At 40.2% G+C, this 263377-nt stretch overlaps 8 protein-coding genes and 1 long non-coding RNA gene across 18 annotated transcripts; 4 read left to right on the forward strand and 5 right to left on the reverse strand.

Annotated features, from left to right (window-relative positions):
• Positions 1-1074: 1074 nt before the first annotated feature.
• Positions 1075-20298, forward strand: LAMP1 (lysosomal associated membrane protein 1). The gene is made up of 9 exons (XM_032678841.1): positions 1075-1213; positions 10158-10273; positions 11296-11509; positions 11615-11776; positions 15516-15733; positions 17198-17320; positions 18261-18330; positions 18498-18668; positions 19288-20298. Exons 1-9 carry the CDS (start codon positions 1177-1179, stop codon positions 19425-19427), a joined length of 1251 nt encoding a protein of 416 aa, XP_032534732.1. The 5' UTR covers positions 1075-1176; the 3' UTR covers positions 19428-20298.
• Positions 20299-22452: 2154 nt separating this feature from the next.
• On the reverse strand, positions 22453-55584 carry GRTP1 (growth hormone regulated TBC protein 1). 2 transcript variants are annotated; one of them, XM_032678843.1, is made up of 8 exons: positions 55470-55584; positions 53886-54037; positions 47711-47869; positions 41529-41653; positions 39696-39792; positions 25308-25480; positions 25004-25189; positions 22453-22939 (listed from the first exon to the last, which is right to left on the reverse strand). In XM_032678843.1, exons 1-8 carry the CDS (start codon positions 55505-55507, stop codon positions 22850-22852), a joined length of 1020 nt encoding a protein of 339 aa, XP_032534734.1. In that variant the 5' UTR covers positions 55508-55584; the 3' UTR covers positions 22453-22849. The 2 variants fall into 2 exon arrangements, with proteins under 2 accessions (XP_032534734.1, XP_032534735.1); XM_032678844.1 differs by lacking the exon at positions 47711-47869 and having other exon boundaries at positions 55470-55567.
• A 4175-nt stretch (positions 55585-59759) lies between these two features.
• LOC116782350 lies at positions 59760-64233 on the forward strand. Its single transcript, XR_004355205.1, has 3 exons — positions 59760-59870; positions 61077-61253; positions 62331-64233. It is a non-coding gene; the product is annotated as an uncharacterized LOC116782350 (long non-coding RNA).
• Positions 64234-81545: 17312 nt separating this feature from the next.
• LOC116782349 lies at positions 81546-84853 on the reverse strand. The gene is made up of 2 exons (XM_032678848.1): positions 84323-84853; positions 81546-82251 (listed from the first exon to the last, which is right to left on the reverse strand). Exons 1-2 carry the CDS (start codon positions 84355-84357, stop codon positions 81741-81743), a joined length of 546 nt encoding a protein of 181 aa, XP_032534739.1. The 5' UTR covers positions 84358-84853; the 3' UTR covers positions 81546-81740.
• A 2924-nt stretch (positions 84854-87777) lies between these two features.
• Positions 87778-109273, reverse strand: ADPRHL1 (ADP-ribosylhydrolase like 1). Its single transcript, XM_032678842.1, has 7 exons — positions 108805-109273; positions 104877-105041; positions 99018-99143; positions 96286-96426; positions 93105-93232; positions 89347-89479; positions 87778-88216 (listed from the first exon to the last, which is right to left on the reverse strand). Exons 1-7 carry the CDS (start codon positions 109016-109018, stop codon positions 88059-88061), a joined length of 1065 nt encoding a protein of 354 aa, XP_032534733.1. The 5' UTR covers positions 109019-109273; the 3' UTR covers positions 87778-88058.
• A 3858-nt stretch (positions 109274-113131) lies between these two features.
• Positions 113132-136516, reverse strand: DCUN1D2 (defective in cullin neddylation 1 domain containing 2). Of its 3 annotated transcripts, none has more exons than XR_004355204.1 (7): positions 133801-134021; positions 130891-131059; positions 128156-128286; positions 123434-123529; positions 118440-118522; positions 117035-117131; positions 113132-116359 (listed from the first exon to the last, which is right to left on the reverse strand). XR_004355204.1 is itself a non-coding variant. In XM_032678845.1 (7 exons), the coding sequence occupies exons 1-7, from the start codon at positions 136448-136450 to the stop codon at positions 116280-116282; spliced, it is 780 nt and encodes a 259-aa protein (XP_032534736.1). In that variant the 5' UTR covers positions 136451-136516; the 3' UTR covers positions 113132-116279. The 3 variants fall into 3 exon arrangements, 2 of the variants coding, with proteins under 2 accessions (XP_032534736.1, XP_032534738.1); XM_032678845.1 differs by lacking the exon at positions 123434-123529 and adding an exon at positions 136448-136516 and having other exon boundaries at positions 133801-134017; XM_032678847.1 differs by lacking the exon at positions 123434-123529 and adding an exon at positions 136002-136099 and having other exon boundaries at positions 133801-134017.
• Positions 136517-136798: 282 nt separating this feature from the next.
• TMCO3 (transmembrane and coiled-coil domains 3) lies at positions 136799-168954 on the forward strand. 2 transcript variants are annotated; one of them, XM_032678839.1, is made up of 13 exons: positions 136799-136934; positions 139323-139865; positions 144395-144574; positions 146202-146393; positions 147182-147310; positions 149897-149989; positions 151175-151361; positions 152296-152413; positions 152974-153169; positions 158952-159102; positions 165664-165743; positions 166257-166406; positions 167984-168954. In XM_032678839.1, exons 2-13 carry the CDS (start codon positions 139419-139421, stop codon positions 168095-168097), a joined length of 2037 nt encoding a protein of 678 aa, XP_032534730.1. In that variant the 5' UTR covers positions 136799-136934; positions 139323-139418; the 3' UTR covers positions 168098-168954. The 2 variants fall into 2 exon arrangements, with proteins under 2 accessions (XP_032534730.1, XP_032534731.1); XM_032678840.1 differs by lacking the exons at positions 158952-159102; positions 165664-165743; positions 166257-166406; positions 167984-168954 and adding an exon at positions 153716-155753.
• A 4810-nt stretch (positions 168955-173764) lies between these two features.
• TFDP1 (transcription factor Dp-1) lies at positions 173765-213872 on the forward strand. 6 transcript variants are annotated; one of them, XM_032679773.1, is made up of 12 exons: positions 173765-173850; positions 175223-175334; positions 188061-188127; positions 199599-199705; positions 203877-203998; positions 205766-205931; positions 206125-206271; positions 208489-208557; positions 209879-210030; positions 210584-210750; positions 211346-211424; positions 212535-213872. In XM_032679773.1, the coding sequence occupies exons 2-12, from the start codon at positions 175323-175325 to the stop codon at positions 212680-212682; spliced, it is 1236 nt and encodes a 411-aa protein (XP_032535664.1). In that variant the 5' UTR covers positions 173765-173850; positions 175223-175322; the 3' UTR covers positions 212683-213872. The 6 variants fall into 6 exon arrangements, with proteins under 6 accessions (XP_032535664.1, XP_032535666.1, XP_032535663.1 ...); XM_032679775.1 differs by having other exon boundaries at positions 173789-173850; positions 175250-175334; XM_032679772.1 differs by lacking the exon at positions 173765-173850 and adding an exon at positions 174322-174474.
• A 9234-nt stretch (positions 213873-223106) lies between these two features.
• Positions 223107-229438, reverse strand: ATP4B (ATPase H+/K+ transporting subunit beta). Its single transcript, XM_032679778.1, has 7 exons — positions 229327-229438; positions 227793-227921; positions 226438-226551; positions 225453-225652; positions 224066-224128; positions 223437-223529; positions 223107-223268 (listed from the first exon to the last, which is right to left on the reverse strand). The coding sequence occupies exons 1-7, from the start codon at positions 229436-229438 to the stop codon at positions 223107-223109; spliced, it is 873 nt and encodes a 290-aa protein (XP_032535669.1).
• Between the last annotated feature and the right edge of the window lie 33939 nt (positions 229439-263377).

The raw sequence follows: 263377 nt of genomic DNA on the forward strand, positions 1-263377 counted from the left end.
GCTGGGGCTGAAATAGTTCTATGTAGAATGACTGTATTCACCTTAAACTGCCTTTAAATTCCGTGACAATAAACATATTCTGGAGGCAATACAGAACTTAAGTGAGTACTGTAAAGTGACAGGATGAGGACCAATGGCCATAAACTAAACCACAAGAACTTTCACTTCAACATGAGGAAGAACTTCTTTATGTTGAGGGTGGCAGAGCATTGGAACAGGCTCCCCAGGGAGGTCATGGAATCTCCCTCTCTGGAGACATTCCAAACCCCCTTTACATGTTCCTGTGTCACTGGTCTGGGTGAGCCTGCCTTGGCAGGCAGGTTCAATTGGATGATCTCCAGAGATCCCTTCCGACCCTAACAATTCTGTGATTCTGTGTTCTGTACTTACCAAAGCCATTACTCTCCCTCTTCTATCACCTTCCCTTTTAACACAGGAGTGACTGTGCAGCATTCCCCACTGGAATCTAGTTAAATGCCTAGAGCTGGTAGGGCTGGCCTGCGCCTTGATGTTGCTCGCAGCTTTGATCCAGCACAAGTCACAGGGCTGGGATGCAGAGCAGTGCACAGGAAGCACCCAGACCCTTGTGCCGCACGGGAGGGGTGGGCAGGGGGCTGTGCCAGGGCAGCAGTGCCCGGGGCCAAGCCGTGACTGTCCTTCAGCCCACGATGGCACAGGGCCCTCAGAAGCCCTGGGCCCGCGGGTTGGGGCTGGTGGCCAGAGGGGCCCTGGGCTGAGCCGCAGCACTGTGTGCTGAGAGCCCGTGGGCACAGGCAGGGAGCGTGTGCCGGGCCCTGGCCCTGCTCTGCCCCTTCTCCTGCCCCTACCCCTACCCTTTCCCTGCTCCTATGCGCTCCTATGCTTATCCCTATCCCTGATCCCGCCCTGCCCCGCCCCTATCCCTATCCCTGCACCCCTATCCCTGTCTCTCTGTCCCTGCCCATATCCCTATCCCTACCCTCCCTATCCCCGCCTCCTGCTCTCGCGAGATCCTCCCCACCCCACCCCCGCGCGGGGGTCACGTGATGGGCGGGCGGGGCAGTGACGTCAGCGGTCACATGACCGGTCGGGGCCGTCGCCAGAGCGCCCCGAGCGCGGAGCCGCCGCCGCCCCCCGCCCGTGTCCGCCCGCGGCCCGGCCCCGCTCCCGCCGCTCCCGCCCGCACCCGACCCCGACATGGCGCGGGGGCTGCTGGCGGCGGCCGCCCTGCTCGGTAAGGAAGTGGAGGGCGCGGGCGGCCAGTGCGCCGGGCGAGGGGCGGGCAGGGGGGGCGCCGCGGCCTGGGACGGCCCCAGGGCGGCGGCGGTGGACGCGGCAGCCGCGCAGCTGTGGCTGGAGATGCTTCACTCCCGCCTGCTGCGGGCATTCCCGGACAGTGATTGACCAGGGGGGTCCTGGGCCTCCGGGGAGGTCACCGGCGCAGCGCCCTGCTGGGGAGTCATCCCGCCCCGCCGGGCCCATGCGAGGGCCCGAGGTACGGGGGGAACGGTAAATACGGACCGGGAGGCGGAGGCGGCGGCTGTGCTTGGCGGGGCTGAACCGCGCAGTGCTCGGCAACGCTGGTCTGAGCACCTGCGCTGGATCTGGGGACAGCGCTCCGGGAAGAACCTGGAAACGCCTTCAGCTCTCACGAGGCGTGGGGACGCGGGAGCTACTGGTGTCATTGCTGGGAAGTGGCAGTTTTCTTTAGGGCATGTAATGCTCCCTTTCTTAATGGTGTCTATCCTGCCGTATCTTGAGTAAAATATGAAACACGTATGGAGTAGAGAGATTTCAGTGCCTTGATGAGACGGCTTGTTAAGGGAGTCAGGCTGTTTTAGGAGGAAGCGTGTCTTGCTTGTTTACTGATAACTACCTTGCTCTTGGTTTCTTGTCGTGAAAGCCACATCACACAACGCTCTCAGGTTTCTGAGATGTGGCTTTGGCAGCAAAGGAAACTTCTTCAGCAGCTGGCAAAAATATTTCTGAGTAAAGCAGCAGTTGAGAATGGTTATCTGCCGTTGTTTTTTGAGATATGACAGTCTTTGAGTCTCTTCTGATGTCTCTTTGGTAGTAAATATCTTTATCGCTGTTGACAGTACTTCAGTTTCACTGAGCCCAGAAGATGCCACTTGCAAAGGGCACTGAGCAGTTCAAATATCCAGCCTTTGTGAGCCAGTCTAGTGAGCATAATGACTTACAGTGCTCCTTGACCTGCTTTTTAGGGCTGGCAACTGACGTGTTGAACTGGTGTTATGGTGGAAGTTGTTTGTGTGGTTTGTTTAATATAATTACAGCTTCAATGAAGAATTGCCTTATAGTCAGCCTGTGTGGTTTTTAAGTGCTACCACAAGTAATATTTTCTGTGACTGTAGTAGCCTTCCCCTACTTAATCACCACTTACAAACATCATTCGATGCATTATGTTTGTCACTTTCTGGCATGTAAAGTGTGTTGGCATCTGAGGCAACAGACTGGTTTATTTTACCCCAGAGTATTTACTGACAGCTGGGACTTTGTACCAGTGTCTAGTAGCTTAGTAGCTGGGCAGTGTTTCTGCATAACTTTATCCCACAGTCTTGGGGGGAAATTTTGTGGTGTAAATAGAGACCCCGTTCCTGGAATACAGCAAGCCTCTGACATCTTCTGCCACACTGTGGGGCTTGGGTTGTTGGTGAGGGGAGAAGAATACAAGATAATGAAAATATATGAGCTGAAGTCTTCAGATATTTTTAGCTCATTTGCAGCCTTTTAGTCATCTGAGTGAACACTGATTAGGGTAAGGTAATGGTCACAGGAGGCTGAAGAATTAGTGTGAGTGAGTCAAATGTGAAAGCTTGTTTGGTGATGCCTTGACTTTGGGACAAAAGAAATTTTTTCCTCTTGAATACTTCACCACACCTCACTTACTGTTTCAGTTTTCCATTTACATTGAGCAGCAAGCACTAAGCTGAATATTTCATGTGTCATTTCATTAAATATTTTGTGATTAGTTTCCTCATCAAGAATGCATATGGAATTTAAAAAGAGGTTTAGGTAATATAGCGGTAAATGCAGGGAAGGGGGGCTGTGGGAAAACAAGTGCCCCTCAAGCTTGGCTGCTACTTTTTGAAATATGAAGTAAGATGGTGCTTGTCTGTAGTTGAGCACGATGAGTCAGTTGGGTTGTGTGCCAAACCCAGCAGAGCTGCTCGTGCTCTCCGAGTTCTAGAGCACCCACAGATTTTTTTTCCTTACTGAACCACAGACACGTCAGAGAAAACGTTTCTGAAAATCCAGGGTTAGAGTCAAACGTGGATTCAGTGTTAGTGAGTACATAATGAAGTGCTTGAGATTTGAGGAAGGAAAAATTAGGTTGTCAAAGTAGCGTGATGCCATTTCAGAGTTATTGACACATAATTCATGTGTTTCTATTGCACAACTCTAGTCCAAAGGGGAATTTCAAACCTTACTACCAATGATGGGATAGTTGAGAGGAACCTGATAATGTATTCCAGCCCATGAGTAATTTGGTGCTGAATTGTTCTTCTCAGTTTTGGCATCAGTAGCTGTATGGAACTGAGATCGAGTAAAACTCAATTTTCACAAAATGTAACTGCTTTTATGTTGAACAACTTTTCAAAGATTGTTTTTGCCAAATGCTGCCCTTAACATAGTGTTTGCTTGAGAGCTGCTTGAAGTGTGTTGACATAGTTTTTAAGGATCTGAATTTGTGTGCTAGTCATCATGTGACAGGTTACTTACCTTTGAGTTCAGCAGCTTTTCTCATTAGTAAAGTTACTTCTAACTTGCTGTGTGAGAACTCTGCAGGCTCCCTGACACGACACTTTTGGGATATGTTCCCTAGGTTTCTGTTTAGGCTCACTGAGGAGTTTCAGTTTTGGCGTAATCTACTTCTAGATTGTTCTGTAGTGATTAGGATGTTTTCTAATCAGTAGCAGACCATAAACTGAAGAAATACCTCTAGGTACCGAGGAATCTGACTCAAAAAATTAATGTTCTATTGAGACATTAACTGCTGTTATCTCTGATAAGCCTTTCTAGGTCTTAAAGATAATAACTTATTTCTAGCACTAAGGAGGCACACCTCACCTTTGCTTGTTGCAGTTTAACTACAAGTTTGTCTTTGCTCTCAAGTCAGACATGATTATTTGGAAATTCCTTGAGAAATCTTGGATTTCTTGGTATTTATTCTCTTTAGCTTGGCAGGAGACACTTTTGGTTATGTAAGTGCTGATAGTTACACCATCTCTTTGAGCACTCCCTTGCATTATCTTAATTCTATATCATATATTTAAAATGTACCTTATGGTTTGGTAAATCAGAGTTCCATGGATTTTGTGCATCTGATTTCAAGACAGACTGGTGTCCCTTTCAGTCTCAGGGTAACAGTTTCTTTACCTTCTCTGTCACTTGAGAGCAACATGACTGTCAGTACTATTTCTACTGTAATTCCAAGTGTGAGAGTTTTAGGAGCACCTTGGCATTAGAGTACAGAGTTTCAAATGTGGTTCAGCTCTGTGCAGTGGATGCTTCTCTGGCTTGTGCCTTCTCCAGTGTTCAGGCTGGAGCACAGTAGTTCACAGTTAGTATATTTTGTTTTCTTGTATTAAACTTCAGTGTTTTATGATTTCTTAACAAGGCAGAATTCACTCTGTGCAATATGGGAACACCAGTATGTCTTTACTTTCCTTGACAGAGTTAAGATCTGCTTCTTTGGAGGACTGGTAGAGTAGTTTTACTCTGGCAGTTAGTTCATTATGTTTTTTTCCAATATCCTCTTCTCTGGGGAGACTTTCTCTTTAAATTGTCACACAGTGCTTCTTCTTCCAAAACATTGTTTGCAGCTGCCAGCTGCCTTGAAGAATGTGTGTTAGTCCTGTGGTGTGGTACAGCAGCACTAACCAGAGCAAGTGCAGAATGGACTTGTGTGAATGTGGAAAAGGGGCTGGCCAAGGGAGTTCAGACCTACCAGTGCACTCATGTAATCATTTGCTGTAGAGCTGTCCTAAAGACTTCCTTCCTCTAGATAGAAAGCCATAGAGAAGCTGCATGCGACGAAACTTGATGCAATTGTGCAATTCTCAGGTCAAATAGCAAGTGTACAGCTGCTAGGTAGCCTTTCCTTTGTAATGCCTTTGTACTTTTGTAAATTTGTTTATAAAGACACAGGTTATTAATCTGCAAGCTTGAGTTGAAAAACAAAATGTTTACTGCCTTAATGGAAGTCAACAATATCAAGCCCATAATCTGAGACTGCATGGATTTCTTAGCTGGCAAGAATATATATATTGTGGGGCTGGATCAGGAACTCGATATAATCAGGCACTGCACCTGCATGAGTGCAGTGGGTTCTCCTCTCTCCTTAAGTACTCTCATCCATCCTTGAATTAAGCTCTGTTCCCCTTTTCCCCACCTGTGTGTGTGTTCAGCTGTGTCCAACAGCAGTTGAAGTGAGTCCAACCTTGTCCAGATAGCCAGCATTCAGTTGTCTGTATCTATCAGATGTGGACAAGTAAATATAATTCCTTTTATGAGACCATCTTGTCTCTCACAAAGTGTTTCATACATCAAGTCTGTCAAGCGATTTTACTGCTTTGTTTTGTTCCTGAAATATTAGGGTTAGGAAATAGTGTGATCTTTCCAAAAATATGTTATTTTTAAATTCTTTTTCTTTCTGTACTATCCCAAGGTTCTGAATCCTAAGGAAGCGACCTCAAGTCAGTCTTCTGATAAAGGACTTGGACCAGTTGTCCCTCTGGGAGTGGTGCTTATGTTAGAAGATAGGTCATTAGAGGAGAGCATAACTCCTCGGGGATTTTTCCATTCTCTTCTCTGGCATAGATTTAGGAGTCTGAAGTGTTGACTAAGGTTACCACTTTGTTCACAAAATGGCGCTGAGGTGACAGAATCATTCCAAACCATCAGAATGAGTAAACTACTGGCCACTTCGTTTCATATGTACAATAGAAAATAAACCTTCTTTAGCTAAGAACCAGCATTTCTTATCTCCTTGGATTAATGCCCCACAGATAGTGGCATAGCTGTGTGTGCCATCAGAACACCTGGGCAAAGGTGCAGGGCAACACATCAGTACTGTAGCTCAGGTGGAGCAGATTGTGCAGGGCTGGCATCTGTCAGCAATCACCCTCTACCTGGGGAGCTGCTGCACAGCAATTACAGGGTGTCTTTGTATGACTGGGCTGTGGGTGTGGTGCTCTGCACCCCCCTCACAGGCTTCTGGGGAGGGGTGCTGGGCCCTGCTGCAACCCTGGTTTACCTCCCTAGTGCTGTAGGCAGTCAATATAACTGCAAACAGTCCCATCCACTGGGTATCTGTACGGCTTAAACTACTGATCATGTGGAATATGTGACCAGGTGGATGTGGATGGCTTGCTGTCCTTCATTCCAAGAGGTAGAAAGAAAAATGGTGAAGAGGTTTTTACTTATGCAGAAAAAAATGGCCGTGGTAATAAACTCCAGATTATACAGAAGAAGCTTTTGTGTTTTGCATCCTTATTGTCAGTGTTCCATGTTTCTAATAAAAACTAGACACAAAGTAAATGATTAACTATAGTAATTGAGGTCCTCTTTGCAAGCAGACAGTGTAAACAATTGCCAGTAATATTTCTTAGAGCACAGGACATCTCTCTCCCTTAGTAGGTTTCCATTATATGGGAGAGTAACCCAAGGGTAGCTGTGCTTGACTATCAGGATTTCAGTTATAAGAAGGTTGAAACCTGAAAGCGTCTTTATGTGGTCAAGAGGTGAGGAATCCAGCCATTCTAAGAGCCATATTCAAAAGGGCTTATATTTAGATGTGCTAGATTGTTTTGTTAGCTTTGTAGTTTTCAGTTTAAAACAAACAATTTTATGAAGTAGATTTCTTTAAGATAAAATCTTATACAATCAAGGAAGTATTTGTTTTGTTTGACTTATTAACAGTCTGAGGTAAAATAAATAAACTTTTTTTTTTTTTAGTTAGATATGTTAGGTAAGGGAAGAGGCTGGATTTAGTTCAAGTAACGTGTGTTGCTTTAGCAGTTTTATCTTCAATATTTTCTTGCATGAGACTGTAATTGCAGAAATGAGGTATAAACGGAGAGATTCTCTTATGATTTTTAGTTGAAAGTGGGCAGCTAGAATAAACATATAAGCAGCCTTTTCTTGGGACCTAGTGGAATACAAAGGAAGCATCCGAACTAAATGAAACATCTTTTATGTTACTACATTTTTGATGATTCCTGTACTAGATATCCATAATGTAGTGTTTTCAACCAAGTGAATAATGCACCTCACAAAACTTACTTTTTGCTATTGAAAAGTCAAGGAGCTCTTCAATACTGCACTTGCTCTACCACAGATAGTTGTCAAATAGGGCACTGCAGTTTATTAAGAGGAGCTTTTAAAGTCTGAAGTTGAGTCTGGAAGTTGTATCCATTTTTGTGTTAAATAGCAAAGAATGATATTGTTATGAGATGTACAAACAATATTCTCAACTTGTAGATAAACCCTGATTGAACTGAGCAATATGTTATGTAACTTAATTAGAAATATTCCCAGGATAAATTGATTCAATATAGGTTTGCTTTTCTGTATTCTTGATATTTTGACTGTAGGCTCTTACTGTTTGTGGTCCCTTATGTTTCACTTGGTTTCATCTGCGTTCCTCCAAGATTTTGTGAGCAGATGATGCTGCAGCACAGTGCTCTCTGATCACCACCCTGGTGCATGTTGCCTTGCAGTGAAACAGCTCTCTTGCCACTTTGAGGACAGCTCAGTGTCTCATGCTGGATGTGTCTGTCTCATCACTGACACTGCAAATCCATCAGTTGCTGAACATTTCTTAAGAAGGAGTGAGGTTTTAAAGCATTTATTCCACACTAATTACATCAGGATTCATATAATGGTGTGAACTTAATCTTGCAAAAATCTAATAGGTGTGCAGGTGGTGTTTTTTACTGTTTGTTCATGCCCCTTATTTGTTACTTGAACTTGCTGAGGATAATTTGTCAGCTCTTCATTACCAGAAGTTGTCTTCAATTTAGCGCTTCCTGGTACCTCTGCATTGTCTTTTGTTGTTCTCTGAATCATCTGTAATGGGCAGGTCTGTCACATTTTCCTTTATGTCAGCAACATTTTTCTTAATTTTTTTTTAGTATTTTCTTTCCTCTGCATTTCTTTTAAAAACTTTTTTATCTTTCATTCTTTTACTGCTTGTTACTTGATTAATTTTAGCTCTAAAATTGTCAAGATTTTTAATAGCTATCAAACAAGAGGGTTGGCATGCACACTGAAGGTTTTCATGCTAGCACATTTTCCAGTGATAGTGTTAGTTCAAGGAGCAATGGACTCTTATTTCCTGCCTCTACACTGTTTTCTACGCTATGCTAGGAATCTTCAAGAAAGTGTAAGCATAAATGTAAACATGTTCCAGATGTAAATTCAAATTGAAGGAGACTTTGCAAATTGAAACTTCCATGTGGAAGAACATCAACTCTTTTTAGTACTGCTGTGAATTGCAATAAATAATGAATATATGTTCCTTAATGAACATTTTAAACTGGACATAAAGGCAAAGGTAGGACAGTTTTTCTTTGAAATAAGTTTTGTACACTATCTATTTGTAAGCATTTTCTTTCTTCTGTCTATCTCTGATTTCAAGTCTAGACTTTTCAAACAACTGGGTAAAGTGTATGAATTCCAGCTTAAGTTTTGCCCTGATTGGTGCTGGGGGAGGATATGTTGTTGCTAAGGGGAAGGCAACAAGGGAAATGCTTGATGGGTGCCAGAGAAATAGTTTCCAATGTTTTCCTGCAACTGATGTGCCTTCTACCAAAGTCCAACTGCAAAAGTCCAGCTTTTCGTAGTAATTGTCTTAACACAATTGTACACACCATAGTTTTGCAGTGCAAAGTTTCTAAATTAGGATTTTTTTTTTGATTTTTTTTTTTAGTTTCTTGGAGAGGGAAGCTAGCTAATGGAAAAGCCCTCATCTGGATCTTTTTGCTATTATCAACAGTTGAATGGATTAGCTCCTTGAATGGATGTTTGACTTGTTAAAGCTTATTTGTTTATTTGCTTGCAATAGTGATTTATGTTTTGCAGCTGTTTTTTATCAGGTTTTCTGCAAGACTAAAGTTGTTGCAAATGCAGACTGATAAAGCCCTACCATGCAAACGGTGCAGGCTTTTTGCAGTGAAGTTCACTTTGGGGGGGGGCTGTGTGCTGACAAATTGAGAATCGGAAAAATAAAAGGCTCTACCCTAAAGACCTGGAAACACCGTGGTATGATTTCAGGTACAGGAGCACTGTCAGTTATCCTTTGCCACAAATCAAGTACAAAATAACCAGCTTTCCAGCTGTATCCAGCCTCCACAACACATCCCATAGGTGAAGTTTCTTTGTAGTCCAAGTCCATGCTGCAGTCAGAAAGGATGACCCTGTGCTCCTCTTGCTGCGTTCTTACTCTGTTAAGTCAGTACTAGTGTGGTCAGTTGTACTCAGTGTGCTCTGAGTGTTGGGGCTGGAGGGAAGCAAGTGGGGGAAAGCTTTTCTCTGCTTTTCCCAGCAGCTCTGTCTTGGCCCCTTCCTCCTCTCAAGGGCAGAGAGCGTGATGACAGTAAAAAGTAGTTCTCCTGGCAAGGGTAGCATGCTCTATCATGCTATTTCTGGCAATGCCTTCAAAACATCTGCAGTCAGTCCAAGCTTTCTAAATGCTGCATTCAGTGCATGTACAGCTGAGTGTCGTGATACAGCGGGAGTGAAGGGTGCATGGTGTGCTGTGGGGGGAAGGACGAGTATTGTAGGCATGCAGGATCAAATACACTAAATCAGGTCTGGCTGAAGATTGTAAAATAGTTGCTGTGTAGGGTGAACTCTGAGTAGCTGCCTTGAACAGTATGACTGGTGTTTGTCGCATGTTTTTCTTACCCTCTGAGGACCCAGCATACCAACAGTTTGGGTGGCTTTTGTCTTCTTACAGATGAGTTGTTCAATTTGTCCTCTGCGTGTTAGTGATGTTAAAGCTAATACAGAGACCGCTAATGCTCAAGTTTCCAAATTCAGCTGATGTTGAGGTTGTACTCCCAAAATTTACAGTTGTACATATTTGTCTCCTTGGAGTCAAAAATAAAAATTTATGTGATACCAAGTTAACTACTTGTCATTCTTAACAGGCTTTTTACAGGCTTCTTCTTCATTTGAAGTGAAAGATTCAAGTGGTAAGATCTGCATAATTGCTGATTTGACAGTAGCCTTCTCAGTGGAGTACAAAAACCATGGGCAAAAAGAGGTAAGGGGGCTATCTTACTGCTTGTCTCTAGTGTTTATAAAAATGTGTGGGTATTTCTGCGCATCCACAGTATTTAAACTTTCAACAAGTATTTATGCATGGAAAACTGCTTCGGCAAAGATTTTTGCCCTCCCAGTCATGTTGCATCAGCTTTTCTTTTGTACTGATGCTTCTTCTAATTAAACAACAGAGTTAAAGCCAGTTGAAACCATCACAAACCATATATGTGTGAAATTAGTTCTGTGACTGAAATTCCAAACCAGTCGTATTGATAAGTAAAATGGCTTTCACTGGAACTGTAAAGGCAAAAATACTACCAGTTGTCTTTTGGTGAACTTGGTCACACTCACATGAAATCTCTGAGCTTCTCACTTGGCAAGTCTCTGAATTTCAGTATATCTATAGACTAGTGCAGTACTTACAATATATTGCATAATCTACTTTTTCAGTGGTGCTGATGATCTGAAATCCTACTGATACTGGTATACGTGTTTGCACTAAGGGGTGACTGCTTTCATAACATTTTTTGTCTGTTTCTTACTGTAAATAGTAAGCTCAAAACTTCCAAGTAAACATTGTATTGGTCTTCAGAGACCACATTACTTCACAATGTGTAATAAACTCAAAGTATTATATCCAGACTATGTAGGGTGTACCATTTGCTTTTGTTCTTGCTCATTCGTACTACAAGAAGCAAAGCTTAAAGTGTCCCGTTTTTCATGTGTCTGGAGTTTGCCAGATTTTATTCACCTCGTACAGAAGTACTTGCAAATTCATATTGCTATCTTAGGAGGAAAAAAAGTCTTAAGAAGTGCTGTGAGTATGTACTGTTCTGTCCTCAAATTTCAGAGAGCTACATTCTTAAAGCCGAGTGCCAGTACCATGCTACTTGCTGTATACTGGTATATAAGTAGACATCTTATAGCATGTATTAATGTCTGCTCTATGTTTGTAACAGTTTCATAGGATATTTAAAAAGCAGTTAGGAAAATCTTACATGTGTTTTATTTTCTCCCCCATAGTTTGTACACTTCTTTCTTCCGCAAAATGCTACAGTAGGCTCACAGAGCTCATGTGGTAAAGATAATGCATCTCATCCAGTTCTGGTATTGGATTTTGGAGCAGGACATTCGTTAAGCCTGAATTTCTCAGAATCTGCAGATAAGTACCAGGTTGAAGAGTTACTTTTCCACTACAATCTGTCAGATGCAACTTTATTCCCTAATTCAACTACAGGTAAAATGAAAACTTCCTGTTGTTGTAGTATAACTTTTCCAGATCTAATACTGGCTTGTTTCTTTAAATACTCTTACATACTAATGCAATGTAATCTTTCTACAGGAGACATGAAGACTGTATCACATAAAAGCATTATTCAGGCACATATGGGCACAAAATACAGATGCATCAACTCCAAGCAGGTCAATATGAAGAGTGTGAATGTTACTTTTAGCAATGTCACTTTGGAAGCCTATCTCACAAATGGCACTTTCAGTGTGAACAGTAGGTATCTTGTGATAGAAAATGTACTTGACAAGCTAATATTTCCAATAATAGGTGATTTCTTTTTACGTTCTGACTAATCATATTTAGGTGGATACAAACTGGATCTGAAGCTCTGATAGCAGCATCTTTTGAAATGAATGGACCTGCCTCAGGTTTTCTCTGTAGGAACGTCAGAATCCATGACTAGAGGATAGTGCATTGTCTTCCCATGGGTATTGTACATGTGCTGGGGAACATTTCTGCTGTTGATGAGTATGGGTGTAAACACATGCTGCAGTAGGTTGACTGGACACATGGCCAAGATCTTAGTTTAAGAAGTATCTGAGAAGTTCCAAGCATTATGCCTCTAGCAGAGTTATTTGAATTAGTTACTCTGTGCTCTGGGGAAAATTAGTGATATAATGGCAGACAGTAGAGAATGGTCTGTAGGGAGCAGGAGGTTTTATGTCTACTGTAACAGTAAGGCTCTTTCTCTTTCAGGCACAGTCCTAAAGTGATTTTTTTGTCCTGATTGTTTGTATTGAAAAGCAGTTTGGAATTTTACTGCTATAATGATTAGAAGATAAACTCTTCATGGTGTGTTCATGTCCTTTGCTTTTGTGGCAGCACTCCTCAAACATGAAGAACCATGTAAACTGATCACCCGTGCTACCTTAAGGAGCGATAAGTCTTTGCCTTGCTTTTGGAGCACAAAAAAATTTTCCTCTTCTTTGGGAAATGTAGAACTTTTCTTATGCTGTTAATCCCATTTATGTACATGTTAAGTTGAAACAAGTCTTAAAAACTAGGGTAGTCGGTGCTAGCGTGGAATGGACACAATGGACAAGTGCCTTCTATGGGAATATCTCTACTTTGTCCCATATCTGTGAAAAATACCTTGCCTGATGCATGGTAATACTGGCATTGACTCCTTTTATGGCTGCTTCACGTGACTGGCTCAGATTTCAGTGCTTATCATTCTCTTGATCAGTTTTTTCCATTCAGTGAACTGGTTTGCAGTAAAGATGCAGACCTACATTCATCCTTTAAAAAAATCTCAGACTCTGATTTCTATTACTGCAGTTTTCAGAACTATCTGATTTTTTTACTTATGATATCTTGGTCCAGTTCTTATACTGGATAAGCATGAGAAGTGGTTATTTATCAGCAGGATTGAACATAAGACATAATACTGGGAAAAACTGGTTTTTAACTTCTGCAAAACTTAGAATCATAGAATCAGCCTGGTTGGAAAGGACCTCTGAGATCATCAAGTCCAACCCTTGATCCACTACCACTGTGGTTACTAGGCCATGGCACTTCAATAAAATCTCCCTACTGTGTAATACTACTCTTTTTAAGACCACCTATTACCCGTTCTTACATAGTCCTCTGGTTAAAAAAATTGAGTATTGCATTATTTCTAGAGGGTGTTTCTTATGGAACTCAAATTTGTCAGCATTTGCTTTGTTTTCCTATGCTTCCTTCTCTTTTTTTAAGTAAACATAAATGCTTTAATTTGTCATGATCATATTCTCAAAGTTGCTTTTTTTCATCCTGTGGTATCACTGTCTTGATGAAACTACTGATCCTCATAAAAAACAAGTGATTTCCTATGATCTCGGGGTAGACACTGGTCTGAGTTACAATGGGGAGGTTTTTTCAATGGGTGTGTTTTTCTTGTTGTTTTTGTTGTTGTTTTCACACTCCTGTTTTCCATACTGCCATGCACAGCTTTTTCTTTAAATTATCATCTTCCCTAAGTTTTTATTAGTCTTGGATCTGATTTTGCCATTCCTAGTGCACATTTGGTTTTGGTTGAAACAAGTCTGTCTTGGTTTTGGTGTTTTGGGTTTTTTTTAGTACAGATGGGTAAAGAATTCTCACTTTATCCTTTTTTTTTTTTTTAATCTTCTTGACCCCAAAATCTTAGTTCCTTCCCGATCTGTTCCTTCTTTCCTCTCTTGTAGGCTTGAGGCTTCCCTTGTGCCTTTGGCAGCTAGTTATTGATAAACTTTAGTTCTGGATTTTTCCCTTAATGTTTTTTCTCTGCAAATCTTTAATTAAAGGATATTTCTGCTGGTGATGTCGACAAGACTCATTGAAGGGAAGAAGAGAGTCATTATTCAATGCATCCGTGCATCACTAGAAATGGTGACTTCCATCAGCATACATAGAATTTAGTGATTGAGCTGATGGTAGTGATTATCTGCAACTCTGAGAGGGAGGCTTTCATTTTATCTGTGTTAGTAGTTTTGTCAGCTGCTTTCCTGTAACTGTCAAGAAAAGACATAAGAATTTGTCTCACTTTTCAGGACAGATCTGAAGATTACTAGAAGCTATGCTGTAAATCAATTCAGTCAAACTAATGTATCAAGACTCCACCTAGGCTAAGCTTCCACTTGATGTGGTTGATGTGATTGTGTGTGATTTAGTTTCCATCTCTGCCAACTTGAGTATGAGGTTCTGTGTGTTGAGGTCTTGCAGATAGAGGAAAATTCTATACTGAAGTTCCAAGAAAGCTGCTTTTTAGTTTCTTAGGAAATTACGGTGTTTTGGGATCAGACCAGTATCAATCTACAAAACACAGGGTCACTTCTCCATTCATCCATCTTGCCTCTGCTGTTTGACTTTCCAAAAATGGAGTAGAAATAGGAAAGCATGCTATGTTGGAGTGTGTGTACCTTCAGGTGTGATTAGAGTTTCTCTTTCTGAGCCATAATCAAAAGGTAAGTTGCTGTTTAAGTTCAGAGGCTGTTTATTAGGTATCCCTGCAAGAAATGTATGCCTTAAATTTTAGAAGTGGGCCCTTTGAGTCAGAGTCAGAACTGCTGTTGCAGCTGCTGTTGTCCTTATAAAGTTGCAAGCTGTTATCCCTGACACATGGAGATGACCTTGGCTTGGGACATGAAAGTCTCTACTACAGTAATGTCTTTGTTTTGACCTTTGGTTTTGGCTTAGATGTTCATGCAGGAACCTTCTTGGCTCCCAGATCAAGTTAAGATCTTGCTGCCAGGTGTTTCTGAGTACTCTGGCAAATAAATCAGTCTCTGTTCCCTTGGAAGTTGCTGCTAAACTGGATGAAAAGGCCAATTTGCACATCTTCACTCAGTCTTATTACCCTCATGGAGGGTGGTTCCTCATGTGGGACTAAAGGGAGGATGGATGTGAGAGGATATAGCCATCAGCAGCAGTGTCTTAGAATCCCCTTGTTAAGGACAGAAGAACCAGAGTATTTTAAGGTTACTGTGGCTATTGCCAAAATAATGATACAGGGTCCTCACAAACTGGTAGTGTAACAGAGGGAGGGGAAGAAGAGCACGTCTTCTGGGAGACCACTTTTAACAGTAGACAGGAAAGCTGTTCCCTGCTTTTAGCACACGAGTGCCCAAAGTGTGTGAGGGGTAGGCATGCCAGCCTTGCTGTGAGCACACAGAGGGAATGCTGGGTCTGTCAGCATAGCACTGTCTAATTTACCTGGGTTTGATAGCAATGTGAAATGGTGGATATGAATGAAAGGACATGAACTTCAGTAAATTAACAGCAGAGGTGTCATTTTCACATCCCACGCTTTAAAAGTGTCTCAAACTTTGCAGCAGGTATTTAGGTAATGCTTTACCATTGTGTTTCTGAGCTTCTATTGTCTTCGGTTAGGAAAAGCTACTTGGAATTGTCTTCCTTTCCCTTGAGGATTAAAAAGGTAGATCATCCCACAGCTTCATTTTGTTTAATAATGTCTGTTTTCCTTTCTCTGCAGAGACAGAATGTGCTGAAGATAGGGTCTCTACTACTACTGTAGTGTCCACAACTCCTAAACAGACTACTAGCCAGGTTCCAACGACTAGCCCAGCACCAACATCATCTCCCCCAAACCCTGCAGTTGGGAAATACAATGTGACTGGTCCAAATGGAACCTGTGTACTTGCCTACATGGGCTTACAGCTTAATATCACCTATCCAAAAAAAGATGAAAAGGTACATTTTGGTTTTTTTTTTCTTAAGAGCCTTCAGATTCCTTCTTTTGGGGAAGATTTGGTAAATTATTATAGGCTAACCTTTTTCTTTTTTTTTAAAGCCCAGGTCTTTGTGGTGTTCATCTATCATTATCCTCTGTTTGAGTTGCTTTAACTTGGTCTAGACTAGTGACATTTCAAACAGTTCTACTAAAAGTGGTTGTTAAGGATTTTTCATTCACTAAGAGCAGTATTAAACTTGTCTATTGAATCCAGAAGTGTATGTGGCCATTTCACAGAAGCAGTAAAAGTTATCAAGAGTAGGGGGAATCCTGTTATCAAAGTTGCTATCTAAACAAGATTTTTAAACTGTTAAATAAAATACACAAATTCGGCCAGAGGCATCTGCATGAAAACAGGGAATGACTATTATTAGAAAGGAAAATTACTACTGTAAAACTGGACAGTCTTGTGACTTAGTTACCTTCCAACCAGCACTGAAGAGGTTTGGGTTTGACTTTAATGCTTAAAAGCTACTTAATGGCTGATTTTAATAGCCAGAAAAATATTTAAAAATACATGGGTTATTTAAGATCTAGCCCTGGCACAGGTTCTTTCCCTCAACTTTTGATGCAGAGCCCAGCTTGCCAGCCCCATGGACAAACCCGAAGTCCCAAAGGGACTGCTGAAGTCCCTCAATAGGAAACAGTGGTGTTGCAAGAAAACTATTATATTTATTTATGATGTTGATGACTGAGAGGTAAAATCATGAGCACTGATAGCTAGTGTGTGGCTATACAGTGGCTGGTTATGATGGCAACTGTGTTTTAGCCACCTTAATTGTGCGAAATTCCCTGAGCATGGCATTCTGGCTCTGCTGGAACAGCTGATTTCTAGTGTAATGACCATTGAGGAGGTGGCAAATAGGTTTTCCAAAGTCATGTGAGGATCCAGGTAAGAGCTACTGAAAGGTTTCTATTTAATTGTTTGGAAGTATGCTTAACCCACTGCCCTTTGAAGATGCAAGACAGTATAAAATCATGTACCATGGACAAAGCTAAAGCATTTTGAACTGAAGTGACATGCAAGATAATTGTGCTTAGAGGTGGTTCCTTTAATTGCTTCTACATTATGTCAAAGCAGTATTTTATAGTGTCTTGACCCCTGTGTAGTGTGGTGGCTCTTGAGGTTTTTCCTTATGCTGCAAGGACCAAAGCAGTGTACTGTGGAGAAAGCAGCAGGTTATTGGCTGCAGCCAGTCAGAGCTGCAGAAGGCTTTGTTAGACATGCAGAGTTGCCCTGAGTTCTCTGTGTCAGCCTGGTAACTGGCTGCAGCTCTCACCAGCCTGTAACCTGCACAGGTGTCTGTAGGGTACTGGCAAGCACAACACCGTGAGCACGTGATACGAACCAGCTACACGTCGACTGAGTGTAAGGTGATGTGTTAGTCTCTTCAAATGTCATAACTGATCCTCTTCTCTCACAGATGGGTCTGGATTTGCTGAATTTCATACCACATAATACAAGTGTTTCTGGGAGATGCAACAGTACATCTGCCTTGTTGAATCTGACTTTTGAGAAAACAAGGGTTATCTTCCAGTTTGCACTGGTAAGAATTTCTGCACAAAGCATGTAACAGGGTCTGCAGGACTTTTCATGTGGGAAAACTAACTGGGGCAAGTACAAGAGGAAAAAAGATGCAACTACAGGAAGGGGAATAAATAATTCCTTTGGTTGTAATACTAGAATTTAATAGGTTTATACTTGGCAGGTTTTGTGAGAAAAGAATATGTTCATGTATGTATGCACATATACATATGCATACACAGAAAAGTAGTTTGTTTGGAATGGGAATTTCTTTTTAAGATTGTATTGCCTACTAAGGCTTCTTGCCCAAACTGGGAACAGCCTGTGACAAGTAGATAACTCATCTAATTGTACAAGTCTGGAACTGGATTTAAGTCCTCACCAATATTCTGTGTACAGCTGAAGGGCTTTGTGCTTCTGGTCTCCTGTGATGATTGGGAATCCTGTTTCCCACAGCTCTGCCCCAGCACTGTATTGGATCTGTGTATCCTTGAGGACTGAATCTACTGTGTTTGTCAGAGAGCTTCATGCTCCTTTTAATGCTGATGGGATTGATCAGATGTGATCACCTTGATGTGTTGCTGTCGAATGACTGTCCACAGCTCTGGGGTACTGAGATCACTGCAGTAGGGTGGTTAAGGCATGGATAGAACTATGCCTGCAGTGTGGAATTCAAATCAACAGTTTGAGGGGTAACAAGTCCCCCTTCCTCTACCTCCCCCTCCCTTCCCCTGGCGTAATCTTTCCTAAGGTGCATTATTTCCTGTAGCTTTTCTCTCCTAAAGTACAAATAATAAACTCTTCTTTGGATGCTAATCCCAGTTCTGGACTACCCTTTGAAAACCTTTCTCGAAATGCATGCAGAATCAGACCTGAATGTTAACAGTGTATGTTGTGTATCATTACCTTAAATCACAACTTGTTTTTTTGTTTGTTGTTATTTTTTGTTTGTTTTTTTAAAGAATGCAAGTGCTGAAAAATTCTTCCTGCAAGGTGTGAATGTAAGCACGACTCTGCCTTCCGAAGCAAAAAGTAAGGATTTTTAAGAAGTCTGCTTTCAGTGACTACTTCTATAAATATTAAGAGTAGCCTGTATTAAATAACGTGTTAGAAATGTTGGGGATGAATGTATCAAATTTTAGCCCTATGAGTTTACAGCTCCTGCTCTTCAAGTTTACATAAGACTTTCTCTTACACAGATCCAAACTTTGAAGCATCAAACAACAGTGTGAGTGGGCTGAGAGCTACAGTAGGGAACTCTTACAAGTGCAGTTCAGAGGAGAATCTGCAGGTCACAGATGAAGCCCTTGTCAATGTATTTAATGTTCAGATCCAGGTTTTCAAGATTGATGGAGACAAGTTTGGGCCAGGTAAGAGGTTTACATAGGGCAACCGCTGCCAAACCTGAGATTTGTGAAGTACACTTTGATATAAATATAATATTCTGTATCAAATGCCAGCTTGTGGGTGCTATGCTTAATCTCTGCCTGCCCCTACAGATGCTGTGGGGGATGATTGGGATGTCCGAGTTGAGAGTAGTGTGAGAAGTATGTAAAAACCTTTGAAATAACTCAGACTTATTCCTGATGGTCCAGAGGAGAGTTAAGGAAGAGTTGCTAGTTTTCCCTCCTAACTGTGTGCAGACAGTTGTATGAAAGGGGCAAAGCTGTCCCTTGTGACTATGGTTAAAGCAAAACAGCTTTAGGAGAGTAACACAGATATTTATGATGACTAAGCTTGTGTGTAATAGCAACAGCTTTTGAGGAGGAAACAATTAGTATAACTCTATATTGTGCATACAGGTAGTACTAGAAAGACTTCATCCTGAATGATCATAGTTCAGTGGACTTGGCTTCCTTTTCATTGTTGGCAAGCGAGAAGTTCACTTAAGCTAGTTTTATCTGTGCTGAGAGCAGAATCCTGAAGTTCTGGATGTAGCTATCTGTTGGTGCACTAATACCTAACGTGGATCTTTTTCTCTCTCTTCAGTGGAAGAATGTCAACAGGATGAAAATAACATGCTGATCCCTATAATAGTTGGTGCAGCCCTTGCTGGTCTTGTTCTGATTGTGTTGATTGCCTACTTGATTGGCAGAAAGAGAAGTCATGCTGGATATCAAACAATTTAATGAGTTGCACTAAAATCCAGTGTAGATGAAAAGCAATTGCAAGAGGCTGGGGAAGAAAAACCCCACACATTTCCCCTGAGCTAAGACTGATATTGTCAGGTAACATCTTTTCTTGCAAATTGCTTCTTTAAAGTCTGCTTTATTAAATGTGAAATCATCTTGCAGCATTTAACTATGCACAAAAATAACTTCTGAAAATTCTGGTGTTTAATTTTGCTAACTAGTTTAAGTATTTACCCACTTAGAAACAAGCTAAAAGTTTTTAAGGGTGCTTTTTTGGAATTGGCATAAGATCATGTCAGCTAAAGATTCCAGAGAGGGATGTTGCTAACTCACACTGACTCAATTTCAGAACTCTTAACAAAGGGAAAAGGTTCATTCTTTGCACCGCTGCCATCAATGATGTTAATTATACTGATGATGCATTTAAAAAAATTTAGTAACAACTGACGAAATTGAAATTTAAAATCTGAACTTCACCTTGTCTCTTAGGTGTGTATTTTTTACTAAGCTTTAAACTCAATGCCTGGCACATGCAGGGTGTGAACGACGCAATACTCAAACCTTACAGGAACTCTTTATGATTGGACAACTCCCCTGTTTGATATTTTTGATGCTATGCCAGCTTGTTAAGAGCTGGTACTTTTTTAAAATGGGTGTTATTTTTATTTACCTTTTTTTGTAAAGTGATTTCAGTCTATTCTGTTGAAAGGTTCAGAGAGATCCTGTTACTGCACATGTGTACAATATAGATCTCGATCTGCCGATTCTTTTGCTTTAAACTTGGCTGGGGGGGTTGTACACTTTAAGGATCAGTTCTTATGTATGCATTGCCTGTAACAATGCTAATAAAGACACTTTTTTTTCTGTATTTCGTAGTATTGCTGATCATTCTTAAAACATTTGTCCGTTTGTTAAGTGCTGAAGTCAAGGTTTGGCTCTGCTTGGGAAGCTTCAAACAATCCTTAGTGTGGAGTTATGTTAAACAAGTGTATAAGTTTTTTCTTTGTGGCACAAAGGTGAACCTTAACTGTGTGTTTTCAGAACAGTCCCTTGTTTTGGACTTTGTGCTTGGAAACAAGTAAAGCTGTGCTTCAGTAACATGAAGCCTGGAGAAGTTAACTCTTCTAATACATTGCCACTTGCTGAGACTCGTCAGTCTCCTACTGGTTTACCCTGCTCAGCATTGCTTCCTGAAAATGCTGGTAAGGTTCTCAGTGTAAGGACTGTGTAAAGGACATTTCGTGCTTCATTTTGAAGGTAGGCTCTTTCCACAAAGTAGGAAACACATCTGCTGAGGGCTCTGTGTAGTGTAATGGGCTGGAAATGACATGGCTGGGCTTTGCGAACGAAGAGTTGGGAAAGGTCTCTACCCACGTTTGTTACAAGCACGCTGGTGGCTAATAAGGCCAATGCGAGATAGACATATCCGACTGCAGAAGGCACAACAGAAAAACTCCTTAGGTGGTATATTCTGCGAGGCACAAGTCTTTCTGCATTGTCTTTTCTCCTCGAGAGTGATCCTGCGGGCGTTCTCAAAGGAAGCAGCAACGTTATAGATGCTGTGTCTCCAGGCCTCTCGATTTGAGGCCAGAGTAGACCAGTTATTTTGATCAATATGGCCAAGGCTGAGATGTTGTTTCAAGGAGTCCTTGTATCTTTTCTTCGGGGCTCCTCTCATGCAGCAGCCAGTGGCAAGTTCACCATAAAGCATGATCTTAGGGAGGCGGTGGTCCTTCATCCTGGAGATGTGCCCTGCCCATCGCAGCTGTGTTCTCAGTAACATGGCCTCAATAGTAGTGACAGCTGCTTGCTCTAGTACAGATGTATTGGTCACATAATCTGACCAGTGGATGTTTAGGATTGTTTGGAGGCAGCGTTGATGGAAGCGTTCTAGGAGACGCAGGTGGTGGCAGTAGATGAGCCATGATTCAGAACCATATAAGAGAGTAGACAGCACTATGGCTCTGTAAACACTGATCTTTGTACTTTTCTTCAAGTGTTTATTACGCCAAACTTTTTTATGAAGCTTTCTGAAGGCACTGTCTACCCTTGCTAACCTGTTGTCTATCTCTCCGTCAATCTTACCATCCGAGGAGATGAGGCTGCCTAGGTAATTAAACTGCTGGGCTGATTTGAACTCTGATTGGCCAATGGTGATATGGGGATGATGGAAGACTTCCTGAGGTGCAGGTTGATGGAGAACTTCTGTCTTCTTTAAGCTGACTTCCAGCCCAAAGAGCTCAGCAGCGTCTGCAAAGCAGGATGTTAAACGCTGCAGAGGTGCTTCTGTGTGGGCCACAAGGGCGGCGTCATCAGCATAAAGCAGCTCGCTGGAAATGAACCTCTGTGTTAAGAGCTTCCCTGACTCCTTCCTGCAGTCAGGCTTTGGTGTTAACAGTACCAGCTCCAAAGGGCAGGAACTGAGGCACACGGTAACACTGCACAGGACACTCCTCCTGACAGAGAGAACGCATGGCAGTAAGGCTGATATACTTTGGACCATCTGCCCTGCTGCCTTGAAGGTACCTGGAAACTATGGATTTTGCCAGTGGTGAATAATATTTCCAATACCTGCTGACATACTAGGACTATGGTACTACTAATGTCTTTATAATTCAGTGCTTGAGTAAAAAGGTGGATGTCTGGTACCAGAAAGGGTAGGATAGCTCAGAATCATACTGCTGAATAGCAGTCTTTACTTGTCTGAAGGAGCATTCCTCTACTTTGAAAAAAGAGGAATGAAAGAAACTCAGTCTGCGGAGTGGGGGGAAGCCTTCCTTGGCAAGGAATGAAGTAAAAGGTGAGGTGCTATCCACAGTAGTGTAGGGAGCATAAAAACCCACAAATTGCTGATCTCTCCAGTTGTCTTCTCTCCCTTTGGACAGAGATGTTTTGGCCACGAGAGGGCTCTGTAGGGACAAGAAAGCAATTCCTGGCTTCCTGGCCCCAGTGTGGCTGGAAATGGGCCGGTGCCAGGAAAGAGATCACATATTTTACTCTCTTTACACCAAGAAACAGGTTCTGACAAATTAAATTACTTTATTTTGTACAAATGGTAGTGGTGTCACAGTTAATACAGTAATACATAATTTCATACACCTTTTTTTTTCTAATATTACAAAATGCCCTGGGACTTTTTTAAAGGAGGGTCCTGACATTGATCACATTCTATACTCTGAAAACACTTTAATCCTTAAAAAATAAAAATAACACACCACCACAAAACACTAACAGAACCACCACTTCCAGTTATCAAATCTGACATACACTACAAAGTGTTAACACACTTACTTGAAAGGCAGGAAAAATTGGTCAAGTGTCAGTTAACTCATGGAAAGCTTAAAGTGTGCTTTAGTCAGTGCAAATAGAGGAATGTGTCGATTGCTGTAGAATCTGACCACCTGCTTATATCTGGTGAGTTATCCCTGAGAAAGCAACTTCTCCCTGCAAGTCTCTCGGAGTTTGTTGACTGTTGCCATGGACAAGCTTCCAGGGTCTGTGAATATTTTCTGAGGGTAAAAGGGGAAAATTCTTAGTTAAAATGCTGGCTTTGGACAACGTGCTAGAATTCTCACATAATTCTCTGAAGCATGAAATCCCTGCTTTGATGTCCATGCTCTGAAAATGCTTTCTTGCTGTTTGGCCTTCCTGTAGCAGGGTAACATCTTCATCTACTCTGATGTAAAGACATGGTAAACTTGCAGCTTGTAACAAGTGTTGCAAGTCACACAAAAGCAGCAATACAAAATCTGGTTTGAATGTGTGTCCAGTTAAAATTATTTTAGAAGGCAGTGGTGGTGGTGGAAGGCAGGCATATTTAGAACATATTAAGCTGTCCTGGGTACTGCTACAAAGCCCCAGTGTACTTTTAGTGTGGTGCTGGCAGAGGTAGCTCAGGCTCTGGAACATACATAAACCAATATGTTTCTACTGCAAAAATCAGTCTTGATCCCTCGTTATACTACCTCTGCTCCTCTTCTCTACCAGGCTTTCCAGGGTAGTAATGTATATGGATGTAGGAACTTGATGCATTTCAAATACCATCACACATCTGCATCTTGTTGCTCAAGAACAATACATTTGTTTCCACTTCTTACCTAAAACTTCCGAGTGAACAAAACTGTGAATCAAGCTACAAGTTTATGTACTTTAATCTATAGTTAAGATGTGTGGGCCCCTTAGTTCCCTGGAGTTGTTTAATGACAGCTCTGGAAATGAGATTGTCATTGAACCAGTTCTAAACAGCTTTCTGGTGAAAGAGCCTGCATTGCATTAAACTAAAAACAAAGGTTCTATTCGGGGGAGAGGCATAAAATACTCAGCTGTCATTGCCTGTATCTGTACTACTGAGAAAACCCCCAAACAAATCCAAACACAAAAATATGTGTTTCAAAGTTACAGAAGAACCTAATGTAAACTGATTATTTAACTGTCTTCAAAGCCCCCTTACTACAGTAACTAACACAGATAAAATAAGTTGTTTTATTTAGGATAACTGCAAGAAAAAGGTAGTTGATTTTCTAAAAACAGTTGATGTAAAATTTAACATAATTAAAGCGGGCAAAGAAAGTCCTTCAAAGACAAATGTTAGTATCAGCCTCTGAATTGATGTTCTCATGGCAGTTAACATTTAATAAAACTCTTATTCTGAAGTGTTTATGGAATGGGAAAACCCCTCAAACATCTCCCTTCTGAATTCAAGCTGTGATTTGTTTTTCTCTTACTCCTTTAATTAAGAGACTCACAAACACCAGTAAGATTAGCTTATTTTTCTTCTAAATGAGCAAAAATGAAACAATATAAATGACATCCTACTACAACAGGCCTATGCACAGACATCTGATATGAGCATGGAACTCTTGGGTGGTAAAAGTCAGCCTCTGGGATATAGTTCTGTGTGCACTTAGCCAACAGTGCTAGATAGTGGAGTTGACCAAATGATTTATGACAAATATGCTCCTGTTACTTTTTGCAGCTAACCTCTTTTACGTTTCCATCTTCTGAGTTAAGCTCCAAATCTAATGTTTTATACCAATTTGGCACCCACTGTATTAATAATTCTTAGTGTGCAGATTGTCATAAGACTTACACACTTCATGATTTTTTGTCTGATAACTTGGTGCTGCTGTTTTGTTCTAAACAGAATGCTTTATATTCTGGCACCACAGGAATTTATCAATGCAAGTTTAAAATGCACTTTGTGTCTATTCTACAATACTCTACTGCAATTACCCTCAAAAAAAAAAGCACAGGAACACAATCCATAATCCACTGAAAAATGCACTAAAATCATTTTTTTCTCATCAGACTTTCTGCCTTAACTGGTAAAAAAGGCAAAAAGAATATTTTCCCCAGTATGACAAATAATGTAAATGGATTGCTATATGTGGAATTACAGAATAATTATTTAAGACAAGTTCTTAGAAAGGTTTGAGTTTCTTATGTAAAAATGGTCATCATTGTTTTGGCAATCCCAACAGCTACATTTCTCCTAACTATCTTGCTGAATGAAAAACATTTCTAAGTCAGTCTTGGGTTTAATTTGGAATAACTAAAAGCTGCAGAGAATTTACCTGCATGAAACTGTGACACTCTGTTACAAATGCTCCTTTGGTGATCTGCTTAAATTTTTCACAAATGTCAGGGAAATTTGTAGCTTCCAAAATAAAAGCTTGGTGTTGCTTAATCAATGTTAAGGCCACACGAAAGATGATCTTTGACCCTTCATAGAATAAACAATCCCATATTCGGAGCACAGTCTGCAGGAAAGGAGAGAATTCAGATTACAGATTGACTTCCAGTAGGTAATTATTACTAAAGCAGTACAAATGAAACCAGATGGAGTGTACAGTAAGAGAACTCTATGTTACCAATTACCTCTACTGGAAGAATGTCAATGAACAAGCATATAAACCAGCGTGACACCACTAGGGTCCACATGACTCCGTGTCTTTCCATCAGCTCTGCCACTGCTGGAACTTTCATTTTCACAAGTTCTCCAAGGACTTCCTGATCAGTTTTCAGACCCAACATTGCAGGACTGTAATAATCTTGGAGAGAAGAAACCAAAATTCAGGAATCTGTGGACATGATCTTTCATGCAATTGAAGAGAATGTTCTGTGCAACTGAGTGTATAAAGGCATGTAAACCCTATGAATCCCAAGGTGAAGTACATTAAACCACACCACGGAGATCTCTGCACTATGGTCATACAGTGCTTCTCTTTCAGCCAAAGCTGATCTTCTACACAAACACTTCATTCATGCCTACTGAAGTATCTTCTTTCTCTCTGATGTTTTTTGGCAATTTCCTCTTCCTTCCCAAGGAAGGATAATCTAGGTAGTTTTTAAATATTAGTAAAAGTTTTGTAGTTTAAGCTAGCAGTTAAACAGTTCAATATAACCACCACCTCCTTCCCATGTTGGGGGGCTGCACAACTCCCAGTCCACACAATACCCAGACAGGTAACAAAAAAACCCCAACAAACCAAGCCAAAATGACCTATAGCCTTTAGACTGGGTCCAGTCACAAACTGGAAATGTGAAGTTCAGGATGTGTCAGCTGTGCAGGAGTGCTGAAGGCCAGGTACCCCTTCTCCTAGAGTGTGACCTAGCCATTAATTTAGAAGTTTTCCTCTCCTTTCTCCAAGCCACAAAAATCCCACTTTTCACAGAATAATTCTAAAAAGAAGTGAATGACAGATCCCTCAGACAACATCTCCTCCTGCTTAATTTACCTGCAAGACAGGGATTGAAACTAGACCTCCTCCTACTCTTCTGGTCACTGCACTAGATCAGTAAACTCACGATAACAAGAGAGTTCACTGGCTGTGTCTCCACAGCCTCTTTGTCAGGGTGAGCATTTTCATTTCTCCTGTCCAAACTGCAGAAAATCTACAGGAGCTTTTAATGGTGCTATGGAGCATCACATTCAACCTTTAGGAATCTAGCTTTCTCCATCTGGGATTCTTTTCTTTGTTCCCACTGAAGACTGATGTGTAAAACTCCTCTACAGAGTTAGAGTCACCGCCACTATATACATTCCTTTTAACCATTTGCCTTTCAATTGCTTGTAGGGAAAGCTCTGAGAGCTAAAACACAAGTATTCCCATGAAAAAGTGTATTAAATCCAAATGGAGTTGTCACACAACTATCTCAAAGCCAACACAAAACCCTCTCTTTCTCCATATGTTGTGTTAGTGTTATGCTCATTTGTGAACTGGAATGCATTCATCGGCTGAGTAGACCTTTTTTTAAATGCTTCTTTATTGTAAGTGAAAAACTAATCACATCTCAAGTAACAAATTACAAATAACAGAACCTTTCCTACCCCTCCTCCTCTTCTCATACATCCACAAACAACTATTTTTTTTGTGCTCCTGAGATGTGTGAGCACTTAAACTTCTTCAAGTTACCACTGCTGAATGTCCTCCGGAGGAAGGACAGCAGCCCACTCGCTCCCTGCGTTGCTGCAATCATCCGATATGTGAAACCAACAGCAGCTGCTATTTTTAATTTGTACAGCAAAGCAAATGTCAGGATCTCAAGAACACAACCAGACATCTACCCAGCCTTCTGCGCACTGGCAAGCAAAAAGTTAATAGACAGGCAACGTGGATGCATCACTCTGTGAATTACTGAAGCAGCCAGGAAGCTTTGGCATAAATTAAAATTTCGTTCAAGTCTGTTAGACTGTACTGCTGGACAGAAAGGAAAAAAAAGAACTATTCATCTATCTGGGGCAGCCTCCTGCCGTTCCTCGTGCAGCAGGAGCGGCTCCCATGTGCCCGGGGACACAGCACTGCAATGTTCAGCCCAGCGCCGCTGGGAGGAGTGATTAACGATTTATGCAAATACCAGTAACTGAGTAGCAGGGTTCCTCCAGGATATTAACTGCCACTTCACAGCAGAAGTTAGGTTAAAAGAATTTACATCCAAGACATTCTTACATGTAATTATTATATATTAATTGTAGTTACTTTGGGTATTATTACACATAATTAATATGCAATTATAATTATATATTTTTTGCTGTATATACATACATAAACGTATGTATAAATTTTATGCATAAATGTATGTATATAAAGTTAGCTCCTCAAATTAGGAAAGACACATTTTCAAATCCTTCAGAAATATTTCTGGAGGACCCCATATTTGTGCAAAACTTACCCACAGATCGTTTACAAGGAACACCTTTCACAGTCCACATCTGGTTTCACTAGGGAAAGTGATTCTGTAACTTGGTTCAGTGCCAAAGTGCTTGGTAACATTTAACCTACATGGCTCTTCTATTCCCTTCTTATTTGCTAGAGATTCCCAGTCACTAAGCCTTTTGGAAATGTCCCCTCGGCAAAAATCCTGCAAGTCTCACTTGTTGCAAATGCTTCACTGTGTGCCCTATTTTCCTGATATTTTCTAATTGCCTGCTCTGCCCAGAGTCTCTCCCTGAAGTCAAAATATCCTTGTTTATAAACAAGCCTACACAAACCAACCGTTCCTTACGCCACAAAACTGTTTTTCACAAGATACAGTGCAGTATTTTTACTCATCTGCCATCAAAACACATTAGCTTTATGTTCCTTCCATATCTTGTCTTACAAATTAATGAAATTTCTAGATTTGCATGATCCACATTTAATTGGCATCTTAATTATTTTTCCCTCTCAACAATCTGGCAAAATACTGAGCAGTTGATGACCCAGAACTGACCTGAGTCAGTAACAGCTCCTAATCTGCCACTTACTAATTAAAAAAAAAAAAAAAGTAGGTTAATTATGTTGTATATCTGTTGAGGTAGTTTGCTTTATAGGAAAGTCCTCTGACAATATCTTATTCCCCTGAAAAAACACAAAGCTGGATTGCTTCCTTTTGTTCTTCAAATTGTCAAATAGAAGTGATACTGTTAATTTTTAGGTGACCACACATTACTTTTCATCACGTCATCTTCTGGAAGGCAACAAATACTGTATTATCAATTATTATTGTAATTACTAAATTCCAGAAAAATGTCTATATGAAAACTTTCTCAATTTGCAACTGTGCTTTTTCAAGCTCCTTTGTGTGTTGCTTACCCACATGCACCTGCTTTGCCTAGTCCATTGTTCTGAGCACCTGCCTATGGATTTTGGGTGCCTTGCAAAGTTTAGGAGCGCAGCAGAGGGCAATGTGGGCAGCACCCTGCATGGAATTCACCCTTCCTCATCAAAGTCCTGACCACAAACAGCAACACCTCTGCTGAGATCATCATGTTCTTCCTCTTGGAGTCAGGCAGCTAACAGGAAAAGACGGATTCACCAACTGCCAGGTACTTGATTGCTACAGTATAACACACGTGACTAGATGAAGGGACTTTTTTCCTTGTTCAAAAGGCTTTTTGTTACTAACACTGCACTGTGGCATCCAGTCACTGAGCTGGAAACTTATTCTAGCTCAGCAAAGAAATATTCCTTAAACTACACTTCACTGTCTCCCTGTCACAGTAACTAGCACCTCTCTGAATCCTACCAGGATGTCCAGGACTAAGACATCCCTGTCTGCTTGTGCTCCAGACAGTAATGAGATTTGTAGGAAATAAGGATAAAGCTTGTAGGGACTGTATGACCTTGTTCTCTGATACAAATAGATTAAGAGCTTCCAAAAATAAAAGTTTAAGAAGCAGTACTCTTGTAGAGATAATTTAAGGCTATAAGTCAGAGCTGCATCAGTTAAAAAAAGAATGCTTCAAGTCTGTTGTGCATATGTCAGGTTAAATATACATACTCCTACTGGAACTAAATTCTTAAGTGTTACAGAAATACCCAAAACAAGACCTCAGCTCTGCTGCTTATCTCCCATCATTTCTAACTATTAGTTCAAGAGCTTACGTAGCCCAGCCTGAGACAGAGTGATTTGTCTTGGTGATCCAAACCAAACTGAAAATTTAAAAATTAGCTGATTTAACTTTTCTCACAATCAAAAGCAATGTAAAAATGTTTTATTCACAAGAATATGTTTATAACGTCCATGAGAGCTGTTTGTGTGTGATAATGAGGATGATAACATTCTCTATCCTCTCCAAACAGCAAAAATAGTTTCTTTTTATACCATGCAACATTCAAAAATGTCTCTTCGCTGGAGATGCACGTTACCGTTTGCTACCAGACTTCACTGGAATCCAGAAGAGATAAACAGAGCAGGCCTAAGTGCTGGCAGGCAAAAATCAGAGATTTCCAGGAACAGAATTGGCCAACTTCATGAAAAGCACTTAGTTCTACATCTTCTACATTTGAAGTCTAAACAGAAGCAGATTCCCCCATGTGCATTTGTGGGGAAAAAAAAAAAAATCTTTTCTAGTAATCCTTCACTTTAAAATGGACCATTTTTCATGTCTTCTAAGTATCTCTACATCATGAACCTGGTGTACAAAGTTGAACAACCTGCGTTTGGGAAGAAATCAGAAAACCACAACAGGAAAAGGAGGAAACCCAAAAGTACTGCCAATTCCTTCTGCAGTATCAGGCCAGAGTGACCCCCTGAAGATGTCCTGGCCAGAGCAATATCCTGCAGATATGTGGTTAAATGGCAAGATAAAAACTCTTAAGTATGTTATTTTTAAAATACAAGTTCCTAATCCTCCCAGGAACTGGAAAAAAAAAAAAAAAGAAATTCAAACCCAAAACAAGCTCAAGCTATATTTTATCTTTTCCTTCATCAAACCAAGCTGACCCAGAACTTCTGTGCTATAGTACTGAATTCACACAACAACCAGCAGTAGCTGTATCATTCACATTGAGATTACACAACATTTAGCATAATAATATTTTGATGGATAACTTACTATTAATACCTTTTCAGCAAGCACAAAAAGGCAGTGGTTGGTTGTTTCTACATAATCCCATCCCATCTGCCTATATCCATCTTTTGCTTCTGGTCCCAAACTTGGAAAATGGATCCTTTGGAGCAGAAAGAGCCCTTTGGTTTCCCATTTCCATTTCACACAGCACAGGGGGATTCTGAGCAGATGTAGTAGCTACCTACCCCTTGGAAACTGAAGAAGGATGCTCTTTAATTAGGAAGACAATGGAAAGATGACATCCTTCCAGACACTGCAGAAGGCAGAGATGAAATACAAAGAAACGAAGACTTCATATGTAACCTCTCAGAGAAACAAACTGAAGTTAGCAGCAGGTTCAAAAGCACAAATGAAACTTTAAGGCATTCTAGTTACAGAGAATGAAACTGGCTATGTTAATTATTTATTGACATACTAGCTCTGTTATGTGCTGCTCAGTAGAGACATTTGTATCATTAAAAACTAGTCCACTTTAAAATTATAGCTACCAAAACACTCTCTCATACCTTAGATACAAATCTGAGCAAAATACTATTGGGCCAGCTCTCCTCTCTCCCCTCTTCACATCCACTACCATTGGAATTGCTCCTGTAGTGGAGCAATAACAGACACCAGGGGACACAAGGTATTCCCCACTCAGTTGTTTCCAAACAGCCTGGCCTGACTCCAGTCATTGCACTCCCTGAATTGTGCCTGCCTAAAGAGCTGCATGCTTTGGAGAAGTCTGCAACTTACTGGGCTGACAATGGCCCCAGGAGCCAAGGCTTTTAATTCACAAAACATTGACAGACTTATCACCAATTTCCTCAAATAGAGAGGAAATTCATGAACAAGCATTAAAAACTACAATTGCTTATCAGGCCTGTCGAGAAAACAAACTAAAAAAAAAAAAAAAAAAAGTTTATAATTGTACAGTGAGTCTTAATGGCTGATGACTTTGGCTGAATAAGGATTCCTGGGATTCCTGGTTTTGTGCTTTTTTAATTCCTCCATGGGATTAGGAAGGATATTATCAGTTCACTGCACTGACAAGATTATTCTTAACACCTCAGCACAAAACACAGCATTTATATCCTCTCACACTTAAGAATAACCCCAGTGCTACATTTTCTTCAGCTCTTTACTAGAACACTATAGTCATGCCATAGGGACCACTGAGCACATTACTTCAGACTAGGACAGAAGCAGGCACCTTAAATTGAGAGCTGGACCAACACATACAGTTCTAGCCTGGTATTGGAAGAGGGAAACCAATCCAAGCCATCCTTTACTCTGAAGAGAAGGGGAATGAAAACCACAATCCTCTTACTTAAAGCTAACAAGAGAATTAATTTAAATCATGAAGCAACAGGTTTTCAAACTATAAGAGGAACAAGTTAGACTTCTCCCCTAGCCATAAACTGGCAGCGTAGGAAAGCACTCAAGTCTTCTGAACATAAAACACATGAAGCAGGCAGGGTTGTACTTCACAGGCACCGCTCTAAAAGTAACAGTCACTTCTTGTACATTTAGGTGGACAGAAGTTACCACTGTACACTGCACATAATTTTCTTCATTTCCTTTACTCTCAAAGCACATCTCCTTCCAGAAACACATTCCTTATGTAGCCAACTATGCTGCATGTGCATTTTACTGTATTTTGGAAACAACATCAAAGCCTGCTGTCAATGCTTCTTCATACTAATACATATTTCAAAAAACCCAACACTTAGTAATAGAGTTGAGCAATTGAAAAAAAAGCAACCATGATTTTGCAGTACCTTAAGTTGAAAATACAATAAATCCAGAGTAAGCACATCTTAACTCAGAAAAAGCCAAAGGAATCCTTGGATATATTAACTACTGAGGAGAGGGTATGTCATCTGTGTATATGACAATAGCAAAACTGAGGTTAGAAAACTGCATCCAGCTCTGATATTCACATTTACGGCAGGAAGTTGAAGAAGTGGAAAGGACATGAAAGAAAAGGTTATAAACACTACAAAGAAAAGCTGGTCTCTGTAAGGAACTTTTTTGTAGAATTTATACAAGAAAAATGAAAAGCAAAGTCGACCACTTCATAGAGAAAAACACGCGAGCCATTATGGGCTTTTCAGTATAGTAAGAGAAAGTCTTAAAAAGAAGTAACACCTACAAATTAGGACAAGGCAAATTCCAACAAAAATATAGCAAGGATTTTTACTAAGAGTGATTTATAGTTTGAGTACACTACTAGCAGTGGTCCTTGGGTCTCTCTTTCAAACCAAGGCTAGGACGTTTCACAAAGACAAGCTCTGGCCAAATGAGTCTGCTGCAGAGGCACTCAGAAGGGTTTGGAAGGGACCTTGCAGATATCTTGGCTTGGCCTTGAACACTTGCAGGGATGTGGCATCCACAACTTCTCCGGGCAACCTGTTCCAGTGCCTTACTACCTTCTGAGTAAAGAATTTCCTCCTAACATCTAATCTAAATCTCCCTTCTTTTAGTTTAAAACCATTCCCCCTCATCCTATCACTATCTGCTCCTACACAAAGTTGCTCTCCACCTTTTTTAAAAGCTCCCTTTAAGTACTGAAAGACCACAAAGGGAGGGAATTACTGCTGTTTCCTCACCTGGCTTCTTGTATAGCAAATCCAGTTACATTTCCAGTTTTATGAGTCTTGGTATTTTATACACAGCTTACTTCAAGCATATGAATACATTTTACAGGAATTTACAAGTTAAAACACAAAACTGTATATTAGGATCTGCACTGAGCATGTATAACCCCATCATACATCTGTCAGCAATTATATTATGCTTCTTACTCTCAAAGTGACTTATTCAGAAAGCTTCTATTACTAAAATTATAATTGAACATGCAGAGCCCTGGCTGACCATCAGAAAACAAACAAACAAACAAAAAAACCAACAGCTATGTGGAATAAAATAAGCTACTCGCTTTGGCTCTGTGCCTTTGCTGTGTTAATTCCACAGGTAAAATAGCACAATCCCTCTAACATGGAGATGGCTCTGTCAAAACTACAGTCACTAAAACTAAAAACCAAAATAGAACATTCCTTCAACAGGGCTATTCCAGCAAAATATAAAGCATCCATTAAGAAAGCCTTGTGCTGCATGCCAAGGCTTGGCCGCTAATTGGTTTTTACACATCCAAATAAAAGGTGACTTCTTCTCCCAAACTTACACTTCTGTGTTTGTACCACTCTACCCACATTCTTCCTTTGTATGCAGCCAGGGAATTCTACCTTTGATCAGTCTTGTAAGATTTCATCCAACAAGTTATTTTGCTGGTAGCTTTTGAAAGGGATGCAACTTTGATTTACTAGGGAGATAAACTTGCAAATACCACTGCCTGCACAGAGAGCCAAAGGCTGTAGTCCTACCCAGAGTAGCACCATGGAAGGCCTACTGAAGATACTTCAAGTTCAACATAGTCAAATTACATCAGTAGGTGGCTTGCTCATCAGAAGGAAAGAGGCATACTTTTTTGGTGGAATAGGTCCTGCTTCCAGTGTAAATACAGCCATAGCAAGGAACACGATATTTTCAAACACTATGGGTGCTTTTGCTGCATGACAAACTTAGCATGCTTCCTCACAAAATTAAGGCTGACAGCATGTATGTTCTTCTCATATACAGCAAACTTCTGTTTCAGACAAAACTGTAAGATTTCTACCCAGCCACCTAAAGCACACCTACTAAATGAGATTTTTCTTTCATTCATGAGGTTTGTGACTGGAGGGGAAAAAGGGGGATATGATACATAAAGTTAATAAAATATTTCAAAGGTATAAATACATACATAACTTTGAAGAGAAAAAAACCCCATCAGTTACTCATTTCCTGCTTGCTCAAGTCTCACAAATCTCCTAGCAGTTTAGATTTGTAAGTAATGAGCATTTCAGGCTTATCAAGGTTTCTAAATACAGGCACATGATTCCTTCAGTCCACCTTCAGCTTAACAGGACACTGCATGCTTAATTCCTAGGTAAATTTGACTGACCTCCAATGTTCAATGATTAATGCTCTCATCATGGCTGGTGGTTAACAGTATAACATGATTAAGTCCCATATTTCAAAGCTCCTAATTATTCAGCCAACCAGCCAAACATTCCTGTCTCCTAGTAGTAGCTGGACTAGATGTTGTGCTCCAGAGGTGTGCACCACTACAGCTTCACAGGAAATCACAGAGGAACTCTAAGGATGAGCAAGAATTCTGCCAACTCATGGCCCTGTAGCTGACTGCTGCCAGAGGAGGAAGACAAGCAAACAGCCCAGAACTCATCAATCTCCTGAAATTTTCTGCATTGTTGGGGCTATAAAAAAAGCTTGGTTACCAAATTCTACTTTGCAAATATGATGTTGTGTATGTCACACATAGCCTTGCAAGGAGTTTTCCACACCAAAAGCACATGCCTGTGGTGCTCAAGTCTTCCCTGTGAAAGGACATGCTTTTCGTCACAACGGTCCCCACTGCAGGCTGCAAATTCAGCTCAGTTCAGGTCAAGCAGTGATTTTACCCACACAGCTAAATAAAGTGCTTTGTGTGAAACAGTTCTACTCCCCTTTCAAGATGCAAGTCTTAAAAGACAGCTGCAAAGCCAGTTCTGCATTCTGAGGTTCCCTGGCAATACCCAATTAAGGTATTTAAATAAATTAAATATAACAAATACATGTTTAACTGCAATTAAAAGCAAACAGTCTAAATAAAAATACTTCACAGGTTAGTACAGCATTTTGCATTTCTCCAGTGGTCCTTCCCTTCAAACCTGGAGGTCTGTATCATGGGGACTTAATGTTGTAACACGAATCACTCAAAAGAGAAGGACATACAAGAGTTTGATATGTAGCTGTGGTATCATTCAGTTAAAATATTCATGTCTCTATTCATTACTATGCCTAACCCTCTTGTGCAACAGTACCTGCAAGTCTCTGGCTGATACAATTGCAAACCATAGAGAGCTCGACAGAAATGCGTTAGATAACCATTATCTCAGCATGCAGACATTTGCCTTAACCAGTAGTCACTAGGCTACCCAGCAAAGTGACACCTCGCTTTGCACCTTATGTCCTTGCAGATAATGCCAGTTAGTTCCCTGCAGTCCACTACTGTAGTGACTATTTCATCATTCACAACTCTGTTCTCATTTTTAATAACTGATAAACAGTACATGTGGGTAAATAAATTTTAAAACAAAAGGCTAAAAAGTAGCCGGCTAAAGGAAGGTTGTCAGACTGATCCTCGAAGAATGCTAAACCTCATGTAACATTTTTATTTAGAACACTGGAGAAAAAAAAAAAGCTAGTATTTGTTAACAATCCCAAACTAAGAGATACTGTCCAAAGCTAATATATGAGGCCCAACAGAATAACAGTGAAAAGACTGGAGTAAGAGACACATGATATTTAAAACAACAAGAATGTGCAAATAAAGTTTAGTGAAAAGGGGTTATGAATTCTTATACACTGTGTAAAAAACATGTTGACAATGAGGGAGGAGCAATAGCACATGCGTTATTACAGAGATCACAAATAAAAACCAAAGTGCCGCAAGGGAAAAAAGGAAAGGGAGGTCCTACAGTTCTTCTCAAATAAAACACTTTCTGCTGTGAAAAGAGCCACTGCACAAAGCACTAGGTGATTTTCCACTGAAAAAAAGAAAAAAGAAAAAAAAAAAGGTGCCATTCTGATCAAGTTTCAAAAAGAAATTAAAAAAAAAAATCAATTCTGATCAAAACTGGAACAAGCATGCAAAATAATTATTAAGCTAAAATGGGAACAGAGAAGAGTTTCATGCAAGAGAAAAGTTTGACTGCTGTAGCTTAGTCAGAAAAAAACATAAAATTAATTGACTGTACCCTACAAATACATGAAGAACAAGCACAAAAGGGGACCTTTTCACCCCCAAAAGTCAGCACTGACACAAGATTAAAAGGATATAAAATTGGCTGTGAACAAGCTAGTGCAGAAATCATGAGACCTCTCTAATCACTGGAGGAGTAATCTACAACAGGTTTTCAGTAACTCCATTATAATAGTCCAGTAGACTAATTTTAGCTTGATAAAACACTGCTGCTTCCAGACTGAGAACCACTGCGGGGAGGTGGAGGGAGGGGTATTATTCTGCTATATAAAAGCATAACTGACATGCTAAAGTGAGAACAAATTGTCAAGTTTTTCTTCTCTTAAACTCACCATTTAATCACAAATATGTAAGCCATGATAAATATACTCCTTAAATTATATCCTGAAGTACCACAGTTAAAAGGTCTCACCTACAGGGTACTTTCTAAAGCACCCTCCCTAGAATTTCCTCAACAGAACATAAATTTCTCAACGAGAGTCAGAGTAACAAAAAGAACAGAAACATTAGAGCTATGCTGAGTAAAAACTGCAGGCACATCCACTCTGAGTTTGAACTGAATCCATACTGCTGCTTGTGGGCAATACTGTCTGCTCCAGCCATCTGTTTGAATGTGCCTGGGAATAAAAACAAGCTTGGTAACACCCAAAACTTCCGTTTAAACAAATAATTCTCCCCCCCCCCCTTGCTGCATTTAAATGATATGCTCCTAATCCCTCCAAAACCCTGGCTGAGCAGCTGCTGACAGGCTGTTCATGAGCTTGCCTTCAGGAGAATCAGGAATGTTCTGGCCTCACCCAGCCGTACCCAGCAGTGCTACATTCAGGCAGATGAATGGCATGCACACAACTCCACACACCAACAAACCAAATCCCAATTTTTGTTGGCTCTCTCTTCCAGCTGTGCTAACTCCATTTGGATGTAACAGAACAATTCGTCCAGAAAACCTCTACTGATGGGCTCCCATTCTCTGTCACTTCCCCAGAATGCTCCCATCTGTCACACTGTGCATTTTCCAATCAATGACATTGATCTGTGGCTGGCTCAGCTCATCGGCTGACCAAAAGACCACTCTCAGCATCAAGGTACTGGAGCAGCTGTTTAATGTAATTAAACGTGTGTGGGCAGGGGAGGGGCATCCATAAGGACACTGCAGAGGGCAGAGGATGGTTTTCTAAACTGTCCTAAATCACCACTGGCAGCAACAGGACACACTCAAAAACAAGGACATGACCTGGAGGCATATTTGTTGCAACAACAGGGGGAAAATATGGAAATCATAATGTAAACAGATCAAGAAAAGAGCATCCACAATGAAACTAATGGAAAAAACATTGGCTGATCGAACTGTTAGCATCCAACAAAAATTATTGCTAATTTTCCCTCTGAAGATATGGAAAATATACAGTGCTTCTCTGCTTTCCAAACCAATATCTGAATGGTTTTAAAACTGAAATGTGCCATACTTTGCACTAGTAACAGAAGGGTGGTAACTACTTAGCCCAGTAAGTTTCTTTATTGATACAGTCTGTCTGATTCTCTCTCTCACATATGCACACACAGTATTTCACTGAAATTATGCCAATTATCTTATCCATCATGCTTTTAATTTTAAAAATACACAAATCAAGGACGATATAGGATGGTGGTGGGAATAAAAGGGATAAAAATATTTTTAATGTTATGAGTTTCTTCTCATCACCAATGCTGCTTGCCTAAGATAAATTCAACAACTAAGAGGGAAAAATAAGAGCAACTTTTGTCACTTCAGTATCAGCAAAGCACAGAAGAAAGATATACAAGAACTGAAGGTTTTATGACAAACTGAGTTAAGTTCCCCACTAAAAACAATGAACATAAAATTCTGACTCTACCTCTCTTGCCTCAAATAAAAACATATAAGACTACTGAGAAGACTAACAGCAAAAGTTTCCACACATCATTTCACAATGAAACTTGTCTCTTACTGAGGGCCTTATCCTTCACACAGTGGTGTCAAAAAAAAAAAAAATCCACCCATGTCAGCCAGTGACAGGTCATATGGCAGACAGCAGCCCCATCTCCTACCTGTTTGTGTAGCTTACAGCTCTCAAGGCAGAACAAAAGCAACAGACAGTTGATTTCTTTAGACTATGTTTATAGCTTGAAAGTAAACTTTAAGGCTGTAAAATGTCAAATATTTGCAGATTGATCCAACAATTCATAGCACTCCCTGCCTCCCTCTACTTTTTCAGTCTGGAAACAAAGTCCACCCACCCTGGTCATTCACAAGGAAAATACAAGTTCCTACGTGGTGGATTCAGTGTAAAAGATAATTTCTTACAGTCATTCAAAAACATGAAAAGACTCTCTCAGCTCTTCCTCCTTATTTCTAAAAGACCTTTCTGTTAATAAGAGAACAAAAATTATACCTTTTTTTTTTGTTTAAACTTAAACAAGAAAAGAAAGAAGGAAAAGCGAAAGTATCAGCCTTGATGTCCTTGATCAGCACTTAGTTGACAGCATAATACTGAATTCCGCCTCCAACCACTTGAGATAAAGATCTGTGCAAAAGCAAAACTGGGCCAATAAGGAATTAGTCTTCCATTTCCTACTAGTCTTCCAATTAGACTTTCCACGTACATTACAGGTGTAGCTGTAGTCAGTCCTGTGCAATGCTAATGGGAATTCATGATGAAACCATTCTCCCTCTGTAATTAAATCTCAAGAAAGAACATTCCCACGTGTATTTTATAGGAGTATAAAACATAGCTGTGCCTGATGCCTTTTGGTTTTAAAGTATCTCACCTGTGCAGTGAGGTTCAGCTTACACAGTGGACAAAACTGATTGTATAAACACCTCCTGCAAACCCAGAGATCCAGGCAAGGGAACCCAGAGAGCTACTGAACAGACCAGATGCAAATATTGTCTATAGCTTAGGGTGTGCTGAATTTCCCTCTGGACTCTATTGACCAGCCTGGCTAGATCACCATGGATTGTAACAGAGCCTTAACAAGAACTTCCCATACAGACAAGGATTTTGACATTTGTTTGCTTTGTTGCAAAATCACGGTGTAAAGTGTCCAAGAATTTTCCACTCAGAAGAGGGAGACACAGCAGGGACTACCACCACCTTGTCAAAAACCTCTGAAAAAAGCTCACATTGCCTCCTGCCAAACCACTGGGAATTCCTGCTTCAGGCTCTGTGCTCAAATTGTGCACATCTCCCATCTTCGCTCTGCTCTGCCACCACTGTCTGTGTGTTGTGTTACATTCCTGCAAACAGAAGTGCCAAATCCCAGACACCTTTCCAAGCCCTGTTCCCCAGCTTCATACTGATAGAGGAAGACACCTACCTAACAGATATAAGTAGGAAGTGAGAAGACAGAGTGCAAATTAACAAACATAAACCACTGCTTCAAAACTAAAATCTGACCAGAAAACATGGACAAATTTTGCCTGTGTGCTGTTTTTCCAGGACCCTAGAAAAATCTTCAGTCCAGGAGAGTCCATTTTAACATCTAAACCCTCTAAAACTGGAGAAGAATGCAAAAATAAAAGCCAAGGTCCAATATATGAATACAACTATCTATGTTTTTAGCATACCAGGCAATATTCTTCCAATAAGAGCATCTAGCAACCAAAAGGACTCCTCTTCATTCTTTGTAATAAGAATCAGGTATCCAGCAATGAAGTTCATGCCCTGAAACAGAAAAAAGGGTTTTATGTACACACTTATCTTAACAGTTTCCAGTTTATTTCTTTTGATTAAGGGCTAAGTTACTGCAGTTCTACAAAGTGTGCATATTAAGTAAAATCTAATAATGGAGGCCACTAGTTGAGTAACCTGTTAAACCTGCATGACAACAGCTAACAAGAATTATTAACAAAGATCAAGGAGAGGAAAATTAAAAGTTTAGTAGTTTACACTTTATTTTCAAATTTCCTTTTTTTTTTTTTTCGTAATTCCAAAGCCCTGGCCTGGTGTAACTGAAAACTGCTTTGATCAGAACCAAAACACAGCTGTATTAGATGAGCAATACAAACACAACACACCTCACCTGCAGGTAGACAGTGAGGCTACAGGAGGAGAATGCCTGACCCAAACACTCTTTAAACTTGCAGTTCCAGCAGCTTTTACAAGCTGTTGCTGCTTAAGTCACCCAAAGGCTGTCTACAAATCACTTGCTCTAGTACATATAATAACACTTATCCTCTGAGGAGACCAAACACGCAAAGAAACCACATAAGGTTTTTTTAATCTTCTTCTTTCATTAGCCCATTAAAACAGTTAATGTACCAAAGCATTTTAGGAACAATTGGACATGTACTTTGAGTAGAAGCTACCATGGTTTAGAAGTTGTGTATGTGTTATGTTGTGTATAACCACCTCTACACAGGAGCCTGACACTTGCGAAAGTCAGTCTTCATAACTCTACCCCTTCTGTTATTATAAAACTATTAAAATTTTTTTTTAATAAATACATCTTACTGACAATAATAAAAATCACTCATCTTTTGAAGAATGGGAGCAAACTGCTTGGGATACACAAAAAGGTTTTTTTAGTGACTTCAGTGTAGGTTTAAGTCCCTCTAGGACTCCTTCTCTCCAACTTTGGAGCACTTGTATTTACTGTACTAACTTTCTCAACTAACAAGAGGTATATGTTAGCATACATATCCTTGCTGAGGAAGGGGAGGAAAAAGGAGAGGACTTAAGTGAACTGAAAACATGTTCTGCTTATGACAATTCCTGCTTCTTAATGATCCTTAAAGATAGACGCTTTTTTTCTTGACTGTCAGACTGTCATGAATCAGCTTTTATCTTCTTTGTGTCCCACAGGAAACTTTGCAGTACTTGACAGTGACAACAGAAGCTTTTTTGAGTTGCCATCAAAGCAGTATCAGGTTGAACTTCAAAGAAATTTTCTTCCTACTTGCCTTATCTATACTGGGAGACTGGCACCAAATAAATACTACCAGCCCCCAACTACATGATGTCACATTAATGTTGGTTTTTCTGTATTTTGAAAAATACGACAGTGAAAACAAAGGAAATTGAGATCTCATGATGCTTTGTACATATGAAGGACCGTTTTGGGAAAGATGGCAGGAGGGAGGAAGTGGGAAAGGCAAACTCACTTTCTCTTCCTCTCCAAAGCAACTAATCTTGGTGTAACCATGCATGATAAAATATTTTATTTTACAGCTAACAAATGGAGCCAAATATGATCAAGCTAGCTATGAAAACAGCCATGGAGTAACTCACAGGGATATTTGGATTTGCCTGAAGCAATTCATACCCCACTCCCCTCCCCCAGGGCAATTTTAAAAACAGAAATAGTTTGTGGATGTGCTTCTGAAAAACACACATTCAAATGGACAAGAACAATTACCATACTGAAATGCAGTACTGTCTAAAGAACAGTGATTACATACCTGACAGTATCCTACTGCTTTATTATGATGCCCATATGCCACTAACACATTGTAGAGTGCATGCTGCAAACACGGATCAGCAGTTTTGCGGAATTTTACGTTATCTGGAAATGTTCTGTTCATGTCTAGACAAAAGGAAAAAAGACCAAAATTAAGAGCTGTTCCCTCTTTCACATTCCAAATAACTTCTACAGCTCTTCTGAAGTACAACTGAAGCTTCACTATGGTGCATTGAACTGCTGTTTGGGTGGATTAATTTTAAGAAACAGCTTTACCTCCATTTTGGCTAAAAGGGCACTTGCATTCAAGGATAATCTATTCCTAGAAAGAATAATCCTATTAGTGTACAGAAACCAATTTCAAGCAGGCCTAAAGAAATTCTCCTGCAGATTGGACTCTCTCAACATCTGACTGCAAAGGCTTAAATGAAAGCAAACCAGGTATTTAGACTGACAGGAACAAAACATGCCAAAGGTATCAAGTCAAGAGGCATGAAATGAGCTGCACTTCTGTAAAAGTATAGTCTCCCAACAAATCAGATGAACTTGCAATTGATTTATTCATTGAACTGCTACCAAACAGTCCCAAACAGCTAAAAAACCAGCCCCGTTCCTGCAACTGGTGACTTCCACTTAAAAATCACTTTTTAAAAGTTATTTTTTTTTCCATGATGTGACTATTAGAAGAGTTGTCTTCCTTGGTTCAAGACCATAGAGAAGGAGAGCCATTTTTAATATCCAAACAGCAGAGCACATTCTTACATGCTTCAATTTCAGTCCTTACCAAGTAAGGATTATGCAATTACTGACATTGCCAACCATTAATTTCTTTCAGACCTAACCTGAACAGTAGGACTAATCTCTTCTTACAAAGGTCTAAAAATTAGACATAGAAGTTTGAGCTACTCACTCCAAAACACCCTTTAGTTGTTGGAAAGAAACAGGCAGAGTTAATTTTTGGCCTCCTTCAGTCTATAAGGGAGAACCCAAGGTCACTAGTCCAGACTTGTGCATTTGATTTTTGAACAGGATTCTTCTCCCCAACTTAAACTTCTAAATGTAACTTTGGAGATTTTCAAAACCCAGGAGTTATTAATAAAATATGAATAGTTGCTTGGGTTATATTTAACAACAACAAAACTAAATTGGGTTAAAGTTAAAAACAAAATTCAGGAACAGTACCTCTGTACAGATCTCCATGTCCTAAGAATTATCATTTCTTATCAGCCTTTTCCGGCATAAAGGAAGAAGTCTGTTACAGCTTTGACACAAAGTTTAGCTGGAAGCAACCAAAGGAAGAAAGCTCCCCAAAATCACGAGGAGTGTAATGGAAGTCACAAGCATTAAGATGTTGTCACACTAATCTCTATTTCTTCCTTTTAAAGTGAACAAATAATTTACAAGAAAATATTTCACTTCACCTCTCATGTGACTGAAAAGAAAAACACAAGGAAAAAGACAACATTTTAAGAGGACCTGAACAACAAACAGTTACAGGATAAATAGATTTGTTTTGTTTCTTCTTGGTAGGAATAGCAGCATAGTATTTGCATAATAAAAATTCACTGTTTATTAAAGTGTATGCTGGGTGCTACAGAAAAGACTAATTTTAACATTTTAGCCATGGCTCTTCTCCTCAGCTATACAGACCAAGGGTGAGGGGGGAGTATGAAAAGTCCGTCACATACAGAGCAGAGACTACTCAAACTGAACTCATCTGTCATTTTACAACCTGAGGAAGGCTTCCAGTTGAGAGAATCAGCTCCAACTTGCTTTCTGATTGCAGAGCATGTTTTTCCCACAAGGACTGGGGGAAGTCTTCCCTAGTTTTATGAAGGATTTAAAATACTCCTTTATATTTAGTAACAGTATTTTAGTTTAGGGGGAGGGGACAGAGAAAAACAAGATAAAAGAGCTAGAAGGCTTTATCCCTAACAGAAGATATGGGGCATGGTCTCACAGGTGCACACAAACCAATACTGTAAGACAACGGTCAGAGATGACTTGCGGCAAATGGCAGGAGCGTGCAAGAGCTGTTCATTTGGCTTCAGCACTTACACACACCTTACTACACCTGTTCCAGAGGAGACTTCCAAACACCACCTCCTCATGCTCTGCACAGCCTACCCACCTACCCTCTGACCTGTTACCCACTAATCTTCTTCATTCTTAATAGACATTGGTGTCCAAAGGAACACAGCCTCAAACTAGTCCAGTTTGGGAGGGGGAAAGTTATATATTAAAAAAAAATATATTAAAAAAATATATATATTAAAAAATATATATATTAAAAAATATATATATTAAAAAATATATATATTAAAAAATATATATATTAAAAAATATATATATTAAAAAATATATATATTAAAAAATATATATATTAAAAAATATATATATTAAAAAATATATATTAAAAATATATATATTAAAAAATATATATATTAAAAAATATATATATTAAAAAATATATATATTAAAAATATATATATTAAAAAATATATATTAAAAATATATATTAAAAATATATATTAAAAAATATATATTAAAATATATATATTAAATATATATATTAAAAAATATATATATTAAAAAATATATATATTAAAAAATATATATATATTAAAAATTATATATATTAAAAAATATATATATATTAAAAATATATATATTAAAAATATATATATATTAAAAAAATTTGCAATTCTTTTCAAGCAAGGAAATGAACATTAGAATTTTATACTGCTAGATAAATCCCATCATGTCATTGTGTGCAGATCTACTGCTTATAAACAACTTAGGTATGGGAGCACAGAATTAGGAAGAAGATCGCAAAGAAGGCCAGATATGTCTCAAACTCTGCAAACATCAGATAACCTGAGACTAGGAAAAACATTCTGAGGAAGTATCACTATGCACTTTACTCCTCCAGTTCTCCCTTTAGCTGTTCTGGTTGACCAAAGACCAGAGGAGGCAGCCATTTGGATATGACCTGATATGGCTCCTCTTACAGAGAGCCAGAAGACCTCACACTGCTATTCCCCTTCCTCTTGCATGGTTAAATGCCCCAAACTCATGTGAAAATTCCCAACCTTCACTAATTGTTTAACATTCAGAGAAGCTTATTAGTGCTTTGATAATAAAATATTCCCTGTCTCCAGTGAAATGGCAATGACCATTGTTTGAATTACTTTTTTGAACCCATCATAAACTCAACTAGGATCCTGCAACTACCATCACACAGTCAGATCCTTATGTCAGCAGTCACACAGCACAGTACAGGCTCAGAGGACTCTCTGATAAATATCAGACCTTGGGTTTCACAGCCCCTACAACTCCTCCTCATGAAACACATAAGTGGAAATGCCAATATTAGCTGTACAGACACATCTACGCTGAAATTCAATGGCCCAGCCTAAGGGGAGATTACTGCAAGGAAGACATGACAACTTACCCCCCAGCCTTTTTGTAACCAGGACATAACTTTGAATTAGGACAGCCACTGCCAACATCATTTCTCCTACTAAACTTTACTATAATAGGACATGAACAACAAAGAATAGTAGGAATGCATGCCCTTCTAAATGTGCACATAAACTAAGACATGAAAATTTCCATCAAAATTTAAAGACCTGCATTCTCCACACTCTTGTTTTTATGCTTGGAATATGAAGCCTGCTCTCTCCTATATTTCTCTTTTTTTTAAAAAAAAGTTCAAACAGCAAATACTATATATATATAAAAAAAAAAGAAATCAGCAATACAGTTCATCAGTTAAGAACCAGGAAGTTAAAGGGCAAAACTGGTGAAAGAACGGATTAAAGATTTAATTAGCTGAAAGACTTCTGTTGCTATTACTAATCAGACTTTTCTTTAAAGATTAGACCACTTTTTTACACAGTCTACCTTGCCTTTTTTAACCTTATTATACCCCATTAAAGACTCTCCCATAAGAAAACCAGTCCCAAACATACATGAATATTGTTGGGAGCTTCTGGGCATGTAAACGAAACAGGACACACTTTAAATTGAATTTGAAATTAAGTCTTTCACTGACCTTGTCCTCCTGCCCCTCCCCTGGAAAAAAAAGTGTTGTTGCTGTTCCCTTGTTTTTAAACCACAACATTGTGCTGGGCTGTAACTTTACAGCTAGAATGTGGGACTAAATACAGCACATTTGTGTGAAAATTTTGGAAACTGCAACCATGAAAAGTGAACAGCAGTAGGATTCCACATCTTACCTTAGTCTACTGTTAAAAACAACTACAGTAATGGGAAAATAAGAGACAAAACCAAAATCAATGTCAGACAATAATTCAAACTGAAACAGTTCTCAGCTAAATCGCACTATAAAATTTGCACACTCATCAGGAGCACCGAATTCATTAAATACATTAAACACAAAGTTTCCATTCACCTTAAGTACTTTCCTCCTTCCATCACTTCTATGTTCAGGTTGTTTCTTCCTTTCTAAAGGGAAATCTACCACTCTGGAGTCCAAGGTCCTCATTTTATTTTTCCCCCTTCGATAAAATCTTACAAGCTGTTTTTCTTTATATTTTCCCTCACTTTTAATTTTCTCTTCTGCAGTTTTCCAATCAATGCAGTAGCTCTTTCAAAAGCCTATTTCCTCAATAGTTCACAAACAGATCTTTATCTTTCCAATATTTTTCCTCCCCCACAAAAATATTTTTTTTATTTCATTTTAACCTGTGCAAAAAGCCACCTACTGACACAACATCACCCTTCATGTCTTTGTCTAGTACTGGAAAAGAAATCGTTTTCAACTCTGCTGCAGCAATTGTATCTCAACTGAATAGTCTGAACCTTCTCCAGGCCCTTACAGAGGCTGACTTTAGAAAGTCATCTTAGTAGCTCTCTCTGTATTCATAGTTAGAGCTCTACTGTTTCAAGTCCTGAGCAGGACATAAAGCTGGCTAGTCTTCATATTCATAGGAACGTGAAAGTTTATGCTCCAAAATGCCTTACTAAGGCGTGTAGTCCCAAAAGCCCAAAGTGCTGCTGTTGCAGGGAGAGGCAGAAAAAAAACTCAGCATAAACCAAAAGTGTTCAGATGATTATCCTAATTCAAATAAAAATCCATACAGCCCAAACTTTAAATACCTGGGTTTTGCAAGAGGAAGAAGGCAACAACTGTACCTGCCATTCTAACCAAACCACCTCAGCATTGTCCTTGTCTGGAGCGCAGCCCAACCTCTTGACTTATTAACTGGGCAATTCAGCCAACATCAGCTTCTCTGTAAAAGCTCTGCTGTCGCAGGTTGACTAGTTTCAGGACAAACATCAATTACATCAAACCTCTACTTCCTTGCCCTTACCTGCTGCCTCTTTTTACTCCCAGTGGATCAGTCTAAGGTCTGGTTGCCCTTATTCCCTGTCACCAGTATTGGCCACTGATCAAAGTTCACAGAAAGCGCACATGAAACTGGATTAGTACAGGAGGGGTATTTCACCTCCTCCACTTCTCCCAGGGATTTGCATTTAGTGTTTAGTATTTTGTGTACCAGGTGGATTCCTCCACCTGTCATTTTATCAAATTCCCTCTTAAACCTGTTCATGCTTCTTCTAATCTCTGCAGCACAGTAACAAATACCACAAGGTAGTGATATGGCAAATTTCACTGTATCCTTGGTTCCTAAGTTACAAGAAACAAATAACAATTGCTCCCCATTTATCCTCTTTGCACCATTTATAATTCATATAAATCTATTAACAGCTTTTTCTTAGCAGTCTTTTTCCTCAAGCTGAAATCCTAGCATATTCCACCTGCCTCGTATGGACTGTGTACCACACCTTCAACAATCCCTGCTGCTTCTCCAGTATCCTACTGGAAAAGAAATATGGAGAAACAAACTCAAAGGCAGGTCTCATGGCACAAAGTTATAACTCTTCAATCACTTAGGGACATAATACTGTTTTCTAGTTTGTTCCTTCCCAAATAATTTCTAATCTTCCTTAAATGCATTCCTTAATGCTTTTAACCACATGATGAACCTGGAGAGATCTGTGCTGGTAAAGAGCTTACGGCTAATCTAATTTACATTAATTCAGCACTTAAACCAGTACTACAGAAACATTAAGTTTTCCATGACATAGCTTGATCTCTAACATTTAGGACATAGGATGGATAACACGGATAAACTGTATTATCAAGACAATAACCTGTTTTGATTGCTTCAAGCAGCTTATCATTCTTCTCTCCTTCAAGCAGCCTGTGGTAATATCCAGGGTTTTGTTCCATGTTGGTTTGGGCCCCACTCACAATCATCCAGATCAATGCACGATGTTCATTGGGGATGCCTTTCCTGATATATCTCTTCACTGCAAAACAAGAAGTTTGGTTTTGTTTGTTCCTTTTTTAAATAAACAAAAAAATCCAGCTGTATCATTCTTTTGGAAATGAGTAACCAAAAGTTAAGAAGTCATAGGAAAACTCTTGATTAAAGATTACTATGTTTTCTGTCCTATGCTACCATTAAGGACAAGCATTTACTTCTCAGCTGCATAGTATAGTTTAGATTCACTACTACATTCCTGTCACTCAGACTCCCCACACAGATCTCCAGACTCAGGCTCTCCTTCCTCCTCTCTTCCCCCACTAGAATTTTTAATCCTTTCCTCTTCTTCTTCCTTTCTGGATGGAGATTTGAACAGCAAAGTTTGCCCTTGATCTTTGTTCTTTTTCATTCAGACGAGCACTGATTTTTCCTACATTACCAGTGGCCTCTGACATGACAGCTCTTTCCTTTTAGTTATGCTCTAGTATCAATCGCTAGGTTAACTCACCCCAGGGTTTCAGCTTAGCATCTCACCACTGAAATCATGGCTGAAACTGAGGAATATGAAATATGTGCCTGCTGTTTAAAGGACCCCTTGGAAGAACTGGAGATGTGAGCAGCAGATGATTTTTCCTGGAATAACCAGGGAAGTCTTTTCAAATCTAAAGTAGCTCTTATCTCCTGCATCATATTCATCATTAGGGTGTGCTTTAGGTTTTTTTAAAGCTGATGATTCAGTCTAAATAACTGGGATGCAAGATTACAGGAAGAAGCATCAGGCTAATGATACCCAAAGCAGCTTCCTCCTGGGAATGGTATGGAAAATATTAATATGGAGCCAATGCTGCTCATTGGTACATAATCCTAAATCAGCATTACCTCTTCTGACCCAAAAAGAGTAGCTGAATGTTTGAGATTTTCTGGGTTTTTTTCAGGGAGAATAAAATGATAAAGCAACTAGGCATTTCTTACTAAATGAATGAGACATTATGAATTAAAGCATCAACTTCTTGTCCCTAACTTCTATGAGACTCAAATGAGAGTCGGGACTTTTATTACACACACAAAGCATCATTACCTAGCCAGGTTTTATCCAGTCACGAAGATCTGTAAGTCAAAGTAAATGCTGCCTAAATTAAAGGCCTTAAAACCAGCAGACTTAAACAAGGTTTTACAACTCAGACAGACCTTCTAAATACATTCCATCTAATTGCAGCCACCTATCCTTTAGGAACCAAAGCTGCTTCCCCAGTGTCAACAGATAAATCTATGCACATATTATGGGCATTTCACCCACCTAAAATCTGGTACTTTCCCTCAAAGAAATATATTTGTAATAAACACCTGGTCTTCAGGGTAGTTTTTGTGTTTATCTTTTTGATATGGATTTATACTATGGGTTACAGTCTCTACTATTGCAGCTGTAAAGTAACTTTAACTACAACCTTCTTTCAGACAGACTGGAAATAACTCACTTGTTTCCATGGTGGCTTAATAATTCTCACATCATCTTTTTTTACAAGTTTTTGAACTCTAATGCTCAAGAAATCCTATAGATGGATATAGCAAATATAGGAATGAGTATGAAGAACCAGTCCCATTTAGGTTAACAAGAAGAGACATTCAGATGACCTTGCAAATGTCTCTAGGAGCAAACTTATTGGCTAAAATACTGGATATGATCATATTTTAACACATAATTCCAATAGTATTTTTTTCTGGAACAACTGTAAATTCTGGAAGCATAGCCAACATCCACATCCAACAACACACATTAAATTCAAGAGAAGTAGGGACAGTGGCACAAGGGGAAAGCAGCCCTGCAGCACAGCATACACTCATTATTCCTCAGTGTCATCGTTCTCATGCTAATCGCCAGAAGCTTGTATCATCCCAAGTGACTACTGACCCAGCTCCCCCACTCCCTGAGGAACGGAAAAAGCCCTTTACACGGTGCTTTTCGTCCTCACACCATTATCATACTTGCTAGAATCTGCAAACCGGCGCACAGGAGCAGCAAAGCAGTTTTGAAAACAAGGACAGTTACGATTTTATATATATACATATTATTTATATATGTCATATTCTATGCACAAAACTGTGTTGTTTTATACAAATATGTTCTTATGGTTTGTTTTCTTCCACATTAACCTCAGGACCTGAAAAGCCCACAAAATTCAACTGCAGAATATCCTCCCACTCTAACACCTAAGAAGCTTTCACAGATGAAGCCGGATCGTGCCTGAGTCTCCAGTCACGCACCCAATGCCAACTGTAAACCAAGGGCTTGATCTCAGAAGCAGCACTGGTGAATAACACCCAGTCCTGAGTATCCGCACACAGAATCACGCTCAGGACAACCCAGAATGTACACAACGTAATCTAAGTTTTAAAACACACACAGTAAAGAAATATTTTTATGTAAAATTTTTCCTCTGTTCATTATGACCAGAGGCAATATGAAACATTAGTTTTTAAGCAAAACACCTCCTATTTTAATAATCCAATTATCTCTGACACTTAGTGACAGTTTCACAAGTTTAGAATGACACTTTTTGAACGTGTTTTTCTTGTCACAAGAGAAAACAGGTACATGATAGGGTAGTAGTCTAAAAGTGCTAACAAATACCCAAAGTAACTTCAAATATGCAGAAAATAACATTTTTCTAATACTGTGCACTACTTATAGTGGCAAGATATAAAAGTAAGTCACACCTGCCTGTCCTCATTTAATGGTAGAATATAAGAATTTTGATGGCTTCTGCTTCTATCTAAAAGTTGTATTTACCTTTTTGCCCCTTTAACATTGTTTCACTCTACAACACAGACTAGGTTTATGCAGCAAAAAAACCCATTTAAAAACAAAAGCTATCTCATCTTAAAAATATTAGAAGAGTGTCATCTTGAGAAGTATCTGCACTTATTACTTTTTCAATTACTAACAATTACTGTTGTATGCTAAGGAAACAAACAAACTTGGGCCCCAGAAGAAGAATTCTACAAAAGAGCAGAAATCATAAAAAAAGGAACTGAAAATTTTATTTTGTGAATACATCACAGAAGAAACAAAGCAGACTTGTGCCTGTAAACGTTCAAGTTCCAGTCAAACACAAAACCTGATTTTCTAAGAAGCTCCTTCCTCCAGCCCCTGGCTGGAACAGAAGTGCTCCTGTTAAAACCACTGTTTAGTACATTTACTTTCACCCTTCACTGTATTTTATCAAAGACCAGAAAGCGTCTTCTCCTACTGGTCAGTTTTGACCAATCCACTTACAGCCAAATTCTGTCATGTGGCACAATTTTGGTCAGAATTAGGCTACTTTGAGCAATCATGTCAGACAGTTTGCTGCCCACTTGCAAGCAAGCCAGAGCAGAAAGCTGTATTTTGGTCCCATAAAGACAGAGCTGAATGGAGAAAACATTAGGAGGATCTCAGTAGTGGCAGAAGGAGAGAGAAAGGAGGCAAGTGATGAATAATGACTAAAAGTTCTCACGTGCAGTGGAAACTAGGTGAAGATAACAAGGGTAGAGAGAGAAACAAAATACCAAAAAAATAACAAAGAGACTGGAGAATGAGTGAAAGGAACTGTCAGCCAAAATTCCCTGACCCACCCTGCCAGCAGGTTGTAATACAGAACAACAGGATACACTGCCTAATTACCATTGCTATATACCTCCTCTAATTATTTTTCTTTACAGTAGAACAGAATTATATACATACATACCACACTGGATATGAGGCAAACACAGTAGCATGTGAACATGCCACATTTCCAAACTGGAAAATTAACACAAGTTCTCACTTCCTGTTCACCCAGACAGAAATTATGAGCTTCTCTGTGTACAGACAAATGGGTGTGGAACTCCTGAGCTACCACATGTACAATGCCTCTCTCACATCTGCTCACAGTAAGACACTTTGAAACGGCCCTGATAGAACTCAAAACATGGGATCACAAATACAGCTATTGCATTCTGGGAGGGAAGTGGTAAATCAAATATTCTTCTCAGTTCTAGCTTATGGCAGAGCCAGCAGCTCCTGATCAAAGCTTCAGAGCGACCAAGTCAAGGATTGGAGGAGGGAAATTCAGTGCATAACCAAGCAGACCTGCTGCTCTCCAACTGCCTACGAGGAAATCACGGCAGGATCATCTTGCAGGATAAAGTACACACCTAAACAATTGCTTACACAATTCCATGTGCATATGCAATGGACTTCAATCTTAACACTGATATAAGAAGGAAAGTATTTAAAAATCAGTAATTGCACAGGTCAACCTTTCACTCTCCTCCAAGGTCTCAGTTGAGGATAATGCGGGAAGCTCTTTGTAATAATTTTGAATCTACACTCAAACTACATTTCCTCAACATTGCTTATTCCTGTCACTCTCCTTAGAATTACATATTACATATGTACATGAGAATGCATAGCCTAAAAATACAAGTATCTTTAGCAAAAGTTACCAATGTCACAGATGATGCACCAGACCACAAGGGTTTGTAAAATTCAAGAGCCACTGCCCATATCCACCCAGTGGATTTACAGAGTCCCCTTTTTCACACAGAGCAGCCTGTTAGAAATAATTAAAGCTACGCTAAAAGTTACTGTGATTACATGGCTGGTAAGGCAGCATGACCATCTGAAACTTGGTGGAGTTTGGGGCAAAGTTTTGGCTCCAAAATAAGACCAGAGGCATTCACACTGTTTGTATCACAGTAACATTCTGTGCCTACACTGCTGGAACTGAGAACACAAAGAGAAATGAAATGAACTCACGGAAATTTCTAAAAGCTACCACTGTTACCATTAACACATTTTAAGAGGAGGAGATAAATCAAAACCTGAGATTATTTTTCCATAATGACTAGAAGACTAAGTTCTGCAGAATCTCAAAATCCTCACCAATTCAAAATACCACAAAGTTATCACTATATTCAAACTTGACACCCTAAACAAAAGCTTTTTTACATTTGTAAGAAAAATAAGATAGTAGAAGTAGATACTTTCTGGTTAGCAGCATATGATCTAGCAGCTACAGCACAAACCTACATTTTCTGGGATTTCTCAGACTTAAAATGGACATCTGTACACAAAATACACTGTTACACTTAAAAACTCTCACTAGTTATCATCCCATTCCTGGTGCCAAGAAAAAAAAAAAACAAAAAACAAAACCACCAGAATCACCAGTCAAAGTCTGCGCCTCGAGCACAGCTCTAAATATTTAGCTATGTTACAGTCAATGCCTGATTAACTTTTGCTTAGTTTTACTCACTTTTTCTTTAACATAATTATGGAGAACTCTGCCCAGCTCCAAAAGACACCCAAAAGAAAGCAAGTTGATTAGCACCATTTAAAGCAAAATTTAGATGCTTATATGAAAACATAACCAAAAGAAAGAATGCGAGGAAAACGCCACCCTTTAGTTCCACAGGACTCTCTGACACCTGATTTTTTCCATTTATTTCTACCTGTCTGTTTTTCAAGATTACTTGAGATTCATTACTAGAGATTTTCTTGCTTTTTGAAGCAGACATTAACACTTCATCAGCAGTGTATCCAATGTTGCATTAGCTCCCGCATTCATTTTACTTTCTTCACTTTATAAGGCATTTATCATCAGTTCTTACTATGCACCTTTTCAGCTGTGTGGTAAATGTCATTTTAGAAAACAAAGAACATCTCAGCAATCTAAAGAACTGTTAAAGAGTCAGCACCTGAAAGCCCTAACATCCTGATCCCTGGGGTTCAAGAGAGCAGATTACAATACAGCAAACAGCTGCAAAACAGCATCTTGAAGTGCCAGTGGCCATAATATCTGGGTTATAGATGTAATAAGATACTATAGCATACGCCAAAAAAGGATTACTCCTTTGTAAGCTTTAAATCAAATCCCTCTAACAACAGCATACCTGCTTATGTATTATCACTGTTTACACTACCAGTTTTCATTTGAAGACAGAAATAGTATTTAACATCCCAAAACACAAAGCCATTGAATACTATTTATATTGGTTCCAACATAATGCACTTTTACCTATAAGCAGACACAGCTCACCTTTTAAGCTCTTCTGTATACTGTTATTCCCCTTTAGGAGTTTGGACCATTTTATTGCTCTTCTAGTGAGTACCACCAGGTACCTGGAAAAGAATGCTTCATAGGATGCATAATCAAAGTCTTCTGGCCTTTCAAACCCATATGGATCAACCCTACAAAATAAAAAAGAATTCTTGTACATGTTTCAACATACCTACAGCTGAAAAAAAACATGCTCAAAACTCCCCCTCCCAGCAAAAACCTATTTTATGCAAACTATTACACTCCATTTAGCATATCAAAGCTGCTTAAGTACATTAATTTAAACACACACTGTTCAGTCAGTTTTACAGATTTCACTGCTTTTACAAGCAAGGAGTTTTTGGACCAAAGGATCTGTTGTCTGCAAAACTGACCCAAATTATGATCACACAGAAATCTCAGAGGAGTTTTTCTCCACAATACAGAGAAACAGTTGAAAAGTATGAAGGTATAGCACAACAGCTCCAATATGACCTCAGCTCTCTTTCCACACAGTTCTGCACAGAAAAGTGACAACAAATAGTACAAGCTACAAAAATTATTTTTCGAATGGGTAATTTCTGAAATCTTCTTCATGAAAGTGTACGACTTGGATAAAGAGACAAACCTTTGTATCAATCCACCTACTTCATATGTGTACCAAAAACACTTATTATCTTTTACAATTTTTCACTGTATAGCACATTATCTCAGGCAGCATGACACTAACAGAGTTCAGAACTGCATGGCTGATTCTAAGATTAATATATCAAGTCACTTAGCTAAATTAGACTTATGGCAACTTCCCAGGGCACTTTATCCCTGCCAGCTATCCCCACTACAGGACACTCATAGACTTTGTAGAAGTTAAACAGGCAGAGGGGGCTTGTTCACTCAGAAAAGGTTTCAAGACAGACTTCGGGGCTTAACTTCCTAAAACACTGCCCCTTTCATTCATGGAAAAGGAATTAGGCCATGGAGCAGCACTGGCATAGCCTTGGGAAAACTGGCTCACGGGAGCGTCACAGGTAGTAACGCATGAATCAGAAGAGGAACAATTAAATATTCAGACCTCAAACTGTTATTACCTAGTTGGCTGTTCAGAAAAGTCACCTTAGTATTCGTGTACTCCTCATATCCGACACAAAAGCCACAGGTGTAAAAGACATCGAGACCCCCGACACAGGTTTCTCATAAGACACAGAACATGAAAACACCCAAACCCCCCCCCCCCCCAACACCTCCATGAACACACATCTCATATTTACGACTGCGACTGCGACTGCCCAGGCAGCAAGCAGAGATAAATATCATGCTCAACTCCGTTCCTGAGGTAGAAAGGCGAAGCGAGTCAGGACGCAAGGTTCTAAGGAAGCTGCCCTCCCTAACCTGCCGTCGGGCAAGGGAGGTTTCATGGTCGCTGCTCGGTGCCCTCCGTCGCGCCGTGGCCGCTTCGTGCGGGGCTTCCCCTCCTCGCAGCCCCTCGGCCGCCCCTCGCGGCTCCGAGCGCTCAGGGCGGCACAACTCGCCCTCCCTGCGCGGGTGACCCGGCTCCGGACCCACCCCTCGTCCCCCCAGCCCTACCTGTACGCCCAGTCCCGCCCGTCCTCTCGCCTGTCCATCGGCCGCCCGCGCTCGGCCCCCGGCGGGCGGGCGCTCCCCAGGCCGAGCAGCGCCGCGGCCGCGGCCCCGGACGGAGCTGCGGCTCCCAAGTTCAACTCTCCTGCCGCCTCCGAGGGGCGGGGGCGGCCGCCGGGTCCCGCCTCCCGTGCCCGGGGCCGGGCGCCGGGCAGGGCAGCTCCGCGCCCGCGGGGCTGGGCGGCGGCGGCGGAGCGGCTTCCATCTGCTCGGGCTGCCCGGCAAGGAGGTGCCGGTCTGGTTCTGATAGAGTTTTAGGTTTGTGTATTTCACATCTCTCTCGTCTTTGAAAAAAAAAAAAAATTCTTTTTTTTTGGAAAAAACCCCCAAATGTCTCACTAATACAGTGAGAGGGGCTTCAGGTATGGCCCTTCAAACCAAAGGAATTTTCCCATAACCAGTGAGGAGAAATCACCCCAAATCATCACAATCGTCCTTTTAATTTCCTTCAATTATTCATTTAAGTCAATGCTGTGTTATACAGAATCATGGAATATTCTGAGTTGGAAGGGACTCACAAGGATCATTGAAGTAAAACTCCCGGCCCTGCACAGGACAGCCCCAAGAATCACATCATATGCCTGAGAGTATCATCTGAACGCTTCTTGAAGGCTGTCAGGCTTGGTGCTGTGACCACTTCCCTGGGGAATTTGTTCCTGTGCCCTGACACCCTCTGGGTAAAGAACCTTTTTCTAATAAACTGAAGTATTACCAACTTTAGCTTCTGCTGATCAGTTTCCACCATAAACTAACATTCACATGAATATGATTTAAATAATAAATGGCAGGTCGTCAAAAATGTGGAGTGATAATACAGAAAATTGCACCCAAAAATTGGCTTCCCCATTTCTAGAACCCAGCTCTAAAACTATCACACTGCTCTTATCTTCAGAGGTGCCGAACAAAGCTGGAAACCCACAAGGACTCTGCCCTACCTGACTGCCAGCAGCTTAATTCATAACACACTGTGAAACAGAAGGGAGAGAGCAAAATTATATCCCTGCTTGTCCTTTCTGAATCAAGTCCTGACTTTGCACCCAGCAAAGTGCTTGGAAAATTACAGCTACTGCTGGAGAAACATTATCTTGTTCAGCCAGCAAGTAAGAGTTGCTGAAGACAACAGATGGGATTTCACAAGGGAGATCAACAGTTGTTTCAGCACACTCGTTGGAAGCTACCTTCTCCCTGTGGGATCAAAGGCAATCACCCACACAGAAATGTAAAAGTAGCTCGACTCTAATGGCAGGGAAAAAAATATAGAGATTTGTACTTGGTTCAACTGCCATTGCAGTGCTGTAAAAGTTCGTGATTGTTCAGCAAAACATAATTATTACCTTTTTTTGTGGGAAAATTCTGTGCTTCAGCAGGGCTAGGGCTTCTCCTGCTGGAGTGTGGTCCTGCTCAAATTACTGTGTGGCATCACAAACACGCTCGGGTACTGGCAGAACTGGAAACTGATTACAAACCAGCCCAGGCAGAGCTGGCCGGTGCCTCTGCCAAGCCTGTGCTTGACTTCCCGCCAGCATTGCCTTGGTGGAGCATAGGCAGAGGCAGGCTCTGCAAACAGCTCTGCCCCAGTGAATTGGTCACAGTCTCATAGAAAATCCTTGGCAGAGGTGTGAATAGGAGGCGATGCTGTCCCACAGAAGAGAAGACGGAAGCCTCAGTTAACCAAAATATCTTCTCCCACAAATCCTGAAGCCACAGGCTTGTTTAGTGACAGGGTTATACTTCACCTGACAAGGTTAAGCTCTTTGGTGCATGTTCCTTTTAAAATGGATCCATCAAAGGTTTCCTGCAAACAGCACATTGTTTCTGTGATTAAGTAAGAGTACATCTGCAGTGCATCAAGGGTAGCCTTGTGTATACCACAGTGCATTTTCACTGTCAGCAAGCCTCAAATGTTATATACAGTTTCTGTTGCTCTAACACTAGCAGAACAACTGAGTGGTTCACTCAGATTTATGCCTTTTACACACAAAGGCTCCCATTAAGTATACTTAGAATATTCATCGATTAATAGAAATAATTCTTAAATTTCAGCACAATAATTGGATCCCCACATTTTGTCTGATAATATGAGCCAGCCCACTGTCTGGCAAGAGATAATACCTTGGTTGTCCTTCACAGGGCAACAATGCTGCTCTCGTCTGGGCAAATGATATCATGTTGCTTTCAAAGGCATTCAAAGAAACTAATGCATAAACTCTCAAATCTGAAAACTGCATGTGCTTGATGTTGTGATCAGCAGAAAAGGATACTGTTTACTTTTAATCCTTTACTTCTGAAGGAGGTAGTGACAGTGGCAGACTGCAAGAGGGCAGACTTAGCTGACGTTCAGACCAGTGAAGCTTACAGCCTGCCACCCAGTGCAAAGGAAACTACTTTATATAACTTCTCCCTTATCACCCCACCCCCTTTTTGCATCTGAACCTTATTCCTGAAGTTTTTATGTAATGATTAAAGTGTTTGGTAGAAATTCCCATCCTGCTGCTGCCAGAGTGACTCCTTAAAATAGTGACTTCCCTTTAAGGGTAGACATTTAGATGTGTTCCTTGCAAAGGCAGATGAAGACAGCAGAGAGTGTTTCATGGGCTGAGGCATTCAAAGCTTTGCTTGTCTCATACCCTGTATTTTAATGAGCAAGGCTTCCCTTCTTATGTTTGCAGAGCAGTTTATAAATAACAATACCAGGAAGATTTTCAGCCTTATCAGGAATTAGTCTGAAGTGTCTTCACACTTCCCAAGGCTGTGAAATGTGTGCTACAACACCTATGCTTCATGTATCATCGGTGCTGAAATGTAGTCCAGCTTCTCACATACCACCCCACAGCTGTTGTTACTTTTAGGCCACAAGTGGGGAAGGAGCATCAGGAGAAACTCCTCCATAATATTTGTGCTTGAAAGTATTTCTTTGGCTGCCTGTGGGGGCCATAAAGATTCTTTCTGTCATCCAAGAATGACAGAAATATATTTATTATTTTGTACATCATAAATGTGTTTAGAGTTTATTTTCCTGACATTCTTTTTTTCCTGGCTCCAGGAAGGCCAAAGAATAGAAGTTCATAGAGGAAAGAAAAGTGCTATAGGAGTGAGAAAGGATAAGGTGTGCATGGATATATTGTGCCTAATATTTTTAAAACAGCATGAGTGAATCTGTTCATTAAGAAATACCAGTGAGAAACACCACTTCCAGCCAAGGTAGCAGCTCTGCTTTTCCAGATCCAGACAGTAAGTTTTAAAAAAAAAAACCTAACTACTCACAAAATGGTTAATAGCCACTGTTTAGAAAACACAAATGCAGCAGCACTGGAGAAGAGAGAAAAAGATAGTTTTTCTCGCTACTGACTGGGTGTTGTAGTTTTCTAAGTGAGGGATGAAATTCCCACATCATATGTGGCTTCCCTAGCTCATGTGATTTGCCATACAGCCACTAATCTTTGTGTCTGTACTTAGTAAACCTCAGCACCCAAGTATACCCTGCTTTGTTGGAGCTCAACTCTGCATCCATTTGGCTTGAGCTACTTTCCCATGACCTGAAATAAATCTACTGGTCCATAGCTGGGGAAAACAGTTTAGATTAAGTGGATTTGGAGTACAGAATATCCAGTAAGAAGTAAACATATATGTATATGTATATATATGTGTGTGTGTGCATGTGTGTATATATATACATACCTATAAATATATTTTTTTTTCTATATTCTAACCTGGGCACAATGTGCTCCAGGACTAAACAATTCATCCATCTAATGAGGTTAAGGAATGCCACCATCACACCCAGACACATTTGGTTCCTGTTACAACCAGCTACCTACCAAGTTTAGTCAACCTTCTCCTATGTATGGATTGAGGCTCTCAATCCATAATGAAATGTAATGAAATGCTGAACTTGCTCCATATTTTTGTCCCAGAAAATTGCACCATGCTTACATAATTGTAGTCTGCAGGCTTGATTAGACCTGCTCATGTGAATTGTTCCAGCAGCAATCACTGAACTTTAGAATAGACTGCATAGCAAGAACAGAAATGTATTTTAAAAAGTTAAATTCCAATATTCCCTGAAGGCTTCACAGCTTCATGTCTATTAAGGTTACTAGCTGTTAGGACAAGTCACGAATCCATGTGTAGTCTGGGAACTGCCAGTATTTTGATTATCCTCGGTATGACTGTGGCCCTGGGAGTCAAAGCATAGTGATATGAGCATCTATAAAAAGGAGCACTAAAGCTTGCTGCATACCACTGCAGCTGCCTGGAGAATCAGCATTACCCATGGAAATCTCTGCAGAAAGGTTTTTGTACTCGGCTGCCATCCTCCACCTGCATCAGAAAAGAAGGCTCAAGGCTGTAAGTGACAATACTGGAAACAGCAGGGACAGAGAAATGATATGGTAGTGCCCTCGGTGTGAAAAACATGGCAAAATTGTATGTTGAAAGTGATATGGAAAAAATACTTGAACATTATTAGCAGCAAGGGGGTTCCTAAGACAGGGACAAGGATGTCCTTAGAAAAAGGTCAGTAGCTACCACAGACTGGTAACCAAACGGTGTGGAACTGAGTAGACCAGGTTCTGTGGTTCATAGTGACTTGATGAATCTAGCTTAGGTCAGGCTGCAACTCTGTAAAATGTGTTTGTTGTTTCAACTGACAAAACAAAGTATTTTCTAGATGGCTTTATTCTATTTGTTTTATTTTCTCCTTATCTGCTTGAATGATCTTGAGGGGTATGCTGAAAGCCCTTTAAATCATGCTGATGATGTTTACCTTACGAGTACAAGGCTTATAACCGAACTTTGAAATTTCCTAGGGAGAGATGACAGACAAGATTGGAGATTATTAACTCCTTACTTGTCCCATCCCCTTTTTCTTTCTTATCCCCAATTGTAAAAGTATCATGCATAGCAAATTTAGTAGCTCCAAGATCTACTGTTTAGAGATAGGGTTTAACCTGGGTAGGGTTCTCTGGCTGTCTGCTACGATTTCACATTTGGTCCTAATTGAGAAAAGTGAATGCAAACCTTCTCCTGGCCTTCACTTGCCTCTGCATTAGACTCCTGCAAGGAGTCTTACTTCAGTTGTCTCAAGTATTTCCTTCTGTAAAGAACAGGCGGAGTTATGATTACAGGTATTTACATACAATAATTGCATGTAAATACATATTGTTAGCTGTAAAGAACATTATCTATTTCACTTAATTGTCTCTATACAGGGTTTCTCTAAAAATCATGCATTAAGGAAAAAAAATCCTTAAAGTAACAACATGGTTTGGTGTAAGAAGGTATAGCTACCCAGTCAGGAATAGACATCCATTTCTCTCATGGAATAAGGCAAGAGTTTTCTAGGAGCACAGATTTTAAGTTTATATAATTAAATACTATTTTATAATGCATACATAAAGGACTATTGAGTTTAAGTCAGATCAGCATATTCCCTTTCTATAAATTCCCAGCTTTGGAGTGCTGAACTCTGCAAAGGTAGTGTGCTCCCAGGGTGGTTATTCTTCACCATAGCTTTCAGTGTATTTATTCCCTATGCATTGTTCAAACTCACAGGCTGAAAGAAAAATAAGAAGATTTGTGAAAACCTAAAACTGAGTTTAACAGCAAGAGCAGCTGAAGCTTCTTGGAACTGCAAGGTTATAGCAACAGCCATCAGTACAGACATGCCTCAGTATTTACATGGGATCAAGATATCGGCTGAAGTATCATGTTTTTAAATTCCTTTGAGAGGTAAGAAACTTTGATTGCAACATCTAGGATCAAATTATGCCTTTCTTCTGGCTTATTTTGCCAGGTTAGAGATTATATAATATGACTAATACCAGAGGAAAAATATCATTCTCATTTTGTTTTCATTCGTAATGTCCCCCAAATACTGATGCTCTCACAAACAAATACATTGTCAAAATTGAAATAATTTAATTTAAATGTCCTTTTTCTTATTTCAGGTACTGCTGTCACTGTTCTTTCTTGTCTCAAAGTAATCAAATTAAAGAGGGAAGTGTAACACTGAAAACCATCAGTAACATTTTGGTATTTCCATGGTTTACTGCATAATTAGTTACAAAAATAGTATGTTCTCTGCCAGCTGTTTGATTCTTTTTTCCATTTAAAGTGTAGCTCAGTTGTCAACAATTCAGCAGCTTGTTTTTTTTTCAACTGAGAAATTTTATTTTAGCTGTGTATGAATTTAAGAAAACCATAGAAGTTAATATGCTGTAATTATTCGTTGAACCATAGCAGTCATTGAGTGAGATAGTGTTCCACATTTGTATTGCTTCTGCAACAGGTACCTTCTATTTCTGTGTTTTCTCATTTCTCCACAATATATTTTTCATGAATTATCTTCTCAGACAATCCAATCGTACCATTTTTATAATAATTTCCTTTTACATAACATCTTGTCACTGCCAGTCCTCCATGAGCAATTGCTTAATTTCCAAACATGGTCAAGTAAGCTTTACAACAATTATTGTCTTTCCTGATCTATGCATTTAGCATTCTAAAGAATGACTCTATAAGTATTTCCAGCTGCAATTCTCTTAAATATGCTGTTCTAAAAATCTCTATCAGACACAGGTTTTTGTATTTTGATGGCAGCAGAAATGGCCTTTATAAAATTTGCTGAGAATTAGACTTTGAGAATTTAATGTTTATTTATATGTGTGCCACAGATTAGGTTGTGTAAATGAATGACCTTTCAGCAAAGAAAGCTCAGATTTGATCCCACAGAAGTCACTGGGATGGAGGAGGGAAGGGGCTGTGTTTGTCATGACTCTCCTAATAATTTTCAGTTCTTTGTTTCAGCCTGTCTTAGTCCCTGGGGTTCAAGGAGCTGTGGCAGTGCAGGATCGGAGGGAATGTATGAATCACTCAAGAAGAGATGATTCTCCTCCACTGTGAAAAACTGTCACTCAAGCCTTCACCTAAGAAAAAAGATGATTTCTCTCTCCAGCTCCAGTGCCCAGCTCTGAAACCAACCCAAGTCTTGGAACCTTCCAAGGCTCAACAGAGAGTTGCCAAGCTGGAAAAAAACCACTGCTGGGAAGCTCTAGCACTCCTCCTAGGCAGAAATATCCAGGAACCAGCTTGAAGGAACCACCTGGCTCTCACAAAATACATTACATGTGGCTGTTCTGTCTCTCATATATCTTTGCTTGTGTTACAAAAAAATAGAGGTAGGGGCTGTATGTTAAAGCAGGCCAGATCATAAATGTGAAGGTATAGCCATAGTTTTACTCCACAATTGAATAGTCTGAGAAAATAAACAGAAGGAGATGCAAGTAGAACAAAAGCAAGTTCAGCCTTCCATCCAGTAGAAAAGAAACTGCTGGTGTGTTGGATATTGTACAGAACACCGCAGAATTTTCCCCCTTCACATCATGGGATCAAATATACCTCACAGCTGAGTTGCAACTCTAGCACCTGTATGCAAGCTGAGAATCAAATGGTCAGATACCAGGAAGAAGGATACCTTGCTGAGAACTTCCTCAGATTCACCCAGTGCTTCAGACAAAAAAAACCAAAAAAGAACGAAAGAAAGAAAGAGGGCACTTTCTTGGAATTCCTCTTCTAGGACTCAGCTTTCAAAGTGCACCATCAGTATTTGTCAGCATGACTGGGACTTACTCTGTGTGGAAAAACACTGGTGGCTCTTTTGATTGCACTGGATGTATTTGAGAGTACTGATGTGTGTTTACTACAGTGGGTGGTTAGCATTCACGGTGTTGTTTCTAGCACGAAACAAATGCCAGATTAGCAAGGTGTTTTATTTCCCACAGCAATGATAGTGTGTCCCTGACAATACTGTTCATATTCCCCCAGGGGAGAAAGTTAATGCTGCTCCTTGCAGTCAAGCTTATGTAGCGATAATAAACAGTACTTAAGAAATTCACAGTTGCTGTCAAGGGTCTTCACAAAGGGGTCATTTGTAATGAAACAAAAGACATATCTGGTGGACTGACTTCTGGAAAGAAAAAACAATTAGATAACACTTACATGAGAATCAGTGGCTGGTTTTAGCTTTTCAATGGTCTGATTTGCTGCTCGAGCACCCTTCAGTACCTTTTTTAAATACATCCCCCTGTGCAGTTATTGGCTTTTGCGACTTGCACTTCCTTGACCCACAGAGCTATCTTCAGTTGTCAGAGTACAGCCTGCATCTAACATTGCTTGCTAAACAATTTTGAAAACCAGTGGAGTAACATCAAATGGTATTCAAGAAATTTGCAGCAGATGATTGCAAGGAGCAAAGCTGTGAGCACTGAAATATTGATAATAAGGAAATGCAAGATGCTTATCTTGTCACTTCCATTTTAGCACTTACCTTTAATAAAAATATAAACCAAAGGCATCTTGGATCTCCTCCCTGAACAAACATACTTCAATACAGTAATTGAGTTGATAGTCTGTGCTATTAAAAATGGGTAAAAATAGTTTAGAAGAATGTGAAACAAAATCTGTCTTTGATGAGTGTGAGGAGAGATGAGGCAGAACACCACAGAGTTTCACTTCATCAGGGTTTTTGGAGCTCTAATTTGAACATGGCTATTTTTAGAAGACTTGTACATATCAACAACACTAATGACTGCCAACAGAGACAACCATGTTCTTAGAGCCAGCGGCATCGTGTGCAGCTCTCGGGATTTAACTAAAGCGTGTTTTTGGCAAATAGTAATAAAAGTAATTAATTCTGTTTGTTTCCAACAAATTGAGTTATGCTTTTATTTTACCTCTCTTTCCCTCTGGGAAATTAGTCCAGAGAGTAATTTAACAGCCTTTAGTTCTTACTATTTAATGTAGTGAATGGCTTTTCTACAAATTTCTGACTTGCGTGTATGTGTGTATGTGTGTATTTGTATGTTGTGGATGGAAACTATGACTTTCCCATTGCCTTAATTTTATTGCTATTCTGTGATCCCTCTAACATTTTGGGAAGCGAAACAATCCCTACCAAGAAACTTGTCTGCCTCATTACTAAATGGTGAGAACAACACAGACCAAGACTCTGTAATCTCTGTCAGGGGACACGCAAACATGTTTGCTATACAAACCCACATTTGTAAGAGGGGCATCCTGAGCTGGCTCAGAATAAGGGAGCTATAGCAGGTCAATATTCCATGTGCCTTTGCCAAAGGCATCTTTCTTATCAGCATTTGTTATTAGCAAGCTGCTCACTCATAGATCTATCCACAGTGCTGAATGATAATATTCATAAGTGATAAAGCAGCCTTATTAGAAAAGTTTCTGTCTAGCTATGGTGGCTGAGGAATGCAAGTTGAATGGCAAGCAATGGGGAGTCAGAGAGAGCACCTTGATCTATGCCTGCAGCAGAATAACAGCTAAAGAAATCATTGTGCAGGCATTATCAATGAATGTCAAAAGGGCTTTGAAGTAAATTGCTGAGGATTTGATTGCTGATCTCAGCAAAACACCATCTGGACCTTGTCAGCTGTGGAAAATGGAAAGAAAGAGCCAGAACCTACAAAATGCAGGGCATCCAGCTAGGTAAAGCTCTTTAGCTGTTGGTTTGTGCTCAGTGCCCTTTGCCAGTAGCATGCTCTTCTGAGCAGAGATCAAGATTTCCTCTGTTACCACTCAGCCTTTGCTGTGCATTTCTCCTGTATGGTAGGAAACCTCCACTCTTTTCCACCTCCACAGCTGCTTGCTGTGGAGCGTCCCTGCAGCAGTCCTCAAGGCAGCTTCCATCATGGCAGCAGCCCTGCAGCACTGGATGTGGTATGAGCAGAGGGAAACCCACGGGCAGATACACTCATGTGTATGTCCAGGTTCGGGGACAGTGGTGGCTGAGCAAAGGTAGGCTGGTATTTATAGGAGGTTTCGAATCAGTGCATTACAGCACGTGGCTCATCTGGTCATGAGGCCTGTAGAGATAATCATGAGGAGAGAGCTCAGCCCTGGTGCAAATATAACAGGCCTGTCTGTTATATTATGCAGAGGACCCAGCCCTCCTTACTGCCAGGTTCCTTCTGCAGCTGGGGTGGTAGCAGAGGAAAAAATCCCAAGATATGGAGACATGAATGGGTACTGCCCTGGAGTACAGGAGAGGTGAAAACATCCTGCTCTCTGTCCTCCCCACCCCCAATATTTCACTTGTTTGAGCACCAGATTGTCATCAACTTTGATATTTGCTGCCCGGGTGCAGTATATGTGTGCATCTGTGTAGCTGATCAAAATACAACATTCAAAATCGTTTTTTTTTAATGTCTCTGAGTGTTTTCTTTAAAAAAAAAAAATGAAACTTCAGAAAGGAAAGATTACTACGTTACTGAAAACTCTGTTTTCGGGGGTTTCCCAGGATTTAATGAGCAGCTGCATGTTGGAAAGAAATTCTTTCTCCTGAGGCTCTTGGGAGGGCTCAGAAATCTTTATTGAAAAATAACTGGAAAATTTGACCCAGAGAGCAAGTTCTCTATGTTTCTTGGAAACTCATGATTCATGTTTCAGTCTCATTTTATGTCCCTTGAACAAGACAGAAATGTAAGGGGAGAATAGGAAAGTGGAAAGGAAAAGCGGAAAGCCAGCAGTAGGGAAGCCAGCAATAGGAAATGTGTGTGTCACAGGATGAGCTTAACAGAGTTTCCACATGGGCAGTCAGGGAAAAACATGTATTCTTGTGTTAAAAGTACGCTTTCCAACATCATCTTTTTACTTTTGTGAAGTATTCATATTTTTTCTTTTGTGAATTGGTGAAGGAGCCCAGATGAGTTCAAATCACAGATATGGATTTTGAAAAACAGGTATGGAAAACTTATTTTCCTAGAAGTATGTGATAATTCAGTGGAGCCCAGACTCAATATTTTTTAACTCTTTGGAGAATTTCACTCATGGTGGCACGGAGATCAGTAATGCTGCAAGTCATTGCTTGAGTCTTAGTCTTGGACTGTTCTATGGGACCTTCAGTCAGTCGATATGGGTATCTTTTAATGCATGTCTGTGTATTACTTAAGATCATAGAGGGGACAAGAAAATGATAGGATGATCATCCTATGCTGTTACTTCACCTCCTGGAAGAGCAGTCTTAATGATTTTGTGCTGTGGACTGTGGCTGCTGCTGAAATGGGTCGTGAAGGACCCTGTTTCCATTGCAAATAGTAATATTTAATGATCAGCTGAAGTACTGATATTAACATCTTCAGGGCAATATCCTCATGCCTGGTAAACAGCTGGTCATGCACAAAAAAATAAAGCATTGTTGGAGAGCTGTTAGAGAGGGTGAAGAGTTAACTGTTAGCTGTCATCTTCAGACAGAATTTGTTTTTCAGATTCCCTTAAGGACGCAGGTTTTTTCCTCATCTTGTCTGCAAACAGCCACGTCTCCAAATGGCAAACTCGCCATCTGCAGGCCAGCGAGACAACTCGCAGGGGCCGGGAAAGAAACAGCCCCTCAAAGATCAGGGACACTCAGGTACACTTCCTTATGGTGGTCTTAGGATTTCCTCCTCTTTTATGCACCAGTTAGCAAATGAAAATCACCCTCTGGGTGCTATCCCAAAGAAGTTGGAGTGTCTGTCTCTGGAGATTAATCCTATCCCACTGGATTCCTTTAAAAATGTAAAAAAAAAATTAGCCTTGATATTCTTCTGCAGCAGGCTTCTTCTACCCTTGCTAGTTCATGCCTGGTCTCAGCTGTAAGGAGAGAGCACAGCTTCCCAGCCCAGGCCTTAACACCTTCCCCCAGCTACTAGAAATCAGCACTGTTTTCCCCCATGAAACATGGTTTTGATTAGAACATACTGTTTCTTAAGCATATTTTTACCATGAGAACATGTTTTATTTTTTAAAGATACTAAAACATGGTGTTTCAGGAAGTTTGAGCTTTCTTTGTCAGGCTGGAGGAACATTATCGGAATGCATTTTTCTATTTGAAATAAATTTTAAGGAGAACATTCACCTTATTTCAGTGGTTATTTTGTAGTGCTCTCGAATCACAGCTGCATCCAATTAACCATAAAAAGTCAAACCCTAAAGAAAATGTTTAATTTTTATAGTATTGCTTCCATTCAAAACTCAAAAAACCCCCAAAAGGAAACTGAGACAACCTCAGTTTCACCCCATTTTGAATAAAAGCTATCTCTAAGCTGCTGAAAGGAAAACACACATAATCTAGCTCCTCCAGCAACAGAAGAGTTTGAAAGCACCCCAGAGAAACCTGAGAACCTGCAGCCCTGTCTTTACCAGTCCTATAAGCCATGTCCTAAATACCATCATATGGCACCCTAATGAGAAACACAGAGCCTTGTTAGTGCTATGTCTCCTGTCTGTAATGTACCACTAATTTGGCCCTGCTAGTCCTAGCAACTGTGGGTGAGATTCATGCCTATCTTCCATGGCCTCCTTTGGCTCTTACCAGAGGTTTTGTTGTGGTCTTGTCCCACCTGGAGCTTCTGCTGTGGAGAAAGCTGCTCTGTTGCCATAGGATACAAGGAGGGCAACCACCACACAAGGGGCTGCCTAGCAAACCTACCAAAGCTTTGGGGTCCTGTTGCTGCTGATTGACTTTAATACATTCTTACAATCCTTCATCAGTCACAAAACATTCCAAATGGAATTTTAACCATCTTCATGGAGGCTGTGGTCATCTTATGATCTTCAGAAGTGAAGCTGAACTTTTCAACCCCTGGAACTGGGTAATTATCTCATTGTACTTTGGGCCCTGAGATTTGCAAAGAAATGATTTTTCATTTAAACCTGGATTTCTTAAGGAGAAAACATAAAGAAAGACCTGATTTTGCATTTCAGTTTGTCTTGAGCTGGGCACTAGTGGTGTACATTGGAGAGCAATGTCCACTTATTTTAGAAAGATATTTAAAGAAGTCATTGAACCAATTTTTTAGTTTATAACTAAGCCTCAGTGTTAGCTTGCTTGAAAGGGAAGCAGAGAAGCACCTAGAGCTTGTGCCTATGCCACGTTTTTGCTTCCAGGTGAATTCTGAAAATGAGGGACTGAGGTTAATAGCAAATAATAAATGTAATATTCAGACTGAGTTTTCACATCGCTGTGAAACTCCAGGTGAGCTCTCTTGGTTACAGCCAGAAGGGTAGTACATCCCTGGTAGTACACTTGTTGCAGACTGCCATGACCCAAAGAACTTATGTGTATAAAGACAGGCACCAAGGTGAAGGAAAAAGTAATTCATTCCCCTTATGCAGATGGAGAAGGAAGGCATAGACTGAAGATGATTCTTTTGACATCAGAAAACCTTACTGCTTGGGAGGGCAAAATCAAGACTTGACTGTATTTTCGTTATATTTTCTTAGGAACAGGTTGTGCTGAAGTGTTTGCTTCCATGTGGTGCTTATACAAGTCTGTTTCTTCTAATTCTTAGTGACATTCAGCATCATACTTACTCTTGCTGAGAATTGTGTTCCCACAGAATTTAAACGGACTCTTTGTACCTTTTTCAATCATGAGTTGTACAAGTCTGTGAAGAGAAATACCAAAGGAACATCAAAAGTCCCCAAGCATCTGCTGACGTTAGTTCAGGTAATAATAGGGGAATGTTACTACCAATAATAATATCTTCAGGTGGGGCAAGGTGAACCCACAGCAAGATCCTTCTCTTCCCTTCACTGTTATTTGTGGAAGCAGAAGAAGGGTCCAGGGAAACTGTTAGGGGTCTCCCCAGGATTTGCTTCTCACAGGCTAGCCCTGGGTTTGCCTGACTACTCTGGCCAAGCAGCAGGTAGGGCTGGAATGCTTGCTGGTCACTGTGGACTACTTAGAGGGTAACTGTATTTCCATGTTCAAAGGTTCAGTTTTGCCGGAGTTTCGTGTTCTGGGGAGGACAGCATCTGGCAACCTCAACTATAAAAGCTCTTTTCCTTAAAGGTTTTATATAAAGGAGCAGCTACCCAAGGCCTTTCCACAGCTCAAATGTACTAATGTGGCCACCAGGTTACTGACTTCTTCTGCCAGCCTTGAACCACAGGTACCAAAACCTGGTCCAGCCCTGTCATGCCACCAGGTTAATTCCAGGTGTGCACTTAATCACTGCCCTCGCCAAGCAAAGGCAAGGTAGGCAGTCATGTCAGATCATGCCGCCCTGGCCAGCCACCCCCACACGATGGGCTGCATAGGAGGACGAAGTTGGTCCAACCAACGTGGTCCTTACCCTGTCACTGCTCCTATTTCAGTGGCTGGAGTCACCTCCCTGACACACAGCCTGCTTTTTGCCCAGGTCTGAGGAGCCAGTGGGGACAGGGCAGCAAGGAGCAAGCTGCAGAAAATGCAGTTAGCCAAGCTCTTTTCAAAGCCATGACATTTGTGTAATTAATGTTCCATGTTTTCTACCTATTGTCAGCTGTCTTATGAAACTTGTCATGTGTGAGCTCTCTTGGGCATAAGGAAAACAGTTTGTATACTGATGAGACACAGGTGCTGTTTGTCTTTGTTTCTCATGCTCTTTCCCTAATAATGACAGATATATATAATTACAAGATTGTTATTTTATATGCTTTTATTATTTTAATCTTCTCAACACACAAGTAAGACTCAATGGTACAAATAAGGAACCCATCTAAGAAGGAAAACAGTTTTATTAAGAAATCTGTATGGTATGACAATGGTACAGACTTTCCTGTTATATGATGTGTGTAATTTAAATGAGTTAATAAAGAAGATGTCTTTTGGGGATTTCTGGTCTTCTGAATAAATGTCCTGAAGCTTGGAGACAGTAAAGTTGAGATACATTTGGTGGGACCTTATTTGGGTGTTTAGTTCACCACTGTCAGCACCATTCCCATTCCTCAGAAGAACAAAAGATCTCAGTAACTGGGTTAGCAATCCAGAGCTGCCATTTGGTAGTCCATTGTATCAGTACGAACCCCAAGGAGCACAAGGATTTCACTCTGATGGTATAACTTGACTGAACACAGTTATTTCTTGATAAGGATGGACTGGTTCTACAGCATCCAAGAGTTTCTTTCTTAGATTCCTTCCAAAAGTCCTGGGGGTCACAGTGATGGGAAGGACTCACCCTCTTTTTAGACTGCATCTCAACCAGCAACTGCAGCAACTACCATTGTGCAGGCCAAAGAAGTTGTGTGATCTGCAGAAAGTGGTTGCAATTCCTTGTGGCAAAAGCAACCTGCACTGGCTGCTTTCACCTACAGAGCTGCAGTAAGCTGGCCAGTCCTTGCACACCAATTCTTTTGTTCACATCCTTTTCTTTTTTAGATGCTGGGGCCAGGAGGTGCCTAGGAAACTCTCATGTATTTCAGAAATCTGGGGCAATTTATTTAGAAGGGACTTTGGTTGCCTAACATGAGGCATCTTACGAAAGAATCTTGATTTTTAGAGAGCAAATGCTGAGCAGTTACTCCAAAAACCAGATCTTTGATAAACTGTCTTGTTTTGGATATTGGAGTCACTAGACTTTTTTTTAAATAGAGCACACAACAGCTATTTGGTGGCTTTTCAAGAATAACCAGTTCAGTGCATTATTTTATTTCCCCAGGAATTTTTCCCTGTGGCAATACATTTCTGCAGTTGAATGACATGCATCATTGGGAGCCTGCTGTAGCTCTTGTTTGCCAAATGAAAATCTTACCATCTTACAAAGTTGTTCTTCCACCTACAACTGAGACACATTGAGGATAAACCAAATGCAGTAATAGAAGATGTGTAGTAATTCCCAGAATTTTTCAGGTCCTTGAAGTAATAAGAGGTAAAATACTGACCTGCTGATTCTCTGGTTATACAAAAAGTCTTTTAGGTGGGCAGGAAAGCAGATACTTAGCATGAATTTTTGCCCTATTTTTCCTAAGTTCTCATCAAGGAGTGAAAAATGTTTCAATTCTATAGAAAGATGCTCCTGGAAATTAAAAGGAAAAATAAAGCTTACAGGGCCTGATTCATTTCGGAAACCACAGAGTGAGTGCACTAGTTAAAGTTGTTTTGCTGATTTATTTCTCAGGCTTGTGCTGTGCTTATTTCTCAGGTAACGGAGATTTACTTTAGTCTTCCAGAGAAATCCCCCACTACCAAATCCATAAAGATCCCTAGTTATTACTTTTCAGGTTTCTCTGGTCACCCAGACAAACTTCTTCTGGATGGTGTCCAGTGCTTACCAGCACGGGAATAAGAGAATAAATGGTTTCCTAAATGTCCTTGCTATTCCTGCCAGTATTCCTACGTTTTCTCTGCTTTCCTCACCGCTTGCCTGCAGCCTGCTTTACAAATTCAACCATTAGGTGGGGCGTTTCTACTGTCAGCAGCCCAGAGATTTCCTCTGTGATATCTCGGGCCTGGGGGGGATGTTGTATAGTCCCTGTGTGCTGGGATATGAAGTCTTTTGTGTTATCTTTAGTGCTTTCTTCCATTACCAGCTCCACCGACATCCAAAAGAGTACAACGGGGAAAACCTGAGTCAAATTGTGCAACTTAAGGTCTTGGTCTCTGTCTTTTTTATCATGTGTTATGTGTTAAAAGGTTATCCAAATGAAGAAGATGCTGATAAATTGCTAGGTTATTTCACAGTTCAGAGCCAAATGTATGCATTCATTAATTTTTTTATTTCATTTGAAAAATTTGGAATCAGACAACACTACAGGGACAACTGTTTCTTCCTGGATATGAGGTCTGGAAGAAAGTAGTGCCATATTTTCTAACTTTGCAGTGGACCACCTACACCTCATGGTACAGCACTAGCCTCAGTTCTTCTACAGGCTAAGCCTTCACAGGGTTTAGGATACTTCTGCTGGGAATAGCTATGCTTTATGTGCCCTCTTTTAATTTGAAAAAAAAAATCAAGGAGAAGCTCTTTATTATACTTATATGGAGACAATGCTCATCCAGCACGGCTTAGCAGCCCTTTCAGAGCTGGGGCAGGAGAGGAAGCTCTCCCATGAGTCTTCTGACCTCTCCTAGCACCTGAAGCCCTAGAAATATAGGCATCACATTTTCTTCATGAAACTTCTGGAGAAAGTGGTGGTCTCTTTGCAAAGCTGGGACTCTGGAGCCTGGGTTTGTCCCACTCAGCCCCACGAGCCTTAGGACTGCATTGCCGTAGGAGATGGAGGGAGAGCAAGGCGCATCCAGTGGGCAGTTGACCTAGTTCTGAGTTTGGGGACCAAAGACAGAGATTGGTCCTTCAGTCAGAAATCTGGGAGGATGTGTGGGGCTGCTGGAGATGATGAGCACTGTGAAGGGGACTGTACTGTCACACTGATGTGCCAGTTGCTCAGGTCCAAATTTGACTATCCAAATCACCCCAAACCAATCCTTTTGTGATTTCCATATTACTAAGCCCATCTGAGAGGTGCCCTGCCAATGTGGAGTGCTAGGGGTTATTTGACCTAATCAGAGAGGACATAAAAAGTGAAGGATTTTACCGATGGCTGCTACTGGGAGCCTGCCTGGCTTCTCTGTTGCCAGCCTCTACCCCACCACTAACCACTGAGGTCCCCTCAAATCTGCTTCTTCAGGTGGGACCCTTCAGGTGCCCCATTTCCAACTCAGAGTCTGGACTCCCCTTAAATGACTCTTTTATTCAGGCTTTCAAAAACTCCTGGAAAACTGCATTTTGGAGACTCCAAAGCAATGGACTATGCCCGGGGCAATAATACTGTCATTAATCTAATTCTCTCCATGAGTGTCTAATTCTGTAAGAATGTGAAATTTCAAAGTATGTCACCACAGAGGAGGAACCTTGAAAAACCTTGTCTACCTGTCTTTATTTGTCCTGTGCCTGGCCTGGTTTTGATTGTCTGCATCTATAGCTAAGCCAGGGCTTTAAGGAATAATTATTAAAACTAGCAAAAAAAAAAAAAATCCTGCTACATTTAGTGCAGGCTAAGGATCTCATCCCTTCAGTGACCTTGAGAAATGCATATTAGTAAAGCAAAGGGCTGTAGTATGGAGAAGGAACAGAACTGTACAGAATTTCACCCATTTTCCAAAACCACAAAAGCCAAGAGATGTGCGGGCACAAGCATCAAAAGTATCTGTCATTACATCAGACAAATTGAACTAGCAGCTGGGGGGACTCCCTTCACTACCTCTTCTGTGATGGCGTGAGAGATGTACCTAGAGGGTAGCAGAGGCACAAAAGATCTGTGAAGGACTACTAGAGACTGAGAATGAAACTGTTTTCTGTTGTGGTGTCTCCCTTGTCAAGGGTCTCATTAAGTTTGAGCCTGGCCATTTGCACACGTGGCACAGCTGGCATAGATGAACATATCACTCCTCAAACTTTTTTTCTTTCTGAAATGCTAAGTTCTGGCATTTCTTTGCTTATCACCAGTGCTAAATTTCCTGCCTGCATGGTCTGGAGTGGCTTGCTGAATGCAAAGCACACCAATCTTCTACCTCTCTGCTAGCCATCACCACTCAAATTTGTACGGCCTTGCTCTCTTCTTTCCTGGAAGATTAAACGTGTTAACTCCCAAAATGAAGCAATTTCCTTAAGTGAGACGTTACCCTTAAGGATGCATTCAGTGCAAATCTCTGTCATGCTTTAAGCGCACTTTGGGGAGGGTCAGTTGATTTGGATGGATACTTTGTCTTACCAGCAGAGATTAAGGTATGCGGCAACCTAAAAGCTAACCCCCACAAGTTGACTCTGCCTGACTTATCCTGACCACAGGATGCTGCATCTTAGTCTGCTAGTGTTCCATGTCTGTTAAGAAAAACAAACATGGCAGGCATAAATTGAAAGACTTAGGGGCCTCCCGGTGCTCAAGGACTAGCTCTGCTGGGAGGCACCTGCTTAATATTTGGCTAACTTTCTGGCAGAGACAAGAACTCCTTTCATTTGCTAGAGGGTAGTATTCTTTCCAGATGTGAATAAGGGGCAATGTCCCTGCCATTTTGTTTAAAAGGTTAGAAAAAGAATAATTAAAATGGCTTCTGATACGAATGACTAAATTCTAATAAGAACTATCAAAACTCCTTCTATGACAAGGTGGATAAGGGAAAGGCTGTGGATGTGGTCTAACTAGACTTTAATAAAGCCTTTGACACCATTTCCCATGCATTGTCCTGGAAGAACTGGCTGCTCATGGCTTGGACAGGCATGCTGTTTGCTGGCTAAAAAAATGGCTGGATGGCCAGGCCGAGAGGATGGGGGTGAATGGAGTTACATCCGGCTGGTGGACAGTCACTGGTGGGGTTCCCCAGGGCTCAGCAGAAGGTCTGGTCCAGTTTAATACCTTTATCAATTATCTGGACGAGGGGATTGAGCCCACTCTCAGTTTGGGGATTGAGCCCACTCTCAGTTTGGGAATTTAGCCCACTCTCAGTTTGGAGATGACTCCAAGTTGGGCAGGAGTCTTGATCTGCTGGAGAGTAGGAAGGCTCTGCAAAGGGATCTGGGTAGGCTGGATCAATGAGCTGAGGCAAATTGTATGAGGTTCAACAAGGCAAAGTGCTGGGTCCTACCCTTGGGTCACAATAACTCCCTGCAGCTCTACAGCCTTGGAGAAGAGCAGTTGGAAATCTGCCTGGTGGAAAAGAACCCTTGGGGTGCTGGTTGACAGAAGCTGAACATGAGCCAGCAGTGTGCCCAGGTGGCCAAGAAGGCCAGTGGCATCGTGGTCTGTATCAGGAATAGTGTGGCCAGCAGGACCAGGGCAGTGATTGTCTCCCTGCACTCAACACTGGTGAGGCTGCGCCTCAAATCCTGTGTTTAGTTCTGGGCCTCTCACTACAAGAAGGACATTGAGGCGCTGGAGCATGTTCAGAGAAAGGCAACAGAGCTGGGGAAGAGTCTGGAGCATAAGTCTTATGAGGAGTGTCTGAGGGAGCTGGGTTGTTTAGCCTGGAGAAAAGAAGCCTGAGGAGGGACCTTAGTGCTCTCTACAGCTATCTCAAAGGAGGTTGTAGACAGGTGGGGGCTGGTTTCCTTTCCCAAGTAACAAGTGATAGGACAAGAGAAAATGGGCTCAAGTTGCATCAGGAGAGATTTAGATTGCCTATTAGGAAAAATTTCTTCACCAAAATGGGTGTCAGGCATTGGGACAGGCTGCCCAGGGAAATGTTGGAGTCATTATCTCTGGAAGTGTTCAAAAAACATGTGGATGTGATGCTTAGGTACATGGTTTACTGGTGGAATTGGCAGTGCTGGGTTAATGGTTGGACATGATGGTCTTAGAAATCTTTTCCAACCACAACAGTTCTGTGATTCTCCTGTGCTGGCAGGAGAAGCCAGCTAATAGAGAATTTATTACTCAGGTTTGGCACAAAATGCTCTATGCTATAAGAACTTTTCTTAAATGGGAAATGAAATCATGGGCAATAAAAAGGAAATTATGTTTTAGGTTTAGTACCAAGTGGCCTTTACGGTTGCCAGTCCATAAAAGCTTGGTGGGTGAAATACACCTTTGTGTGGAAGGGCAGTCTTGTATCTTCAATAAAATTAATTTTATTTTTTGAGGGCTGGTGTGATATACAATTACGATTTTAATTTTGTGACCCTCCAGATGCCAGAAAGCCTAATTCTTGACGTGTTGTAAAGGAAAAAGAAATCAAATTTAAGCCTCCTCAGTGGTCAAGAAAAACAATATTCACGTCCCCACTTCATCCCAGCAGTGTCCCTGACCAGGCCAGCCCAGTTGTCACATATATGACTCATGTGCATTGTGCTGGCAATAGGGTTTGATCTCAGCTTGCTGCCAACCTGTTCTTGTCCTCATTCTCTTGCTGGCAGTGGGTTGGGGCATTCTGCCAACCTGGGCTGGAGGAACAGCCAGCCCTCGGCTGCACAGTGTGGTCATGGAGAGCATCTTAAAAATTCAAGGGAAGTCACTGCCGTGGGGAAGCAGGGCCTTGTTTGTATAAACTCTCTCTGGGTATCTCTGCAACCTCCTGAAGGCGGATCCTTAGGATATGGCTTTAGGGTTCCTCCACAGTAAGTTTTAACATGAATGTGTGGTTACAATGCTAAGCTAAACTTGTGTATGGGAGAGTTGATGCTGTAGGACATTCTGTCTGTCATAGCTTTACTGAGACACCCAAGGCAGCAACCCCGCCCTCACTTCTCCAAAACTACGTTCATCACACACGAACTTTGTGCAGAAGTTGCTATCACTGTAAACACAAAAAATCATACACCATTAATAGGATTCAGTGAGACTGGCTGCTTTTTACTGCTCTGTTCCACATTGCATTGTAAAATAAACACTTCCTAAGACTTCTGATGTAAGCTGAGGCACCTGCCTCACATCTGTGTGCCCCAGGATTTGGAGTGGGACAGATGTCCCAGGAGGAGCTGAACTGCCATGGCAAAGTGTTGAGCCTGTCTGGCTTACCTTGTCCTCATGGCCTTTCAGCCTTGAGCTTTTCTGAGCTCTTACGCTTGTTGCATATTCATCTGGATTAATTAAGAACCCCTTCAAATGGTGTACCTTTACAACAATAATGCATGCAGTGTATGGGTGAAGCGCAAATAGCTTCAGAGGAGGTTAAATCACTATTTTTCCAATATTAATATTAATGAGGCTGAACATTTGCATTTGTGGTAAATCCTCTTGTAGCATAAGTGTCCTTTTAGGATTTTTATGCAGATAAATGAAGCATTCCCTCCTTCCCTCAGTACTTCTGCTAACAGCATCACTCAGTGCAGCAATAGATCAACAGTTTCTGCTAATCTGTGAAAAGGCAGAGCTTAGAACAAGCACTTTTTGACATAATTAAAGCTACACTGCCTACCACTATTCCTCCAAGAAGTACTAGCAGAGTTTCATTGGAACAAGTAAATACAAATAGAGTTCAGCCTGAACAGTTGTCTTTGTTACAAACAAAGCCCATTAGTTAGCAAGGAGAGTCTGAGACAGGGATGAATTCACGCTGATCTCAAAGCCCTCCTCATATTTAATTTATAAACTGATGATTAATTCAGTGATTAGCTAATTCACTTGCAGTGATTAATTTAATTCATGTCTTCGGGCTAATGTTTAAGAAAGGAAAAAAGCCCAGCTCGAATAGATGCACATCAATGTCCTTGTGATTAAAAAATGATAATATAATGCCCTAAAGAAAAAAGAAGAAAAGAAAGATCAAGAGAATTGGTGACATGATGAGTTGTAAGTTCTTGCCTAAGCTGTAGCTGTAATTTTTAGCTGTGATGTTTAAATGTGTCAGTTACTCTAATGATCAATGGTTTGAAAGCCGAATCTAAGGGTCCTTCACTGTAGCTTTCCACTGTGTATTTTGAGAATGGCATTGCTTTAGAGCAGTCCTCCAGCTCTGCTTTTTTCTCACTTGTTTTGCCAGATGCCTGCCAGCTCCCCTCCCTTTCAGCTGCACCTTTCTCATGCTTCACCAAAGTCTTTGATGAGAGCGCTGTGTATTTCTTAAGTCCAGGCTGCTTTTTTCTGTTTCCAGCAGGATTTTCCTCATCTTCTGATGCAACATGAAATGATGAGGATGATTTGGGGGACTTCTCTGTATTAGACAAACTGGTCTTTTTTGGGACAGTACTGCTTTTACAATTTATGCCATTGCTTGGCAATGGAGCTTGATAACTCATGAAATCCCCTACAGGGTCCACCTCTCCTGAGCCATCATTGCTGTAGTTCTCTGATTGAGCTGAAGAGCCTAGCTGGTATTTCTCTCTTCTCTCAGGTTCACTCTTCTTTTCTGGACTGCCAGTTTTATACAGTGGTTTTTCATCATGTAGTGGTGGCAGTTGCTCCTTTTTGGCAGTGACATTATTTTCTTGAGGCTTCATCAGCAAATTTGAGTATGGGGACTGGCACATCCCAGAACTTGGATCTTTGCTTTTATCTTTTACAGCATTTGCATCAGGCTTTGTAAAACTTTTGGATACAGTGTTTAGGTTTTCTTCTCCTTGAATATTTTTCTCAGATAATTTACTTGAAGGAGGTAACTGACGGTTCCCAGAACACTGGTATTTATCATCCTCTTTTACAGTCTTTTCTTCATGTGACCTGGTGGCCTCTGCTGGTGGTGTCTTTTGCTTCCTCTGTCCTGAAGAGCTTTTTTCTTGAGGCTTCAGCAGTTTGTTTGAAGAAGATGGCTTCTTAGGATTTGGATCTCCTTGTTTTTCTTTCACAGCAGTAGTACCAGGCTTGTTAAAACCTGAAGAAACTGATGTTTGTTTCTTTTGTTCTGCGGTATTATTTTCTTGAGGCTTAACCAATGTTTCTGATGATATTGGTGGATACTTCCTGGAAATTGGAAATTTGTCCTTCTCTTTTGCAGTATTTGTATCAGGTATCAGAAAATCTTCAAATCTCATTTGCTGTTTGTCTTCTCCTGGAATATTTTCCTCGTGCATTTCTGATTTTCTTGATGGAGGTAGCTGGTGTTTCCCATAAAGCTGGTGCTTGTTATCCTCTTTTACTACCTCCATTTCAGGTGATCCAGTGTCTTCTGCTGTTGGTATCTTTTGCTTCCTCTTTCCTGAAGAGCTTCTGTCTTGACGATTTGTCCCTTTATATGAAGAAGGTGACTGGAGCTTCTCAGAGGTATGTTTAGTCTCTTTTTTGTCCAATTTAGTTTCAAGCTTTACAAAGTCACCTGGTGGCATCTGTTTCTTTGTCTCTAGGGAGGTATTGTCCTCATCAGTGGTCTTGTTGTTTCTTGATGTATTTCTTGGTGGCATTGAGTAATTGTTGAAGTTTGACTTGATGTTTTTTAGCCCTGCACTGTCATTTGCATGTTTCGTTGGTTCATCTGATGAGGCCAGGTGGCTTTTCCCATTACTGCAACAGATGTTTTCATCTCCTGTCATATGTTCGTGTTTTACAAAATCTCTTGAAGGTGTTAGATGCTCCAAACTCTGTCCAGTATTTTTCTCTCCTTGAATGTTGGTATCATGTTCTGATGAAGGTAACTGGGATGTTTGAGGTCTGTGAGCATTATTCTCCTTTGGAAAATCATTATGATCTACAGTATCATTTGGTGTGAATACTTGTTCCTGCTCAAATTTATGCAAGATATGTCTCTCTTCTTTCTCCTCTGTCTCTATCCTATCGCTGTCATACTTCATGTCATCATCTGATGAGAACTTATCCCTTGTATGTTCAGATATCTTATTTCTACTTTTTGCATGCTTCTTTTGGTCTGAGACCAATTCAATTGATGAAGAAATTGGGCTCTCTTCCAGCATATCACATTCTGGCTTTTGGGTATCATCTGAAGTTGGTGTTTGGTTCATCTCCAAGGGTAATAGGGGCTTTCTTGCTAGCATTGTTTTACTTTCAGGTTTTCCTGGCTTCTTGGTTGAAAGTGAAAGACAGTTCTCGAAGCTTTGACAGTATTTGTCCTCTTTTTCTGTAGAGTTTTCATTTTCTGTTGCATGATTTGGGGACAGTGCTTGGTTCTTAAAATCACATGTAGTTTTCTTCTCCACCATTGTGTCATTCCCATGGTTTGTCACCTCATCTGAAGGGTGTGGTGAATGCTTCTCACAGCCATGGCTGGCATGCTCATGTCCAATACCACCAGCTCCCTGTCTTACCAGATTAATAGGTGGAAGTGCTGGAGGATTTCGAAGAGTGTGATGGATACTTTGTCCTGCAATCCCACTCATTGATATTGATAAAGGGGCCGACAAGGGTGGTTGCCATGCCTCAGAGTTAGGCCAGGGCATCTCATCTGCAGTGGCCTCTTCATGTTTAATGAAAGATTCAGATGGCTTGTGACAGGTCTCCAGGTCAGTCAAGGTACTCCTGTGCAGGGCTTGATTGTTTGCATGATTCAACATTTCATTTGTTGAATATAATTTGTCCTTCCCAAAATCTTCTTCTGTGATATAGAAACTGTGCTTCACAAGGTCAGCTGACAAAGGACTTCGTGTCTTTTCCAAAGGAGGAGAGATGTACTCTTCTTCTGCAGCACCAGGCTTCAGAACTTGATTCTCATTTGAGGAGAGTGTGGATGTGTTCTGATTTGCATCTGGATTTGATATGTCCACATTGTAACTATCAAAGTTATTTTGTGGGCTAAAAGTTATTTTAGGAGGCTGTGTCTGCATAGCTTTGGATTCATTTTGCATTTGGCTGTTGGGTGTTTTATTCTCCTCCTCCTCCTCTATATTTGGGACATTGCTGTAATTTTTGCTAGAAGTAGAGGACATTTTGTCTTCACTGTGAAATTTTGCTCCTTCTTTGGCTTCCTCAGAACATTTACCTCTTAAATCCAGTGCCTCTCTTTGGACTATTGGTGGCTTTTTGCCAGAAGCTGGTATAAGGACAGTTAGATGTCCATTGTCCATTGGAGGCTCAACTTCACAAGATGCTTGAACTCCTGGAGAGTGAAATGGTGGGATGTTTTCCAGTGCTTTCTGCTCTGGAAAATATTTTGGGCCTGTAAAGAAAGGATCCTTTTCTGGCTCCTTTTCTGGCTCTTTGAGCTCTGTGTCATCTTCCTCTGAACTGTAGACATACATAGTTATTTCAGGAATCTCGCCTGGTTTAGTATCCTGAGGACTTTGTTCATGGGATCCCTCAGCTATACTAGAGTAAGGCAAGTCAGGAGGTGGGCTGTTTTCCTTAACATTTTGCAGAGCATTGGTAATCCCTGATAGTGAAGATATGTCAGGAGCAGCTAGTGTGTTATTCCTGTCACAGTCTAGGCTACATTCAGATAAGGGAGGAATGCAGTCTGCAAGAGCTTTGTTTTTATGAGTAGTAGAAGAGTTATCTAGAACAGGATGAAAGTTGGGTCCTTGTTTTGCAGAATCTATTTTCGTCTCAGCACAGTCCTTTGCATCTGACACGGCCTCCAGTGCCACTGGTAACTCTTCTTTGTCCTCCCTGTCCTGTGCTGCATTTGCCAGTGTTTTGTTCTCGCCATGGTCTCTGCTGGACTCCTCCTTTTCCTTCAGCAGTGTGTCGTGACCAAAAGGCTGCTTTGTGGCATTATTTTTTGACCAGCTCCAAGGACGGTTAATTTTGGTAGCCATGCTGAGTCTGGGCACTGGGACCATGGAGCACACTAAATTTTGGGACTCTGGACTCTTTATACCTGTGGCTGTCATTGCTGCCATGCGCAGCACTCTGACCTCAGGCTTATGAATAGCTTTTCTGCTTGGGAATTTTTTTGTCTTTTTCTCACCTTTGCACAAGAGTGATGCTTTCACCTCTGCAGCTGAGCAGAGAGCGCTTTGTTCAAACTGCTCCTTCAGTTTGGACAGGACTGAACTCCTGTTGACTATTTTTGGCAAACCGCTGTTTGTCCCCTTCTTTTCCAGCTGGGAGACTTCTCCTTGTCTTCTTTTTCTTCAGCAGCTAAAATTTCTTCAGGATGTTCTTCACTGTGTTTTTTCCAGTCGTGCTGCTCCACCTGGCCCTCTCGCTGGGTGCTGTGTCTGCATCCTCCCCCACTGCTTTTCCATCTCCCTTCCTGTCTCTGTTTCTGTCCAGCTTGTTACCAGCCCTGCTCACCCACAGCTTTTCTTTAATGACCAGTTTGCCAACTTCTCTTCTCTTCTTGGTGTACGGCTCGCGATTGCTGTTCAGAAACCTGGACCGCAACAGCTGAAATCTGGTTGGATGCTGAGCCCTGATTGGACCTGGACATGGCTGGTTATAACTCACCTTGTTTTCTTTACCTTCTGCCCATTTTGTCCTCTTGTTGCTGATTTGCAGATCGCCAGCTGCGAGCTCAGTGACGTACAGCAGCAGGCTGCTGAGAACAGCAAAGGCCCCTTGCTCTGTTGCCATCCTATTGAGCTTCTTCTTCAGCACCAAAGGGTCTATGAGCATCTTGTCATCTCTGCAGAAGGGTGTGCTGTTGGTGCTGTGCAAAAGAAAATATGAATGTCTTTTCAAGTCATCAACATTGTCATTACCTTCTTATTTTGCTTTAATGGCATGCTGCCACGCATGAAATGGAAAAGAAAATGCTTTAATTTAGGACTTCTCAAGAGAATTGATATTAGTGGTCTGTTAAAAAGCATGCAAAGTGCTCGACAAGCTTCATGAGGCGTGGTGTAGCAGGAGTGTCAGGGCTTCACACCATCCCACACAGCACTGTCAGCTCTTTCTTCTGTGTTTTGTGGGTAGCGGAAGCAAGCAATGCTAATCAGGGTCACTGCATCTCTTCTGTGCCACTCCTCACTCATTTAGTATTACCATGTCCTAAAATGAGGGCAACATTGAAGGTGTTTTCCTATCCTGCTAGGTAAAATGTAGGCAAAGATAAACACAATGAGAATGCAGCTAGCAGGAAACCATGGTTCTGTCTCTGGTTTATAAAAATAGACTCCAACCATTAAAACAAAATATCAAGGCAGAGAGGCACAAATGTGCCACTGATGGTTTTTGCTACTGGTAGAGGTTAGAAGTCAGGAGGTACCTCTCCTGAATTAAAAAAACTGCCACAGGATTTTTGGTAGCATTCAAATCCCACATCAGGAATATGCTCTTGTATCTGGTTTGTGAAGGGTATCACCACAACAACCACCCTGGCAAGGTCCCTTAACTACAACTCCCTTTAATCTGGTGGAAGAAGGACCTTTGCTTGAGTTTGAAGAATCAGGCCCTTGGACAGCTGGGGATTTAGGCAATGCTTTAATTGGTGTGGATCAGTTACTAAATAAAATACTGAACTCAGCACAAAAGCAGGAGCTTGAAGTCAATAACAATAGATGTGTCTAGGAGGGAAAAATCAAGAGGTGTCAGCTTTCTGACACCATGAAAAGCTGGAAGGTTACTTCACCATGCAGTGAAATACTTCATGCACAGAATGCAGCCTGCATACCAGGAGGGGATTAATTTTTATGAGCAGAAGTGGAATAAAAATTGTTTAAATTAAGCCCACATGTAAAAAATGAAGAAAGGCTGCAAAGAGGCTCATGCTTTAGGGAGTGTCAGCCTCAGAAGGCTGGGGAAGACCCAGCTGTGCCCCAGCAGCTGGTACCTCATGGGCTGTGAAAGAAATTGGACCCGGCCCCCCACTGCAATCTTATGGAGACTTTTTGCAAAGTGTGGGGCTGGTTCTTGTCCAGTTGGGTTGTGACATTTGGATTCCACTTGGCTGCATTTCAAGTGCACATATTGAAAATTACATCCCTCAGCAGAGGGATGAAGTTGCCATCTTGAATGGAAGAAAGTCTATTTATAATGACTTTGTAGGTATTTTTAAAGGCCAATAAAAGAAAAAAGTGTGACAACTGGTCCATGTCTAATATGACAAACAATACCTCGTAGGTTTTGATTGGGAATAACCACATTTCAGCATAGCACACGTGGTATCATCCACCCTTTCCCTTATCGAATTTACCTCAGTCAAGGAGGCAAGGCTTCTGCCATTTGGAACAGCCATGGGAATTTTCAGAATAAACAAAGAACCAGAATTCAGAGTATAATTGGCTAAAAATATCCTGGTTCATTCTCCCTCATATAGCCAGTCTGCTGATATTTTAACTGAAAACTTGCCATGGCAGAAGATCACTCCTCTCCTCCCTAACTAGTGTCTGATGTATTCAGAAAAACATGTGGGACCATCAACCAGTGTGCCTTAGGGTCATCTCTGATCTCTCAGAACAGCAATGGAATCAGATGCCCTGCTTACCCCTCCCTTCTGGACTGCTTTGGATACTATAAATGGCCATGGTAAAATACAGACTGGTCCTGCTTTCAGTGAGGTCAGCATAGAAAAACTACTGTTGATTGTGAAGGGAAGAAAATCCCTCTCTGCTAGGAATATTCACAGTAATTAATCACGTATGAGCTATAAAATTCAAACAGCTTCATTAAAAAATACTACTAAGTGAGCTCTGTTCAGGTTCCTTTACCATGTTAGAGTGTTATTATAGGATGCCATCTGAAATGTAGCATTTGTGGTAATACTGCATTGCCTTAAGTACCAACATGTGTTGCATGGGTTGAGTGTTTGATCCATATTCACCAGCCAGCAGCAGAAAATGAACAAACAGCTATGACACCTATTTAGGGCATCTGCAGTTCTTCCAGGATGACGTCACCTGCAAATGAGCATCGTGACTATGTAAATCTGAAAATCATTCTGTGCAAGGGCAGTCCTACAATGATACTAAATTCTGAGACCACCACAGAAAATGGAGGTAGTGATGAGTCTACTTTGACCCAGACTCCCTCAGGGAAGAAGAGCCAAGTTAGAGTTTTCTCATGTTTGTGAGCATCACCACCATTCTCACAGGCCCAGATATCATCTCTAATTTTTCTTCACCACCTTTTCCCAAGTTGTATCCTGCCGTTCTTAAACTATGTGACCTATTAATGAAATATAATCACCCCTATATCAGCTACAGATAGCCAGTTCTAGTCCCAGCTGGGAGGACCTGTACAGGTAGCCCCCATGCACAGGGGGAACCACACACCAGCAGAAGTCACTTCTCAGTGATGTGAGCTATGCCAGATGACAAGGCAGACACTTGAGCTCCTTCTGGATGCTGCAAAATGGTCTAAAATGGGCTTAGCTTCCTTGCCCCTCTTCCCCCCTAGAGATACTGGTTTTCACTGTTTTTAATGTGCGTAATGTACCTCAATGTGCTGCTGGTTTATGGAAGTGCCACTGCATGGTTTTCAGTGTCTGGAGGACAGACTGCTTGGACCTCCAGAGGAGGCAAGGCCACCTCAAAAATTTTCCTGTCTTCTTGGCCCACAAATAATTAAGATGTATAAGACAGGCTGTTTAGTTATTTATTTATAGGTTCTTTGGGGACACTTATCATGAGCAGCAGAGTGGCAACAGCCTGATATGCTAATGGGCAGCAGTGCAACCCTATCCCACTGGCTGGCCTGTCCCAGAGAAACGTCTGCAGTGGATACCCCTGCGTCCTGGAGCAGAGGAGAGCTGATGTCCCATGGTGAAGGGAGAGGAGCTGGCACCCTCCTCCAGCTCACTCTGCACCTTCCTGCACCAGCGTACTCCTGCCTTTCCACTCTGTTGGGGTCCAGAGGCTACTGAGTAGTGGTAGATGGTGGCATTTGCTAAAAGGATATGGCTGCAGGACTCTCTGATTTACTGTCTCTGGCGTGGAGAGAAGGCCCTGTCTCTTGACCCTGAATTACCTGTTAAATACCTGATCATCTTTTTACACACTCTGGCACCCTGAAGGACTAGATGTTGCAGGGACAGTGGCATGGGCAGGAGGAGACAGCACTATGGAGACTTTGTCAAAAGACAGGGAAAAGATTGGAAAACACTGTCCAACTTGCAGAAGCGGTCAGAGATTGATGGATTGCTCTGCCTCACTCTGAGTAGACTCTGGGGAAATGGCCACGAGCTGGAGTGTGCAAGGTGCTGCATCCTGTAGGCCCCCTCATCCCTGGGCGTCCCATCACTACCTGTTTCTGTGTGGTGTTTGGTCCAACAACCTGCCCCTAGATAAGGAAGGCAACTGGGAGCAGATCTGCCTCCTCAAACCAACACACAGGCCTTTAGAGTGTTTTCAGTGGAATGATGGCCAACACGCTGCTCATCTCAACAGCCGCAGAAATGGTGCTTTATAGGTTCAGCCTTTGGAACCACCTTTTAGAAGAAATTCTCTTATTGATCTCTGAAACTCAACTTGGTCCTGCCTAGGTTGGATACAAGGTAAAGTGGGAACAGTTATGAATGCTCTTAAGTTTTTTTGGTGATTATTTTTTTTCTAAAGGGAAGAAGAAAAACTGAGAGAAAATCCTACCTATGAAAAATATGTTCTCTTCTCTCTTCTCTATTGCTGAATTATATCAGTATGCTAGAGGCATCCTAAACTAGAAGGATGTTGTCAGAAAGTCTTGGGGTTCTCTTAAAACAAAGCTACTGACACAATTGCTCCTTTTGGTTTAGCACATCTCCAAAGCAAACAAGAAAGCATTTGCAAAGCTGCCAAGAGAAAACATGCTAAAACAACACTGTGAGAAGTAGCTCATAGTATGGAAACCTTTTCATATTGTCATGCACAGGGATCCTGCTCCTGTTTCTGCCACATCCCAGTGACGATTCCGCAATGGCTTACATGGAAAAAGGCGCAGGAAAGTGCTTGTGTATTTTAGCTATCTTTTTAAAACGCAGTTCAGCAGGGAGAAAGGTAGGAGAAACCAACACACGTAGGCAATCAACAGGGTGGACATCAGAAAGTGCCACGTAGACCTCAGTTTCTGAACTTCTGAGGTAAAACATGAGGTTAAACACCAGGAACAAATTCTGAGCTCACTTCTTCTGTGTCATTTCACTGAGGATTCCAGATTTGTTCCCATGCTGCTATGGGGGCATCAGAATCTCCTTGATCAAGGTCTACTGTTTACTTTTTCTGTGGTATGCAAATTTTAACCCAATCATAGTTTGTTGGTTTTCTTAAGAAATGAAAAATAAAAGAAAAAATAAAAGAAGAAAAAGGAAAACAAAAAAAAAAAAAAAAAAAAAAAAGAAAAAAAAAAAAAAACAGAAAGAAGAAAAAAAAAAGAAAAGAAAAAGGGAAAGTGAAAGAAAAAACAATGAAAAAGGAAAAAAAAAAGAAAAGAAAAAAGAAGAAAAAAAAAAAAAAAAGGAGAAAGAAAAGAGAAGAAAAAAGAAAGGAAAAAGAAAAGTTGAAAAAAAAGTTGGGGGAAGGGAGGGGAGATGAGGAAAGGCAAGGAAAGGAGAAAAAGGAGAAAAGGTAATAAAGGGAAAAGGAAAAAAAAAAAGGAAGCAGGAAAGAAAGAGAAAAGGTAAAGCAGTTGTAACTTTTCTTCCTGGGGTTTTTGTGGTGCTCAGACTTGTGAAATGTATCACAGCCTGACTGTTGACCTATTACAACTGCTTGAAGACCTCAGCCAAAAATTCTGATACTGATACAGCAACATATAATCTGTTCAATCTAAAAATAAAGACTGATACTTAGAAAATAGTGCAAGATTAATTTATTTACAAATATTTCATCCAGTTATATTTTAGAAAAACTTATGTTTTGAAGAAGAATAAAAGTGTAATTCAGCAATTTTAGACACATTGATCAGAAATTTTAAACACACTGATGCTTTGCTGTTCCTTGGAGGTATTTTTAGTGTTGGCTTTTCCTTTTCTGGAAGCTTCTAATGTAACAATACCTTGCACCACAGTGCTGATACGGGGATCAGTGATTCATTAAAAGCTAATCTATGAGACATTAGGTTTACAAGTGTCACAGACACATTAGATTTGAGAACAAGGAGGGACACAGTGGTGAAAGGATTGTCAAATATACAGAGAATATCCCCATAAGTGTATAATACCATTAGTTTTGCAGGAAAGCATTAGTTCTGAAAATTAATTCTGTATGTGTAATTACTGGTCACAGCTCTTTAGGAAGTGGTATTATAGCAAGTTAGACTGAAATCAGTCAAAAGACGTTTTATTTACTTTTTGCCATTTGAGGGTTAAGCAGCACTCCTTATATTCAGAAATCCCTACATCTGTAAAAAACCCACAAATATCATACATATCTAATCAGTCTAATAATTCTAATCAGTCTAATAATTCAGATATCTTCACTTTCACGAGATGTACACAGAGCCCTTCAGACTAACTCTTGGCTAATTCCTTCACTATGAATGTCAGTCAGTTACCTACAGGGTTGGATATAGTCTTTATAGAAAGAGAAAATGGCAGAAGCCGCTTTACTTTTCCTCCATGGATAGTCGGTAAAGATTCTCGCCCAAGTACTCCAGCCTCTCCCTTTGTTCCATGTCCTGGTACAAGCCTTTGGGAACCTTGCTCAGGCCATAAACCAGGCCATACAGGCAGCCAGCGATGGACCCAGTAGCCGCGCTTTCTCCTGCAGGTTTAAGCACAATTGCAATGGTCTCTTGGTGTCACCTTCACATATACAACCAAAATACTGCAGTGCACAGGGAAGGAAATGCTACATCCTGATGGAGTGTGGTGGGGACATGTTGGGTCAGTCCAAAAAGCTGGCAGCACCCCGTGTCCTGCCTCTGGCAATACAGGTAAAGATGCCTAGGGAAGAGAGTGATGCCAAGGCAAGCTCATGGAGACGCCACTGTGGTATGCACTGCTGGGCTGGGAGCTCTCTTGTTTTCCAGAAGATCTACCCCAACACAGCAGCTCTCACAAGCAGCTAGCCATTGGTAGGAAAAAGGAAGGGAATAGTAGTTGCAGGGTCTCTGCTGTACAACAAAGGTCCTGGACTGGAGAGTGTCCTTTCCCTCCTCACAACACAGCATGTCACATGCCTTAAAACATGTCACATGCTTTAAAACATCCAGCCTTGGTGAGTAGCACTGATGCTCCGTGCATGGAGTGCCCACAGGTTTGCACCTGCCATGCTCTGCAGTGAGGGACTGTGAGCTCCCACCACTCCATCGGGGCAGGTGAGTAACCCAGAGCCCCTGCAAAGGTTCCACACCAGGCAGGGAGGGAATGGGTGTTTTAGAGCTGGGGTCCTACCCCTCCCAGCTATGCTGGCCCTCCTGAAAGCCCAGTGAGATGCATCTGCCAGTGAGAAAGTCATCTCGTGCATGAGAAAGTTATCTCTTGTAAAGCTGTAAAAATACTGAACTATGTGTCTCTAAGTGCTGGATTTTACCTGCCTGGCATTTGTTTGGCTGCTATGTTATTTTTCTCCCTTTCTTGGTTTTACTAGATGCAGCTGAAAGGTTGCTTTGCCAAAGGTGCTTGTGTTTTGGCAGGAGAAGATGTCAGTCCTTTAGTAAGCCATACTGGATTTACTCCTCATGAGATGTAGATGGAGCAACATTTGAAAAGTGCCATAAACAGCTTGTGTGGCAGCTGCCACCAAAAGAATGGGGTTTAGAGGATAAAACCAGAGGTGAGGATGTAACAGACGACAAGGCAGACTGGCCAACAGAGGCACCTGACAGCCAGGAGGACTTTATCCCACTCCTGGTGAGGGAGCAGAGAGTGGGAGGCACAGGGGACCCTCACCTCCGTGGAACATGGAGCGGTTGCAGAGCTCTGTCCAGTCCCCGCCGCAGCCCAGCAGGGCGTCGTATGCAATCATGGGGGCGTCATGGCCTCGCCTTCCCCCCCGGCCTTCAGAGCTCCACCGCCTGTACGTCTGTGGGAGAGACAGCACTGTCAGGGTAGGGCACGAGAAATGGGGGCATGGGGCACTTGGCCACACCAGGATGCTGTCTCCCCTGCTAAGTGGGAACAGCCCATGGGGCAGGGAAAGGGCATAGGCAGCTGTGCTGCAGGCACCACTGCTTGTGGCGTGGGATGAGCTGGTACAGTGGCAGCCACAGCCTTGGTGATGCCTGAGGTGCAGGTATAAGCCTGCACTCCAGCTTAACGCACAGAGTTCTTGGTGGGCAGAGAAGGTGGTTCGATTTAAGCAAGCCAAGAATGCCGAAAAGCAGAGCAAGATAGATTTCAGGTTCACATCTTGGAAATTCCTTATAATTTAAAAAATTAAAGTTGGTAAGGACTTACTTTGTCAGTCCTCTTCCTGCTTCTGAGAAATATTCTCAACTTCCCTTGCTGCACGTTTGCAAATGTTTTCATTTGCTAAGTCTTCATGGGAGGCGAAAAAGTTCTGATTCAGTAACTTTTTTTAGGCACTTAATTTCAGACTATGTTAATTCAAGCCCCCTTCTCTGTCTTTTTCTTGCCTAACCTTTTCTCTCCTCTTCTACAAGCATTTGTTGAATAAAAGGGAAAATAATTTGCAAATGTAAGAAACATTTCTTCTTCAGAAGAAGAAAGAATAAAAAAGAACTCCAAACCCACAGTGAAGTTTGCAAAGGAAAATTGGATTTTCTCTAGAGGAGATACCCCAGAACTCAATTTTTCCTGCCCCAAATCCCCAAATTAACTCAACATCAACAAATTTATGATTTAAAAATACCTTCCTACTAAGAAATGGGCAGCCTTTTTTCCAGAAGTTTGTTACATTATGGCAAGTGGAGTTGTTGCTGCTTGGCTGGCTCTGGGCTTCTGCAACAGGTGTGAAGGGTTTGCATTTCTCTCTATTCACTTTCACCTCAGCCATTTCATACTTGGTTGTGGTTTATCTGCACAACACGGCAGAGTTGGACTAGAGCTTCACTCTGCTGCTTTCTTTTTCTTTCACAATTTAGAGAGTATTTATGCCTTTATGCTGTTCTCTGCCACATGCAAATTTCCAGCCTTACCGATGCCGTTTTGATGCTGGTGGAGCAGCACTGACACATGTGCAATACTACCAAAAGCAAGGGTGCTCAGAGTGGAGGTGCTATTCTGGGTGCCCAGCCAGGCGGCTCAAGTGTCGTTCCATTTAGTCCCGCAGGTCGCTGATGCTCTGCACACATCCAATGCCGTCTTGCTGAAATGACTCTATGCTAGGGATAACTGTCCTCAGTACTGAACCTGGGGGGACTTAATTGCACCAAGGCAGCACTTCTCAAACTTTTTCATTCTCCTTTCAACTGCGGCACCTTTGTGCATGCCTGTGCTGTGCTGTGGCACCAGCCCAGCTTCCCTCAAGTGGGCCAGCAAGGACTTCGTACTTGGATGGGGTGTCAACATGTACTCTCTCATGCTGACGGCACTGAGCTGCTGCCAAGCCCTGGAGGTAATTCACACATCCCCTCCTTGCTGTCAACCCTGCTGCCAGTAATTACAGCTGCCTCTGACTTTCTCACCCTTCAGGACCTGACCTGCTGCTGGCTAGCACTCCCTTTTTGTTCCTTTTTTTCCCCCCTTTCTAGGTCCTCTCACAGTGTTGGTTTAAGCAGCTCTACCTTAAGAGAAAAGCAGTCCTCAGAGTCTAATTAACCGGGATGACTTTGGTTTGGTTCCTCCCTCATTTTGTCTCACATTGAGTTCAGGATAGGAAGCAAGCCAGGAGAATGTTTTTTTTGCAGAAGCAACGCTTATCCCAAGTGTAGAGCAATGTCTGCCTATTCAGTGTGTATCTAACATCTTCCAATGCACACCACTGAAAAATGATTATTTTACACTGGCCTAGCTTGTATTTATACATTCAAGAAGGGGTAATTTGTCTTTCATCCTCATTTCTCTTGTTATCTCCAAATTTAAGCTGTATACCAGCTTTTACAGAATATGGTCTTTTCTGCTAAGCATTTTGAGGTGTGATTTCTTTTAGGGAAGGAAATTGCCTTTGCAACATGCTCAGATCAATCCAAGCTACATTTGAGGGCTTCACTTTTGCATACATCTGACACTGTGCCTGCAGAAAGGTGCATCTGGCCAAGCAGGAACATGCATATGGTGACCTGTTGGCAAGAGTGGTGCCAGATATTGGTGCTAGATATTGGTGCTTTATTAATTAAATGTGTAAAGGCAAGAGGCTATACTCCCAGACTCAAGGGGACAGTTTGTCTGGAGGGAATGAAAGGAGAACCCTCCTGGGAAGAGGCCAGGCAGAAGGGTTACCTTCTCCTCATTTATTCCTTCCATAGCTATTAACACCCAAACGAAGTGTCTCGACTTCTGCCAGGCTGTGATCTCCAGCTGGTGGTGGAGTCTGAGGGTCAAGCAACATTTGTCCTTTCTTGTTTGTTCATCAAAATAAATAGCTCGATAGGCCAAGATAGTTGGCCTAGGGAAATGAAGGTAAATTTTGCTTCTGCATTAGGAGTTTATGCAGTTCTCTCTTGAAATGACAATGGGGAAACAACGCTTGGTTTAATCTCTCCTAAAGCTCTGCTAAGACTCCAGTAGTACTGGAAAGAATAAAAAACTAGTAGCAAATTCATGGCACTGAATTAGTAAAATAAACCTGGAAGAGATTCTATTCTTTATGTTTAGAGTGAGCAATTTCTTATTACCCACAATCTGACTTCCAGTGGCACATTTCACTGCATAGATAATCATCTAAAAATACAAAAGTGACTTAGAATAGAACTATCTTTAATAGTCTGGAAAAAAAGGATTGATTTATAGGAAAAGGTGACAAGAACCATATACTTATTGCTTAGCTGCTAAGTGGAGAGCTTTGGGAGGTGCCAGCACGTATCAGATAGCTGTAAACACCAGGGAAGAAGACACATTATTTCTCTCGAGTTAAGAAGGTATAACCAGAAGTCATGAGTCAAAGGAAAGATCATGTACACTATAAAATAGTGTCTCATGGGATATGCGGAAACACCATCTCTCAAAATACTTAAAACTCGCTTGGGCACAGCCCGTGTTGGCAGAGAATAACTTAGGACATCTGTCTTCTGCTCAAAGGAACACAAAATCACAGAATGGTTTGGATTGGAAGGGACCTTAAAGACCATTGAGTTCCAATCCCCCTGCCATGGGCAGGGACACTCTCCACTAGACATGACCAAATCCAGCTTCTCATACCTGGAGGGATTTCTGCGGGACTTTGGCCACAGTTCCATTAGGCTTTAATGAGAGCCCTAGGCAAAACATTTGCTTTTTCCACCCTCAGATAGCCACAGTTTATGTTTTGTACATGCTCTGGGCACCAGATCATTGAGTTTGCCTCTCTGCACTGTTTTCTCTGTTTGCAGCGACCTCAGGACTGGTGGTAATTGGTTTTAAAAAATTATTTATTTATTTATTACATTAAGATGGGAGTTGTTTTTTCTTTCTTGAAATTTCAGGAAAAAAAAATAAAAGTTTTTTGACTACTCTGGCACTGGAATCAGTTGAAAAATAGCGGTGTGTCTCTTTGAAAATGTCTGCCTCAGTTCAGAGCCTTCCCAAGAGCTTTTGGAAGTTGCAATTACCTTTTCTCTCTCCTCTGCGTCATAGTTGTCTGGAAAGACAGGTTGATTCTTATTTTCCTCATTGATTTCTCTCTCCTCCAAATAAAACTGCCACTTGGCTTCGAAGTAAAACCAGTGCTCCTGATATTCTGAAGGCAAAAGAAATTAATGATGCAGTATTTCATCTTGACAACGTTTTTAGTTCTACATTAATAAAGTATTGACTGACATGAAAACCCAGGTGTTTTACAGTAACATTCTGCATATATACTAAGTATGCATTTTAATATGGAGTGGGACATCTAATTGGAAACAGAGGATGTGAATTAAGAAAATACTTTCAGAATTTTGTGTTATTTTAATGGTATATTAAAATTACATTAAGATATATCAAGATGAGATTTTAAGAGAATTTACTGAAGAGCACTCCAAGGAAAAGATAAGAGAGAAAAAAATCAACTCTATGCCAAGGTTTTTATTCCTTTATTATGATTAAAGAATATCTAAAAATGCTTCCATGTCCTAAATACAAATTGCTACCTACCTCAGCAATCAGTTTTTAATCACATAAATTCTCCAGTATTCCTGTTCTATTTGCACAGTATTTCTTGTGTGATCTTTCAGGAAAAGGCAGATAGGAAAGGCCAAATTTTCCATTTGCATATATTATAATGCATATCAAATGTAGTAAACTAATAAATAACACACACATTTGCTATCTGTGCCCATAGAAATAGGCCTTTTTTAATAATGATACATCTTTCTCCTTCTTTTCTCTCACTTTAGGAAGTGATCTCCAATCATGCTTAACATTCTGTGTATAAATAATCTTGTTAAATTTAGTTTATTTGCAAGCCAGTGCTCTGGTTCACCCTTTTTATAAAGGCTTAAAAAGGCTCCTAAGTCAGTCACACTGAACTGTTAAGCACATAACACGTACCTGCCTGCAAAACTGAGGCTTGTAGGAAACCCTGCTTGGCAAGGTGATGGGAGTAAGGAGTTAGAAAACATGAGATGTACCAGATGGCTAAGTATGCCAAGGCAAACTAGCGATTCAGTGTGGGACTATTGATGTAAAATAAAATCAAGCATTCCCGCTTTTTCCCTCTCTCCTGCTTGGCCACTCAGTGGTGTGCTGCATGTGGCTGAGGAGTACACACACACAACCAAACCATTCTTCTGAAGGATGTAATCTGATTTTGCTTGTTTTCCTAAAATGTCATACAGGTGACCCTCTTTGGCAATCATAACATTTAAAGTAGGGGGTTTTTGTAAAAAAAAAGTCCAAGCACCTTTGTAGACCTGATACTTTCACAAAGTTGCCAGTGCCCCAGCCCCAGACAGTAATGAGCCTTCAGCCACGTGCTTGATACCCCTGGGAATGCCCAGCTGCCCTTTTTCTGAGTCCATGACCCAGTTTGGCCTGATCACAAGGAAGTCATTCACCAGACCTAAGAAAGGGGAAGTGTTTAGAAAAACAGAGCAAAAGTACACTCAGAGCCATCAGGCCAAGGAGAGCATCTAGATCACCTAGATGCATCTACGGCATCCAGAGAAAAACGAAGCAAATGTTAGCTGAAGTAAACTATCAACACCCACTCCAGCAGCTGGTTACAGTTGGTTTTAGAAATGTGGGTGATCTGGCAGGTTTCTTTCCCTTTTTCTTTCCCCTCCTCCATTTCCCCCATAAGCATAAATACCTCAAAAGTGAATGTTTTCTATGTTTAACAAGCCAGGAGGTGTGATTATCCCACAGGCTCAGAAACAGAGGTATTGAGCAGTTGCAGGAGATTTTGGTTGTGTGGACCTGTAGCACGCTCAGAAATCCCATGCCATTAACCCTAGCAAGGCTCTGCACCATCCCTTGAGCCCAGACAACATGATGGTCACACTCAGGTCCATGGAACTATCTGGCAAGTAATTGCAACTGGATATCAGAGAGGGGTGTTGAGTTGAACGCTCTGTGACATGGATAACAAACACAGTGTTTGTTATCCTTGGGGGTAATATAGCTAAAATAGCGTTTTCTAAAACTGGAGGACTGTCTTTGGCAGGATTTCTTTGCAGCACATCTCACCAGCCAAGGAGCTTAACTTTAATGCAGGACACTTTTCCCGATACCAAAATAGGACGAAGCTCAACAATACAGGCACTAGCCTCAGGAGTCCAACACACATACCTCCACGCCAAGGGGTCTTGCTCGGGTGGAGTGACAGGGGCCTGCTGCAAAGCCACTCAGAGAGATACTCACTCACATTAATCCTGCACCTGCTCCTCATAGGTCTCTGCTAAAAAAATCCTGGTGTGCAATGAGGCACAGATGAAATGCAGGGTGTTTCAGGAAGGCTTCCTGGTGCTCCTTTCAGACTTTAAAGCAACAGCTTTCCTTCATGAGTAAATTTTACTTTCTGAGTGATATTGAGTAAAGATTTCCATTGAATTCAATCTTTCTCAACAGCTGTCCCTTAATATCTTTCTTCAATGTTTTAATGTAATGATACTTGTCTGTCCATGGCAGGTCTCACCGTTACAAACACATCACTCTAGGGCAAGAGCGGACTAAAATACCTTTGCCCCAGAGACCACATACATTAGTAGCAAAAATAAAGTAGTAATATCAAATTCAGTAGTTATGTGACATTCAGTTGTTTTAAAACAAGGATACAACAGGCTGTATCTTAAATATTTGTCAGAAAAGAAAAAAGTCAAATCTGAATTTGTGGTCAAAAGTTAACTCTTGGTCAGAAGGCAGGTGAAAGTTTCTGTAGGTGAAATTTTCCTGGCAGGATGAGAAGAGTCAGTGGTTTTTCTTATGGAAAATATTGGACTGTACTAATTGATGGAGGGGATCTGAATAATTCATGTGTCAGCAGTCAGTTTGCCTAATTACCTGCTGAATAGAATTGCCTTCCTCCCCCCTGCCCAGCAATTTCAGAAGACTTCCTGAAAATAAAACTGTGCAGTAGGGCATTGTCATTGCTATTTCTCTTTGTATTTTTGCCACCAATATACCAGGCAGAAGAAGGTGACACCACCTGTGAAGAGCTTACTTCTCTGAGCAGAGAAAGCAGAAGGACAACCTGGGGAAAGAGGAGAAGGGGAAAGCAGCAAGATGGAAAGACTAGGGAGTGATGTTTCTTCAGTGCCTTCCTAGCTAAACACAGTTTTGAGAAAATAATTTTTTTTGGTTCCGACTCCTTACCTGCCATGTGACGAATGGTCTTCTTGCAGTATTCTTCAGCCATCGGCACAACCTTCATCATCTCTCTTCCCCACTGCACAAGCGGTTTCCCTTGTATTGCGTATGCCACAAAGAGAGCTGTGCATAGGGACCCTAGAAAACCTGGAATTTACAAATAACAAGGATTACTAATGTGCAGTCTGTGCTGGTCACATCCTTACCTTGTTCCTCATAAAATCATCAGTGGAATGCTGGCTGTTGGGTAGACTGATGAATGTACATAACTGATCTCCACCTGTTTCCAGGCTGACCCGTGGCATGATGAGATTATTGGCTAATGTGTGGTGTCTGCTGGTTTGTGACTTATTTTATATAGAAGGGAGCTTGTGTTCTCTGTGGTGTAACGTGACAGAAATTGAGGTAGGGGTCAAAAATAAACGTTGCCCACCAATGTGATGCTGAAAATCTAATTGAAGTCACATGAAATAATCGCCTTGCACGAAGTGATACAATTACAGGCTATATCATCTTGCTTACAGAAACATCCAGCCTAAGAGCAGTGGTTATTAGATCTAACACTATTTCTGGCTCATTTTACTCTAAGGGGACAAGCCCATGTCCCCTTAGAGAAGACAAGCAAATGTCCAAAAAGACATACTGTCTGCTTCCTTAGTTAGGTCTTCTACTTTGGTTACAAATATTGTATTTACAATATTACAACAATTGTAACTGTTGATGGGCATGTAACACTTCCATGACATCAGAAACAGAGGGGCTCATTTCTCATATTTGCTTGTACTCTTGGCATTCTTCAAAGGCAACAAAACCAACCCAGTGCAGTGCCCAGTGAAGTGCGCCAAAGAAGTTTAAGAAAACAGTTCAGTCACTTAAATAAATCCGAGGTGAGCAAAGTATTGATGTGTGTGCTTCTCCAGGTATGGGTCCAAAAGCATTCACTCATGCACAGAGGTAAGCATGAACTTTGTGTGTTTCGCTGAAGGTAAAACCACATGCTTTTAGGAGGTTACAAGTCCAGATGAGATGATTACCAGTTCTCTCTGCCACAAGTCCTGTAATAGTAGGTCAGGCCCAAGACACACCTAACTAGAATCCAACAGATGCTTTCATAAAGAATAAAAGCCTGGGTAGGGCCAGTTCAAAAGGTCTCAGAAAGGTATCATCTAGCTCAGATGCCACAAAGATCCTTGAGTGCCACATTCACCATGAGGGTGGCCACAGAGGGTTTAGAGGGTCAATCAAGGGACTAACAGGGGGCAGTGGGACAAGTCAGTGCAGAGGGTAGTAGAGGCTGGGATGTGCCCTGAGGATTTTCAGGGGGCTGGCAGTCTCCTCCTGCCCACTCCCCAGGCTGCCTGTCCCCCTGCTGCTGCTGCCCTGCTCCCCCTACTCATGGCAGCCCTGCTGTCCCTCACTGGGGAAGAAAGCAAGCCCTGGCCAGGGTTTCGGGCTCTGCAAGTAATGGCAGTACAGAGTGAGCCTAATTGGTTTGGCTTCTCCATTCCCCAGAGCTCCTAGGCTAGCTTAGGGACAATTTTAATTATACAGCTTGATTGCTTTTGACAGTGGCAGCCCTTCTCCTTCACTTGGCCTGATCCCCTTTGAACCCAGGTATATCTGTGGACTTTGCAGCTGCCTGTAGCAGTGACGTCTGTGGCTTGACTATGCACAATATGGGGAAGTATTTCCTTTGTTTGCTTGTTTCAGTCGTGACTGACACATCAGTTGGGTTTTCTCAGTCTTCGAGTTATGATGATCACAACTGACATTTCATTGGCACCTTTCAGGGCGGTAGTGAGGTATATGGTGGCCCTTCCACTGCTCTCCTCCCTGCCTCCCCACTTTTCCCAGCTGAGGAGTCCTTCTGGATATAATTTCTCATCGTATGGAAGGTGCCTGATCACTGGAATCCTCTGTGCTGCCTTTTTTTGGGTCTTATAAGCCCTTTCTGAGGTGAGAAACCCAGACTGCAAGCAGTCTTACTGCTGCTAATGCACCATGGACTTTACACACCAGCTAAATGATATTTTCTGATTTGTTTTGAATTCTTTTCCTCTAATTTTATGTCATCCTGATGGCTTTTCTGACTGCTTCATAGCACTGAGCGTGTTGAACATGTCACTGTTTATTATGGTTTTATTTATTGCTCTCTTAAGCAGACAAAATGATTACATGCTTAGATAGCATAAAATTATCAAAATGACAGACCTGAATATTCAAAACAACATTAAATCTACTTATTTATGTTTTGTTGAGAAAATGTTTCAAATTGTATCCTAAAATATGCAGAGTTAGATTTTTTTTTGGCTTACTACATTTACCTACAGCAATTGGATATGACAAAACCTGCCAAGAGAAAAATGTTATTATCCCCTGAACCATAAACTTGCACGATAATAGTGAGCCATCTAGATATACATGAATCCTAAAATTTGAACAGGGCAAGTAACATGAGTATGTTTTGGACAAGGCAGCTTGTGTTTAGTTATTGGAATTTTAGGAGAGAAAACAACTATGACCGAGAATACTGTCTGCATAATATACAAGGAAATACATAAGCCTGTACAAGTAATATGTACATGTCTTACATTCTCCAAGCAAAATTCAAACTGAGGCATTGCAGTTTACAAAGCAGAAGCAGTTTAACCAGGTGAATTCACAGGAGCCACATTAGTCCCCGCAGAATTGAAAGCTGCCTCAGGGATGTCAGTGTGCTGATAGGTCAGTAGATTTACCTGTGGGATGGTTATGAGTCATTCGCCCACATTCAATGCTCACTTCAATAAGTGATTCCAGCCTTTCTGGCTTCCAGTATCGCATTCCTAAACACATGGCTTTTGTGGATGCTCCAAATCCAGAACCTAAAGTAAAAAAAATAATGCCAAGCATTTAAAGGAGGTGGATGTTACACAAATATGTTGATAAAATGTGAAACAAGCACACTTTATTAATTCCACTCATACGTGTGAAAGGAACTCCTTAGGGAATGGGAAATTACCTTGCAAAACAAGTTACAAGTTTTAAAAGTTTCTTGTGAGGAATTTTGCTCCTACACAGCCATTCAGGTTTTACAGGTATATTCCAATATTCTCAAGTGCTACAAAGAGAATAGTGTGTTCAGAAAGCAGTGTGCTTCCTTGCTCACAGCGCTTGTATGATTCAAACTCTCATCTCATCTCTACTCATTCTTGGCTTGCTCCAGATGCCAGCACTAAAAACAGAAGTTTGAGAAACAGATACATTTTTCCTACACCCTTATTTTAGTAGCTGTAAGCACATGATTAAAACGCTTTATAGGTGCATCACAGTTCATCTGACAATTTTAATGCATATTTCATCCTAGAGAGCCTCACCAGTTTCTGCTACATACAAAAAATAATGTGTCCAAAAAGAAACTAAAGACTACAGAGCCAAATCCTACAAAGTTATACAGTGTCAGAACTGAAGTTTCCCATGTGACCTGAAATTAGTGCTTGTGTGCACACTCATTATGCTACAGCCTGCACTTACTGAGCTTGGTCTTGGGAATGTCCGCCTTGTGCAGCACAGAATTTATTTATTGAATAACTAATTCAGAATTCCTTTTAATTCTCAGCACTGAGTGCATGATCCCAGGTATTCACCTTTTAAATGCTTAATTGAATGGAGAGTTAAATTTACTAATGAGTTTCTCTGCAGTACTTATCACAATAATATCAGGATCCCACAGAAGTTTTAATGGGCTTATCTTCACAAGGCACCAGTGAGGTGATTATCTCCTCTTTGCAGTTGGTGAGCCAATGCCCAAAAAAGCATTAACTCATTGCAGGCACGCATTCTGAGATGGTTAGGCTTCAATTTTTCAAAGTGCTTGGCATTTTTCAGCACTGTCTTTGCTCAATCACATTCCCAGTGACCTTGGGAATAGCTGAGAGCAACCAGCGTTCCTCTCCTTGGTCCCTGAAAGATAAGGGGCATATTTATGCCACCTAAATTTAGCCTATGTGGAACTTGCATTAGGAGCACAGTCTCCCTGTCCTTCCCAGATAGGCAGCATGGAGAATGGCTGTATGTCCATTGGTGTGTACAATGCCATAGTAGGAGCAACTCATAGGCCAGAGTGAATTGAAGCAGCAGATGCCAAGGAGCCAGGGTCAGGGCTTTCGGTCTCTTAACTGGAGAAGAGCCCTCAGCTGCTCCCCTGGGCTGTACCTGCTCTGGGTACAGAGCACCAGGGGCTCTCTTGGAACACTGCTTGCCATTTAGTGTTATCCCAAGTGTCTTCAGCTCCAGTGCCCTAAGATCATGAGTGTGATCCAAACGTGGTCGTGGAGGGGCAGGAAGATCTACTTCAAGTCAAACTGAAGCCTGAGCCAAACTAACATAAGCCACCAATCGGCATTTCCAGGTACAATATCTGAATTTCCCTCTTAAGAAAAGAGCTCTTCTCCCCTCAGAGCAGCTATCTTGAGTGAGCACCCTAGCTAGGTGATCTAATTAGGTTAGCTGAAGAAAGCTCTTCCCTTCTTCCTCAGAGTCTAATGTGCAAATTCTGTGTGCAGTAACTCCTCAAAAAAAAGGCCAAACACCTGATAAATGTGACATGAAAGGCTTTTCAGAATACCATTTTATTCTCTGCAGGCTCAGAGCCTGATTCCTTACCCCGCTACCCTTTCTGACAGTGAAAGGGACCCTCTCCAGAACATCTTTGGCCACTGCCCCTGGTGAAAAGGCTGGATACTTGTCCTGCAAAAGGTGTGTTTGTTGCTCCTGATCCTCATATATGCTGCAGCTGGTTATTAAGGAGCCAGGAGCAGATAAAACTGTCTGCCTATCCCACAGATGACATAGAACTGAAGGAAGAGTCCAGAAAGAAATTCAGTCTTCCAGGGCACCAATTGTCTTAACTGGGAGAAAATATTTTCTCCTTATTGCAAGGCCAAACTCTTCATTAAATCATCCACTGCCACAGAGCAGCAGATGAGAGTCTTCTTTACTATGCAAACCTGAATCCTACAAATGACACAATCCATGATGTTTATCCAAGAAAGGGGGGTCTTGTGCTACACAAAGCTGCTAATGAAATAACATCTCTCAGTGTATCCAAAGTGGAGGATGTACTACATCCTGGCCTGAAGTAGCTTGTCTTTGCAACTTCATTGTGTTTCTCCAGTCTAGGAAGTTACATTAGAACCTTCCGCAGAATTAGACAAGCAAACTCAGTAACAAAAAAATTGGTCACATGGAGTAACAGTAAAGCCAGACAGGGCTTCAGGTGCTTGGCAGCTGTTAGCTGCCATACCTCAGTATCTACCATGTGAATCAAAGACGTAAGGGACACTGAGACTAGTCCAAGCAACAGGAGAGACACATGTAAGAACATAAGGACTGTCCTCCATGATCAGACCAAAGGTCAACCCAACTTATCATGTCTGACAGTGGCCAATGAAGAGGATACTTAAGAAAGAGTAAAAGAAAAGTACTATGACCCCTTGTACTAAGCTGCTGACAATTTGCCTCCCTGATCCAGGAGGCAGCTGGCTATTTGTCTTTCTGCTTAATAAGCTTTGAAGAATTTCCCTTGGTTGAACTTACCCAGTTCTTTTTTGAACTCATGTGAACTGTAGCATCTCTGCAAACTGGCATTGGAAAATAGTTATGCAGCCTAATTAGGTGTTGTGTGAGGAAGTCCTTTCTTTTGCTTGCTTTGAGCTCATGGCCTCCTACTTTCACTCAAAGTCTCTAGATGCTGTCTTGGAGGAGACAGTGACTTTTTGCTTTTCCTATTCATGTTTCCAGTTATTTATGACTTTACAGCTCTCTATCGTAATGTCTCAGACATCACAGCCCTTGGAAGCAGGTGTTTTACCAATCCAACCATCTTTCCTCATACCCTTTCTAATTGTCTTTCATCCTTGTGGCAGGAGGGAGTGATCAGATCATATACAATAATCAAGAAACAGTGGATTTGGATTTATACAGTGGTGCAAACATATTTTGTGTTTTGTTGTCTGTTCCTTTCATGGTCATTTCTAATAGTCTAATTGTTTTCTGGTTCTTATGCAGCACTGAAATGATGTTCTTGTAGAACTACTATAGCTCCATGATCCCTTCCCTGAGTGGTATCTGGATAAAAAAACGCATCTCTATATATTAAATTAGGATTTCCCACTCCTCCATGTATGACTTCTCACTTATCTGCGTTGTACTTGGTTCTGATGCTGTGCCACACAGTTGTGCATCACTGTGAGCATCTTCTACAACTCTGCATCATGTTGTCTTTGACTTTGTTGACCTGCTATGCACTTGCATTTCCAGACAGTTTGTGGACATGCTGAACAATAGAGGCCACAAAAGCTGTGTTGACACCTCTTATTAATTCATTTTCATTGATGCACTATATTATTCTCTTTTAGTACGTAATACCTCACTGTGCTTTTCTTCACTCTACATCTGTAGAATAACAAAGATTAGGGTAATGGCTGCTAAGCCCTGAAGACAGCGTGTCTTTTGTGACTACAGACCATTCTGCATGAGAACTTAGAACCTGGTACCTTTATATCCTATGCATCTGCAGCTTTTTCTCTTCATTTTCTCCCCCTCAGCTTTCTGCATTTAACTCACACTTTTCCCTCATGCTCCTCTGCCAGTGCCAACAGCAAAAGAGCACTGTTCTGAAGTGCTTCTTGGAAGCCCAGCAACTACAAACAAAGGTCTGCTTGGATGCTGCAGCTTCAGCCTGAAATTCACAATACAGGTAGAGCCAAGCTATTTGACTGGCCATTTGTTGTAAATCGTGAACAAACTCTTAAAATGGAAGGTATTAGGCAGTCTTGGGCAGGTCTTCTGGTGGTCACAGGAATCTCACCAGCCTCTAACATAACCCAGGTATCTCTGCAACCAGTGTGACAATGAGCATGACACGAGGTGGCAAAGAGACACACAGAGCAGTTTGACTTATGAATTCAGTTTGCTGACTACATCCATAAGAATTTGAGCAGAGAAGCATCTTATAAGCAATGCAAAATTACCTAGGCTAAGATTTCACTGGTCCATGAATGCTGGCACAGAAATTATTGCTAGAAGCAAGATAAGATAGAATGACCACAGCAAATCAGCCTTTTGGTTCCAGCTTATCCAAAATATAATCTGACTGCTAGGCATTCAATGCTAGACATTCAATGCCTGTGGCGTGTTTTTGCCTCAAGAAGAATTTTGTGAAAATTTGATTATAAGTTAATTATGTCCATAGCAGTGTCAGGTCCCATAGTAGACCTAACATCTCCCGCTCAGTCACTGGTTCTTTTGCTCTCAGGGGTGAAAAAAAGACCTCTTGAGATGTTCAGGATGCTTATTTGTCAGACCAGATGGAGGTTGTCTTTAGCTCTCAGATCTCAAAGCAAGAATTAATTTTAGATCCTTCTAGCCCAGAGTACCCCCAAAAGCAGATAATTCATCATGGACAACTGGGGAGGAGGAAGGCTAAAAGAAGAGTTGTAGCTCCAGTACAGCAATGGGCCAGGGAACAGCCATGTTCAACTGCTTATTGAGCAATGCTGAGAGCTGCTTGGGGCCAATGGCCACTCCCACAATTATTTTGACCAAATTTTATCCACTGGCAATCAGAAAACATGTGACAACTCCCAAAGGGGCACTTTCTCAAATCTGACCAGCTGATAGCAGGGTGGGCAGAATACCCATTTCGCTTCCAGCAGCTGTTGTGAGGAGCGGGGGATGAGTGAGAAATGCTTTTTGTGTCAAAGAAAACTGACTGCAGAGACCCAGAAATAGCCATGGCATTGTGCCACCAGATCTTTGCCTCGGTGTTGCATCAATGTGCGGTTCTGTTGAGCAAGGCCAATATGTACCGCAGTGGCAGAATGTCACACCAAACACAGCACAACATCCCTGTGAGCTGCCATCGTTTCAGGGCTGCCTGGGTCTATCTCCTCTGGTGATGTGGTGTCTCTACAGGCTTTCAAGATTAATTGCACTGGATGGGTATGTGTTGTGCATACAGCTGCACACTTGTTATTTAACTTGAAGTGGAAATTCTATTAATTGTAAAAGTAAATTATCATAAAGAGAGAGAAAGAGAGGGTCAGGGGTAGGTAGACCAAGCTAGGAATATTAGGGATTATCGGCAAAACAGTGATAGTTGTCAGCAGGACACCCAACTGGAGAAAAGTCTCTGTTTTCCTTCCAGTAAACACACTGGTGCTTAGAGCAATTTACAGGCTTGGCATTTCGTTTCGTATCTGGTATCACTGAAAAGATCCAAGTCTACAAATGTTTAAACGAAAAATGGCAGAAAATATTTCTTAAAATAACCATTAAACTCAAGGACAAAGATCTGGACCCTGAGGCACAGAGCCAAGGACAAAGTCTCTTTAAATAGATGTTAAAGAGGGAGGGGTTCGTTTAAGAGAGGACACAGTGCCCTACAGAAGGAATTCTTGGCAGATCTCTTGCCATCCTCAGGCAAACATGGAAAAGTTTCAGGGGTAGTGGCCTTTGATGTCAGGGGGGAAAAGGAAACAATTTCCATATAGCCACAAACACTGAGAGCATGCATTATTCCAGCCAGGACCTATAAAAGGAAAGCAGTACCGTACCCTTTTCATTGAACGGTGTGTGCCAGGCGAGAAGGTAGTTGTCTGGTTTTAATTCCCTACAGCCTTCGATGGTGGCGGGGTCTGGCCGCCTGCCCGAGAGCTTGTCAATAGCATCCACGTACCGTTTTACCAGCTCCCGGTACAGATCTTCTAAACACCAGTAATCTGCTCAGGGGAGGGAAGAGAAGGTTGTCGTGTCACAGTAGAAGAGCAAAAGAGCTTGGAAAACATGCAAGTAAGCTCACTATGCATTTAAGAAATATTTCTGTTTTCACTTCCAATACACCAAGTCATATTTCTGGTGCCACTGTCAACACATTCTTACACACCATGAGAGTGGGCTGGAGGGAGAACGGTCTTAACTCTCGGTTCTCATCTTTTCCTCAGTACCTTTCCACTTTTAATTCCTTCAACTGGAAAGAAGGCATTCTATTAATCAACAGTAGCTGCTCAAGGCCTATATTTAAGCTCTGTGGTGTGAAGTAATTACAGAGGTGTCCAGCTGTCGGGTGAGAGCATGGCTGCCAGGGGGACCGGGAGAAGACAGCTGTGCCTGGCTTGGCCCCTGCCTTTGCAGGTGTGAATCGAATCTAAAAATGAAAGCCTATTTTCTTTTAATTACCAATTACAGAATTACTTTAAGAGGCCTGTATAACTAAACACAAAGGCAAATTAGTGACCTTCTTTTTTTAATCTATATTTTACATGTATTTTGTCTAAAATTTGTAGGTCTTTCATGCAGGGATGCCAAGATCTTATGTCAGTATAGTATCAAGAACAGTGAGCTTTTATAAAAAATATTATAAAGATCAGTAAGAGTAGTAAATCCCTAAAGTCTATAGCATTTCAGCAGATAAATTTCTCTCTGTAATAAGTTCACTAACAATATCTATTCATAGATTATTTTTACCAAGTCCTACAGTTTTGCCTAGGGATGAGCAAATACTGTAAAACATACACTGTTTCTTCATATAGTTACTTCTCTTGGCTGGTGTTGTATATTGTTGGGCTTGAAGAGTCCTGCCTTTGGCTCTTGTTGAAGAAAACCTTCCACTGCCATAGCTGTGTAGTCAGTGGGAACCAGGAGGCCAAGGGATTTATCCACTTGTGTATTTTCTATGTACTTAGAGAAACTCTATTTAATACTTAGTTTGATGCACAGGTTGAATAATACAGCAGGGGAAGTTCTTCTAAAAATATCTTCATTTTATCAGAGATGGTGAATTCTTGAAATCCACAGAAGTAGTTTAAGAGAAAGTTTGGAGTCCCAGAAGCCAGAGACACTCTGAAGGGAGAACAAAGATTCCCCTCCTTTCACATAAAGTAATACCCTACCCATTACACTGGCTATCCCACATACAATCCTAAAGAAACAAGACACTTTCAAGCTGCCAGCTCTTTCCATATTTAGGAGTCATGTGTCGCAGTTTATCCAGATGGGAGCTAGGAGCAGGATTTACTGCCTTGGCGTTTTCTACAGAAACCTTGTCCCCAGAGCCATAGTCCCTGTAGTCCAGCACCTCTGGGCTGCTCAAGCCCACCATGGTTTCCACACCTGGAGCCAGGCTGCTGTCTCAGCTGTCGTTCAGATAGGTCCCTTCTTTAGAAATGAACCCTTATTTTTTATAAACCCATGTCTAAGAGAGGAAAAGATTTTCCTTGCTGCAGGGATAGTTCCCCTGGATTTGATGATGCTGTTCTTTTTCCTCCCTTATGGGACAGATTCCTGCTGGAAGTGGATGTTTTGTTTATCTTCACTGTCAGATCAGCCTTTCAGTCTGTGCACATGGTGGATTCGGGGATCACCAGCTCACTCTGCAGCAGCATCCATGGTCCCAGCTGCTTCTGGCCATGACAATTCTGGAATGCCTTCCTTGCAGCCAGCAAGGTGATGGCCAAAATCCCCTCTCCAGGTGAGAACTGCCTTTGCCTTAACACAAGCATTCACCTCATGATTGGCTGCTGCCACAGGCTGAGAGCTCTCCCGAGGGCAGTGCTCACATGGTGAGCCTAAGCCCTGGGCACCTTCGTCCCAGCCTGCAAGCACCCTGCAATTGCCTGCAGCTATGCATCCAGGGGATGTGGTGGCCAGCAGGCAGCTAGCCAGGCAAACAGGATGTGCATGGAGCAGGGCAGTGAGGGACAGGGATATTTTTATTGCCTTTTTTTTTGAATTGGTAATGTTCCAGACACCCAATATATTCTTTAAAATCTCAGTCTCCACAGCAGTGAGGCTGACTCCCCACTGCATGAGGAATGCAGGTTCCAGGGCTGGTGGCAGCTGATTTCAGCCTCACAGACCCAATTCACCTTCTTAGCTTTGATCTGTTGACGTGGTTGATTTGGCACATAGGCTGGGCCATGAGCAAGTCCCGGAGCCTTTTGCATCCCCCCTGCCAGGAGAAGACACTGCTGCAGGCAGGAGTGGTTCTTGTTTCTCTTGTGGGAAGCAGAGAGAAAGACTAATTTCTCCTGTTCACCAATGTTACTGTGAAATGAAGATTTCTTACTAGAATCCCTACTCCATCTTGCTGTTTTCTCTCCAGACATGAAAGCACCTTTTTAACATGCTTGATCAGGCCAAGAAATGAGAGTGTAGGATAAACACAGCCAATGGAAATTATAGCTAAAACTTTTATTTTAGAGCCACAGTCCTCCTGCTATATTTAATTAAAAGTTATTATTATTTTATTGTTAGTCTAACAAGCTTGGTTACTCAGAAGTTATGGTTTTAGAGAGTTCAATAAGCAAGAAACATATGATACGTATTTAATCATACCCTATATTCAGAAATATCTAGTCATCTTTTTTCTTGATAGGCTGACATCTTGCTCTTATCTTTAGTGTATTAGCTATCCCTTAAACCATTGGTTAACTGATAGCCAAGTATGAAGGGCCCAACACACTCTTCAACTGATCTCTATGTACTAAATTTAGAGCACATTGGAGCAGGCAGATAAAGCAGTGAAACAGGAGCACCAGGGAAACTTCATTGATGTGAAGAATACTTAACTGCATTGTGAGCTTCTGTTACTATGAGTTATGCAGTCTTATGAGTTTTCAGAAAAATTATAAATATTTTTACAGAGATTAAAAAAAATTGATTAATTCTGAAGAGGCAAAATGCTGCTGAGACATCACCGTTTTCTGGTGTATTTTCTATAGTCTTGACAGTCTCAGAAAGCTCTAGTTTGACAGGTAATGAGTCAATATAAATACTATCATATCTTAAAAAGGCTATACCTTAAGAAAAAATAAATGTTCTCTCTCAAACCATTGGGATTTTAGAAGGCATAGCTTAATAACTTACACAATTCTGACAGACTTTACTATAAGAATAGTATGTTAGAATACTTTTTGGACTAAAGACATGGAACTCTCCTTATAAAGCAAATAGTACTTTTTCTGGCCTTGCTGGTGCAACCTTTTGTCTGAGGTGCAGCAGAAAGGAGACAGTGCTAGTGCTTTTAGCCTGAAAGCAGTACTAAGGTAACTCTATCCAGCCTGGAGTTCTGGACACAAATATGTTAAAAATGCACTTAGAAGAGTTCTTATCGGTTACAGATGAACCTCTAGTGGCTATATTATTCCCTGATGTATTCCAGCATACAGATAATACACTTAGCAATTATTTTTGTTATGCTGCACATGTGGTATTTAGTCTTTAAGCTTTAACTAACTGTATATACCTAGGGAAAATACAGGGAGAGTACCTCCACTACAGAAATCAAGACTTACCAGTTTGTGTGATGGTCATAGGATTGTGCTCATGGAGGAGCCAAACTAATGCACATTATCATTCACATAAGCAGCATTTCTGACACGCTTTCTCATGACTTCCCCAGCAATCAGGCTTATTTTAAGAAATGCAGCACCTTGACAGTTCTGTTCCTCTCCAGACTGCATTCACTAGTCCCGTCGTACCTACCTGTGATGACAGCCTCAGCTGTAGCCATGTGCATGAGCGTGTTGTCACTTACTGGCCACTTGTCAGAAGAGAGCACCAGGTTCTCAAGCCCTCCAATTTCCTTCAGCTCCTGCTGGATTTTTGCACCTAAGGCATTGTTTTCTCGGGAGAAATTGCGATAACCGAGAGCATCCCCTACCCCGGCCAGCACGAGTGCAGCTTTAAACTTATCCATCCCTGAGACACTTCCTACTTTCCTTTTGCCCAAGACAGTCACTGAATCTTGATCTTCCTTTGTTCCTTTGCCTTCAACTCAGCTCCCCCGACACTTTATATCAGCCATTGTGTCACACCGACAGCGCTCTCTATAAGGCAAGGACTTCCTTTTCTGGCTCTGCAGATGCCATCTCTTGTCCGAGACCCGACGGAGAGGAAATATTTCATAACCCAGGGATTTTGCAGGGGCTTTGTTCAATGAAACTGTAAGAGCAGACCTGCAAAAGCCTCAGTTCAGCAATCCAGAGTAAAGCAAGCCAGGAGATCCTTAGCCCTACCCAGCATAAGTAACACTACACCCAGAAAAACAGATGCCTCCACAGGGGTGCTTATTTATTCAATAACCTGTAAATTAATATTTTTTTGCCCATTTCTGGTATGCTGAAGTCAACCTCCCTCTCAGGGACCAGTCAGAAGGAAAGCCTGTTATAAAAGCAGTTTTTCAGACTCTGTACACACTGGAATGAGGGATTAAGCAGTAAGAAATCTAGTCAAATGCAGATGACCTCCCCCATTTCTAATTATGCTCTGTGGTGATATTTTGTTAGCAGCTTTCTTGTTCTGTTCCACCTAGTACAAGAATGTTCTGCTAATTCACTGCACCCCTGGATAAACACTGACCAAAACACCAACTTCAATTTCATGCCTTACTCCCTAGCAAAGAGTGACTTTTTCCTAAAGCCGAGCTCAGGTGCAGCCCACACTTAAGACTTCCGAAGGAAACTATTCTGAAAGATGTATTTAAATGGCATCCTGTGAGTGTAAGAAAGTCCTAAAGACTCACATGTTACTACTACTTTACAGATAGAAATACAAATGTAAATATAAACTTAGGTAAATAAACAGAAAGCTTTGATTGACTTGACTGTACTTTTGATAAAGGATACCTGGGGAAAGCTCTTTGCTTTTCTTTGATCTTTTTCAGAGACCAATAACGATTGCTACTTAGATGGAGAAGGGCAGCAGTGTAAAGCATGCATCCTCCTAGCACCCAAAGCAATAAGCAGTTAATCATAGTCTGAGTTACTGACACGTGTAGAAATATCACTGTACTTAATGCAGTTTCAGGACACAGAGAAGCATTGCCATGCCTGTTCTACATTTATAGGAAATAAAGTGCCCAAGTGGTGAACGTAGCCTCTGTTAGTACACATTTGTTTTAAAGATTGCAACTTGGTTAACAGAAGAGCTGAGTATTAAGAAAAGGACACTGAGAGTGTTTTCATTGCTAGAAAGCAACACCTCTGCCCCAAAAAAAGAAAAAAAAAAAGGCAATTATGCCTTAGGATGCCTGGGACATCATGTAGGCACTAGCAGATATTCAGGGCCAAGTGTCCTACAGAGGGGTCATAGCCAGCCTGCTCTAGAGCTGGCTTGCCACGAAAAGTGAGGATGCCCTGCATGGCTGTAGGAATAAGCATCATCTCCCACAACCCGGGCATTTATGCAACGTAGAGGTAATCTTAGAGCCACCCCTGCACTGCTACTTATCTCAGGTTCCACGTGTCCGAAAGCAAACACTCAAGATGGAAAAGCAAGGCCAGGACAGCTTAGAAAAACACACCAGGCAGAAGCACTGACATTGATTTCTCTGTTACAGCTTCATCCACCCTTCTGTGGCACCCACCTGTTCTCTATTCCTGGATAGCATCACGATTTGGAGGCACATGGGAATTTGAGCTTGCAAAGCAAGGACAGGAGAAATCACCTGCTGAGGCACTGTGGTGAGCTAGTAAGGGCCTCATCAGATAGAAGGTTCCTTTCTGAAAATGGGCAAAGCTATTCTTAGTTTTCCATTTATCTTTTCCTTCTGAATGTGGCTGGCAGTTGCACTGCCCTTTTGCCTCCCGTGGACTTTATCCTGTTGCACACACACTTGGCTGCTCATAACACAGCTCAAATTAGGAATAAAATCTCTGGCTTCAGAAATAAGGGTATAATAAAAACCCAAAGAAAAATTCAGAGAAGTTCTGTTTCTCAACTCTACAAAATAGAACATGAAACAAAGAAATTTTTATTTAATTTATTAATTACATGTGATCTCCTTTTCACGTACTTCCATTGCCTGTGAGCTTTCTGGGCAGAGGTAGGCTAGACACACTGATAACTACCCCTACTCCCCACAATGGAGACAATTATTTGTAAAACATCACACTTACATGTCTTAAACAGAAACAAAAGACAGTAACTTCTTTAAGATGGAGAAGTATGCACAACAAGGAAAAAAACCACCAAAACAAGCAGAGCTTACAAAAATGTTTGGTAAATCACATAAAAATGCAGCTTTGTGTCCTTTCAGTAGTGTATATATGACTGTTTCCAGATGGGGAGAATCCAGAAAAAAAGGAATGGGAAGGCTGGACAGAGAAAAGGCTTGTCTGCGTTGGTGGCAATGCACTGTTTCAGCTTAACTGTATTTGAAATGCAATGTGAAGCAGGCCTTTGGCAGATGTGGCTGCTCCTGCCTCCTCCACCTGAGGGGCTCTGCATTGATGATCTCCAGCACCCAGGTGAGGGCTCATGTGCTGTACAGGCACTGAGGTCTTCTGTGAATAAATGAACTGGCAAATGGACTAACATAGGCCCATTTTAAGTTAAAGAAGACAACTACACCCCAAGTGTTTCACCCATGAGTGAGTGGCTGATGCTTCTGCCATTCAGAAACACTCAGCAGAGAACTGCTCCAAGTTCACCTATCCAAAGGATTCAGAGCCATATCCTGGAAAATATGACTGATACCAGATGGGTGTCAGACTTCTGTTAGAGCTGCATCTTTTCAACAATTGAAATGAAGGACTTTAGCAACAGGATCATTCCTTTAAAACACATTCACTGAGATCCAGGAAAAAAAAAGAGACTGATTTTATACAATTCTTTAATAATGGAGATGAATAATTTTCATACAGTTTTACATCACTGCTTTAAAGGAAAAATAACCCTTTAGCAACACAACATGGACTTCTTTTCACTCTTGACAGAAAGCTGAAGTCTTGACATGAAGCCTATGGGGTTTGCCAAACGAGAGTATATCACTGCTTGGAAAAGGAGGCACAAGAAAAGACACATGGGAATTTGTCAAGAATATGCATCAAGAGGAAGTATCCCAACACTCAATCAAAACTTGAATGCCCCTAAGCTTCCCCAGCCCTTCTCATTAAGAGGTGAACATTGCACCCATTTGTCTGAAATACGGTATTTTCTGCATGTGGTTGTAGAGGCAGCTGCAGTTGCAGATCTCTCTGTCAACAGTTTAAAACAAAAAAGTTAATTTTAGAGGTGTGCCATCCTCATCTCTAATTCTATCCAGCACATTCTATATAAAGAAAAGATCAGAAAACATGTTTTGCTGAACCGGTTCATGGTTGTAAAAATATTACACTTTTTCTCATTCAGAAAGGCTGTGCCTTTTGGTGGGCCAGATGCTGGTTGGCATCAGGTGAGGGAAGCTACTGGTGCTGACACCTGAAAGGAAAAGAGCTTGCTGTGGTTCAAGTATCAGCATCAGCAGTTTTGCTGTTACAGGAAAAGGAAGACTCGTGTGACACCAAAGCAGCCAGTGCTTGGTGAAAGCACTGGAGAGGGACGGCAGCTGGGTGAGGACGGAGGGCAACTTAATTATTTTGATTTCAACTTTCAGAAGGGAATTCGCGACAGGTGAATACATACCTCTGAAGGTCTTTGCACACACTTCTGAGCATGCTGCTGCTCCTACAGAGCTCAGAACCCGGACTGAGCAACACTTTCCCTGCAGTTACACCTCTCATTGCCAGTACAAACTAATAACACAAATTGCAGAGTTTGGGCACTAGCATGTAGCGACTACATGTAGTGAATACAGCACTGCAGCTAAGCATGTCAAGCTTCTTAAAAGCTTAAACATGGCACAGATGAGCAAACCAAACATTACAGCTAGTCAAAAGTTAATGAGTTACATTCTTGCCCTCCTCTGGCTGATGGTATAATAGTGCAAGAATGTAATAAATGAACCAGATAACAAAAAACCCACCAGCCTTTGCAAGACTTCCAAAGCAGAAAGCTGATGAAAACCATACAGACGTCTCACATGACTGACTTCAATCATTTATGTTGACAGTCCATTTATTCCTTTTTCCATTGCCACAAAATTTACACACGTACAGCTTACTCAGCAGCAAATCTCCCAGGTGCATTGAATGAGCAGATGCCTGCAGGTTTGCTCTCCTTGGCATGACACACATGATAAATTACATTTAAATTTAGAATTGGCAAGTACAAATCCTATGGCTCAGTTTCAAACCCTCTAGGATGTAAAACCAAACAACTTGGCACCAACTTTAAAAATTCATACAGCATATCTGTGAAGTAATACTGTATGCACCGAACAACTTGAAGACATCTGTACCATTTATGATTATAAATTGAACAGCCTAGGTGTTACCACTGTATCAGCTTACTTAAAAAGCAAGTCAGAGTGCCCTGTAAAGCGGAACTGTGGATAGCAGATAATTATTAAAATACATAAGAAACTCATAATTTCAAAGCAATTTATTTGTATTTTTAATGATCAAGTGTGAAGGTATTACTCCATGCTATTATGTATGGGAATGCAAAAAGCATATGTGGTTTTAAAGGGATAGAATACCAGGAAGAACAAAAGAAAAAGAAGACTACACCTCAGAAGCTGGCTGATAAGAAGCAACTCCTATCTTCAGATATTTTACCCACTCCTCCTGGGTTGGAAGGTTGTTTCCCATGAAGGATCCTCACAGGAAGGAGGCTTAAAAGTGAGTAAAAGTATATATATAGAAACTGATTATTGTGCTAAGCACCTTCCCTCTTGCTTAGATTAACAAGGCAAAAACCCCTCAATTCTCATGCCTTTTTTATGCTCTATTTATTTTGAAAGGTAAAAGGTTCATCAGATTGATTTGAAGGAACTCTCAGCATGAACAAATGTTTCACAAGCTCTAGCACTATGAAACTTGAGTTGCACCACATACTGATAGATTAAACTACTTCTGTGCAGTTATATTATAGCTATACATTTTAAGTGTCAATTGTGAATAACAAGCATTCTATCACTTTTGGCTAGATAAATGCACTTGATGCTACAAGATGTTACATATTCGCCAAAGTCTATGAGACTGATACAGAAGTGGTTTGTTTTGGGACAGAAATGTAGATAAATCAAATCTATTTAAAAGAGCATAACACTACTTTTCAATCCCCATTGACTTCTATAGAAGTTATGTACAAAATGCCCTTCTAAAAAGATGTAGGCAGGAAGTAATAATTGGGCTTAACCCTCCTGGCTAACTTTACACAGAAGCAGGAGGCAGCTGCCGGCTGAGACGCTGACACCTGGTGGCTGCCCTGCAAAGGGAAAAAAATATACTAACAATAAATTACTCTCAGGGCATTTTTAATTTGCTTGCTATACTCTCACTAAGAGAAAACTTGCTAATTTGTTCAAATTTGCCCTAATACTGCTTTTTAAACATCATGCACAACTGAAATTCTCTCAAGTGGAAGAACGAAGGCAATCTCTCTGTATGCAGCATGTACAGTTGTTCTTGCAGGTTGCACTGACATAAATGAAAGCTGACTGCTTGTATGAAACTCTAAATATTAGAGTTTAAGAGAATATTGCAAGCTTTTATACCCTTGCAACAACAAAATAAAATAGTATGCTGTCATGCAATGCTTAAGTGATCTCATGTGATCCAAACATACATAATTTAAATAACTTAATGCACTATTTTCTCCAAAATTCTTGCACCTATTCAGCTCTGATTACAGAAAATATACTGATCATAGCTGTACACACTCTTTAGCAACACTTCATTTTAACAAACTTTTACAGTGGCTATGACAAACTTATTTTGATGAGGTAGCATTTGAAAGAGCATGTGTGAAGACATGCTGAATAGTTTCTGGTAAAACTTTTTTGTGCTTAGACAGTGGAAGACACTTCTGAGGAAGAGGAGACTGACCTCTGTACACTTTATAATCAATTGTTGGCATAAGGGGAGAAACAAATGACTGAACAAATTCAGATTTGGTGAAAACTGGTCCAATTCCACCAGCCTTGAGATCACTGAAACTGCATCAATTTACTCTTCCTCCCCCCTCTTAAATATATAAAATAGAATGCACAATACATCCAGAGGCATGAATACTTATAATCATTAATATAAAGTCTCCTTACCCCTAGCTTTTTCCAACATAGAAGCCAACTAGTTAAGTCTTTGGGCTTACTCACACATATTTTCCATGAGAAGGGCCAGGATTTGCATTTATAACTATGTTGCATTTAGTTAAGAGTTTATGGTATGTCTCAATCTATAAATAAAATCCACATTCCACCAGTTCCTTATTAAAAATAAATAGAACACATAACTAAAGACTAACTGAATTAAGATAATCAAACATGAATTATAAAAGCATCTTTGGTTGTTTAATGTCTACATTAAAACGGTTAATAAAAAAAAACTGGAGGTGCAACAGAGCACAGAGCAGCAGCCTGTCCTCAGCAATGCTACTCCTACATGTCCAAGCACTTCAAGAAGAGTAATGAGGAAGTTAATCTCATTGGGAGAAAACAAAAGGCTGGATATAATCAATCTACACGCACATCCAGGACTTAAAAGTAAAAACTGTAAGTTTGGGCAACAAGTTAAAAAAATCCCCAAAAACATAAGTGAGTTTGTTTGTTTTTGTTTTGTTACAATTCCATATTAGGACAGATCCATGGAACTAACTTTTATAAAAATACAACATACTGCATAAGTTTTATTTAGGGATTTAATTTATATACCACAAATACTGCTTTTAATATAAGTACAATATAATACAGTTTTGTTTATGTAACTGCTGGTGTTCACTTTGGATCATGAACTGAATGGCATGCTGTGCTGTCAAAACTTTAATAAAATGGCCTCTAGTTAAACTTCTCCAAAGTATAAAATCATGCAAAATCTACATCCTATATGATATAACCAGTACAATAATTGAAGCCAATAGCCTACAAACAGCCTGAACTATCTTCTGAGTTTGTTCTTGAAGTGTCCACAAGTCAGCCATCATATTCTTTAGGTAGAAAGGAAGAATTTCAGTTTTGTCTGCAAAATGTCATCACGACCACTGAAACCAGCAAAAATGTGCACAGTTTTCAGTTAACAAATCTTCATCACCCAGTGCAGTTCAGAGAGCCTGTTTAGTCCATATTGACATGTCTGGGGTTAGGAAGTTTTATGTTTTCCTCCTGTGACTATTGGTCGTGCATATTCCACAAAATCATCTATTAGAACAGGCCACGCCCCTAAAGAAAAGTCAAGCAATTCAGAAATTATTCTATTATTATCAGCAATAAATCAGTGTAGTCTTTAAATATAAAAGACCAGAAGCTCACCTTGACATTTCTGGCCTAGTCTAGCTTTAACACACATGAGATGATAAAACACTTGAAAAAAGCACCTAACTACTGAATTCAACATTTGAATCTCTTCTTCCAGCAGTAGTTCTTAAGACAAACAAAATGTATTTAAAGTATAAAAATCCACACCACAAATATAAACATTAGTTGATAGCAAAACCATGGCATTCTTATTAGAGTCATTCATATCTTAGGACATATTTCTGTACACATGTCAAAACAGAATTAGTAACAGAGCGTAAACCGTTTTTAGGTTAGCAAAAATTTTGTACAAAACATTCAGCTTCATTGAGAGATTTGTAGCATAACATGCTCAAATAACGTACTATGGTGTGACAGTATCTTTACTTCTATTTACTTATTACAGCAAACAAAAAACAGTTAACCTTCTTATCATGACTGTTTTGGCAACAAGTATGACACTATTTGTAGCTAAAACTCTAAGGATAAACAAATTAAGACAGGAGGCATCAACATATTCTCTTGCTTGTTTATAGCAATATTTTAATTCTGCTATTTTTTAAAGGTATTAATTTTTTAAGATATTCAGGTACTGCTTACCTTCTTCATCATAGTTGGACATATCATCTGCAATCATATTACCGAAGTCTAACAAAAGATTCCAAGTATCTTTCGGAATTGATCTTTTATGATGTTCCTATAATGGAAGAAAAATGGTACTGTTCAATCCAAACTACTTTCAAATTCCATAGTAGCATTTTACATTGACATATACAGAAAAATACCTTTTACAAACATTTCTTCATCATCTTAACAAATAACCAAAAGAATACCCAAAAGAGTCCTAGCTTGCTTCTTTCTTATGTTTAAATATTTTAATTTAAACCTTTCTTCTGAAGTAAACATTCAGGCTAAATAGCTCTTCTGAAGTAACACACTTTATACCAGGTCATCTAGACCACTACTTGAAGTAGAGATCCACAGAACTGTCTGTTGTAACAAATTTGATCACATAGCAAAGTGGGCAAAAAACTTGCAGATTTTTCTTCAGTTACATCTATAGATCTGGATTTGGATGTGTTAAGTTTATTAAGGCAGTTAAAACACAAAATGTTTTCACAAGTCATCTTGATGAAACTGGTACATTATTCAGTGATTCAAATAAATATACTGCCTAGAAATTTAGAAAAAACTTCAGGAAAATATTTCAAAAAGTATACACTTCCCCTACTAAGCATTGAAGGACAAAATGCAGAAAGATTTCTTATTTCTCCTAAAGTACAGATAAAAGGATAAATTGAAAAAAAAATTAAGATAAATTATACATTATGTAATTTTTTTTGGTAATTACACAAAAATGCAAATTTAGAAATATGGATGAGTGAAACATACCTTTTATATGAACATTTTTTAATTTCGGAGGTTTAATTTATGCATCTTTACTCCACTGCCCACAGAATTGCAATAGTAATAAGAAAACTGCCAAGATCGGTTCACAATTAGTAGCTAAAAAATTAGTCAAACTAATTACTCAGGCAAGAACTTTTTGCTTAAAATTAAAAGTTTTTAAAGTTAAATATCAATTCTGTTATGACTGACCTAAAAAGACTGAGTTTATTCATTAATACTACAAAAGTCAGAGCACGGTAAAATACATGGTTGACAATAATCACAGATGTCTTCAGAATAAAGACAGCATCAGTGGAATCTACAATCATGGCTTCCTTTTATGCAGAAACTTTCATAAGTAGGAGGATACATAATCAAGCAAGCAGAATACTCTATTGCTTTGCTACATCATTTTGCATTCTTCTCAACTGCAAAATTATACAGAGAAGATTTAATTTGGCTTGATTGAAGACTGTTTTATATCAGTTTTCAAAAAGGAAAAAGTTCAAAGGAAATATTCAGATATCCTGTCTTTTTCTTATTGGAGGCATACAACCTACAACAGCCAGACTACTGTAGACTAAGACAAGCAGTAAGGAATATGGTACATACTTACCAACAAAAATTTATTCCAAAGATCTAGAAATTTAAACCTTCCTGACAAGACTAAATTCCAATATGCAATTGCCATTTCTAAATCTGCAAGAGATAAAGCAACGCATGAATATACAGCCTGTTATAAGCAATAAAACTCTTATGGTTAAACTACTAATGCTACATCCAGTATATTATGATACAAATGAATAACATTCATTTAAAATCACTAAAAAAAGTATAGGAATTTTTTTCTACTCTCACTGAACCAAAAGGTAGGAGATAAACAGTAACAGTATAAATTGTGTACTGAACATCAAAGTCATTAAGACTAAAATATTTCTGTCACCATTCATCAGCGCTAGATTAAAGCTACTTTTAATCTACAGAAACAGAACAAGATAGTTATCAATAACTCTGTCTGCAAATTAAAAAATAAAAATATATACACACACAAATGCAGCAAATATTGATAGGAACACAAACATTTAAATCCACAGGTGTCAATTCCTCTTAATTTATCACATTTTATATATATTTGACTGTGAGGGGAATTTAAGGACACGAGGGGATAAAAAAAAAATCATTTGTCTGGGGCATTACGATTCTAGAGAACCCCTTAAAGCAATAATTCTCTTCTTCTGGAATCATTTCATAGATAAACACCTACACACAATACTGAAAATACAAGTCCAAGAAAGTGGCCCTTATTCTGCATCATGACCAGTGATCTGAGAGCAGAGTTTGAGGGAGGATACAGCACTGCCACATACTCCAGCAGAAAAGCAGGAGCAATATTAGATGCAGCTTAAGGGTAGAAAGGATGTTTCCTTGAAGGCCTGTTTTCATCCTCAGCAACTCACAATACCTAATGGCTTCTGTGCCTGCTCCTGCAGGTAACAGCACTAAGTGTATGCTTACTGCTGTGCAACCACAAAGTAAAGCACAGCCTTTCTTAAACCACAAAAATATTTCAGCTTGTGCTTTCAGGGTAAAGGAAGTGTAAACAGAATATAAAGCTTAACAGAAAGTACTGTCATAGCAGATTAAGACAGAAGCTTGACCTCCACCTGCAAGAAAGCAGCACAGATTTTGACACCGTACATATCATGTTACAAATCAAAGGACGCTCTGTCACCTGAAATCAAGTTTCGAGAATGAGAGAGATGTTCCAGATCTTAACATAGCCATGTCCCTAGAGTCCCTGTATCATACAGAGCTGGAGCCCACATAAAGTTCAATAGTTAGGATGCAGAGAAATGCTATACACCTCTACCTGGCTATACAGAGACAGTGCTGCCAGTGTTTGTCCTACTATAATCGGAGTGCTCTTCAGTATGGAACTTGTATTATGTCCTAATTATGCCCTAATAAACTTCTTTCAGTTTTTCCTATCTTTGCCACCATGCTCACTTTTCACAAAAAATAAGTAGAAGCAAGTAATTAATAGCATTTACTTGCTGCTTAGATACGCAGATTAATTATTCTTACCTGCTATCCCAAATGAAAAGCGAGAAATTCAAATAATCTTAAGAGCTTCTAAAATTCACTATGAAGTGACTGGCTTTGATCCCATTCACTCAGGCTTCTATATGAAGACTTAACCTTTCCAAGTAAACCTTGCAAATCTATCACACAACAACATTAAGCAAAATCCACTTTGAAGAAATAACACCTTAATAGTTGAAGAGTTTTTATACTTCTGATGGAAACATTCCTTGGAAAAATGAAGAAAGTACAGGTAAGGAAACAGAGATGGCTAAAGATGCCAAAAAAGAAGAGTTGAAAGGGACAGAAGTGATCACACTTCCTTGGTTTATCTGGGTGTTTGTGTCAAATTCAGTATTATGTTAAGGTGATCTTGATTATTGCAAAATTGTGAAAACACATGTGAAATACTATCTTTAGTTGATACTTGAGGGGCACAGTACATGTGTGTGCCAAGGTATTCTCCTGCACAAAGATACAGGAATTATTTGCTATAATGTATGACAAATGCATATTCCACTGGGGATGTTGCTCTGCAGTGGCTGCAACTGGTCCACACTGCAGTTGCTCTCCCCGTTAGGCACGAGGAAGAAAGTTCTATCTTGGCAAAATTTGCCCAAGGGAAAAAATAAAGAAAGTCCATCTCCCACATCTGGTTCACTGTAATCCCACAAACCCATGAACTAACACAAGAGTTATTTGAACAAAAGGACTAGATGGGACTATCACTTTTGGTAGTGGTGCCTGCTTATGCAGTCTTACAGTACAGGAGAGAACTAGGCCTTCAGGTGTGCCACATTTTCAGGGCCTATGGCTACACTTCTGTTTGAAGACAATTCCCTACCTAGGTTGAAAAACTTCACACTGGAGGACAAAAAAAAGATTTTTTTTTTTTGCTTTAAAGGGAAGACCTAGTCACAGAGTTCCAATTCTACATTAGGATGCTCACAGTAATATCAATAAACAGCAATGCTGTGGAGACTGTATCTGCTACAATTAGTGCTGCACTAATAGATATTAAAAAAAAAAAAAAGGCCTTATGCCATTTGACTTCTACATCCCCACAGGAAGACACTTTTGCAAGGCAAGAATTTCCCAGGCAGTCTTAGGAATATGATTTTCAATGCTGCATAGATATGAAGGCATCATTACAAATAAAAATCAAACTACAATTATAAAACATGCTGGGTTTGTAACAAAAAAATGTGCTTTCCACATTATAGACTAATAATTCAGGTTTTATAAATGGAAAGCAAAAGACAGATGCACGAATCTCTAAAAACACACAGGTAAAGATCAGTTTAGAAGATACTTCATTGCTGACATCCATGTTCATATCCAAAACATAAAATGGCTAAATGGTTAATGTTTCAAGAACATCAAAAATACCACATTACTACTGTACATTATACAGTGGTTTGAGCTTTCCTTTCAAAATATTTTCAATGTCAACATCTAGTAAGTTGTAAGTCATGCAGCCCCTTAAACAATCAGCTTTTCAGTCAGAAATACAGTATTTTGCAGTATGATCTATTCTGAAACATTAAAGCCTCATTCTAAAATTGCTTTTAAAAAACCTCAGCCTGTTCTACCCTGAACAGAAAACTTGAAGTGATAACAAATAGCATAATTAATGCAGAAGGAGAAATATATTATCAGTTAGACAGCCTGTGTCTACTTTCAAGATTTGATCAAATGCTTATTTTGTTAACAAAGAAAAAAAATCATTATTAGATTGCTGCATAAATAAAATAAGAATCAAATTAAGTTCCTCATGCTTTTAATATGATTTTGGTAAGGGCAATGAAATCATTGTATGTAAAAAATCAAGGAAGAGTGAAAACCAAAAGAGAAATCAACAGATAGCAAGGAATTGGCTGGAGAGTAGGATTTGTGATGAACATGAAATGCAGTTCATTTAGACCTGCTGTACCAAAACCGCACTCTGGGATTGCAGCACTCACTCATCATCCTCTGCCAAACAGACTTTTCCAGCTCTCAGCCTGCCCTACCAACAAGAGCTGTTCATGCAATCATGTTTGAAATTGTTAGAATGTTATCATTAATTCACCTAAATTACTGATCTAACTTTTCGACACTGTGTCAAAATGAATGCAGATATGGGAACAATGGAAACTGGTGTCAGTCTGTCTCAACAACTGGACTATCACACTGCCAGACTATCCCACTGCCTGACCAATAAACATCAAAGAAATACTTGCAAGATTCAATGAGTTACTCATTTCCTTGTTTCCTCATCTCTGAATGATTTTAAGAGTCTTCTTTTGCCTCTAAATTAAGAACATGGACACAAGAATCAGTTTCTTCTTTCCTAATCAGCAAAATAAGAAGAAAGTACCATCAAGATTCAACCCAAAAATGTCCCACCAAATTCCCAGAAGCTTAGAGAAAAATAGCCTTTATCTGCAACTGGAAGTTCCCCCACAGAAGGAAGAGAGAAGGGGAAAAAAAAAACAACCAAGTAAAAGGTACAATACTGATACAGATCATAGCTAAATTCAGGATCCTGCCAAGCTGGATCCACTCATCCCAGCAAAGACATTAGCAATGAGTTTCTCAGTGCTCTACGTTAGGGGATGTATAATACACAGTGTCAGATTAAGCACCTGTAGTGGACAAGGAAGAACAGTAAAGCACAGCATGTGGATTTCAGAGGAGTGCTGCAGGAATTGAGCAGGGTCTGACTGTGCTCATTAGCTCTATCTCAGCGTCTGCCACATTGAAACAGGCCGACCACATGCAGAACCTTTCATGTTTATTATCTTAAGCATCAACTGCACAAAAGCAGAAACTGAACTGCTTTGGAATGCAAGCTAGACTTAGAAGATGGCTATCTAAACATCAGTTGAGTGAGGCCTAATGAACCTGACTGTAGCCAGTTCCAAAATCCTTTTGCCTCTGCAAATCTCAGCATGTACAATTCAGATAAACTACAACAGATGCCTAAAAGATGACTGGATATGTATTTCCCAAATAAGGGTCAAACACGAGTAAAAGAATCAATAAAGCATTACTAGAACTGGCAGTTATGCTACATTTTTGCTGCTACTGTTGGCCTTTTCGATCAGAGCACCTCTTTTATACCAAGTTTCTCTTAAACTGATGGCACTTTCAGCAAGAAAAATGTGAACAAAAATAAAGCAAATACCATACACACAGACCAAAGCCATTGGAACACCTAAAATACAGCATTCATAGACCTCTTTCAAAATAAACATGAAATTCATGTTGAACTTGTTCAACGTCTTCCATCCACTGACTCCTACAAATAGCCTATGAATGGATCAATCTAATTCTTCACTGAAAGAGGAGGAAGTTTTGGTAACTAGGTAGGTGGGGAAAGAAAAATAAAATAGAAAAAAAATCCTTCCCTAATGTCCAAGGGTCTCTTCAAAGCATCTGGAGATACTGCTATGACAAAAGCCAAAGCTGATGTTGCTTCAATTAAAAAGAGCACATTATACTCATCTGCTCATAGAAGATGAAACCTCCTTGAAGTCCACATACCGGATGCAAAGAGAGTCATTCTTCTGGCCTTGAGGTAATATTTGATTCAGTCTGAATGCCCTCCTCATCTTTCATCTCTTGCTTGATCCCAGGCAACTGGCAGAGAGAAGGAAGCACAACCTTTTGAGCCAGCAAGCAGGCGAAGGGATCACAAAGAAGTGATGAAGGACCAAATTAGCTTTTTGTTTCCATGTTGAAAGATGAAGACCATGAAAGAATGCATTAAGCTCCTCCTGGTGCTGAAACAAACTGTAATAAACTCCTGAGCATGTCTTGTTGAGGGTCAAAGGGAGACCCATTAAGAGAATCACAGCAAGTATCAGGTTCAAAAAAAGAAAAAAAAAAGATGAAGCTAAGGCCTTGTTTTGAGCTTGAACAGTGGCCTTAGAAAGCTGAATGCCTCTGTATGCAACACGAAAAAAAGACCTATAATCCTGTTCTTCCGTACACTTATCAACCAAGAGCTAGGTACAAAATTTCACTCTGACTGCAGTAGAACAGCTAAAACTTGGGAGTGGAAGGCGAGATAAACCTCTACACATCTGCACCATGCAAAACTTAAAGATTTATTGTACTATATACAGTAGTGAGAACATGAGAAAGCAGATTAAACAGACAGAATCACAGTTATCCACAATAATTCTTTTTAAAGTCTCCTGGCAAACCAGATCTTAACAAACCGCCCCTATTAAAACTCAAAATATATAGGAAACATGTAAATGAAGTTTAATATAACTAAAAATTATGTATGCCAGATCCAATGTTCAGCCATTGAGGTGGCATTGCTGTGTTGAAACCTATGTTTTTTTTCCTGAATTCTGTCCACCACTTGGAGAGCCACAGTCTTAACAGTTATAAGCATCCATCTTCTTCTTCGATAATGATCAAATCTATTCAGATATATGTGAAACACACTTGACAGTTGGGTGCTGAGTAACACTAATCAGAACATCATTTTCTGCTTAAAGAAAATTATGGTAGATCTTATGCACTGTGCTTTTGCCTCCTGTATCTCACTACTTACACGAGCTATCACACTGGGGGAGTGCTACTACTTTTATGTCTTTAAACAGCATGTGTCCAGACTGAAATACACTACTTCGTAATATTAAGGTAATAACAGTAAATGGAACATTCAAGTTGGATGAGACTACAGAGAAGTCCCATAGATATAAAGAGAAATAAAAATTCCCCACTATCACCACATGAACTGTGGAAAAGAGACTCCTATAAAAGGCTGTCCTATTTCTAGGAACGAGTATTGGTATACCGAACTCTGTGACTATTTTGGGGAATGACAGAACAGATGCAACTTTATGTAATTAGAATCCTCTCCAATAAATTAAGGCAGAATTTCTTACATTGGTATTGAGGGGAACTGCAGAATAAGAAGAAATAAAAAAGCAACAGAAGACAGGCTGTCCTAAAAATAAATAAATAAAACATAAAACTACCCCCCCCCCCCCCCGAAGACTGCTTTCCTGGAGCAAAATCCACACTCCATTATGAAGAGAACTGTGTCAGGTAACACCAAAATTCTTCTATCACCAAAAAAAAGAACCCTCTAAGAAGGGCTTCTGTGCCTTCCCACTCCCTTACAAATGGCAGCTGGTATGATAAAAGATACTACGTGTCCTGCTGATAACTCTGGAAAGAAAAAACATCTGGGACAGAGATATTTTTTTTCAAGATATGCTCCAGGCAAAAAGATTCAATGAAAACTGACAGTTACTTCAGAAACAACTTTTAGAAATTCAGTCTTAAAGCTCTGCTGCCCAAAGCGAACCTAGATATGCTGAAATTCATCTCAGTATGCTGGAGCGATCTCAAACTGCTACCTACCATCTTTGAAACTTCATAAAGGTCAAAGAAGTTCTAGAAGAACCTCAGTCATTCTCAGACAAACTGGGAGAAAGTAACTCATCCATGGAGTATCTGACACTGCCCAATACTTAAGTAACTCAGATGATACAACAAAGGAAACTTTTACTAACTTTGCAACTTAACACAAAACCTGAAAAAAGTGTAGCATGGCAGAAGACAGGATTAGAATTCAACATTATTTGGACAACTTGAAAAACCACTTGGAAGTAAATAAGAAAGATTTCATTAAAGAGAAGTCATATAGCTAGTGGGAATAATCAACTGCAGAAAGAAAAGATCAAAGTTAACTGGGAGCACTGCACTGCTGTAGAAACCCCAAAGTAAAACAGACTGCAAACTGCAGACAGTATCAAACAAGCAAACGTAATGGGGTGCAAAACAAGGAGCAAAATATCTAAGGCACATGGAAGATATCTGGATTGCAAAGGAGGAGAGCTGGAGGACAAAATATCAGTATCAGAGAGCTACAAGATAAAATTTATCATGGTGATGCCTAAAGGCATCAACACTAGTTGGTTTTACTCAGTCTAAGGGAAGGCACATACATAATTGCCAAATACTTACTCACTCTAAGGGAACATGCATTCTGCATATTTACTTTGGTCAGGTAAGTAGTGAATTGGAAAATTCAGGAACAGAGATTTAAGTTATATGCTAGAAAACGAAAGAAAATAGAAATCTAACAATAGGTTCAAGCAGGTATGGATACAGATGCGTGAGACCTGCCATCAAAAATTTAAAATTATATAATGTCAAGGCAGTGGCTCCCAAACTTTTTCAGCCAGAGGACCCCCACCAATCAGACATCAAATCTTGCTGATAATTACTGAAACTGAAAAGGTAAGTTAGCATATACTGCTAGCATATCACTGAGCATTTGGTTAGAAAAACATCTGCAAGGAATGGTTTTGGTATATATCAATCCTGTCTGGCAAAAGGGAAGACACTATAGAAGTGTTTCTCTGTCTGTTAAATTTAAAGACCACCTGGCATATTAAAAAAAGAACCCATGAATAACTGTATTTCCTGATGCTTTTCAGGGGAGATGAGGAAAAAAAATAAAGTAACTGCTGCTTACCACTTCTTAAAACAGCAAAAATAGATTTTAAAAACATAATCTGATATGTATTAAAATACTGATGGAGCAATGAACGTGACTCATATCCAAAGCATTGCTGTTCGAACATATTAGAGATATTTCAATAATTTCTTATGGTTTCAATATGCTAAGATAATAAACATGAAAAATAATTGTTTAAGTCAGTCTGCCTATCACAGACCTATTTCTGGTAAGCTTTATTCTCAAGAGTTATTTCTGTTAAAAAAAAAAAAAAAGATGCACTAGCATTTACTTTCTTCTGCTGATAAGTCAACTCCTAGTGTAAGAAGGAACTTAAGTGCTCTATTCACAAAAGTGTCATTCTTACACAACAGAGAAGACAGCCTTAAAAATGAAAGGACCTCCAATATTGAATAAACAGAAGTAATGGAAAACAAGTATGTTTCCTCCTCATGTCAAATAAATGGCACATTCAGTTCTTTAGATGTCCCATAAATTCCAACCTCAGCTGTAATTGACTTACCTTTTCTGCAGTTGGAAAGCACTAAGCTTTGTTAATGAAGAGTAGCTAAGGGATTAGAATTCCAACCAGCCTCATAGAACCACTATAAAACTATTTCATTTTTCTGTCACAAAAAGTGGCATATAAGTCATGAGAGAGTGACATAGGTAATGAAAAATGAAACTGCTGCAAAAACTGAATAATAAAAATATAAAGTGGGTAAAATATAAAGTGGGTGCCACAGTCTAAAAAAAAAAAAAAATACAAGGGAGATTATTCAAAGTAGTTCCCAAGAAAGAACGTGGAACAGGTACCCCTGGTTGATGTCTAAAGCAATATTCTGCTCCTCCATTTCACTACTCTTCCAATAGTTCTTGAGAAAAACATATTTATAAACTTGCCAAGTAATACAGATACAGATTTAAAGTGACTATGCTAAAAACCAAACCAAACCAAACCAACAAAACCCACAAAACACCCCCAACAAACAACTTCCTCTCATCCACAGCACAAAAAGAACAGTGATGATGGTACAGTGCTATTATATTCAACATGTAAAGCAGTTTAATTCCTTCCTACACAGCGTCTTTTGAAAGTGGACATAAATTTGATGAGATAGTGAATTTTATCTTACTGTTTTTTTCTCATCTATTCACAAACTAAATTTGAAGAGAGTAACAGATTTGAATTTATTTTATATAATACGTAGGAGTTTTACTCCAGCAAAACAAGACATGGACTGGGACAAATCTCAAACTTTATAAAAATAATAATTTAATGCTTTATTAACTGTATGCCTATTTTTATTTGAACCACTTCCATAATATTATTTTTCTAAACTTTATATAAAAATTGTGAGCTAAAACTAAAAATTCTTAGAAGAACAGTAACTTTGGCCCAGAGTTTTCTTCCTCTTCCTGAGCTGATATGACATCTTGTTTCAGTAGTTCTGAACAAAATGGGAAACATGAAGAGCTGATTAGTTCGGTATTTAAAAAAAAATTAAATTTGACAGGTCTCTAAGAACTGTAGGAACTTTTTTTCGACAGAAGGTGAGAGAATGTCAATACCAGCAGAAAAAACCATTAGCTTATCTGTACCAAGGGGACATTAAAGAAGAGATTAATTGAAACAAGACAGGAAAGAGGGAAAGTCAGTGAAAGAAATCAATAATGAATTTACTATATACTATCACCAATGAGAATACTGTAGTACTGGAAGCACTTGGAATTGACTTCACTGACTGTAGACATTTTCTTGATTTTTTTCTACTTACCTAGACCTTTTTGTCCAGGGTTTTTAGCAAAGTTAAAAGTAAACTGATAAAAATCTTTGAACTTTGTTGGATCCTTTAGCTCTTGTTCAAGTCTTGGCAATAGAGCTTTTAGTTTTTCTGTGGTGTCACACCTGTTCAAAAGAGGTTACATTATTTCCAAATATTGAGGATTTCTTTTTACTCCCCCCTCCCTTTTTTTTCATGTTTTAGTTTCCGAGTAAAACAAAACAGTAGTTAAGATAAAAACAGAATATCTTTGTGGACAGTATTCTTAATATAAACACTCACATGCCTTTACTAAGGAATTTTAAGCAGAACATTGTATACCTGCACTCATTAAGCACACAACACAAACAGGATTCAGTGGTTTAGCTTCCTTTCTGTCCCTTCATGAATTTATGAACAGATGCTATTCTGTTCTTAACATACAGGCCTCACTGCAATCAGCTATCCTTTCCCCCTAGATAGCTCTTGTAATACAACTGTTTTGCTTTATTCTAAATAGATATTGCTTATTCCCTGCTCTCCTAAACAAGGAGCTGCACACTATGTTTAGAGTTAATCTTGGCACTAGAGGACTTTCCACCAAAATGAACTATTATTTGCAGTCATTCTCTCCCAGCCACAGAACACTTGAGGATAAAACCCAGGAAAAAACCAAGGCTTTGATGACAGCCTGAAGGCCAACAAACCATTTAACAGCCTGGCACAGGCAAGCTAAGACAGAATCAAGTTACTGAGATTCTAACAGAGACACATCCCTGAATAACACGACTGAAGCATTTTCAGTGAATGCACCTGAGCTGACAAGACACCAAAGAAAAAGAGTTTTCCCCATGCCAAGGCATCAAATGAATATTCACGGTTTACAGGACATTAGCAATATCTTGAATTGTACCCAGAAACTCAAAGTGAAGCAAGCAGATTTCAAAAGAAACAGCTATCATAACTACCATGGTACATCTGAAAGTTTTCTGTAGCTTAATTTATTCTAAAGATTCAAGAGAAAAAATGCTATTAAAGGGTGGGTAACTAACAAAATCTATATAAAATGCAAATGCAGTTTTAACTGTCTTGCACAGTACAGATAAAAATAAGTACCTTTCTGGCCTACATCAGTACCTGTGAAAAAAAAAGATAAAGAATTCTGCTAACAGTACTCAACTGAGAATTTCAGTTTCACTGGGACTTGATCTAGTCAACAAATATACCTTCCCATATGCATCCTAAAAATGCTATATGATCTACGCCTCAGGGAATTTCTTTTCATTCAAATGTTCACTTATGTTCATGGCTAAAAACCACAGACACTGCACCTCCAAGTATGCAACAAAAAATCATTTCAAATTCTCAATAAGTGCTATACCAGTGGCAAGCAGACATGATCATATTAGGCTCCCAAGAACAGTTCATTGTGTGTTGAGAGAGAAAAATCACAGACCTCTATGAACTGTGTCAGAGATGGTCAGAAGAACATAGCAGTAATGCGACAATAACGTTACAAAACAAAAGCCAATCCAGAAGTCACAACTGGTTTAGCAAAACCTTTTTAATCAGTTATGTTAAAAAAAATAAATAATATGGCAACCTTTAATATAAGGGCATGAGCACTTGATTGCTGTCCATGGCTAGAAAATCATTATTCTTGTAATTTCTACCCAAAGTTATCCAACAGGAAAAAATAAAGCAGTGGACTTCATAAAATATGAAAAATTAATTCATCAAAATTTATTAATACCTAAAAAGGAAAGTTTAAAAGTAAGTCAATAGCTGATGAAGTCGGTAACAACAGACTGCTGGGACCCCTGCTCAAGAAACAACCATCACATTTGCTAGGAGTTGGTCTGTTGTAGAAAGGTGCCATTCTAAGATCAAACGAAATTATTTAGCTACAAAAAACATGCACTAGTAATAAATTGTAATTACTGACCTATTCAATGCAATCTGTTAGAAATAATTTTGACATCTCTATATATTAGAAATACTGCCCCTCTTGCAAGGAAAAGTTATACACAAAGTATTATTTTATGATGATACATACTTGACTTTATTGCCAAACAGAGGCAAGGTTTAACCTCAAAGTCTGTTATTCAGAACAGCTCCATAATCCAGGAAGGAAATTTTTTTTAATCAGTTACATCACAGTCAGACTAAATAACCTTTTCTACTACCAATGCCCTCATTTTTATTTCAATTTCTCATATATATTTTGTACAAATGAAGTACCTAGTATAAAAGGCAATATGGGAAAAGCATGGGTGGTAAAACAGGCGAAAAGAATAAAAGGTCCATTCAGTGGTGACAAGGTAAAGGGGAAGAAATGAAGGTTCTTTTCTGTTTTCCTATTTCTTTTCTGCTTTGACACCAAAACTTTTTTTCCCTTCATGCACCTCCAGTGACTTCCAGTTTTTAGCAGCACACAGTCCAACTCAAATCCTTAACACAACCACGCATGTGTTTACTATGAACTACATTAAAAGATACGTGTATTTGCCTCCCTCCCCTGCTGTACAGGTAGAAATTGCTTTGCACTTTCCCCTACTGTGGTCATTCTTAAGGCTTTGCAGTAAAGCACCAATTTAAGGAAGACAAGACACTACAGGCATTTAACACCTGTTAAGCTTGGCACCAGCCTCACCAGCTTTTTAAAGCTTTACACAATTTAACTGAAAATGTTTTAAATGGAAACCAAACTCAGGCCTAACATTATGAACTATGCAGAAACGGATACTTACCCCAACTCTGTCATACCATCAACAAATTCCTTTTTACTGAATTCACATTGAGTAGCTGCCCTGAATTTCCATGCTACAACCAGGACACTGATACTGGCTGGGTCCAGGCTTAAATCATCACAAAACTGCTGAATCCCATCAACGCCAATTTTATTTTCATCTTGTGGGTCTGCAGTTCAAAGTACAAAGAGGAGAATTATAATTACTTACAAAAATATTTACAAATAATCATCTGACAACTCTGATGTGCTGCATAGCATAGGTCTTCATTTTTTCATAACATTCACAAATGTTTTCATTTGAAATCTAATTAATTTTAAAAGTACCTCAAAAAGAATCAATAAATATTCTGTGAACTTATCTAGAAATTGGTTTGCAACTTTCTCCTAAACTCATCAGCTAATGCCAACAGAACAGTTTTGCTTTCTCTCCATAATGCTCTATAAAACATTTGGGGGGAAAAAAAAAAGCAACCCAAAATCAAGCTCAACAAAAACACACATATCATGTGACTCCACAGATTCTTTTTCCTGATAGGCACATATGAGTATCCAGTATAACTATGTTTAAAGACCACATTTAAACATTTTTGGTTTTCAATTATAAGTCATTGTTCAAACAGTGCCTTAGCATAACAGAAACTTTAGCTAAACAGACAGATTAGGAAATACTATGTTTCAGTACTACTAAGCAGTACCTTTCTGAATGTTGGAACTGCACTGCCTAACTACCTCTGTCAGGGTAGATTTCTTCTAATAATTCTGTAACAAAATTCTCTCTTAACCCTCCCTACCCCAAACAAACAACTCCTCCTGCATGTAAACTTAAATAATTGCGGGGGGGGGGGGGGGGGAATGAAACTACAAAAAAGAAAATAAAATTACACCTTTAGTTTTTAAAGCTTGACAGTTTACAAACCACAAAACTGTCTCTCCCAGCTTTTGATAGGAAGACATGTAAGTATCATAAGTTGGGCTTTATAGAAAAACATCCCTCAAGTAAATTTAAAACTAACTCCTTAAACTGGTAAGATTTTCAACCATGCTATTTTCAAGTCCTCATCAAACAAGTTGATTAAAAAAAAAAAATCAAGTCTAAATCAATTTTTTTTTTAATTTTTTATTTAGTTCTTAAGTTAAGATCTATTTTTTCAGCCAATACTACAGCGAAAGAAACAGTAAATTCCAGAGACAAGTTAATCTAGCAAACAAAGACAAAGACCTATACCCATTAAACAAAGAATTACACCCATGGTATGATTCAGGGACCTTTGATCCCAAATAACAAGAAAACGGATCTGTTCAATTAGTTCTAAGATGTGTCAAACACATTTCTTGTACATTTGGGGAGTAACTGAAGAACCAAAGGTGAGAAGTGCACTGTGTTGCAATCACTGAAAAAAATTCAGAAGGATTTCAACAAGGACTGTTTTGTCCCTATCATGTTTCATGTCATCCAGGTAACTACGAACACAAATGAAATTTTAACAGAGTTGCTGGCTGAACAGATAAGAAAACTAACAAAAAGACAACACAGAAAATGAAAGACATTTCATCTCAGATTTCAAGGATAGTGCAATATTGTATAGGCTCTGTAGAACGAAGGAATTCCAATGACTCAGGTTTAAGCCAGATATGAAAAAAGGAAAGGTGTCTAACCAAAACTTTTATTGTCTTCTGTCAAATATTGTGAAGTTTTTTTCAAGTTTACAACTTTAAGAGTTGAAGTGCCAAAACTGCAAAGGTGTGCTGCAAACTTAAACACTGACATAAAACTGACTTCCACAAAAGTCAAATGGTGCAGTTTCCCACTGCTAGAAAATGATGAATAACATTTGTGATAAAATGCTTTTCCATTATAGATATTCTTAGCAGCATTTAAGAATTCGAATATATATTTTTGACCCAGCAATCTCCAAGACTGACATGCAAGGAGCAAGCAAAGATTTAGATACATGTAGGTGTTATATATATGTAAATATATACATATATTTAAAAAACAAAAAAAGGTTCTCTTAAGTTCACAAAGAAAATGCTGTAGCCTTGTTGGTTCTTTGTCCCTAAACAATTCATTACCACAAAATAACGGAAAATTAAAGAATCCATACACTTAAAATAGAACAGATTATGTAAAGAGGAACAAAAAAAGTGCAAACAATATCCTAAGAACAGGATAAAGCATATATGAAGCATGCCGTATATTTCAAGTACATGAAATCATAGCTGAATAGTGGTTGAGTCCATGTTTTAAAACACAAGATGTATGGATCTTAGCAGGGGCTGGCATGATTCCAGCCTGCACTGCTCCAGCATGTCAGATGGCCATAGTTCAGCAAGCACTATAAGCTGGATCATGTACATTCTTATATTTACATGGCTATATTTTCCTAACATTTTTTCTGTTCTTTTTTTAACAATGCCGTAAAGTAAAATATGGAAAAGGAGTAACTCTGCCTTTAATCTACTTTCCTTTACTTCATATAGAAATACTACTGTCTTTGAACATAATTAACTCCCCCAAACATTAGTGTAAGAACAACATGTATTATTTTGTCATGGAAAGTTACAACATTTACATACTTAAGAGCAGTCACTGGCAATAAATTAAATAAGTTAGGTAATAAACTTTGCTACGATACATAGCTGACACTTTTTCCTCATGACTGAATTTAATTTTCTACTTTCAAGCCCTACAGGAATCTCTACAGAAGTTGTGTACTGACCCCTAAGAGCATTTAAAACCTTTTTCATTCTTATCTCATTACCACAAACACATAGAGAGAAGTAAAAGCTAGGAAGCTTTACTTAAAAGTCCTTAAGAAGGGCAGAGGGAAAAGCAGAAAAACCACCCAAACAAAATAATTAGGAAAAAATACCCCAAAACCCACGACGAAAAACCCAGAAGCCTTACCTTTGTATCGATTATACAGTTGTTCTAATTTCTTCCTGTCTACTGAATTTTTCATGGATTCTTTGTAGTATAAGTCTGGATTCTGGAAGTAGTTGTCTGTTGCGACTTCTAGTTTCCATTCATTCTGCGTTAAGCAGTATATAGCAGTCCTTTCACCAGCCTGGGTAAAGGCCATAAACTGGCGGACCTTGTCCTTCTGAGACGATTTAAGCTTATGCTTTGGGATGCAAAAGAAGTAGGAAAGCCAATGAAGCTAATCCAGAAGTTTGTTTCAGCATTCTACTACTAATGCCTATCTTTAAAAGGTTTTAGTTGTCTTGTTGATGACAACTTTCACTTCAGAATTACAGGAAGACAAAGCCTTGTTCTTCTGCAGTTAAAAAGACACCATTTTCTTCTGAAAATTGAAGTGACAGCATCTATATATACATTTTTAGCAGCACATATTCTGGCAGCAACAAATTTGTATTTCTGCTTTATTGCTCACATATGCAGAAGTTTTTCTGTTCTGTAACAGCAGTAAACACAAGTTTCATCATATAACAATACGGTTATCTTCTGAAAGACATGCCTAGTGGTTATAAAAACAAGAAATTAAAAACGCACAACTTATAGATTCTCAGATTCTGTATGAGTCCTTCATACACGCAGAAAAAAAATTGAAAGAGTTTTCCTAATAATTTCCTAGCAACAATGAACAATACAAAGTTTAATCATTTTAAGTCAACAGCTGAAAAAGGCAGAAGTATTTCTCACATAATTAATGTTAGAACACATTTCCAACAGAATACATATGACAAAAAGAAAATAGATGAAGTGGACATCTCAGAGACTGCTGAATGCGACAATGAGACTATAAAATTGCTGTAAATGTGATCTAAAACTTTAATTAATCTCTGAAAAATACATTTATACTATTAATACATTAAACAACAAAACAGCCTATTACAGTGGTATTCAGGAACTAATACGATGTTTCTCTCAGTTGCAGCAACCATACTGACCTAACATCCCTAAACTCCTGGAACACCCAAGAAGTAGAAACAGGGAATTTATAGAGACCAAATTTGCTAGTAAGATAGTTCAACATTATTCTTTACATGAAGTTAGAAGGAGATACCTTAAATCAAACTCTATTTTTTATTATATTCTGTACTTTACAGTTTTGTTAAACTATACTTAACACATGGTCTGGGCCAACAACTAATTTGAGAAATCTAAGTTCTTCAATACAGCCTAAAACATCAGATAAAATGGAAAATTTACTGGTCTCTTAAAAATCAAGGACAACTGAATCCTGACTCAGTGTGCAGTAAGCAGCAAACAAGTAAACTGAAAGACAGTCCTGTGTTATCTCTCGTACACATATGGATGGTGACATCTCAACTACAGACAGTCCTGAGACAAGACATACATCATGTAAACAAGATAAGGACTTTGGTCCTTCCTACAAGATTTTTCAGTTTAATATAATAAGAAACATATAGAGTTTCTTTTTATACAAGAAACGTGTACAGTGGGGAAGAAAAAGCTGCAAAAATACAACGTATTTTGGTAAGAAAATAATCAATAATCCTTTGACTGCAAGCTCTATGTAACCATGACCCTGCCTCCAAATTTTCGTTAAGGTCTAGCTATGGGAGTCTCTGCACCAAGATCTTCCTAAGGTACATAAACTATTTGTGAGCAACGAACTTAGTGAGGATCACTTCAAAACAGAGGTCTTTGCCAACAACTCCAAAGCAAACCCCACGTCCTCTTTCAAGCCTAGTTAAGGTGCTTAGGGATATTTTCTAGCTGCGAAATGAAACACTGGGTTATTTGAAGGAATCAGCGAAAGAAACACACTCGACTCCCCAATCCACTATTCTGCCACGTCGTACGGTTCCCGCTGCTCCTCTGCGCCCCGAGCCCTGCGCAGCGGACACGGGACCCGCCACAATCCCTGCGGGGCCGGGGAAGCTCTGGGAGTCCTGCTCCAGCGTCACCTCTCGCTGATGGCACCCGGACAAGGATGCGCACCTCTCATCCCGGTACAGACAGCTCAGTCACCCTCCAGAAGCCCTCTCCGAACGCCAATGACACCGCACCGCACACCCCAGGGAAGCGCTGGAGCCGCTGCACCAGGCGAACCCTTCCTTCCCAGGGCAGCCCCGGCCGCTCCCCGCCATCCCGGCCCGGGAAGGGAATTTGTACCGCACCTTTCCACCTCCTCCAGCTGCACCTGCCGCGTCCCCCAGCGGGGAAGGGGGCAGTGGGAGCGAGGGATTCGGGACTCCGGAGACCTGCCCCGCCAACCCGAATCCCAAAAAAGGGAAAGGTACGCGCCGCGCCGGCTGCCGGCGCTCGAAATACCCGCGGCGGTGCCCGGCCCTCTCCCTTCCCCCGCTACCCCCGGTGACCTTCCCGGCTCCCGGCCCGGCGGAGGAGGCGGCGGGAGGGCGACTCCGCACGGGGTGTGTGTGTCTCCGTCCATCCCCGCGTCCCCCACCCTCCCCGCCTGGCGTCGTGCCCCCTCCCCGGGCAGGGCAGCGGGAGCCGGAGCGGTGGGAAGGCGCGGGTGCCCGGGGGCTGTTCCGGGGGTTACTCGGGACTCTCCCCCGTCCCAGGTTCCACCGCCTCCCCTCCCCCCGCTCGCACAACCTACCATTTTATTACCGGCGCCCCCACCAACTTCACCGCCCGGCGCCGCCTCCCGCGCAGGCGCGCACCGGCCCGCCCGCGCCGCCTCCCGCGGCGAGCGCTCCGGGCAGGGGCCGCGGGGGAGGAATGCGGGGCCGCAGTGCGGATCCCGCAGGGGTGTCCCGGGCAGCGGCGGCGGCTCCCGGGCTGTGGCTCTTCTGTTGCGGCGGCTCCCGGGCTGCGGCTCCGACTACAACTCCCGGCGTGCGGCGAGAAGCCGCGGTGACGTTTCCCGCCCGCGAGGCGGCGCTCGGAGCGCGGGTCCCGCCCGGCGCTGCGCCCGAAGGCGCCGCCCCGGCGCTCGGGCACCGGCGCGGGGCCACGGGCGGCCGCAAGGACGGGGCTCCTCGGCGTCCTTCGCCAGCGGCCGCCGCCCCCTCACCCCCCCCGTGCTCACTGCGCTGCGATCCCACCCTTCCCCCGCGGCCGCTGCCGCCCTCTCCGTCCCTCAGGTGAGCGTCGCTGCCGGGAGTGCCGGGCGGGGCGGCCCCCGCTCCCCCGTCCCTCCGCCGCCATGAGCGGGCAGGAGACGGGCCGGTCGCACCCGCGTTCTGCTCATCCTTTTCTGTGCTCCCCGCTCTTCCCCAGGGAGCGGCGCCGGGAACTGTCGTGGCGCTCGGGTGGGACCGCGCCGGGCGGAGGTGCCGGGCGGGCACGGCCCCGACTGCCCCCCGGCTCCCGGGGAGGAGCTGGGATGGGGAAAAGTGGTGGGTGGCGCCGAACTGGCAGGTGTGGAAGGACCTGCAAGCGTTTTGGAAGGGAGGGAACGGGGTTTGCATTGGAGGCAGGGTCCAGTATCGCCAGCTTGATGAAATCCGGTGCTACAGTGTCGTGGTCAGGGATTAAAAACGGGGAAGATGAGCTGCAATCCATCAGGAAGCAGCTGTGCTTAAATAAGGACTCTAAACGATAGTAGTTCCCTTTGATTTGGTACTTACTGATGCACGGAGAGGAGTGTTTATTTTTGTTGGATTTTATTTATTTTTTATTTGCATTCTGCATCACATAATTTATTTTGGTACGTGAGAGCTTCTGAGCGCTGCCCCAGATGCTAGTTTTCTAGTTTTTACTAGCCAAGTAAAAAACACTGAAACAAAAATGTCCTGTGTCTGAACCACATTGCTAAGTTTGCACAGTACAACAGCGAGTGAACTTTGCTAGTATAAATCTGTGCTCGAAATTTGGTTATGTGGTTTGACATACCATGTAAGATGTGCAGTAGAGTCTTTTACTCCACTCCCTGAAGACAGAAGCTTGGATATACACTGGGTGTTTTCTTCTTCCTCTCTCTTGAAGAAATAGATTGTAATGTATTTAGCAAAATCTCTGCCCCAAGCCTACCAAACAGGGAGAGTATTACTTTGTATACATGGAGAAATATTCCCTTTCATTTCACTCTAGAACTTTGCCAGGTGGTGGAAACTGTTATTTTTCTGCTTTCTTAAAAATAGTAAACCCCACAGCTGAAATATTTCTACTCTACTAGTCTGTTGATATTAGACTGAGGTGATATGCTTTTGTTACTTCAGTTGCACTTTCAGTTCTTAATTTTAAATGTTTTAGCTCTTCATATTGTTGAACCCTAGCCCGCAGTCAACTATTTTTAGGTAAATACTTTGGCTTGCATTGAAGAAAACCCGCAGACAGGTTTTCTCAGTTCCCTCTGAAACAAAGGGCATTTTAAAAATGAAGGTAATGTATGGCTGTGCTTGCCATCTTCCCACAGAATCACAGAATGGCCTGGGTTGGAAGGGGCCTTAAAGACCATCTAGTTCCAACCCTTCTGCTGTGGGCAGGGAGACCTTCCATTAGACCAGATTGCTCAGATCTCATTCTGTATATTGAGGATGGCTGGCTAACATGTTGTATGTGCTGTGCATTTTTACAATGCCATGCTTCAGTGTTAAATGTATATTTTGTAGAGACATTTTTACATTGCTGTGTATAGCTTTGTGGTGGTGGTAGGAGTTTAAAGGGTTTTGTGTTTGTTTGGGTTTTTTTAAAAGACACTGTAACTTTGTTATTTTACAATAGCGTCAGCATTTTCCTGGAGGTTCTGAGGGAAAGAAGGTAGCTTTTAGCTTTAAAATCCTATCCTACGTGGTGTTAAAATCAATTACAGCAGTTTATATATGGATCTCCAAGTAGTTTCTGGGAAATGAACTTAAAAATGAACTGATTTAGTGGTTTTATAACTATTTTAAAATCATGAGGATCAATAGTAAGCTTTGAAGTAAAGTATCCCAAGGCCCTGCAGCCTTTCAGGTGAAGAAGGTCTTTGATCCAAACTAGCAGAACTCAGAAGTCCAGGAGGTTTTGCTGTTTTTTCTTCCACAATTACAATTTATAATGTAATCTGTTTCAGTTAGGCTTTTCTTCATTATGTTTTGTTGAGTGTGTTAATGCTTCTGAGACTTACAAATAACAAATTATTATGATGTGATTTTTTTAGGATAGGTTTGAGAAAATACAGGAGGTTTATTGACAGATAAAAATAAGGAGTTCTAGGTTGAAGTGCAGCTTGTGACATCATGGCCTGATATTTTTAGAGGTTTTCCTTTCATGTAAGAAGTGCAGATGAGTACCATGTGAAGTGACTAAGCTTTTCAGTCACTGTTTTTAAAACAAGATGCTATCTAGGAAATAGTCAAGGGGAAATCAAAAATCTGTCAGTAACTTTGGGCTGTTTCCTGGTTTTGTTAAGTGTTGACTGAAGGAGACCACATATGTTCCATTAAAGATGGTGGTGTAGGACGCAATTTTGGGTTTATTTTCTACATTTATTTGACCTCATGGCCCAACATTACCACATTTGATAACTGATTGGTACTATCTTGCAGCCTGGTGTGCGTACTGGAGATGTGGAAATCATGTAGCAGAATCCTTTGAGCAGTTGTGAATTATCAGTTTCTCCCAAGAGCAATATAAAGTGAAGAATGAAGGCGACTGGATTTATTTCCCTGTGGACGTTGGTTTCATTGCCTTGTGGCCAGTTAGCAAATCCTGCAGAACATGAAGATGTAGTAAAGCATGCAATAAAGCTGCACCGTGGAAAAGGAGCTGTTATCACTCAGAGGAAGCAGTGGGTGTTGGAAAGTTGCAGAAAACTGTCTGGTCTTCTTCGCCAAAAGAACGTTGTTCTCAACAAACTAAAAAATGCCATAAGAGCAGTTGAGAAGGATGTAGGACTGTCTGATGAAGAGAAACTTTTTCAGGTGCATACCTTTGAAATTTTCCAAAAGGAGCTAAACGAAAGTGAAAACTCCGTCTTTCAGGCAATCCATGGCCTCCAGAGAGCTCTACAGGGTGATTACAAAGATGTTGTAAATATGAAAGAAAGCAGTAGACAGAGGCTGGAAGCCTTGAGAGAAGCTGCAATTAAGGTTAGTTTTCTCATGTTTATTACTACAGTATTTCTACTTGTGATTTTAATTTTATTATGACCCAGTTTCATTCCGTTTTAATAAAAAAGGGTATCTATATAGAAATTGCGATATTTAAAATGGATTTTGAAATAATTATTTGTTCTCATTAGTAAATTTAGACGTAATTCTGGTGTAGAGCTTAAAACTTATTAGCAGTCAATAGTTCTTATCTCAAAGCTAAGCATAAGACCTATGGCAAATATTATGTTAAAGAGAAAGGAATACAAGCAGTGAGTCAGTGCACATAGCACAGTCACGCAAGACAAGCCAGTGGGGTTATCAGAGTGGAAATAATGCCATAAATTGGCAAAATACTAACTGCTTTTTCCACTTTACCTTAGAATTGCTCAACCAAAGTCTACAATTTAAACAACATGATGTACTGCCTTTCATTTCCATGTTAGTATAGATAGGGGTAAAATGGGCGTGCAAAATAGTGAGTGACTAGATTTTTAAACTCAGTATAGCACTCTTAGCCTAAGAAGTGCAGGTTTGAAAAGCAGTGCTTTCAAGAAAGAGCCAGCTGAGATAACTCTGCCAAGAAAAAACACAGATGAGTAATAGTTGAGCACAAGTATTTCATGGAAAATTTGAGTTTCCATGTCAATGCGGATCCATTAGGTTGTGCACAGTCTGCCACTGTCTTCTGGACTTGGCAGTGCTCTGAAAGGCTCTCACTGAGAGAAAATTTCATTTACTTTATTTGGTATTTAAATTGCTCTTTTCCTTGCTCTACCCCTCAACCACTGGAGGAACATATTAAAAATTTTCTTTGTTTTCCATCTTCTGAAAGAAAAGGCTACCTTTGCACAAGGGAGTGAGAGAAGGAACAAAAATGTATTTGGGGTCTAGGGTCTGAGTTGGGAGAATGGCTAAAGGGCATTTGTGTTAAGAGGTTTGCAGATCTTTACAGGTGAAGACTGAAAGATTATGTGCAAGAAAGGTGTGCAGTGATTTGAGGCAAGGAAGGCTGGTGGAAGTAGAAGTTAGGATGCAGACTTGGGAAACTAGAGTGGTTCTGTGCAGTGGAAACAAAGAGTGAATTACAAAAAATTTGGATAGGGAGTGGTTTCGGTCTAGGTGTGTTCCAATGAAGTGCTTGATATGACTTGGATATTGATTCTTAATCGTAGTACCAGCCTCTGCTGCATAGAAATGGTAGCAATTGTCGTGAGCATTATGAGCATTACTTGATTTTCCACCTTTTTTCTTTCTCAGAACTTGTAAAATAGCAGCAGTGAAGCTGTCCAGAATCTTCTTTCTCATTTACCTAATTCTTGGTAATGGTACTGTAAAGTACTAAGGTAATCTGTCCTTGAATTTGAGAATGGTGTTTCATTGTTTTTCTCCTAAAAGGAGATCTTTGTATATAATGATGTGTTTTAGAGATGGGTCCTGTCAAAACTTTACTTTTGCAGAGGTGGATTGTATAGGCTTTTTGTATTATCATATCAATACATTTACTTGAATGAGCAATCTTTTGCACCCTTCCTTCTTATGCCATGCACATGATTCTTTAAATAGACTATTTGTTGTTCTAACCTTTTAATTATTCTATAAAGGGAAACAAAGAATGTGGAGAAATGCATGCCAAAAAGATGAAAATTTCATGGGATACATTTTTTTGGACTTGTTCTTACTTGAGAAGGTACACATTAGGTCTACTTTTTGTTCCAGTTTCACTTTACTGTAATGATTACTTTGTTGGTGTACTCGTAAATCATCCTTTCCATTTTTTAAACAGTGAGTGAATGGAAAATACAAATGGAGGCTGGACTCTTCCCTTCATTTTAATTTTGTTGAGTTCAAGTACTTGAAAGTCTTTAGTGTTGGGATATGTATGTATGTGTGATGCATTTCTTGCTGACTCTGCTGCTGGGAAAAGGTGTTGTGGAATCATTCACGGGGCGGGGGGAAGTAAGGAAGAAGCACTGATGACGGTTTCTGCCTTCTTTTGCTCCAGGAGCCTGTGTGGAGGTTCAGGAAAAAGCAACAAAATCTTACCTACATTTTATCAGCTTCTGATTTCTTGGGTGCCTAGTAATCAGATATTGATGGAAAAAAAAAACACCTTGCAAGTAGTGCAAAGATGCAACCTCTTCTGAATGTGCTTCTGTCATCTCTAAGTAGTAGAGAACAAGAGCAACACTGCCTTCTTAATCAGCATTGCCTTAAAGTCTTACATTTTGCTCATGTGTTTCTAGGTGTTCCTGTTAAGTGCACAATCCTTATCTGTATTACTTTGCTTAAGAGGTGGTTTGGTATGTACCTCATGATCGGTTGTCTCCAATCCCAGCAGCTGCAGAACAGTGTTTGTACTGTGATGTACTTCTGCTCAGCATAGAGTTGTTTGAGATAACTTGTCCTTTTTATGGACATGGTTCTCTGTGGTTGTTCCACTCTACTGCTGTCACAGTGGTCTGTAGGTGGAAACAGAGATGCCTCTTTAATAGACTACAAAAACTTTCATCTCCATTAATTGAAGGAACTTGCAGTTAAAACTGATTTTCCAAAGCTTTTCTATGTTGCTATTCAGGGAAAGTTAACTCCTTTGAAATTACTGAATTATTTATTATTCTGCAGTTTACCTCTAGCTCTGTTCAGCCTGTTTGTCTCCACCGACAGAAAGGGCTGAAATTGGCTCCCTGCACCCAAAGCCTCTTCAGTTTTTGAGGGGAAAGAATCTTAACAATTCATCTTGCATTCTAAGTTGTTGCTGAATGAGCAGAAAATATGCAGCTCATATGGCGGCTGTTTTTTACATCTTTTGGGCAATGTCTGCTAGCAAAGAGCACCAGATAGGAAATGTTTTTCCTCCAGGCAGTATGATTGTGTTTCCTACTTAAGTGTTGCATAAGAACTAATTGTTGACATTGGGCTAAACACGTTAATAGTTAGGTTTTCCCAACTCCCCTTATTTTGGGATCTGGGTAACTTTCATCATGCCTGTGTAACTATGGTAATTCTAAACACCAACAGACATCAATTCTGTGGTTTCATCACAATCAGAGGCATTCATCTGACTGTTGGGATTTTAAAAGAATTAAGCTACAGTTACCAGTTGTACTGAACATACTCTTGTCTTGGCATCATGGAATTGATTAAATTACATGCATGTTCTTGCAGGTTTTAAGGGGGAAAATGTCCATCTGCAAATATGTGGAGGAGGGGACACTCCACTTACTTAAGCATAGGTGTTTAGGACCATTTTATGTGTCCAGGTTATTGAAGATGTCTACGGAGGGTAGGCAGGGTAAAACACACAACCTAAGGGAGACCTACATTCTCTGATTTCTAACTGGGTATGGCAGGGCATCTGGAGACAGAAACTTGTGTTTTCTGGGAATTGACTCAGAGCTAGAGATTGCTTGCATTTTTTGCCCATTTTTTGCCCTTGGTAATAATACTGCCTCTCTTAAAGAGCAGAAGTAGGGTCTCTCTCATCTAAGTATTGTCAGCATCCTGAACCTAACTGTAAGGAAGAAGTGCTGTAATTGTGGATGTTTCCTTACTCATAGCTGTTCTCTCAACCAGTGCATCTTTGAAAGAATGTAGGCATGTAAAGGGAAGAATCTTTTTTTCCAAAAGCCTCAGATTGTTCTCTGTCAACACACAAAATATTCCGTTTGGTTACTGTCATGGTAACTGTGTAGAAGGTCCAGGGTTAAGTCCAGTCTTGATCAGTAAATTAAGCCTTTTAGTTGTCTTTTTGAATCTGAAACATCCAAAGAGAAATGAAACATCATAACTTTTTCAGGGAGTATTTTCACACCATATCAAACCGTATTAGCATTTTCTCTTCTCTTACTTCTGAAGCCTAGAAATGAATTTCAGAAGTTATCAGTGTAAGTTTATAAGAGGCTCAAACTGAAATGGGGGAAAAAGTCAAGTATTTTACTTCTGATAGGAAAGTACTTCTTGGGAAAGATAAACAGGAAACTTGGCTAGAGTGATTGGCTGCTCATCTCTCTCCCAACTCTTTTCTTTTTTTCTTTTCTTTTCTTGTGGCTGTTTCCACAGTTACTGTAATTTTTGAAAAATAAAGCGTTTTATAAAGTTAAGATTCATTGTTTTTTCCATACAGTTTGTTTGTTTTAGATATTATAGCTATGTTTTCAAGGTATTACGCTTCCCTCTTAAAGCACTGAGTGGTAAACTCTACTTGGCTCTGAAATGTTTCCTAGTTTCTCAAAGTAAGTCCTTTCTTGTATTTTCTGGATCATACCCTTGGGTCAACTCTACTGTTTAATGGATTAGAAAAGGTAATTGGTGGATATTTTGTTTGGTGGTTGTTTTTCTTGTCCGTTTACCCCAATTAAAATTGGCACAAGAGAAAGCAATCTTCAAATACCATAATGAATTCTATGTTGCTTTTTCAATTCCACTGATAAGATGTTTTGTGTCAGAAGAAGCATACATTTATGTCAGATGTTTTTCTGCTCAGAGGCCTGGCCAGCACTTTATCTGTGTGTTGTAAAATTCAACAGGAAGAAATGGAATATGTCGAACTCTTAGCAGCAGAAAAACACCAAGTTGAAGCCCTTAAGAACATGCAGCATCAAAACAAAAGCCTGTCAATGCTTGATGAAATTCTGGAAGATGTCAGGAAGGCAGCTGATAGATTGGAAGAGGAAATAGAAGAGCATGCCTTTGATGACAACAAATCTGTAAGTGATGTTTTAGACTTAGTCTTTTCATTGGTATGCATTTATTTATAATTAGAATTTGCACTGTGTGTTTCTTATGCGTTATATAGTTGTTAGAGTTATAGGATTGAAGAAGAGTGAGCATCAGGAATAATTACTCCTTTTTCTAGTGATTTCTGTGTTTTTGATTTGAAAGTCCTCCCTGCAGCTGCCACTTTGACAAATGTAGCCCATCTCACTGATACAGCCCGTGACAGATATGACATCTCAGTGGTGGTGTGAACTGTGATGGTTGGACTTCTCAGGATATGGAGTTACCATGTTAAGCAGTCTCCACATTTTCATTTTGTTGAGAAAGTTATGGGAGAACAAGAATCCTTGCAGTTAGTTTTCACAGTCTGGGAAAAGATATATTGTTTAAGGGAAGGACCTGAAATGTGTTTGTGCTGTTGCTTTCTTCCACTTATGACTTCCTCTGCCTTTTGCACCTTGGCCTATTTGCATTGTTCTTTGTTTTTATGTTGCACGATGGACAGTATTCCGCAGGTTAAGGCTGTGTGTTTCTGGAGCTGGGAATGTGTCAGTTTATTGTAGTGTCCCATTTTGCCATCCTCAGAGGCAGATCCTCTAAACTGGCCCTGTTTGCATAGCCATGGATTGCAACTTTACTTGGCCTTTGCTCTTGAGAGGTTTTGGCTGATTTGCAGGTTGACTTCCGAGGTGAGCATAGCTCTTGAATTCTGCTGAGGAGGAAAAAACGGTTGCTCTGTAGTAGAGCGCCAAGCCGTGGGATTTTTTTGTAGTTGTAGTTGTATGGAGAGAAAGTGAAAGCAGCTGTTTTATTCCGTGCACACCTGGTACGAGCGGTTGTGCCCCGCGGGGTCCCACCTGGCAGCGCCTGCAGCCGGGCCGGGCCGCGGGAGCGCCCTCTCCTGTTCCGCCGTGGAATAGCGAGGTTCGTCCTGCCGCACGTGAGAGCTGGAAAAACGCCAAGGCGTCCTTCTCCTCCAGGGCATCTCTTCGTTTTTCTCCTTGTATCTCCATCCATGAAAGAAAAGGAATCATGGAATGCAACCTGGAGGACTATTTGCATCTCTGTCTTTGCAAGGAACATTTAAGCAAAAACACTGGAATTTTAGAACAGAGAGGCTCTAATAGAGTTATCAGTATTCTGATAAAGATATACAGGCTTCTATTAAAATATAATCAAATAGAGAAGTGTAGTTGGTAAAAATGAAAAAAAAAATATGAGCTACAACCTGCTTCCATGAATTGCTGTTTTGGGAAATAAAATCCTGAAAATAACTAGGTAGAAACAGATTTTACAGCCTCTCCTTCAAATTTACAGAACAGTTACCTTTTCTTGACTTGTAATGCAGTCTTTAATTCATATTTTTGAGAACTGAATATCACTTTGTAATCTCCAGTTGTTTTTGTTCAAGGTAATAACATGTTACACTTCAAGACACCCAAATTTTAATAAAGAAAATGAAAGACTTCTTAGAGAAAAAACTGCAGTATTTTTAGCTGGTGTCAACAAGTTCTGTAGAAACTTCAAGCACAGCTAATAGTCTTTCCGTTTTTATTATATGCTTAACTGGCTCCCACTTTTCTGTTTGTTTGATTATTTGTTTTCTTTTTCTGACAGGTAAGAGGGGTAAACTTTGAAGCAGTTTTAAGGGTGGAAGAAGATGAAACAAACTCCAAAAGAAATGCTTCAAAAAGAGAAGTAGAGGATGACTTAGGTCTTAGTATGCTTATTGATTCCCAGAACAATCAGTATATCCTTACCAAGCCAAGAGATTCAACCATTCCTCGTGCCGATCATCATTTCATAAAGGTAATCATTTTAGAGACATTCTTGTCATTGCTTTTGGTCAGATTTAGTCCCACTAGTTTGTATGTCAGTACTCCTTGGTTGGATTGAATGTAAATTCAGCATATGTTCCTCTAAAATTACCCCAGCATTCATGAGTCCCCTATCTATGGTAATTTAGACATATGTTCCCTACTCTTAGGATAGTCTTCACAAGACTAATCATGATGCCACATGAATCCTCTCTGTTTTTATTTATCTTGTTGCACCTTTGGGGCACCATCCCTTCTCTCAGACTGCACAGTGTTAAAGCAAGCTACTGCTGTGCCTGATAAGCCACTTGCATGTTGTCAGTAAAGAGAATTTATTTCTTTGTGTCTTGGGATGAAAGAAGGGATGCTGGAAAATACGTAGACATGGCAAGGGTTTTATTGTATTTGTGCTTCCAACAGAATAACTGGATTGGGATTCTTTTTTAATTATAGAAACTCAAAACAGACCTGTTTCACCATCTTGTTTTAATGCAAAGTGTCATTCCATCCAGAAAATTGCCTACTTTCTGTAATGTATTTAAAATATTTATTAAATTGGTCAGAAGTCCCTCAGGTACTTAAGGTCAGTACTACTGCTTCATCTGCAAAACTGCTGTGCTTACACCTGCAACAGCATTGAAGTTGTGTTTTCTTTTCACAGGCAGTATTCTGCATTTAATTTTACAGTGCTGTTTGTCTTTTTAAAGATAATAGTCTTTAATTTCATCCCAAATTTGTGTCCCCTTTATATTAATGCATTTGTAAATCTTATATATTTAGGATATTGTGACAATAGGAATGTTGTCTTTGCCATGTGGCTGGCTGTGCACAACAATAGGATTGCCAACCATGTTTGGATATATCATCTGTGGAGTACTCTTAGGACCCTCAGGACTGAACAGTATCAAGGTAAGCCTGCAAGTTACTTCTTGACTCGTTTAATTCGTTGAAGTCTTTAAAAGTAGTTTTAAAATAATATGGTATTGCCAACTTCAAATGTATTAAAAAACAAACAAAAAAAGAATTCACAGTGGAGGAAGTGTTTAAAACAAGTAGTTCCCTGACTAGCATAGCTTGGCTTTTTAGAGAGTTATTTTGCTTCTCTGTAGCTCATTCATCCATCCTAGTCACCCTGTTTCTTTCCCTGTACTCAGCCCACATTCCTGAAGTCTCTTGAACCTTTTTAGCTCCATCACGTGTACCCTGATTACTAGCTCATGTGAAACCATGGGCCGTGGTTGGCTGGACATGTTTTGATTAGTGGTCTGGTGTGCATTAACAGATTGTTTAGCCAGCAGGCAAAACAGATCACACGTTAAGGCTGCACCAGAATGTCCACCTATGTTCAACGAGTCTGTTGGAATGATATCCGTGTAACCACTTGGAACTTGCTGTCTTAGCAACATCTGCTCTTACCTGAGCCTTTGTTGAAAATGACTGTTGGGCTCAAAAGTAAGTAAAGATGGGTAGAAATTGACAAAATCCTGCAATCTTGTATTGGAAGAGAAGAGTCCAAGTACTACACTTTCAAAATTTTATATTCTAAAATTTAGATTAAATAATAACCTTTGTGTTGTATGTAATTTCTGGGTTGAGAAGGTCTGGAAAGTTTGACCACTTAGACTGAGGAACAAGTCTGGAAGCTTGACATTTGAAATAGATCCAAAAATGGATTTTCAGGGATTTAAGTTGAAGAAGATGATGTGGTCAGAACAGATGAGAGATGTTTCTTCAAGGCAGTTTAAGTGACCTGCCAGTTTCATGTGTAACTGTGATTAAATGTTACTCATCTGGATAATGTTCATGTTGACTGGGTCTCTTTTGTGTGCTTTTTTCTGTATTTCTTAAAAAAGTTGAATACTGGAGGAACTGAGGAAGCAGGCAGATTCTAATCTGGCAGGAAAGATAGTTTCCATCTACGCTTCTCTGTGATTGATTATAGACCCTGTTCTCTTCTGCTGTGGCCTGTAAATGCACAGAAAAGAAATGTCAGGTTTTTAGAATAGACTATTTCAGTGAATTGCCTGACCACTTCAGGGCTGACCAAAAGTTAAAGCATATTGTTAAGGGCATTGTCCAAGTGCCTCTTGAACACTGACCATCTGGGGGCATTAATCAGCTCTTCCGGAAGCCTGTTCCAGGGTTTGACCACCCTCTCAGTAAAGAAATGGTTCCTAGTGCTTCCCTGATGCAGCTTTTGAACCATTCCCACGCATCCTGTCACTGAATCCCAAGGAGATGGTATCAGCACCTCTCTCTCCACTTCCCCTCCTCAGGAAGCTGTAGACAGCAATGAGGTTGCCCCACAGCCTGCTTTTCTCCAAGCTAGACAAACTGTCCTCAGCTGCTCCTCATAGGACATTCCTTCCAGCACTTCCACCAGCTTTGCAGCCCTCCTCTGGATGCAGTAAAGTATTTTCACATCTTTCTTAATATGTAGGGCCCAGAACTGCACACAGAACTCCGGGTGAGGCTGCACCAACACTGAATAATACAGCTGGATAATCACCTGTCCTGAGTGACTGGTGACGCTGTGTTTGATGCACCCCAGGATGGGATTTGCCCTCTGGGCTGTCAAGGCTCCCTGCTGACTCGCACTGAGCTTGCTGTCCATCAGCACCCCCAGATACCTTTCTGCAGGTTGCTCTCCAGCCATTCCTCTCCTAATTTATTCTTGCGCCTGACCTACTCCATCCTAGGTGCAGAATCCAGCATTGTTAAATCTCCCAATAATCATTACCCAATACTCTAGTGTGTCTAGATCTCTCTGCAAGGTGTCTTGTCCCTCAAGAGTGTCAACAGCACCTCCCAGCCTGGTATCATCAGCAAACTTGCTAGTGGTGCATGCAGCTCCTGCACTGAGATTCTTGATTTACATATATATATATATATATATATATAAAATAGAACTGGCCCTACAACTGAACCCTGAGGATCCACCACTGGTGACCAGTTGCCAGCCAGAAGTATCCCCATTTTTCTGCTGTGATGAGGAAGACAACCACTTTTCCTGCTTTTCCACCCTTCTCTCTGAAGAAGAAAGGGCTGGTAGTTCTACTGGCCTGAGAGATGGATGTGTGCAGTCTACTGGGTGGTGAGCAGAACAGCAACTACAGTCTTGCAGAAAGATTATACCAGTAGACAAAATAACTAGCAAGAAGTAACTTCTGGAGTGCAAGCTTTGGGGATTTAATAGTACATGCATAAAACATAACCTGTTCATTTTCATCCAGCCAGCAAGCTTACCTAGATGAGTGCACATGTGCATTTAGTGTGACCAGCACTACCCAACCAAATTATCATCTAGTATCAGCCAGGTGATGGGAAAAATGTTTGAACCCTAAGGTTACTGTAGGAACTTCTGATGTCATATGACAGCAAGTGAACTACCTATGGAAACATAATGAGAAACAATTTGTTTTGTAGTGGAATTATAATTTGTATTATAAGTAGACTGCTGTGCACTGATTTATTTATTTATTTTTTTATTTTAAGTCTATTGTACAGGTGGAGACATTAGGAGAATTTGGTGTGTTCTTCACTCTCTTTCTAGTTGGTCTGGAATTTTCTCCTGAAAGACTAAGAAAGGTATTTTTGCATAATACCTCTACATTAAAGTATTTAATTGCTAATGTTCCAGTTATCAGTTATGTTTGAGATTTTTATACTCTCCCTAAGATATATTGATGTAACTTTGTACATTTTTGAAAAAGACAAATATGACATTTGCTTCTGCACTTTAACTCATTGGAAAGAACAGAATGCATTATTTATTCAGTGTTTCAAAAAACTTAACATTTGCTATTCCTCTTCATTTTAGTAAAACAGTTTTACTAATCTCTCACAATTTATGACAATCCATCTCTGCTTAATTTTGACATGCAGTAACATGCAGTTGTTGTTACAAAGTGTCCAGTGATGTTTGCCAGTCCTGTTATGAAAAATCAGACCGTTTAAGTACTGCATACTGAATTGATGGTACATGCTCTACTGGCTAATAAAGTGATTCAGCAAGTATGTTAACACAATCTGGAATATTACATGATGTGGCCATCAGGATTCAGCAAAAAGCTACAAGGTTTTTTTTGGTCTTAATTTAAAAAAAAAGTTATCTCATAAACCAGCTAGAATTTTAATAGTGGAAAATACTGCTGCAAAACATGTGCAGACTGTATGTAAAGAATTGCATGGTGTGATTTGTTCCTAAACTGATGGTTGTGAGTTCATGATACTATAAAAACTTTAATTGAAATGTGTAGAAATTTATGACCATTCAGCTTAATCTGCTATTTCTAGTCCATCTAAAGTCAAAGATAAAAACTAGTAATTCAAGAGTTCCTAAACTGTAGTAGGTAAATTGCTGCTTCAGAGTTGTGTGTGCATGAATTTGCAACAAGTTGCTGGTATTGGTGACTACCTTTGCCACTCCCATTTTTTCCCTATCCTAGAATCACATCAAATAACTGGTCTTCCACGTGATAATTTTTAATATATATCAACCCATACTGGAGCTTTGGCCCCTAATTCATCCATGAGCTCTGGAAAATTTACCTAATTTCTGGTAATGAGTCTTCTGGTATAGAATGTCTACTAGGCATAGTAACTTCAGAGTTTTGGACTGTACAGGGTGACAGACCATTACTTCTGTGGCCCAGCACTGCAGCCTCAAATCATGCATTTTTAACTGCTTATTTGTGATGAAAATTGTTGTAACTTAGCAATGAGAAGAAAAGTGTCATCAGCCTTTATCATAAAAACTTTTTTTGTCCCCAGGTATGGAAAATATCTTTGCAAGGACCTTGCTACATGACAGTTCTGATGATTGCCTTTGGTTTACTTTGGGGGCACTTGCTCCAAATTAGACCAACACAGAGCGTCTTCATTTCCACTTGTTTATCTTTATCAAGCACACCACTGGTGTCAAGATTCCTTGCAGGTAGTGTTCGAGGAGATAAAGAAGGTATGTGTGACTTTAAATATGATCTACTGTAGTATCTACAATAAAATCTGAAAGAAGTTGACTTTGTAATATTCTGAGAGAAACTAAAAAAACCAAAACAAAAGTGACTGTTAAGTCTGGTTTACAAGAGATCATCCTTGTTTAACACTGACCAGTGTTGTATATATTCTCGTTAGGAAGTGTTCTTGCTTTTTACATAGCCAGTCCTCTTTGGAGAAAGACAGTATAGCCCAACCAGTGCTCTCCATGTTAAGAACTGACTTTACTGAGGGTCTGTAATCCTTGAGCTTTTTAAGAGGTTACCAGATTAGACCATTGCTACCAGTTTGTCATCAGGGCAGAAAAGCTAATTTAAGTAATATACATCCTTCTTCAACAGAGACCAGTTCAGGTGGTCTTTCATAGTTAACAGCTCTTCAAATAACTACCTTCAAAGGTCATATTGCTATCTTTTCAAGTACTTCTACATGTTTCCTTTCAAAAGTTTTGACATCCTGCCTTCTTCCATTTAAACCTCCCTTATATAAACTGCATTAAAGTATTCTCCACCCTCTAGAATATTCACTCTAATGCCAGAATTCAAAGTGTATATTTTACACATAGCTGGCTCTTAGATGTCTGTTATTCTAAAAACTGTATGCTCTCAGTAAAGAAGTTTCACTAAATGCATAACTAGTGCTTAACTGCTAAGCAAAGTCTATTTTTTTATTGTGTAACAGGAGTCTCATGAATATTTTATTTGTATTTTAATGTCTTATGTATATTTTAATTTACCTACGAGTGGGGAGAAAAACCCAGACTGCTTTGAATGGCCTTCACCCCATTAAGAGCTATACTTGGTTTCCATTTGATTAAGCCTTCTCTAGATTTCTGAGCATTGCAAGCATTCATAGCCTCTAATGACTGTTTCCATGGCTGCTTTGCCGGTGTACAGGGGATATTGACTACAGCAGCGTACTACTTGGCATGTTGGTGATGCAGGATGTGCAGCTTGGTTTATTTATAGCTGTCATGCCTACACTTATCCAAGCAGGAGTGAGCACACATTCCAGGTAAAGAAAAATTATTGTATGGATCTCCACCCCCCCCTTGCAATCAGTCTGTAGATTGCCAGTATGAATGTTGGAGAGCACTACAGTTAATGTCAGTTCCATGAAAAATAGGCACTCCGTTCCTATGAGTTTCCTTTACTGTTTCTACTTGTCATGTTGTATGAAAATATTCTTTTTGCTCTAGCAGCCTTAGTCCTGTGTGGTAATGATAATTTGTAGTGAAAACTTTGTTATTTAAAAAAAAAAAAGTTACTTTATTCCCCCAGGGCATGTTTTTGTCAAAGACTGTGTGATAGCATTATTGAGTCTGATGGCTTACCTTGGAGATCAATCAACAAAAATCTTTTTGAGTCAACATGGAAGTAAATTCTAGGCTGTAAAAGAGGTTACTGGGCACTCAGCAGATTTAGTGTTAATCTTGTTTGCAAATGTATTTAAATATCTTCCTGTGGCTACTCCGTTTGGAACATTTACAAAATTAGATCTTTTCAGTTAAGGGGAACTGGTTGGGAAGTATGAGAGCACTTGAAAGAAACTTTTTGTTTGTTCTTCTCTTCCAGCATTTTCAAGGAAATACTGAGAATACTGATACTGATTGGCCAAATTCTCTTTTCTTTGGCCGCTGTTTTTCTTCTATGTCTTGTTATAAAGACTTATCTCATAGGACCGTATTATCGCAAGTTGCACGCAGAAAGCAAAGGGAATAAAGAAATCCTCATTCTAGGAATAACTGCATTCACCTTCCTTATGTTAACGGTAATCTTTAAATTAATAAACCATTTTTATACATGCGATACTTTACTGCATCACTATCAAAGCCGTTGCGTTTACTGTTACTGCATATACATGTACCTCTGTAATTAATTATTTGAGTTTAAAGTGTTTTAAAACAACCCTCAAATGTGCAGATGATTCATGCATTCCAGCACAGATGAGTAAGAAGAAATAAAATCTGAATGTCAATCTGCTGAACTTCTGCTGTTAGCTTTTAATACAGCCAGTTTAGGAGTAATGATCCAAGTTTTAATTTTGGGCTACTTCTTGCATTTGAAAATAATTTAGGATGGGTTTTGAGATGCTGATAATGGCTGATTGTGACATTTGCTCACAAATATCTTCATAACAAATTCTCAACATGGTTTTTATTATAAAATAGTTTTCTTTTTGTGTGGGATACACAGTTTGGGATGAAGTTAAGAAAGTAGAGAAATGCCTTAAGGATCATAGATTTTAATAACCCTATTGGGTCTGGTTCATTTGCCCCTGAATTTTCCTTTTATTTGTTTCTCTCTCACGTTTCAGCCCTCTGAAAAACTATACTGCTGGAGAACAGAATGTGACAGTTGCTGATAATGTTGTGGGTTTGAAACTCCATTATCCTGAATGTGCAGATTACATCCTCTGAGAATAATTAAGCCAAAATATTCCTGTGCCTGCACCTTTTTTTCTAGGGGTGTTAGCTTAGTTACTACAGTCCAACAGGGAAAGCTGACCTCCTTCAGGAAGGTCAAAAAGAAGTTAGTGAGAGCATAGCTTTACAGTTGTTGACTTCTGTGGTACAGGTTAAAAATGTCATTGCTCTAAACAGCTATTCATATTCCAAGTGTGGCATCTAATAAGAGAAGGAACAAAACTAGTTTTTCCTTTTTACTTTCTAACAAGCAGACATTACATTCGTAGAACTTCAATAAAAACCAGCAACCAAATCACAAAGTTGCATAAAATATGATGATATCCAGAAGCAGTTTTACTTTCATTAAGAACATGACCTACGTAGTCTGGTGATTGAATTGGGTGTATTGTACCAAAATTGCCTGTCAAATGAACAAGGAGCTTGTCTATATGACTTTACATAATACATGTGGGAACACAAACCTGGGGGGGAGAATATGTTTCAGTGTGTTTGGATTTATACTGCAAAACCAGAATGCTTCTTCAGCATTTTCAACAATTTTCCTGTTAGAGTTGATAAATAATGTATCAAAGGGAACAGTACAAAGGATACTGCAGGTAACCTCAGTAAACCAGTTGAGATGCTTGATATTCACTGACACAGATACATTCATTATAGTAATGCTACAAGTTGTGGTTTAAACACACAGACTGAAAAAAAAAAGTATTTGGTTGTCAGTTGAACAGATCAACAAACAAATCTTCTGGAAAACAAATCTTTTTATTGGTATAGGTGCCCCTACTACGTCAGGAATAAAAACATAGGATGAGGGATGGCAATCTAAATTGCTGCATGTCTTTGGAAAGGATAAATTAAAGTTTTTGGGTGCCAGGAAGAAAAACAATTAAACTGCAGTGGTTCCTGCAAAGATCTTTTTCCTGGGGAAACCAAGCCTAAGTATGAAAGGACTTGGTATAATTAATCTGCAAACACAGAATTTTCTATGCTGGTGTAATTCTAAAAAAAACTTTTGAATTTGTAGAAGAGAAATAAGAGAGTGCCTATTTTGGTGGCCTTGCCCAAAGACAGCTCCATTTAGAAAATCTGAGAGATGATTGTAAATAAGATATTTTAACTCACTCTCTAGCATGCAGGTTATTCTGCAGGCCAAATTCTTTCCAATACATGACAAAGAGGGTAGGAATGATACAGTATTCCTGCTTCATGCATACAGTTACTTATTATGTGCTTCAGTGTTGACTGGAATTCTGGGGCCACCTAATTTTCTTCTGTATTTGGATTAATCTGTAACACTAGCACATGTAATGCACATTATATATAAACTTACGTTATTTTACTTGTTTCCTGTGTTTGAAAAATCTCCCATGACTAATTAAACAAGAATTGTCATTTCCCTACCAATAACGACAAATTCTGTATGGGAAAACAAGAGGGAAGATAGGACAGAAGAGGTTCCTATACTGCAGTGTGAGTAAGCAGTTTTGCTGTAAGGATTATCCTGTCAATTGAGGAGCTTCCTGTATGATAGTGACTTCTGAGCATTTCTGAACTGCTTGGCTCACTTGGATAACATTGCAACTCATTACATCTGAGACAGGGTCTTAAATACATCTCTTGGTAAACTAAGTTAAAGCAGTGCATCTCAAATATGAGATATTTTATGAAGACTTGGAGCTTAAGATACCTCTTTATATTCCCATAATTATTCTCAGAAATAATTGGAATTCCCCTCCCTTTTGTCTCTCAACTAGTTAGGCAGATCAGGTGTGGGGGGAGTTTGTGTCAAGTGCCAGTCCTATAAAAGTATAGCTGAGAGACACAGTTGTCCATCTTTGGATCTTGCCATCAGTAACGAAGGTTTAGTAGATCATTGTTACACTTTCAGCATTTCCTTTTGAAGCTTTTAAGTTGTGCAGATAGTGGTTGGTGGTTCAATACAACCATTCAGGATCTATGGCTCGACTGGTACTTTTAGGTCAAGATATTTACCACAATGAGCTGAAGGATATTGCAGCCAGAGCATTCACTGGTGTAATGTTGCTTTTTCATATTCTCTATGCACAGAAACATTATGACGAAAATTGTGCAACTGGAGGGAAATTACCAGCTTGCTTTATGTACCAAAAAGACAAAAAGAAAATATAGCTATGTTATTACAGTACTTTATGTATGAAAATATACTATTTTTTCCTGCAGTGTCTTGGGAATATCATTGCTAATATTGGGAATGTCATTCTTTGCTTGCCTGGAGTACTTCTCAATGGCTCATAACCTGCTTATGAACTCTTTTCTATCAATTAGAAGGAGAAGATAAAGGAAGAACTTTAATTTCAAATATTCTAGTTAATTATTTCATAAAATATAATTGAGATGGAGTTTTTCCAAGGTTCGCTAAAATTGTTTCCATTTCCATTACAGCTTTACTTCCTTAAAATCCAAGCTTAGAATTCACCTCTTTACTCTTGAGCAGGTTTAAGTTACTAAAGCCTGAAATTCTAATACCTTTATTTCCATCAACATTTTCTTTAATTTTACTGGCTTACCATATTCATTAAGCTTCTATGATGATTAAAGAGTAGCAATAAGATAGACAGTCTTAGCGCATATGAGCAAAACAACTGCTGAACAGATGGTTGAAATTCAACTGGAACATGTTACAGCAGTAATGTTTATTTCTTTATTTATTGCTGTGATAGAACATTTGAACATAAAAATCTAATATTCTAGTGATAGCAAACCAATCCTTTCTGAATTAGGGTAAAATGGGACCTTCGCAAACAAGAGAAAACTAGGTTGTACTGCGGAAAAAACATGGAAATTGCCAAAACTTTTCATGTAATTTTGACTGACAAAGCTTTCTGTAATGTAAGAGTTGAGAAAAGGACAGTGCAAAGCCCAGAGATTAGCAATCGTTAGAGCCGTGTCTGGTAAAAGGAAAACTTTAAAAGTGATGCAAGCACAGAGGGAATACTAAATGCGAAATACTTTCCAAATTTTGCTTATCTAAAAAATTCTGCTGAGAATGCCTTTCTGCCAGTAAAACAAACCCTCTCCAGTGTGTCTGTGCGCCCATACATTATACATGACAGACCCTGATGCTACAGTCTTAGCTGAGGAAGTGTGTCTACTTACTGGTAATATTACTGATCAACTAGAGACCAAGATGGGAATTGTAAAAGGAGTCTCCGTATACATATAAATCTGAAGAACAGACTGGAGGAGGGGAGATAGGGCTAAGAAAAATACGTAATTGTTGGTTCTTTTCTTGTGCTGTTATCCAGCTTCACACTTTGCAGTGTGTAGAGTGACCTATAGATTTTGTAGACCTGAAGCTGTGTAGTACCCAGAGACTAAACAAGAAATAGCAAATTTTGCCTATTTTTCTACCAGACCCTTGGGCTCATACTTGATTTGCCACAGAGTGAAGGAATGTAATTCAGATTTTATGCTGTGGGAGCAAACTCCCAGATAGATATACGGTTTGCTCCAGTTATGTCTGATGCTTTCTGAAGAAACATGTTTCTTTCATAGAATCATAGAATCAACTGGGTTGGAACAGACCTCTGAGATCATCAAGTCCAACACTCAAATTGTTCCTTGCTTGAAAGAGTGATTCTCATAATAGTTCAGTATCATGCAATTCTGGTACAAGGGATGCTAGCTCTCTTCTTATATGGTAACATAATCATGTATATGGGAATCCTTAAAATATTAGCTATGTGACTTTTAAAACAACTAATGTATGATTGAGAACAACTTAAGTGTTTCCTATTCATAACTATTTCCTTTATTTTACTCATCTCTTGGTGATTTTAAAGCCTTTCATGTATATATTGCCTTCTTCCCTCTTACAATTTCAAATTGTTGTGACAAGCACTGAAATTCCTTTTGTTTTAAAATGAGAATAACATTATAAGATTATTTTGTTGGTTTTGCCTGATCAATAACTATTGATATTAGTTGACAGAAACAATTTTTTTCCTTAAATGTCTTGCAATAAATTACAGACTGTTATCAAAAATGTAGTTATGTGATGATCATTCAGACATTAGTACTTCAATACATAAAAGTCTGGGGATTATTTTTGGATGGCATTTTATGCACAGCTTGGAGACTCGTTTATTTTGTCTTTTGCTCTCCTCCATTAATTTCAAGACACTTGAGTTATAGTTTCATAACTTACAGTGTAACACCGTTAAAGATCCGATGAATGGTGTCCATAAATGTACTGTAGCGTATTGTTGCCTAATCTAAATTAGGATGAAAATAAGTCTTGCGTTTTAAATGTTCTATTAGTATTAATAGCATTGTACTTTCTCAGCAAGATGCCCACCTACAGTAGCATGGTTTTAAAGTATTTATTTTAAAACATACTTTATACCCACCAGAAGTGCTGTTCACTTTTTTTCTTTTATCGTTCCATGCATTGCCTTAAGCAATTGCTTTGTTTTTAGTTTAGCTTTTTAACATGTGTTTCATCTCTTCCTTCTAGTACTGCGTTAAAATATTAAAAAAGAATGAAGCAGTCTGAATTCTTTCAAGCCGATATTGCGATATTGTGCTTCATTTCAGCACTTTACACGCTTAAAGGAACCCCTATTCAGTAAAGCACGCAGACACATTTAAACCATTTATGATAATAAAATGTAATTTATGCCTGAGACTTCTAAATTGAGACTGTTCTCTCAAATATAAGCTTTGATTTTAATTTTTCCCTCTTGTTTGACAGCTGGAAAATACCCTCTTCTTCCTGCTTTAGTTCTCAGTCTCAATGTATTATGTAATCCTGACTCCAAAGCTGTTATAGTCTCTCCTGCAGTTGTGAAATCAGATGGTGTCCTTAAGAGTGACAGAAAGTCTTAGTGTAGATTAAGAAATCTATTTTTGTTTTTGTGGGGAAGGAGGTAACCTGGAGGGGGAAACTGATTTTGTGAGTCTTCTGTATAAATACAATACTGCAGAACATTGAAATAAATACACTGAATTCTACTTGTTGTTGAACTTGGATAAAGACATAGTAATTTCCTACATTCAGTATAATGTCCGGTTTTATAATTTCACTGTGAAATGGTATATAAAGTTACTCAGTCACTCAGCAATAGATTCTCTGTTATTCCTTGACAGATCACAGAGCTGCTGGATGTTTCAATGGAGCTGGGATGCTTCTTAGCCGGAGCTCTGATCTCTTCTCAGGGTCACATGGTTACTGAGGAGATTATGTGCTGTATTGAACCAATACGTGACTTTCTTGCCATCATTTTCTTTGCATCTATAGGTAACTTCCAAGACAACTTATGTTAAAATATCTAATAATATCTATAATATTAAATAATGTTATATCTATAATATATAAAATATATACAATATATAAATATATAATATAAAATATATAAAATATAACATATATAAGACATAAAAACATAGCTCACAAATGGGAGGGAGGAGAAAAAATGGTGTTTACAATGTGAGGGGAGGAGATAGATTTTCTTTTGTTGAAATACTAAACTGCTAACTGACCACAATATTGGTTTGCCTTTGTTACTACTTTTAAATGTAACATCCAGTTTCAGAAGCCATTTCCATGTTGTACTCTTAAGTCATGTTTTAATGTCAGTTTTTCATTGTTAATTCTGAATTCATACTATTTAAAATATGTAACTGAAAATTTTAAGGGAAGAAGGTCTTGGTTTGGGTGTTGGTTTTTTTGAATGTTCTTCTGTCTTCCCAGCAGCTATATTTGTAATTTATACTAAAATTGTATTACTATTTTGAGTCAATTGCTAGAGTAGTTTTCAGGTTCTTGTGGCTTGGTTTCCTCTAGAAGAAGGACATGATAATGGAAACAAATCTTTTTTATAGCTTCTTGTTCCTCTAGTTAGGAAGATGTGACCTGTGTTCTCAACACAGAGAAAAATAATTGAACAAGATATATCTCAGAGACCACCTGAAGGCCAACTGAAATGCAGCATTGGTGCTTAAAACCAGGAGAGTAACTCATTGTGCTTGTTACCCAAAACAGGTTAACTCTCGAGAGTATTTACAGTCAATCAGTAGCTTCATTTTGAACTACTACATTCCTAGCTGTCCATAGATGTCCCAGTATGCTTTCTCTGAAGGAAACTGGAGTGCTCAAGTATGGTGAATGAGGAGACAGGTCCTGTGAAAGCACTTCCGTCTCCCTGTGGATTATATAGGAGATGCACGTCCTCTGTTGGGGGCACTGCACGCTCTAAGATAGGGGGTTTGGATGTAGCCCACTGAACAAATCCAACCTCCTTCAACCCATGCTTACTCAGAAATTCATGGGGTTTGGGTTTAGTTTAGTTTAGTTTTTTTTCAAGACCACCCTTGGGTTTTCTTCTGGTTTTATTTTAAGTTTTCTACTGTTCTTTTTCTCTCCTTGTATTTATTCAGATTACAGTTAAGTCCCATCATTGGCATAATTTTAACACAGTTCCTTATATACCTGTTTGATAAGCACTGTTTCATAACAGAAACTAAAACTGTTGGTGTCTAGCAGAATAAAAAGGAAATAGTTATGCTTGCCAGTCTTGATGTTCTTGGGTTTTTTTGTTTTTGTTTTTACCCAGCCCATGATAATAGCTTCTGATAATCAGTCAGATTACTTAGTAATAGATATGTTTATTTGAATGACTTATTTTTAATAATGAGAGGAAAGTGATGAGCTTTGGTAAAACTCTTGGGCCCATATAACTGCCAGGGTTGGATGAGTAATTGCTAAATGCTCACAGATGTAAGTTGTTCATGCGTTTCACTGAAGATGGTGGTATGTGGATAATGTTATCAAGGATACAAAGCATGACAAGTAATTATAAGCCCTAAGTTAATTTTACAAGGGACTGAAAAAAAAATACTGTCCTACACTCTTGTGGCTGCATAAATTAGGACTAGAGAGAAGACTTTGTTAGAGTACAAAAAATAGCAAGACCTCCATTGGTATGCTAGCAGCACGCCATATAGCCTGCATTGTACTCTAAGAAAATTATTCAGTTATTCTGTTACAGAATTAAAAAAAAAAACTTTTGAACTGTTGTTACCATTTTAACTACAAGAAGGGAAAGAAAAGAAAATTGCCTAACAAGTTTCTATGATTTTACAGAAAATAGGTGTTAATCCTGCCTCAGAAGAAAATCCGCTGAAAAAAATGAGAAAAATGAGCAATGTTATAGGCTTCTGACAAGATGTGTCAATGCTTCCTTGTTAAAAAAAAATCAACCAAATAAAAAAAGAAAACCCAAAATCACTTTCACTCCCCCCCCAAAAAAATTAGCCTGCCCTTTCCCCTTTACTTTCAGTTACTTTTAAATTTTGTCTGAACAGGAAATTCTATGGAGTGGCAAGGAGCTAGGTTCTAAAAGGAGTGATGTGATGTTGTGAAGAAAACCTGAGTAGAATAAAAAATATTCCTTATACTTCTTTCTTACTGGATTTCTTTGTAAGGACTTCTTGCTTGCTCTCTACTTATATAGGCACCCATGCAAATGCAGGATCACTCTTGAGGAGAAAAGACAACGCAGAAAGAATCGTGCCTTGCAGAATATATCTCCTAAGGACTCTTTCTGCTGTGCCTTTTGCAGTCGGACGTGTCTATCTCATATTGGCCTTTTTAGCCACCAACATGCTTGTAACAAATGTGGGTAGAGCCCTTCCCAAATCTTCATTTGCGAAGCCCAGCCACGATGATGATGATGATAAAGATGTAGAGATTTACTATATGAAATTACGTAAAGGTCACAGGGAAAGGTTCTTCCCCCCTGGCTAAAGAGAAGGTTTGTTGCTATATGCAGCAAGCATCCTGTTATAGAGAGTGGAAACGCTTGAGATCCTGAGGTAGGGTGGTACACTACTGCAGTAATACAATTTTTGGTCCTTCTAGAATAAAGACACAAATAAAATATTTTAACTTAATTGAAAAGCGACTGTAAATATGTCATTTGGAAAAGGTCATTCCTGTTTTGCTTGTCTTAAATGCCTGTTTTCTGTTCTCACTACAGAAATCTTTTTGGTGCCTAAAAGCTGAGATGAACAGTACTTGTTCATGTAGTACCTATAACAGTGGACCTGCCCTTAGCTTGACCTGTGTAATGGCACTGCTCTCAAATTTGTGCTTGGGTGCATTTGTGGGAATAACACACCTTTGCAGTTAGGCATTAACAGCTGCACTTGGAGTTACTCGCTGTCTGTATATTCATTTAGGCCTCTGTGTGTTCTTCAAGGTTTCTGGCTCTCTAACTTCTGCTGAGCTTAGAAAATTCCTGTTCGTCTCTGTCCTCACTGATAGTTTTGAGAGAAAATCTGGACCAATCCCTTAGAGCCACATCTTGCGAACTTTCTAACTCATTTCTGTTTTGGTACCTAGTACTCAGATGTTTCCCCCTACGTAATTTGATTTTGTTTTGATAGCTTTTTAGAAAAGTAGAGTGTTTGACTTTTTTAAAAAAGCTCCAACATCCTATTTTTTGTTAGTCTGCAAGGCATATGAAGTTTGAAATTGGGCATTGGGATCCTCTCTGCCACTGATGAGGAGGCAGATTACTTCCAGTGGCTGACAGAAGTTGTGCATTCCCAATGTGCTGTGCAGATGTACTCACTCACCAGGCTCCATGTTTCCCTTCTGGGTAAATCTTGTGCTCAGCATTGGACCCTGAATGCAAGATGCTGAAAACCCTTTCACAACATGGTTTTTTTCTTCAGAAGACAGGTGTTGCTGCCACTGTCAGCACCACCACTGTCCGGAACAGATATGCACACAAATATTCTCTGATAAGCCTCTTAACATTTCTGTTGAATTTGAGAAAAATCAAAGGAAGATCCCAACTGGAATTCATTAGGTGGCATGCATTGCCTTTCCTTATCCATCCAGCTCTACTGCTTTGTTTTCCTGCATAGAACACAATGAAACTTGGAGATTTCACGCTCTCAGAACTGACTTTAGAATGAAAAGGACTTTCCCTTTTGCAGAAAGATGAAGAATGTTGGCTTTCCCCTCTGCTACGTAGTGATCTAGCCAGGGCTGCAGCATTTATTGCATTTGCTAGCTATGATCTTGTGTTCATTAAGACTCCTAGTAGATACAGCATCCCAATGCACAGCTAACATGATTTTACTGAGTGATGTCCTGTCTTGAGGATGTGTCAGAATTAATTCTACTGGCTCCAGTTTGACCCACAGAGTTCTGGTTTTTGTAATAATGTTTGCCATCAAGGATCTCCAAGATTCCTTTTCTTTATGTCGGATCTACCAGGATGTGGTCAAGACGTTTGGATGTTCACATGCTGTTTGGCAGCCATCCAGCAGATTGGTAGAATCTGTCTAATCAGGGAGTTTACTTGTTAAGGAAAAAAGTACTTATAAAAAGGATGTGCAAAATCTTGCCTGTAATTGTCCACAGAATAACACATACCAACTTACATGAGTGAACTGTGCTTTTTGGCCTGCCACTGATCCAAGATCACCCCTAGGCCTCTGTTCCAGCTCTTTCAGAACACTGCTTAGAATTAAAGTCTGGACGCTTATGGTCAGCTCTGTAAAGGTGTACCTAAGTGTTAGCCTAGCTATTGACTGCTGGCCAGTGTGCCATGTGCTACCTGATAACACTGCTGAAGTTTTTGAATTATTTGAAGCATTTCTTTCATTTTAGAGAGTGAGTCCAAAATGCCTCTTGAATCTTAGTCACAAAGTCTGGTCAAAACCATTGCAATAAATGCTAATATTTGTGCACCTTCTGCCTGTGAAGTTAGTCTTTCTGTTGATGTTTGTGTTGTCAGGAAGGCTTCACGTACTCGTACAGGAGTCTCATGTGAGTTCTGGCCTTATCCTAGGTTTTCATCTGGGACTGGGGCAAAGGTCTGTAATGACCATAAAAATCTCCCATGATGGGATCTATTTCCTACAAAAAGAAAATATTTGTCCTACAAAAAGAAAAATTCTGTTTGATTCGTCTGCTCAGAATAGTGTATGCAACAGGTTTAGGCTTGCTTCACCTCACAGACACTTATCTCCACAGGATTGGTATAGAAGTCTGCCGTAGTTTGTGCCTTTGGAATATGGCAATAAATCTCCATGGGCAGCAGTTCAAATGGACTTCAGCCTGCTCCAGAAGTAAACAGGTAGTTCCATCAGGAGTGATGAGAGCACTAGGTTATATTTATAGCCTCCCTCAGAAACCTTCAGTTCTAGATGTGTCAGAGTTGGCCTGCTTATCAAACATGCCATTGCTATGGGCTGTATTTCTCTAATTGCTTTTCATGTATTTTCTGAGGTCAGCCTAAAGGTGAATGAGCACTGTGCATGTGATACACAGTGAAAACAGAGAAACTACTTGCCCCTCCTTGTGCATCTCTGCATACATGCAGATTTTTTTTTTTTGGTGTGGTGTTCATCTCTTATTTTGCCATTTCTCCTCTTAGTTTGATAGTCTTTTGCATTTGTGCTTCAGTAGTTGGAAGAAAATTAAGAAATAAAATGGAGTGTGGAAATGCTGACTGGGTGGTACTCATATAAATATCTCTGATGTACTTGAAGAATATTTCCATCCACAATGGAATGAGCATATGGACAAAACATTGTGACGTTACTATAAGTAACTTTCTTGCACAGTCTGCAAGAGATGACAGCTCTTGGTTCTCTATAGTTCTGGCTCTGTACTGCTACAGGGCAGAGAAAATTAGTGAAACCTTGTCTTGCATTAAAATAAGAAGTTACAGCATTGATTTACGTGCCTTTTGCTTTAGAAAGCTAAATTTTTGTTGTTCACCAGAAATAATTGGGTTGGAAAACTGCCAACTCTTATGGATTTATCAGGAACACCACCACTATTTTGCTTTCTGTTTTTAGAAGCTTTTATGAAAAAGGAATGAGCTTCCAAAGATGCACAGTTATGTTTGCCTGCAAAACTTCCTCATACTCTCTGAGGAAAAAATGGATTTAGTCAGCTGTGAGTAAGATTATTGCTCAGTGACTCTGGGACTTCTCCAACAAATACTTTTTGTTGTTGTTGTTGTTTAATATTAGCAAGATTTAGTTTTAAATTTCTGTGTTCTTTGTGGTTCTTGTTGTCTTGCTTCATATAATTACCGAATTAAAATTTAAAAAAAAAAAAGAGCAGAAAACCTCAAAAAGACATCCCACCCCCACAAAAAAAACACAACAACATCAGAACAATGGATTTGTATGTAATTCCTTAATTGTTAAACCATGCTCAGGGGTTTATGGCTTTACCTGATCTCAGTCTAAGTGTCTTTTCCAGTTCAGGTGACTTTTAGTGTTTGCAAGTGAGGGTCATGTAATCAAAAATAGTTTCAATTTCTGTTGCACCTATAGTCTATGCAAATACTGAATATCATGTTTCTCTCACAGTAATAGTCTGTTACCATACCATACAAAAAGGGTAAATGACTAGAAAAACATTACAATGACTGTGCAGAACAATGGAATTGTTTTCCTGCAGTATTTTTATAGCTTTCATTAGAGGTGAGTTTCATTTCAGATTCTGTATTGTTGGCTGGTGTGGAAGGCAGAAAACTTTATAAATGAAGGTGCTTGTGTGTCACTCATATACAACTTAACTCAATTGAAAATATGGCTTGTGCTAAACCCCTCCAAAGGAAAAATGGCTGGATAATGCGGGAAATGCTTTTATGATCAAGTAGGTAGTTAGGGATTTAGTGATCAAGTAGTTGGTAGATATGTTAAGGCTTTCTGTTTGGTTAGTTTTGAGAATACAGTCTTGCAATTCCATATATTATTAACCCAGAAAATTACCATCATAAGATATTGGCCTCAAACTTTGAAATATTGTTTTCTTTCCTTCTAGGACTTCATGTTTTCCCCACATTTGTAATATATGAACTCACAGTTTTGCTATTCCTTACATTGTCTGTGGTCATAATGAAGGTAATTTCTTTTACTCTTTTTTAAAATCTTCTTAATCTTTAATAATCTGAGTAATCTTTGTGCTTCATACCCTAAAGAAAATTCTATGCAAGAACTGAAAATCTGATTTAACAGAAAGTATTACTGTAAATCTGTGCTTGGAGGAATCTTACTGATTAGAATACAGTTTGATACAATATTCTTAGGGTATTAAAAAAACAAGTACTGTAATGTTAAAAGTAAGTTACACATGGTGAAGTATCTGTTTATCTAGCTTGGAATTTGTGACAGTTATGAAGTGTTTTTATTATAGCAAACACAATACTACTTTTTACTGTTCAGTGTACATTTATCTCTTTTGACATTAATACAGAAGACACACTTAGAAGTCCATTATTTTATGTTATGTCCAGAATTACTGTATTTGATGCTATATATCTTACAAAGTTCGTACTATTTTATTTATTGCATTTTTTTATTTAAACAAACAAAACAAAACAACCCTCAAGAACCCCAAAAAACCTGTTTTTAAAGTTTGTCTTGGCAGTGCTTGTCCTTTCTCTGATTCTTCCAAAGACCAGCCAGTATATCAAGTGGATTGTCTCAGCAGGACTGGCACAAGTCAGTGAATTCTCTTTTGTTCTGGGAAGTAGAGCACGCAGAGCAGGGATCATATCTCGGGAGGTAAGGTGTTCTATACTTATTCACTTCATTTTTTGCACCTGAATAACTTAAACTGTAATACAAAATCCCAGTATTTGAAATACCAATAGACTCCAATTTTGTGACATCTCTCAACTGTTAACAAATAGAATCAGCCCGTACAAGTGGATACTTCTGTGTCCCTGACAGGTTTCTTAGTGCTGTTTTTATTTGTTTCATATTGTAGTTTAATATTTTAAATAGCTTAGTTATAAATGCTTTACCTTAACTGCTCTCACTTACAACTTCTTTATTTACCTAAGCAGTGAGTTGGAGATAGCATCTGAGTCACTAAGAATAAGAAGGCTTTGCTTTTAAAATCTTGATACAGAACAAGGTATAGGATATGTATAGAGTATAGGATTTGAAGAAGGAAATACCAGCAAATAAGAACTAGAGAGCAGATATCGTGATGTGGAAATTGCTGTAAGCAATAAACTTGTAATTAGTTTTTCTTGCAAAGCTTATTCATTTTAGATCCTCTACAGAAGAAACAACCAGTGTTTTCAGTAGCCATTAAAAGAATCCCCAGGAAAGAAGGCTTAAACTTAGTTTTATATTGAAGCTGTGAGCATGTTATTTTGTTTTGAAGATGAAGTCTGCTTTGTGAAATTAAGTAAATTATGGCTACAGAGATACAAGTGACCTCACTTTCTAGTGCTAGCTGCTTTGTTGTCTGTGCTCCTGCTTACAAAAAATACTCTGCTGGTTCTCAGAGCTTTTCATTGTGTGAGCAAGTGGGCTGTATACTGCTGGAACCAATTCCAAATAAAGCATGTGTGAAAAACTTACACAATGCTGTTCACTTGTAGGTAAAGGTGATTCATTTTCATGTTCACTCCTGCATATTACAGGAGTTACAAATATTGCATGTTTGCATAGAGTTTCAAGATCTCTGTACGTGATCACGGAACCAGTTTAGGGGCCACCCACTGAGCTTGAGGGCTTTTAGGCTTTCATTTTTTTCTGCTCTGACATGATTATCTACTGTATAGGTTTATATAGCTCTGAAATTTCCTAAAGCCATTCTTCTGCTTGGGACCTCAAAACTTACTTCCTACCACTGTGTTCTAAGACTCATTCAGACTATGTAGTTAAGATCTTTTTTTTCAGAAGATGTGCAGTATGACTTAAAGGGATGTTTGTTTGCTCTTTTCAGTGTAGAATAGTAGTGAACTTTGCCCTTATATCATTAAGCCAGAATAGTTTGGAGGGGTGGTGGGGGTTTCTTTGTTCTGTTTTAAATAAAGTGATATTTGGCCTTCAACTTCTTAGCAAATACTGAGCTTTCAAAATTCATCTCTTAACTAAATATATGAACAGTTGTTTTTCTATAAGCTCACAATGGTGTTTTTGTAATTGTATTTTCAAACCAGGTAAATGGGTAATTAAGATGATTTGAGCATTGCTTTCGTAGCAATACACAAAGTTCGTTATGAACACAGGTGAAGTCTCTTAAAAATACTGTTCAGAACAGTGTGGTCTCCTCAAACTTCTAGTCACTTCTTAGTACTGTCATGTAACCAAGAGACATAATGGCTTTTATTTGCCTTTTGCAGGTCTATCTGCTAATTCTGAGTGTAACTACTCTAAGCCTTCTACTTGCCCCTGCCCTGTGGAGAGCTGCGATTATGAAATGTGTTCCGAGACCTGAAAGACGCTCAAGTACTTGATTAGGATTTGCACATATAGAAGAATATGTCTTCTTGCAAGGAATATCTTCATTGCTCATTGTAGTTCTATGCAGTCGGAAAACAAGACATTTTGAGTAGTCAGTCCTCTTAGCAAGCACTTGGTCATGAGCCTTATACTGATCTAAAACAAAACAAAATTCAAGACTAAAAAATATTTGTCATTTGAATTGCACACCTTTTACAAAATTTATTGCTCTCTGACAGATTGAAATCTGCCAGAATATTTGTTTCCGATCCAATCTATTATTCAGATCATAAATTATTTTTTTAAAATATAACATCATGCAAACTGTGTTGATTATTTTTTGCCTGAATGTGCCTTTTAATTTTCATCCTATTAATGCTGGTTCATCACCAGATTTTGTTTAAAAAGAAAAAATATATATATATTATGGTGCCTATGGTATCATCTTTTTATTAAATGACTTGAGTCATTTTCACATTTAGGAGTTTAATATAGCAGCATAAAATTAATTACAAAACAAATTTCTAATGGTGAGTAAAAGAGTAGTCATCTACATAAAGAAAAGGTTTAACTGTTTAGCATCAGTTCCAAGCAGTCAATTACATATTCCAAATGATGCAGCCAGTACTGTATGATACTTTACTCCAAAATGCAGCACATAATGTATTTTCTTACAGTGGTAAATTTTGTGTTAGCTCTTGTATTTATTTACATACTTGAACTAAAAGTTGACAGTAAGAAAGGGCATAACTTACATTTGCAGACTGACAGTTGTCACCCATTCTTGTTGCTAACTGCTGTTAAGTAATGGTTTACAGGTTTTTTTCCTTTGTTTTTCAAAAATAAATGTAGTAAAAACTGGGAAGTCTAATTTTAAGCAGATGTGAAAAATCTCACTTCTGTAACTTTGGAGGTTGGATGTTATTTGACACTATACTAGGTTTGAAATTATTTTAAGTAAATTAATTTGCAGAAAACTAGAAATGGAAGGCTGAATGTGTATTTGCAACTCCACAACTTTATAAGTTGCATTTACATTGAATAAATTCTTGGTCTTTTTAAAATATCATGATATTTTAGAAAACAGTGTGATCTTAATCAATGTGATCTTAAATGTGCTTTTCTTTAAAATGTTGTATGTAGTCAGATAAACCTTGTAAAAGTCCATTCTTTAAGTGTCATAGAGAGAGCTTACTCATAAGCTATAGTATACTTGGACAGAGCATTTAAGAATCATCTTGAGGTTTATCTGCTAAAACCAGTACTGTTTAAGAAACATTAACACTTCAGGTCAGTATTGTAGTGTCATCTGAAGTAACTTTGATACCCACAAAATGGCTAGAAAAATGCATGTTAGGTAGGTTTAAATTGTCAATTAAAATGAAAACTGTCCTCCAAGTAGCAAGACAAAGCTTTAGATGGATTTGTGCGTTTTACACCTCTTTCCTCTACCCCATAGCAGCCTCAGTTTCCTCCTGTGTTTTCTTTGACATCTCCTGGACTTAATAAATGCAGGTGGGACTAGACTGGAGCGTGTACGAACTAGTAGGACAGGGTAGAGTTCATCATATTTGAGTTCTTCCTCGCTGGATTCGGAGCTTTCTCTCCAGGCGCTGATGCTTTACAAAGTATGTCAATTCCACCTTCCCTTGAATGGTTTCAAAAGTTATCACAAAACAGTTGACAAATGCAGAGGAGAAAGCTGCCTTATAAATAAAATAGGGGAGGTTTAAATAAAATGAATGAGTAACAGAAAAGAAACTTGAAACTGATTTCTTGAAGGTTTCTCGAAGAACAGGAGGTCTTTTCTTGAAATTTTTGTTTCAGCTTGTTGGTCAGTGGTTCTGTCTCATTCATTTGGCTAATGATCAGCATCATCTGAATACAGAAAAGCTGATACAGAGCAGAAACCTCATAAATGATGAGAGGTTATTTCTATGGAAGAGCTGAGCTTAAAGGAATGAAAAGGAAGGGTCTTCTTTGTGCTTGACTTGCAACTCACTCAGCTTATCTTTCTTGTGTTGTTGATTTGTTTTGGACATGGATGTAACCGTTTGCTTGTTTTGCATAGTTTTCTGAAAATTTGAGTTCTTTCATGTTATCACTTCATTGCTACCCTTGATCATTATTCCCTGTGAAGATAAAGGAACAAAAGCAGTTTAAAAGCTGGTAGTGTGGGCTGTGCTTATACTTTGTCAGCCCTTTCCCTGTTCACGGGGTCAGATTGGTATATATGGACCCACACTGGTGCAGCCTCACCTTGAATATTGTGTGCAGTTTTGGGCACAACAATATAAAAAAGATATTAAGGTATTAGAGAGTGTCTAGAGGAGGGCAACGAAGATGTGAAGGGCCTTGAGGGGAAGCGTATGAGGAGCAGCTGAGGGCACTTGGTCTGTTCAGCCTGGAGGAGACTGAGGGGAGACCTCATTGCAGTTACAACTTCCTCATAAGGGGAAGAGGAGGGGCAGGCACTGATCTCTTTTCTGTGGTGACCAGTGACAGGATCTGAGGGAATGGCCTGAAATTGTGTCAAGGGAGGTTTAGGTTGGATATTAGAAGGAGGTTCTTCACCCAGAGGGTGGTTGGGCACTGGAACAGGCTCCCCAGGGAAGTGGTCACAGCACCAAGCCTGACAGAGTTTAAGAAGTGTTTTGATGATACTCTCAGGCACATGGTGTGTCTCTTGGGCATGCAAGGCCATGAGTTGGACTTGATGATCCTTGTGGGTCCCTTCCAACTTGGCATATTCTGTGATTCTGTGATATTTGTGGCTTATCCCATATAGAGCAGGTGGCTTCCATTCTTCAGTAGGAAGGCATCTCATGGGAGCTGTGAGGTGGTTCTTGCAGCTGTGACTGATGTGGGTCTAGGATGGCTCAAGGAACGCGGTCATGGTGGCCTAGTCCATGGGGCTATGTAGCCTTTCAAAAACCATAAGAATTCATATTTCCTCTAATTTTCAAATATGAGGAGAAAGCATTCTCACAGTGCCTTGTAGTTCACTTGTTTTACGGTTGGATATCCTCAGCTTTGTGGGAAGAAGTGTGGAGGGTGCCTGGCATGACGGAATAGTGCTTTATGGTGATGCTTGATGGAGGGGGTGAGAAGCCCCAGTCTTGCTGCCTGTTGGAATTAATCCAGGAACAGTCTAACCACAAAAGCACTCATGGGATTTGTCTAGGGAAGGAATCCGTAGTTCTGCTCTGTAACCAATCATGGCAGTGTTCCAGCATGTGGTTAGTGCCAAAAGGGGAGGAAATGAGATCCCCGAGTGACAGGAGGCAAAGCTACCCTAAGAGCATTACTACTTTGTGGGAAACACAATAACTTGTAAGGAGCAGCAAGTACCAGACATCCACTGTTGATGACAGTGAGGGAGCCAACAAAACTAGTGAAGAAGGAAGAGCAGCAAGATGTCCTAAGGGCTGGGAGATGTGGCCCACCCCACCCCAAAGGAAACAAAAGGCCAAAGAGAAAGGTATACCTCTACCAGCTTTACCTGGTAGCCCAGGAGGTGTGTTCCTTGGGTTTTCCCCCTGCCTCTGTTGAGGAACTACCACTGCTGGGTGGGACTTAGAGTTTAAGGATAGTGGAGACTAGGAAAATGTCCTGATTGCTGGAGGAAACAAACTGGACAATGGTGTGACCAGAGTGGCTTAGGGACAACTGATCCTGCCTTCTGGGACAAAACCTAGATCCAGGAGTGGTAACACTTTCAAAATTATGGTACCAAGCGGTATTTTTTATTTCCTAAAATAGATCAGAAATTTGAGAATTGGGAGATGCTATGTCCCAAGGAGGCCAGATGCTGACAAACTTGTCAGCTGGTACTAGGTCTTTAATTAAGAGCTTGTACAGATCACTCTGTTCAGATTGCATGGCTTCCAGTTCTGAGGCATGAAGGTCAAAATATGTTCGTGTGCGTGTCCTCTGGCATCTGTTGTAGGTCTAGTCTGTGGACTAGATGACCTCTTGAAATAAGTCCCTTGTGTCTGTCATGCAGTTCTGTCATACTGATGCTGTTTAAAGTTATCATTTGTTCTCCTCTTGAAGCGTACTGAAAAGGGGGAGGCAGCCCATTAGAAAACAGTTGTGAACTTGAATAGCCTTCCACACTACAAACACAAAAAAAGTCCTAAAGCTCCAAAATGCCTGAGAAGAGTGTGCTCAGAGATAAGAGAAATGCTGAAGGTTTTTCCACTGGCACAAATACTTCAAATTAGTTGTGAACAACCCCCTGCTAAAGAAAAAAGCACTACCTAGGAGTTGGGCATGCTTGGGCATTTAGTAATGTATCAAAATAAATGCCAGCAAACCAGGACAACACCCACCCTCCCTTGTTTATGCTTGTGCAGTTGTCTTTCAAGTTTTTTTCCTACAAGAATTAATGTAAAAAAGGGGGAGGGGGCTTGGAACTGGATATATAGAAAGTTTAAATCCACTGGCACAGTATATATGACCTGGGGGGTGGAGAGCAGCACTGTCAACTGGAGATGTCTTTTAGGAAGCATTTTTTTTCTGCAGCTGGCTTAGGGTGCTTCATGGCTTTTTGTGTGTGAAAATTCTTGTTGCTTTCGGAAAAGTTATAAGCAGTTACAAGCACATTTTCATTATCACCTTCTTTCTTTGGTGTCCACTGCTGTCAAGCTTAGTCAAGAGGAATGAAGAAATGGGGTAATAATGTACCTTATGGCAGCAAGTGGATGGTTATTGATAATGAAAAACTTTGAAGATTGGTATTTATCGAGAAAATGAAGGTAACGTTTCATTACTATTGTAAAACACAACTATTCAATGTCTTTTAAAAATAAGAAAGAGTATGGTATAAAAGTAACTAAATGTGGCTCTAGTTGACTGATGAAATGCATCTTCTCCAGCATTTGTGCTAGATTGGCCTGCTGTTTCTATATGGTGGCTCTGCTGGTTGTGTCTTCTATTCCCAACTAGCTGTCTTTCCCAAGATCAGCATAATTTTAGAGAAGGAACGAGCCTGTTACTTCCTGCTCCCCTCATCACGTTATGAACGCTTGGTAATGAGTGCAGAAGTGTGCCTGCCTTCCTCCCCATCAAGTAGCCTTGCATCTATCCCTATAAGCAACACATTTTTTTAGCTTTTTGTGCTTTCCTGCACTTTCTACCATTACAGCCCTGCCTTTGCAGCCCCCGCTAGGCATGCTGCAGGCTTTTCTTGCCAAAATTTACTGGAGAATGATGTAATTACATCACACAACCCCTGCTAACATGCCCTGTTCCTGCGGCTGTCATGTACACAGAGGCTGCACAGCCTGGAGGTGCCTCACTTTTTTGGCGCAGGTCTGACCTAATTCAAGGTTGAGACTGTGCAGCCGCCCAAAGGGAAAACTTTCGCTTGGATTACCACAAAACGCCTAATTTTAGCAACGATCGCTGAGAGCGAAACTTCGTTCAAGTAACGGCCGGACAAAGCGCGATGAGGAAGCACCGGCAGCAGGATGTTGTGGCAACCGCCCGCACCGCCCTGCCCTGCCCTGCCCTGCCCTGCCCAGCCCAGCCCAGCCCAGCCCGTCCCGTCCCATCCCGCTCCGCGGGCACCGCGCGGCAGGCGGGCGGGCGGGCGCGCGCTCGGGAGAAGGCGCGAAAATCCCGCGCATGCGCAGTGCGGCGCTCGCTGCGCGCCGTGGAGCGGCGGGCGGGCGGGTTGTGGCTTGGCCGCTCCGCGTGTGCCCGTGCGAGGCGCGCCGCGCCCGTGACGTCAGCGCGCAGCGTCAGGGGGACGCACAAAAGTGTAAGTTTCAATTTTTTTTTTTAATTATTTTAAATTTATTAAAAAAAAAAAAAGAGAGAAGAGGAAAGAGCGGCGGGAGGTCGCGCGCGCGCGGGGTCCGCGGAGGGGCCGCCGCCGCTGCCGCCGCTGCCGCCACTGGTTCAGCCGCATCCCCCCCGTTCCCGCGGGCAGCCCCTCGGCGGCGGCGGGCAGGTGTGCGGGGCCGCGGCGTGCGGGGGCGGCCGGTCGGGAGCCCGCCGGGCGGGCGGCCGGCAGGGGCAGAGGCGCGCTGGGAAGTGACAGCCCACCGGGGTAGACCCTGTTCCCCCCGCACCCCCTCCCCGAAGCGAGGGGGGGTTGGGGGGCGGTCCCTGCCGGCCCCTTTCCCTCCCTCCCTCCCTCCCCCGTTCCCGGGCTGCCGATGTCGGTGTCCCGCCGCCTCCCCCCGCCCCTGCCCCCTCCCGCCAGGCCCGCGCAGCCGCCGCCGCACATGTGCAGTCGGGCGCCTCCGCAGCGGCAGCAGCAGAAGCGGCGGCAGCAGCGCGGCGGCGGCGGGCGGGGGGTGCTCCCGCTCCGCGCTCCGGGTCCCTATCTGGGGGCGGCGGCGGGGGATGGAGCCGGCTCTCTCTGCCTTCGGCCGCTCAGGTGCAGGCAGCCCGCGCCCGAGGATGGGAGCGGCGGCGGGTGGGACGGCGGCGGGTCGGGCGGGATGGGGATGGGGACGGCGCGGACCCGCACCCCGCCCGCCGCCCCTTCCCCCGCCGCCGCCGGCGGTGCCGCCGGGCGCGTCCCCCCTTGCCCGCGCCCCCGCCGCCCAGGCGATTAGCGCGGCCCCTCGCTGCCGGGGGGAGGCGGCGCGGGGCTCAGGGCTCTGCCCGGGCGGTGAGGCCCCGGTCGGGGGGCGCGGGGTGCCCGGGGCGCGGAGGCGGCCGCGGGGCTGTGCCGGGCTGTGCCGCCCGGTGCGGCCGCGGCCCGTCCGCCTGCGAGGAGGAGGAGGAGAGCGGGGCTGGAAGGCCCCGGGGGGAGCTGCCCCTAGGGCCTACTTGTCCCTGCTGCTGGAAATGGGGGTGGGGAGCAGGAGGAGGAGGAGGCCGTGATAGCTGCCCGCGCCCAGCGCTCGGTGCTGGAAGGGGCGCAGCTGGACAGGGACCGGCCCCCCGTGGGATCGGGTGCGGGCTGGGGGAAGGGCTCTACCACGGCACAGCTCGCCCCCGCCGTCGGGAAAGGAGTGCCCCCCACATGTGAGCGTGGGGCTCAAGGCATGAAAAGGTGATGAAGGGAAACTTTTCCCTTTTTAAAAATGTGGTTTTTTTAAAAAAGAAACCTAAATTGTACTTGGTAGTAGTCGTTAATTTCAATTGTAAAAACTTTCCCTCCTTTTATTTTTTTACAGCTGATGCTGTCTTTGCTTGTTTTGTAGAAAATAGCATCATTGTCCCTGTGTCCTGCAGCCGTCAAGATTTTAAGAGGACTGGTTTCTAGTCTTTGGTAACATGGCAAAAGATGTAAGTATATTTGTAGCACATGGAGCTCAGGGAATGCTTTTATTAACAAAAGCAAATGGGGTCATGCTTTATAGTAGCTGGCATTAATGAATATATAGAACTTTATCCATATTGTACATCAAGCCTAGGTTATGTTTTCCTGTAGACGTAACAGCATAAACCAGCTTCAGATCTGCAGCCATTTTTTCAGAGTATTTAATTCTAAGAATTCACTATGCTTATAACAGCACTTGGACCGTTGTCGTTATGTGTATTCATATTAAACACTAAACCAGCTTGGGTTTAGTGTTTAGTGGATTGGATTTAAAAAAACCCAGCAAATATTGTTCAGATGACAGGGTTGTTGTTGACTAGCATTGCCTTTCTTGTGTTCAGAGAGGCATCGTACACTCAAGGAAGTGAAGATGGTTCAGTCTCCATATGTGTTCATTGTTTATCTGTATCTACCAAAAGATGCTTGTTAGTGTCTGTAAAAACAGGCTTTGGGAACTTTCGGCATAGACTTCCATAACCATTGGTGTTAAGGTTAGTGGCTTTGATTCTGTGGCCTGTGGTGGAACATGTTTGCTCTTTACCCATTCCAATACTTAAAAAAAAAGTTACAACATATTCTGCCTTTAAGATGTCAGTCATTGTTAATACCCAGTATAATTGCGCTTTCGTGTTTTCTTAGTGAAAATAAGACAAGATACTACTCCGTATTCGAAAGGAAACCAACCCAAAAACAACAGCATGTAAGCTAAGGAGAACTAATACAACTCACTTCGTAAACAGCAGGTTGCAATCTAATGTGGGCTGTTGTAGCTTTGAAATAGCAAGAATTTCCATGAAAGAGGAATTGGTTTAAAAAATTAATCCTGTAGGAAATTTTAGTAGCTCAACTGAAAAACATCGTAATGTGGGGAGAAGCAACCAGAAAATACGTAGTCACTCAAAGCTTGCCTGGAAGAGATAAGGGTGGCCAAGTACATTACAGATAGCAGAGTTCAGGGAATGATAGGCTGTATAAGCGGGAAGAAAATGAAAGAGGAGTGTTAGACTAGGAGATGAAATTGAAACAGTTCAAAGTAATATTTAAATACCGAAGTACATTTGTTTTATATTAAGTTTTGGGAGAGATATCAACTAAGTGAAGAAGTGCTAGCACCTTGAAATACAGGTGAATATCCTAGAAGGTCTAGGGTAGCAAAATGAGAATAAGACATTTAAGAACAAGCCTCATTTTTGAAAGATGTAGTTTATTCTAGAAAAGAGAGTAGTTAAGGAAGGAATAACAGGATAACATACATTATAATAAACATCAGAAATTAAAGAAGATACTACAGATAGGAGAAGAAATTGCTTTTAGTGTCTTTATGACAAGAATTAATAAGGTGAATTTGAAGAAAATTAAAATCAGGTCACGTTTTAGGTAAAATTTTAAGTGTACTTGAGCACTGGAATAGCTGAGGTAGCTAGAAAGGCTATGAAATCTTAACTGAATATTGTCTAACCTGTTCTTAAAAACCTCTGCACATACTTTAATTGTGCTTCAGGAAAGAAAGATAGACTGCTTACCTTTTTGCAGAGTATTGCATACCCACCATTACATGATGTCTAAAATGTGTAGTGAATGCTGGGAAATTTTAAATTTCCGGATCTGATTATAGACCCATCTAGTTTTGGTTTAATACTATAAAATAGAGGTGCTAATTGGTATACCACTTGTTTTGATTTTCAAGGAGGAAGAGAATTTTTCCCATTTTTTTGTTCAAAATCTAAGTTCTTTTCCAAGCCGCATAATGGAATTAAGCGTGATCGAGACAATATCACTAAATTTCTGGGCAACGAGTCTTTAAAAACCTGTGTTGCTGTAAATTTAAACATTCTGACATGAAAATACTGCTGTGATTAATGTCTTGTGGTTCTGCCATGTCACCTATCAAGTGCTCAGTCTGTGAGATGTAGTGGTGAAGAAGATGACATAGTTGATGAATGCCCCCGCCCCTTCCTTCCCTTTTTCTCAGCATAACTGAGATGGCTAAACTGGGAAGAAGGGCTGTGCTGCTACAGTCCTGAGTGGGCTTCACGTGGCATTTACATGGCCAGGGATGCCTCTCTGCTCCAGCCTGGGAGCACAGGTGTGATGTGCATCCCACTGCTGTTCTGTGCTGCTGGGGCCAGCGGGGCCATGGTGGCAGCGGAGCAGGGAACCCGACAGAAAGGGAAGGTGTGTAGACAGGGCACCACGACACGACATGCTTAACTCTTCTTCCTACCTGCTGCAGGAGAGCACTTTCCCTTTTGTTTCTCTTTTCCAGTTCTTCCAATACCTCTTTATAAATACTGCACTTTGATAAGATCTGTTAGAAAAGTCAAATACTTGTAAAAGTTTGCAGACTGAGACTTTGCTGGATAATTGAACAAATGGGGGCTATGATGGAGAGTACTGGCAAACCCAAGAAAATTTGTTTTATAAAGGATTAAATATTTACCAAACTACTGATCATGTAAACTGGCAGAATAATGCTTATGAGCTATTTGATGAAAGCCTAAATTCTACAAAATATTGCTTTGATATGTGTCCCTCTAATGCTTTTCAGAGTGCACAATCAACAGAAAATAAGCAACAAAACATTGAGGTTTTAATTTTATTTTTTTTTCCCCCCAAATTACTTCAGTTGCCTTGGCAGCAGTCAGGAAGCTGCGAAGGGGGGCAAAAAAGGTATATTCATATGTAGCTCCTTAATTAAAGCTGCAGGTGGACTTTAAAATCGTAAGTAATTGTATAGCTGGATAAGTTGAAAAATAATAATGGAAAAAGAGAAATACTTGCTTGTGAATGTTAAAGTATCTGTGCATATATGTCAATTTACGTTTTGGGTAGGAGATCTGGAATGCAGTGAAGGTAAACGGGGGAAGAGAGGAGCGCTCATTTTCCAGTGTGATCTGGTAATAACATTGAGCACAGCCATTTTTGAGTTTGTGTAAATGAGCACTGTGCAGAGCTGAGAAGCAATTCTAACAGAATTGGGTAAATATGGTATATCGCATTCAGTTCAGGAAGATCTTAGTTCCTGGAAAGACTTTACTGTTTGTGCAATTTAAAGAAACAATGAAAAAACCCGTGCATGGACAAGAGAACACTGGTTGCCGTATCTGAAGGACTTGTGTGTCTTGGGAGTGGGATCATTGAATTTCCTCCCAAGAGTCTTAATGGCAAGGTGAGGCCAGTAGAATTGGGTGCAGTTTGACTTGTAGCTTTGCACTGTGTGGGAAATTCCTTGGTCATCGCATACGGGTAACCTCCAGAAACTCTAGCTTAGCCAGAATTCCTCTTTGTGGTTAATCAGTGTCAGTCTCTAAGAGTTTGCTGTATCTACTGTAAACTCTTTCACTGCTGGTGCCTTCCAGAAGAAATGTGGCACCTTCCAGGCAGGAGCTAGAAGAGCCAAATGTACACACTGAGGTCCTCAGCTGACTTGTGCTGCTCACTGGATTCATGCGATTAATAGTTGGGTGGGAAGAGCAGCTCCCTAGGTGAAATGATGACCTGCCCATCCTTGGCATGCTTAAAATTAAGCAGGATGCAGCATGGAATGAGGGAGCAGGAATTACTGTAGCAAGAGAGTGAATTTGATAACTTTTTTTTTCCAACTTCCAGTATAAGACTGAGGACTACTTGCTGGCCACTTTTATATTCAGTTACATGTTGAGAATTATCTGTAAATTAAGATGATAAATTTTAGCATCAATGGTTAATATACCTACCACTACTAAATTAACAGTTTCTGTAGCATGGCTGAAGATCCAACTTGTGGTGACCCTGTTTCTCCTCTCAGTTACTTCTGTTGCACTGTTGAGGCCGCTCGAGCAGCCATAAGAGAAGCTTGTGGATATTTTCTTGAAAACCCAGTTTTGCATAGGAGAGAAGAAGCAGGAGCAATGGGGTTTATTTTCTGCTGCGTTTCCATACTCTTAACACAACAACTTGCAGGAACTGTATCTGTTATGAGAAGTAGTCTAATGCATGGTGTTCCAGTGAGTATTGAGGAGAAAAGGGCTAGACAAAACGAATGAGTATGATTCCTTCTGCTCTCAAAAAGTATGTGTAAATGAAACATTCTTACCTAGTAGCTGTTTTTTATGATTGTTTCACTTGTTCACCATCATTGCATGGGCTGTTTCAAGTTATTTAAAATATAATTTGTACACAAAGAACATGGAGTTGAAAACTAATTTAAGAAACTTTTTAAACTGACGCACCACCGTTAGCCTTCAGAATTTCTCACAGACTAAAATATCTTTCTTGAGAGCTGTTCTTGAGTTACTGTTTCATGGGTTGCTGGCAGTGGTGTTGGCTTTGGAACTGCTTGTTCTAAAATTAGAATGTTTAATTTATTTTTAAAAATTATATTGTCATCTTTTGCTTGAACTACTTTATTAGGGATTTTTCTCTTGGTCCCTAGTTTGCGTAAAAATTATTGTATCTCTTTAGTTTTTCATGTTGCTTTTATGAATCTTACTGAGGAGTAGCTATGGCCCATGTATCCAACTTAACAAAGGAAGCTGTGTGCACATGTGTAAATATGAGGACAGCATATGAGAAATTGTGCCTCCACAAAGTTTAACACCTGATCTAACATTACTTTTTAAGAGATATAGAGATGCAGGGATTAACGTTGAGTTTATTTTAACTGAGAATTCGGAATACATTCAGGCATGTAATTTAATCCGGTGAATTATTTCACAGTATTAGTAAATATTTTGCTCAAAGAATATTTTAAAAAACAGCAAACTGATTTCTTAGCACAGCTTTACTGGATAGGTTAGTAGGTCCGCTATGTTTGTGGAAGCTAATAGATCTGTGCTTCTGTATTACTAATTTTGCCAGAATACCACAGAAGTTGTACTTTTTTATAGCTTTCTTGGGGTACTTCTGCATGAATCTTGAACACGTCTGAAAAAGTTATATTTGGGATGGATTAAAGAAAAAGAACCTAATGGAAGTAGGAAAAATACGCATTTTGGACCTTCTTTGCATGATGCACTTTCAATCCCTAGAAAGTATTGAATAGTCTTCAAAACATTTTTCAGACTTTTCTTAAAATACCAGTGTGTATTTTTTCTTTCATGTTTATTTTTGGTAATGTACTGGGAATTTCAGTGAGGTGGAGTAGAGAAGTTAAGTCTTTGAGGAAAGTCAAGTGGTCATGCACTTTTTTAAAAATCATTTTAGTTCAGTGGCTTCTCAGTAGCTTGATCTGTCTGCCTTTAGTTAGTTCTAACATGTTCAGAAGTTTGCAAACTGAAGATGAAATAATATTATGAAATTAGGTCATCTAAAAAGGCATCTTTGGGATTTTGAATGTTTTTAATTGTTTTTAATGTACTTTTTCAAAGAAGGCAAAAGGAAAGTGATCTTTAAGCTCTCCTTTTTACGTTCCAAGTGCACAATCAGAACTCCCCTTTTTTTGCTATATTGGTTTATATTATAAACTCAGGAAACAGCAACTCAGAAGTTGCGTGTCACCTCGACATTTTTTTTTGTTTAAATAAAGCGTTTTCTTGTAGCCTTTAAGAGTTAAACTTTATTAATTGTATGTGTTGGTTAATGATAGTGGCTCTGTGTAGGTACATTCTAGTATTTTACTGAGTAACTACACTGTACTGACAACATGCTCAATGAAAAGGTATCTTTTAAAAGTTAAGTTACACTAGGGATCACTTGTTTTAGTGTTTGTATTTGCTTGCTTGGGTATCTATTAATGGATATTTATTATAGCTAATTAGGAGTGGGAGGAAGACTGGACTGGTCTCTGCTAAATGTTCTCTGCATTGAAGTGGTTCTCAGATAGCACACTTGATATTAAAAGTTGCCAGTGGTCCATATTCCCCAAAAATGCTTCTAACTACTTGTCTTGTGTTACATTACAGTTGCTAAGGGTTCTAGTATTGCATTAATGGTCACACAGACTTGCTTGAAAATTATGCTGTGGGCTGTTGTGTTCTCACAATATGCTGATAAGGAGATCAGTGAGGCAAATGGTTTTAGAAGGAGTCCGGTTGATTTCAGCTGTGGTTCAGATGCTGTTGAACAAGCTGCTGTTAAAATTTGGTTTGGCTGGAAAAACAAAAGTCTGTAAAGGTCAAATCTAGAATGATTGCAGGAGCTGGTTGTGAAAATGGCTGCTGCTGGTACCTCTGCACATGGGTATTTAGTCCAGGAGGACACGAACAATGATTTTTATTTTCTGATTAGTTTATGTGATAGAAGTGGTACTATATTCTCCAGTAGGAATCTCGTATTCAATTTTGCTTTGTTATTATAGCTTCACAGTTAGTTTTGGGGTTATCAACTTTAAATTTTGCCAAGATTGTATCACTTCAGCAATTGAATTACTGTAAGAAACAACACCTTGTAATGACTTTAACTCTTGAGGGTTTTTGATCTGCTTAGACAGGACTGCTATTTGACTCATCTTCAAAATGAGTTCTTCATTTAATTTTTACTGAATCTGAGATGTGTTGCTCTTTTCAGAAAGAGCAGCCAAGAAAGCTAATGGTCTCGATGTACTCTGCAATAAAGGAGACATCAGGTGTCATTTTGTGTATTACTCAGTGTCCAACTTAACTGCAGTGTCAGCAGAGCCTATATTCAGATGAAGATCAACAAGGCTTAACTGAGCTACTAACCTGTATTTAGCTTTTTACCTTCACAGTCTTGTTATATCCAGATCTTTATTATCTGGTGCTTTGACCTTGCTGAGTTAATGTGCTAAAAATTCAAAGATACTTTTTGGAAAGCTCATTTATATGGTGTAGCTCATTGCTGAGTGGTTGACAGACACATTAATCTTGAAGATGTTGCGTGAACTGAGGATGTGGTATGGTGAAATCTGTTTCAGAAGAAGGCTACTGAGACACGGGAAAATAACGTCTGAGAATTTTGAAGGATTGGACTCCTATAGTCTGCCTTGTTGAGTTTGTGTGTTGTTTATACAGTAAAGAATAGTTCTCACTGGCTTAATTTGCAAAATGAAATTCAAATGTTTTAAATTTTAAAACTTTTTTTCCTTTCCTACAATCCTCCTTTGCTTGATATTTTGATTGCCTTTTAATTTTTGCAAAAAATGAATTGGATGTCCCGTAAAAATAGTCTTTTGCAGTTGTGTACTAATTCATTCCTGGAGCATGTTTGCTCTGGTCCCTGCATGAGAGGAGAATCCAGTGGGAAAAGCAGTTAATTATCATCTTGTTAAAAATGACATTTGCTTATGGATAGGGGTGAAAGAAGAATAAAGGTTGTTTAAGCAGTCTTAAAATAAGATTGCTTATTTCTGATTATAAGCTTTTCTACGCTTCGTAGGTGTGCTAATATTCTGTTGCTTCTTGATGCTGAAATAAAGCAAACAAGAAAGAGAACTATATTGTCAATGAAGTGGCCCATAGTAAAATTGCATGGCCTAGGCCTTTACATTTATTGCCTTTAAAATGACTAGGGATTGTCATTTCTGTGGATCAAGTTAGGTGCACTTTTGCACAAGATGGCTGGTTGTTTGTAGACAGCAGAGGCATGCTCCTGGTCATAGAATTGTGGAATGGTTAAGGTTGGAAAAGACCTTTAAGATCATGAAGTCCAACTGTCAACCCAGGACCATGAAATGCCTTTGACAAGTTCTGCTTGGAAATACTTTTCCTTCCCAATTTCTCCATTTTCTGATTCTGTCTTCAGTACTTCTTTCCCAATTTATTTTGAACTTTTCAGTCTGAGTTCCCAGCTTATTTCCCTTTTCAGTCGTAGTTTAGAATGGATTGTATCTGTTTTCCCACTTCCCATGCTCTTCCCTTCTTTTCACAGGATTTGATCTCTTTACTCTGTTAAAGCTCTTTCTTAATTTCTCATCAGATGTATTGCCTGCACTTTTTCAGTGACTCAGTTTCTCTGCCTCAGCTCTTAATTCTACCATCTTCCATCTGATTTTGTAGCTCACTTTTTGTATATTTCCTTGCCAGTCCCAAAACTGTTTTTCTGACTGTCCCACTCTGACTCCCATTCTTTAACCATTGTATATTTGGCACCCACATCTCCTGTTGTCAAACCCAGTTCTGTACCTCAGTCTAATGTGCTTAATCTGCTCTTGGCAACTGAAAATTTCTGTTCTGAGAAATAACCTTTTAGCAGATACCTCTGTTTCCACATATCTTTACTCTTTTTGCTCTTCTTTCAGCTCTTTTTCAGGGAGTATACTTAAAACGAGCTTATTACCTAGAAGCAAGGTAGAAAAGATATTTCTGTGGCAGAAAATCACCCTTCTCTTCCCTATATTTGCTTAAAGCAGTGGGGGAGACCTTCTTAGGTTAAATCTGATATACAGAACACGTGTACTTGTTCAGTTTGATTTTCCTCATTCAAGCTTCTTACTCTTATAGGTTGCTTGTCCTTTAGTCCAAGTTCATCTTGCATATTTTCTGTTTAGTTTAAAGGTTTAGTAAATAATTTCATGCCAATTTTTACTAAGAAATAAGTTGCAAGGCTTAAAAGCTGTGGAAGAAATTATGGTTTTGTTGTAAGGGTGTTAATTTTCTTGTGCATAACTTCAGAGACTGCAAATATGAGCTTGTTAGTAAGATACTAAATTATTCTCTGATAGTCTGCTCTAAGGGATTTTTTTAATAACTGAAATTCTCTGCATTTTTAGCAAATTTTGTTTCAGATTAACTTCAATCCCAGCAAAAAGTTTTTTCCCCGATTTACTGCTTTTCAGGCTGAGGGCACTTGTGCTTTTCAGCTTTTATATGTAAACAAAACAGAAACAGACTTTCTGGTCCTTATGACTGCTGATGATCTTATAGCAGGCCAAAGGTAACTTCAGTTGAATTTCTGATTTGTTTAGCTTACCAGTTGATTTCTTTTCCTTAGGAGCTTTGACAAAACCTTGATGATGGTTTGGATTTTTACTCCAGCATAACTTCCACAGTTCAAATTACCAGATTTACTAATTTATCCAATGGACTTTAACCTCCTTTCCTGTGATCTGTGGAAAGATCTTTAGTTATTACAGTTTAGATGCTATGGTGGATGTCAAAAGCTATTTTTTTAAATAATTATTTATTTTGTTTTAATATGTAAAGGATAAAGGTTGTGTCTGTATCTGTAGCCTGTTTAGCATACCAGGGATTTTGTTCCACAGAGAAGTAGACGTAACCAACATGTCTCTTTGATGAGGAAAGCTGTGCTCAATTGCGAAACTGCAAACACTTAATAAGCTTTCAGAATCAGATATTAAAAGCATGAAATTATTTCAAGAAGCCCCGGCATCATCATCAAAGGAAGTAACACATCTTGAAATTGAGAATCGTGAGAAGATAAGAAGAAAATACGGAATATGAAAAAAATTGCAGTGAAAAATAGTAAAACCAAAATATGTTATATAAGCAACTTGATAGGGCCTGAAAACTGTGCATTTTCTCATCAGAAAATAGAATTTCTTTAATGTGTAGACCCTTCTTGACAGAAGATTACCTTTCCATTGGGAAAATCCAATACTTGCTGCTGAGTGGGGTTTTCTTGGTGGTAATTTTTGTTTTAGTCTGGTTTTTTTGTTCTGGTTTGTTTTTTGGGGGGTTGGGTTTTGTTTAGTTGGTTTTTGGTGTTGTTTCTTTTGCTCATTGTGGATCTGTGACTATAATATAGCTAATGAGAGCTGTAGTCACATTTTCCTCTATTTTCTTTCTTTCTTTTGGGCATTGTGCTATGTAGGTTCCAGAGGAGTAATCTTGGTGCCTCCTCCAAAATAACCTGGCTTGAAAAATAGGAAGCATTTCCTTGAAATACACACTGAGAGGTCTTTTGCCTAGTATTTCCATTTTAGAACAGAGACACCAACATTTTTTATGGGATGGAAGTTTTGCTCTTCAGTTTTCTCTCACCAAAAGCTTGTATCCAGTGTTAAATTTTGATAACCTTAGAATTAAGCAGCGTAACCAAAAGTGTGAAGAGCATACTGAGGCTGGAATAACAGAATTTTCACTAGAAATCAGTTTTTACTGTGAATAATAGCATCTGAGGGTGCTATTTGCTGTGGGATTCTTAATATTGTTTCCATATAGCTTTCTTGGAGTCTTCCCTGGGCATACTCTTACTAATTAGTTGAATATTTACCAGACATTTTATCTGATAGAGGTGAACCTTTAGTAAGACATTGGTGTGGACAGGTGGTGGAACTATAATGGCTGTACTTTTCATCAGTATTGTGATCCATTAGGGGATTCTTCTTGTTGTTTGGTGATTACCATTCTCTGATTTTTCCAAAATTGTATTCTCTTATTGATTAAATGCTGTGTTTTTCCTAAATGTTCTGTGTTTTGTCAGTGACTTGCGTCATTTCAGTCACACAAAAGCATGGTCCAGGGCATGTGGCACTAACCTGACCCTTTGTAATGCCGAGTTAGATTATGGTTTTTGGAGTTGCTTATTGTTTTGGATAATATTTTTTCACTGTATGTTTTACTTATGTAGAAGAAAACTTGGAGTTTATGAGATTACTTGTTACTATGATGGTGGTTGGTTGAGTACTTAAAGATAAAATAATTGAATAGAAATGGTTGCATTGGAGACATTCTAGTTTAAAAAAAGTAGAAAATGGAAGGGACCAATAAGTAACTGATTACTGAGTTGCCTAATTTTCTGGTTACTGAAATAATGATTTGCATTAATACTTGAATTTGCTGAATATCACAGCTTAAATATTTGATTTTGCAGTATCACTGTAACTGACATGTGAACCTGATGCAGGTTTGCTTTTGCGTATTAAACCAATGAATGAATTTAATAGTTCAAAATTATTGAATTTGTGTGCTTCTTAAAAGAAAGACATTACAAATTAAAATAGACATTTTCTTGGTGGTTTTCTGATCAAAACCACAATATACTAAATGCTTTTCTAGTCTCGTTGATATGTTTTTTGTTCTTGTGGAAAAGAGGATTTGCAAGAGTCCTGATACGAGCCTCTTCTTTCTACCGTTGAATAGAAACTGAAGTACTGCTCTTAAAGAAATGATGACAATGAGACTGCACTTCCTGCATGGTTTAACACTTGTTGTGAAATTTAGGTAGAATGGCAGTATAAGGTAACACTTACCCAGAAATTCTTCTTCATATGTTACATGAGATTTCGGTGTTCTGGAATGTCAAGTTGCCATAGAGTGGTGGCTCTAAAAGCATGTCTGTACACAATACTGATTTCATATTGATGAGTATACCTTTTTCTTCGAAAGTGCTTGATATAGACCATTGCCCTTCTGAATTATGTAGTTGTGTGATAAGGAGTTAGATTTATAATAGTCTAACTGGGTGCCTGGGAATAGGGCGGTGGAGCTGTCATTTGTTCAAGTGGACCTTTGAACTCCCTGTTGTGGGCAAGATGGAGAACGGGCGATGTTTGTCTCCCTAAAACTGTGCTGTTGTGTTACTTTTGAGGGTGGAAAGTAGGGAAATGGAGGACAGAACTGTCACAGGCTCTTCATTCTACTTCTCACTTCTACTGTCTCCTTACTTAGGTTTTCTTTGTGCCACCAGGTCCTCATTGCTGCCATGCCATTACAGGCCACTGCTCTTCATGCTTGCCTTAGCAAAATTTCTCTTCTGTTGACTTCCCAGATTGTCCCCAGTGCTCAGTCATCTTATCTTGCCCCTTCCCCCCCCCCCCCAGTTCACTGAGGAAAGTGTCCTGTTTCCTAAAGTTTCCTGAAGTTCCATCTCTTTTGTAAGAAATCCTTGGTGTGATACACCTGGATAATAACGGCACCACAGCATCCTCTAGTGGCTTTCTTGGCTTGCCAAACTTCTGGCAAATGGTAAACAGGGCTCTTCGGGTAGACTTCTAAGGGAAGCTTTGCTGCTGACTGGCAGCAAACCACTTGATTCTTTCTCGAAGATTGTCAGTAGCCTGCACGTACCTGCTATGTACAAAATGCAGCTAAGGACTTTTCAGCCTCTTTAACACCACATGCTTAACTATGGTTAAGTGCGTGCATTGGCTTTATCACTGTTGTTTCTAAATGGAAACAATGTTTGTCCTGTGTTAATTTTGTTTTCAGGACTGTTTTGTGTACAGATACCAAGAAATTGCTGCATGAAGTGTTCTCTATCAAAAAATTAATAGTATTTTAAAAAATAACTTGTACAGTGATCTTTCTCAAAGGACTGTGATGACTTTATACACTTTCATGTCACCATATAGTTCTGTCACTTCAGACCTTTATATTCTGATCTTTAAAAATATAACAATTGAAAAGCTCGAGATATTTCTTCTTAATGACTTTTTTTATGATTAAAAAGGCCCAAGGCACTCTCTACCCCCTCTGCTGTTTTTGCTATAATGTTATTACCTTTTATGGTAAGTAAATAGTATGTACACAGAGGAAAGGTGTAGTTGCAGGTGTCAGTGGTTCAGATTAGAAGGGTGCTCAGCCATCTGTTAGAACAGTGCATGTACACTCTTTAAGACAGAATAGCAAAGTGGGTGTAAACTGGTTTTCTGCTTGCTTTTTAAGAAGTATTTATAAAATCAAGGCTTTAAAATTTGACAAATACTATACCACAAACAGTGCCATTACATAGCAGCTGAATTGTGACAAAATGCAGGTGGTTGCAGTAGAGGCTTCTGGTATGATGCCTTTCATCTTTAACAATAAAAGCCTATCTGTGGTTGTAAATTTAATCAAAGTTACTTTCTTTAACAGGCTGGACTAATTGAAGCCAATGGAGAGCTTAAGGTGTTTATAGACCAAAACCTAAGTCCTGGAAAAGGTAAGAACACAGTTTTTAGTAATATTTTCCATTTCTTGATTTTTAGTAGTTATGCATATTGCTGGCTTTAAACTGTTTTCTTAGCATAGTTTTTGTAAAACTTTTCTTAGGTTATATAACCAGCAGGCAAACTGTAGATTTTCTGTGGTTTATAATTGTCTTAAAACTTCATGTGAAGTTCAGTGGTAGTTCATCATCCCATGTGTGGTCTTCTCATTAGTGTAGCTTGTGTTTAAGCATAAAGACCAGGTTGTTCTAAAACGTGTTTTGCGGCACTGAGTTTTAGCCAATGGAAAAAAAATGCTGGGGTGAAGAAGTTTAAAATGGGCTATGACAGTTTTTATGATAGTGCATCCACACTAATGCAAGCTTATCTCAAACTATATTGTGAACACAACTCTCTTGGACTTGCAGATAATGCCTGTGCATGTATGATAATGTAATGTAATCAAGGAATTTTAATAAAACACAGGTTATAAATTGGAACTTGAATTTGATACGTAAGAGTTTGGTTTGATTCACAGTCATCTGACAATTTATTTCAGTGTAATGGCCATTTTCTTTCGTTGTTGCTGCCAAATGATGACAGTCTGGTTTATTCTTTTGTGTGACAGATGGTGTCCTTTGATAGGCTGTATGAAGTAGGGTTAAATTTACATTAGGACAGTCACCTACTTGCTGTCTGATGCTTTCACAAACCTTACTGTTGACAAATCTGTTGAACTTGATGCATTGTTGGATTATGCTGGTACACTCAGATTAACCTGTACTCCGTTTCAGGTGAACTCTGTTAGTATGACTGCTCTAGTATTTTATATACCATTTCAAGAAACCCATTTAATTTCTGTCACCACCACTAGGTACATCAGGTATGTTATTAGAAGCTCACTAGACTCTCTCTTTGACATTCCTTCATCTAAAATAGACATTGCTTTGCTAAAGGGAGGTGTCCAGCTGACCTTCCCTGTTCTGCTTTTGGTGGTGAGGGCATTAAGCATTGAATAATGATACGTCTTAACTGGTCCAGGTGTAAACACAGTCACACACTCCTGAGCAGAAGAAGTGTGCAGGTAGGTACCTGATCCTTAACAGCTGTACCATGTGCCCTACCCCTATGGGCAGTAAAACTTGTGGGTTTGTTAAGGCAGATACTTAGCAGGGTGCATTTTACACCCACATAGGTGTCTGTGTCTAGACCCTGTTACAGTCAGTGGAGAGCTAGTCAAAACAGTGCAGTCTAGATAGCAGGAATTGGAAATTTGACTCTTTAATTATTACATAGCTCTTAAAGTGGGCAAAATAGAGGCCGTTTTATTGCTTATAGAATTTTTAAAGTAAATGCAGGTAATTAAATAGTTTATTACAGACCTGCAGCTTGTCTGGTTTGAGAGTTGAGCTCTACTCTTGATGTATACCACTATGAATAATACAGCAAACTAAGCTGTCCTCCATTAATTTCTGCATCTCATTGCTTTTAGAGGGATTTTATAAAGTTAATGGACAGCAACTAATTCTTAATATTGAGAAGAAACAACTGTTTCTCTTGGCTTGATGAGATTATGGGTTTTGCCTCTAACTTGTCTGTGTTTTATGTGCAGGCTCTGCACATAATCAGAGATTAAAATTGCAAATATGTTGTCACCGAGTACTCAGATACGTTTTAGAATACATTCACTTAATTAGTACTTTTTTTCCGGTACCACTTTTTATAATTTTTAGGGTTTTTGTTTAGTCTTTAACTGTCTTGAAATGTAACTACTGTACACAAAAGTACTAGAGCTTTCTATAAGTAGCTGACTACATTATATGCCGTTATACCAAAAGAGTGCAGTTCTCTGCTGTTTCTTTAGATCTGTGCAAAATTTCTCTTAATTTCACAATTCAGTCCAGAGCAATCATGGAGTAAGCTTTCCATGGGGTAGCATGGGGTGTCGGCATACTTAATTCTTAGGATGAATTGAAGGGGGTCAGGAAAAAGTCTTCCTGTTTTCCTCTGGTGGTCATCATTAAAAGTGGTGGTTTATTTTTTGATTGGTTGATTGGTTGGGTTTTCGAGTAGTTTGCTTATCCCAGTTTGCTGCCCCCAACAGCAGTAATTGGGCAGACTCCTCAGGGAGAATGCAGGAGCCTGGCTACTTTTTGAAGTCATTCTTTTTGTGCTCTCACAGCACTCAAGGTCCTTGTGTCAATAGTATCAGAGGGTGCATTCCATTATCTTTTTGGAAAAGTCCAACTTTGAGACCCAGCGAATCAAGAATGAAAATTCAACAAGAAATGTATGACTTGCTTCAGTTTCCACTTGTTACTAGACACATGTGAAAGGAGGAGGAGTTCAGCTGTCAGAGGAATAAAGGTTTTAGGGGGATGGTAGAGGACAAAAAATCGACTTGTGTGCTGGGTCATAAGAACATGCTTGCAAAAGCGGTTAAAAAGAAAGAGCAAAATATTGTTACTGAAATGGTCTTGTAAGACTTTGTCAAAGGGCTCTAAGTGAGTATGTGACTGGTAGGTGTATGAATCAACTATGAAAGACAAGCAAAGGTTGACCTTTCTGACCAAAACTGGTTAAGATGCAAAAATTCTTACAGCCTAAACAGCTTTGTTGCAATGCTTTCAGAATAGGCTGTGAATGGACTTGTGTAAATTTTTAATCTGCAGCAGAAGAAATCTGGTAACTGTGAACAGGTTCTTTTTAGACTGAGTTTTATTAGGATATATTGCTGTTGTATATTAGATAAATAATGAAGAGGGAACATCGCTCATCTTGCTGAACAGTTATGCTGAACAACTGCTTGTTTAAAAAGTCCTAAAGCTGTAGAATCAGAGAGGGGGGATATATTAGGGAGTAATCTCTGTATGCAAGTCCTATCCATACGTTCGTTCCCTGACTGTTCATTAATATCCACTGTCAGAAACAAGTACAACGTCGACAACCATTTTACTTTAACAAGTGGGGACGTGCTTCCAGTAGTTCATTTTGGAGAGACCGGTCTCAGCCATGAACTCCAGATTAAGATTTTTGTTTTAAAGCAGAAACTTAACTTTATTTATTTTAAGAGAAGAAAATAGTATGCTAAAAAAAAAAAACAAAAAGCAAAAAAAACCAAACCACCCAAACAGAAAACCAACAAAACAAAAAACCAAACCAAAACAAACAAAAAAACCCACCAAACCCCCCCAAAAACCTCACACGACAACCTCAGTAAATTTTGTTTATAATGCATGATGCACATAATTTTGAATAAATTAGTCATGGATATAAATACCGTTCTAGAAAATGGTCTAAAAATTTATTTCTTTAAAAGCATCTTTAGTGTGAAACCAAACTATATGTGGTAGAAATAAGATGGCAGCTTGTGTTTCCTCCAGTGCCTGTGCAACCTCCAGAAGAGGTTGACTGTAAATTCCCCATGTTTTCTGATACCCCTGTGTATTTCCATTACTGGAATGTAACACTCCATTTATCCCTAAAAAAACCGGTATGACTGTGAAAGGTTTGTTTTACGTGGTGACCAGGAAGGTGGTTTTCCAACTGGCTAATTCATTTTGAGAGTTAGCAAATACATATGGGTTGGAAGGAAGGAAAGAATTTTTAAGAGGGGCTAACCTAGTAAAATTCCTTCACAAGTTTGTGTTTTCTGTTGTTATTTGGCAATGAATTTTAGAGAAGGAGACATTTTGCTGTTCCTGGAGGTTACATTTTGCAGAAAAGTGCTACATTCTGGTCCTTGCCATATTCTGGTCCTTGCCATATTTAGATTAGTGTTGATATTTCGGTATTAAATAGCACACTGTTCAATTCTAATCCTGTCCCTTGCTTGTGAAGAAGTTTGGGTGAAAGAAATTATCTGCTTCAGATGAGTGCAAGGAGAAAGGTAACCAGTTGTATTTAATATTATATTGAAATTAAAGCTCTTGATTTAAAAATTACTCTGATAGAAAATTTGGATCTTCTCTCATGCCAGTAGGTGGCATTGTTGGTATGTAACTGGAAAATACTTGCATGGCTCTAGCTCTTTTCGCCTCTTACACTTTAAAATATAAAGTTTCACATTTTACAGGCTAATGATATTCACATTTCAGATTTGGTAACTGAAAAAATAGAAGTCAAACATGTAAAATTTTGAGGTGTATATTAGACTCGTATTTCAACGCTGCCTACCTGTAAGATTGTTTTATTCTTTTTATTTATATTTATAAGAAACTTTTGCAATGTAATGTTACTGTTACTTTCACTTGCAAGTTCAAACTCCCTGAATTTTGGCAGTGACTGGAATTGTTCTTCTGGAATAGAACTAGAGATCAATTGCAGAGCCCATGAATTATGCTTTAGCAAACAGATATATTCTTTAAATTGGTTATAAAATGACTGTGTATTATTGCAGTGAGGTACATCCAATTATTGTTATTTAAAGTCAAGCTCAGGAAATAAAGCTATTGCTGGAAATAGAAATGGTATTTTGGAAAATCTAAAAAGACTTAAAAAGTCTGAAAGTAGACCACACAGGATATTTCAAGGCAGACTTGGATAGACCAGTTTGTAATACTTGAACTATTACTAGTCATAGCTAAGGATGGTAAGAATCACATAAAAGTCTGAGTTGGTGTAAGAAATTAATAAGTACTACACACTGGGGAAGGTCGATGTCTGTACAAAAGCTCAGAATTGCTGCATAAGCATGTTTGTTGTCTTAACAGGGATAGTATGACTTGTTCAATAAGTAGAGGTGCTTTTACTTGACTTGGCACACAACTAGAGATAGTCATCTGTGTGTTGTCATAACCTATAGTGGTTTGATACCGTCAAAAAGAATTCAGTGTTTTCTGAGAATTGGCATATAACTAACTAATAAAATATATATGATATTGGTGAGAGAGCCATTAAAAACTGCAACTTCACAGGAGTGACATCTGAGGAATCAGTCTTTTGCTGAAGCCCTGGAATTGGAGTCAGCTGTGGAAGTTTCTGTAGCAGCAAGAAGCCAAATAAAAGTGAGCAACTGAAACTTTCAAGTGTATGTGATAAATTGCTCTAAGGCAATTTTTGTTGTCAGTTTTTACTGACAGTATCTCAACTAAATAGAACAGTACTTTTGATTAATGGAACTTATTTCATAAGTAGTTCATTTTTCTTACTTTTTTTCCATTTGGAAATAAATCCTTTGCCTTGAACAGAATCCAGAGAAATAGTTAGAAACCTTCTTTAAATCTGCAGTTCTGAATGATATCAAACTGTATAATTTCTGTTAGTAGGCAATACAGATGTTTTGCTCTTAACAAAGGAGGAAGGTACTACTGAAAGCACACTGAGCTGAAATAGCCCAATGCAACTTTCCTGAGTGGCAAATAAATAGCTGAAGATGGTATGAAGAGAAGTAGAGGCCATCACTAAAGATCACTGAGTCTAATGTAAGGTCTTCTAGAACACTATAGCAAGTGTTTGAAATAAGGCCTGTGACTTGTAGAGACCCTTAGAGAAATCTGTATCTGGAATCTCAGAGCTTTTCAGTTGAAAAAAAGAGCCTTTGCAAAGGATTAGGTGTACTCAAGCTACTTTACATTTCTGTAAGAGAGTCTGTTCGATTTTTGATTCCAAACTTGATAATTTTTTCAGACAGTTTTCTAGACACCACCCTGGGATTGAAGGGTGGCATGCTGGAAGGAGAGGGGCAGGTAGTGACCTTAAGACTAGTTTGCTATTTGTGTTCTGTTTGTTCTGAGCAGTTGTTTTGATGGACAGATTTGGAGCTGGAATTCCATACGGTAAGGAATTTTGTTTGTGATGTTGAAGTCAAATTCCCTCTTCTCCTCCTTCTGTCTCTTCTTCTCAAAAGGAATTAAAAATCCATATACATAAAACTGCCAAAACTGAATCTATAACATTTTCAGGAATATTCTCATAGTTTTCATGTAATCTTATATCAGTCTTTTGCATCTTCAACAAGTACAGGTTTGCTGACTTTATGTAAGTTTTATTCCTGTGAACTTTTTTCAGATTCCCAAAATAAGGGATGTAATGCTCCAGGTGGCACCTGGCCTTCTCAGAAGTGACAGTAGCCATGGAATCTTGTGTCTGTGTAATTTCTGTAAATCTTGTTCGCGTATCATTGGTCCTTTCTTTTTGATCTCCCAGAAGATACTGTTGGGCTCTTCAACTGATATTCTCTGAGATACAGATTTTATCAGGTTATTGATAGTAATGTTACCTTTTTGAGAGCATGTCCTATTTGACCTGTATTGAGGCTGGCTTTATGTTTCTACCTTCGAGTTGTATAGCTGTCCTTAAGGTAGATTCTAACTGCTCTCTTAAAACCCATCAATTTCAAAGCTGATTATGTAATTAAGACATAAGTTTGCTGAAGTCATAAGCTCCAAAATGTCACCTGAAAGGTTAATTTTCTTTAGAGTTATCTTAAAATGACCCTTTGCATAACTCCAGATCGTGTTTGTTTTTCCCAAAGTGGTCTACTGGACAGAGTTTGGTTGCGACTGTTGCAGGAGATGGCAGGAACTATTTTGCATTCTGATAAACCACTGTTATTCTATACATTCTTTTTTTGGGGTTGTAATAACTCAGAAAGTGCTTGCAAAATTACCTTCTTGTCAAATCAAGTTCTCATGTATACAATAGCTCTTCTCTGCTAGAAGACAGACTGAAAAGATGTAGTTTGTTAGAGACTGCATTATCAGAAAACAGTTGTTTGACTGCTCTCACAAGTAAAGAAAACATAAAGACCAGTTACTTCAGAAGATGGTATGGCACCTAGAATGAATGGGATTTCTGCTCCTGGGACAGAGAGTAACTCAGCCCATCCTTTTTGACCTGCACACCAAATTCAGAGTCACTGCTGTTTCAGGAACTGGAGCGGTCAGCTTTTCGAGAGATCTACAGCATGGTCTGCAGAGGGCACTCCTTTCTCTGATTTGAGATGTACTGTGTCTTTTTTCTGTGGCATCTTAAGTTATTTTAAATGTTCTTAATTGACTATATCACCAGTCCTTTAAACTGCTGAAAGTCTGCAAGGGATGCTTTCTTCTTGGTAAAACTCTTTTGATTTGCTTTTATGTAAAACAGCGCTCCAGGTCAAAAGTTCTCCCTGGAATGCAACAACTAATCGAAGATAGCACTTATTTGTTTATAGACAGATAAATAACAGGTTTTGTTAAGGGTGCTGCTGCTTTCGTTAGGCAAGTTTTATATGCCATTACTCCTCATTCCGTCTATATCATTATCTTGGGTTTGGAGGTGTTCTGGAATATCGTATGTTCTATTACCTTTAGGTTTTGTGATTGCTTGTAAGTACTAAGAGTATTTTTCCAAACGTTTGGGACACTGAGAATTTAAGTAGTAGTAGTTATATCCTTCTGTATACATTTTTTCCTGCTTTACATGGCCTTTTTGTGCGGCTTTCAAAGTCCTAAAGGGGGAAAAAAAAAAGATGTCAGAACTAGCAGTATTAATAGTTTGTTTTGAAAAGGAAGAAGAGTTGGTGCCAGCAACACTGTTTGCAAACTTGTGGTTGTAATTTGTAATATGCACACTGTATGTTGTCCATAAAGTACAGGATTATTTGGATTGCAGTGATTGCTGTTAAGAGTAACAGTAATTAAGAAATGATTAGTAAAAATTCCTTTGAGAAACTGAGCTGTCAGTCACTTGCAAAGCTAAGTTAATAAAATTATTTCTGCTTGTATACTTAACAAAGAAAACCACCACACATTATGAGCCTTTGATGAAAATGCAGATGAGTATGAGAAAAATGTTTGCATGAGAGGCAAATGAGAATATGTAGTAGGCTTCACTTGGGCAGAGGCAAATTGAAAATATGCTTTTTTTAAAAAGTCAGGTTTTTCTCTTTTTTTATGTATAGTTGAACAGTTACACTCTTTCCTATTTAATATGATAGCTTTTATAAATTGACTTCGACTTTGCTTTGCACTGTGAAGCACGTGTTATTACTGTTCTTCCAGTTACATTTACATTTCCTTGCCAGTCAGTTTGTGCTGCACAGACAGACGTACCTTGCAGTTTCTGTATAGAGCCAGGTTGGTTCAGTTGCATGAATTAACTCTGGCACAGCACCACAGGAAATGTTAATGTAATTAAAAACCTTAAAGAAACAGTGTGTACTCTTCCCTTCACACAGATCTTTTAGTTGCAAGGTAGCTATTTCTGTTCAGAAAATTAAATTAATCGGGAGGCTGGAGGCCATCTAATCTAACCCTACCTTCAAACCAGGATCAGCTTTGAAAGCACAGGCCCCTTCAGTCATTGAATTTTACTGTGTATCTGTGAGGAACCTCCAATTTAGCCTTTTACCACGCGTTACCTTTGTGAATTTTTTTTCCTAGTTGGAATTTGCTGTGCAGCACCTTGTGACCATCCCCTTTTCCTTTTGCTGTGTCTTCTGTCATCTCTGTAACTCTCCATTTAATAGTTGAAGGCAATGTTTAGATTTCCACAAATAACACCCCTTGCTCCACCTTAACCTTTTGCACAGGCTGCATGCTCCAAGCTCGCTCAGCTTCTCCTTGTGCAGGATGTGCTCCAGTACCTAAGCCATGTTGATGTCTTCCTGCTGCACTCTCTCCTGTTTGTTAATGCCTCCCTTGCACTGTGGGCCCCAAAACTGAACAGGGACAGCTTAAAGAGTACTGAAGGAAAAGGGACCAATCACTGGCTTCTGTTCCAAAAGCAGCCCAGAATGTTGTTAGCATGGGGAGTACTTTGGGTCACATGGTGCTTGTTGTCTGCCCCGACACCATGGTGCTTTCCTGGGCATCTGCTTCCTAACCCCTGACTCCTGACCTCTGCTGTTGTGTTAAGGTTCATTGTTAAGAGAGCAGATTTTTTTTGTCTGTCTAGACTGCATAAAAGTTTTTAATAAACAACACGAAGCATAAAGAATTATTTATTTTTAAACATGCCAGACAGACTCTCTTGAGTGCATCTGAAGAGTAGAGAGATGATTGAGGTGATTAGGGAGAGTCTCATGGCAGTATTGTTTTTTATGAAGTTGTTTATTACTGAAGTTATATTTAGAAGTTGCCTTAGGAAAGAATTCATAACATGAATGGTTAGAAATCATTATGAGAGAATTGTCTACCTGTGAATTCTTAAAGGACCTAACAGTGGTACTTCTATCCTTCTGACTCCTGAGTGTGTATAATTCTTACAGTACCAGAAGGAAAGAAAGCCACATAGCCTGCACCGGTTTCTGAAGGATTCAGATAACTGCAGATGATTAAGTTAGACTTCTGTTAGGCATATTGGTTGAGTGCATGCCAAAGAAGCAGTAGACATATAGACAGATGTGATAATAGGCTTTAACAGGAGTTTTCTAGAGGGAGGGGAAAAGGGAAGTTAGGAAGTTATGTCTTTTCAAAGTCATGCTCTGAAGAGTCAACAACCACATGGATAAGGATTATCTAATCAGTGTGATGTCCTTGAATTTCTTAAAAATAACCAAAAAAAACATTATCGAGGTCCTTAATCAGCCTGTTAAAAAAACTAAGGTGTGATAGAATGGGGCAGTCCCCTTCCCCCCCATATTAACCACTGGGTTAATGATTGGTGAAAACCAAACGAGATACAATGAGTACCCCAGGTGAACTATTCATACCCAAGAGAGCTTTTGAATTAGTGGTAGGTTATATTATGGAATTGTGGTATTGGTGTTTAGTGGAGACCAAGCACGTTGAATTTTGAGAATTACTTGGAGAGGAACAGGGAATAAAGTAGAAAATGCTATAGAGTTATACAATAGCATATGGCATTCCTTGGTCATGAATATTGCATCCGTCCCTGTCCTCTGCAAAAGAAAGGGTAGGTAGAGCTAGAAAGAATATGGGCAACAAGAACCATCAAAGTTAAGGAAAAGTGATCAAATAGGTGAGGTGTCTTAACCTTGGAAAGCATTTACAACTCTTGTTTTGTACTGGAAATATAATTTTCAGATTGCATTGTTGTTTTTAAAGCAATGAGAAGTAGACTAAAAAAAAAAGACATTTGACCTCCACTTCAGGAAGCTGAGAAGAAGCTACACGAGCACTACTAGCCAATGTAGTTTATATTGATTTATTGTATTCTGCAGAGAGGAAGAACAAACACAATTAAGGCCATGATAGTGATGAGTGTACTTGAAAGGATAGGAAGGCATAACAGACTTATGTTACGAACTAGATAGCTGCTGACTTTCTGAAAGAGCACTGGAAAATTGGTTAATAATGGAAGAAGGACGTGTTGCTCCATCCTGTTTGGGGGACTGAGAGTAGATTCTAGTGTGAAGCTGTCAGGCATGGGTTGGTAACAGCAGCTGGGAAATATGAGCCTTCTGAAAAGCAAGGGCTTTAACAGGATTTGAATTGTCCTCAACTTCCTGTAGATTTCCTGAATGTGCTAAGAGGGATGGTAGGCATCAAGGACCAGTTAGGGCCCTTCTGATGCAACCCTTATAAAATGCTTACTTATTGCTTCTGTGTTGGATAATGGGAAAAAGAGGAACGAGCATTGTACCAAGTCTTTCTGACCCCCCAGGCCCCTTTAAAAGTGATCTGAGGGAAACAACTGCTAAACCTGACAATCAGATGACAGTTGTTTCAGCAAAATAAATGTCTCCAGTATTTCAAGGCTGTTTGTCTAATTATTCTTTTTCTGTAGTGTTTGTTGCTTCTTTTTGCTTTGCTTTGTTTTGTTGTTGTTTGGGGGAATTTGTTCCATTTGGAGGTTGTTTGTTTGTTTTGGGTTGCTTTGGTTATATTTCCTGAACTGTGTCATGGAGCATCAAATTGCTAGAGGATACCTGGTTTGGTATTTTTTTTAGTTGATTTTTTATGTGACTTAATACTTGCTGATTGTGTATGGGTTACAAACAGGAAGAGAGCAACCTTTCCTGCAGGCTTGGGCTACTGTGTTGCATATATCTTTCTGAAATAATGGATTCCTGAAAATGTTCTTTAATTCCCTGCCTTCAGCTGGGAGGGGACAATCAGAGAAAAGTTGCGAATGTTCTCTTGGAAAGGCCTGTGCTAGCCAAATTTTACCTCTTGTAGATCAGCATGCCTCAGAAGACTATGCCATGTTCTAGGGCTTTGGGCATGTTTGTCAGGTGGTGCTGGAAAAGATTTCAGTAGCCACAAAGGATAAGGGTAGGAGAGGATTATACTTTTTGTTATATGCCTGTTGCCTCTATTACTCTGCTGTGAGAGAAAACTTGGAATACAAGGAATTAAACGTGTTCGTACTAGATCACTGACCTGTAAGGTTATGTAGGAGAATGTTTGAGAGAACATACTGTGAATCTTGATTTCTTTTTTTTTCTTCAAATGTGTAAATGCTACATTTATATTGAGACTCTCCATGGTTCAGGGCTAGTTTCTATTAATATGCATTGGTATAGTATAGATGAGTCTGGAATTGCTGAAATATACAATGTGGCTGACCTGAAGCTATCTACTTGTCTTTGTTTTAGGGGTTGTTTCTCTATTGGCTGTTCATCCTTCTACAGTAAATACGATTGGAAAACAGCTCCTGCCAAAAACATTCGGACAGTCTAATGTCAACATTGCACAACAAGTGGTAAGGAGACTTCATGGTTTGTTTTCTATTTTTATTTTTTATTGCTTGTACTGTTGTTTACACACACTGTAAATATGCTTGGTAGCCACTTGTCATGGGCAGATAGTCTAACTTGTTTCTAATTTTAATAGACTTATGTTAAAACAAATGTTCTTTTGCTTAAAGAAATTCAAACATGACTCTCAAATCAACATGCAGATACCTGACTAGTCAGGCGGGTTTGTGTTTTGCTAGTCCTGCCATTTAAAATCAGTGGCTCTTTCAGATTCTGCTTTGAAATCTGGCACAGGAAAATGTAAATGAAGTCCATAAGCACATTTTTATGGAGATTGGAGTTAGGTGGAACAAAATTGAAAAGAGAACTACATTTCTTAGTGTTTAATTTAGATATTCTTTTGCTTAAATACCTATTGTGAGCTTTGCGTGAGGTACATGAAATTAGATGTTTCAAAGAATCTGATAATGCAATAGGTAATACATAGGTTATGATAAGTCATTTTTGAAGTGATCAAAATTAAAACTCTGAGTAGAGTTGGTCTCAGTCTTCTGGGAAGCAACTGTAACATGTAAATATCTGAAGTGGAATGTCTTATATTTGGTTTTCTTCTTGATAGGAAGGCAGTTTCTTGTCTGCCTTTCCCTTAAGCTGGCTCTAAGGAGTGTTTTATAATTGAGGCTGCCTGAATATATAAAGTGTACCCCTTCACCTGTAGAGGTGTAGTGCAGATCATTCACTGGTGCTGCATGTCCAGCAGTGGTGGTGAGTTAACTACTTCTTTTAGCCCCTTGGAAGTGAGTATAGTGAAATCTGAGTGAAATTGCTCCTTCAGTAGGAGGTGTTTTATCAATAAATTTCCAAACAAATAATTTCAGAGTAGTTAGGCATTCTTTTCATTTAAAATCGGTAATCAGCAGTAGGAAGAGAATGTTTTAATTATAAATCATAGGCCATAATGGCAAAGAGGGGATCCCTTCTGGGCATTATTGTGAGACTATGTACATGCTGACTTAATGCTGAAATTGAAATGTTCTTTCAGGTAGATTAGAAAAATCTTTTTAAAAAAGTATCAAAACCATGGAATAATAATGAGATTAGAAAGCATCTGATGCTTTTTTGAAATTTTGAGCAGTGACTAAATTGTTTGCAATGTTTTTGTGTGTATATATATACATATATATAAGTTATATGTTCTTGTGTCTTCTGTTACAAGTTTAAATTGACAAATCCTCAGCTATATTATCTATGATTAATTTCACATTATAACATTATTTTAAAAATGTGGGAAAATTCCATTTGCAATCTTTTTTTTCAGCACTTTGTCTTATTCTGAAAATACTAGCTTTTTTTTTTTTGGTAAAAGAATGGGCCCATAACAGTATATTAACTGTTATCAATGAAAAATAATATGCTTAGTTGTATGCTGTGAAGAGATGGTGGGTTCGTGTATATATAGAGAGAGAAATTTTGAATACATTTCTCTTGACTTAACAGTTCTGAAGGGGTTAGCAAGAACTATAAAAAAAATTACCTCTAAACCCCTGAAAATTAAGAGGAGATAAATTTTCCATTAATGGACAAAATGTTCTTGGGAAGCAGAGCTGAGGAGTTAGCCTGTGACCGCTCAGTTTTCTAACTTTGAGTGGCAAAACCAGGTTTTAAATATTAAAGTACTTAATTTTTGAGCTTTCATTCTTTGTTCAGGTAATCTGATTTCTTTTTCTTAATATGTCCTCGTATAAATTTTTTCTCTTGAGTACAATGGAATCTTTGGTCTGTCTTGATGTTTTTTCCTGTTGTTCTGATCTTACTAATTATTAAGGAGCTAAACTGTAATCTTGTTCTCTTGAAAAAAGGAGACTTAAGAGAAACAGCATGTATTTCTTTTTCAACTTTTGCTTCCCTCTCACAGTCCCTCTGTTTTCTCCAGAACCATCCTCTAAAGATTTCATTTTAGGATATTCCCAGTGACTCAATACTGTAAAACTCTCTTCTTTCAAAGTCATTGTTGTTTATGAAGTTTGGAGTAAAAGTTAGCAACAACAGCATTTCTATTAAGGAGCCAATAATACTGAGCAGTTCCTTAGAAGATTCTGAAGCACTGGACTGTAGAGTCTTCCTTAACAGAGATACATTAAAGCATATAATTCTGGCTAGTTTGCAGATTTTTGTGAGTTAGAATGGGAATGCAGAGTAGGTTTTGAATGTGTTAACCAGACTTCACTGTTCACTCTAAAAATGAGCCTGTGAATTTGTACACACTTCATTTCTTCCTTTGTACTGTTGAGTATTTCAGGATGCTACTGAGCACAGTAGAGATCTAGGGCTTGCTGCTGCCAAATGGTTTGTTTTTCTCCCAGCTGTAATTCTTCCCCCCCTCTCCTCTACTCGTTTGGCTCTCATCTTACTGCACAGTGATATAAACTGTAGATGTGGTACCAGGGTGATGGTGAGGCTCCTTGTGGAATTAGGAAACTAGAGAATATAGTGGGACCCTCTAATTTTAGCCTCTGCAAGGAAAGTGTTGAATCTTGTCTTGGAGTCTTGTGTCATTGCATCAGAGGCAATAAAAACTGGCTTACAGCTTTCCTCGATTCTCTGTATAGTCTGCATTACTTTAATAGCACACAGGTGGTTTTCATAGTCTTTTGAAATATTTGGTGAGCCAGACCAGTCAACAGCAGATCTGATAGTATTTTTTTTTTCATGGGGAGAAAGTGAGCAGGTTCAGATGTCTCCTGTGCCTGTTTGGCAGTCCCCACCCTCTGTTTCCCACAATCAAAGTTTTGGTTATGAAAGGTTGTAGAGGAGATTACTTGGGATTCCATAAAAATTAGAAGCATTTCAAATATGGATCAAAGCTACTGGGAAGGGGAGTACCTAAGATTTTCTAGCTGTCAGAAGTGGATGTAACAAATCTGTACATCAGCTACTCAGAGAGGTGACATAATCTAAGGAGACAGTATTTGGGAAAACATACAGCTTTTTGATGTTCCAGGCAACTGAAATTATGAACATCTCATAATCACTAGACTACCTTTTGCATTGTATATTTGAAGGTTATTCAATTTTTTGTTCATTTTAACTTCCACACATAAAATGTTTCATTTTTAGTTTTTCTATTTGACTCTTACTGACGGTAAATTATTGAAGCTGCCTAAGAAAGAAACTAAAGTTTTGCTGCTGAAACAGAATTTAGCTGCAGGATATTATGGCAAGCAGGTGATTGTGAGTTTAGATTCATTCTGTGCTTGTTTCACTTACCTGATGTCAGGGATGCAATCTGCTTTTTCCACTGGGAGATAAATGTGCCCCCAAAAAGTAGGCATATCTTTCTATGAAACAGAAGTTTGTATGGTATCATTTTGTTTTCCTAGATCCATATTCTCTAGAATGTTATGTTTATAACATTTCAGAGATAAAAAACTTCATCTGCAAAAGCGGGAGTCCTGTTTCAGCTTGTTTCAGAGATAGGAGGGCATGGTACTGTGCCTGATCAGCAAATTAGCACATCTTCAGGATCATTTACCTATAAGCTGGAAGACTCTGATTAGCTGAGTGTGTGCTCTTTACATGTTCAGGATGGAATGGGTTTGCCTGAACTGACGTCACTCATTGCAGTGATAAGGAAAGTTCGCCCTTATTCTGCCCTCATCTCTAACATGGTAGTTTTGACTAGTGATAGGGGCTGACAGCAGGAGAGAATTTGGCCTTTCTTGCAACAACTCTGCAGTTTTTCTCTGCTTTTACTGATTTTCAGATCTTCTTGTTTCCTGTGTTTGTATTTTAACTGTAGTTTACTGCAGCTTCTTCATACATATAGTCTGGTTGGGGGGGGGGGGGTTCCCTCATTTTTTTCTGCCATTTCCTTGAAGGGAGAGAGTGTGTCTTTTGATCTTGTCTAAATTAGTGTTGAACAGTGTTAAGAAATATAGCAAGCACGAACAGCCCATTTAAGAAGGATAAAACAGAAAAGCGTATTACTTAGAGAGTGCCCTCACTATATAATCTATAGTCTGAAGTTTTTTATGCTAGTGTGTGGAAATTCAATGCACCTAATAGAAGTATGGAGAAATAAGTATTAGTGTCTGGATAATGCGTCATTTGAATTGTGCCACTAATGAGTATCTTGCAATACTTACCATTTTCCAAATTATTTTATCTTTACTGTAGGTAATCGGTACACCTCAGAGACCTTCAGCGCAAAATACTATCCTGGTAGGAAGTCCACATACACCTAACACACATTTTGCATCACAGAACCAGACGGGAGATTCTTCACCTTGGTCTGCTGGGTGAGCATAATAAAAGTTACAAAGAATGAACAAGTTGTTGGAACTTTTGTTTTAATATTAATTGTGATAGTGTATGTACTCCTCAGGCTAGCATTGTGAGAGAGACAGTCTGTTTACTGTTACAGTGGATTACTGTTATCCTTTAAAAGTAAGGGGGCTGAGGTCTTAGGCTCAGATGCAAGAGTTAGCAGTTCTTGTTGGTTAAACCTCCCCTCGGCAGGCAAGAAGGGTTTAACTTCTATTTTTAGGATCACAGTCTAATGTTTGGTTTAAAACTATGCTTGCATGTAGGGATTCCTGAAATTAGTTCTGGCTTTAGAATGAGGAGGAGGGAGGGTAGGATGTGGAGTGTTATAAGTAAAGAGCACTTCACCATTAAGGTCTAGTCACACAGGAATGAGTACATCCTCGTTTGTTGTAAAAGATTCCAGAATACTTTTTGTAAGCTCTGGTAGATATTCTGACATTACTTACATTTAGAGAATTTAACTCCTAAAAGGACACAGGAATTGGTGTGACTTGATTCTGTGATTTCTCTTTTGCTGATCTGTTTTCAGAAAAATACAGTATGTTTTTGATTGAGCAAGGGTATCTCAAAGTATCATTTGAAATGAGAATGTAGTCCTTTTTGGGAAAAAGTGTTAGATACAAGGAGTGCATTCTTTTGGTGTGTTTTTTTTAATGAAAGCTTGTTTTTAAGGGTCTGTTGTTAAATGTAGTTGCTTTAAGACTAAATTTCTCAACAGTGGCTTGTTACACATAAATGGAATCATAGAATCAGCTGGGTTGGAAGTGACCTCTGAGATCATAAAGTCCAACCCTTGATCCACTATCACCGCAATTACTAGACCATGGCACTAACTGCCACTTTCAGTCTCATCTTAAAAACCTCCACGGACGGAGAATCCACCACTTTGGAATTATACAGTGAAATGAGATATGGAGAATTGTGACTTTCCATTGCTAATACTAATTTTGTTAATACTTGTAATTTTCCTCCAGTTACAAGGAACGTTTTATTTAAAAAACTTCGTAGAAGCAGAGAACTTTGTTATACGGCTTGTATCTTGTAACTTTGAAGTTTTAATAGCAACTTCATATACTGTATAACTTCAAATCTGTGTTATAGTAATAGTGTAATGTTTAGTGAGTTCAACCAATACCAGACTTCATCTGTTCAGTCAGTATCAGACTTGCGTAGAAAATGCTCAGTGTATATAATTTTTTATGGTCAAACTACATGGGCTATTTTAAATTAAAAACAAAAATCTTAAAAATGGACAAAAAAGTTCTCTTACATAATTCAGTTTTCACATTTTAGCGTTTATCCCCTTATGTCTTCTTATCTTGAAGTTTGGAAGGTTTTCTTTACTGACTCCTTCAAGGAATATCTCTATTTTTATCCGCTATTGGAGACATTCCAGGCCAGGTTGGATGGGGCTTTGAGCAGTCTGATTAAGTTGAAGATGCCCTTGCTCATTGCAGGGAGTTTGGACTAGATGACCTTAAAGATCCTTTCCAACCCAAACTATTTTATGATTCTGTGATTCTATTGGATCTAGCAAAGTTGCCAAAAGAATGAATTTGTATTGTGTTTCAGCATCAAAATAATAAAATTGTTAAATATTGAAACTGTAGGGGAAAAAAATGTAGGAGAGAATGTTGGGAAGGGGTGAGAAGGAGAACAAAAGACAAGGCTTGTTTTTTTACAGCAGTGTGCTTGTATTTGAAAAAGAGACATTAAATATATGTTATATATATATTTAGGAAGCGGAATAAAAAGGGCGAGAAGAATGGCAAGGGTTTACGTCATTTCTCTATGAAGGTTTGTGAGAAGGTACAAAGAAAAGGAACCACCTCATACAACGAGGTGGCAGACGAGTTGGTTGCAGAATTCACGACCACTGATAATCACATTTCACCAAATGAATCAGTAAGTATATGGGAGGTCAATTACATGTGAACTGAATGGGGGAAGAGAAATTTCTTTTGAGATTTTTGTATGTTTCCTACTGCTAGATGAAACAGTTCAGACCCTAACTTGAGTTTACCCATTTACTGTAATATACAAAATATACAATATTTTTGACACAGGTATGTTTTTGATTAATATTCTATGCCTACAGCAGGCTTATGACCAGAAGAATATTAGACGACGTGTCTATGATGCCTTAAATGTCCTTATGGCCATGAACATTATCTCTAAGGAGAAGAAGGAAATCAAATGGATCGGTCTACCTACTAACTCGGCTCAGGAATGTCAGAATTTGGAGGTATATCCATTAGGAAGTTCACGATGGCTTTGTATTTGAGTAAATGTTTATGGCTTTAATATGTTCTGATACAGTATGTGCATGTAATCCTCTGAGATATCAACATAGAATAGTATGGTCCCATTTAACTCTTTTTTTATTTTATTTGTGTATACTGAACACACACTCTTCAACTTCCAAGTTGTTCAAATGTATCTCCTTTTAATTCTGTGCCAAAAATACAGCTTTGTCACAGCTTTTACAGTGGATGTGAAATGGTTCTGAGTGGAAGTTAATAAAACTTAGAGATTAATGTGTATTTCCAACATTGCAATAGTGGTGCTCAAGAGTTGGGAAGATTTGTTTTCTCCAGATGCCAAACAGATAATACCATCTGTGATGGTAAATGTTGTGTATAGATCAGTACATACAGGCAGCTCCATTGCTGCAAATCTTGCATTTTTCTGACAGTTATCGTCCGTGACCGTGTCAGGCTTTCTTATTGCATGTCTTGGGGAAGAAACGAAATGTTTTATACTGAAGGCGGTTCATAAGTTCTGGCAGCATATTTTTAGTATCCTGAGATTTGCCAGATGATAAAGTTAGAGGTCTACTGAAGTAAGTTGACTTTATCAGAATATAATGAGACTTTGTATTTATTCTTAATAAGTCTGATTTTTCTTCAGCAGGACTAAAAGTCAGTGTAGAAGCAGACAAAGCGAGGGGGAAAGTGGAACAAAAATGTTTTGAAGTCTTATCTACAAAGGTCTAATTCTAATTGTTGTTTGGTAGTAATACTTGATTTTTCGTTTAGTACTGTAATTGCTGTCTAGATGAAGTAAATGCAGAGAATCCAATCATGAACCTGATATTTATATAAATATCATCCCAAGTGAAAATTATTTGTTAAGAGAGTGATAATTGGGGCATAATTAGTAGGATGAGTATGGAAGGTGAACTGGTTCAAAAATGACAATGTTGTGTGCTGAACAGGGAACCATCAAGCCGGAGGGATTTTAAAACTAGCTCTCCTTAAGATCTGTCTTACAAAGTATGGCATTGCCCGCAATGTTGGAGCAAAAGAAAAAGAAGCGTGGCTCATTCAGGTGGATGTCATGTCATGATTGATGATGTCCTAAAGAAAAGTAGGATAATATTAATACTGAAGTAAAAAAAGCAACTTAGAATGTAATCATGCACAGTGAAGGTTCATGCATTTCAGATGGGAACAGTGACAACTTCTGATTAAAAGAAAGTGAGAACTTGTTAATTGACTGTCAGAAGCGGAGGAAAGAATTCTGTTAACCACTGAATAATTGAGCCACAAGTGTAATACCAGTCTTGAAAACAGCAGAAGTCCTAAGATGTGTTGCGCTTGAGGAAATTGCAAGGTTCCTTCCTTCCCTGTTATTGCTTCATTATGAGTATTCTAGCTCCTGTTTCTTCAAGCTCTCTTGACATTTAAATTGTTAGTAAATACTACCTGTCAAGTTTTGCAATAAGATTCTTTTTAATGAGTTTGTGGAGGCTAATGTTTAATTTGTGAAATTGTCACACCTAATAAAGTTTATTTTGCTATTGCGTCTAATATTGTTTAGCTTCACCTTTACAGTGTTGAATATCAAGCCAAATAGTTTATAAGTAACATAGGAATATGAGGGGTTCCCCATCAAGTATTTATTATTTTAAGTATTTTTAAACTTGTCTTTTGTATGTAAATTAGAATATTAGATTGGGTAAAATATGTCCTGATAATGCAAGAGAGAGGGTGTGGGGCAGTTAATAAGGTCTGTGTCTTTAATCTGCGAGGCAGCGTGGTTTACGTGTGTGTGATAGCAGGTTCATTTTTTCAAGCGTCTTTGATGGATCTTCTCCAATACCTCCACTATTTCTAGACTCTGCGTCAAGTGGATCCTTCTGGTCTATCTTTGCCTCCTTGAGAGAATTCCAACAATTCTTTGAGGCATAACTTCTGTTTGCAGATATGTTCTTAGCTTCTTCCCAGTCTGTTGTACTTTATTCCCCAGTGTTCTAATTCTGCTTTTTGTTTCAATTTCCATCTGTAGTACTGATGTGAGTCTTGATCATTCTCTAAATTATCTGTAGAATCTTAAGGATTGATATCATATCTCCTTTCTCCAGTTCTCTGGTATTGAAATGATTTTAAAGGGAGAAAATGTCGGTATAAAATTCTACTTAAAACCAACAAACTATTCAACCCTTTTTTTCCATTTCAAGGTGGAGAAACAGAGAAGAATTGAAAGAATAAAGCAAAAACAGTCTCAACTACAAGAACTCATTCTACAGGTACAGTCAAGGTACTCTTGTCTATAGGGCAAGGTAACTTATATTTGTATTCCTGTTGTTTTATCCCAAGGGATATGAGGGATGGGAAACTTCTAGAAACTAGAGGTAAATGTCAGGATAAGGTATATGAAGTTTTAATGTAGCACTGTAACTGAGGTGGGACTATGCTGTTGGCTATGGCTATTGGGGAAGCCAGCAGCCTTCCATGACTTTGGATGAATTCTTTTGGAGCTTCAGGTATGTGTAAGCAGGATTTATGCTGATAGGAGCTGTACTTCATACTGTACACTCTGAATTTTCCAGTTCAGTTCTTGTATTTAGAATGTTCCTCTGTGTCAGAGTCCATAGATAAAATTAAGTGACTGTAGAGGTCATCTGTCATAATGCTCTGCATCATTACTTTCTGGGGAGTCGCTGACGCTGCTTTGTAAGTGGCTGAAGCACTGTGAAACAGTTGCTGAACTCCTTCCCAGATTTTCCCTAGTACACTAGGGGAAGCAGTGGTCTATCTGCTAAGTCATTGTGCTGCTGGTTCACTGAAATATATCCCTTAGTAGCTGCATTACCTACACAGTAGGAATAGAAATCTCTGGGATGCAGAAAGTACAGACAGCTGTGAAACAGCTATCTGATTTTTATCAGTCTCTGTGTTGGCTTTGGATTTTGGTTTTAATTCCTGTTGATTTCATTCGGTTTCATGACCGGAAAAATACTTTTTCTTTGTTTGGTGACTTACTGTAAGATTTATAACTTGTGTGTCAGTGATTGACTTGAGTTTTTAATTCTTCAGATTGCTAATTTTTAAAATAGGAACTTTGTATTGTGGAAAACAGTTCTGGTAAGATATAAAAGTCACTAATTTTTGCTGCGTAGTTCAGAAACCTAATGTCATTCAAATCCCAAACATTAATTTTTTTAGCATATAATTTCAGCAAAACTACCGTATTAATCATTCAGGTGTTCTTTTGGAATGCAGTAGCTAGTAGGGAAGAGTCAAGGGAAAGGAAGTAGGATGCTAACTGAAAACTTATTTTTCCTGTCATTATTATCTATTCATTCTGTCAAAGATCTGTCTAAGGAACTGTCCCGATGTAGTTATTAAAAATGGGCATTCTTTTCTCAATTAAGTTTTACTATGTGGTATTTTTCAGTACTGTGATTTGTCTCTTCTTGCATCTTAATATGCAGGATTATGGTAAAAGCTCTCTGTCCTTTTCTGCATTTACTTGCAGCAACCATTGCTGGAATTCTGAGAGATTTTTTTGTTACTGTGATCTTAGAAGTTCAATTCATCCTTTCATATCACTATTGCTTTTTCTAGCAAATTGCCTTTAAGAACCTCGTTCAGCGAAATCGTCAAGCAGAACAACAGGCAAATCGACCGCCACCTTCCAATTCTGTCATCCATTTGCCATTTATCATTGTGAACACCAGCAAGAAGACAGTGATTGACTGCAGTATTTCAAACGACAAGTAAGTTAACGAAGTTTTCTGTCTGGCTTTTGGTACAGCTCTGTGTTCATATAAATGTTCATATAGATCTATTAAAAATTAAATACAAATTAGTTTGCTGGTGCCTTTTGTAGATTGAGAACACACATTTTAGACAGCTATTTTGTATACCTTTTTAATAAATGGTTCACATTTAGTAATTTATTCAAGACTTTCTATCTAGAGATATTAGAAACCAAGTAAGACAGCTCCCTTGAAGTTTTGTGTTATACTTAACCAAATGGTGTTTTCCTTTGGCTTTAACACGATCAAATGCAGCCAGAAGAATTGAAAATGGATTTTGCTTTCAGGACTGCTGTTCTCTACTTTTGATTCAAAAAGCTGTGTTTTTAATCTCCTAAATAAAAGCTGAATGTAAGCAGTCATGATCAAATACATAAATCTTGAAAAATTTGATTGCATGATGGGATGTGTCAATAACACTGTGTGTTAAGCTTTTGAAATGCTGCAATTCCTGAAACTGGAAAGGTAGTTAAAATCATTGAAGCTAATTGAGACATTTTTTCCTGTCCAGGTTTGAATATCTATTTAATTTTGACAATACTTTTGAAATTCATGATGATATAGAAGTACTAAAACGAATGGGAATGGCTTGTGGGCTAGAATCTGGAAGCTGTTCAGCAGAGGACCTAAAAATTGCAAGGAGTTTGGTTCCTAAAGCTCTGGAACCCTATGTGACAGGTTAGTTACTCCAAGAGGAGTTGTTCTGTTTTCCTCCTTAATACAGGGCTCTAAGAAAAAGCATGCAAATACCTTAGACCAGTTTATTTTCACTGGTTTGTGGTGAAGATTTCTATCAAGTTCTCAAATATATGTGCTTTTTAGTGTTCCTTAGGGAACAGATAACATAGTGACCGAGAGAATGGGCTCTTGCTCTTCACAGAACCACGTTTTGCATTATACCACAGTAGATCTTTGCAGTGTGTTATTGTTTAAAGAGGACAGTATTTATAGTTGGTTCACCTGCAAAGGCAAAAGGTAGTAAGTATAAACATATGGTCTTAGCTTCATTTTTTATTGTTTTGTTTTCATTATATAACAATACTGAAGATATCTGACTTGCTCATTTAAAAATAAATGTTTGGGGTTTTTTAATGTATTTTGAAATTTTGCTATTGCACTAACCCTTATTAAAATTATGCTGGTTTGGATATAGCATATCAATATGTTTTGTTGTTTGGGTTGCAAGACTCGTTTTCTGGACTTTAAAAGGATTAAGCATTTCCACTGAATTAGATGACTGCATTTTGAAGTATGTGTATTGTTCATTTTACAGAAATGGCTCAGGGATCAATCAGCAGTGTATATGTCACATCATCAGGTTCTGCATCAAATGGCACAAGATTTTCAGCCAGGTGGGATAAAATTACCGATTAGTTTTTAAAATCTGTGGTCATCAAAGAAACTTAATTAGAGATTAAATGCTTCATGAAACAAGTTCTTTTCTGATTAAATGTGATATGGATATGTGCTTTAAGTGTATTCTCAGATGTTGCTTTTACAGTGGTTCTTACCAGTGTCATGAAATCTTTTCCTGTAAAGTGGAAAGGTGTTAGACTGGTGTTAATCTTGGATGTGTTTTTTGTTTGGTTGGGATTTTTTTCCCAATTTTGAGTTTGGACAAGAAACAGATACTTCTGTAAAGATACTAAAAGATACTTTGTCAAGAATTTATGTCCAAGTTTAATAGTTTATCAAACTATTGAGAAAGTAACTATGAAATAGATTGGCAAAATAGCAACTAGTAGTGGAGACAGGAATTTTGGGCTTTGTTAAAATAAAATACTTGTGGATACAGTTAATTCCTGTAGGAACAAGACATTTCGGACCATATCTATAACAAGTGTGTGTATTTTGGTGAAAAAATAGCACTGATCCAGGAGGTGGAGTTTCAGTGCAGGGATACTCTCATAGAGGGAAAGATAAGAGATGCTGAAGAGCTTGTTTGTATTTGATTTTAAACTGAAAAAGAAAACCACAATGAGAAGAAAACAGTTTAAAATTAAAAATACGGCACATGACAGTTTGCCATGTTATATCACGGAACTAAGGAGAAGCTATTAATTCCTTGATTTTCCAGGTCTTTGAATCAAGATTAGCGATTCTGAAAGACATGATTCCTTGTGATGCAAATAACCAGTGCTACATAAAAATACTGTAGAGCTTAGATAGCTGTGTGGCCTTAACACTATATGTACTTTAGAAGAAACCTGAAAACCATATTTCTAAGATGCCTGTGAAAGGGTTTAATCTTTATATTAAACCTAAAGGAAGAGCCATTTCAAAATTACTTTAAACTACTTCTGTTTTTCTGAGACAGCTTGTGCATAAATTAAAGACAGTTTATGAAGTGGCAGTAGCAGATTCATTAAAAGAATGGAGTAGATATGATTATATTTAAGAGCATGGTAAATTGGGAGAAATCATTAAGCAGTGACAACTGCCTTTTTTTTTTTTTTTTTCAGTGACTTTTCCAATGGTGGAGATGGGATGTTGGCTACAAGTTCCAATGGATCTCAGTACAGTGGCTCCAGAGTTGAAACACCAGTTTCTTATGTTGGGGATGACGATGATGATGATGACGATTTTAATGAAAATGATGATGACGACTGATGCCCTTTGCTTGTAGACTATTTTTTGTTAAAATTCAGCAGGCTTCAGGAATAAATTGTTATAGGGAGAAGTGTCTCAAATTACTTTGCCCCATCCCCCAAGGAGAATATTGGTAAGCAGTTCTGAGTTTAGAAATTGCACCTCTGATAAGCAAACAAGGATTGTTTTATGTAGGATATTTTTAAATGTGGTGTGGATGTGTGTTTTTGATACCAGTGTGTTAATGCAGAGCCTTTATTTACTCTTGTTTTAGGGGTTTTTGGTTTGTTGACTGTTTTTTTTGTTTGGGTTTTCTTTTTTACTTGAAGGAAAATGATTTTGCCCCAAATGTTCTTGCGAAGTTTGCTAAAGAAAATGTAGACACATCATTGAGAAATAAAATACTATCCTTCTGTGTAAAATGAATACACCGGATGGCAATTTATTTGGAGTGTATTTTGATTATGCCACTTTTTGAGGGATAGTGAGCTAATGTAGTAGTGTTTTTTGTTAATCATGCAGTGTCCAAAGAACCAAACAAGAAAGAAACGTCCTACTTTTTTACATGTTAAATTCCAGGAATATTGTTGTGAACTTATTTTCCCTTAAATGATATCTGACATAATGATTCCATCAAGTTTATATACTTCTCACTGTATGTTGGGACATGTGAATTACAAAGTTTTTGGCAAATGTTTACTGCCAGTTGGTGCAGCTATATAAAATGTCTTGAAGGTTTGGAATGATTTATTGCTTATGGTAAAATTTGCCTGATTTCTTACAGGCAGTCTTTGGAGACTTTTTATTATATAGTTGTTTACATACTTATAAGTCTATCATATAAAGACATGTTCTGAAACAAATGTTTGTATTTGTTTCATAAGCATCTTCCTGTAATCTATTATAAAGTTGAAATTAAATATAGAGAATGTTTTAAGTTTTTTAACTCAAAATTTGTCAATCATTTTTAATAGTTCATTTTTATAAAAGGAATGTCAGGGCAGGTGGTAGTCTTTGTAAATTTATTCACAAACAATTAACTGCACAAATACTGTCAGCTGCCTATTCTAAGACAGTAGTCTTTTTGTTGAAACACAAATAAACTTTTCTGTAATATTTTATGGAATATAAAGAGACTATAATTGTTTGACTTGTTTAACCTTGGCACTGTTAGTTTTTATTAATAAAACGCGCATGGGCATTTTTAACAAGCTCTGTGGTTTTTCTAATTCTAGGGTTATTTTAGAACATTTCACTTCTTGTCACAAGATGTAGAATTAGCTGTCCTGGGGTACTCCATCTATGCTACAGAGGGCCCAAGTTTTTTGCTTTGATTTAGTAATTTGCCCTTAAAACTCTTGGTAACTTCTGATGCAAAAAGCAATAACTTACCAGGTATACTCTCTCCTTTCACACCTCCTTATTTTAGTCATGTTGCTCCTCAGCATGCCAGGTCAATCTTAGTACTCCAATCCAGCTTCTCTGTTTAAAATCCCATGCTTACTGTTCCAGACTTTTCATCCCATATTTCTCAACCCTAGCTTTCTGTCATACATTCCCACGTCCTCAAAACGGATTTTTTAATCTACATTCCATATACTTCCTCCTTAAACCTTTTTGTTAGATCACATCCTCTCCTCCCACCTGAAAGAGCGTATTGAACTGGCTCAGTCACTGCAGGCGAGTGCTTTGTTGCTTCCACAAACTCCAGGGAGTTGCTGCAAAGTCTAATACACGTGCTGTTTGTGGTCAGGGCTCCTGGATGCACTTCAACCCTGTGGTAAATGTGAAGCGTGTTACATAGTTTTTTGGGATTATGCATTGACAAACCTTCTGTGGAAAGGCAGGGGTATGGATGCTTACCATAGAGCAGTTGATACACTCTGAAGGTTTTCTAATTGTATCAGACTTTGTAAACATGAGTGAACCAAGCCAATCAGTTTTGCGGGCCTGGGAAAACAATTTTGGGGAGAGGGGGGCTAATTGAGTGCTTGGCTTCTCACTGAGGATGTGGTTCTCTGCAGTGCTAGTGCTAGACACAGATTCTTGTGGTTGAGTCAGCTGATTCAAATTATCTTTGTTGAGTGGCAGTTTTATCTGCAGAGGGAACTTCAGACAGTCCAAGGCAATTATTCCAGTTTTCCATTGCGTTCTAAATCTCCAGTGTATGATCCAAGATTTACCTGCAAAGAGTGAGTAGAGGGATGTTAGGTAAGGAAGGCTAAAAGCATCCAACAGTTTCCTTTTGGCTTTTATCGGTGGAATAGTCCTCAGATGAGGAGAGGTCAAGGTGGGAGTGAAAATGTGAAAAAATATACATTTTCAAGATGTTACTTTTCTTGCTTTTGGTTGCCGATGAATCTGTGGAATGGAACTTGATGGTTTTAACATTGGAATGGTTTGGGGGAAATTAATTTTTACTATATTCCTGGTTGCACTTGATGATCTTAAAGATTTTCTTTCTAAATGATTCTATGCTTCTTTATTACCTTTGTTTTAGGAGAGCTTTCTGGTAAAGGTAACACTCAATAACGAGAAATTCTATAGACTTTTTAATTAGTTTCTTGATTTCAAGCAGTTACCTCATTATGGCATTCAGGTGAAGGAGGAGAGGAAAAAATAAATAAAATTGAGACCAATGGTGGAGGAAGAACTTGAAATGAGGAAAGGAGACTTGGAAGAAGTAGGAGGAGGAAGGAACCAAAAAAGAACAGATTGGAACTTAGGGTCTTTACAGAGGGGCATAAAAAGAGAAGGTGTAAATTGGAAAGAATGAGAAAACAAGAGACGAGTCAAAGACTACAAAAAAGACTAGTATGAAAAATATTATTAAAAACAAACAGGCAGAGAAGTGTATAGAACAGATGTAATAATGTCAGGCATGCATGCATGAAGGGAACTGGGAGGTGGAAGATAACTTTTAACTGTATGGTTCTAATCTCTCAAAAGGGTGGTTCCACATGTTCAGATGGAAAATGGAAGATCAAAAGCGAGAGGAAGTTGTTTACAGGAAACTGTTGAGAAAATCTGTGGAAGTAGAAAATACTGTAAGGAGGTAGAAACTAGATTTCAGTTTAAGTTGAAAGATTAAATTATGGTAAAGGTAATGAGTGGTAATAAGGGCTCAGTTTGGGGTAAAACAGGGAAGGAAAGTACTTTTAGTTGCTTTTCTGATGTGAAGAAGAGGAAAAGTTGTGAAGTGTGTGTTTATGCCTCTGAAATGGTCCTGCAAATAAATCCTGGGAGAAATGTGCATATTTAGAAAAAGTGCTACTGAGTTTTGAAAGACTGACTGTTTTGACATGTGGAACAAGTTAAGGGTTTCTTCAGCTATTTCACAAATAAGCTGTTTTGGTTTTCCCTAGGAATTTTTTTTCTTAACTAAAGAGAAGCAATTATTACTTGGAAACTGTTTTTTTTAAATCTTCCTTCAATGAGAGGTGGCAACAGTTGAAGAGAAGAAAAACTGTGGCTTATAGGATGCTGACTCTTGAAGATGACCATTTTTTACATTGTTCATGCAAGGAGGTAACTGTCACAAGATAAATCTCATTTCTTTTATTAATGAATACACAGGTTGTGAAATCTTGATATTAATGAGAGTTATGAAAATTGGATGCTGCTTTAATACAGAAAGGGCAAAAGTAAAAAAAAAAAAAAAGAAAATACAATACTACTGGAATGATCATCAGTAGAAAGGATAGCATACACACTTTTTTTCCAGATAGTTAATTGTTTATTGTAGGGGTTTCCTTTCTCTTGACTGCTTATGAGAGTAGTAGGCTGTTTTTCTTTACTACTCCACTGAGTTAACAACTTTTCACAACTTCTCAGACATGTTTGCTTCCAGAAATAAGTGAGTATTATCACACACTCTTTATTGTTAAAGCCTTAATTGTCATTCATTTATCAGGAAAAGAAAAGACAAGCCAGCACGTTGAAAGCAGCAACTTCTCATGTCATTATTTTCTAAATTTGGGATTTAAGATTTTTCTAAGGTTTTCTTGGTCTTTGGTTTATCCTTGAGCTTCCATGGATTCTGGAGGGTTACCAAGATGCTCAGCGGGCTGGAGCAGTTGCTGTATGAGGAGAGGCTGAGGGAGAAGGGCTTGTTCAGCCTGAAGAAGAGAGGCGGCCTCAAGAGACCTAATGGCAGACTTCCAGTACTGCAAGAAGGTTCTTGCAAAGGTGGAGTCACTCTACAGTGGTGCATGGTGGGAGGATGAGAGACAACACACACAAGCTGAAAGAGAAAGTTTCCAAATGGATATAAGGAATAACTTGGAACGGTCAAACTATGGAACAGGCTGCCCAGAGAGGTTGTGCTGACTCAATCTTTAGGATTTTCAAGATCAGACATGATAAAAGCCCTGAGCAATGTAGAGTCTGACCTCACAGCTGAGCATACTTTGAGCAGGGACTAGACTGGAGACAACCTGGAGTGCCTTCCAGCATGGATTGCCATATGGATCTCATGAGAGGGAAAGAAAACAAAAAATATGTTAGGAAAAACCAGTGTCAGGAGCAGACTAAGAGGTGGGTCATTTGGCTTGCCAGACTCAGCAGAAAATGAATGGAAGCTCAGCTCATCTTCAGAAGCTGTCAAAAGGTACCAAACTCTTGTGATGTAAAAGGTAGTTAGATGAGCAGGTGGAAGTGAAGACTGTCTTCCTTTAAGATGAGATTTCTAAGAAGCAGAAATTCAACTGATGCTGAGAGCAGAATGAAGAAAGGCAACAACTGGCATGTGTGGGTGTTTTCTGCTTTGAACGTTTGATTACACTGGTAAGTCTCATCTGGCATGATGATGGTTGCCACCTAGCTGAGTCTGCCTTGCTCAGCTGGGTAGCTGCATTCCTCAAGGAGACATTCAAAGTACATCAACACTAACCAGTGGAACAATCAGAGAAAATCACAATGATTTTTGATGCACAGCTTTACTGTGATAAAGACAGAATGTTCTGATATGGAAGAGAAAAAAGAGACTGGTGTTAATTGAAAATCATGTAATGTCCATGTAGTATCATTACAACTGCTTTTCCTTGTCCTGCTATGACCTTTTTGTTAAATTTTTGGATGGTTTGAACGATTTGAAATCCAAACTTAGGCTTAAAGGTTTGATCATTTTGTATTATGTCATTGTGTGCACATCATGGTATGTCATCTTAAATAGTGCATTTTCATCAGCCCTAACCTGTCAGGAGAGCTGGTCAGAGCATCTGCATTGTAGCATGTTAAAAAGACAGCAAAGTTGCAGACTTCAGGCAAGGTTCATGTTCTTTATTCACGTAAACTTGAGAGAATTCATTAAAAGTAAAACAGAACATTCAGCACATAATTAACTCTTAAACCAGGCAACTGTGATAATTTATGCAATGCAGCATGGATCTCTACACTTCTGATGCTGATTTTTAATGAACCTTGAAATAGTTACTTCTGACAGACTAAAATAATGCTAGAGTGTCACTTTTTAAAGTGTGAAAAAATAAAAAGTGTCAAAGATGTGAGGAAGTCCTGTCCAAATGTGGTCTAGACAGCTTGAGATCAGCCCTGAATCTTGTATTAGAAAAACTGTTGAAGGAAACAGCTAAAAGAAAATTAGAAGCGTGGAAGGTTAATTATTAATGACGAAGTATAGAATATGTCTTACCAAGTGAATATGGGAGGAGATGGCATATTTTTAGCTGATTAAGGAAGTGATGGTTATGTTTCAGCATCTTTAAGCCTTTTTTATTTCGTTACATTCTCATTTCAAATATGTGTTTTACAATACCAACAGATTGTATGTTAAAGGGTTATGAACTGTTTACTGCTGAAACAGTATTTTGGCATTATCACTGCCTCGCCAGCTGCGTTAAGTAAGATTGTACTTTTGTTTAAGGATTTCTTCAATAACCCAGAAGAAAATAAAAAATATGTTTTTAAGTAATACTGCTTAGAAAAGAAGTAAACAATGAAGAGGACAGATTAAGGTGGATTGTTTGGCAAGCAGGGCGTGTTCAGAAAATGTTATGGTTAAACTGCACATCTTTAGAACAAAGAATTCAAGGTACACTTATACAAGGAAAGACTATACGCTGAAAATGTAGGATCCTAAAAATTGGGAAAGACACAGAAGAATCCCCTCCCCCAGTTATTTGGTACCTAAGGTCAAGCTCTATTGGTAAAAAACTCTTAAGGAACTCTATTTTGGTTTATTTAATGGGAAAAAAAAGGAGAAATAAATGGATTTGTGTCAGGTCAAGCAAAAAGATACCATTTCAACAGGCTCATCAATATCTGAGAGAAAAGTGACACAAGGTTTAAGACCCAGAACTTGAAATCAGAATAATTAAGATGGGTTATGTAATTGATGACAGCAGTAAGCCCCTGGAACATTTTTATTGGAATGCTGGAATTGCCACACTCGTAACAGTAGCACTACACATAAATGCATGCATTAATGAATGGAGGTGTTATCCCAAGTGTCTCTCCAGAATTCAGTTCTTTCTCATTTTATACCAAGTGAGGTATTCCCTAACATGGGAATTTTCAGCCCAGTTTCTGCTGTTAATATAATGGGAAGTTCTGTGTTCCATTCTTATCATTCTGGTATAGAGGAAAAAAAAAAATTGGGAGAAGAGTGAACACTGTCCCTAGTGAGAGAGTTCTTCGAATTAAATTGAAGGACACCTGTCATGCACATATTTATTTTACGTTAAACAAAATAATCTTGTTTGAGCTTGAGCTTTTATGTCTGAAGGAAAAATCTTGTGAAGAGAGTTTATATATAAATACTTTCTGCAAGCATTATCGATGCAGCTGTTACTCTACATTCAATTACTGAAAGTAGCACATGGTTAGACAGCTTTATTTGTTGCAGAATCAATCTCTGCCTGACTTATTACAGGTAAGAGATTAAAAACAGCTCTATGAAATGATGAGAGGAATTCCCAAATGCAATAGCAAATACATCATGTGAGGCCATTAAGCAAAGACTCAATTATTAATATCTACTTTGCAATTCTGAAAGGTAGAGGGCAAAGGTTTGAATTTGCTGTAATCTCATAGCACAAAATCCTTTAAGCTTCAAGGAGCTTGTATTCTTTGTTTTTCTGCACTCTCTTAATTTTTATTCATAATTTTTAATAATAGACATTAGGACTTTACACTTCAGTTATTGGCTTTACCAGTCCCATGACTATTGATAGGAATAGGCGGAGGTATGGAGAGGAAAGTACATCTCAAAGCAACTGCTGTGTTTCTGTTCTCTCTGCACTGATCTTCAGGAGTTTTAATACCTTCAATGGATAAGTCTGGAAACTAAAATTTATTGAATACAAAAAACCATGACATCAGTAATATTAGTTTCATGCCATATTGCTGCCTTCCCTGTGCCTCTTCTGGCTAACCTCACTGCTTCACAGCTGATAGGAACAACGGGTAGAGTCTGGCACCGACAGACACCCTGTTGTCTCCTGATAATGCCTGTCTGACCCCTTTGCTGCTCCAGAAACATCGACTAGCTGCCCGTTCCTTTTGGATGTCCTAGTTGATCAACATCTCATTAAACTCGGGAATTTGTTTGTACTTGCATTTCATTCTTAAATCTGCTGCTTCAGTTTCCCATGTAGCCCAACTTTTTTCCCATTTATATTGTTTGGTCGTAATTGCTAATATTTGATCTATTGCTAATGTTGCAACTGAATTTATGTATAAACTATGTATATTAATACATCTGATATATCTAATACCTATGTATACATATATATATGTTCTTGAATACGTGTGTATCTGTCTCTTCAGGAATTGGAGACTTGCAATAAGAATGCTTAAAAGACTGATAAATGTGGCCGGTTTTAAACTGGAAAACAAAATGGTTGAATTAATTCCTTAACAACACACTTTGTGCTAAATTGGTTAGGTCTTGTGTATTAATAATGATTATTGCTCTGTATATAGAACTGTTAGTCTGTAATATTCGTACACTGAATTAACTGTAACTACACAGTAACTTTTAGCTGCTGCTGTGCAGCTGGCACTGATGGCCAAGTCCTTGTCAATCTCCAGGGTGAACGTCATCGGGCTGGAGAGGTTAGACCAGAGGAAGTGTGTCTTCATTTCTTCCTCATTGGTGTTTTCTGCTTCTTGCCTCCTCCCCCTGGATGGATTCAACTGCTTTTTGGCTTGTTTTTTGCCTTTGCCACTCATGCCTCTTGTGCCTTGGGCAGGATGCCCTGCCCATTTTCCTTCCCTTGGGTTTATTTTGGTCTTTATCTTGTAACTTCTGTCACTTGGATGTCTCCAAAGTGCAGCTGTGCAAACCTGTCTTTGCTGCTTTGATGGTTTCATTATTTATTACATGACATGCTTGCACATAGTGTTGGGCTGTACCATACAGTATTACAAAATATTTGCATTATGGTCATTCTGCTGTAAATGTAAGCATTTAAATGTGCTTACATTTACAGTTGGGGCAAACTAATACTAACTACACAGATTAACACACTAAGGGCTTTTCTACTTCAGCTGCATTAGCCTCAAACGTTGCACTTTTTTGTTATTTCTTGTTCTGATAAAGAAAGAGAATAATCTCAGATGGTTAAAAGTCCAAGAAACATCTGAATTCAGGATGACAGTCTTTGTACGTAGAGAACCAGATCTGATGGACCTGCATACCCTTTTTTTTAACCTCAGAATACATCGTCCTTCAGTCAAAATAGGGACGCTTCAGTCTTTTTAGGTATTTATCCCATCTAAGGTCTTTTTGTGAAGCTGGTCTAGGCTGTCCTTCTGGAGCTTTGTCTTTGCAGGCACACAATTCATGGGAAGCTTGTTCAGTGTCTTCCTGTGCTCTGGTTGTAAGGCTAACTGGAATGTGAGCTTGTGCCACTGCATTACCTGGCTCAAATGTGTGAACTGTAGATGCTAAATACAGTCAAGCAGAGAATCTGCCTGTTAGAACACGAAGGGAAGAGTGCTTGGGTTTCTTGATAATATTTAGATGGTCTGTTTATAGACAATCTTGCATTAACCTTGAACATGAGTTACTATTTTGTTATCAAAAGTGTTTTATTGTTTTCCATGCTATTTTGGAAAGGTGCGCAGTGGGAGACCTGTGTTCCAACAAGGATATAAAATCGATTTTCATTGTCTCTTAGAAGAAAGGCAAAGTTCTTCAAAGTAAAAATTGAAACAGGAAAGACTAGTGGAAAAAAAAGTTCGTATATGAGGATGGATTTTCCTGCTGGTTTTGGAATGCAGAATTTTTCTAAGAAAGGCTCAAATGCCATTTGTGGTTTTGAAGAGGAATATTCCCCTCCATCCGGATTCTGTCTGCAAGCTGACTGCCTGAATGTCACTGTAGTAAAGAAGGTTGATCTGTTACACCTTCTTGCTTCCTAAAATGTCCAGGCAGTAAAAGTGCAAAATGATTTCCTGAATATCTTTTTTTTCTGTGCAGTGTTTTTAATCTGGCTGAAGCATTCTGGACTTAGCTAACATAAACATAGTACACAGACACAGCAATCTTGTGTCTTCGTATCATAGGTGATAGAGTTAGATTTGTCAAATTTTAGATTCACTTAAAAACTTAGTGCTACTTCAACATCTTCCACGTTACTGCAAGTAACCCAAAACTCGTCAGTGCTATTGGAGCTATTCTACTGGAGAAAACAAACAAAACCACCACAAAAACAGTGAACACAAAACCAACAACAAAACACCAAATGAACAGAAACACCAGACAAAATAACAACCTGTAACAGTTAGATGGACTGTTTCCTGGATGTATCTAGGTGTTAAGAGTCTTACCAGTCACTTTTATTAGGTTATATACATAGAGGTAAGTGATACAATGAAATCTGTAAGCTAGAGGATAGATTTCAAGTTTGCTTCTTTTGCAGTGATTGATTTGTCAACTAAAAAAATCTGACTCAGCTGACTAGTACAAAAAGCCAATGCATTGGGATACAGATAATTTTAATATACTTTTATGATTTATAGATCCTATAAAAGATTGAGAATTTTATTACTTGCTAGTATTTCAAAGTATTGATTTCTTTTTCTAGCTATGTAATTATTTCTCAACATCCAAGGTTTAGTATCATGCATCAGTTATTTATTATGGTTTGAAAAGTGATTGAAAATGATTGATTCTGTACTTATTTTCATTGAAGGCACAGCTGCACACTTTGGGGGAAACTTGCTTTGTACAGATACTTGCATGAAGGCAGTAGCGTACTGTAGCCATGGAATATTAAGCTATGTACATAGAGGTAATCCTCATCTCCTTCACACACTGAGAGTGGTATCTTGATTTTTAGCTGTACAGTCATCTTGCAGTAAAAAATGTCTCTTTGCACTGGAATTTGTATGGGAACCGTAGTGAGAAAATAAATATGTATTAATGCGGTAATAGTTAAGTTTGCCCTAAACACGTTTTCCAGAAGTGTCTCTCTTGCTGCTCAGTCTTCTATTTTCAATTTAAATTCCACTTTTCCTTCATATGGATCATGAACATTATCAAAGGTAATTCCAGCTCCAATGATTTTGCACACTATTTTAAGTTCTATATTCCGTGTGATGTTGAGAAATTTCACAGCTACCAGAGGATTGCTGTAGCTGGGCTAGGAGAGGGGGAAAGAAAAGAAAATAATTTTACACTACTAGTTTAAAAACAAAGTCTTAAAAATAGCCTTCTCTTGAGTTCTTGTAGGATTGCAGAGGTGCTCCATGTGTTTCACCTTATACAAAGAGAAAGAAGAGAATTATATTTAAATACATAAAGCACCCACCTGAGCCTTTTTCCCATAGTAGGGGAAGTAGTGCAGGTTGAAGGTACCATTCACGGGATAGTAGTCCACCTCCAGCGTGTGAGACTCCTCACCCTGTTTTGTAAAATAAGAAAGGAAGATGCTTCATTGGTGAGGAAATTGTCAACCAGCCCTGGGTGAGTGTTTCACTGCTGCTAAGTATGTATTAAAGCTTGAGTTCAACAGTCTGTTTAGCTCCGGTCTTATTTTTATTTTTCAAATAAAAGTGGGAATCTCCAGCTGTTACTATTGCCAAGAAAAGCAGGTAAGTGTTCTTTGATAGCAGTTGGGAATTCAGTAAGTTGAACCTGCTGAAATGGGGGTAGAGCCTGAGGGAGCTGCGCTGAGGTGTGAATTCACTGTGGGGAGCTGAAAGCAAGCAGCACATGTTCTCTGCAGCACAGGAGAACTATTTTTCAGGTGATTTAAAATAAAGCAAACTTTTTTTTTTTTAGCATGTCTGCTGGTGCAAGAAGCTGCACAGAATTGAGAATATTCTCAGTATTTGGCATCTGATTTTCAGAGCTGCAAGAGTAATCTCTCTGGTCACAGCTGCAGTTCTCTTGCTCTCAGGGCTGCAGTGCTTGAAATATGTGAGACTAACTTCATACCCTTACCACATATGTGCAGTTCACCCTTGGTGCAGTGCCATTGCCAGGGAAAAACTTAACAATCTGAAATAGAAAACACACATTTGGTCATCTTGGAAATTGTTTTGAGATAAAACTGAGCAAACAATTGAGGAACTGAGCTTCAAAGGATGCTTAATGTGTTTCTGCATGAGGTTCTGTCAAACAGATCATCTCATCTTGTATACCTGGGTGAAAAACTGCTGTGGTTGGATACTTAGGAAGCAGGACTTGGTGCTGCTCAGGATGGGCACTGCAGATGGGCTCCAGCCTGGCCGGGGCAGGTAGCGCTGCACCTCCTCCAAGTCCAGCTCGTTTACCCACAGGTCCCACTTGCCCTTGCTGATGTCCAGGCAGCCGGGGTCTCTTAAAACAGCTGATTATGTGTCAAGAAAGGAAAAGCTGAATCTTCATGCTTTTAATCTTAACCTTCTTAGAAAAACTTGGTTTTGGCAAAAAAACCTTGTGCTGGTTTGATCCTACAAAACTAGTGGGGTCACATCCTGTAGCAGCAAAGGCAAAAGGAGGTGAAATCCCCCCAGTCACTATCCATCCATCTTTTCCCTGCCGAGGCTGGCACCTAGGCTTGCTGAAGGAGACATTTTGGGCAAAAGCTTGTGTTTCACCTACCAAAATCAGGGGCAAAGCTCCTCTCTCACAGTTAGGGCTTGCACAGATTCTTGAAAATGCCTAGGGTGGAAGCCAAACCGAAAATCAAGTAATTTTGTCTATCAGGAAGTGGAGGGGAGTCTGAGCTCTTCACTTTCTACTGAAACTGAATTAGAAGGTTCAGGATTTACCCCAAAACAAGTATCAAATGCTTATGCCTTTGTCTATGTCCTGAAAAAAAGGATGCATAGAAAATTCCCTTTTTCCTCTCCAAAAAACCTGTGTTGGTGGTTTTGCCTGAGAACAATATCCACCAGGTTTAAATTTTGTTTTTATAGGTTCTGCTAAAGATTTTCTTTGCAGCCCGGAGAAATAAGGTATCACCTTTCTGAACCCACTTCAGTTACTATCACATCCTAATGTCTCAGCTGAAGGCACGGGACTGTAATGTTGCAGGAGGAAACTGTTTTGTGTGCTAGTTTGTGGGAGGAGAACCCTACAGAGACACTAAGGAAATGAAAGCCAAAGATGTAGAGAGTCAGTTCAGAGATCACTACCCTGTTACTTTCCGAGAGTGGTGAACAACAGGATTTCTCTGGAAACTCTGGAGGTCTGTCAGGGAAAAGCACACGATTTTTTATTCCCAGTACAAAGCAGAGTTTAGAACCCGTGGCAGCAGATGACACAGCAGCTTCTCAGTGGAGATTCCAATTACTCTCAATGAATTCTTTCCTACTTGGCACTCTGAGCTTGTACTTACCCTGTTCATTTTTATAATAAAACAAGGTTTCCCTTCTGGAAATCCAAAAGTTGGATCAGTGATGCCAGAGCAGTTTTGCAGCATATCTGAGGTAAATTTGCAGGATAGTTTTGTTTTGTTCGGGCCATCAAAGGTGTCCTGGATGAAGTATGTGTTATTGGTACAGTTGATGTTCAGGTGCTGAGCAGATGGTGTATACGCTGGATGTGTGAAGGAAGAAAGAAAAATTTCTCTCTGAAGTTTTTCATATGCAAATTATAGATTCCAACATCAGGCTGGAGGTTTTATCATGGTAGAATGTACTTCAAGTGAAGTTGGGATTAGACAGAATGAAGAAACTTTAAACTGTTTGGGGGTTTGGTTCAGGTGGTTTTTTTTAGAATATCCAAGCAAAAGAAAAAAAAAGGAGATCAAATTGAGTTGACTGGCAATATAAAGTCAGTTTCAAATATAATTTTTTTCAGTATGTGCATGAGAAACATGCAGAATTAAAATACTTAATATTAACTCAAAAAGAATATAAATGTGCTAAGATATTAAAAGGCAAATGGGGCACCTAACCTACTTTGACTGTACTCTCTGATGGCACCATACAATGGCTTTACTGACTTATTATGGCACTTTGATGTTTGTAGTCACAGACGAATTAATTAAATTAATTTAGATGAGACTAGTTTTGAGGAACTTTTGTTCCCCCCCTTCCCCCAACTTTCTATTGGCCTATTTTATAGAGGCCATTTAGGATGAAACAAAGTAAAATCTCTGAAGCAGGACTCTCATTTTAATAGAAATGTTTACATATCTATACATTTATAGATTCATGAGGTGATTTGCTCATCCCTTTTAGAAGATACACCTTCACTCAAAATCTCTGATTTGACAAGGACAAATGTGAAATGGAGACACTGACATAAGGTTCTCAGACCTAATATGGGAGATGGGTCAGCACATTTCTTTGTTATTATGCAGAAAACCTTATTTTTACCTGTCAGAAAAGTATGAAGAGTTGTCACTAAACCTTCCCAGGTTTTGTTGTCGGATACATTATAATAAATTTGTAGTCCTCTATCCCCATAAACATCAGGTCGTAATGTTACACCTTCATGGGGGAAGAAAAGGGAAGACAAAGCAGAAGAGAGTTGCCAGGCACATATTTGTTTATTTAAATTGAGAGTAGTGATCATGCTACATCAAGACAGTGTAGTAGATCCTCAGGCTTTGCTGGAGGATTTAACTATGTACAGAAACCACCTCAGCTGTGAGTTTTTCAACCAAAACTCTAAAGCCTTTGTGCTGCAGAACTATTTTCTTTTCACGTATATCCGTGCTGTTATAAGAACAGCTTGTAAAATCATTCCAGCAAATGCACTGGATTTCCTCAAGACTTCTTAACAATAACAGTCACATCAGGTTAAAGAAACAGATCATACGGCAGCATGAGGAACAGCTTTTGAAAAAGCCACGCTTAATATTTTACAGGAATTATTTTGCTAGCAAACACCAAACCTACTGAATACTGGGAGAGGAAACTTCAAAATACATCATCTGACAGAATAATTCTTGGGCTACAACTTCTAAAAAGTAATTTTTTCACTCCCATTGTGAAAACAAGCCATTGGGGTGTGAAGTTTTAGCAGTGTGCACTGATGATCTCTTACTGATCATCTCCCCTGTCTTTTCATGTCCCACAAATCTTTATTCCTAGTGCCACAAGTCTTTATCTTATTTTTACTTGTTTGACCACTGGCACAGCATATCCTGCTGGAAAGGTATTCCTGCTCTCCCAGGGACTTTCTATAGTGCCGGCAAGTATGGAAATACCCACCCCAGGTTGCTTGCCTCAGCACCTCTCCATCTTGCAGGCACCTCCCAACCCTCCATGGTGCTTGTGGGGTTGGAGCAGAACCCAGGCTTTCTCCAGGGATTGATCCCCACCCATGGGGAAAGGAGGTGCCCCACAGCCCATGAAAGCCTCCTCCTCTTGCAGGAGACTGCTACAGGCAGGCACTGATTAGCTCAGTAGTGTGATTAAATAAATTAATGTATATATATGAAATTTTATATTATTTTATGGTTTATATTTACATATTATCTAATGTATATTATATTATTTATTCATATCTATATTCATATATAAATTAATAGTTAATAAATTAAATAAATGTGCCAATATTTTTTAAAGCCTGATAGTGTTTTCAGGCAGAGGTTAAACTTTGCAGGGATCATTTGGGCAGAATTGACCTGATTTATACCACATTGGTCCACCCTCATGCCTGGGCTCTGCCAATGCCTCTCAGCCCAGCCCAGCCCCACACAGTCATTGTGGGACCCTGGCCATACCTGGGGATTTCAGCTGGTCTTGGTAATCCGGTTCATATGGATTAATTGTCCTCATTAAAGAATAAATGGAGAGTGCGAACAGCCCTGACATCACCACGTAGAAAGCCAGGTAGTAGAGGCTGATCCAGACTGTGGGAAAAAATGAAAGCAAAATCTCATTTTTTGACCAAGGCACAGTGATCCCTCTGCAGCCAGGAGCATCATGGCAGCAGCAGCTGTCTTCTTTCCACCCTCGGCCTCAGGGTGGAAAGAAGACATGTAAAGGGACAGGTGTTTTGGATCACTTTACACTCAAAAGAATATTTTTCTAGGAAAAAATTGTTCAGTTTTAAAGGGATTTTTGAAGTAGTTGGTGCTGAGCTCAGATTGTTTAAAACTTAAAATATTATGTGGCTTCTTGAAGTAACTTCTCATATTAAGACCATTTATCTACTTATTACACATGGACTAGGTGACACAGCCAAGGTATTTCTGTGTCAAAACCAAGTTGCTCCTTGTGTTATTTGGATGACAGATGTCAGTGTTTTGGGCGTGCTAATTTTAGACCCATATCACTTCACTACCTTTTACAGCTGAAATCACCATCAGCAAAATGTGTCATCTTACTATTTTATTCTGGTGTGAGATGCAGAATAATGTTGTATTTCTGTCTGTATGTACATGAAGTGTCTTACACATGGCTGATGCTCTACAGGCAGTCAGTGGCTGTTTTTGTGGGAGGGCTGTTAGAAACCTACCCCTGCATTCACTGGTGCCTCATAGTACATTCCTCTCTACTAACTGGAAGGACTCACATTTCAGTTGCATTTTCTGTAAAATTCTGTTTTTAAGAGTGGCCAATAAGCTACACTCACAGGTTTCATGGCAGAAAAAAAATCACCTGGAAACTTGCAGCTACTCTTACAGTTTGTGGGAAGAGCAGGGATATTCCTTACAATGGTCCACACTGCCCTTCTCAGAATGTAGATCATAAAATACATCATTGTTGTAGACACCAGATTGACTATGGGAAGAGTTTGGCTATGGGAAGAGAGGCTCATCTGAAATACACACTAAGACACAGTGATAAGAAACTAGATCTACTAAGCAGACAATAATTCAGAAAGGAATTTCAGAAAAACAAAGCTTGTTTACAAAGAATTGGACAAACTCCACCAATTAATTAAAATCCCCCATGTACTACTATGTGAACCTCTTTTAGTTAGCAAATCAGAACCCGACTATAACCGTCACCCTTAGCTATCAATAAGTTACCTGTTAATGTGTTAATTTTTCTCCTCTCAACATACTTGGTTTAAAACTTTCAAGTCATCTTACATTTGCAGGAACTACTTGGATCAATGTTTTGATCAGTTTATTATTATTATCAATTGATCCAGCTTATAGGGTCACCCAAAAAGTGGTTCAAAATTATATGTGACAACTGATGTCTTCAACTTATCTACATTGTGCCCCACTCATTAGGATGACACTTCCCTACATGGTTTTTAAATATACTACAAGGAAGAGAAGACCCTTATATGTGAAAACCTACCCCAGTTAATTAAGGACCTTCCCATGAAGAGCTTTGTTTCTGGATTCCAGACAAAACGACGGAAATTTTCCATCCGTTCACTGCAGGTCTTCTTTTCATTTAAAGTTGCCATTTTCTCGCAGAAGTTCCCAAAAATGTGTCCTCCTTTGAAACTAAGAAATTCAACCCGTTCCCAGAAGACAGCCAACCAAGAAACTTTGGGTTTTATACCTTCTTCTCCACTGAAGGTCACCAAGTTTGTTTCCTGTGCCAATGAAAGCCCCTGCTCACTACTATCAACCTGCTGCAGAAACAATTCTTTATAAAGGGTGTTGATAATGCTGCCATTGAGGCTGGCAGGGGAAAGTTAGTTCCAATCAAATGCCCTTCTCCTTTCTGTCGATGGCCTTAGCAGGTCAGCTGTGATAGCTGTTATCAGAGCAGATAAAGTAAAGGAGAGCTTGTTTCTCCCTGGGTTTTCTTTTCTTTTTGTTTTTTCCAATTAACTTGGAATTGCTGGATAGAGTTCTCCCACTACAACCTACAGACAGTTGTTGGGATATAAGGTATTTTAGTGGGAGTTAGTGGGGGGCAAAAAGCACCAGGTTTTCCCAGTGTTTGCCACATTGTGCAGCTGGGGAAATAAGATCAATGTTTTTCTGTTTTCTGTGGGGAATGTTTTCAGGTGATCTCTGACAATGCTAACTTAGCTTTGGAGTGTGTATAATAAAAGTTTTGCCATTGCCATACAGATATGTGATGAGGTGAAGCAGAGAATGTACAGGAGCCATTTAACCCCCTTTTCTATCTGCTTTAAACCAAAGGCTCTGGGGCGATCAGAGGCAGATGCTCAACCCTGAGTTCACTCTGTGTACAGAGGAGCAAGACTGAAAAGTGTACCCAGCAGGTCCCCAGATACACAGAAAACCAAAGGGTGCCCTGCAAGTGACAGAGCTGATGAACTCTCTAAATGCTGCAGCTGCAAGGGGAGCCTGGGTGTTAGAAAGCCCTTCCAGGGTCGCTGGTGTTCTTGCTGCTTGTCAAAGTCATTTGCTAATGCTCTTACTTTCTTATTGAATCCCAAAAAATGTCAAACCTCAAAAATTGCCTGGTGAACTCCCCAGGGCCAAGGTTTTGTCCTATTTAACCAGGTATATTGGTGTGCCCTGCCTTATACTCACTTCACAGGACCCTTGATGAGGGCAAAGTCTTTGAAATGTGCACACATATACGGTTAGCTGAGAAACTTTGGATTATTTGGACATTGAAACAGCTGTAATAGAACTGTCAGCTGGAGTAATATGGCAAGATTATTCTGTCAACTAAATAATGTAGAGTTTCTGAACAGAGTTTTTTTGTGGGCTTTTTGCCTCAGATTAGGCAGCATGATAGTTTAGAATAAGAGCCACCAATTTGGAGTGTTTTTTTCTCAGATAATGAATTAGGAGTCAGGCCACGTAAAAGAAAAATAAGATTTACAGACAGTTGACTAATTTCTATTTCACATAGAAAAGAAAGGAGGATGAACCTAAAGGTACTTTCAGTCATTACACCATGAGCTAACCGATATTCAAGACAAATGTGGAGTTTTTCTTAAAATAAGACAGGGAGATTGGGCAGTGGCCTGAAAATTATGAAAATGAAACAGATGCCCACAGGTTAAAAGGTTTATGGAGGATCCCACATAGCAGTTTTGGAAATGGGAACAGAGATGTGAAAAGATTAGGGAGAAGAACAGGGGGGGGACCATAGCAGGTCTTGAACAGGATTTAACTTTTCCTGTGCTGAGCAGGAGCTGTTTGGGTGAATCTGATGGAGGGGAGTGACTGGACTTGATGAGATGTGAAGTTAGAGGCTTTTTGAAGAAAGAGTGCTTTCTGCACAGCTTGCAGAAAGGCGATAATTTGACCATACACAGACTTCAGCAGGCAACTGAATCTAAACAACAAATTAGTTATTAATAATGCAATTAAATCCCAAATTATATTTAAAAGGAAAACGTTGTTGCTTCTGCTTTCACACAATGAAGATGATGTAGAAATCAGCAGGGTGCAAGTGTTTGTACAGGAGGTGAAGTGGAGCTTCTTGAAATTTAGGAGAATGTCCTCTGGTGAAACTGAGGTTAAGGATTTCACATGCTCTTCTCTCTTATATCCCATTGATTCCCATCTATCATTGGCTGAGGAATCTAAAACTCTGCTGAGTTCAGCAGCACTCGCCCAGGTGTGGCTGCACAGCGTGAAGGAGACCATAAAACCAGGAGAGCAGAGTCATGTGCGGGAGGGGGAGAAAGGCACAGGGCAGCCCAACGGGACCACATGGGCAATGGGAGAGGAGCAGCACCAAGTTCTTTTATCCCAACAGGGTCAAAGAAATATCTCTGGATTTGTGTATCACAGAACAGGCAGGAAAATGTTGGATGAAGGAAAGGAAAGCCAGATTTCAATCAAAGGAGGAAGAGCCTGGCTGATTTTAATGCTGCCATAACCTGCACATAATCTGCTAACCTAGATTCAGCCCTGCCAGCTATATTAGGCAAGAGTAGGGAAGCTAGATGATTAAGTGGGTTATTTAAATTATTTTGCTTTATTTCTAAACTGGAGTTAGTAAAGATCAGTGAAAAATGAAAATGCAAATATGTCCAGTTAACAGCAGTATCTACACTTGAGGTAGGAATAAAGCAGGAGAATATTACAGCTGAAAATATGTTCTGACTAGAATCTCCAAAAATACAAATTAGATAAATGCATTAACCACATTAATATAAAAGTGTAAATAGAATAATATAACTTTATTATATTCTTACTGTATAATACATTATTTCAACTGCTACACAAATTAAATACATTATTATATATTAAAACAAATAAATTACAAAAATGCATTTACATCAAATACAGAAGTAAGAAAAACAAAGTCATATAACAGTGGGTGGTTATATTAAGATAGTTTGTCTCTTATATTTCTCCTCCAGTGTTGCAAATTGTTAATGAAAATGTCAGATGTATCACTCTCCACATTTGGACAGAGTGTGATACATCAGCACATATGAGCTGAAAAACTTGCATTTCACTGATGAACTCACCAGGACTTTTGAGCCAGCAAACCACTTAAAGACCAGGCTTACTTGTGGAAGTGGTGTCATTGTTGCCACCAGCCAACTGTGTGTGGCAGTTGCTTGGTGCTTGTGAACAGGCACGTCCTATTCAACACTATTCAGATAATTGCAGAGGATATTTTTGTTAAAATCTGAATCTCATTTACATGATGTCTAAATATAATTTAGGAAATGGGATTAGTTAGAAATAACTAATTACTTGTTAAGTATGTAACTACTTTTGGAAGCTATCTGCAAGCCTGGAAAAGCATGCAAATATATTGTTTATGTCTTTGGTGAGACCAAAGTGGCAGCATGAGGGGCCCAGAGGGGACACATGCTGCATGCCATGTATATGGGCAGCCTGCTCCCAAGCCAGGCACAGCCATGTCGCCATGGACTTGTCTCCTGTTCCTCTTCAGCTTCACAGCAGCAGAGACCATGAGGAGAGAAGGGCCATCAAGAGCAGCACCTTCTTATATGCATGAGTTCTGAGTGTAGAAATTTCCCATTGGGAACCTGGAGATTTTCCACCACCTTGCAAACAAACTGACTCGGAACTTGGTGTTTCCTCCGAAGGACTGGAGGAGAAGTTTGGGATAAAAAACCCAATGATTTGTAATGGTGGATTTTCTTCCTTTTTTCTTTTCTTTTTTTTTTTTTTCTTCTAGAACAAAGAGTGAAATCTGGCTGCACAAAGCTGACAAAACACCTTTATTTACTCACTGAATTGCACAGGAGGCCAGAGGAACCTCGCTCATCTCCTGCAAGGTGAGGTGAATGAAATACTGGAGATAAAAAGCTGTGAGCAAAGGACGCTGATGCCTGCTGTGTGTTGGGGTGGGGGAGTGTTGTTCAGCAAACATGGGGGGCAAGAGGGGATGAGAAACCTGCTAGAAGAGCAGGAGGGGAAAATGTTAGAGCACAGAGCTGAAGGTAGGATGGAGCAATGGCTATTCTATGAGCTCTGTTGAAGAGTTCCTGGACGGCACAGTAATTTGTCAGGACACTTGTTACTGACCAGTGGACAACTCTTCATGGCTCCACAGGGGATTTTGGACTAAGCTCCCTCTTGCTTCATAATCCATCAGGATTCATCCAATGCCTGCTTTCCTCATCCACACGTGCAGGGCTGCCCATCAGCGTCCATCGCTGCCCTGATGCCCTGGCCTTGTGGCCATTGCAGCCAGCCCTGGTCCCATTGCTGTGCCAATCCCTTCTTCCAGAACCTTTTGCTGTATTTAATGTACCCAGAGCTGCTCGAAGGGGGACTGATGTTTGCTTTCCTTGGCTGGTATTTAATGGCTGCATCGCTGACCTTGGGCTGGCCACAGAAGGGAAGGACAGCCAAGAGGGAAGGTCATGCAGGAGTCTGGTGTGTGACACAAGAAGCCACCCTGCAAGAGCCACCCTGCTGTGACTAGACGCAGCTGATTTATATGTATAAAGAGGGAGGTGAAGCCCCTTCCTCTCCCAGTGGTTTACACAGTTAGCAAACTTGAGTAAAAAGCTTGAAGGCTACTTTTGGAACACCATGTCTAAAAGGTTAGATCCAGGCTAAGATGGTATCCCTTGGAGATGATGCCCTTAGCAGACCTTTGTGCCAGTACACCTTGGCAGGCCAGGCTTGGCTTTACGCCAGGCTCCTTAAACACCATACCAGCTTGACCTGTGTCAGGTTCGCCTGGCAGTACTGGGAACTTGGTGTCAATGTTAATAAAACATTAACTTTGTTTACTTGTGATAAGGGCACTGATTCCATCCTCTTGTGGAGGCTGTGCAGAGGTGGTCGTGGTGGGGAATACCAGGAGAGACAGGTTGCTGCCTGCTGACTTATTGGAGCACTGCCAGAGCCATGACAGGGCATCAGCCTGCTGGTTTCAGATGGCTCCATGACACTGCCTCTCCAAGCACCATGATTTCAGCCTGTTTCCCTGAAGGAGGTGTTTATCTTGTGCTGCCTGGGTGACTTTCCAGAGCACAACATGGACTGCACCAGCTGGGAGGAGAAACCATCCTGTTGTAGTAAAACATGGAGGAGGGTCCCATGGACCTCCATCCCCGGTGTACCTGGGGCTTGCCAATGGGGTTATGTGCTAGGGCTGGCATTTGAAGTTCACCTGCTGTGATAGAAATGAGGTTTATGCCTTTCTCTTTGGCCTATGACTATCTTCTGTATTAAAAAGTCAACAGGTGACTGGACGTGCCAGGCTTGCTCTACCTTTCTCATGGAGACGGCAAAAAATTTTCTGAAAATGTCTGAAATATAAAATTTAGAATGTAAGAGAATATCAGATCCTGATGGTGGAGCACAGTGAAGGGACAAAGATGGTGAAGGGCCTTGAGGGGAAACCGTATGAGGAGCAGCTGAGGGTGCTTGGTCTGTTCAGCCTGGGGAAGAGGAGACTGAGGGGAGACCTCATTGCAGTATACAAGTTCCTCGTGAGGGGAAGAGGAGGGGCAGGCACTGATCTCTGTGGTGACCAGTGACAGGACTGAGGGAATGGCCCAAAGTTGTCTCAGGGGAGGTTTAGGTTGGATAGTAGAATAAGGTTCTTCACCCAGAGGGTGGTTGGGTGCTGGAACAGGCTTCCCAGGGAAGTGGTCACAGCACCAAGCCTGACAGAGTTCAAGAACTGTTTTGATGATACTCTCAGGCACATGGTGTGACTCTCAGGGATGATCCTGTGCAAGGCCAGGAGCTGGACTCGATGATCCTTGTGGGTCCCTTCCAACTTGGCATATTCTGTGATTCCATGTGACACTGTTCCTGTCCAGCTTTCTATGTAGTTTCAGGGTTTGGAGTGTGATTTTTTTTTATTTTTGGTCTTGTATTTTGGGTTTTTTTTGCTGCATTGTGTTTCACTAACAATCCCTCTCATTTGCCTCTCCCCTGTGTTTTGCAGTTTGATAAAAGAAAACATGTTAGAATTTTTTCAGCCTTGGGGAGCACAGTTATTCTGTGTTTGAAAATTAAGACATCAAATCGGCAGCCTGAGGAATTCAGGGCAAGAAAACAGTTGAAAACATGGAGTTGTTGCTGTCCCACTGTTTCCAGCCTCAGAGAAAGTGATAAGAGCAAGGGAGGGTGTTGGCAAAAGTGCAGTGCTGAGTTTATGATCAGGGCTGTGGAAAATGCAAAGCAGCCTCTCTTCAGGGCTTAGCTGGTCTCCACTTTTCTGTTCTGCTCCCATTTGTCCAAAGGCTGCTGACACCACCATGAGCCCATTCAGATCCCACTACTTCCCCTCTGCCTCCTGAGAATCTAAAGGAGATTATTGCTATGAAAAACTGCTAAACTGCACGTAAAAACAAACCTAGCAAACCCCAGTAGTGTTTCTTTCAGACATGGCAGAGTGCCAAAGCATGCTGTTTCAGGGGCAACGTACTACTTCTCGTGGTGTTTTTCAGATGATGGTGAGTAACGGGGTCCTTGAGAACATTAAATGTTGCATGAGACATCTCCAGCAGTTCTGGCTTTATCAGCTTCCACTGAAGGGATATCTCCATCTGCACAGGCTATCGCAGGCCATAGCGTTTCATGTGGTGTTGCAAAGTCATAAGCCACATGCCCAGCTGAATGCCCATCTGCAAAGCTGCATCCTGGCTCTTGTTACACTCAAAATCTTGTTCACAGACAAAAGGGATGTTCATCAAGTAAGGCCAAGAATGTACTGATAACACAACTGAAATCTTATGAGTCTAATCAGTATTACTCCAAATCTAGCTGTTACAGGAAAGAATATTGCAGTTAAAACCATACACACACTTTTTAGCCTCTACATTTTTTCTTGATCAAGAAGCCTTCCACTGCTTCTTGATGTCCTGAGGTCAGTGTTGTCTCGCTGGTTGGGCATTGTGAGTGGTGGAACAGCCGGAGGCATCCCTCAGATAGAGGGAAATCCCACCATACCTAAGTTACATAGGGTTCAGCCTTCAAACCGGTCCAGGTGTGTCAGGCTGGGCTTCTCCCAGCCTGACCTCACCATGAGTGTTGTGGCACTGTCACCTTGTGACATATTGCTCCCCCTCGCCTTTCACTCCTTCCTTTATGCCTCTTTACTTCAAAGACTGTTGAGATATTTCTTAGCCAAGCTATTAATACTTTAATAACTCTTCAGTCGTACTTCCTGAGCCAGTTCTCTTGCACTCTGTTACTGCCATTTTGTACTGCCTCCCAGCTTGTCTGTGTCTTGGGGGTAATAAGATGTCCAAAAGTGAATGCTGTTCAAGGTGTGACCTCACCAACCACAAATCCTCTGAAATCCATGAGAATGTGCCCACTGGCTTTAGTTTACTTTGATATCTGGCCTAAAGAGAAGAATACTGCTTTTTTTTCTGCTCGGTAACATGATATCTCAGCACGAGCCACTCAAAATTATATAGGGATTTTTTTTTTAACACAACCCTATTAAGTTGCAAATTCACATGTATCTACTATTTAGCAAATACTCCAAATTGCTTTGAGTGCCACTTCTTCCACAGTTCTACTCCTGTCAGATTTAAGCCATTCAAATATTTGCTTTTTATCTTGTACTTTGCCTCACTGCAATCCACTTTGTTTTCTACCCAGCTTTCTAAGCTTGTCAGACCTCCCCGTTTCTGTTGTCAAAGCCTGCTGCAGACAGACTGACCATCTCTCTTGCCTCAATAGCAGATATGTGTTGATTCCGAGATTAGTTTTTAGCCAAGATGAAGAACTAACAATGCAGAGTCTTTGCCTTAATTTTAATGTACCTTGCTTAGTTTAGACATTCGGACTGAATCTGGCTCATTTTTAAAAGGACCTCATTTTTAAAGGACACCCAACTCAATTCCTGGACCTGGTTTTCAGAAATGAAGTCTGCACCCAGCTGCTTCAAAGCATGTCTTACCAAGACTCAACAGTTCTCTTACACACTAGGGACAAGATATTGGGAAAACTGTATGCAACAGCACTCAACACACCTGCCATCATGCTGCTGCATCACTACCTTCTTCTGGTGCAGCAGGTCTCTATTACAAATGGTATCCTTCCAATTCATAAAAACATTCTTCAGCCTCTTCTAAATAATTAGTGATACTACTCAATAAAGGTGTCACCAATCCAGGCAGTGATGTAATGCTAAGGAGATAATGAAGCATCAATTCCTTACTAAACTTATACCATAGGGAGAAAGATTTCTTCATTCAAGTATACCCTCACAGTGTACAGGACAGCATGGATAAGTTCAGATAACTGTTACAACTCCTCTTTGGGAACAGGTTTTCAAATGCTTGTGAACTCACCTAATGGCTATTTCACTTAAATCACATTATCAAAGTTTGCTTGGAGAAATGCTACATGAAACTATCTAAAACCTCACCAAACCAAGATATGCAAAGTTTAGCACCTGTTCTCCTAAGCAAAGTGAGAAATTATGTTGGTTCAGCATTTTCAGCATAACTTAAATCACCCTAATTTGTACAGGGATATAATCCATTTTCTAACCTCTTCCTTTGCACTGGAGTAGGACTGACATTTTTCACCAGGTGCTTCCTTTCTTTCTGTTTCTAAGTAAAGATCATGTGTTTCTCTGTCTTTGAACCTCTGAGTTTGAACCTTTGCTGGTCCTTGGCAAGATTTTCAGGGATTATTTTGGCTCGTTGCTGCATTCCTCTGCTCTTGGCTAGCTGGAAAACACTCGTTTATCAACGTGTTCTTTAACCTGAGCACCCTTATTTTCTGGCTTGCACCCAGTCTTATCTTTGATATTGGGATACAGCTGTCTGCCATTTGCAACATGAATTTTCCCCTGGGTAGTGGATGAAGCAAGGAATTATCTCCCCTTTCCTCCCACTCAAAAGACACAAAGGATATAACCTGGTGTCAGCTACAGTGGACACACACTGGCCATGGTGGGGCCCTGCCAGACCCTGGTGACAAGTTGGTTGTTTTCTTTATCACATCTTCAGAACCCAGTCCTCAGCAGGCACTGAAAGCTCTTGCTCTGCCCAGCACCACAGGGAGCCCAACTAGGGTAAGGAAGCCTGGAGCCATCAGGGTTTGTCTGCACACAGCAGGTTTACACAGCCTTTGGCTGTGCTGGTTATGACCTTAACTCTGTGACAGATTGGGCAGGGAAAGGTCAGCTTGAACCACATGAAAAATCAATACTGAGTAGAAAGCGATGTCTCAAGCTGTGTGTGTTAAAATCCACTTTTACAGATGCTCCACATCCTCACTGAAAATTTTCCTTAAATATACATGACTGGTTCCTCCTTTGATGTCAGTGAGTAACAGCATTAAGAGCTAAGTCCCCTTAGGCCTCATTTCCCCTACTAATGACAATCAAATATACCTATAAATAAGTATTTCTTTAAAATAATAAATATATATATAGAGAGAGATAAGGTATTTTTTTCCAGGCTACAAGGAAATGAGGCTAGCAAGAAGATGTAGAATCATCTTCCAGTAAAACCACAGTGGCTGTTCAGTGGTTAATTTAGCATGTAGTTGTCTTTTACACTCTCTGTCCCTCGGGAGCTGCTCGGTTGTCCTCCTGGCCTCGTTACAACAGACTAATTCCTGTTACATTGAATAAAGTGTTTTGAACTACCAAAAAGCATGATGTAACGGTGCTATGCTTTAAGGGACCCCAAATCCAGGCAAGTTTTTTTCTCAAAGACTCAAGTCTCACTGTCTCTCACTGCAGTAGGGGTGATGGTGGGTTTGGGTGCCGTCCTGCACTCATACACACAGCAGCAGCAGGGTGCTGACACAGGCAGCGACCACAGCATCCCTCCAGGGCTGCCCATGAGGGCGCAGTGGAGGGGGATCAGCCCCCAGAGTCCTCTCTGTGAGCTGCACGTGATTGCACAGCTCTAGAAACCATGACAAATCTCACTTTGCACAGCTCCTGAAACATGTGTGCTGAGAGGCATTTTAAAACGGTGCCTAAATGATTTAGGAAATGGCAAAAATAATGCCTTCAGTCTTTGTCCAGAGGTAGAACTGTTGGTAACATAGAAACTCCTGTTTCAATGAATGTTGGTAAATGGGAAAAGATGATGAGACTTTTCCTGACAGTGTGACTGTAAGTGTTGAGGAGGGGTCCTCAGGAAAAGAGGAGGTGAGAGAAATCTGAGGGCAAGGGCTGAGCGCAAGTAGGTTTTAGTATCAAATTATCTCTGTGTACTTACTTGTGGAGCCATTAAACCACCAGTCTAAGCTACACTGTCTTCTGAGAAAATCTTACATTCAGCAACCTGGCATTAGAAAGGTACATGGCTACAGATGAAACAGTTCTAGTTTTGGCTATTTGTCTACAAGACTTAGAAAACTGAGTCTTTGGAGAGACAAGGTGAATCTTCAGAGAGACGAAATTTTAATGAGAATACCATTATTACAAATGAATCAATATTTCAAGGGAAGACCAGAATGGGAAAAAAAATACTGTAAAACTGAGTGTTCCACTAAAAGAGGTTAGGAGCATTTATGGCACTTTTATGTTTAGCTGTCATCCTGCTGAGGTGGTAACATTTCAGAATATGGTTATGCATCAGAATTTCAGTATCAGTACATCTTTATATTGATCTGAGTGCCTGGGATCATCATCCATAATGGATAATGAAGCTTGTGATTCCAAGGCACTCTTAGGAAATACCACTATTTAGAATTTACTACTGCTGTAAGCTAAAGTTATGGAGATACTTGTGAATGACAGGTCTGGCTCTTGAAATATACCCCAGCTGTTATACAGAACTTGTTCTGTTTCTAAACTGTAAGACTGGTGAAAAGATGTATTTGTTGCATTTATCACTGTGAATGATATGAATCACTGTGCTTGCTGTGAATGTGTAGCTAGATTTACTCCTTCCTAGAAATAAATAGTAATATCGGTGTATTTGTCAGGATCCATGGCAAAGATCACTGACCACCTTACAAAACTGTGTGCCTGCTTCTCATCTCACATATACAACATCACCAGAAAGCCAAATTTGTAAACCTGAAACATCCACTGAAGAGAGAGAAACCGACGGATCTAATTCAGCTGTCAATCTACCACAATGTCTTGAAAGGCCCTGTTTGAAACTCATGATGTAGAGTTCAGTAAAAATCCCGCTCCCCCCACCACTCACCCCCACTCCCACAGGGTAGGGCTGTTCTTGCAGAGGGTATTTAGTGAAGTGAGAGATGTCTGTATAATGACAATTCTCAGAAAACTGCTGTTATCAAGGAAAAAAAATGCAATGAAGAGATACAGGAGGGAAAGTGAGAGATCACAGAATTGTTCATTGGCATCTTTTAAATAAAGGAGCTAAAATTATTTATTTATAGGAGCTGTGCAATCATGTGAAGTTATACAAACTGTAGATCAACCAGCAGCACGCAAAGACTCTGGTCCATACCAGGGTCACACAACATATTTCTGCAAGGCTGGTGAGCTCTGTGCTGCCCTTCTCCTGCTGGACTCTCTCCATCTCAGTGTCCTGGGCTGTGCTGCCACCTGTGGAGATGCCAGGCAGGCACTGGCAGCACAACAGCACCCGAAGGTGAGAAGCCTGCATTGGCGTCCTCCTGCTGGGGTCTCCTGCAGATCAGGCATTTTGGTGGCCTGAGGAGGGCAGCTCGGGGATCTGGTTTCCTTCCTACACAGGAACACTTGCGTGGCACCCCCAACTTTCTTTGCCCAAAGGGAGGATGTGCACTTCTCAGGGGAGGGAGGCTGAGCCTGCATTTCACAAGTGTTGTGCTTACAAATGTGGAGTCATACCATGTCAGCCATCTGCTTTTGGTCCCAGGGTAAAGCCTCCCATTGCCCTCACAAATGGCACACGGTTTGGCCTCTTTGATTAATGATGCTTCCCAGTCCTCGTGCTCTGTGTACTCTTAATGAATAACAACACTGCTTCATGCACAGCAACAGACATCTACTGACCCAGCACCCTAAAGCATTCTCAAAGTGAGGCCTGCAGAACCCTTACGGTAGGCTTACAGAGGGAGACACAGAGACAGGGACCATTCATGAGATGTACCAAAAACATATTTTGGACATGACCATGTTTGATAATTCTTTTCCAGCCCTGAAACACACATGTTCAGAAATAGACTTCATCTAGTATTTTTATTTTCTTCCCAGTCTCCCTTCTTCAGCTGTGACAACAATAGCATCAGTCAGTGCACCAGGGCAACTGAGCTGAGCAGGTTTTTCCTTCCCATGGCCCCAGGACAGCAGCACCCTCTTAGGTGGGAGTGTACAGGTCAGAAGGGCTCCCTGATGATCTTTTCTTTCTGCCTGCTTTGTGACTGTAAACAGCTGCTTTTTCTTGACTCAGTAAAGTCACTGTAAGTGCCAATACTGCAAAATGCAGTTATTGATAAATGAATCATTAGTGGGAAGCTCTGAGGATGGGTAACACGATTTGGAGACTTTCAGTAAGAGGTCACAAGACCTGAGCTGGTCTGTGTGGTCACCTGCTGGGCTACAAAGCTGGGTGTGGGGTGCAGCTTAGTGGGTGCAAAGGCTGTCAGCTACTCCTGGAAAGGACGGCTAGGATCCTTTCTGGAACCTGAAGCTCCACAATGTTTTGCTGCTCCCCTCCTGTCACCCAGAACAACTGCACCTGAGACTGTTTCCAAGCACTCTCATGTCCCAATGACCCAGTTTACCCTTTTTTTCTAACCTTGGATCATTTCCATAGATGTGTTTCTGCTGGTAGACTGGAGGAGGCAGTATCTGGCCACTGCTGAGTACGTGGACACTGTTCCCCTGCCCTTTGGGGCAGCAGCCTGGCCTGCAGCCCTGACTGCAGCTTTGGGGCAGTGCTGGGGACTGCAGCTGCCCTGGATCCTCCTGCTTTGACTCTGACAGTATTTCCTCACATCACCTTGTCTATCCCACCTTGTCCTTCAGGCAGTGCAGAGCCACAGGGGCACTTCCCCAGGCCCCTCGCAGCAAAAGGCACACTGATTACAATGAACACCTACAGCCGCGCAGTCAACAAAATGGGAAAATGTGGTTTATTTCTGATTCTACCATGTCCCTCCACTGGAACACACATTTGGCCAGGGACTCAGAGTTCTGGTATTGAGACGTGAATGAGGCAGATGAACTTTGGGAGAGAAAAGAAAGCTTCTGATGCACCTTGAAGATAGCAAAGAACACTCCTGTTGAGGTTGCACATGCTTTCTTCTCCCTTCTCTGAGTGTTGCTCTTCTTCTCTCCTGCATTTCACCTTCTACTTGCCTCCCCCCCCGCCGCTTTTCCAGCTGCTCAGAGATCCTGCTGCTCACTCAGTTTTCTGTCCCACCACATATCCCACTGCTCTTTGCCTCCCTTCAGCTTTGTCTTGTGCTGCTGCCTATTGGGTGCTTCTGGTAGGGGCACTGGGCATTGTTCTTGGACACAGCAACTGTCTTCATGTCACAAGTTTTACTAAATTTGGTGATTTGGGGGATTTACCTCTCAATAATATTAACTGCTTGAGGGGCTGTCAGAGCTTAGACTACAGGGCAAAGTGCACTACCTGTGCTCAGTAAGCAGTATTCCCCATAAGCTGCCAGCCAAAAGCCCTGTTTAGAGGATGTTCCTGTGCTCAGCAAGTGAGCAAATGCTTGAAGGCGATGCATATGCTGAAAATGTTTTCCGCCTACTAAATGCCTGAAAAGTAAGGGCTCACTAAAACTCTGTCTTATTTAGAAAGTAATGTAAAAAAAATTTTTTTGATTGTCCAGAGTGTTCCTGATTGAATATCTATTTACATCTCCAGCAATGCATTGCAGGACTCGCTAACAGATGCCAACACTCATCCAGAGCTCCCACGCTCCCCACACATACTGGACAGAAGCAGGGTAGCTGTGTGTGTAACTATACCCTCATTGCTGATTCCTATGTGGTGTCATTCCATTTAAATGCCAAAAGTCTAGTTGTTTGGATCCTATGTTGCTAGGGGTATGGAAGAGGGACCGTGGATGTAGGCTGACAGCATTTCTCTATTTATGTCCCCAAGGAAGGCATGTGTCTGGTCCCTCCTAAACATTTCTACAAATACATTTATAAATCGATGTCATTTCAACCAGACAGTCAAGAAGATCAATATTCACTATCACTCCTTAAGTATAAGTATACATTGATCCCACTCATACCTGCACAATAGGGAGTAAAAACTGAGTATGTGTGGTAGCTGTTAAAAGTTGCCTTTCAAGCCACACATTTTAAGGAAGCACATGTGCAGTTGCACTGATCTGAAGGATTAAGGCTAATTTGGTGAATATATAGCTTCCTCCTGGACTGCGAGATTGGTTGTAATCTACTGATCACAGGTTATCTGGTGGGGCCCCCTGGTGGTCTAGTGGTTAGGATGCGGCGCTTTCACCGCTGCGGCCCGGGTTCGATTCCCGGTCAGAGAAGTCCCCCTGGCAGATGGAGCTCGTCAGCCCTGTAAGGCCATCCATCTAAGAGAAGGTCACTCTAAACAAACCTACGTCCTGAGGACCTCACTGCCACCATCCAAGCTTGCTCGGCCCCGGCAGATGAACCTTAGGATTAAAGGGTGGGCTCAGCTCAGCGCACACTGTGTCTCACCTAAAAAATCCACTGCGCAGGCTCGAAGGGTAAAGACCTTTCCCAAATCTTCGTTCGTGAAGACTGGCCATACATGTTATCTGGTACAGTATTTCCAGTACAGCAGCATGGGCAAAAAGATTTATTGTAAAAAACAGCAGATGGAGAAACCTGTTGGGTCATTTTTTTTGACGTGGGAGTAATAGCTGCTGTGGGAGCAGCTATTGTGCCAGCAAAATCAGACCTGCTTCTAGGGGTGAGGACCTGCCCATAGAGGTGTCCTCAGCAGAGAGGAAGGAGCAAAAACATAGAGTTTGGTGTGTTCAACCCTTAATTATTGGTCCCCTTGCAGAAAGTACGATTAATAGAAAAAAGTTCTATATTCTAATTAAAAATTGTAAAGTTCTTTTTCCATCGAACCTCCTTTTACTGCTACTTACTGTCTTAAAGCTAGGGAAATTAAATTTCTCTGGAGCTAGGTGAAACACTCAGTGAAACACTGAGTATCAACATTTTATGTGCTTATGCCTTCCTTGGGAACTTTATCCACAGGTTTTCCATTCAGTTGTAAATAGCTTCTGAAACCGTAAGCTATGAGATCACCGTAGCAAAGACTGGGTAGAGTTTCATGGCATGTGTTGTATAGCAAGCAGTATGGGCAACCAGGATGGCTTTCTCTAGCCCCTAACAGCAGTATGAAGCAGTGTGGAGAGGGTAAGGAAGAGTCTTTCAGGTACAGTACTGAAAATACAGCCTCTCAGCAAACAGCTTTTGCAGTGTCCCTGCAGGTTGATCTTGCACAGACTTTTTAGTTGCCAAATCAAACCAATACAATAATTAAATAATGCCCATCTGACTATTTGAGGAGCAACCTGAGGAGGACATACAAGGTGTCACCAGCGCATGTGTGGGGTACCGAATGAACTGAACATGGTCATGCATGCTTGAGGCCCCAGCAGTGGGGTTCAAAGGCTGAGATGAAGGGACAGCACACATACTTTGCATACAAATCACTTTTTGGGGTTTTTTTTGTGAAAATGGTTTGCAGGAAATCTTAGAGCAGCTGAAATGTGGGGTTTTCCCCAGCTCAAGTGGCTGAGCCCTGTGGAGGCTCTTGGTCCAACATCCACTAAACAGGGAACTGCTGCACATCCTGAGACCACTCTCCCAGCAAGAAACAAGAGGGGACCCCTCTGGCCTGATCTAACCCCCCTACGTGCCACAGGGTTGGAAGTCCTGGAGCACCCCCATGCTCAAGCTGCCACTGCAGGCTGGGTTGAGGGTGGGAGGCAGCTGTGGGGCTCCTGGTGGCCTTCATCCAGCTACCTGCCATCATGTCTGGACATAAAATGTGGACCCAAATGACCTCACAGGATAAGGAGAGAAGAGCACTTCTACCACTTGAACTGGTGGTGATGACTGTCTTCTCAACAGGTCTGGGTGCTTTCTGAGTCCAGGTGACCTTGGAGCCTATAAACAAAAAGTCTCTGCCAAGGCAGCCCACAAATTAGTTGCATATTGTGGGCACAGATATTTTTCTGTCCATTGAAACTGCTGCCTGACAGGCTCATTTGCTGCCCTTTACTTCTTGTATTAGAAGGGATAGCTGGCAACTGTACCCTGCTGGCTTTCTTACTGCCATTCATAGTCTTATTGATCTCCTTCATGCCACCCCTGCTCAACTTCTCTTCAAACAGCAGATCCCTCCTGGTTTTATTGGTTTCTGGTGCAAAGGCCTCTCAGTACCTTTGATTATCCTCACTGATGATGCACTGATGCATCAGGAGCATCTTTGCATCTTTTCCGATTCTGCTGTAGCCTTCTGGATGTGGGGAGAAGAAGACAGTGCTCAACTTAAGAAACATCTCCCCCTAAAATCAATGTATCTGTTCACCGCAATATTAACGGTGCCTGTCGGTCACTTCCAGAGCAGAAAGCAGGATGCATCCAGGAGGGGTAGACAGTTATTCAATCCCATTACAGCCTAATAAATAAATGATAGATTGCCTAGTAGAACAATCTGGGCTATCAGATGTCCTTTCATAATAAGGGAGCATAAAGCCTTCTTTCCTGCTGGGACAAGGTCCCCCTGCAAACAGCACTAACCTGCCTGGGGAGCAGGCAACGTCACTTTGCTGTGTTCTGGTGGAAAGCTTTTTCTCTCCCTTCCTATACCTCCAGTCCACCATGATTTCTTCTAATGGCTTCACAATTTTTTCAGGACATTGATGAGATATTGTGACACAAATTAGCACATTTTCTTTCTATTTCAGAACTAGAAATCCCACCCATTATGCCACCACTTTTGATCAACATGACTATGCCGTATGGACTGTGCAGTAGGAAGAAAAGCCATCCTCTTCTATATAAGGGGATAGACTGAGAAGTACAGTTCATGACAAGAGAGGAGGGAAGTTGACTTACATTTTACTAGATATCCCTTTTCTATTAAAGAAAAGGGATTGGTTATAAAAACTGAGCAATTAATTCTCGTGGGAAACAGTGCCAGGGATGCCTTCTGAACACTATTAAAGTTGTTCACACAACAAGAACAAAACTGATTCTGTAGATAAAAGAAAACTGAGCAGGACTGAACTACTCCAGTACACCCATCTGTTTATGAATCTATTGGGAAGATGAAAAGTGAACAACAAGTTCATCTATGTGTAGTTGATGTTGTCTGTGTGAATGGCCCATCTGGATTTTTGAAGCTTACACTTCTCAGACCTGTAATAAGCAGAGTCAGCAGAGACTGTTTCCCATTTCTCTCTCCTCTCTATAACTTCTTTGGTGCCTCCCAATGTGGTTGATCTCTCCTCGAAACCCTTCTGCAGTGAAAGTATTTACTCCTCCCTTCATTATCTAGTTGCCTCTTTCCCCAGGTGTGTTATCCTTGAGAGGTCTAGCCCTCTGCTAAGTGTGTTACATTTGGCCACTGTGTTCAAATTTTATTACAGGGCATTGATAGACAGCACAATTGCGTTAAGTCTCAGCTTCAGGGAAAACAAGGATAAAAAGTCCCAGAGAGAACAAAAAGAAGAAAAACAACCTCATTTAAGAAATCTCCATGCATTCATTGGCTAAAACGTGGCTTGAGCAGAACTTTCCCAGGCAAACTCCACTTAAAGAAGTGGAAGGACATCCCTGCATTGAAGACAGTTATCACACAAGGCTGGACCTACAGATGTTGTATAAACAGCTATGTTATATACATACTAGCTAACATTAATGTGCAAAGAAAAGGGTTTTCAATTATTCATTGCATAGAGGCTCTAAAAAAACATGCATTTGGTGCCTCTGATGTCAATTTTTGGAGTGTGAAAGAATGGTAGACACCTTACTTAATGGGACCTCGATTTCAAAGGGGCCAAATCTCTCCCAAGTTTCAACAGGCTGATCAGTTGCATGGAGGATTTTCATTTGTAACTGCACATGTAAACTACTGTACTTTATTTACCTCACCTAACCCAAGCTCACCAGTCCTTGTACTCTGCATATATGTGGGTATGCATGTGTAGATGCTGATGTACTGTATAGTCCTACAACGGAGGTGTACTTCTGTCAAGTACTAGCTCTTATCAGGAAGATATCCTATCTCAGGCCTCTCTCTTCAGGATGGAAGTTTTCTCAGTTCAGTAACTGTGACTCTGGAATCAGGGTCTAAAACACCAGAGCATTTCTGTAGGTGAGCTCAACTTTTTGGTAACTATTTGTGAGGTAGGTAGTCTCCTTTTTCACACTTCGGGAGGTAGGTAATCTCCTTTTTCACACAGTAAAAAGGAGAGAACTTTTCAAAATCCTCTTGATACTTGATAAAAACTAATTTTTTCCATGCAACCGATTCTTGCTTTGTGTCTTTAGTGCCTCTTTCTGCAGTGATGCCCTTTAGAGTGTATAATGTATTATCCAAGTCTTTCTGAAGGAATGAGATATCATCCCAGATAATCTTAGAGCTCCTAATTGGCAACTTAAGCACCCCAACATTATTTATAAATGAAGGCAAAGTAAATGATAGCAGCAATACAGAGCAGTATTCAGTTTCTCTGTCTTAAATTTCTGGTGTTGCTGTACTCAGCATTGCAACTCAGATCTGTCTACCACTGGGTAGTTAGCAATCTAATAACCAATATCAATTTTTTTTTTCATGGAGTTTTTGCTATCTAATCGAATAGGATACTTGCAGTACTTAGGGATTTGGGGCATTTTTGCCCTCCAGAGAAGTCTGGCTCCAGCCAAGGTGTTTCTTTCTTGTTTCCCAACTTCCAGACCAGTTTCTTACGTGGCAAGTGCTTGCCAGTTTTTCCTCTTTCATGATTCTGTAATACGAATAGGGGGATTTATTATGTCTTTCGTTTATTCCTTTCCTCTGCTCCAGCCTCCAAATGATGGCCTCATCATCTTCCTGGCAAGGAGGGTGGGCGGTCTCCTAGGATTTTAAAAAAATAAATGTATTTATTTCAATGACTTCAAGGCTATTTCTGTGTGACTTCATGGAGGGCCGATGTGAGGGATTTTAGAAGGCAATGACTGCATATATGAAGCTGTGGTGGTTTCACTCTAGGCCTTCCTGGAGACCAACTTGTAGCCAGGAAGGAACTAGAAAAGTGATCACGGAAGTATTCCATGCTATTCCTTTACGTAACTTGAGGTATAAATAAAGCCAGCGGGAGGGATCTCGCTCTCTTCCTCTCCGGCGAGGTTCGAGAACGGTGGGTCCCTGTTTCGGTCGGGTTTATCTGGAGCCGAGGCCTACAGTGACTGCCGTTATCTGCCCGCGTGAGGGGAGAGCCGAGGACCGTGTCTGGTCATCCTGCCTGTTCGAAGGGAAGTGGTGAGATTTTGCTAGTTTGCCTTCGGCTGGCCGTTTGACTTGTTCGGTCCTTGCCCTTTTTGTCCTTCTCCCTTTTCCCCCCCCCCCTCCCCCCCCCGGTGTGTGGTATTCTCCTTTTGTGTATCTGTCTCATATGTAAAGTATATACATATATATATATATATATATATTTTGCTATAGCTTTGGCTGCTTGGTTTTTTTTTCCCCTTTTTCCCTCTCTGGGAGGCGGGTCCTTGTTGTCGAGTTTCGGGGGACTTGGCGGGAAGCCAGCTCGAAACTTGTACAACATTTTTGGTAGCAGAGGATGGTTGTTTTGGTTAAGTTTGGCTTGTTTTGATAAACATTTTCCGGGAAGACAGCCAAGTTCGGTGTTGTTTTGCAAACCAATCTATTGTTTTGGGAACAGGTCTGGGAACACTGCCAGAGTCTGGGAAAGCAGCCAAGGAAACTTTGTTTATATAAACAAAAGTTTGTTTTGGGATCAGGAAGAAATAATAACAAAAAACAATGGCTATTTCATTAATTTGTCTTATAATTCTAGCCATCTTTACACCTGTGTTAGGCTACTCTATAGGGAGACGTCCAGACCTTGAGGATGGATGGAACGAATTGCTTCCATCCTTTAATTTTGACATCGAAGGTTTGGTAAAGGAGATCCCCATGGTTAAAATTGGCTCTAATTACTATATAAATCTTATTGCAACAGTACTGTCATTGATAAAGGTACTGGAAGTGCTCCTTAAACTTGGAAGAATGGGGTTCCGTTGCTTTCCCTCTTGTAGGAAAGATCACACCTCAAAGGGACTCGCTGGAACTTTGGAAAGGGCTGCAGACAGGCCAGTCTCCGGGTGGCATGGAGCTTGGGAAGATTTCGGTAGATTAGTAGGACATGTGTCACCCCCCATTAATTGGGAGTTTACACCAGAACAAATGTTTGATTCTGGTGAAATGGCCCACTGTTTGGCAGAAGGGTGTTTTTCCTACAAAGATCCGAATATGCAATTCTCCGCTTTGTGCTGGGGCCTGGCTAATGCTTATCGAGCTGCCATAGACCACCTTCAGAGGGTTAAGGTTGACACAGAGACCCAAACCACGCCACTTGAAACCAGTGATGTCCCTATTAGGTCCACAGAAGTTGGAGTCCAAGCACAACTTGAAGTCAATACCATCTCTACTAAGTCCACTAGGACCGGGACTCAAGCTAAGAACCGGAAGGTCATCATTGCCCCTGTGAAGAAGAAGAAGACGTGGGTAAGGGAGATCAAGGAACTTACGGACCCATCTCCGCAACCAGAATGCACAGAAGAAAGAGGAGAAGAAGAAGAAGAAGAAGGAACAGAGGATGTAGTGAACGAAGGAGCGGCAGCAATTGGAGAAGGAGCAACAGCAAGTGATGAAGGCGCGACTGCGAGAGAGGAAGAAGTGGTTGTGACTGAGGAAGGAGCGATTAGAAGAGAAGAAGCAGTTACCAGAGAGGAAGAAACGGCTACACGGGAAGGAGCACGTCCAAAAGAACTAGGGGCACGCCCAAAGGAATACAGAATAGCATCAAGAGAAAAGAAAGCAACAGTACAAACGGTCGGTGGTATATTGTCGCTTGATGATTTATATCCTGACTACACATTCAGTATTACAAAAGACGCAAAGAAGGAGCCAAAGCATCCCCCTCAATTGGAGGGGGAATTATCCCTACCCCTCCAGACCCAACCTTCTCTTGGAGGTATGAATGATTGGAGGAGAAGGCCCTTATCTCAGCACGCGGAAGATTACTCACTACCTCCACCCGCGGGGTATCGCGAACGACACAGGAGTCCATCCCCATGGCGTGAATGGCATAGAAGTCCATCTCCACGGCGTGAACGACGCAGAAGTCCATCTCCGCGGCGCGAGCGGCGTAGGAGTCCATCCCCACGGTATGAACGACGCAGAAGTCCATCTCCGCGGCGCGAGCGGCGTAGGAGTCCATCCCCACGGTATGAACGGCGTAGAAATCCATCTCCGCGGCGTGAACAATATAGAAGCTTATCCCCACAGTACGCCCAGTCTCCACCTCCACATGAGAGATATAGGGAGGAAGTGGGAGCAGTCCCACGTAGGAGTGGAAGAGTAAAGAGAGAGGTGGAAAAGATTCTACGTGGGAGAGATGGACAAGAAATAATGCGAGAAAGCGAAATTACACAATCACTGACCACAAGAGAGCTTCGAGATTTACGGAGAGATTATATGCGCTTGCCTGGTGAAGAAGTCCTCACCTGGCTGGTGCGATGCTGGGACAAAGGAGCTGATAGTCATGTAATTGAAGGTGATGAAGCACGACAATTGGGATCCATTGCTCGAGACCCTGTGATAGAGCAAGAAATGGGGAGGGAGAAAATGGCGTCCAGCCTTTGGCTCCGAATCCTCCACGCGGTGAGAGTGAAATACCCATTTAAGGAGTCCCTGAAGAGTTCTTCAAGAAGGTGGAGGACTGCAGAAGAAGGCATCCAATACCTACGGGAATTGGCCATGCTGGAGATCATCTATTCTGATCCAGATTATTATGACATCCAAGTTCCTGAGAATGTTCCATGCACGCAACCAATGTGGAAAAAGGTAATTCAAGGTGCCCCCAAACCATATATTTCCTGCTTGATATCCGTATATAATCCAAAGATGGAGGAACCAAGCGTGGACGCTATGTGTGCTTGGATAAGAACCATAGAGGAAAATATGGAAGACTCCTTCAATCCCCTCTACCGACGCACCTACGATAGGGAAAGAATGGAGAGAGATTATGAATGTTCCAGATATGAGGACGACCTTAGAGACAGAGAGGACAGAAGGTATAGAGATTACCAAGAAAGGCCAATGGGAAGATCACGGTGGAACCGACAAAGACGACCTCGGCCTAGACCTCGATCCTGGTCTCGATCTCGCTCACGGTCCCTGTCATTCACACGTCGAAGGAAAGAGAACTCTAAGCGTTGGTCACGTAACCAACTATGGGCATACCTTCGTAGTAAAGGAGAAAACATGAAGAAGTGGGATGGTGAACCCACTTCTAAGCTTGAAGCTAGAGTGAGGGAGTTGAAGCGAAAGAAGACTGACAAGAAAGTTGTCTATGTAGTAGACGGAGATTTCTTAAAAGAGAAACTGCGATCACCGAAACACGAGAAGATGGAGGTCCACTTCGACAACGGCAAAAAGTCTAAGAAGTCAAAGTCAAGCTCTGACGACGAATGCTCTGATCAAGACCAGTAGAGGGGCCCTGCCTTCTGCCAGGAGAAGGAGAGGGACCAAGAAGATAACCGAGTTTACTGGGCTGTGTGGGTTCGATGGCCTGGCACATCGGATCCTCAGAGATACCAGGCCTTGATAGATACTGGAGCCCAGTGTACTGTAATGCCTTCAGAGTGTAAGAGTACCGAGACTGTTACTATTTCTGGAGTGACCGGAGGGTCTCAAGAATTGTCAGTAGTAGAGGCAGACATGAGCTTGACGGGAGACCAATGGGAAAAGCGTCCCATTGTGACGGGGCCAGAAGCCCCTTGCATCCTTGGTATGGACTACCTAAGAAGAGGATACTTCAAGGACCCGAAAGGGTACCGGTGGGCTTTTGGTATAGCCTCGGTGATTGAAGAGGAGTCCAAGCAGTTGTCTGCCCTTCCTGGCCTCTCAGAAGACCCTTCCATTGTAGGATTACTGCGAGTTAAAGATCAAGAAGTGCCAATAGCCACAACAACTGTACACAGACGACAGTATCGGACAAACCGAGATGCTGTGATCCCTATCCACAAAATGATCCGAAAGTTGGAGAGCCAAGGGGTGGTCAGCAGAACCCATTCACCCTTCAACAACCCCATCTGGCCTGTGCGTAAATCCGATGGAGAGTGGAGACTGACTGTGGACTATCGTGGCTTAAATGAAGTTACGCCACCGTTGAGTGCTGCCGTGCCAGATATGTTGGAGCTCCAATACGAGTTGGAGTCCAAGACAGCAAAGTGGTACGCCACCATCGACATAGCCAACGCGTTTTTCTCCATTCCTTTAGCGGCAGAGTGCAGGCCACAGTTTGCTTTCACCTGGAGGGGCGTTCAATACACCTGGAATCGACTGCCCCAGGGGTGGAAACACAGTCCAACCATCTGTCATGGACTGATCCAGGTCACGCTAGAGAAGGGTAAGGCTCCCGAACACATCCAGTACATCGATGACATCATTGTATGGGGGGATACAGCAGAAGAAGTTTTCAAAAAAGGACAGACGATCATCCAGATTCTCCTCAAGGCCGGTTTCGCTATAAAGAAGAGCAAAGTCAAGGGACCTGCCCGAGAGATCCAATTCCTAGGGGTGAAATGGCAAGATGGACGACGTCAGATACCAACAGACATAATCAACAAGATTGTAGCAATGGCTCCCCCCACAAACAAGAAAGAAACCCAAGCTTTTCTGGGAGCAATAGGTTTCTGGAGGATGCATATCCCAGAATACAGTCAGATTGTGAGCCCTCTTTACTTTGTGACCCGTAAAAAGAACAATTTCCAGTGGGGTCCTGAGCAACAACAAGCTTTCAGGCAGATCAAGCAAGAAATTGCACATGCCGTGGCTCTTGGACCAGTTAGAACGGGACCAGATGTAAAGAACGTACTCTATTCTGCAGCTGGAGATAAAGGTCCCTCCTGGAGCCTCTGGCAAAAGGTGCCTGGTGAGACGCGAGGGCGACCACTGGGTTTCTGGAGCCGAAGCTACAGAGGTTCTGAGGCCAATTACACCCCTGTGGAAAAAGAAATCTTAGCGGCATATGAAGGTATACGAGCAGCTTCGGAGGTAATCGGTACTGAAGCACAGCTCTTCCTGGCACCCCGATTACCAGTCTTGAGTTGGATGTTCAAAGGGAAGGTGCCCCCTACGCATCATGCCACCGATGCTACGTGGAGTAAGTGGATAGCCTTGATTACGCAGCGTGTACGATTGGGAAGCTCAAATCGCCCTGGAATTCTGGAGGTTATCACAAATTGGCCTGAAGGTGGGAACTTCAGTCTGGCAGAAGAAGAAGAAGAACCAGTGAGCCGAGCTGAAGAAGCTCCACCATTTGATCAGCTGCCAGATGAAGAAAGGTGTTATGCCCTTTTCACTGATGGTTCTTGCCGTATTGTAGGAAGGAACCGGAAGTGGAAAGCAGCCGTTTGGAGTCCCACCCGACGAGTGGCAGAAGCTGCCGAGGGTCAAGGCAAGTCGAGTCAATTTGCAGAGCTCAAAGCCGTCCAATTGGCCCTGGACATCGCCGAACGAGAAGGATGGCCGAGACTCTACCTCTACACAGACTCGTGGATGATAGCCAATGCTCTGTGGGGATGGTTAGACCGATGGAAAAAGATGAACTGGAGGCGTGGAGGAAAACCCATCTGGGCTGCTGACTTGTGGCAGGACATCGCTGCCAGAGCGAAGAGTCTGAATGTGAGAGTCCACCATGTAGATGCCCATGTGTCCAAGAAGCGAGCTAATGAAGAACATAATAACAACAGAGAAGCTGACCGAGCTGCACAGATAGGGGTGTCACAAGTAGACCTAGACTGGCAGCAGAAGGGAGAGCTGTTTCTGGCTCGATGGGCCCATGATGCTTCCGGTCATCAGGGCCGAGATGCCACCCACAGATGGGCACGAGACCGAGGGGTGGATTTAACCATGGATATCATTTCTGAAGTTATCCATGATTGTGAGACCTGTGCCGCTATTAAGCAGGCAAAAAGACTGAAGCCCCTATGGTATGGTGGACGATGGAATAAGTATAAGTATGGAGAGGCATGGCAGGTTGATTATATCAAACTGCCACAGACTCGCCAAGGTAAGTGCTATGTACTTACCATGGTGGAAGCAACAACGGGATGGTTAGAGACTTTTTCGGTGCCCCACGCAACGGCCCGGAATACCATTCTGGGCCTTGAAAAGCAGGTCCTGTGGAGACACGGGACCCCAGAACGTATTGAGTCAGACAACGGGACTCATTTCAAAAATCAATTAGTCACCACTCGGGCGAGGGAACATGGTATCGAATGGGTGTACCACATTCCTTATCATGCACCAGCTGCTGGGAAGGTTGAGAGATATAATGGACTATTGAAGACCACTCTAAAGTCATTAGGAGAAGGAACTTATAAAAACTGGGACAAAAACTTAGCCAAGGCTACCTGGCTAGTTAACACCAGGGGTTCTGTCAATCGAGCTGGCCCTGCACAGGCAGAATCCCTTCACATTGTTGATGGAGATAAAGTTCCAGCGATCCATTTGAGGGGAATGCTAGGGAAAGCTGTTTGGGTTACCCCTGCCTCAGGCCAAGACAAACCCATTCGTGGGATTGTCTTTGCTCAAGAGCCAGGACATACGTGGTGGTTAATGAGGAAGGATGGAGTCATCCAGTGTGTGCCTCAAGGAAATTTAGCCTTGGGGAAAAACTAATTGTAGGTCCTAAGTTGTGTTTTTACAGGAAGCCAGTCACCAGATGAGAGAGAGACCTGAACTAAGCTGATGCTGGTATCCGGCGATGAAACAGCCCAGTGACGAAACAGCCATAAATCGAAACTGTAATTGTGACTGAGGAGACCAAAGATCTGGACTGAACTGACATCGGCATTGATTTTCCAACGACGAGACAACTATGCTATATATGCGCGGGATGTAGGCGAACATGAAACATAGGTGTTACGTAAAGAAATAGTATGGAATAAGGGGTGGAGAATGTGGTGGTTTCACTCTAGGCCTTCCTGGAGACCAACTTGTAGCCAGGAAGGAACTAGAAAAGTGATCACGGAAGTATTCCATGCTATTCCTTTACGTAACTTGAGGTATAAATAAAGCCAGCGGGAGGGATCTCGCTCTCTTCCTCTCCGGCGAGGTTCGAGAACGGTGGGTCCCTGTTTCGGTCGGGTTTATCTGGAGCCGAGGCCTACAGTGACTGCCGTTATCTGCCCGCGTGAGGGGAGAGCCGAGGACCGTGTCTGGTCATCCTGCCTGTTCGAAGGGAAGTGGTGAGATTTTGCTAGTTTGCCTTCGGCTGGCCGTTTGACTTGTTCGGTCCTTGCCCTTTTTGTCCTTCTCCCTTTTCCCCCCCCCCCTCCCCCCCCCGGTGTGTGGTATTCTCCTTTTGTGTATCTGTCTCATATGTAAAGTATATACATATATATATATATATATATATTTTGCTATAGCTTTGGCTGCTTGGTTTTTTTTTCCCCTTTTTCCCTCTCTGGGAGGCGGGTCCTTGTTGTCGAGTTTCGGGGGACTTGGCGGGAAGCCAGCTCGAAACTTGTACAGAAGCACTTCTTAATAGTGCCTTTCATAACCTGTGACATGCACTGCTTACGCTTTGTCAGAGCCTCTAGACCATGATGCAAAATCATTGCTTCAACTAACATCTACAGTCTGGCAGACACCAACACATTTTATATTTGCCCTATTGAAGACAGGCAGGGCACCGTGGTACCAAAACTGATTCCCATTTTGTAGGTCACAGTACCTTCACTGTTGGGCCTGCCCAGCTATTCGAAGATTGCCACCACATGCAGGCCATGCTGGTTCGGGAACCTCATCCCCTGAGGCAGAATTCAGATCACCAGTGCCTGTAGGAACTGCTTCTGCTCTTGGCCAGATTCAGATCGCAACCAAGTCAGAGCTTCAGGCAAGAGGTGGACAGCACAAAGACAAATGGAGCCATCAAAATCCCCAAAACAATCTGTTGTACCCGAAGATGATAGAAAATAATTTGAGGCCTCAGGCAGGTCTGTTGCAATTACAGAGAGGCAATGCAGAAGATGAAAAACAGATAAGGAAAGAGATGAAGCATGATCAGAAGCAGTGGTTAATAATCAGAGAGAAGGTGCAATTAGGAATGACTGTTCTGTGATGCCAAGCGGACAAGGGGAGATAATCCAATTCCAGAAGCACTGCCAGAGCACCACAACACTCTGCTTTCCATTTATTTAGGCAGAGAAAGAGCACTACTAAATGCACATCATCATTATAGAAAAGAAATGTTCATTTCTCTCTTGTTCACTGTGCAATTAATTAAAAGTTATCTTCTGTTTGTAAAGTCACCATAAGGTTGGGATCAATTTATGTCTTGCTGAAAGCACAGTCACTATTTATTACTTGTCTCCATCCTATCTCTCCCTAAATCATTCCTCTGGCATTCTCCTTCCTCTGCCAAGATCTTGCCTTGGCCTCCTGTCCATTGGTCCCTCGTGCTATGTCCCTCTGTGCCTGCCTCTGAGCTTATTTGTCCTAAACATCTCAGAGAGCGTCCAGCCACCTGTGTTGTGTGCTTTGAGCTGAAGTACAGGTGTGCCCCTTTTGCTGGGGTTCAAATTTTTTTAGTGAAACACCTCCCAAAAAACACTTGGAGGCAGCAGGACTGCTTCAGCCACATTTTCAGAGTAGAAAATCAACGTAAAAGCTTCTTGAGTGAGCAGCACATGGCCAATCTCCAACCCAGTTAAGATTTTCATATCCCATTTCCTTTCTTTGCATTTGTATTTCTCCTCAGGTTTAGGCTTTCTAAAGCAGACTCTGGTCCTTCTTTTATGCCCGAATGAGAAGCCGGTACATGTTGGTTGCTGCATGAAGCATGAGACTAACTTTGCGTGTTCTCTTAAAGGTCCTTCATCAATATGAAAAGAATGGAAGTTTCCACAAACAGCTGTCATATTTAAATAGATGAGGAGGTAATATTAAGATTAAAGAGATGGCATCCTTGCTTGGTAGGCAAAATGTAGTATGCTGTGTAGCAGAATATTTTTAACACAAGAAAATTGCATCTTATAAATTAACGAGAAGCTTTTATATAAAAAACAAAAGCCTAAGTAAGAAGTAAAAAATTGAACAAAGGGCTCTAGGAAGGAAATGTTTCGTGCTAAGTGCTTCATGTTTGTTTACATGCACTGTAGTTAAAAAAGGAAAAGAAATGGTCGGCAGCAATGTCCAAAGCAGAGCTGAACATTCACATGCATGCGTGTGAATAGTTTTCTGATAATTAAAAGTCTCTCAAGGCTGGGTTAGATTAAGATTTGCTGCCAACAGGTGTCATAATCTTCCAGACTTATAAAACAGTTTTGTTTAACTGTATGGAAGTCCTCTAGATTTATGAGGATTCTGTAGTAATTTAATTTATTGAATGTTTATATTAAGAAAGATTAACCTAAATAAATAAGAAAGTAAAATGTTGTTTATTTTTATTTGACTTTTTTCAAAAATTGCTTGCATTATAGTGGTAATCCTGGTATCAATTCTTGTTTTATTCTCATTGTTCATACTGCTTTAATATAATTTTTCAAATTACATGGTTTTTTTCTCATTGAGGTGGAAAGTGGCCTTGTGTTTATCTTAGATAAAAAACATGCACATGGGCAATGCAGGAATTTGATATATATAAATTTTAATCTCTAGTTCAAACCACAGTAACATGAGTGTCTGCCCACAAGATGAAGATCCCTCAGGTTCTGCCCAAATTGAATTCAGACCTCTGAAACAGAGGCAGCCTAGGGACTTTTATGCAGACCGTATGGAGTTAGGCCTTCTCACTTGGCATCCCAGATGTTGAGCACACTGAGGAGGGACCACAAAGAGTGATTCATAGCAATTCTATACTCTAAGATTTAGATACATCCCAAAACGCTGCAGGCAGATGTCTCTGTCCATTTATTCTCCTTTATAGGTCAAAAATGCCCTACCTTTGCTTCTAAAGTATCAGTGGAGCTAACGCTTTTCTGTAAAGGCCTGGCAAACCATGTGGACGGGGTGGAGAATGTTGCAGCAGGACGCTGTCGTCATGAAAGTATTAAATAAAAAGTGATCACCACCATGTTTTTGAAAGACACTTGGGCTGAGGAGCAGTGCTGAGCTGGGAATGGCCCCAGAGGTGAGCAAAGGCAGCATGCTGCTGCTGGAGTCAAGCAGGGAGGTTCCTCCAGTATTATCTGGAAGTTGCCTGGGGACTTTTAAGGTCACAGCTTTGGCCTCAATGTAGTTTCAGTTTCAACCCTTAAATTGGTTCTTCTCGCCCTAAAAGATTATGGCATTTCATACTGAGCATAAATACTCAAGACCAATCTAAAATGGCCAAAGGAACAGAAAGAATTTGGTTTTGTAGGTTGGATTTTGCAGTCACCATCTCAGATGTAATGTAGAATCATAGAATATCTCAAGCTGAAGGGGACCCTTAAGGATCCTTGGCTGCAGTTCCCTGCTCCTTACAGAACTACTTAAAATTAAACTATATGACTAAGAGCATCATCCAGATGTTGCTTGAACTCTGACAGGCTTGGTGCTGTAATTGCTGTCCTGGGGAGCCTTTTCCAGTGCCTGACTACCCTCTCAGTGAAGAACCTTTTCCTAATGCCCAATCTGAACTTCCCCTGACAGTTTCATTCCATTTCCTCATGTTCTATCGCTGGTCACCAGAGGGAGGAGATCTGCACCTCCTCCTCCACTGATGCCCCTGAGGAAGTTGTAGACTGTGATGAGGTCACCCCTTATCACAGTGATGATGGGTGATGTTCAGCCTTATTTTCTCCAAGCTGAGCAAACCAAGTGACCTCAGCCACCTCTCCTAAGTCTGGCACTCAAGACCTTTCACCATCTGGGTCATCCTCCTCTGGACACAGTCTAATATTTCTCCTCTCTTGTACTACAAATGAACCAAAATGGGATTGAGTTTCTTCTCAGAACTGGTTGGGCCAGAGACATGTTCCAAAGGCACGCAGGAGAGAGAAGCTCTTACATTTCTGTATCCCACTACAGTCAAGGGCTACTGAGGACCTGGACTAATAGTGTGCTGACAAGGTAAGTATTGAGGGAATAATTGTCAGCAGCCTGCAGAGAGGTTTTCCTATCATCATCATCATCATAATCATCATGGCTAGGCTTCATGAATGAAGATTTAGGAAGGACTCTACCCACATTTGCTGCAAGAGCGCTGGTGGCTAAAAAGGCCAATGCGAGATAAACAAGTCCAGTTGCAAAAGGCACAGCAGAAGGACTCCTTAGGTGGTATCAACAAGACAAGATTCTTTCTGCGTTGTCCTTTCTCCTCGAGAGTGATCCTGTGTGCATTCTCAAAAGAAGCAGCAGCGTTATAGATGGTGTGTCTCCAGACCCCCTAATTGGAGGCCACAGTAGACCAGTGATGAAGATCAATATGGCCAAGGCTGAGATGTTGTTTCAGGGAGTCCTTGTGTCTCCTCTTCAGGGCTCCTCTCATGCGGCAGCCGATGGCAAGTTCATCATAAAGCAAGATCTTAGGGAGGCGGTGGTCCTTCATCCTGGAGACGTGCCCTGCCCAACGCAGCTGTGTTCTCAGCAACATGGCCTCAATACTTGTGATTGCTGCTTGTTCTAGAAGAGATGTATTAGTCACATAATCTGACCAGTGGATGTTTAGGATCATTTGGAGGCAGCATTGATGGAAGCATTCTGGGAGATGCAGGTGCTGGCGGTAGATGACCCATGATTTGGACCCATATAAAAGAGTAGACAGCACTATGGCTCTGTAAACACTGATCTTTGTACTTTTCTTCAAGTGTTTATTTCCCTAAACTCTTTTATGAAGCTTTCCAAAGGCACTATATGCCTTTGCTAACCTGTTGTGTATCTCTCAATCTTACCATCTGAGGAGATGAGGCTGCCTAGGTAATTGAACTGCTGGACTGATTTGAACTCTGATTCGCCAATGGTGATATGGGGATGATGGAAGACTTCCTGAGGTGCAGGTTGATAGAAAACTTCTGTCTTCTTTAAGCTGACCTCCAGCCCAAAGAGCTCAGCAGCGTCTGCAAAGCAGGATGTTAAACGCTGCAGAGCTGCTTCTGTGTGTGCAACAAGGGTGGCGTCATCAGCATAAAGCAGCTCCCGGACAAGATGGTTTAAGGTCTTAGTGTGGGCCTTCAGTCGCCTTAGGTTGAATAGACTTCCATCAGTGCGGTATCGAATGTAGATACCGTCCTGATCATCAAAGTCTGCTGTGGCCCTTTGGAGCATCATGCTGAAGAAGATTGTGAATAGGGTTGGTGCAAGAATGCAACCTTGTTTCACACCATTAATTATTAGAAAGGGCTCAGAAAGTGCATTGCCATATCGGACTTGGCCGTGCTGCTCCTCATGAAGTGAGATGATCATTTTAAGGAACTTGGGGGGACATCCTAAATATTCCAAAATCTGCCACAGACCTTTTCTGCTCACAAAATCAAAAGCCTTGATGAGATCAACAAAGGTTACATAGAGACTTTTGTTCTGTTCCCTACACTTCTCTTGCAGTTGTCTGAGGACAAATACCATGTCTGTGGTGCTCCTGTTGGCTCTGAAACCACATTGGCTTTCAGGTAGAAGTTCCTCTGCTATAGTGGATATGAGTCTGTTCAAGAGTATTCTTGCCAGGATTTTGCCAGCAACGGAGAGCAGAGTAATACCTCGATAATTTGAACAGTCTGATTTATCTCCTTTCTTCTTATGCAAAGTGATGACTGAATCTTGAAGGTCTGATGGTAGTACACCTTGTTCCCAACAGAGCACCACAAACTCATGAAATTTAGCATGGAGTGCATGGCCCCCATGCTTCCAGACTTCAGGTGAAATTCCATCAACCCCAGCTGCATTGCCAGTTTTCACCTGCTCTATGGCCTTAAGAGTTTCTCCCATAGTAGGGGCAATATCCAATTCATTCTTCACCATTTGTTGTGTAATGTACTGAATTGCTGAGTCTTGAACTCCACGGCTAGTACTGAAAAGAGTCTGAAAGTGTTCGGACCATCGATTCAGAATGGAGATTTTATCTGTGAGAAACGGTTTTCCTATGTACTGATATTAAATAACTTCCATATTAATTTCACAATTTCTGAGTGACTTCTGTTGGTGTTCCAGCTTAGTTGTCTCTGAGTGTGTTCAGGAAACCTGGGTTCAGTTTGAACTCTGAACACCATCAATACCTCCCTTGTTTTGTTCTGACCTGTGCAAAGTTCTGGTTTCCAAAGCTTTAGGCTTACCTCACTTCACTTTGCTAACCTGAAGTATGCCAAATTCTGACATCATGTATAAAAACTTCAATATAAAGGAAGGGCCAGAATCTAAATCTTGAATTATCCTAAGTGTACTGTCAGGGCAGAGAGCCCTTGGATCTGATGCCACTTCCCTCGTGCATGCCATCATGCTTAGCAGGAATTCAGAGGCAAAGGAAATACAAAATAAAAGCAAAGTTAGTTCAGGATGTAAAGGCTCTTGAGTCACTAAAAAGTGACATTAGAAACGTGAATTTTCAAGCTGTGCTCAGGAAGCCCTCCAGGGACAAAAGCCAAGTGGATCAGAAAACTTAGTTATTACTAAAGGATTTATGTTGAGAGAAGAATGCCTTTACTTGAATTACTAAATAAAAACCTAACAGCCAAATAAAGGCCCTTTTTAAAGCTTTATGAAAGGAAAAAGCAGTAAGTACCTGTAGTACTCAAAATAAACTGCTATATAGTAGCAGATGTGATCACATCTACTGATTCATTTGTGTCTTTGTGTAAGTATTATTTAAAATGAAAGACAAAAAAAGCATGTGGAGAGCTGGTTATTCAAATGCAGAAAGCAGCTATTTTTAACTAGGTCCTCTGTTCCCTTCGTATCTTATGCAACCCAACAGATACAATGAACCACAAAACTGCACCCTTCCCCAAAGCCACAGCTCTCTTTTGTGACTATTGATGCAATTTGGTTGGACTCGATGACTGTAGGGGTCTTTTCCAACATAACCGATTCTATGATTCTAGTTCAGGATTACTGTGAAGTCCCAGTTTCAAGGTCTGCTGGTTTGTTCTATGTAATCGTTAAACGTATAATTTTGTTACATGTTGTTCATAACCTTTGTGTGGGTGAGATTTTTTTTTTGTTTGCACAGATGCTCAAGAAATGGCTATTGTCTGTATAAACTCATATATTGATGAGCAAACAATATTATATGGGATATAGCCAATTGTTATTTGAGTTTGTCTTAAAAGTTTTGTTTTCTTAGGCAAGGAGGAGAGGCACAGGGGCAGGAACAGGTATGTTTGTGGAATGCTGAAACCTTGGGTTTGGGAGCCACCAGATCTCTCTCCAGCATGGTAAGGAAGTCTTGTGTCTCCTTGTACCTTGGCAGGCACAGTAGAAGGCTGAGGGTGTACCACACCACCAAGGGAGAATTCTGAGAGGAAATCTTTCACTCTTTCCTTCTGGGGCATGCTGTGACCATAAGAAAGCCTTGGAGGGTAGATGACTGATCACAGACAACAAGAAGAGAAAAACAACAAACAGATTAAGTGAATGGCTTATTTCTCATATGTATCATTTGGATTAATTATAGTAACCAATACATGTGTAGAGCTTGGAATCAATTAATGAAGAAAAAGTTGAAGTAAATTCAAAGTTTTACAATTTGGTGCAAAACCAAAATGTATTGGCTCTGAGCCCAACTAAAGACTTACAGTATGGCTCATGCTTTTATGAATCCAACAACATTTTAATGGGACCTATGAGCATGCCTGTATACATATTTAAATAGAAATAGATGTGCCTATGTAAGGGAGTTGTGGCAGTGAGAGTTTTATCTGTGTGCAATTACATTTCATTCACCAGGCA

The sequence above is a fragment of the Chiroxiphia lanceolata genome, chromosome 2 (genome assembly GCF_009829145.1).
Source record: "Chiroxiphia lanceolata isolate bChiLan1 chromosome 2, bChiLan1.pri, whole genome shotgun sequence".
Lineage (NCBI taxonomy): Eukaryota > Metazoa > Chordata > Aves > Passeriformes > Pipridae > Chiroxiphia > Chiroxiphia lanceolata.

What these genes read in the sequence shown, in the direction of transcription:
- LAMP1 (XM_032678841.1), top strand. Translation starts at nt 1,177, where the DNA reads ATGGCGCGGGGGCTGCTGGCGGCGGCCGCCCTGCTCG. An exon ending in ATTCCCTAATTCAACTACAG is followed by an intron (nt 11,510 to 11,614) that starts GTAAAATGAAAA and finishes ATCTTTCTACAG; the next exon opens with GAGACATGAAGACTGTATCA. An exon ending in TCTGCCTTCCGAAGCAAAAA is followed by an intron (nt 18,331 to 18,497) that starts GTAAGGATTTTT and finishes TCTCTTACACAG; the next exon opens with ATCCAAACTTTGAAGCATCA.
- GRTP1 (XM_032678843.1), bottom strand. Translation starts at nt 55,507, where the DNA reads ATGGACAGGCGAGAGGACGGGCGGGACTGGGCGTACAG. An exon ending in TATACAGAAGAGCTTAAAAG is followed by an intron (nt 47,870 to 53,885) that starts GTGAGCTGTGTC and finishes CTTGTTTTGCAG; the next exon opens with TGAAGAGATATATCAGGAAA. An exon ending in GCTTGAAGCAATCAAAACAG is followed by an intron (nt 41,654 to 47,710) that starts GTTATTGTCTTG and finishes CCTTTTGTCTAG; the next exon opens with ACATGAACAGAACATTTCCA.
- LOC116782349 (XM_032678848.1), bottom strand. Translation starts at nt 84,357, where the DNA reads ATGGATCAAACACTCAACCCATGCAACACATGTTG. An exon ending in AACCCATGCAACACATGTTG is followed by an intron (nt 82,252 to 84,322) that starts GTACTTAAGGCA and finishes TCTTTTGCACAG; the next exon opens with CACCAACAGCACACCCTTCT.
- ADPRHL1 (XM_032678842.1), bottom strand. Translation starts at nt 109,018, where the DNA reads ATGGATAAGTTTAAAGCTGCACTCGTGCTGGCCGGGGTAGGGGATGCT. An exon ending in AGCTGAGGCTGTCATCACAG is followed by an intron (nt 105,042 to 108,804) that starts GTAGGTACGACG and finishes TCCCCTGAGCAG; the next exon opens with ATTACTGGTGTTTAGAAGAT. An exon ending in ACGCAGAGGAGAGAGAAAAG is followed by an intron (nt 89,480 to 93,104) that starts GTAATTGCAACT and finishes TCTCTCCCACAG; the next exon opens with ACGTACAGGCGGTGGAGCTC.
- DCUN1D2 (XM_032678845.1), bottom strand. An exon ending in GATGGTATGACAGAGTTGGG is followed by an intron (nt 128,287 to 130,890) that starts GTAAGTATCCGT and finishes TCTTTTGAACAG; the next exon opens with GTGTGACACCACAGAAAAAC. An exon ending in TTTGGAATAAATTTTTGTTG is followed by an intron (nt 117,132 to 118,439) that starts GTAAGTATGTAC and finishes CTTCCATTATAG; the next exon opens with GAACATCATAAAAGATCAAT.
- TMCO3 (XM_032678839.1), top strand. Translation starts at nt 139,419, where the DNA reads ATGAAGGCGACTGGATTTATTTCCCTGTGGACGTTGGTTTCATTGCCT. An exon ending in CCGATCATCATTTCATAAAG is followed by an intron (nt 146,394 to 147,181) that starts GTAATCATTTTA and finishes TTATATATTTAG; the next exon opens with GATATTGTGACAATAGGAAT. An exon ending in CATTTTCTTTGCATCTATAG is followed by an intron (nt 159,103 to 165,663) that starts GTAACTTCCAAG and finishes CTTTCCTTCTAG; the next exon opens with GACTTCATGTTTTCCCCACA.
- TFDP1 (XM_032679773.1), top strand. An exon ending in TCTTCACCTTGGTCTGCTGG is followed by an intron (nt 203,999 to 205,765) that starts GTGAGCATAATA and finishes ATATATATTTAG; the next exon opens with GAAGCGGAATAAAAAGGGCG. An exon ending in TCTGGAACCCTATGTGACAG is followed by an intron (nt 210,751 to 211,345) that starts GTTAGTTACTCC and finishes TTCATTTTACAG; the next exon opens with AAATGGCTCAGGGATCAATC.
- ATP4B (XM_032679778.1), bottom strand. Translation starts at nt 229,438, where the DNA reads ATGGCAACTTTAAATGAAAAGAAGACCTGCAGTGAACGGATGGAAAAT. An exon ending in AGACCAGCTGAAATCCCCAG is followed by an intron (nt 226,552 to 227,792) that starts GTATGGCCAGGG and finishes TCCCCCATGAAG; the next exon opens with GTGTAACATTACGACCTGAT. An exon ending in TTATTATAAAAATGAACAGG is followed by an intron (nt 224,129 to 225,452) that starts GTAAGTACAAGC and finishes TTTCTATTTCAG; the next exon opens with ATTGTTAAGTTTTTCCCTGG.